Genomic DNA, 288,358 nt, shown 5'->3' on the forward strand with positions numbered 1-288,358 from the left:
GAGGGCCACATTATGAACATTCAGGTCTGCATTTAGATTCATGACCAATCAATTCAAACAGGACAGAACAATGGTTTTGTCTATTTTTGGAGTCATTTTGAACATTTTTATGTAATTTTGTGTGACTTGAAAAAAAATGGTATATATTTGTCATAATTTTATGTTTTTGGAGTCATTTTGTTTGTTATTGTCATTGTGTGTGTGTGTTTGTTGTTACTTAGTGTGTTTCAATAAATTCTGTGTATTTTTGTTGTCGTTTCATGTACTTTTGGAGTCTTTTGTTGTTGTTTTGTATTTTTTTCTGTCATTCTATATAATTTGGTTTGTTTTTTGGAATCAATGTGTGAACTTTTTCACCATCTGTGATTTTCTTCATGAAAAAAAACATTCTGATTTTTATCTTATCAAAAAGAACAACATTGCACATACATTTTATCAACTGGTGTTGTGATCTATAATACTACTGATGTAATATATTCTACAATAACATATTGTCTGAGTCTAGTTTTATACAGAAGAGGCATTTATTCAATACATTAAAAAAAAAAGGTAATGTTTAAGTATCTCAGACCAATACAAACATAAATGCAGATTTAAGAAATATCTGTTTTTAAGGAACTAGATTTATGGTGCAATTGAAAAGATGTTTATGTTGTTGGAATGGATTATCATTCATGGTTTCTTTTGCTGTGTGATACTATAATTATATATCTTTATACTCAATAAATCTATTCATCAGGTCAACTTGTTATTTTCAGAACAAAGACAAACATTTTCAGAACATCTGATTCAACTTAATCCTAATCTGACAACACCACAGCCATGTACGTAAGCAAAGAGACAAAACAGATAAAAATGTACAGATAAAATATCAGTTTGACCCAAAGTCTAAATCATTAACAAATAAAAATGATAATATTTTAAAAATGAAACTTAATACACGTTAAACAACTAATTTTCTACATATCTAAATAAATCAAATAAACAGACACCATAGAACCCTAAATGATAAATAATAATGAATAAATCAATAAATCTAAAACATAATTTGTATTGCTTTAAATCACCAGTAAATGTCATCTGAATAACTAATTGACTAACTGATTATTTGATTTTTAAATGTAAAACATCTTCTAATTAAAAGAATACTGTAAGATTTAAACTTTAAACTTAAACCACAGACCTGTCATTTTGGTTAATGTGTATGCCCCAAACTGGGACGATGAAGAAATTATTATTATTTTTTTTTTAAATGTTATTATTACCAAATTTGATCTCTCCATAATTAATCTGAACTGTGTCATTAATCCAGCACTGGACCTGTCTAACCATGAAGTTATGAACACGTCAAAAACGTCTAAGTTGCTTCCAACATTTATGGATCAAATTGGGAGTGTTGACCTTTAGTGCTTTTTGTTTCCACAAAATAAGTCCTTCTCTTTCTTCTCCCCTGTACATCATTCATATAGTAGAATAGATTATTTTTTTATTGATCCAACCCTTTTGCCCTATGTTAGGAAAGCTGAATATTCCACCATAATTGAATCAGATCACGTACCTGTGTTATTAGATCTTGAACTTCCTCTTCACAAACTGGAACGCCCTCCTTGGAAATTTGACAAACATTTACTGTCTGACAGTGGCTTCTGTGAACTTCCTGTATATACCAGAAAATTGATGACTTTATTGAATTAAACAAAAAGGATGATATTTTCCCTTCCCTTCTTTGGGAAACCCTGAAAGCCATAATCAGTGGTGAGATAATATCATATTCTTCTAAAATAACCAAATGAATAGAATTAAACAGGAAGAGCTTATTAAACTAATTAATGTGGTGGACGCCCAACACTCTATTTCACCCTCCCCTGGACTGTAAAAAAAAAAAAAGAGTGTCTATTTGTAGGGATGTAACGATTAATCGTAAGGCAGTTAAAAATCGATTCATAAATATCACGGTTGATATCGAATTTCTGAAAATTGAATCGCAGTACTTTTTTTTAACCAGCAGAGGGCGCTATCCACAAGTGTAGGCGGTGGGGGGAGTCTGCTAATACTTTCTTTCTGGCCGCCTTCTACTCTTAAATATGTTAATAAATGATTAATTGCCCCTTTAGCACCGAAAGAATATCTGTAATATTACTTGAATATCTGTAAAAGTCACGTTTTTCTATTAGCCCTGTCTGCTAGCATAGCTTCTCTTCTTCACTGCAAGAATTTCTGCATGCCAACCGACCACTGGGTTACCAGCGCCCTCTGCTGGTCCAAACAAATATGACGTAAATCAGTGTAATCACGTTTTTTTTTTTTAAAGTCCAATTGTTAAGGCACAAAATACATTTTCAGTTGCACTTTTAAAAAGAAAAAGAACTATTATGCAGTTTTGCATTGTTTATTATAGAACCAGAATTTAAATTAATAGGTTTCATTTTCATTTCTATTATTCCTTTATTTATTTCATTCAAGATTTATTTTTAGTTAAATTGCATTGTTTTGAATAGTTTATCAAGGGATTCTTTTGACAATTAAATATAAAAGGAAAATAATACAGTATTTTGTAGTTTTTTTTCCCCAAAAATTTTTTGTCTACAGTCCCATTTTGTAAAATAAATCGTGAGAGAATCGTATCGTGAACTCAGTATCGTGAACTCAGTATCGTGAATCGAATCGTATCGGGAGTTGAGTGAATCGTTACATCCCTAATTTGTACGGTTGCCGTACGGAGAACCCCCGGTGTTATTGGTACGGTTACCGAAGTACAAGTACGTAGAGTCTTAGGGTTAGGTTATTTCCCAATATCGCATAAATTTTTAGGATTAGGGTTAAGGTTAGGGTAAAGTTTAGTCTTAGTCACGTGACCTAACTGGCAAAATAGGGGCGCTGCATACGGATAGAATGTTGGTATTCTATTCGGCAACCGTACGGCTATAGCCACGCAATATAATTTGTTATCAACTGAAAAGAATGAAGGACATTCGTTAAAATCAAGGGGATACTGTATGTTTATGAATATAGTGACAAAGCTAGTCGTCTTCTAGCTCATCAACTTAAGAGCCGCTCAGCTGCTCAATAAATGGTGAATTAACAACTGACCCAAGAGAAATTAATGACACATTTACCATGTTTTACTCAAACCTGTATACATCACAAATGACTAATGACAGTAACGTAATGGAACATTTCTACAACAACCTCCAGGCCCCTTCCATAAACACAATGCATAGGACTGAGACTGAATTTCCACTAAAACTTACAGAAATCATTAAAGCGACAATGTCAACGCAAAATAGAGTTCTTTAAAAAAAATAATCCAACAAATGATCTAAAATCTTACCTGATATGTTTAATGACTCGCTATCCCATGGATCGCTGCCACAAACACTGACTGAAGCATTGATTACCCTCCTGCTTAAACCAGGCAAAGTTAACACTGATGTGGTTCAAATCGACCCATCTCTCTCCTAAACACTGATCTGAAGATTTTGGCCGAGGCTCTAGCCTTGGAAACCACAATGCATGATGTGATATCTGAGGATCAAATTGGTTTTATTTTAGGATGTCACTCATTTACAGATATACGTCAACTCTTAAATATTATTCACTCTCCTGGGTCCAGTGCAGTACCTGAGGTGGCTATGGCGCTGGATGCAGAGAAAGCTTTCGACAGGGTCGAGTGGGAATATTTATTTGCATGCTTAAAAAAATGTGGATATGGCCCTAATTTTATCTCGTTGATAAATCTCCTCTACTCCTCACCCAAAGCTTCTGTAATAACAAACGCTAAACAGTCACAATATTTCCATCTGTCAAGGGGGACACGTCAGGGTTGCCCCATCAGTCCACTACTGTTCGCTTTGGTCATAGAGTCCTTATCCATCGCACTTAAATCATTTCCATCAATAACTGGAATTCATAGAGGGGGAGAGGAACATAAATTATCTCTATTAATGACATGGCTCTCAAAATACAGGACGGAGTCTTGCCAACATTCAGAGCCTTTATCAGGAAAACTATAATCCTTTATTTGAGAAAGTTAAATTAGATCTGACAAAATGGAAAACACTCAATTTATCCTGAGCGGGAAAAGTGAACTGTAACAAAATGAATGTTCTTCCCAAATTCCAATCTCTGTTTCAATGTATTCCACTGTAAATTAACCTATGGTACGAATATTATACCTATGAGTGGATATACAGTAGAGACCGCTACTCCACAACTGGACCTCTGTTCTGTTAAATTTCACAGTCTGAAGAGGTTTTCTGAAAAAGTTGCTTAAAGATAACTTTTTAGCCCGTTAAGTCATTGTCCAACAGCTGTATCCAGCTGCTCCAGTAACACGCTTTCTGATCGCTGGTGAACTTAAGTTGTGTGCCAGACATCAGTCAATCACTTTAAAGACGAAGTTTGCTTTTGTTACAGATCCCAGGCGTGGCCACCACAATAACAGAAAGATTAGTTTCAGAGGAAAAAACACACGAGCGCTCATATCCTTCTCCATGTTGCGTCTCTTATTTCCTTTAAAACACATTTACAATTTACATTTTGTCTATAAATCCAGCCCAAATATATTCAAAACATGTATATACATACATTCATTAGCTTGGTTTACTCAGAAAAACAAAATGATTAAATAATAAATCAACACATTTTCTCATTATAGCTTTTAACATTATATTCTGTAAATTAAATGAATAAAAAGTGCTTATTGAGCTTTCAACTTTCTACTAAAGTCACATCAGGAAGTCTTAGGAATGAACTGGAACAATATACATAAAGTACAACCACTTAATATAGAGATTTTCTGTAAAGTAAACATTCAGCACAAGCTGACGAACTCTCGCGATAACTGCACGAAATCCCGCGCTATTATCAGCGCCGCTCTGTTTTACTGTTGCGGTTTATTAAACCTCTACAAAACGGTCCAAAAGCTACACAAATCATCACTACAGATATTTTTTATAAGTAACACAAAGCTTAAGGCTTTCATTTATGTTGACTTTAACCAAGTACTGACCTGTAAAGGCAGAATCTCAGAGGAAGAAACACAGCAGGAACCAGGAAGTGCATCTACTACGGGACTAAACCACTACAGTGCTAAAGGTTCCACTTACCATTCCACTCCTTTACTCTCCAGATTATACATAGAAATGTGTCTAATAAATCTAGAACAAAGCTCTTAATTCACAGAATATATGTTCACGAAATAGAATTATTATTTAATATTCTTTTATTAATCTGTCAATCTGGCTCCTCCCCTGATTGGCTCCATTCTCCTGATACAGACTGGTGCTGTTTTGAAGCCAATGTGAATTGTTGTTTCTGTGGAACCCACCCGGAATCAGTGCAACACCTCTTCTGGTCCTGCTCACACTCAAGGATTTTTTGGAAAGACTTCAGTCAGTTTATCATTGTCCATCTTTACAAAGACTTTTCATTGAAATGGGAGGATATTGTCTTGTGTTTTTTTAGAAACTACTCTAAAGAAAATGCTTTTGTTTTACAAACCTCATGATTATTTTGGCAAAATACTTCATCCATAAGTGTAAGTACACCAGTCAAAAACCAACATTTATTCATTTTCATTGTGACATAATAAATTACATAAATCTCATAAAGAAATCCAAAAATAAAAAGGCTCAGAAAACTATTTACATCTGTACAATTTTTAAAATATTTGATTGTATGTGAACCCCCTGGCACTTGTTTATTGTGTTTTGTATGTATGTCTATACTGTCTGTATACTTTTGTTTGCAAAATAAAAAAAATTAAAAAAAAAAAGCCGTTTTGAAGCCACATCCTGTATCTCAACATCCTGTATCTCAACATCCTTTAACGCCCTGGTTACGTCCAGTCTTCCCCTGTCTATTTGTAATTTTACTAACAACACAATTGTCATAAATACAATTAAATATGGGTCCAACTTAGACAGAGCTTCACATTCAATCATTTTCTCCACATCAGTCTTATAGTAATAATCATTCATTCCCACCAGCTAGATTAGACTCTGAATGTTCTTTTTGACAAAGACAGGCATTTTTAAATTTAAAGATATGTACATAAATGGTTGGTTTGCTAGTTTTGATGAATTATTACATAAATTTGACCTCCTACGATCCAGCTTATTTCGGTATTACCAAGTCCGCCACTTTTTCCGGCACAGTTACCTTAACTTTCCGGGATGACCTTTACTTTCAGTTTTAGATGATATATTAGATATTTTTTAACAAAAAAAGACTCATTTCCAGGATTACTGACTGTATTAATTCTCTTGTTAACAAAACCCTTGTAAAAATCAGAGGATTGGGTGAGAGAACTGGGGGAGGACATAGAGGAGGACATGTGGAATAGTGTCCTACAAAGAGTTAATGATAGCTTAGCATAATACAGTTCAAGGTTGTGCACCGTGCTCACTTCTCCAAGACAAGACTGTGTAAAATATATCCTAATGTCACTGTAAGTTGTGATGATGTAATAAAGCCCCAGTCGACTGAACCACATGTTTTAATCATGTTCTGTTTTAGCTCCATATTGGTCCTTTATCTTTGAAACGCTTTCAAAGGCATTTAATATTGATTTACAACCCATTGTAGCAGCAGCTTTATTTGGTGTTATAGACAGATGACATTATACAAAAGGACATGAAAATATAATCACTTTTACAACATTGTTTGTACTTCTACATTGGAAATACAATTTGAAAAAAAGCCTAAAGTATCTTTGTGGTTAAGTGACCTCATACAGTTCATACAGTTGGAAAAGATAAAATAGTCACTCAGAGGTTCTAGAGATAAATTCTTCTCCATCTGGGACCTGGTGTTGACATATTTGGATAGACTTAAAGTTCTGCTAAATACATCCTAGCAGAAACTCCTCTTTTCTTCTTCATGAAAGCCACAGTATGTTCACTCAATAACAACACTGGGTATGATATTATTTATTTTATTTTATCATTCTGTATTTATTTTCTCATCTCCGTGGATTTTATATTTGTTGGATATGCAAGTGTCAGATGTCGTATTCCCTATATGGTAAATGGTAAATGGACTTGATTTTATATAGCGCTTTATCACCACACTGAAGCAGTCTCAAAGCGCTTTACACATCAGCTCATTCACCCAATCACTCTCACATTCACACACCAGTGGGACAGGACTGCCATGCAAGGCGCTAGTCGACCACTGGGAGCAACTTAGGGTTCAGTGTCTTGCCCAAGGACACTTCGACACATAGTCAGGTACTGGGATCGAACCCCCAACCTCTCGATCAGAAGACGACCCTCTACCACCTGAGCCACGGTCGCCCTATGCTAGTCTAGGTGAATGTCCTCCAGGAGGGTGGGATGAGAAAACAAAAATGTAAATGTCAGAAACAGTACCTACTCAATACTCTCAACATTTCTGAATAAAAATGATATATATAAATATATAATAAAAATGATATATATATAATAAAAAATGACTGAACAATGGTTTTGTGTGTTGTTGGTGTTTTGTGTATCTTTGGAGTCATTTTGTACACTTTTATGTCATTTTGTGTGTATTGAAAAATTTGGTGTATTTTTGTCGCAATTTTATGTTTTTGGAGTCATTTTGTATGTTATTGTCATTGTGTATGTGTTTGTTGTTGCTTAGTGTGTTTCAAGTAATTCTGTGTATTTTTGTTGTCGTTTCATGTGCTTTTGGAGTCTTTTGTTGTTGTTTTGTATCTGTTTTTCAGTCATTCCATATATTTTTGTTGTTTTTTGGAATCAATGTGTGAACTTTTTCACCATCTGGGGTTTTTCTTCATGAAAAAATACATTCAGATTTTTATCTTATCAAAAAGAACAATATTGCACATACATTTTATCAACTGGTGTTGTGATCTATAATACTACTGATGTGATATAATTATTACTTCACTAATATTTATAATGAAAAAATAAATGCAGATTTAAGAAATATCCGTTTCATGGAACTAGATGAATTGTGCATAATTGAAAAGATTTGTATGTACAACATGTGTTTATATCCCTTAAATCTGATTTTTTTAATTATCAATTTTGTTGCAAAACTAAGCTAAAGTCTTTTAAATCAGATTTAAAATCACTTTTGTAGTAAAAATTGATTCAACCCCTTCAAATTATTTTTTCACCACTCTATTCTTCAACATAGGTTCAGACCATCACATCAGATGTTTCTGATTTTTTATTATATTTTTTTTTAAATAAACACAAATCAGATTTTTATTATCACTATATGTCACGGTCCGGTGTGGGTGTGGACCCAAATGCAAGGAGAGATGGAGGCAGGATAGAGGCATAACGTCCCTGGAACCAGTCCATGTTTTATTCTCAAACAAACTTAAATCCAAAACAGGGGAACAGGAACAAGGAACAAGACCAGACACAGCAGGACACGAGGATGAAGACAACGAACCTGAAAACATCAACGAACAAGCAACCACACTGTGACCAAGCACTCAGTTAAATAGTGGAGGAGGCCTGATTGGGAATGGGCCACACCTGGGTGAAAACACGAGGGAGCTAATCAATCGAAGAGTTACGAATGTAACTATGGTTCTATGAATCCCGAATGACCGCCAGAGGCGGTGCTTTAAGCACTGAATATTCCCCTTCGCGAATGCGCAGTGCGAGTATGTATACCAACAATGTCACCAGTGACCCCTGGATGACCCAGAGGAAGTTTATATCTTCCGGTGTCACTCCAGGGTACTTTCCTACAGAATCTTCTCGCGAGCACACGAGGATTCTGAGTGACAAAGAGCTCTGGCGGTCATTCGGGATTCATAGAACCATAGTTACATTCATAACTCTTCGTTCTATTTCATCCCTGCTGACCGCCAGAGGCGGTGCTTTAAGCACTGAATGACTTATACCAGAAAAGTCACAAAGAATCCTGTTTACCACCCTTGAGTGTGTAGGGTCAGAGGACTCTGGCCGAAGAACCACAGCCAATGGATGGGGTGTGGCTACATTCACCCTGTAGAATCTGGAGAAAGTGCCAGGCGACGCCCATGAGGCCGCAGCACAGATGTCCTCCAGGGGCACTCCCCTCAGGGCAGCCCATGACGTAGCAACACTCCTGGTAGAGTGGCACCGCACACCGGATGGGATGAGACGGTTACTTGCCCGATATGCATGGGCAATCACATCGACAATCCAGTTGGACAGGCGCTGCTTGGAGACAGCACCACCCCTGTTAGGGCCACCATAACAAAGAAAGAGCTGATCAGACCCCCGAAAACCTACAGTAGCTGCAATGTAGGCTTCCAGGGCGCGCACTGGGCACAACAGGTCAGACTGAACCTCTGGCTCCACGGAAGAAGGGTTGAACCGTGCCAGCCGAATGGGCTGGTTAAGGTGAGCGCGGGACAGCACTTTAGGGAGAAAAGCTGTGTTCGGCCACAGAGTGACTCCCGAGCCGTCCGAATTCCACCTCAGACATGTGTCGCTGATTGACAGGGCGTGCAGCTCACTGACACGCTTTGCGGAGGAAATGGCCAGAAGGAACGCAGTCTTAAGGGTAACCCACTTCAGCGCTGCTCGTGCCAAGGGCTCAAACGGTGGAAGTCGCAATGCCTCCAGCACCAGGGGAAGATCCCATGCTGGAGTCCTTGTGGCTCTCGGAGGTTGCAACCTCCAAGCTCCTCTCAAAAAAAGGGACACCAGCTTGTGGCTACCAATCGTGCCATTGTCGACCATTACATGTCTGCAAGATATTGCTGCGACATAGACTCTCAGCGTTGAATGAGAAAGCCCTTTGTCCAGAAGGGACTGGAGAAAGTCCAGAATAGCTGGCACAGGATGTGCACAGGGTCCACCTCCCGCCTTGTACACCAGTCGGAAAACAGTCTCCATCTGTTCTCATACTGGAGGCGAGTAGACGGCGCTCTTGCATTCATTATAGTATATCTAACTGGGTCGGCACAGACGCTCAGGAGCGTCTCGGGCCCCCCAGTGGCCAAACGCACAGTTGAAGGAGTTGCGGATTGGGGTGCCAAATCCGCCCGGCCAGTTGGGACAGGAGATCCCTCCTGTCGGGAAGGCGCCACGGTGCACCGCGACAAAGGCTGTGCAGCAGCAGGAACCAGCTCCTTCCTGGCCAGAAGGGAGCTACAAGCAGGATCCTGTGGCCCTCCTGAAGGACCCTGTGGAGTACCAGCTGAATCAGAGGAAACGGAGGGAAGGCATACAGGAGGCCATCCGGCCAAGGATGAGCCAATGCGTCCTGGCCAAGAGGACTGGTTGTCTCGGCTAAGGAGAACCACAGAGGGCAGTGGGTCGACTGCTCCGAAGCAAAGAGGTCCACCTCTGCCCTGCCGAATATGCTCCATATAATGTTCGTTACCTCCGGGTGGAGGTGCCACTCCCCTGACGGAGGTTTCCGACGGGAGAGGAAGTCCGCCAAGTGGTTCTGCTCTCCCGGTATATGCATTGCTCGTATACTGATCAAGCGGGGGGCTGCCCATGTGAGGAGCTCCCTTGCCACTTCCAGCAGCCGTGCAGACTTGGTACCGCCCTGATGGTTTATGTGATACACTGTAGACGTGTTGTCTGACCGCACAAGGACATGCTTGTCCCTCAGATGCGGCAAGAAGTGCTTGAGAGCTAGGTGAACTGCACGCAGCTCCAACACATTGATATGAGCAATTTGGTCTTCCACAGGCCAACGCCCCTGGGCCGTCCTGCTCTGCCACACCGCACCCCATCCTGAAGGGCATGCGTCTGTGGTAACGGCCTCCCTGCGAGATGGAACGGAGCCTATAGGAACGCCTCTGAGCAAGTAATCCCTGTCCCTCCACGGAGCCAGGGCGCAAAGACACTGTTGCGAGACCTTGAGCCTCCTGCTCCTGTGCCGCTTGGCATCCAAGTGAAAGCTGTTCAGCCACCTCTGCAGTGGGCGCAGCGACAGCAAGCCCAGAGGAACTACCCCCGAGACTGATGTTAGCTTGCCCAAAAGACGGAGGAAAGAAACATAGGTCAGCCAGCGGCCCTCCCTGAATAAGGCGAGCTGGCGAAAAATACCGTCCACACGGTGGGGGGAGGGTTTTGCCGTCATAGTTATACTGTTCATTAAAACCCCAATGAAAGTTGTGACCCGGGATGGCACCAGGCAACTTTTTTCCACATTCACCTTGAGTCCAAGTCGAGCCACATGGGACAGGAGACGCTCTGTGTCTTGTGACGCCTGGACCCGGGATGGAGCACAGATCAGCCAGTCGTCCAGGTATAGGAGAACCTTCAAGCCCCGAGACTGTAGAGGTGCTAGGCCTGCAGACACACACCTTGTGAAGACCCTTGGGGAGAGAGAGAGGCCGAAGGGCAGCACCCTGAACTGCCAGCGGCGGCCGCGGTATGCAAAGCGCAGAAACTGCCTGTGTTGCTGAGCAATTGGGACGTGAAAGTACGAGTCCTTGAGGTCTATTGATGTGAACCAGTCCCCATGAGCCACCGTTCTGAGGACATCTGCTGTGGTCAGCATGTGAAAAGGTATGACCTTCAGAAATTTGTTCAACCCTCTGAGGTCTAGGATTGGGCGGAATCCGCCTGTCTTTTTTTTCACTAAAAAGTACGTTGAGTAGAACCCCCGGTGATCTGACCCAGGGTCTACAGGCTCGATGGCGCCCTTGGCCAGGAGGGCAGACAGCTCCCGGTCTAATGCGAGAGCCTTTGCCGGGTCGCTGATGGATGTCATTCTGACCCGGCCGGATGTGGGGGGCCGACGGCGGAATTGAAGTTTGTACCCGTAGGTTAGGGTGGCGACCACCCACGGGTCTGAAGCATGAGTAGCCCACTGTTGGAGCTGCTGATGCGAAAAAAGTCCGACCGCCGGCCCCAAAGCCTCAATCTCTGCCCCCCCGGCCCCTCGGGGCCCTTGTGGGAGGGCGGAAGGGCTCTGGAGCTCGAAATTGTCTGGGGGGCAGGCGAGCAGAGCCCCGAAAATCCCGGACTGGTCTCCGTGCGGGAAGCTGGGCATCACGACGACCAGTGGAGTGAGTTGTCGACGGCATGTGGCTGCGAAAAAACCGCCGGGGGGCCCCTCAGCCTGCCGGCCGGGGGTCTATCAGGAGGAGGCATCCGGCTAAGCCCGGCAAGCTGCTGCCTGGTCTGCCCCGCCTGGATGGTCCGTTCCAGCGCTTCCTGGGCTGCTGGACCAAATATCTGCCCTGGTTCGACCGGGAGGCTGCGCAGCATTCTCCTGGCTGCCTCCGTTAAGTTTGACTGAGACAGCCAAACCTGACGACGAGCTTGGACTAAGATGGACATTATCCGCCCAAGCTCTCTGGACATGAGCCCAAAAGCCTCCAATGACGCATCACAGAAGGTGACCGCATCGACATGTACACCGCCCTCCGGCAGTGAGGCTGAGAGGGCCAACATGAGGTGTGATAGGGAGTTTCCCATGCAACCAGCACGTGCTCCAGCATCATAAGCCCTCGTGAGAAGGTCATCGGTTATTCGACACTGGGGTCGAGGACACCTGGCATCCCTTCGAAGTGCTTCATCTGGGGGCACAATAAGAGAAGCGATGGCAGGCTCAATGGGCGGAGTGCGATCCAGGCCGGCCCCCGCTGCATCATGCATGGCTGCCAGGGTCCGCCCATCAGCAGAGAGACGGGAGCAAGCCTTACTGTCCCTCCAACAGGACTGCAACTCTCTCAGATAATCCTCTGAATGAGGAATAGCGAAAGCTGTGGGGGCAGGCCTGCGCCTGAAGAAGGCGCTTGCAGATGCTGCCTCTGCCTGCTGTGGGACAACTGTGTGCAGCCACTGTAGAGCCAGGCGCATGACAGCGCGCATGGAGTTGTCTTCCACCTCGGCCCCCGAACTGTGATCCGAGGAGTGGGAGCCCTGCTCAGACACCTGGGATCCGACATCCAAATTCTCCCCATAATCACAGAAATGGCTAGCCGAAGCAGCCAAAGAGAGTGTATCCTCCTCGGGCAGCAGCGTTGGCATTGGGGGAGAGAGTGCCGCATCAGCCACCAGGGGAATAACCGGCTGGCTGTCGGCCAGCAGGGATCTCATCTGAGCCAATTCAGCAGACAGCTGCTCGACTTTAGATGACAACCCACTGTGGTCAGACTTCGTTCTCTTCCTGGAGGGGGCAGCTGCCGCAGCCACTGCCCACCTCTTGGAGCGTGTCTGACGGGTCTGAGGTGGCTGGCTTGGGGGGAGGTCGACTACAGCAACTGAGCCTTCCACCCCCGCCAACCTGGCAACCCTGGCCGCCCGAGGCAAGTAGCTGCAGTTCATGCAGGGATTGCCTGACAGCGCCTCACCCAGGTGCTCAGGGCCAAGGCATGTGGGGCATAGGTCGTGGCCATCCTCTGGCTGTAAAGAAACCCCACAAGATGTGCAGATATGTGAGCCATCCATCGTAGCTCGACTGAGAAGTCACTGATTTCAACACAGGTATTCAACAAAGGGAGGGGGCGCGCACGCCGCCTGTCTGGTATTACCCTGCACTCCTCGGCTTAGCCTGAGCGCGGACGCCGTAGGTTGGGCGAGTATAGGGACCGTATACTGGGGAAGGGAGCGCGCATGCTGCCTGCACAGTAGAGGCCCAATATAATAAATAAAAAACAACCACTGCACTGTGGTCCTCACCCAGACTGGGCTCTTTAACAGAAGATGACACTAGCTTAGCCGGTAATGCTAATGTAAACAAATCTACGCTGGGCTCCGGGCGTGCGCACACAACCCACCAGCAAACAAATAAAGTCGGCTAACTTAAATTTCGGGAGTAAGCTGCTCAAATGCAGCCGTCACCGACCATCTCTTTCATTTTTATAAAGACAACCGTTGATTCGCCGAATAAGCGGCTACTTACCTTGTCAGCGCGTGTCGTCGGGACCAAACACAAACCATATGCTGGGGGGAGGCGGCGCTAACGCGGCCTGTGCCAACAGAGGTTGCTAATGGGTGAAGCTACCGCTACCCAAACACTCACCGTCGCAGCTCCTGGAGGGCGAATGCACGCTGCTCCGACCTACCACGGTCACGGAGCTACTAGCGACGGCAGCTGTATGCACAGTATTCCAGTAACTGCGCGCGAGAAGAAAAAAAGGGAAGTACCCTGGAGTGACACCGGAAGATATAAACTTCCTCTGGGTCATCCAGGGGTCACTGGTGACATTGTTGGTATACATACTCGCACTGCGCATGCGCGAAGGGGAATATTCAGTGCTTAAAGCACCGCCTCTGGCGGTCAGCAGGGATGAAATAGAACACCAACCAAGCACACAGACATCACTGGGGGGTGGAGCCACAAGCAGGAACACCTGAAACATACACAAGAGTTAAACACATGACTAGACTCAAAATAAACAAAGACACAATAACTAAACTAACCAACAGAACATGACACTATAGAGTAAAAAAATTGTCCAAACGTTATTGATGTAAACAGGTTCACTTTTATAGTACACATTGTTTTGAATCCCTCAAATCTGACTTTTAACATTTATTTTGGTAACATAAGTAAAAAACACCGTAAAATCAAATTTGTATGATCACTTTTAATGTAAAGATGAATTTGAATCCCTTCATTCTACTGTTTCTACACATTTTGCAGTAAACATGGCTTCAAACCCCAAAGTTACATTTTTAAAATCATTTCTGTCATAAGCATGGGTTCATAAACACCTAAAATAACAGATGTATCACATTTTACTGATCTTTATGTGTTCTCTACTGTTTCCTATTCCTGCTGTTCTCTTGGATGTACATCTATATTACAATTATTTTCACTTTGTTGTAGAAGTGAAAATGAGCTGCTGTGATGTCATGAAACAATTAATATCAATTTATTACAACACCTTAAAATCCATCTGAGAAGCTTTCACATTCCACTAAACTCTGAACGACTGTTACATGTACATGTGTTTATCTGTTTATTCATGTTATTTTATTCTTTGTTATGTTTTATTGTTGTCTTTTATCAGTGGTGTTGGTAATAAAGGTGATGAGAAACTGTATTTTGGTCTTTTTGTGGGTTTTTGCTTCGTTCATGTAGATTTTCTGTGTCTTAAAACTGAGTCTCAGTCAAACCACTTCACTTCCTGGATCACACAGCAACATCCTCTCTCAGCTCTTGGCTCCTCCCCCTCAGATCTGCACTGTGTCCTTGGGTGTAGTCAGGAAGTGCTGACACAGGCTGTAAAGTAGCTTTGCACTCAGATGCTCGGACTGGTTTTCAGAGAGAAGCAGTTACTGGGACTTGTGAAATGGAGCAGGAAGGAGCTGATCTGTACGGAGAGACCTTCTCCTGTTCCATCTGTCTGAACCTCCTGAAGGAGCCAGTGACCATTCCCTGTGGACACAGCTACTGCAGGACGTGTATCAGCAGCTTCTGGGATGGAGAAGCTGTGAAGGACATCTACAGTTGCCCTCAGTGCAGAGAGGCATTTACACCGAGGCCTGTCCTGGTGAAAAACACCATGTTGGCAGAAGTAGTGGAGAAGCTAAATAAGAGCAGACGTCACGATGCTCCTGCTGTTGAAAGCTACGCTACAGCTGAAGACGTGGCCTGTGATGCCTGCACTGGAAGGAAACTGAAGGCCTTCAAGTCCTGTTTGGTGTGTCTGGCCTCTTTTTGTAAGAAACATCTTCAGCCTCATCACGAATCAACATTCAAGAGACACAAGCTGGTGGATCCATCCAAGAAGCTGCAGGAGAAGATCTGCTCTCGTCATGATGAGGTGATGAAGATCTTCTGCCGCACTGATCAGCAGTGTATCTGTTTTCTCTGCTCCATGGATGAACATAAAGGCCATGACACGGTTTCAGCTGCAGCAGAAAGAACTGAGAAGCAGAGAGAGCTGCAGGAGAGTCGAGCTGACGTCCAGAAGAACATCCAGGACAGAGAGAAAGATGTGGAGCTGCTTCAACAGCAGGTGGAGACCATCAACGTCTCTGCTGATCAAACAGTGGAGCACAGCGAGCAGATGTTCACTGAGCTGATCCATCTCCTCCAGAAAAGAAGGTCTGAGCTGAAGAAGGAGGTCCGATCCAAGCAGCAGACTGAAGTGAGTGCAGTCCGAGCGCTTCAGGAGAAGCTGGAGCAGGAGATCAGTGAGCTGAAGAAGAGAGACGCTGAGCTGCAGCAGCTCTCCCACACTGAGGATCACATCCAGTTTGTCCTCAGCTACAGCTCCCTGTCAGCGCTCAGTGTGTCCACACACTCCTCCATCATCCTCACAGCTCCTGAGAACTGCTTTGAGGAGGTGACAGCAGCTGTGTCAGAGCTCAGAGAACATCTCCAAAAAGTCCTGATGGAGGACTGGACCAAAGTCTGTCAGACTATGGAGAGAGTGGATGCTTTACAACCAGAGCCGACGAGCAGAGCTGGATTCTTAAAGTATTCACAGGAAATCACTCTGGATCCAAACACAGCTTTCATTAAGCTCAGTTTATCAGAAGGAAACAGAAAAGTAACAGGAATGAGAAGAAATCAGGATCATCCTCCTCATCCAGACAGATTCACTGGAGAGTCTCAGGTCCTGAGCAGAGAGTGTGTGACTGGACGTTGTTACTGGGAGGTGGAGTGGAGAGGGACAGGAGTTTATGTGGCTGTTGCATACAATAGTATCAGCAGAGCAGGGAGTGAATGTATATTTGGTTATAATAACAAATCATGGTTGTTAATCTATACTCCAGACATTTACACATTTATTCACAACAACATCATCACTACAGTCCCAGGTCCTCATTCCTCCAGGATAGGAGTGTACGTGGATCACACAGCAGGTATTCTGAGCTTCTACAGCGTCTGTGACACAATGACTCTCCTCCACAGAGTGAACACCACCTTCACTGAGCCGCTCCACCTCGGACTCAGGGTTTGGTGTGATGGTGATACTGCTGAACTCTGCACAATCTAACACACACACACACACACACACACACACACACACACACACACACACACACACACACACACACACACACACACACACACACACACACACACACACACACACACACACACACACACACACACACACACACACACACGTTTTGCAACATTCATGTCAAACCATAAATAACTGGTCAGGTGGGTTTGATGTGAACACTTCAAACTTTATTTAGAAATTAGATTTTTATTTTATGACAGCAGTATTTAAAGGGAATGTGTTAGTCTGGTTTGTGCTTTTATTCTGTAAATCTGTTCAATTGTCGATTGATTGTTCTTTTTCTTTAGATTTCACGCACGCACAAATCTGCAGGATGAAAATGAGTTTGTAAAATATATTTTCAGGTTTCACGTGTAAAAAAAAAAGTATTTTCTCTTTCTAAAAAATCTAATTGTAACAAATAAAGTGAGTGAAGTCACTTGTTGTTGTTATTGTTCTTTCACACCTTGAATGATAGGATTTTAAACTGTTTTATTATATACAGTATACATATATATAGTATGGGTAAATTCACACGTCTGAGCCTGTCGGGTGGGGGCCCGGCCCGTCCGTTGATGGCTGGGCTACCGTGTGGGGATCAGGGGGTGCGGTCGGGCATGGCGGGGCGGTGGGTCTCTGGGGGGTGTGGAGGGGTGTTGCTGGGGGCTCCCTTTGCGGGGTCTCTCCGGGCGGTGCCGGCCTGGTGGGGCTTGGGGGTGCCCCTTCCCTGCGGGTGGGGCTTGGCGCTTGTCTCGTTTCCTGGTTGCCTTGGGGGCGTGCCTCGCGGCGTGTGGGTCCGAGGCGGCTTGTCGCGCCGGTGTGGGGGATGGGCTCGCTGGGGGGTGCAGTCGTCTGCGCCGGGGTTGGGGCGGGGTTGCTTGGCGCTCCGGGGTGGTGCTCTTTGCTGGTAGGTCTGTCCTGCTATCTGCGGGCTGGCGGGTGGGTGGGTTCTGCGCCTTTGGCTGGGGGCTGCTGCTCCGGATCGGTTGTGTGCCATTGGGGTCCCTCTCTCCTGTGGTGGCGGCCGCCGGTCGCTCTTGCGCCGGGGGGGGCATTGCCCCGTGGCCTGCGCTGTCCGGTGGGGGGCGGGACCTGGGCAGCTGTCTTTGTGCCGTCTGGGGCTGCGCGGTCTTGCTGGGTTGTGGCCTGTTCCTGGGCTGGGGGGTGGGGGGGTGCTCCCCACGGAGGTCTGGCCCGGAGGCTCGCCCTTGGGGGTTCCCTGTCCCGCGGTGGTGCCCTTTGGGTCCGGCGGGTCTGGCCGGCTGGCTGGGCCGGTCCTGGCGGGGGTCTGCCGGGGCGGGTGTTACGGGCCGCGCCTTGCCATACCTGCGGGTGCGGCCCCGGGTGGCCCCGGCTTGGGCGGCGCCCTGTGAGCCGGGCTCTGCGGTGTGGCTGGGCCCTTGGGGGGGGCAAGGGGGGGCGCAAGGCAATCTGGTGCGCTCTGGGGTGCCTGGTCGGTGCGCCTGGGGGCCGGCGGGGCGGCTTGCAGCATCCCCTTGGTGCTCTCGGCACGGTTGTCGTCCCTGGGGGCGCTGCTCTCGGCACTGCTTCCGTTCCGGGTCCTTCTGGCCTGGGGTCCGAACCCTGCTGGCTCTGAGGCCCACCGCGCGCCCGCCGGCTGCCCGTTCCGCGCAGCTCTGGCCGTCTGCTGGGCGGGGGCCTTGGCTCCTCTGCTGGGGTCTCGGGCGGGGGGGCTCTCTGGGCCCTTCCCTCGGGGGGTTGGGTGATTGGGTGTGGGTGGGTGGGGGGGGCTGGATGCTGGCGGGGGGCCTTGGGGTTGGGGGTTGGGGTCGGTGGGGGGATGCACTGGGTGCTCGGCTGCTTGGGGCTTCCTTGGATGTGTGTATGGGGGGCGGTGGCTGCTTCTCGGCCTGGGATCTTGGGGGCATCTGGGGGGTTGCCTGGGGCTCCCTGGCCTCCGCTCTTTCTGCTGGCCTGGCTGCATCTGCAGGCCCAGGGCAGTTTCTGGGCTTGCAGTAGCGGTTTTTCTTTTTTTTTTTTTTGCACATACACTGGTCTACGATGCACTGGCACGCCTTGGGATGTGGGATAAAACTCATACTGGGCTTAACCTTAGACACGTTAATCCCAAATACCTGCTTTAGGTAGTACCATTCACTCATTCCCCCTGTTCACAGCCACCACCATTATAGCTAAGCTTCACACTTGTCACCATACTGGCTGGATTACTCAACATAATAAGCACAATATATTCTACAACCTCACATCTCACCCTCACTGCAAAACAGTCTATTCTTCCCCACCTTTTCTATTTCCTGCCTTGAGTCTCTTCTCCCTGCTCCCTTTCCCCTCCCCTTCCCCCTCCCCCTCCACTTAGGTGTAACACTGCTCTCCCTTTTTATATCCTCCGTATAATAAAAGATTTCTTACCCTTCCTTAGGGAGGGCTGGTGATGGTCACAATTCAGCAATAAAATAAATCAATGTATTTTATTGCAATAAAAAAATATGCATTGCTGTCTCATAATGATTGCACTTCCTGTGGTGTTGACCTTTGACAGCATGTGCAGACAAGTAAAAAAAAAAAAGAAATTATATACAGTATACATGTTATTATACACACACACTTATATAAATAAATAGAGAGTTAACAGTGCTGACATGAATATGTAAAACAGTAAAATCTCTGTTTATTTATTCATTTATTTTTCAGGGACAATTCAACATAGTTAAAAGTCAGTTATCAGCTGATGTGATGCACATAGAGTTTACAGCTAGTGCTAATTCACAACTCGTGTCCCTTACAGTGAAATACAGTCAAAACAATAAAACATTTGTATGTTTTTATTATTTAAGAGCTGTCTTTGTCAATTCATCCTCTTTTATTCTCCCTCACTCCTTCATGTGCCGACACCCACAAAAACTTCAGTCAAACTGTTAATAAAAATGTATGCATGGATTATTGATTACTATGTATGAATGAGGATGTATTGATTGATTCTCCCACTCCGACTGCATTCAGGGGTGGCTTTAGTGAGTTGGAGACCCCAGGAAAGACTAATGTGAGACCCTTCTCCATTTAGACTAAAGCAGTCATAGATAGTGAACAAAACCTATTTGGAGGCAAATCTTTTAAATGAGCAACGTCACAGAACTAAAGACAGACCCAAATGAGCATCGTTTATGTTTTAATACACGTGTCAAACTCAAGGCCTGGGGGCCAAATCCAGTCCTTTAGAACAGTGATTCTCTAACATTTTGACTCAAGAACCTGTTTTCTCTTATTTCTGAATCACTTTGTCCGACTTTAACATTTTCCTCACAATTCTATGAAAAAAACAACAACTAGAGCATAATGACGGAATGAATAAGTGATAAAACATAATTCAAATAATCTCATTGTAAAATAAGTAATGCATCCTAATTAATTACATTTCTATAGTTTTTATCATTTCTGATCATCTCCCACCTGGTGTGGGACCAAGACTGACCCTTGTATTTTCAGTTCATGTTCTCATCACCATCATTTTCATCTCATTTATAATGATTATCATTTTTAAATATAAATAAATCAATTAATGTAAATAAAATAAATTATTGTTTTCGTTTGTTGATTTTTCATTTTCTCTCTCTCAATGGCCCCTTTTGGTGCCGCGTACCCTCATTTGAGAACCTCTGCTTTAGAACATCCAGTTTGGCCCACAGTAGAAAGTAACAATGACAGGAAAACATGAATCATTGTGTAAATGATCAATAATTCAGTTGTAGAGAGAAACTAATGGTCTCTGATTTTAACCATTGTAATGGCAAAAACTAACCACTTGGTGGCAGTAGTAACACATACACAGAAATGTGATGATCTGATCCGAGGGCCACATTATGAACATTCAGGTCTGCATTTAGATTCATGACCAATCAATTCAAACAGGACAGAACAATGGTTTGTCTATTTTTGGAGTCATTTTTTACACTTTATGTAATTTTGTGTGTTTTGAAAAAATTTGGTGTATTTTTGTTGTAATTTTATGTTTTTGGAGTCTTTTTGTTTGTTATTGTTATTGTGTGTGTTTGTTGTTACTTAGTGTGTTTCAATAAATTCTGTGTATTGTTGTTGTCGTTTCATGTACTTTTGGAGTCTTTTGTTGTTGTTTCAGATTTTTTTCAGTCATTCTATATGATTTGGTTTGTTTTTTGGAATCAATGTGTGAACTTTTTCACCATCTGGGATTTTCTTCATGAAAAAAAAACATTCTGATTTTTATCTTATCAAAAAGAACAACATTGCACATACATTTTATCAACTGGTGTTGTGAGCTATAATACTACTGATGTAATATATTCTACAATAACATATTGTCTGAGTCTAGTTTTATACAGAAGAGACATTTATTCAATACATTAAAAAAAAAAAAAAAGGTAATGTTTAAGTATCTCAGACCAATACAAACATAAATGCAGATTTAAGAAATATCTGTTTTTAAGGAACTAGATTTATGGTGCAATTGAAAAGATGTTTATGTTGTTGGAATGGATTATCATTCATGGTTTCTTTTGCTGTGTGATACTATAATTATATATCTTTATACTCAATAAATCTCTTCATCAGGTCAACTTGTTATTTTCAGAACAAAGACAAACAGTTTCAGAACATCTGATTCAACTTAATCTTAATCTGACAACACCACAGCCATGTACGTAAGCAAAGAGACAAAACAGGTAAAAATGTACAGATAAAATATCAGTTTGACCCAAAGTCTAAATCATTAATAAATAAAAATGATAATATTATAAAAATTAAACTTAATACACGTTAAACAACTAATTTTCTATATATCTAAATAAATCAAATAAACAGACACCATAGAACCCTAAATGATAAATAATAATGAATAAATCAATAAATCTAAAACATAATTTGTATTTCTTTAAATCACCAGTAAATGTCATCTGATTAACAAACTGACTAACTGATTATTTGATTTTTAAATGTAAAACATCTTCTAATTAAAAGAATACTGTAAGATTTAAACTTTAAACTTAAACCACAGACTTGTCATTCTGGTTAATGTGTATGCCCCAAACTGGGACGATGAAGAAATTATTTTTTTTTTTTTTAAAAATTGTTATTATTACCAAATTTGACTTCTCAATAATTAATCTGAACTGTGTAATTAATCCAGCACTGGACCTGTCTAACCATGAAGTTATGAACACGTCAAAAACGTCTAAGTTGCTTCCAACATTTATGGATCAAATTGGGAGTGTTGACCTTTAGTGCTTTTTGTTTCCACAAAATAAGTCCTTCTCTTTCTTCTCCCCTGTACATCATTCATATAGTAGAATAGATTTTTTTTTTATTGATCCAACCCTTTTGCCCAATGTTAGGAAAGCTGAATATTCCACCATAATTGAATCAGATCATGTACCTGTGTTATTAGATCTTGAATTTCCTCTTTACAAACTGGAACGCCCTCCTTGGAAATTTGACAAACATTTTCTGTCTGACAGTGGCTTCTGTGAACTTTCTGTATATACCAGAAAATTGATGACTTTATGGAATTAAACAAAAAGGATGATATTTCCCCTTCCCTTCTTTGGGAAACCCTGAAAGCCATAATCAGAGGTGAGATAATATCATATTCTTCTAAAATAACCAAATGAATAGAATTAAACAGGAAGAGCTTATTAAACTAATTAATGTGGTGGACGCCCAACACGCTATTTCACCCTCCCCTGGACTGTAAAAAAAAAAGAAAGTGTCTATTTGTACGGTTGCCGTACGGAGAACCCCCGGTGTTATTGGTACAGTTACCGAAGTACAAGTACGTAGAGTCTTAGGGTTAGGTTATTTCCCAATATCGCATCAATTTTTAGGATTAGGGTTAAGGTTAGGGTAAAGTTTAGTCTTAGTCACGTGACCTAACTGGCAAAATAGGGGCGCTGCATACGGATAGAATGTTGGTATTCTATTCGCCAACCGTACGGCTAGCCACACAATATAATTTGTTATCAACTGAAAAGATTGAAGGACTTTCGTTAAAATCAAGGGGATACTGTATGTTTATGAATATAGTGACAAAGCTAGTCGTCTTCTAGCTCATCAACTTAAGAGCCGCTCAGCTGCTCAGCAAATGGTGAATTAACAATTGACCCAGGAGAAATGAATGACACATTTACCATGTTTTACTCAAACCTGTATACATCACAAATGACTAATGATGGTAACGTAATGGAACATTTCTTCAACAACCTCCAGGACCCTTCCATAAACACAATGCATAGGACTGAGACTGAATTTCCACTAAAACTTACAGAAATCATTAAAGCGATGATGTCAATGCAAAATAGAGTTCTTTAAAAAATAATCCAACAAATGATCTAAAATCTTACTTGATATGTTTAATGACTCGCTATCCCATGGATCGCTGCCACAAACACTGACTGAAGCATTGATTACCCTCCTGCTTAAACCAGGCAAAGTTAACACTGATGTGGTTCAAATCGACCCATCTCTCTCCTAAACACTGATCTGAAGATTTTGGCCGAGGCTCTAGCCTTGGAAACCACAATGCATGATGTGATATCTGAGGATCAAATTGGTTTTATTTTAGGATGTCACTCATTGACAGATATACGTCAACTCTTAAATATTATTCACTCTCCTGGGTCCAGTGCAGTACCTGAGGTGGTTATGACGCTGGATGCAGAGAAAGCTTTCGACAGGGTCGAGTGGGAATATTTATTTGCATGCTTAAAAAAATGTGGATATGGCCCTAATTTTATCTCGTTGATAAATCTCCTCTACTCCTCACCCAAAGCTTCTGTAATAACAAACGCTAAACAGTCACAATATTTCCATCTGTCAAGGGGGACACGTCAGGGTTGCCCCATCAGTCCACCACTGTTCGCTTTGGTCATAGAGTCCTTATCCATCGCACTTAAATCATTTCCATCAATAACTGGAATTCATAGAGGGGAAGAGGAACATAAATTATCTCTATAGGCGGATGATTTATTAATATATGCATCAGACCCTGTTTCAAGCATGCCTCATATTGTCCCTGTTTTAGTGGAATTTAGCACTTTTTCAAGATATAAACTGAACTTTAGTAAGAGTGAATGTTACCCTATTAATGACATGGCTCTCAAAATACAGGACGGAGTCTTGCCAACATTCAGAGCCTTGAATTAGATCTGACAAAATGGAAAACACTCAATTTATCCTGAGCGGGAAAAGTGAACTGTATCAAAATGAATGTTCTTCCCAAATTCCAATCTCTGTTTCAATGTATTCCACTGTAAATTAACCTATGGTACGAATATTATATCTATGAGTGGATATACAGTAGGGATGTAATGATTCACTCAACTCCCGATACGATTCGATTCACGATACTGGGTTCACGATACGACTCTCTCACGATTTTTTCATTTACAAAATGGGACTGTAGACAAATTTTTTTTTTGGGAAAAATTTAGAAAATACTGTATTATTTTCCTTTTATTTTTCATTGTCAAAAAAATTCCTTGATAAACTATTCAAAACAATGCAATTTAACAAAAAATAAATCTTGAATGAAATAAATAATGGAATAATACAAATGAAAATGAAGCCTATTAATTTAAATTCTGGTTCTATAATAAACAATGCAAAACTGCATAATAGTTTTTCTTTTAAAAGTACAACTTAAAATGTATTTTGTGCCCTAACAATTGGACTTTAAAAAAAAAAAAAAACGTGATTGCACTGATTTACGCCATATTTGTTTGGACCAGCAGAGGGCGCTGGTAACACAGTGGCCGGTTGGCATGCAGAAATTCTAGCAGTGAAGAAGAGAAGCTATGCTAGCAGACAGAGCTAATAGAAAAACGTGACTTTTGCAGATATTCAAGTAATATTACAGATATTCTTTCGGTGCTAAAGGGGTAATGAATCATTTATTAACATATTTAAGAGTAGAAGGCAGCCAGAAAGAAAGTATTAGCAGACTCCGCCCGCAGCCAACACTTCCGGATAGCGCCCTCTGCTGGTTAAAAAAGTACTGCGATTCAATTGTCAGAAAATCGATATCAACCGTGATACCTATGAATCGATTTTTAACTGCCTTACGATTAATCGTTACATCCCTAATATACAGTAGAGACCGCTACTCCACAACTGGACCTCTGTTCTGTTAAATTTCACAGTCTGAAGAGGTTTTCTGAAAAAGTTGCTCAAAGGTAACTTTTTAGCCCGTTAAGTCATTGTCCAACAGCTGTATCTAGCTGCTCCAGTAACACGCTTTCTGATCGCTGGTGAACTTAAGTTGTGTGCCAGACATCAGTCAATCACTTTAAAGACGAAGTTTGCTTTTGTTACAGATCCCAGGCGTGGCCACCACAATAATAGAAAGATTAGTTTCAGAGGAAAAAACACACGAGCGCTCATATCCTTCTCCATGTTGCGTCTCTTATTTCCTTTAAAACACATTTACAATTTACATTTTGTCTATAAATCCAGCCCAAATATATTCAAAACATGTATATACATACATTCATTAGCTTGGTTTACTCAGTAAAACAAAATGATTAAATAATAAATCAACACATTTTCTCATTATAGCTTTTAACATTATATTCTGTAGATTAAATGAATAAAAAGTGCTTATTAGGCTTTCAACTTTCTACTAAAGTCACATCAGGAAGTCTTAGGAATGAACTGGAACAATATGCATAAAGTACAACCACTTAATATAGAGATTTTCTGTAAAGTAAACATTCAGCACAAGCTGACGAACTCTCGCGATAACTGCACGAAATCCCGCGGTATTATCAGCGCCGCTCTGTTTTACTGTTGCGGTTTATTAAACCTCTACAAAACGGTCCAAAAGCTACACAAATCATCACTACAGATATTTTTATACAGTGGTATGAAAAAGTTTGGGCACCCTTGTAAATGTTCATGATATTCCTTAATAAATAATTGGTTGTTTGGATAACAAATTCCAGTTAAATTTATCATATAGGAGACAAACACAGTGATATTTGAGAAGTGAAATAAAGTTTATTCGATTTACAGAAAGTGTGCTAGAATTATTTAAACAGAATTAGGCATGTGCATAAGTTTAGGCACCCTTGCATCTTATTGATTTTAATACTCTTAGCACTAATTATTGGAACTCAAAATTGTTTTGGTAACCTCAGTGATCCTTGATCTCCATACACAGGTGAATCCAATCATGAGTCAGGGTATTTAAGTAGGAAAATTCTAGGTGTTTCCTCTTTGCATCTTCTCTGATTAGTGGCAACATGGGAGCCTCAAAACACCTCTCAAATGACCTGAAAACAAAGATTATTCAACATCATGGTTTAGGGGAGGGATACAAAAAGCTATCCCAGCGATTTAAGCTTTCAGTTTCAACTGTGAGGAACATTGTGAGGAATTGGAAGACCACAGGCACAGTTCTAGTTAAGGCCCGAAGTGGAAGACCAAGAAAGATCTCCGAAAGGCAGCGGCGCAGGATGGTGAGAACAGTCACAGTCAACCCGCAGACCAGCTCCAAAGACCTACAACATCAGCTTGCTGCAGATGGTGTCACTGTGCATCGTTCCACTATTCAGCGCACTTTACACAAGGAGATGCTGTATGGAAGAGTAATGCGGAAAAAGCCTTTTCTCTGCACACGCCACAAACGGGGTCGCTTGAGGTATGCTAAAGCACATTTGGACAAGCCAGCTTCATTTTGGAACAAGGTGCTGTGGACTGATGAAACTAAAATAGAGTTATTTGGGCATAACCAGGGGCGTTATGCATGGCGGAAAAAGAACACAGCATTCCAAGAAAAGCACTTGCTACCTACAGTAAAGTTTGGTGGTGGTTCCATCATGCTGTGGGGCTGTGTGTCCAGTGCAGGCACTGGGAATCTTGTTAAAGTTGAGGGGCGCATGGATTCCTCTCAATATCAGCAGATTCTGGAGAACAATGTCCAGGAATCAGTGACAAAGTTGAAGTTGCGCCGGGGCTGGATCTTTCAACAAGACAATGATCCTAAACACTGCTCAAAATCTACTAAGGCATTCATGCAGAGGAACAAGTACAACATCCTGGAATGGCCGTCTCAGTCCCCAGACCTGAATATTATTGAAAATGTATGATGTGCTTTAAAACGGGCGGTCCATGCTCGGAAACCATCAAACCTGACTGAACTAGAGATGATCTGCAGAGAAGAATGGTCCAAAATACCTCCCACCAGAATCCAGACCCTAATTGGAAGCTATAGGAAGCGTTTGGAGGCTGTTATTTCAGAAAAAGGAGGATCTACAAAATATTAAGTATTGTTTTTCTTTTGTGGTGCCTAAACTTATGCACATGCCTAATTCTGTTTAAATAATTCTAGCACACTTTCTGTAAATCGAATAAACTTTATTTCACTTCTCAAATATCACTGTGTTTGTCTCCTATATGATAAATTTAACTGGAATTTGTTATCCAAACAACCAATTATTTATTAAGGAATATCATGAACATTTACAAGGGTGCCCAAACTTTTTCATACCACTGTAAGTAACACAAAGCTTAAGGCTTTCATTTCTGTTGACTTTAACCAAGTACTGACCTGTAAAGGCAGAATCTCAGAGGAAGAAACACAGCAGGAACCAGGAAGTGCATCTACTACGGGACTAAACCACTACAGTGCTAAAGGTTCCACTTACCATTCCACTCCTTTACTCTCCACATTATACATAGAAATGTGTCTAATAAATCTAGAACAAAGCTCTTAATTCACAGAATATATGTTCACGAAATAGAATTATTATTTAATATTCTTTTATTAATCTGGCTCCTCCCCTGATTGGCTCCATTCTCCTGATACAGACTGGTGCCGTTTTGAAGCCACTTCCTGTATCTCAACATCCTTTAACGCCCTGGTTACGTCCAGTCTTCCTCTGTCTATTTGTAATTTTACTAACAACACAATTGTCATAAATACAATTAAATATGGGTCCAACTTAGACAGAGCTTCACATTCAATCATTTTCTCCACATCAGTCTTATAGTAATAATCATTCATTCCCACCAGCTAGATTAGACTCTGAATGTTCTTTTTGACAAAGACAGGCATTTTTAAATTTAAAGATATGTACATAAATGGTTGGTTTGCTAGTTTTGATGAATTATTACATAAATTTGACCTCCTACGATCCAGCTTATTTCGGTATTACCAAGTCCGCCACTTTTTCCCGCACAGTGACCTTAACATTCCGGGATGACCTTTACTTTCAGTTTTAGATGATATATTAGATATTTTTGAACAAAAAAAGACTCATTTCCAGGATTACTGACTGTATTACTTCTCTTGTTAACAAAACCCTTGTAAAAGTCAGAGAGGATTGGGTGAGAGAACTGGGGGAGGACATAGAGGAGGACATGTGGAATAGTGTCCTACAAAGAGTTAATGATAGCTCCTCATGAGCAAAGCTTAGCATAATACAGTTCAAGGTTGTGCATTGTGCTCACTTCTCCAAGACAAGACTGTCTAAAATATATCCTAATGTCACTGTAAGTTGTGATGATGTAATAAAGCCCCAGTCGACTGAACCACATGTTTTAATCATGTTCTGTTTTAGCTCCATATTGGTCCTTTATCTTTGAAACGCTTTCAAAGGCATTTAATATTGATTTACAACCCATTGTAGCAGCAGCTTTATTTGGTGTTATAGACAGATGACATTATACAAAAGGACATGAAAATATAATCACTTTTACAACATTGTTTGTACTTCTACATTGGAAATAAAATTTGAAAAAAAGCCTAAAGTATCTTTGTGGTTAAGTGACCTCATACAGTTCATACAGTTGGAAAAGATAAAATAGTCACTCAGAGGTTCTAGAGATAAATTCTTCTCCATCTGGGACCTGGTGTTGACATATTTGGATAGACTTAAAGTTCTGCTAAATACATCCTAGCAGAAACTCCTGTTTTCTTCTTCGTGAAAGCCACAGTATGTTCACTCAATAACAACACTGGGTATGATATTATTTATTTTATTTTATCATTCTGTATTTATTTTCTCATCTTCATGGATTTTATATTTGTTGGATATGCAAGTGTCAGATGTCGTATTCCCTATATGCTAGTCTAGGTGAATGTCCTCCAGGAGGGTGGGATGAGAAAACAAAAATGTAAATGTCAGAAACAGTACATACTCAATACTTTTAACATTTCTAAATAAAAATGATATATATAAATATATAATAAAAATGATATATAATAAAAAATGACTGAACAATGGTTTTGTGTGTCGTTGGTGTTTTGTGCATCTTTGGAGTCATTTTGTACACTTTTATGTCATTTTGTGTGTTTTTGTCATTGTGTATGTGTTTGTTGTTGCTTAGTGTGTTTCGAGTAATTGTGTGTATTTTTGTCTTCGTTTCATGTGCTTTTGGAGTCTTTTGTTGTTGTTTTGTATTTTTTTTTTTCTGTCATTCTGTCTATTTTTGTTGTTTTTTGGAATCAATGTATGAACTTTTCTTCATGAAAAAATACATTCAGATTTTTATCTTATCAAAAAGAACAATATTGTTCATACATTTTATCAACTGGTGTAGTGAGCTAAAATACTACTGATGTAATATCTTCTACAATAACATATTGTCTAGACAAGGAGAGTCTAGTTTTATACAGAAGAGGCATTTATTCAATATAATACAAATATAAGGTAATGTTTAATTATCTCAGACCACTCAGGCTGAGTTTTCTTGTTTGTTGTGAGGTTAGGATGCAAAATAATTAACTATTGATCCATCCAGGTTTAGAAAGTTCCTCATCCTTATAGTCCATCCTGTGTGATCCCACGGTGCTTCCTTATACACTTCTGCTGTTCAGCTGAACCTTAAATGCCACTGACGAGTGTGACTGCTCCTACTTCCTGGTTATTTGCTACTTGGATGTGTGTTGGTGTGAACAACATTCTTTTACAGAAGGTTTTTAAAGCTGTTGTCCTGCTGCTGAACTTCTTTTTCTGGTGCCAGGCTTTAGAAAGCTGGAGTGGGACTAATGTACCTGGAACCAGTCTGGACACACGCGTAGAACCACTGGACCCATGTGGAGTTTGCTAGCTGCTTTAAAATAGATCCCAAGATCTCTACTTGATAAGAATTACTTCACTAATATCTATAATGAAAAAATAAATGCAGATTTAAGAAATATCTGTTTTATGGAACTAGATGAATTGTGCATAATTGAAAAGATTGTAGGTACAACATGTGTTTATATCCCTTAAATCTGATTTTTTTTATTATCAATTTTGTTGCAATGCTAAGTTTAAATCTTTTAAATCAGATTTAAAATCACTGTTGTAGTAAAAATTGATTCAAACCTTTCAAATTATTTTTTTCACCACTTTTGTCTTCAACATAGGTTCAGACCATCACATCAGATGTTTCTGATTTTTTATTATATATATTTTTTTTTAAACAAACATGGGGTCAATTCCCACAAATCAGATTTGTATCATCACTATAGAGTAAAAAAAAAAATTGTACAAAATTTATTGATGTAAACAGGTTCACCTTTATAGTACACATTGGTTTGAATCCCTCAAATCTGATTTTTAACATTTTTTTGTTAACATGAGTAAAAACAAAAATCAAATCACAAAATCAAATTTTTATGATCACTTTTAATGTAAAAATGAATTTGAATCCCTTCATTCTAATGTTAATGATCACATTTTGCAGTAAACATGGCTTCAAACCCCATAGTTACATTTTTAAAATCATTTCTGTCATAAGCAGGGGTTCATAAACACCTAAAATAACAGATGTATCTGTCACGAGACGGAACTGAGGCTCAAGCGCAGACAACACAACAGCAGGCACAGATACAATTAAAAGATATATTCCACAAACAGAATACAACAGAAAACCTACCAGCGCCCTAAGTGGGGTGGTGGAGAAACTAAGGACGTGCTGAGCAAACTGAGGGAGACCTAATACTAAGATTAACTAAAAACGATCAGGAAACTGACGAAAAAACAAAACCCTAGGTCTAAAGGCATAAACTCAGAATGGGTTAACTAACAAAGAAAACCTCTGAACCCCAAATGGGCAGGAACACAGAGACGCTCGAGCTGCAGCCAACACGGACGAAACAAAGGAGCCTGGCACAGGAGTGGGGAAGAACCAGCTGAAGGGTGGAGTGAGCTGAGGGATTCCAGAGGTGATGGTGGTTGCAGGTGGAAAGGAGGCAGGAGAGATCCCAGCAGCAGAGAGAGTCAGAGTGAGCACTGTTTATGGTTTGGCGTCGGTTTGTGGTCTGCCGGTGTCTTATGTAGTGATGTGAATACTTGCAGGTGGGGAGACCACTCCCCGCCGCAGCTGGAAGCAATCCTGATGATTAGAGGTGAGTAGTCCGGACAATGAGGCATGGAGACCACCAGATGGTGCCAACGGACCAATTCAGGAGATGCCAGAGGTAGAGGGCATGACAGTATCACATTTTACTGATCTTTATGTGTTCTCTACTGTTTCCTAATCCTGCTGTTCTCTTGGATGTACATCTATAATACAATTATTTTCACTTTGTTGTAGAAGTGAAAATGAGCTGCTGTGATGTCATGAAACAATTAATATTAATTTATTACTACACCTTAAAATCCATCTGAGAAGCTTTCACATTCCACTAAACTCTGAATGACTGTTACATGTACATGTGTTTATCTGTTTATTCATGTTATTTTATTCTTTGTTATGTTTTATTGTTGTCTTTTATCAGTGGTGTTGGTAATAAAGGTGATGAGAAACTGTATTTTGGTCTTTTTGTGGGTTTTTGCTTCGTTCATGTACATTTTCTGTGTCTTTAAACTGAGTCTCAGTCAAACCACTTCACTTCCTGGATCACACAGCAACTTTCTCTCTCAGCTCTTGGCTCCTCCCCCTCAGATCTGCACTGTGTCCTTGGGTGTAGTCAGGAAGTGCTGACTCAGGCTGTAAAGTAGCTTTGCACTCAGATGCTCGGACTGGTTTTCAGAGAGAAGCAGTTACTGGGACTTGTGAAATGGAGCATGAAGGAGCTGATCTGTACGGAGAGACCTTCTCCTGTTCCATCTGTCTGAACCTCCTGAAGGAGCCGGTGACCATTCCCTGTGGACACAGCTACTGCAGGACGTGTATCAGCAGCTTCTGGGATGGAGAAGCTGTGAAGGACATCTACAGCTGCCCTCAGTGCAGAGAGGCGTTTACACCAAGGCCTGTCCTGGTGAAAAACACCATGATGGCAGAAGCAGTGGAGAAGCTAATTAAGAGCAGACGTCATGATGCTCCTGCTGTTGAAAGCTACGCTACAGCTGAAGACGTGGCCTGTGATGCCTGCACTGGAAGGAAACGGAAGGCCTTCAAGTCCTGTTTGGTGTGTCGGGCCTCTTTTTGTAAGAAACATCTTCAGCCTCATCATGAATCAACATTCAAGAGACACAAGCTGGTGGATCCATCCGAGAAGCTGCAGGAGAAGATCTGCTCTCGTCATGATGAGGTGATGAAGATCTTCTGCCGCACTGATCAGCAGTGTATCTGTTTTCTCTGCTCCATGGACGAACATAAAGGCCACGACACGGTTTCAGCTGCAGCAGAAAGAACTGAGAAGCAGAGAGAGCTGCAGGAGAGTCAAGCTGACGTCCAGAAGAACATCCAGGACAGAGAGAAAGATGTGGAGCTGCTTAAACAGCAGGTGGAGACCATCAACGTCTCTGCTGATCAGACAGTGGAGCACAGCGAGCAGATGTTCACTGAGCTGATCCATCTCCTCCAGAAAAGAAGGTCTGAGCTGAAGAAGGAGGTCCGATCCAAGCAGCAGACTGAAGTGAGTGCAGTCCGAGCGCTTCAGGAGAAGCTGGAGCAGGAGATCAGTGAGCTGAAGAAGAGAGACGCTGAGCTGCAGCAGCTCTCCCACACTGAGGATCACATCCAGTTTGTCCTCAGCTACAGCTCCCTGTCAGCGCTCAGTGTGTCCACACACTCCTCCATCATCCTCACAGCTCCTGAGAACTGCTTTGAGGAGGTGACAGCAGCTGTGTCAGAGCTCAGAGAACATCTCCACAAAGTCCTGATGGAGGACTGGACCAAAGTCTGTCAGACTGTGGAGAGAGAGGATGCGTTACAACCAGAGCCGACGAACAGAGCTGGATTCTTAAAGTATTCACAGGAAATCACTCTGGATCCAAACACAGCTTTTATTAAGCTCAGTTTATCAGAAGGAAACAGAAAAGTAACATTAATGAGAGAATATCAGGATCATCCTCCTCATCCAGACAGATTCACTGGAGAGTCTCAGGTCCTGAGCAGAGAGAGTGTGACTGGACGTTGTTACTGGGAGGTGGAGTGGAGAGGGACAGGAGTTTATGTAGCTGTTGCATACAATAGTATCAGCAGAGCAGGGAGTGAATGTAGATTTGGTAAAAATAACAAATCATGGTCGTTATTCTGTACTCCAGTCATTTACAAATTTAATCACAACAACATCATCACTACAGTCCCAGGTCCTCATTCCTCCAGAATAGGAGTGTATGTGGATCACACAGCAGGTATTCTGAGCTTTTACAGCATCTGTGACACAATGACTCTCCTCCACAGAGTGAACACCACCTTCACTGAGCCGCTCCACCTCGGATTCTGGGTTAGGTGTGGAGGAGGTACTGCTGAACTCTGCACAATCTAACACACACACACACACACACACACACACACACACACACACACACACACACACACACACACACACACACACACACACACACACACACACACACACACACACACACACACACACACACACACGCACACACGTTTTGCAACATTCATGTTAAACTGATAAATAACTGGTCAGGTGGGTTTGATGTGAACACTTCAAACTTTATTTAGAAATTAGATTTTTATTTTATGACAGCAGTATTTAAAGGGAATGTGTTAGTCTGGTTTGTGCTTTTATTCTGTAAATCTGTTCAATTGTTGAGTGATTGTTAGATTTTTTTTTTTAGGTTTCACACACACACACACACACGCACACACACACACACACACACACACACACACACACACACACACACACACACACACACACACACACACACACACACACACACACACACACACACACAATCTGCTGGATGAAAATGAGTTTGTAAAATATATTTTCAGGTTTCACATGTAAAAAAAAGTATTTTCTATTTCTATAAAATCTAATTGTAACAAATAAAGTGAGTGAAGTCACTTGTTGTTGTTATTGTTCTTTCACACCTTGAATGATAGGATTTTAAACTGTTTTATTATATACAGTATACAGGTTATTAGACACACACACACTTATATAAATAGAGAGAGAGTTAACAGTGCTGACATGAATATGTAAAACAGTAAAAGCTCTGTTTGTTTATTGATTTATTTTTCAGGAACAATTCAACATAGTTAAAAGTCAGTTATCAGCTGATGTGATGCACATAGAGTTTACAGCTAGTGCTAATTCACAACTCCCTAAAGATTGTCATTTTTTCCTCTTTTTCCGTTCTAAAAATCTCACAACTAAAACCCTTATGTGTATTTATACCCTGAGATAGATAAATAAAAATGTAGACATGGATAGAATTAGATAGAAATGATACCTTAATCCTAACCCTGAAACGTATGTGTAATATTAATGTTGTAGTTTTGTGTTCATAGAATACAGACATCACCAGCTGAGAACAGCAACCATCGAATATTTGATTTAGTCTAAGACGTATATGTTTAACTTTAATTATGACCTTCTATTTTTTTTATTTTTATAAGTATAAAAGTTACAAGAGAGGGCAATGATAAATTACTTTAAATATAAATTAAAATAATCTGAAACAAACCACCTGCTCAATTAGGAAATAGAACAGCCAATTAAATCTACATTTATTCCAAATTGGAAGCTGATCACCGATAGAATAACACTATTTAACTAATATGGATTAATATAATTGTAATTTAAGAGATATAACTGTGTTTTAATTGATTTTTTCTTCGACAAAAATGTATATATTCCATTGATAGATTATTTCAGCACAGTTTATATTAGATGATGATCACGTGTTTTTATTGTTTGTGCTTCAACAGCTTCTATATGAACTTGATAAAGATTCATAGTAATTTCCAAAAGTCATTTCCTGACTGGTCGCTGTGGGCAGACGGGATCGTGAATGCATTTTCCCACTAAGAAATAAATATGAATCAATCAATATATCAGTTAAAGTACCTGTCGTGAGTTTTCACATTCACACAAAAAGAGAACTAATATCTGGTTAAATTAAATACACACACTACATAAATATCATAGACTCACAACACTATATGTGTTTGTATGTGAGTAAAGAAATTGTAAAATCTGTATTGAATAACACATTTTGCAATGATGTGGTGTTTTCCATGTAACACTGAGTCTGATGAGCAGGTATTCCAGTTATTGTTTGTAATGATTAATATAAGTAGCTAATTTCATTTACTATGTATATTCAATTTAAACAAAAATCATGTTTGTCTTCTGTTCTGTTCATAACTTTTTCTTATAACAAAACATAGTCTAACAGTAAATTCAAATAAATGTAATAAAGTTAACAAATTAGGAATATAACTTGAAATAAAATTAAAGGATAGAATAAAGCTTATTTTAAGTAACCTGATATCATAATGTGCCGCAAGGGCAGAGCTCATGGACCCTAGCACATCTGCTGCAGTCCCAGACCACAGCTCTTGACGCCCCCCGGGCTCCTGCGCGCGTAGGTCAAGTGGCGATGGAAACCGAGGCTTCTCTCACCGAGGGGACGAGATGTACTACGGCTCGTTGTACAGCGTTTGATGCTGACGTCCCTTCTTCCTCCTCACCGCGCTTCTGCCGCAGCGAGCAAAGAGGACACGGCTCTTATGAACTTTGCTGCTGCCCATGGCCCCAGCTGAGGCTCCCAGCGGCATGCCTCCTTTGTTGCCTCTCCGGAGGAGGAGTAGGTTTTCACACCTTCCTCCTGTCTGCCAAGCTTGGACGCCGTGGAGCTGTGAAGCGCGGAGATGCGCCTCCCCATCCCGTGACGCACCGTCGTAATGGAGGCCACTAATATGAGTAAGCTTCCCACCTCCGAGGGCAAGCCGAGATATATCCTCCCCGTTTTCCCGGAGCTGTTGCTGGAAGATCCATGGAAGGACCTTTTAGTGAAAAGTCTCATGTGTTGGGCTCCTCCACCCTCAGATCACAGGTGTGTATCTCCGCACCCAGCGCCGCTCTATGCGGGCCTTGGGTCGTGTGATCAGGAACGAGCATGTTGGCTCGACTTCACTAGGCTTTCTGACATAGAAAAGAGCTACATCCTTGGTTTTTGTGCAGCGATGCTGCAGAGAAAAAAGAGGAATGGTGAAGCTCTCTGTCTGTGTTTTCCACGGAAGCCCCCAGTCCCATCTTCATCCTAATAGAAGAGACCAGCTCAAACTGACCCCCAGGGTCCACAGTTTAAATCACTTTATCCGGCCGCTCCGCGATCCGCTCTGCAATCCGCTCAGCCTAAGCAAGGCCGTGGCCAGCCCTGTGGCTGCTGCGCCGGCATGGCCCGCCCAACAATTGCAAATGAGGAGGAAGAAAAAGACGGTCTGTCCATTTTCTCCTCCCTCAGTGATGCAGCCGGATGTTTCTTGTACACCAGCTCCACCCGTTACGCTTTCACACGCCGCATCCATGGGCTCCTGACGGCCCATCCTCCCCACCACCAACGCACAGACCTCGGACGGTCGGGAGTGGACATGTTTCATGAGAAGTTCGGCTCATGCCCCCCTTTTCATGTCCATAAGCACACATCCACACACTTTCAAATAAAGATGATGTGTACATTGCTCAAGCACCCCGGCCAAAAGCCAGGAGCGCAGCATGTGAAAGCAAAATCCTCTACTATAAGCAGCGTGGTAAGGGTGCCTGCAGTCTCGACTTGGTGGGAGGCCTGGAACTTCTTCGGGTTGGAGACTGCAGAGCTCTCGTTACCATGCTGTCCCCGGAAATGAGCGGTTCCTGGTGGTATGGCTCTGCTCCACCGGCAGAGGGCTTCACTACTTCCGATTGGGCCTTCCAGCAGTATGCGATCCGTCTCCTCAAAAAGGCGCCATTACGCCACAAATGGTTTCTCCGGCCACCGGGAAAGGGCGCCACCGTACCACGGCCAGTGCCTCCTAGAGAAATTGGCAGCCATTGCAGCTCCACCATAGGTGCTGCGGACCATATCGAAGGGTTACAGGGTGCAGTTTGCGGCTGTCTCTTCCCGTATTGCCGATGTAATACAAACTCAGGCCCGGGGAGACCCGGCCCGTGTATTACAGGATGAGATCGGCTCTCTGCTAAGCATCCGCGCTGTCTCACAGGAATTTTTAAGCCTGGAGCGACAGGGGTGTGTGTTGCACCAAGTGAGTGAGCCTGACAAGCTGGGAGTGAAGTGAAGTGTTCATCTAGGAGGCCTTTCCGGTGTGAGGATAGATGACGCAGATGGGCACGCGGCACTACGGGCCCCAGGGATGTGCCGAGCAATACAGCCGGAGACCCGCACGGCACCACGATACAATGCTCTCCGCAGGGAGGCGGCCCCGGCCCCCCAACAAGAAAGGACGCCATCAGCCGCCCAAGCAGGGCCATCCACTGACCAATAAGCAGGCAAGCCCAATCACCCCCAGCCAGGCACCACCACCCCACACCAAGTGCAGCCAGCAAAGCCGCCACCCCCACACACGCAGGCCACCACCGATCAACCACGCGCAGACACGAGATACTCCCCCAACGCCAGACAGCCCGGAGGACGGCGGGCCCCAGGCCACCAGCTCCATCCCGCCAAAGGCAGCGCAGCGCCACACCAAACCGCAGCTAGTCCCCGGGCAGACGGCAGGCAAACACGTCCCGAGACGCCCCACCCAAAGGTCCACCCCCGGGACACCCTTGCCCTGGTACAGCGCCCACGGGGCCCTGCGCACCCAGCCAGCAGACCAACCACTCCCAACGTGGATTCGCCAGGCCAAGAACCACAGGCCGTGCCCCCACACACCCACCCAGCACGACTCCAGATGAGGCCCCAGCACGGGCGAGGCCCCATTGCGCACCCTCACCCACCTCCAAGCCAACCCACCCGGCGCGGCCCCGCCTGCCCTCAGGCAAAAGCCACAGCCCCCCCCCACTAGCAACCCGGGCCGACAAGAGCCCCCCAAAGCCCGACCCAACAGGAGAGCAGGCGCAAGATCAAAGGAGGAGGAGGGGAGGACGGGACAGGAGGACAGAGAGCAAGTGGAAAGAGAAATACGCAAGCCCCCACCACCCAGACATGTACAGAGAGGGCAGGAGAGCAAAATCAAACAGCCCAGGACCTACGAGAACATCTAGAAGGAACACACGATCGCTCAGACGCACCCAGCCAGCCTGGCAACCCATCCGAGCCACCCAGGCCACCCCACAAGCCTAGGGAGATCTAGGTCTAGAGTTGGATTAGTGTGTTAGTAAAGAGTGGTGCTGGCAGTTGCTTGCAGTAACATCAGGCTAAGAAATCGAGATTTAATGCAGTTCAACGCTCCTCAAAGCAGGTTATTTTATTTTCTATGAGGAGATTTTGCCATTGGTTTATTTTTAAGGACATTTATCTTACCAATTCACTAATATTGTTTTTTTTTTTTTTTTTGCTATGGTGAGTGTCGCAAGGATGGATTGCGATTGGTTTGCTTGAAGATCAAGCATCGTCAGGTCTCCTATCAGACATACATTTGGAGATAGAGGAATCCTGCAGTCCAAAATGGAGTACAGATTTTCAGTAATTAGAAACCAAAACTGTTGAACTGGGGAACAAAGCCATAAGGCATGTAAATAGGAATCAGTTGTTCCCTGGGTACACTGAGAGTAGATGTCTGTTGGGGAGAAGCCCATTTTATACATTTTCTGTTGAGTAATGTGGGAAGGACCTTGTATTGAATTAGCTGAATGTTTGTGTTTTTTGTCATCTTCAAAGTATTACAACAAATTTCTGTCCAGAAATCGGTGTTCGTGGGAATTGAAAGTTCAACCTTTGAGATTTGTTTCATATATATATAGCCAATTCTGAAGGTTCTAAGGTAATTAGATCTACTGGAGTATTTTTTCAGGATTGTCTCTGTTACTTGTAAGTACTATAAAAAATTACAGCAGTTACTGAGACTTGTGAAATGGAGCAGGAATGAGCTGATCTGTACGGAGAGACCTTCTCCTGTTCCATCTGTCTGAACTTCCTGAAGGAGCCAGTGACCATTCCCTGTGGACACAGCTACTGCAGGACGTGTATCAGCAGCTCCTGGGATGGAGAAGCTGTGAAGGACATCTACAGCTGCCCTCAGTGCAGAGAGGCGTTTACACCGAGGCCTGTCCTGGTGAAAAACACCATGATGGCAGAAGTAGTGGAGAAGCTAAATAAGAGCAGACGTCATGATGCTCCTGCTGTTGAAAGCTACGCTACAGCTGAAGACGTGGCCTGTGATGCCTGCACTGGAAGGAAACTGAAGGCCTTCAAGTCCTGTTTGGTGTGTCTGGCCTCTTTTTGTAAGAAACATCTTCAACTTCAGCATGAATCAACATTCAAGAGACACAAGCTGGTGGATCCATCCGAGAAGCTGCAGGAGAAGATCTGCTCTCGTCATGATGAGGTGATGAAGATCTTCTGCCGCACTGATCAGCAGTGTATCTGTTTTCTCTGCTCCATGGATGAACATAAAGGCCACGACACGGTTTCATCTGCAACAGAAAGAACTGAGAAGCAGAGAGAGCTGCAGGAGAGTCAAGCTGACGTCCAGAAGAACATCCAGGACAGAGAGAAAGATGTGGAGCTGCTTCAACAGCAGGTGGAGACCATCAACGTCTCTGCTGATCAGACAGTGGAGCACAGCGAGCAGATGTTCACTGAGCTGATTCGTCTCCTCCAGAAAAGAAGGTGTGAGCTGAAGAAGGAGGTCCGATCCAAGCAGCAGACTGAAGTGAGTGCAGTCCGAGCGCTTCAGGAGAAGCTGGAGCAGGAGATCAGTGAGCTGAAGAAGAGACGCTGAGCTGCAGCAGCTCTCCCACACTGAGGATCACATCCAGTTTGTCCTCAGCTACAGCTCCCTGTCAGCGCTCAGTGTGTCCACACACTCCTGCATCATCCTCACAACTCCTGAGAACTGCTTTGAGGAGGTGACAGCAGCTGTGTCAGAGCTCAGAGAACATCTCCACAAAGTCCTGATGGAGGACTGGACCAAAGTCTGTCAGACTGTGGAGAGAGTGGATGCTTTACAACCAGAGCCGACGAGCAGAGCTGGATTATTAAAGTATTCACAGGAAATCACTCTGGATCCAAACACAGCTTTCATTAAGCTCAGTTTATCAGAAGGAAACAGAAAAGTAACATTAATGTTAATAAATCAGGATCATCCTCCTCATCCAGACAGATTCACTGGTTATTATCAGGTCCTGAGCAGAGAGAGTGTGACTGGACGTTGTTACTGGGAGGTGGAGTGGAGAGGGACAGGAGTTGATGTAGCTGTTGCATACAATAGTATCAGCAGAGCAGGGTATGGGAATGAATGTAGATTTGGTAATAATAACAAATCATGGTCGTTAATCTGTGATCCAAACTATTACAAATTTAATCACAACAACATCATCACTACAGTCCCAGGTCCTCATTCCTCCAGGATAGGAGTGTACGTGGATCACACAGCAGGTATTCTGAGCTTCTACAGCGTCTGTGACACAATGACTCTCCTCCACAGAGTGAACACCACCTTCACTGAGCCGCTCCACCTCGGACTCTGGGTTTGGTGTGATGGTGATACTGCTGAACTCTGCACAATCTAACACACACAGACACAGTCTGGTTTGTCCTTTGATATTGTGAATGTATTTGTTTTTATTTGTCATAAAATTTGTTTTTTAGGTTTCACGTGTAAAAGAAGAGTCTTTTCTATTTTTGGTTTGTGCCTCCCCACCCAAGAATAAAATTTAATTGTAAATAATAAAGTGATTGAAGTCACTTGTTCTTTCACATCTTGAATGATAGGATTTTAAAATATTTTTTTACATACAGTATACAGGTTAGTATACGCACACACACATATAAATAGAGAGAGAGTTAACAGTGCTGACCTGAATATGTAAAACAGTAAAATCTCTGTTTATTTATTCATTTATGTTTTAGGGACAATTCAAAATAGTTAAAAAAATCAGTTATCAGCTGATGTGATGCACATAGAGTTTACAGCTGGTGCTAATTCACAACTCGTGTCCCTAACAGTGAAATACAGTCAAAACAATAAAAAATTTGTATGTTTTTATTTTTCAAGAGCTGTCTTTGCCAATTCATCCTCTCTTTTATTCTCCCTCACTCCTACATGTGCCGACACCCACAAAAACTGAGTACATTTTCACCATCTGGGCTTATTCTTCATTAAAAACGTCATTCAGATTTTTATGTTATCAAAAAAAAACAACATTGCACATACATTTTTATCAACTGGTGTTGTGGACTATAATGCTACTGATGTGATGTCTCCACCTCCAAGCTAACCCACCTGGCGCGGTCCCGCCTGCCCTCAGGCAAAAGCCACAGCCCCCCCACTAGCAACCCAGACCGACAGGAGCCCCCCAAAGCCCGACCCAACAGGAGAGCAGGCGCAAGAGCAAAGGAGGAGGAGGGGAGGACGGGGCAGGAGGACAGAGAGCAAGTGGAAAGAGAAATACGCAAGCCCCCAGCCCCAGGGACCACCCAGACGTGTACAGAGAGGGCAGGAGAGCAAAATCAAACAGCCCAGGACCTACGAGAACATCCAGAAGGAACACACGATCGTGCAGACGCACCCAGACAGCCTGGCAACCCATCCGAGCCACCCAGGCCACCCCACAAGCCCAGGGAGGTCCAGGTCTACAGTTGGATTAGTGTGTTAGTAAAGAGTGGTGCTGGCAGTTGCTTGCAGGTTAGATCATCAGGCTAAGAAATCAAGATTTAATGCAGTTCAACGCTCCTCAAAGCAGGTTATTTTATTTTTTTCTGAGAGCAGACATCTTTTCCATGGAAATAAATTCTATGAGGAGATTTTGCCATTGGTTTATTTTTAAGGACATTTATCTTACCAATTCACTAATATTGTTTTTTTTTTTTTTTGCTATGGTGAGTCTCGCAAGGATGGATTGCGATTGGTTTGCTTGAAGATCAAGCATCGTCAGGTCTCCTATCAGACATACATTTGGAGATAGAGGAATCCTGCAGTCCAAAGTGGAGTACAGTTTTTCAGTAATTAGAAACCAAAACTGTTGAACTGGGGAACAAAGCCATAAGGCATGTAAATAGGAATCAGTTGTTCCCTGGGTACACTGAGAGTAGATGTCTGTTGGGGAGAAGCCCATTTTATACATTTTCTGTTGAGTAATGTGGGATCTGTGAAGGACCTTGTATTGAATTAGCTGAAGGTTTGTATTTTTTGTCATCTTAAAGGTATTACAACAAAATTCTGTCCAGAAATCGGTGTTCGTGGGAATTGAAAGTTCAACCTCCCATTTACCAATTGGTAAGTGATTAGAGTTAGTGTTGAAAAGTGGTCTGTATATTTTTGAGAGTTTTTTGTTTTTTGAGATTTGTTTCATATATATATAGCCAATTCTGATGGTTGTAAGGTAATTAGAGCTACTGGAGTATTTTTTCTTGATTGTCTCTGTTACTTGTAAGTACTGTAAAAAAATTACTTTTATTTTTATTGAATGTTTGGGTTAGATTGTTTTATGTTCAGCTTATCATTTTCAAAGAGGTCTTGGAGATGAATTGTTCCGCTCTCTTCTTATGTCTTCAGATAATGTCTAGGGCTTTCCACCACGCAGTCAGGGTGGAGGCAATCAATGGGTTTTTAAAGCACTTGTGACATTTGAGGGTCGTAGTGATAAAAGGGAGATCAGAGAATTTAATATGTATGCAGTCTAACGGTTCTATTTCTAGCCATGTGTTGTAGTATTCTTTTGGTTTTAACCATTCTATTAATTAAAATATTCGGTTTGCTAAGTAATAATGCATGAATTTTGGAGGGTTGAAAGGCTTATTTTGGATTTTTTATTCCTTGCATAGAATTTTGTAATTGCAGTATCTACTGTAATCTTTGGAAGCATTGCGATGGTAGGTTCCATTAATTTTTTTGTTAAAGGGAGGATTGATGATTTTGACCAGTTAAAGTCTGATAATTTAGAAAAGATGTTTATTAGATTGAATACTTCTTCTCATGAGGATTGGGGTTCTTCCAAATAAAGTAAAATATAATCTGCATAAAAATGTAATTTGCGTTCTGAGATGGATGAGTGGATTCCCTTAATAACAGTATTTTGATGCCCAGCTGCTGCGAGCGTCTCAACGAATATTGCAAGAAGCAAAGGTGAGAATGGGCAACCTTGTCTGGTTCCCTTCTGCAGTGTGAAGCTTTGGGATGTTATTTTGTTTGTGGTTACTGAGGCCTTAGGTTTAGTGTACAGGGTGGAGATTCATTGTATGAATGATTCTCCAAAGCCAAATTTGCCAAGGACAGCAAGGAGGAATGACCAATTGACTCTATCAAATGTTTTGTCTGCAACGAGTGACAAGATTATAGTTTTCTTTTTAGAGTTTTGTGCCATGTTGATCAAATTAAAGTCTTTTCACATTGTATGTGGAGTGTCTATTTTTAATGAACCCTTTCTGGTCTTGGTGTATGATTGACTGTACTACTTCAAATCTGATGTTTCTGGTTACTTTTTTTTGGGGGGGGTCAATCCTTACAAATCCAATTTTTTATCATCACTTTACAGTAAAACATTTGTACCAAAATTATTGATGTAAACAAGTTCACATTTATTTTACACATTGGTTTGAATGCGTCAAATCTGATTTTTAACATCACTTTTAGATGTTCAAAACCTTTACATTTTCATTGTCACTTTTGTTGTAAAAATAAATTTGAATCCCTTGAATCTAATGTTATTGATCACATTGTGTGGTAAACATGGCTTCAAATACCATTGTTATGTTTTTATCATAAGAAGAGCCACTATTGTGAACATAAGTGCATCCCCAGACCAGCAAAACTGAATATCAGTCAAACCACTTCCACTTCCTGGATCACACAGCAACATCCTCTCTCAGCTCTTGGCTCCTCCCCCTCAGATCTGCACTGTGTCCTTGGGTGTAGTCAGTTACTGGGACTTGTGAAATGGAGCAGGAAGGAGCTGATCTGTACGGAGAGACCTTCTCCTGTTCCATCTGTCTGAACCTCCTGAAGGAGCCAGTGACCATTCCCTGTGGACACAGCTACTGCAGGACGTGTATCAGCAGCTTCTGGGATGGAGAAGCTGTGAAGGACATCTACAGCTGCCCTCAGTGCAGAGAGGCGTTTACACCGAGGCCTGTCCTGGTGAAAAACACCATGATGGCAGAAGTAGTGGAGAAGCTAAATAAGAGCAGACGTCACGATGCTCCTGCTGTTGAAAGCTACGCTACAGCTGAAGACGTGGCCTGTGATTTCTGCACTGGAAGGAAACTGAAGGCCTTCAAGTCCTGTTTGGTGTGTCTAGCCTCTTTTTGTAAGAAACATCTTCAGCCTCATCATGAATCAACATTCAAGAGACACAAGCTGGTGGATCCATCCGAGAAGCTGCAGGAGAAGATCTGCTCTCGTCATGATGAGGTGATGAAGATCTTCTGCCGCACTGATCAGCAGTGTATCTGTTTTCTCTGCTCCATGGACGAACATAAAGGCCACGACACGGTTTCAGCTGCAGCAGAAAGAACTGAGAAGCAGAGAGAGCTGCAGGAGAGTCGAGCTGACGTCCAGAAGAACATCCAGGACAGAGAGAAAGATGTGGAGCTGCTTCAACAGCGGGTGGAGACCATCAACGTCTCTGCTGATCAGACAGTGGAGCACAGCGAGCAGATGTTCACTGAGCTGATTCATCTCCTCCAGAAAAGAAGGTCTGAGCTGAAGAAGGAGGTCCGATCCAAGCAGCAGACTGAAGTGAGTGCAGTCCGAGCTCTTCAGGAGAAGCTGGAGCAGGAGATCAGTGAGCTGAAGAAGAGAGACGCTGAGCTGCAGCAGCTCTCCCACACTGAGGATCACATCCAGTTTGTCCTCAGCTACAGCTCCCTGTCAGCGCTCAGTGTGTCCACACACTCCTCCATCATCCTCACAGCTCCTGAGAACTGCTTTGAGGAGGTGACAGCAGCTGTGTCAGAGCTCAGAGAACATCTCCACAAAGTCCTGATGGAGGACTGGACCAAAGTCTGTCAGACTGTGGAGAGAGTGGATGCTTTACAACCAGAGCCGACGAGCAGAGCTGGATTTTTTTCATTAAGCTCAGTTTATCAGAAGGAAACAGAAAAGTAACAGGAATGTTAATAAATCAGGATCATCCTCCTCATCCAGACAGATTCACTGGAGAGTCTCAGGTCCTGAGCAGAGAGAGTGTGACTGGACGTTGTTACTGGGAGGTGGAGTGGAGAGGGACAGGAGTTTATGTAGCTGTTGCATACAATAGTATCAGCAGAGCAGGGTATGGGAATGAATGTAGATTTGGTAATAATAACAAATCATGGTCGTTAATCTGTGATCCAAACTATTACAAATTTAATCACAACAACATCATCACTAAAGTCCCAGGTCCTCATTCCTCCAGGATAGGAGTGTACGTGGATCACACAGCAGGTATTCTGAGCTTCTACAGCGTCTGTGACACAATGACTCTCCTCCACAGAGTGAACACCACCTTCACTGAGCCGCTCCACCTCGGGTTTGGTGTGATGGTGATACTGCTGAACTCTGCACAATCTAACACACACAGACACTGGTTTGTCCTTTGATATTGTGAATGTATTTGTTTTTATTTGTCATAAAATTTGTTTTTTAGGTTTCACGTGTAAAAGAAGAGTCTTTTCTACTTTTGGTTTGTGCCTCCCCACCCAAGAATAAAATTTAATTGTAACTAATAAAGTGATTGAAGTCACTTGTTCTTTCACATCTTGAATGATAGGATTTTAAAATATTTTTTTACATACAGTATACAGTAGTGATGGCAATATGAAGCATTGAGGGATCGCAGCCTATTACTCAGCACATGGTTCGAAGGGTCGCAGTGATACATGCTCCACTACGCCATCATGTGGACAAAAAAATGTAATACATGCCAAGGGCCTATAACAAATGGTGGGGTCTGAACTATGGTCTGAAAGAATACAGCCAATAATGTGGAGAAAGTTGTGATGTAAAATGAGCTTGTGACTTTGTTCATGTATGTGCTTATGCAACTATTGACAGAGTTTAATAAAAACAAAAATACATTTATTCATTTTTATTTAAAAATAATAATTTTTCGAGAGTATTTGGACTTAGGCGATTTCTTTTTTTGCACAGGATTTCACCCGCCTTTGAAAAAACCCGTTCACAGGGCACAGATGATGCAGGTGTACATAGATATGTAATGGCAGTTGTTTAGAGCACAACAGACACTTCACCTACAATTAAAAAAACAATTATTCAAACCTATTTAGAAAAGACAAATGTGAGCAAGAGAAATTATATGTTGTCATATTTGTGTAATCTATTATTACATAATTATTGCTATGCCTTACCTTATTAGGTGAGATCTGCTCAAAGTGCTCCCAAACTGGAGAAAATCTTCTCTTTCTTGCTGGTTCCATCGCAAAAGAAGAAGCTCGAATAGGATGCCAAAAGAAGCGCAATAACCCAAAAACACAAAAAGTGAGGGGGAATCCATTGCGTCGACTCATCTGTTTTATTTTGAATCGCGCTCCAAACCAGCGAATCATTTCCGGATTCCGTCACGTGGTACGGCCGCTTCGCAAGGCTTCGAACGTCACCACATACGTCACCAACACGCGCCTCGACCCACGCTTCAAAAAAAACTCCCTTAGATTACTCGGTACACGCTTTGAAGACTCGGCACGCTCAGCACATCACTAGTATACAGGTTAGTATACGCACACAACCATATAAATAGAGAGAGAGATAATAGTGCTGACCTGAATATGTAAAACAGTAAAATCTCTGTTTATTTATTTATTTATGTTTTAGGGACAATTCAACATAGTTAAAAAAATCAGTTATCAGCTGATGTGATGCACATAGAGTTTACAGCTAGTGCTAATTCACAACTTGTGTCCCTTACAGTGAAATACAGTCAAAACAATAAAATATTTGTATGTTTTTATTTTTTAAGAGCTGTCTTTGTCAATTCATCCTCTCTTTTATTCTCCCTCACTCCTACATGTGCCGACACCCACAAAAACTGAGTACATTTTCACCATCTGGGCTTATTCTTCATTAAAAACGTCATTCAGATTTTTATGTTATCAAAAAAAAAAACAACATTGCACATACATTTTAATCAACTGGTGTTGTGGACTATAATGCTACTGATGTGATATCTTCCACAATAACATATAGTCTAGTTTTATACAGAAGAGGTGTTTATTTAATATAATAATAAAATATAAGGTAATGTTTAATTATCTCAGGCCACGCAGGATGAGTTTTCTTGTTTGTTGTGAGGTTAGGATGCAAAATAAATAACTATTGATCCATCCAGGATTAGAAAGTTCCTGATCCTTATAGTCCATCCTGTGTGATCCCACGGTGTTTCCTTATACACTTCTGCTGTTCAGCTGAACCTTAAATGCCACTGAAGAGTGTGACTGCTCCTACTTCCTGGTTATTTGCTTCTTGGATGTGTGTTGGTGTGAACAACATTCTTTTACAGAGGGTTTTCAAAGCTGTTGTCCTGCTGCTGAATTTCTTTTTCTTGTGCCAGGCTTTAGAAAGCTGGAGTGGGACTAATGTACCTGGAACCAGTCTGGACACACGCGTAGAACCACTGGACCCATGTGGAGTTTGCTAGCTGCTTTAAAATAGATCCCAAGATCTCTACTTTTAGTTACTTAACTGTTTTTTATTATGAAAAATTATTGTCGTTGTCTAATTGGTGAAAAAATGAATAAACCGCAAAAGTGGAACTTATTTAATAAAGAGCAAACTTTTTTTTACTGTACCACAAATGAGGCTTTAATATTCAAAAGTTAAAACAATCAACACGAAAATATTAACAGTTATACTTATATTAAACAATTATACAAAATAAATCAACTGTAAATACAAACTGCCCAACTATAAAACTTACAAAACTCTGACTACACTTAAAACTTCAACTACCTAAATCTATGAAGCTAAAAAACGATGAACAACTATTTATAAAATATTTACTACACACATCACATTGAAAGTGTTTTCTTACTGTATGTGTGGACTTTCTTGTGGACCTTCAGTTCAGATCAGTGACGTGCCGTGACCACTAGGGTTGGGTAGGCACGTTGCAAATCGAGACCACCAATGACAATGTCATATGTTTCTGCTGTCAAGTGTTAATTCATTTCAAATCAACTTTATTTGTATAAAGCAATTTACAACAAAATCATCTCAATGCGCTTATCAAAATATAAAATTCATAATAAGAAAGAAAAAACCCAACAAGATCCACAAGAACAAGCATTTAGTCATCTAACAAAATCAACATCATAAACACCATTAAAGAAACAAACAATTATTGAATATAGCCTCCATACTCTCCCAACAAGATATATCTCATGACACGGCAGCACATCCGTTGTTTGTGTTGGAAACACAGAAACATGGAGAAAATGACAACAACAACAACAACTCAGAACAGCCTCAGTGAGGAGCATCCACAAAGACAATCCTTCCTTTTGTACCATTCACTGTGAAAAGTATGAAACATTTTCTGACCTTACCTTTGCTGAAGCTCTGGTAACTCAGGTGTTGGTCTCCCATCTTTTAAAAGCTGTCGTTTTTCCTCAAAAGAAAGTTTCTCTATCGTCCCTAGCGCTGTCATCCTGCCTGTAGTGTTATTCCGCCCACTAGCTAGAGCGAGAGAGAACGTAGCAGCAGCAGTCACATTGGATCAATTCACTAATGCACTGTGAACTTACGTATAGCATTTAGCATAGCGCGGTTGTCATCTTGGGGAACTGACTGTGAATGCGCAAACACGTAAAAACACACTATGGGAACAGAGGTAGAGCAGCAATGTGCTTTTGGGAGGGGGCGTGGCCTCCTCCTGCCTCACAGCGGAGTGAGACTGTGCAGCCGTACCAGGAAATCGCGCTGTTTAATAATTTGGGCTATGAAACGCACAAAATGCGGACACTTTCAAACTTATAGGTACTGTTGGCTATTGGAAATGGAAAAATAAATAATTTGTACTTATATTATGATTAAAACAAATAATCAAAATATCAATTCACCCAAGGGGAGGCACTGCCTACCCTGCCTACCCTGACGGCACGTCACTGGTTCAGATGTTTGTTTAAAACATTTTCTTCGTCAAACATCCCAATTGAATGGTTTCTCTTCTTTGTGCACTCTCACATGTGACTGCAGATTAGCCTTAGTGGTATAGAATTTACTACAAACATCACATTTACATGGTTTCTCTTCTGTGTGGATTGTCATGTGTGACTTTTATTATGTGAGTTGCTGTGTGATGTCTGGACTTCCCAACATGGCTGAGTACTATATTCTCCTCATGAACCCATCATACACAGTGCTAAAAAAAGACTAACTAAATACTGAGACAGAGCAAATGATACTTTCCATGATTCTAAGTGAGGGTCTAACCTGCCCTGACAACATAGAACCAGTGTTGTGCTAGTTACTGAAAAAAGTAACTCGTTACTGTTAGTTACTTCATCCACAAAGTAACTCATTTACTATTTTGATTACTTACATCAAAAAGTAATGCGTTACTGGAAATAGTAACTTTTGAGTTACTTAGAATTAAAGAATGTATTATTTATTTAAGGTCATTTGTGTCCATACAGCTTCATATTAGTGCTGTAATAATATAATAATCCAATGTTGATCAACTGCTATAAAACAACCATAAGTGATGTGCATATAAAGCACAAAACAGCTGCTCCAAAATTAAAACAGTAATTTTTCAGCCTTAGTGCAGTAATGTAAAGTAAGCTGTGTGTATTCCAGGTGCACATTCTGCTGTTGAAAATGCTTATAAAATAATTGTGGAAAAACTAATTCACAGCATTTTTCTCAGCTACTCAATGCTAAACATATCAGGCTAATGAGCTGCTGTTAGCAGTGACTCCGCAGTAGAGACATGCTTACAACAACATACCGTGCAATAGTTTGGCTGAACTGTTCCTGGATAACAGTCACAGTCCGTTAAAATCCAGCCACAGCGTTAGCTTAGCTTCACTGATGCATCTTTTGGAGACAAAAATAATACGTGTATTTCCACTCTGAGAAGCACGTCCTGCTCTCGCATTGACTCGCCATGATTGGCGCACATGATGTAAACAGAGACACGCTGGCAATGCTTCTTCTTCTACTGTTTTACCGTGGTTGGCACGGCATCCCGCAAAAATATGTAGCGCCACTGTAAACAGGAAATACACTGCAGCTAGCAAAGTAACAAACAAACGCACCATATTGGAACGGTAACGGCGTTATTTCTTTAGAAAAATATTGCGTTACAGTACTAGTTACTGTAAAAAGTAACATTGCCCAACACTGCATCTAACGTATATCATATATGTACTGAATAAAATTAGAGTTAATGAAGTGGTTAGCACGTCTGCTTCACAGCAATGTCATGGGTTCAAGCCCTGGACACACTTAGGAGTCTACATGTTCTTCCTATGCTTGTGTGGGTTTTCTTTGGGATTCTCTCAATAGTCGAAGATATTTATGTTAGGATAAGTATGGACACACTCTAAATTGAGAGGGCACGTCTCAACAAGTTGTCTTTTAAAGACAACATAATTTGTGTTTGCAGGACTTGCTACAACAGGGCAGAACTAAAAAAAAAAAAAAAAGTACTATGGGGTGGAAAAAGTAGACATGTACACGTACTCTATTTAATTAGAGTTAATGTAGTGGTCAGCACGTCTGCCTCTCAGTAAGAAGGTCCAGGGTTCAAGCACTGCTTGTTTGGGTGATAGAATGAAACATTTACTCAAGTCCCAGCACAATAAAAGCCAAGCAATAAAATAAAATAAAATCAGTGCAAGTTAATTGTCCACAAGATGGCAGCAGTGCAGCATAACTTAAAGTGAAATTCAGATCATGGCGTAAAAAAAAAAAAAATAAATTAAAAAAATCCAAAATCCTTTCTTTCCTGGGAAAGAACAGCAGATTATTTATCAGTGTTTACAGTTGAGATGTTGGCAATAGTAAGAGATTTACACTATACAGAACAAAACAAAATAAAACAAGTTGCAGTGTGTTCAGACTCTCTCCCTACAGTCCATGTTATGAAAACCACATATATTATATGAGATTTATGAAACACAAGATAGGTAGATATTAGGTTAATGTGGGTAATTGAGTGGCTGAGATCATCTAGCCCAGGGGTGTCAAGCTCATTTCAGTTTAAGGGCCAAACACGGAACAGTTTGATCACAAGTGGGCAGCAGGTTTTAGGCGGGAAAAGGAACAATTTCAACAATAATGTGCCCAAGTTTGCACTTCCACTTATAAAGTAGACATAGAGTATGGAAGGCATCAACAATATTTACACAATAAGTGACAGATACTTAAATGTCCTTTGATTTACTTTTTTTTTTAATTTTTTGACCAAATTGTATTTAATTTGGGGAAATTCAGTGCAATAATTTGACAAAAATTGCAGGATTTTTTAGGTCTTTCAACAATAATTTACAACTAAATTATTTGGTAATTCACACAAGGATTAATGTTTTCTCTGTCATTTTTACATTCTCCCCTGGGCCAAATCGGATGCTCTCAGAGGCTTGATTTGGCCCCTGGGCCTTGAGTTTGACACGTGATCTAGCCAAACCGGCCCGAAGGCAAGACAGAATTATTAATGTAGATTTAGGTAAATCAGAAGCAATTGCTCTGATTAAAAGCAGAATTATTAGCGAGTGGCAGATGCTATTGGATGCATTACAGAAAGGACGTCATTTGCAAAGTATTCAAGAGAAAATGGGAGATGTAAAATACAGGAGGAAACAGAACAGAGCAGATAGTAATAGGTAGACTAAGGATTAGACACGTAGGATTACAAAAAAAAACACAAACATTTTTTTTTGCATTTTATTGGGAAACAGTCAACAAGTATGTGTGAGTGATGGGTAGAAGAGGAGAGTGTTGAACGTGCAATCTGTAAATGTGAGAGGTACAAAACTAGCAGGGAAAAGCTAAGGACAGAACTTAGCAGATGTGGAGTACAGATGTTTACAATATTTTAAGTAATTAGAGAAATTATTACATAGATTTATTTGAGTTTTTAAGAGAAATTGGATTAGTCAAGAAAATTGTAGATCGGGACTCTGGTTCACACTAGGTGGCGGTAATCAGTGTTTGGAATAACGGCGTTTAAAATAACGGCGTTAAGTAACAGCGTTTTTTTTTTTTCAGTAACGGGGTAATCTAACTAATTACTTTTTAAGCCACTACAATGCCGTTAACGTTACTGAATAATACTAAATACGGTGCGTTACATGCATTGATTAAATAAACTGTTATCCGATAGCACCCCTGGCTTCATACGCAGCTGTAGTGAGGAGGTGTGTTAAAAACAAGGTGAGCGATTATGATTGGCTAAGGCAGCATCATGTTTCATGGTAGCCAATCAGAGCCAGTGTTTTTACACATGTGCCAGCACACACGCCACGCACACACACACACGCACACGCACACACTACAGATTTGATGAAAAGTCATTTTTAAAGTGGTGATACAAACACTACTTTAAATTAATTGTGGTCAAAGACAAGAACGTACATGTGAAGTGTTCATTATATCCAGGAGTGAAGACTTGGTCCACATCCGTTGTAAGCATCTCACAACGACACACGCATCTAAAAAATCTGAATTATTTGACATATAGCAACTTTTTTTTTTTTAACAGTAACGCGAAGTTACTTTCCTTTGTAATGAGTTACTTTTATTATAGAGTAATTCAGTTACTAACTCAGTTACTTTTTTGATCAATTAGTGAGTAACTATAACTAATTACTTTTTTAAAGTAACGTTCCCAACACTGGTTATAAGAAATGGGGTGGAGGTGGAAGCTGGGATGAGGTCCATACAGACCCAGTTGTGGTGAAGCCCAAACAGGCTCCCACTCCTGTTAGGATTAGGGTTAGTTAGTTAATAGCAAAAACTCATACAAGCAAGTAGCGTTTCATTGGCCAATGAGGGGCGCTGAGTACGGATGGAATGCCGGTATATTCATACGTTTGCCGTACAAATAGCCACGGCCAAAAAAAAAAAAACCAGGTCATAATTATGAACAGACTGGAGATGTTGTATGAAATCTGAGTTTTAGCAGACAATAACCCAGAGATGGGCAACATTTATGACAGCAGGGGCCACAAAAATGTGATAGTCTGATCTGAGGGCCACATTATATACAGTATTTGGGGTCGGTCCCTCCCAGCAGCAGCTCACCACCAGGCTCCGTGTCGGGGTTCCTGATCAGAGGTGACGCAGAAAGTCAAACAGAATCAAATATCTCTGGTCTTTGGAGAGAGCAGACGTGTTTTCATTCGCTCCGATAACACGACCTTGGCTACAGCTGGCTACAGCTGAACAGCCTGAAAAATTGGGCCCAAGACTGAAGGAAAATGGTGAAAAAACCACAGGGAGGCCCTTCAGAACCCAATTCGGGTTTGGAAGAGGTCAAGGAGATGATACGCGAGGGTCTACGAAACCTATCTGCCGAGATAAAGTCGTTGGAAAAGACACTGGAAAACTCACTGGAAAACCTACAAAGCGAAGCAAAGGTACTGAAAGAAAAGAATGAAAGAAATGCTGAAGAGATAAAATTGTTGAACGCCAGGGTTGAACAGCTGGAACAAAAGGAAAGAGAGAAAGATGTTATCATCACAGGCCTAAAGATAAAACCCAGGAGTTACGCGAGTAACGAAGAAACAAAATCGATTGAACAACAGGTCATTGACTACCTGGAGTCGAAGGACATTGTCCTGAACCCTGAAAACATCAACTCCTGCCATCTCCTGCCAAAGAAAAATGATAACAGAGCTGTAAAAATAACCTTCACGAATATGAAATTCAAAGGAGAACTACTGAAGCAAGGAAGAAAGCTGAAGGAAACGAAGGTTTTTATTAATGAAAGCCTGACAAAAAAAAATGCAAGCATCGCATGGAAGGCACGCCAAATAAAAAAGGAGGAAAGATTTTAAAGACGTGGACAAGGAAACTGCAGAATTACATCACACCCACTGGGAGAAGAGAACGGAAAACCAATCTCATCAAAACGATGGAAGACTTGGGAAAATACGAAGGATCCACCTAAACAACAACATTACTGATGGTAATCATGGATATGGACCCAGATCTATATAAACACTGGAAAACAAAACTCAGACTGTGATTATTTTACGAGACTGAATAAATGTGGAAACCAAGAGTAAAAAAGGTCTGTCATTTATTCATTTCAATTGCTAGGTGGTGGGGTGATTAAGGATTACATAAAATTTTAATTCAAAGTGTTTATTGTCATATGTGCAGTTAGAAACACGTTTTCCTGTACAATGAAATTACTACCTTGCTTATGAACTAGATATAATAATGTGTTTATACAAGTTAATCTTAACAGTGGAACATACAAACACTGCCAATAGAACTAACAACAGCTGGATTAACCTTGATGTAGAGACAAAACAAGCTGCAAACTTGTGTGTCCAAAAGAGACATTCCCGAGTGGTGACACTATGGATGAAAAGGGAAAAAAAACCTTCCAAACACCTTTGAAAGAGGAACTAATATAGAGAGGAGGAGGAAAAAAAAAAAAGACAACACTGACTACAGATGAGAATACACAAAAAAGGACTGTTCAGAACAACTCAAGAATGTTTGACCAGAGAGACATGTAAACCCATGTAAATTTGCGATGGTAAAACAGGGGACGGGACCCAGATAAGCAAACTGCTTCTCTCGTCTCCTTTTTTGGCATGTACAAAAAAAAAAAAAAATGTAAAAAAAAAAAAAAAAAGTGAACGTAACCATGTCGGAAATAAACTGAATAAATAAATAAATAAATAAATAAATAATTATCAACATTCATGTAAGTATGAATGTTTTTTTCCCATACTCAAGCACAATTTTTTTGTTAGCATTGATTGTACTAGCTTGTTACTGTTCAGTGGTAGACAGGAACTAAGTCAATTTACTCAAGTACTGGACTTAAGTAGTATTTTCAAGTTTTTGCACTTTTTTTGAGTATTATTTTGGGGGGATACTTCTTACTTTCACTCCACTACATTTGAAAGATAAATATTGTACTTTTTACTCCTCTACTTTTTCATGAATGCCTGCGTTACTCAGTAATTTTATTTGTGTAACGTTGAGCCTGTTGAACGGCACTTTTTTCATTTTGTGAATAATGGAGATTTGATGTAGTTTTATTAAATGTTATGGTAGTTCATCAAACATTGTACTACAGCACTATGGAACACCTTGTGCATCAGTGTTTGTCTATTTGCAATTATGATGAAAATTGTTTGACATTTATAATTAATATCAACACCTGAGTGCAAATATTTCAGTACGGAGACACTTTGACTTGTATTGGAGTAGTTTTTGACAAGGATTATCTGTAATCTGCAGTATCAAGTAATGAAGTTGAGTACTTTGTCAACCTCTGCTAATGATCTGAAACTGCTTCAAAGTATCAATCAATCAATCAATCTTTATTTGTATAGCGCCAAATCATAACCAATGGTATCTCAAGACACTTTACAGTAGAGCTGTCTTAAGGACGGACTCTTCATTTTATGGATACACACATATGCATATATACGTATATACACATACATATGTATCCCACACCCAACATGAATTCATCATGGCGGCAAGGAAAACCTCTGTTAAGCAGCAGGAACCTTGTTGTGGATCCCATTTCTATGATGAACAGCCATCACGTTATGCTGTGTTGGGTGTGTGCAGAGGAAAGGGTGGAGACAGAGCCGCTGAGACACTGTAACTCCACACTGAGGATCCCACGGACCTGCAAGACAAAAGCCAGAAGGAGTACAGGAGCAAACACACAAGGGAAGAAGCAGACATAGAGGGAGTGTTTGAGAGAGGAATGGGACCCTCTCCGGTCCCTCTCTAACCTAAATGACCTCTCTCTTAATGCCCTCTCCAACCTCTCTCCAACCGAGCATGCCAGACCCCCCCCCCCGGCAGTCTATGCCTATTGCATCACCTTAAAGGTAGAGAGGGTGTCTGCCCCCCGAACCGTGGTTGGTAGATGGTTCCAGAGAAGTGGGGCCTGATAACTAAAAGCTCTTCCTCCTATACTACTTTTAGAGACGAATGGAACAACGAGTAGTCCAGCATTTTGAGAGCGTAGTGTTCTGGGGGGATTGTATGGCACTACAAGCTCCTTGAGATAGACTGGTGCCTGTCCATTTAGGGCTTTATAAGTGAGAAGAAGAATCTTGAATTCTATTCTATATTTTATGGGAAGCCAATGCAGAGAGGCTAATACAGGAGTAATGTGATCTCTTCTCCTAGTTTTAGTCAGTACACGTGCTGCAGCATTTTGAACCAGCTGAAGTGTCTTAAGCGACTTGCTCGGGCAGCCTGCTAAAAGAGAATTACAATAATCCAGTCTAGAGGTAACAAAAGCATGGACTAGTTTTTCGGCGTCACCCTGAGACAGGATAGATCTGATTTTAGCAATGTTACGGAGATGAAAGAAGGCAGTTCTTGAAGTTTGTTTTATGTGAGAGTTGAAGGATAAATCCTGATCAAATAGAACCCCGAGGTTTCTAACAGTTGTGCTTTGTGCCAGAGTAATTCCATCTAGGGCAATTAGGCTAGCATAGGTTTCTCTAAGGTGTCGCGGGCCCAGTACAATGACCTCAGTCTTGTCTGAGTTGAGAAGAAGAACATTTTGGTCCATCCAGGCCCTAATGTCCTTTAGACAGGCCTCAAGTTTAGATAGCTGATTTGTCTCACCTGGCTTCATTGATACATACAGCTGGGTATCATCAGCATAGCAGTGAAAGTTAACAGAGTATTTTCTCATAACATTACCAAGGGGGATCATATAGATACAGAAGAGGATTGGACCTAGCACAGAGCCCTGAGGAACCCCGTAGCTTACTTTAGTGTACACAGAAGACCTATTATTCACGTGTACAAACTGGTACCTATCAGATAGGTAGGACTTAAACCAGTTTAGGGCAGTCCCTGTGATTCCAAGTAATTTCTCTAATCTCTCTCGTAGAATATAGTGATCTATAGTGTCAAAAGCTGCACTAAGATCTAATAAAACCAGCACTGAGAGTCGTCCTTCTTCTGAAGCCCAGAGTAGATCATTAGTTACTTTAACTAAAGCAGTCTCTGTGCTGTGTTGAGCTCTAAAACCTGACTGGAAGTCCTCGAACAGGCTGTTGTTTTGAAGAAATTCACAGAGCTGAGCCGCCACAACTTTCTCAAGAATCTTTGAAATAAAAGGAAGATTAGATATAGGCCTGTAGTTTGCTAAAGTGCTGGAATCAAGAGTAGGTTTTTTGAGAAGGGGTTTGATTACAGCTACTTTAAAGGACTGTGGCACGTAGCCTATTGATAGGGATATATTTATTGTCTCCAACAAAGATGGGCAGACTAGGGGAATAACTTCTTTAAACAGCTTAGTTGGGATCGGATCTGAAAGGCAGGTCGATGGTTTGGAGGATGAAATAATAGAGTTAAGTTCCTGAAGTCCTATATGTGTGAAACAGTTTAGGTTAGGCCTATTTACATTTAATGGTACAGCAGGCCCAGGTGAAGGCAGGGAGTGGCTAATTTTATCTCTAATCTTGTGAATTTTATCGTTCCTCACAGCTGAGGGCTAGAGGAATCATGAGCTCAATAGAGCTCTGACTTTGTGTTAGCCTGGCTACAGTGCTGAAAAGGTACCTCGGATTATTTTTATTTTCTTCAATTAGTGAGGAATAGTATGTAGATCGACTATGTCGTAAGGCTGTCATGTATTTACTATGGCTTTCTTGCCAGAGTATTCGTGACTCCTCTGTTTTATTGGAGCGCCACATTCTCTCTAATTTATGGGTTGTTTGTTTGTGTGTGTGAGTTTCAGAGCTAAACCACGGAGCTTTCCTCTGACGTTTAATAGTTTTTTCCCTCAATGGGGTAATTGAGTCCAAGGTGGATTTTAGTAGACTAGCAGAGCTATCGATAAGCAGATCCAGTTGAGAGGGGTTATAATTAATGTCATAGTTATTTATTGGATGGTGCACTGAGTTTAAGGCAGCAGGAATGGCCTCTTTAAATTTAGCCACAGCACTATTTCTACTCGTAACTATTTTATTGCACAGTGCGAGATCCTCTAGGATAATGTTAAAAGATATTAAAAAGTGATCTGATAGCAGAGGATTTTCAGGGTAGACTTTTAGTTCATTAATATCAAGGCCATATGTTAGAACAAGATCAAGAGTATGATTTAAACGATGAGTAGCTTCATTAATAGTTTGAAAAAAGCCAACTGAGTCTATTAGGGACATAAAGGCTGAGCTCAGGCTATCACTATCTTTGTCAACATGGATATTAAAATCTCTACTATCAGTATTTTATCAGAACTGAGGACTAAGTTGATATAAACTCAGAGAATTCTGATAGAAATTCAGAATAAGGGCCTGGAGGACGGTAATTATCGCAAATAAGACTGGCTGGCAGGTTTTTGATTCGGTATGAGATAAATTTAGAACCAGGCTTTCAAGGAAGTGTAATTGGCCTTTGGTTTAGGATAGATTAGGAGAGAGGAATGATAAATAGCTGCTACACCACCTCCACGGCCTATGTCTCGTGGCATATGAGTATTTAAATGACTGGAGGAGTGGCTTCATTTAAACTAACCATATTCATCTTGATACAGCCATGTTTCAGTTAAACAGAATAAATCAAAGTTATTTTCTGAGATAAGGTCATTTATTAGTAGAGATTTCGATCTCAGTGATCTAATATTTAATAGAGCAATCTATGGTTTAGTTTGGTTTTATAGATTGATATTTTAATTTTTTTCAGATTTTTATAATTGATAGCTCTTTTATTTGATTTTATGTTAAAATCATTGGTGAAATGGGTCGGGGGACAGGTACCGTCTCCAAAAAAATATTCATCACCATCACAACAGTTGTCATGGCGATGAACACAGCTATCATAATAGCAATGGGAGGGAAACTGTCCTAAGGCAAGCGCAGAGGGCGTGGAGGACTCCCCCTCTGTAACATGGTCTCATTCATGAGATGTCATAACAGTGACTGTGCCATGTTTTTCTGATAGTAGAGATGCTCCCTCCAAAGTAGGGTGGATTCCATCTCTTCCTATCAGGTTCGGTTTCCCCAGAAGGATCTCCATTATCAATGAAGCCCACCTCGTTTTCTGGACACCACCTCGATAGCCAGCGGTTAAATGATGACATGCGGCTATACATGTCATCACTGGTCAGATTTGGTAAGGGACCAGAGAAAATTACGGAGTCCGACATTGTTTTAGCATAAGCACAAACTGATTCAATGTTCACTTGGTTGCTTCGACTGACGACGTCGGGAGTTCTAGTGCCGACATGGAGGACTATCCTATCAAACTTACGATTACTCTTTGCCAGCCACTTTAGATTTGATTCTATGTCGCCCGCTCTGGCCCCTGAAATGCACCTCACGATGCCCGCTGACTTGCTAGCTTCACGTTTCTCACTGAGTCGCCAATTATCAGCGTTTGTTCCCCGGTGAGTGTGTTGTCCTCACGGAGGGGGGAGAACCTGTTGAGACGTGAACATGGTGGTGTCCCGAGCGGTTTTGACCTTCGACTATGCTTACCACGGACAGTAACCCACTCATGCTGGCGGGGGGGAGGCTAAGCTAGAGCTTAGCACGGTCGCTAACCCGGCTAGGTCCTTCTTGCTAGCTTCGGTTTTGGTATCGGGGTGCGGAACCGCTTCTCCAGATTGTTGATCTCGCCTATATCAACAGTACGCTACACTTTATGCAACTACCATTGTCCTAAAGGAGGACGAGGAGTAACTAAAAACATCTGACACACCTGGCAGGAGAGCGCGAGGGGAGGAGAGAGAGAAGCCATAGGTGCTAAATTTAAGCTAAGCTAAGCTAAGCTTAAGGACAAAAGGAAGTTTAAAGGAGATTACACTGCCTATAAAGCGTGCGAGATTGCTTTTTACTTAACCTTCGCTACGTTTAACTGTACGGTAAAAATTTAAAAACAAGTGTTTTCAAGGCTAAAAATTCAATGACAACAGTTTGATTAGAGTTAGCAGAACACAGTAGTAGAGCGTAAACAGGAAATGATCGATACGTCACCACGTCAGCACGTCACCACTTGAGGGAACATCTCTCATTTATTTTAAACAGAACATATATTTGTTTCCCAAGCCCGATTAACGTTCATGTTTGACCTGTGCTAACAGGTCTCAGAGTTCAGATTCTGTGTTCTTCTTAAAAAAAAAAAAAAAAACAGTTAATCATGTGTATCCGCAGTAATCTCTCATTAAACTCTAGATTTGACTCATGGCCTACTGGTTCTCCTATAGCACACAGCCTGGTGTGAGTGTGAATGCTTTGTGTGTTGGAGAATGTGGGACATCTGTGATGTCCATTTAAGGTCACTACCTAAACCTGAGGAGCAGCCTCTGAATATCTGGCATACCATGCAATATGATAAGCACAGGCTGAACACACACACACACGCACGCACGCACGCACGCACGCACGCACGCACACACACACACACACACACCACACACACACCACACACACACACACACACACACACACACACACACACACACACACACACACACACACACACACACACACACACACACACACACCACACACACACACACACACACACAGAGAGAGAGAGAGAGAGAGAGAGTGGGTCGTCTTCTGATCGAGAGGTTGGGGGTTCGATCCCAGTACCTGACTATGTGTCGAAGTGTCCTTGGGCAAGACACTGAACCCTAATTTGCTCCCAGTGGTCGACTAGCGCCTTGCATGGCAGTCCTGTCCCACTGGTGTGTGAATGTGAGAGTGATTGGGTGAATGAGCTGATATGTAAAGCGCTTTGAGACTGCTTCAGTGTAGTGATAAAGCGCTATATAAAATCAAGTCCATTTACCATTTACCATTTTAAAGGGTCATCATCTTGTTATTTGCACATTCTAGTCTAACTACTGTTTATATTTATACTTATGTTTATACTTATTATCATCTCTTCTAGTTGATTGTTTATTATTGAATGTTTTTCACTATTGGAGAGAGCACAGTTGACCGAGTCAAATTCCTCGTGTGTACAACATACACTTGGCGAATAAAGATGATTCTGATTCTGATTCTGATATCATGCTAAATCCACTTTTTTAGCCCTTAAATGCATTTTGTTGTATATTTAGAGTGCTTAGAAGTACAGAAAAAATCAAATTAGTCTCTTCAGGTGCTCCGTTGATATCTTTATATTCTGTTTTGCTCATATTTTTCAATCTGTTTCGATTTTTCTATTCTCTATTACGTTTTTTTGAACTATTACATCACAGTATTTGCAGCAGAACTGCCAAATTAGTACATCAACTCCAGGTCCAACACTTCGAGCAATCCGCCATTTTTATTTCTCGCTTTTATTTTGTAGTCCAAGCTCAAGGATGCCGAAGTTACGAGAGGATAAGTCAAAATGTTCGGTTGTTGGATGTAGTAACCCACACGCTTCATTACACCGTCTCCCAGCATCAGAACCTTTTCAAAGTGCCTGGTTGAGTTTTATTTTTCACGGAAATGTACCACATCTGTGGGTAAGGTCATTTTTGTGTGTGTGAAGCACTTCAAGGATGACTGCTTCATCAACCTCCACCAGTATAAAGAAGGATTTGCAGAAAGACTTTGTCTGATTGAGGGTTCAATTCCTTCTATCTTTGGAGACAACGAACAGAGCACTTCGGTAAGCTGTAAATAACGCTAAAAAGTGTGATGATAAGACGTCCCTGTCATTGTTTTGTTAGCATTAGCAGTTGCACCGTCTTCATATGTTAGAGCTGTGTGCTCGTTTTAGATCCTTGATGATATGGCCTACGTGATTTAATTTAAGTCTAAAGTTTTCATTAGTCATTTCAATTTGCCATTTTTGTCTTTGAAAAGACTGTATTAAAATGCATTTCGTGACGTTAGCTTGGCGCTAGCGTTAGCTCGGTGCTTGTGTTAGCTCACTTGTTAGGGTTCTGCAGGTTCATCATCTTCATTTTCATCTCGCTCCGCTGGGTCCGACTCTGGCTGGAACATGTAAAGCTGGATGGACAAGTCTTCTGTTGTTGACATTTTGTAAATAACCTCTGAATAAAAACTTTATGCGCCGCTCCATAGCCGTATCTCTTCTATCAAACTACAAAAATGGCCGAGCAGGGTGGAGTTGAACCGAGTGTCACCTGAAGAGGGGGCGGGGTATGGAGTGTCTCATTTGCATTTAAAGAGACAGCACCAAAACGAGTTGCTCTCAGAAGCACATCAGAAAAGGGGTAGAAAAGGGGCCTGTGGAGCTATAATAATGAGGAATTCAGACCCAAGCATTGCAGTTCCGCTTTATATAGACCACAACTGTATGATTTATATGTAAAAAGGAAGGATTTAAAACCATGATACAGTATGTCCCCTTTAAAGCAGCGCAGCTGATTGTCATTATGCCTCCATCTGTGTTTTTTCAGTAGCTGTCTGTTTTTTTCTTTAAGTGTAGGTGTCTGAGTGACAAGTGATCTGATGTGGATGCCTGATCACTGTGGTGTGTGTGTGTGTGTGTGTGTGTGTGTGTGTGTTTCTCCATCTGTCAACACCGCTGTCTGTGCGCGACTGACAGGCGAAGGTGCTGGTTCAAAGAAGGACACATCCAGGTAAAACAAACTGATCAGATGGGCAGGCTCTGTGGTTATAATGGAGCTGGACTCTCTAATGATGGTGGCAGAGAGGAGAACACTGAACAAAGTGTGGATTATTATTGACAATGCCAGGCAGTCACCTTCTGAACACCATCATCATCAACCAGAGGAGCCTGTTCAGCCAGAGAATGCTCCTTCCCAGGTACAGGACTAACAGACTGAAGCACCCCTTTGTCCCTCAACCTATCAAACTGTAAAACTCCTCACTCGGAGGGGGAGGGGTCACAGAAAGACAGAGGATTAGCATTAATTGTAGTCAGTGGCATCAACCTGGAATATATCATGCAGCTTGTTTACTCATTTCTGTATATTCCATATTCTATATATTTTGTATTTATATCTTATATATCTATCTATTCCACAAAATAACTCAAAAAACACACTAAAATATAGAAAAATATACAACAGACTCCAAAGACAGACAGAAGAAGAATGTTGTAAATGAAAGGAATAAAAATACAAAAAAACTAAAACAAAAACACACAAACCCCGAGTTATTTCCTCTATTATTGCTCAGTTTGGTCATTATTCTAAATGGTGACATTAATGTTGAAAATTGATAATTACATTAAAAGTAACATGTCTATAATTTCTTGCAGCCTATTAAAGTTGCAGCTTTTTTAATCATTAGTTGTAGACAATTTATTTATCAATGATAAATAATAATGTTAATAAATGTGCCTGTGTGGCATTTTGCATCAGCAAATATAACCCAGAATTGTATTTCTGGTCTGACTTTAACTTCAGCAAAGCTCCTCAGAGCCACAGCTGAAACCAACTGGTTGCACTTTGCAGCGTGAACTTGCAGAAACTCTGTGGCTCTCATCACTCGCTCCTCATTGTCCTCCTGTTCTCCTCTCCTCTTCCTATCCACTGTCCTGCAAATGTTCTCCACCTCTCGGTCTGCTCCTGCTGAAGCTTTCCTCTTGTTCAAAAGCACTTTTCCCTCTCCATTGTCACTGATGCTGCTCAGGTGGAACAGTTAGAATGCCATCACAAAACCACACAAAATAACAGAAAAATACACAAAACAGCAAAAATACACAAAGGGCCTGTACTACGAAGCTGGATTTCCTCTTATCGCGCTTACTTCCGGGATTTATGTTGTGTGGTGCACTACGACTCTGGCTAACTTCTTTACCAGGCTAAATCACCATGGTAACTTTGGCCTGAACAAGCAACTCTGTCAGGACCAGGTTATGAAGTGAATACAGGGTTCTCGCCAGCGCTGTTTAAGCGTAGGGGGCCCCCGACGTTCAGTTTTCAGCAACGAAGGGGGGATTTTCTGTTGTTTTTTTCCTTTTTTAATTTGTACCGTCATAATAATTGTTGCACACATGGACACAAAAGGGACGCACGCTTATAATCTCACGCTTTCGTGCAATAACAGTGTCAGCAGCTCCTTGCTTTTTCTGCAGCAACAGTGTTGCTTTTGGTATGAAATATGGATTTTTAATTCTTCATATTTTTAAAGAATTATTCCTCATTGTGACGTAAGTTGCTCTGCACAGTTTCTCTGTGATTGTAATTGGCCTGATGCTGTAATCTCCACTCCTGTCACAGTCATAGCCAGGCTGAAATCACCGGTCTTAAAGCTGCAATATGTAAAATCTCCTCTTCTCTCTCTCTCTCTCTCTGTGCTCCATTTCAAAACAGAAACAAAAACCTAACATTTCTTAATAGTATCTTTGTGTGAATGCTCTTAGTGACTTTTTTGTCAATACGAACTTTATCTTGCCTATTGGAGAGTTTTCTGGTGTTCTAGAGACTACAACATGAATGCACGTATCACTCTGTAGTTACTGCTCTGCGTAGCGGCTGCTGTCATCAGCTCCTCCCCGCCAGAGAGCACACAGAGGAGGCTTTGATCCCAGCTGCTGCTCAGGGCAGTGACAACCTTTTTTCTGCGTAATTGTTGTGCCTAATGGTGCGTTCACACAAAACACGTCAAAAGCGTCAGTTTACATAGACAATATATGTGGACATGCTTCTCGGAGCGTCGAGCATCACGTGGTGTCCGGCGCGGAGAGTTGGGATTGTTGAACTTTTGGAGCGTATCGCGGAGATGGAAGTAGCGCTGAAAGCGATTCTCGTCCGAGCGCAGCTCTTTTAAATCCAGAAACGGCACCGGCCGAGGCACAGATAAAGCCATGCCACTCTCTGGATAATGTAGAGCTGATGAACGGGGGTCGGAGGCGGCTTCCAACTAGGGGCGTGAGGCACAATTTTGACACCCAAACACATTTGGTGTGAAAGCAGCATAACGCTGCGATGGGAACTTGTGCTGGAACGTCCGTCGTCATTCTTTTACTATCAATGGTACGTGAACGCGGCTGACTTCAGTCGAGCAGCCAATAGTAACTCCCTAAACAGCCCATGGAGCACGTGTGTTTGTAGAAAGATCTCTGATTGGCTGAAGTCCAGCGACGCTGCTGGATTTATAAAATTAATTTACACGACCAAGAGAAGGAGAATATATATTGATTGTCCACTCAGAACACTTTGGATTACAATATGCTTAAAGATGATTATGGATTTTTGACCAAATTATGCCAAACAAAACTTACATGCTTTTAGTGAACGTGTTTGTATCCTGCTTCGTAGGACAGGGGCTCTCTGACAGAGAATGTTTGGTTTGGTGAAGCCCGCTAACAGAGAGACATCCAGGTTATACTCATCCAACTTTGTAGTACAGACACTAAATATATTTGTTATTTTGTTTCCTCTGATCCTAACTTGTGCAATTGCAGCCTAGTGAAATGTGACTCCTGAAGCAACCGTGCTTCCTTCTAACAATAGTTCCTCTGAGAGTGGAGCTCCTTAAAACCAATCCCTGCTCAGAGGGGAAAGGTTGTTCTCAGGGAAGCAGGTTGGCCACTCCTTTCATTATCCCTTTATTCTCTGTAGGCTTTCTGCTCCTTCCTCTTTGCTCTTCTCTTCTTCATCCCATGCACACTCATCCTCTCATCGCTCACATTGGTAATGCCTTTTCCATTTTTATTCTCACTGTATTTTTGACCTCTTATTATTCCAAATATTACTGTTAATCTTGACTTTTACACCTCTCTCTCTCTCTCTCTCTCTCTCTCGCTCTCTCTCTCTAACTTGCAGCATTCCCTCCCGCCTGGTGATGCAAGCACTGCAGCAGCAGCTGCTCTGACACATGAAGCAGCACCAAACCCCAACAGACGCAGGTGGACAGAAGAAAGGTGGAGAAGGAGGTGGAGGAGGGGGCAAGGAGGTGTGGAGGGAGGTGGAGGAGAAGAGGAGGAGGAGGAGACAACTGTCAAAAGGACACTAAAGGGCAGGAGTAAAAAAAAAAAAAAAAAAAAAAAAAAAAAAGGAGGGGGTGGATGTTGCAGCCATGTCCGACACACCTTTGCAGAGGAATGGAACAGCCACAGCTCCGTAAGTATCCGCTCTCCATCCTCCTCTCTCCCCTCACTGCCCTCCATCAGCCTTCACTGCTCACATCCTCTCCATCAGACACATCATGGGTCGCTATGGGAACGGAGCTCCGTCATGGTGCTGCTGCCGCTGCTCAGTCATGACTGGAGAAGTCGTGTTCACTCCTCCCTCCTCAGTCTTCCATGTCTGCTCTCTGAGCTCCTTATCTCTACCACCACCTTCTGCTGAGTCAGCTCTTTATTTTGAAGCAGGCGCTCCTTTTCTCTCTTTTTACGATCAGTGTGATGAATGATTATTGGTGGATTTGTTTGGGCCTTTGAATGCAGCTGGCTTGATGCATCTATTCCATTTTTTTTTAATCACAGCAGGGCCACAAACATGTGATCATGCAGAAGTGTGATTGTCTGATTCGAGCGTTTGTGTGTGTGTGTGTGTGTGTGTGTGTTCTGAGTCTTCTTCTACTACTTTGTGTGTTTTGAGACTTGGAGTCATTTTGTACAAGTATATCCTGGATATCTCTCCGTTAGCAGGCTACACCTAACCAAACATTCTCTGTTAGAGAGTAGCTGTACTACTAAGCGGGATATAAACACGTTTACTTAAGACATGTGATTTCAGCCTGGCTACATGCGCGTTCCAGTGACAGGGGTGGCGATTATAGCGTCAGACCAATTACAATCACGGAGAAACTGTGTAGAGCAATTCACGTCACGATTGAAGAATAATACTTTAAAAATATAAAATAATTAAAATCCATAATGCAGGCTAAAAACCACACTGTTGCTGCAGAAAAAGCAGGAAGGAAGGAACACAGGCAGGAAGCTGCTGACACTGTTAATGCGTAAAAGCGTGAGATTATACAATATTAATCCATGGGATGAGAAACGGACAGCTCTCTGATCAGTTTCACTTTAGTACAGCACATGTGTTTCTATTCAAGTAGTCCTCATTTTATCACACACATGGTTTCACTGTAGTATGTTTCTGCTGATGCTGTCAGCGTCACTATAGCAAATTTATGAATGAATGAAAGAATGAAATACTTGATCCGTTTGTGCATACGTTGAGTGTCCAACACAGGCTTCATCATCTGACTGTAGATCAGTCCATCAGATGTAAATCTATATCTTTCTTTTGTACTCGCTCAGATCGTATCTACTTCATAACCTGGTCCTGATCAGGTTGGGTGTTCAGCCTAAGTTACCATGGTGATTTAGCCCAGTAAAAAGTTAACCAGCGTCGTAGTACACCACACCGAATAAATCCCGGAAGTTAACGCGATAAGAGGAAATCCAGCTTCGTAGTACAGGCCCTTTGTGTATTTTTGCTGTTTTGTGTATTTGTCTGTTATTTTGTGTGGTTACTCTTGTTTCAGTATGTGGTTATACAATAATTACACATAAATCATGAAATCCTGTACAGTACAGGTTCTAATACTTTGGCCTCAAACAATACACATTTTCATTACAGCGTACAAAATTTCAATATTTGTTCGACTCAGTAAAATTGTGATCAAGCATGAATTAGCCCAGACTGTGCCACGAATGTAGATAACACAGAATAGATACATACGTTATAAGTGAAAAGACCAATAAGAACATTTTAATGCGCCACAATCCATGTAATTTAAATTTTCTGACACTGATACTTTCGTTAAAATAATTGTCTTGCTCTCTATCTACTTTAAAAAATGTTTAAAATTCATATTTCTTATTTTGTGATGAATACATGAAAACTAGGGTTATATAGTAAGCAGAAAAAGAAAATTGTGTATGAGCTGCACCCAACCGGGGTTAACCTTCACTGTGACCAATACCATACCAGGATAGGATACTATCATAACATGCATAAAGTGGGCGAAGATGATGAATAGATGATTTAATAATGAATGGATGGACAGCACATTTATTATTTATTCAGTAGTCTCCATGCTTCAAGCATAGTCATCATAGTATCTATGCTTCCTTTTACAATAATGCAGAACTCCAGCCTCTGCTACATCTGAACCTAAGCTAGCGTGTCTTTTCAAGTGCAGGACACATAGTCAATGTCCAAATGTCTATTTTAGCCTGAAAATGTAGACATTACAACATTACAATTTCATTTAGCGTACGCTTTTATCCAAAACGACACAATACGTGTAAGTAGGGTTCAGGGACTTGCGCATCATTCCACAGTGATGGACCAGGTAGGATTTGAACCGTTGACCATCCGATTACAAGCCAGCTTCCCTAACCGTTACGCCACCACATGCTAACATTATTGAAACAGAACATGTCCACATCTTAATTCTCGGCGATGTGGGCTGTTCGAGGTTGATTCTTTCATAAAAAAGCTTGTTCTGCACAGTTTATGCACAGAATGTCATGATGGTGACATGATCTAGCATTAATCGTCAGTCTGTTTTTGTGCATTTTTCCTATTTTAAGTCGGAAAAAAGTTCTCAATTAAGTTTATTTTATTTTTTCTATATTTCTATTGAGTTGAAAATGTCATCCCCAGAGCAAGTATGTAAGTACGTATGTCGAGTTACAGTCAGATAAAAGCATGGTTATTTTTCAAAATGTAATTATTTTTTCCTTTTTCCAAAATATCTTCTCATTATTGTGATCCAGTTATCATCTATCGTGTCCCACCCTGACTTACCACTGGTACAAACTACGATTGTTTTTGTTGATGAAGTTTGTAGTTTAAAGGGGACATATCATGCTAAATCCACTTTTTTAGCCCTTAAATGCATTTTGATGTATATTTAGATTGTTTAGAAGTACAGAAAAGTTCAAATTAATCTCTTCAGGTGCTCCGTTGATATCTTTATATTCTGTTTTGGTCATATTTTTCAATCTGTTTCGATTTTTCGATTCTCTATTACGTTTTTTGAACAATAACGTCAGCAGAACTGCCAAATTAGTACATCAACTCCAGGCCCAACACTTAGAACAATCCGCCATTTTTATTTCTCGCTTTTATTTTGTAGTCCAAGCTCCAGGATGCTGAAGTTACGAGAGGATAAGTCAAATTGTTCGGTTGTTGGATGTAGTAACCCAGACGCTTCATTACACCGTCTCCCAGCATCAGAACCTTTTCAAAGTGCCTGGTTGAGTTTTATTTTTTACAGAAATGTACCCACATCTGTGGGTAAGATCATTTTTGTGTGCGTGAAGCACTTCAAGGATGACTGCTTCTGCAACCTCCACCAGTATAAAGAAGGATTTGCCAAAAGACTTTGTCTGATTGAGGGTTCAATTCCTTCTATCTTTGGAGACGATGAACAGAGCACTTCGGTAAGCTGTAAATAACGCTAAAAAGTGTGATGTTAAGACGTCCCTGTCATTGTTTTGTTAGCATTAGTAGTTGCACCGTCTTCAGACTTCATATGTTAGCGCTGTGTGCTCGTTTTAGATCCTTGATGATATGGCCTACGTGGTTTAATTTAAGTCTAAAGTTTTCATTAGTCACTTCATTTTGCCGTTTTTGTCTTTGAAAAGACTGTATTAAAATGCATTTCGTGACGTTAGCTTGGCGCTAGCATTAGCTCGGTGCTTGTGTTAGCTCACTTGTTAGGGTTCTGCAGGTTCATCATCATTTTCATCTCGCTCCGCCGGGTCCGACTCTGGCTCGAACATGTAAGGCTGGATGAACAAGTATTCCGTTGTTGACATTGTGTAAATAACGTGTGAATAAACTTTTTCTGCGCCGCTACATAGCTATATCTCTTCTATCAAACTACAAAAATGGCCGAGCAGGGTGGAGTTGAACCTGGAGAGGGGGCGGGGTATGAAGTGTCTCATTTGCATTTAAAGAGACCGCACCAAAACGAGTTGCTCTCAGAAGCACATCAGAAAAGGGGTAGAAAAGGGGTCTGTGGAGCTATTATAATGAGGAATTCAGACCCAAGCATTGCAGTTCCACTTTATATAGACCACAACTGTATGATTTATATGTAAAAAGGAAGGATTTAAAACCATGATATGTCCCCTTTAAGAGGTCAGATATTTATTTGTTGGAAGTTGGTCATTGCTCTCACTTTACACAAGTAAACGTAGTGACTTTTCAAAATAAAATACCCAGAACACTCAAGAAAAAAAATACATGTAGATTTTTAAAACTTTACTCTGCTGTAGAAAGCAGTAGAAAACAAACTTGACTTGCTATTGGTGCAAAGGATAGTGTGTATAGATTTGGTGCATGCAATAAAAAGTGTCTGTTTGTATGATGTCAAGCTCTGTATACGGTGTCGTGTTGCATGCTGAGAATCTCAATCACTTATTCAAAGGCAGCCTGTCGGACACATCAATGATATCTTTAAGTCTCCTGTCAGAAACACACCCATGAGACGGTGGGGAAATGGACATGATGCAGAGGCTGCTGCTGCATCAATAGTTAATGTTACAGTTGGGAAAAATAGTATCGTTCTGACAGTCAATAACAGCTCATATCTACAGTATGTATCTGAACATGAAGCGCATGTGGAGGCCTTTGTATCATGTAGAGCAGCAACTGGCGGCCCGGGGGCCACAAGCGACTCTCAGTTTAATTTTGTGCAGCCCCCTTAAAGTTAACACATAAAATAACTCAAAATTACAACAGCAAAAAGCAAATTTAGTCAAAAATTACACAATGTAACCACACAAATACACAATAAGAACAGAAAAGTACAAAAAACAACAATAAATACACAAAATGACTTAAAATACAGACAATGCCCTTGTGATTGTGTGACCTGAGGGCCATTTTAGCAACATTCATGTTAACATTTAGAAAAATGAACAATCTAAGTGTTTTTACAGAGCAAAGGGTTTCATCTGTGTTCATGAAATTTTGTATATTTGTGTGTTTCTTGTCACTTTGTTTATTTTTCTATAATTTTGCTTGTTTTGCGGATTTTTTGTAGCCATTTTGAAGTTGGATTTTTCTTGTTTTCTGGAGTCATTTTGTGTATTTACTTTGAAGTAATTTTGTATTTTCTTAGAAAATTTGTTGTGTATTTCCATTATTATTTTGCATATTGTTCTTTGTGGTTTTTTTTTAAAGACATTTTAGGTATTTTGGTGTTGTTTTGTGTCATCTATGTTTGGAATCGCACAAAATTTGACCATGGGCCGTATGAGGGCCCCCCGGGACACCAGTTGCTTATGTCTGCTCTAAGGTGTCCCATTCGAGTAAATTAATTTTCAATGACAAATGTGAGTAATATAAGCTTTTTATTGAACCGTTGCTCAATAACCAATTGCAGTCACTTCATGGTCCACTAGGGGGGAATACCGGATACTGATATAAGTGGAAAAAGTCCAACCATTGCCATCTTACCACAGTAATATCTGAAAACCACAGCATTGTGGAATCAAAAAAAAACAAACAAGAACTACAAAGTCTGCATTCATTAAGTAACAAAGAACAGCTAAAAATGCAAAACATATGAAGGCCAAGTTATTCAATCACACACACAAACAAAGTCTGTGTGTCCCACCATTAGAGGTATGCCACACAAAGGCACCTAAAATACACACACACACACACACACACACACACACACAGGAGCGACGGCTAAACTAGCCTGATTTACTTTTGTCCATATTTTTCCTTTCCCTCTACTTCCTACCACTGCTTTGTAAGTAGTTAAGTACTAAAGCTGTGTGTGTGCATGTGCGTGTGTGTGTGTGTGCGCATGTGTGCTTCTCTGCCTATGCTTCCACATCTGGAGGCCATTAGCTCAAGGCTGGTTTTTTGGGGGTTGTTGTGTGGCGAAGCCTAGGCTGGCTGTACAGTGAGGTCATCATGTCGTGGCAATGTGGAGGAACAATGACGCTGTTGTATCCAACGACAACCAACCAGCGTGACTGAAGCTGGAGTCAAGGACGTAAAAGAGAGAGACAGAGGTAACAGTCCTTCAGGGGATGATGAAAGACTCAAAGGAGTCCAAGTAAAAAAAAAATAAATAGACTTCCATAAAGACTAAAAAAAAAATAATCCTTGGTTTATTCTGGGAATTGTTCTCACAGTGGCCTGCGTAGCCAACATAACAGTGCTTGTTATAACTCCAGCTCAGGCAGATGTCATGCCAGCATGAGGATATGACTGCCAAGTCATGAACTATATTTAACCAAAACTGCTCACTGTTCCTGGTTCAGAGGTTTTATGCTCCGTGTTGAATGTGTAATTCAATGTTTGGATGGAACCAGTTCTCCTGTCCACTGGGACATGGTCAGCTGTAAGCAGACTTCAGCTATAATTCTCCAACACTGCAGAACGCCTGTGCTGTACTTTGGGTTTCATTTAGAACAGACAAAAGATTTCTATTTCACAAAATACAAGAATTTCGCAATGATGTTAGAAATGGATCGTTTATTTTCTTCTTTGTCCAGTTAAGTTAACACTGTAGTGCAATATTTTTTGCAGCAGCTATGCATGTTTTATTGCTTAGTTGTGACCATCACCAACCCTCCCTAAGGAAGGGTAAGCAATAAAAGAGGAACATATAAAAAGAAAGGGCTGTGTTTCACCCTAGTGAGTGGGGGTAAAAGAAGGGAAAGGGAGTTAGAGTGGTGCAGTATTATATTGTTTTTCACCCATCTCCATTTGTTCTATGAAACACAACAACATAGTATTTGAGGTTTATTTTCCCAAACTCGCCGAGTTTTAGCCCTCTGAAAAGTCACTTTCTCCAAAAAACAGGTTGTTTTGGGGCCTTCATGCATATGCATGAGTAGGCGTGTCTGTAGACGCCGACTACATGCCTCGCTGTTGGAGAGAGTGATCACGATAGCAATTATATTTTGCTATCCACACACTCTTGTTATTGTTTTCAGCCAAAAAACTGCACATTACAGTAAAACACATGGCTTTTTTAAGTGGCTATTGTGATTGTGAGTACGGTGTGTGTTTATCACAGCAGCAGCGGAGTCAATCAGCTGTTTCAAACACTCAGCAGAGCTGCACTTTCTATTCATTATCACCACTATTGATTACAGCAATAGTCCATTCAAAACAATAGTCCACTGTTTTGTCCAACCGCTGAGTTGCTTTGGGTCACAAACACATCAGATCATGTCAAAGGAGATACGAGGCGGTATAACATTTACCAAAGATCGAACTGATTGAGCGCTCACACTGTGCTTCGAATTATTTATATACTGGGTTATCTATATACTGAACATAAATATATTATCTGTGGATAAAGGGACTAGTGGTTAAGGGAACAGGCTTGTAATTGTAGGCTCACTGGTTGTAATCTTAACTGCTCCATCTCTGTGGGATGTTGATCAGTCCCTTATATTAACCCTAACTGCTCTCTGGGCGCTACAATTAAATGCAGAGGACACATTTTGTGTATGTAGCTTTACATATATAACAATAATGTAAAACATATACAGTAGTCCCTCACTATAACGCGGTTCACCTTTCGCGGCTTCAGTGTTTCGCAGTTTTTTTTTAACAGTGCAATTTTGCATGCATTTTTTTGCAGCGTATGAACGCGCATTGTGTTCTGCGCCCTGATTGGCTAATGCTGCGTTCACCCACCAGCGACACATCCAACTCGGTGAGTTTCACTGCCTGCTGAAGCGAGGAGCTGCGCTCCTTTTTCTCCTCTCATAAACATAAACCACCAGTGAAAAGAACCGGTGTGATTAGCGGCTAATGCTATCTTAGCTCAGGGCTACAGAGAGAACTTTTACCTGCTACTACCACCTCCTCGCTGATTCTCCTCCACGCCAAATCCTTCCTAGTCCGGTCCCGGTTATAAAGGCTGTGTCATACAGCTCCAGGTGGTCACACACAGCTTCTACTCCATGGTTGAATGGGTGAACAGACCAGTGTCCGTGTTGACGGCCTGATGTTATCATCAACAAAGACTCTAAATGCGTTCGGCATCAATGTCTGATCACTAGCAGTGTGGCTCTGAAGTGCTGTATGTTTGAAAACAGGTTTATATTTTAATATCTATGAAGGTTTGAACTTTGAGAGAGTTTAAACAAGAGAGAAATGTGAGAAAATATTAATTCCTGTCTGAGAAAAGTGTATAAAGTGTGTGATGAGGGGTTAATAATTGTAAAAAATAAAGCTGACTACTTCACGGATTTCACCTATTGCTGGTTATTTTCAGAACGTAAACCCCGCGATAAACGAAGCACTACTGTATATCCCATGGGAGGAGCTTAAATTCTCATAAGGTAGGAGGAGCCAGGATTGTCAGGAGGAGGAGTTCCATACAAAATCCAAATCCAACTCACCCATTTGTAGCTGACTTTTCACAAAATGTGGAATAACAAGGAATGTATATCACTGTAGCAAAACCATGATGAAGTAAATTTTTCATAATACTGCCCCTTTAATGCAATTCAATTCCATTCAACTTTATTTGTATAGCGCAAATTAAAACAAAGTCATCTCAATGCGCTCATCAACAACATCCACATGAACAAGCACTTAGCGACAGTGGGAATGAGATGTTTAATCTTTGCTTTTTACTGATATCCAATATGGTGATATTGTCTAACACTAACGTTCCAATATTAACCAATACTGACATATACACAGACCCTGTGTATATGTCAGTATTGTTTCTGTATTACAGAAACTCTAACAATACAGAAAAACGTAACCCTTCAATATTGTACAGCAAATATTGCACATATGACATTTGTTATATAGTTTCTACATGTGGTGCAAGTCGAATAACATAGCTAGTGAGTTAAAGTTAGATTAGCGGTTAGTTGTGAGTCAGTTAAATGCTTAAGATCTATATTACTGTGTAAAATGAGTAAAGCTCATAAACACTGTCTACCAACTGAAAATATTTACAGACTTTGCTTTAGCAGAAAGAATATAGGTTAACAAAACATTTCTAGAAGGTATGACTGAATACGTTCGGATCTTCCAATTTTGACAGGAAATTAGTCGTATTGAAAGGTCAGGTAAGGAAATCCAAACAGTATTATATTTCACCACTAGTTAGCGCTGTAACGCCAAAACTGGGGCTGTGTTCGAAATGGCATATTCCATACTATACGATACAAACTCAACGAGTATATACTGTCTACGATATACTATAAGTATAATTAGGAGAATTAGGATGATGACCGTTCCCACTGAAGTATACTTCCAAGTTTTCCAAGATTTATTTCAAACCTACAACGACAAAAACCTGAAGCACACTGAGGCTAAATATCTCCAATGATTCGTCACCTTTGAAAGTTCTGAAAACATTTTAAGAGAGAAAATGACCAAGTAGAATATCAACATGTATGTGGTCATTTGATCCGTAAAACTTGCGGAAACACATCTCACGTCGACATTTCGATAACTTCTAGTTAACTTCAAAACAAGAACCCTATTTACAAAAGCGTTAAAAACTAATGGAAGACAGTAAGAGATGCTTTTGTTTTGAAAATGGGATGTTTCACTTTTAGCTTGAAGGCGGTCCCAGCACGATTTTACATTCCGCTTGCAATGCTTCATGGGGCGGTTGAGTATGACTAGTGTGTCCACCGTGCACACTTAAAAAATGTCCCGATATAGTATTACATCCAAATATTTTGTGCACACTCAATCTTTCCAAACTATCTAATGTATACTGTATACTCATTTTGAGGCAGCGTAGCACGAATTGGTTTTTCAATGTCAGTGGAAAAAAATCTGCCGATAATATCAACGGGACGATAATATTGCCCATCTCTATAATTACAAATGTTCCTTGGTAGAGTATATCACCCCCCACCCCCCCACACATCACCTTTACAGATTGAATGGGTAAACATGGCTGTGGTAGTGACCACTGAAGTGGAATGGTTTTTTTAAAAAACATTGTTTCTGTTAATTGTTGCTAATGAGCTTGTTTAGTCGTAAATAAAAAGTGGACACCTTTACTGATGTGATGAACAGGCCAGAAGCACAGCAGCTAAAAACGTCAACACAATTGAATATGTGCCGCAGAGTTATCTGTGTGTGGGCAGCGTGGTGTGAAAAGATTATTACAACACATTCCCCTGCTATGGTTGACTGTGAGCGTCTCTAACCGTTGTAGGTTACCCACTGAAACCCCAGAGAACAAACAGTGATTCACGGTGCATGCGTAAATATGAGAATTACAACTGAAGCCCAGTGAATACGACTCCTTTTGATTTACTCACTACTTGCAGACACTCACCAGCTGCACGCATTTATGATCACCGCCCCCCCCCCCCTTCCCCCCACAACCAGCATCACCACCTCTGAGTAACGCAGGGGTTGTTATGACTGTGTATGAGTGTGTGTTTGTGCATGAGCGTGTTACATGCCTGTGTATTCCCTAACGAGTCTGACGGGACTGCTGTGCCTAAGTTTCTCCTTATAAGGATATTGCCTGATAAAAGAGGATGCAGAGCCAATGGGGGGGGGGATAGAAAGGATAAAAGTTTATGAAGAGGAGAGAACGGAAGATGGGATAAGCTACAAAACAAATAAAAAAAGAGTATGTAGGACTACACAACTGATCAATAAACTGTTCAACTATTTGTATTACGCTCAAATTGTGCATTACTCCTAAACGTGAAAATAAAAGTTTTGAAATGTAATCACCAAAGAAGGAACAGTCAAAACGTATGTTTCCTCAAAAGAGAAGTCCACAGGAGCTCAAACCTTGTGAAAGAGCCTTAAAATATCTTCCCCTCTCTCACTGTCTGCTTGGCTGTGTGCGCGCAGCACCGATTGGCTAAGGTTGCACATGTGACTCGAGCTCGCTACTGTGATTGGCTCTGGCACGCATCGGCGCAGAGCTGTGCAGTGAAATAGATATAGATGGTGTGGTAGCGCCCCCTCACACTATGAGGTCAAAAGCTGAAGGGATTTCACTACTGGGCCGACTTGAATGTGCCGCCCGGGTGAAATAAAATTGAAATAAACATTTTGAAATTACAAAATTACTCCAAAATAACGGATGCACAAACTCGGGGTATTGCCGTTGACTAAGTTTGAGGTCAAACAGACACCGTGTCGGGGGAGATATTCGCTCCACAAACACGCACACCCACACGCGCGCACACGCTATGGGAGGTGGATCGCTTCTAAATTCATGCGCACCAGTCTAACGCACGTGTACCTGCCTGCGTAACTTTTACTAAACGTACCTAATTTAAGTAGTTAGGTGTAGTGGCAGGTGTGGCGTGAGTGAAGCTATAGCAATCAGGTGTGCTTCACTATGTAGCACCGTCTGCGTGACATGTAAACAAAAAATTGTTAGGCATGCAGGCATGTACATGTGTGTAAGTCAGGAAGTGTTGTATCCTGTCCAATCACAGCAATGACTCAGAGCGTAACACTACTGTCACGACCACTCTATGGAAGAGTGTCGTGACACAGACTGTAACCGGACTAAATGGTGGTTCATTATACACTCACACACACACTTGCATACCTGCGCGCGTGCACACGCCTGCACGCGTAAGCGCCCAATATTTTTTTCATAATTGTTTATATGTCACGTAGACGGTGATCGATAGTGAAGGTCACCTGATCGCTATACGCGTTAACACGTCTGCATGTGTGCTTGTGCATTGTACCCGTGTACCCATTCTAAGTCTATGGAAAATGTAGATCCGACATACAGACGTGCAGGCGCAGGGTACCCATTCATTTGTGCGTTTGTTGGACTGGTGCGGATGATTTTAGAAGCGATCCACCCCCCATACACACACACACAGACCGATGTAAAGCTATCTGATACAGAGAGGGCAACTTTTATGGGAAAAGGGGCACAAAAATGGGATTATATGATTCGAGGGTCACATTATGAGACTACACATCAGCATTTAGAATAATGACCATTATGAGCAATAATATTGTACTTTTTGTTGTTGTGTTTTGTGCTTTTCTCTCAATTTAAGGGTTTTTGGTGTCATGTTTTGGAATTCTTTAATTTTGTGTATATTTGTTTTCGTTTGTGTATTCTTTCGCTAATTTTGTGAACTTTTATCTCATTTTGTGTATTTCTTTGTCTTTTTGTCAGTTTCTGGTGTTATTTTGTATGTATTTCCTTAATTGTGTGTGTTTGTTCTTCCCACCTGACCCCCTCCCCCAGCCAACCTCCCACCCAACCCTTCCCACATGCCTTGTCTCGAGTTGTTTGACTGTGTCATGCTTACATTTATGTTTGCAGAGGCGTTTTTTTTCCCTGGTTTCACACTGTTTTCTCTGTTTAGGGAAATCAGTTTCAAACTGGCAGTTTTTTTTCCCCCTCACCCCTCCTCTCCTCCTGTTGTTGATCCCTTTTTCACCTAAATTTGTGGGCGCCGCAAATGGCTGCTCCGGTGTGTTGATGTGTCTTCTTTCACTGCAACTACCAAGTCAAATTCCTCGTATTGTTCTAAACTGTACCTGGTCAATAAAGCTGATCCTGATTCATGTTTGTTGTTGTTTTGTGTGTTTATATTGTTTTGTGTACTTTTCTCTTATTTTTGGTTTACATTTGGTGTATTTTTCTGTCATATTGTGTGTTTTTCTTGACAGGTTGTGTGTGATTTTGTGACATGTGGCAGCCCATGTCTGAGATTTTCCAAATAGCGTAATATTCATAAAACTTAAACGTAAACAAACTCTTCACCCTCAAACCTACGCTATAGCTGTGCTAATGTAGCTAAGGATGTGTAAGCTACTTCTGGCATAAAACAGGTGGGCTGTTAGATGGCAAAGGTCTTTTTGTAATTAAAGGTCTATGTAGATCCAGGCAGGTACTGTTGTGTACAATTATGTTCTTTTGTTCTAAGCCTTTGCTGAGATTAGCCAAAGCCAAAAGCATCTTTAGAAGGCCCTTTGATGCCTACAGCAAATGCTAAGCTAAATAAAGATGTTGATCAGTTAGCTATGGCGTCATTTTAAAGTTTGTGTGAGGGTTTTGTTGGATTCATTGTTTAACTTTAAGAAAAGTATTTACTGAAATTTTGTAAATTTTTCGAAAACTTAAGTCTTAATATTTTATGGGCAACTGGCAGCACGGGGGTAACATTTGTTGACCCGAAATTAAAAGGCAAGGATTGACTCAAAAAAAACACAAAATGGCAGAATATTAAAAAAATTTTTGCTTTCGAAAAACACAAAACGACAAAAAAAACATGCAAAAATATAGGACAACTAAAGCCCTATTCGCACGGGATTAGTTTTACAAAGGAACCACATGCGATTTGTAAAAATTGCGGCGAATGTCTGTGACGTTAATCCCGTGCGAATCGGCCTTGTCAGTCATTTGTAAAGTAAAAATTCCCCTGCAAATGACCTATTATATTTTGCTGAACTCCAAGGTCCTGTGATAATACTAATCCAATGCGAATAGATATCTCTATGATTTGGACAGAAATGGGCGCATATATGCTCATATTTGATCTCAGTTAAGAGGTAAACTCAGACCGTGACACCGGGATGCATGTTTGTTTACTTTTGGCGACGAATGGAAGGCTGCATTGGAGTGTTTAAAAAACCTTTTGGGTCCCGGGCCAGCAAAACCTTATCGGCCCCTAACGTACGGCAACAAAAAAAGAGAAGGCTGAGGAGAAGGAGCAATATCAGAAGCAAATGGTAGATCACGTCCTGCTTTGCACTGTGCAGTAAGAATCTTTTTCTTTTTCTGTTTGTAGCCTTCTATTTAATACAGCTGGCTAGCGCTAGCAGTAACACAGCACCGAGCTGTGGTCAAAAGCGTGCAAAGTTGTTTTAACATCAAATCACACACTGTTTCACGTTTTCAGATGTCCGTAAATTTCAGAAAAATCCCAGGCTTTGGTTATCCCGTGCAAATGCGCCGCATAAAAAGCAGACGTTGGAGGTTCATTTATTTATTTACTACATGCGGTCCCCAGGTAAAACTAATCCCATGCAAATAGGGCTTTAAGCAAACTGCAAAAACTCATACAGCGTACTTGAGAGTAATTATGCAAACACACACAAAACGACTACAAAAACACAAATATTACAACAATGAGAAACAAAATGACCACATAATGAGGTACAAATGTACAAAAAAGACAAATTAATTGTTCCCTGTGCTAATACTCAGATTGGTCATTATTCTAAATGCTGACATTAATGTTGATAACATGGCTCTCGGTTCAGACAATCACATTTTTGTGGCCCAGCTGTGATAGAAGTTGCCCAAGTCGGCCTTAGAGAGCTTTTGTAAAGGTTGTAGTGTAGCAACAGCTGTTAGCAGAAGCAGCTCTGTGAACACGGCAGAGGGAGGAGTTTGTTCTGCCATAATGCAGTAAAATGAACTGATTTGTTTCTTTTGTGTTTTCCAATCCACTCTTCTTTCTTCAGGATACTGAAATCATTGTTGTCTCATTTAGTTTTCATCTTGTCACAAAGAAACACAACTGTGACTTAAAATAGATGGAGATGTGAAGTTATTGGGCAAGTTTGGAAAGAAAGTAATGAGTTCATCAGTTGTGAGTATAATTAGCAGATAACAAATATGAATTGATTATTTAACCATGTAAATGGGCAGATAAACGTAAACATTTCTGCATTATATTTATGAGAGCACGATGAAGTTTGGATAATTTCATTTAATATAATCTTCAGAAAAGTTTCACGCATTGCATTATGGGATTTGGGGTCACACTGGCATCAGTAGATTACAACAACTTTTGGATTAAAAATAGATACAATTTAAAAGAATTTAGCTTTAAACTGAAACAGCATAATTAGGAATATTTCTAATGCAACTAAATGTACTAATATCTGCTTTTCCAACAGCAAAAAACAAATCAAATTAGAGCATAGAACTCACAACAGTTTCTATTTTAAAGCAGAAGACGACTTTCGTTGTTGCCTTCTAACCATCCTTATTTTGTGCACCCATGTACTGTATATACAGCGTGAGCCTGTGTTCGAAATCGCATACTAGCGTACTACTCATACTAAATCTGACGTTAAAATAAGTATGTAGTGCATTCAGATTAGATAGTATGGAAAAATTGACTAAGTGAGAAATACCTGGATGTATACTATATCAGAACATTTTTCAATTATGCACGGTGGGCATACCGCCCCATGATGCATTGCAAGCAGAACATAAAATCATCCTGGGACCTGCTTCAAGCTAAAAATCATAAGCATCTCTTCTTATCTTCGATTAGTTTTTTAGGTCGGGCTACCGGACTCAAAACGCCACTTACTTTGTTCTTCTTCTTCTTCTTGCAGTGTACACTAGTTAAAATCACGACTCCTCTGTTCTTAGTAAACGAATCGGACTGAAATTTGGTAGGTATAATCTATGGATGTGTATGCATAGACGCTCAGAGCCGGATTTTCGATTTGGGGCCCCAAAAGAAAAGAAAAAAGAAAGTCGATTTCTCATTTATTTGCAAGTAAAATATTACGACGGTTGGTGGTACCGAATCATTGTGGATGATGTCACCAAGAGCCGAGGCTGAGCCGAGTGCCGGTGTTGTGTCAAAACCTTTGACCCGAAAAAATCTGTTACCGCAGGTGGCGACAGTTCCAACCCCTGCGGTTCTTGGTGGACATTTACTCCTCCTTAAACATGTTTGTAATTCTTCTCCAGTCTGCATTTACTTCACCCACTGGAGCGTCATGTTTCAGGGGGAGTAAATCGCTCCTGAATAGCTACAAAGAGGTTTGCACTCTTCTTCTCTACCGCCGAGAAGCCCCAGCGGTCACAGATTTTTTCGGCAATTCAATAGATTACCATTTTACGTCGCACAATTTAATTTGTTTTACTCGGTGGAACCGAGTCATTTCACTAAATTCTCGGAAACGTGGTACGTGCTATTTGGCGCGGAGACGTTCTGCGGGCCCGGCCGTAGTTCATCTTGTTAGTTTAGTAGTTTTTTGTAACCAGAAGTTTTGTGAGTAACACAAAGGCAGGTGTCCGAAAATCTCAGAAATGTCAACTTGAAATGGTTTTCCGCATGTTTTATGGATCAAATGACCACATGTTGATATTCTATTTGGTCATTTTTTCGCTTAAAATGTTTTCAGAACTTTCAAAGATGGAGAATCAATAGAGATATTTAGCCTCAGTGTGCTTCAGGTTTTTGTCGTTGAAGGTTCGAAACACATCTTGGGAAACTTGGAAGTATACTTTAGTGGGAACGCTCATCATCCTAGTCATCCTAACATACTTATAGTAGATGGTAGACAGTAAATACTCAATGAGTTTGTGGTGCATAGTACAGAGTATGCCATTTCGAACACAGCCTATATGTTTCAGTTAGCCTGACTTTTTAATTTTCTTTGTTATTTTCCTCCCATGGAACAACTCTACTTTAGTAACAGTGCCTCAAATGAGCAGCTCATGAAATGGCATCAGATTTTCTGGCTACTTTGGAGCCCATTCAGACCGATTCCCAGAGTTTTTCTGGCCTTAAACTGGCCAAACTGTGCCATGAAACACCTCAGACTGTGTATTTGGACAGTAGGTTTGCTTATTAAGCCCTGATGCAGAAGCTGGGAACAAAGCGTACTGTGTTTATGTGTCTGCTGTGGTCAGCAAAGTTGTGTTACCGGCTGGGTCAGCGTAAACATACGTAAACACCAAGTAATTGAATTACCAATAGATTTGTTTGAATCCTAACTTCTTCACAAACCAAAATTTGACTCTACTGTAAAAAGTGATAAGTTACAGGACAAATGTGGGCCAAAGGAATGTTTATTCTCGCCCTGTCATATTTGACAAACGCCTGCCTCCCCCCTGCTTCTCTCTTCCTGACTTCTGCGATTCCGTTCTGCGTCTCCTCACTTCTGCCAGCTCACATATTTCTTTCTTGTCTTTGCATGGCCTTGCTCTACCATCACTGCATCAGTCGCCTCTACCTTCCCTCTCTCAGCTGCTGCTGCTCCTCCCAGCTGTTCAATCACACATGGCTCCTGCCGAAAGAAGAGATGGAGGGAGGGAAAGAGGGAGGAGGAAATGGGTGGAGAGACGGGGCAAAGAAAGAAAGAGTGGCTGACAGACAGAGCGTGAGGCACATGGCCAGAGAGTGAGATCTTCTCTCGCTGCAGGCTGGATTATTGCTGAGGAAGGGGAACCTGGTGCTCCTCTACCTCCTTCCCTCCCTCTCTTCCCTTCCCTCTGTGTGTGTGTGTGTGTTCTTCTCTACTTCTCTTCACTTGCTGAGGGACCCACAGCGCTCACGTCTTTCCGACATCTCACCTCTCGTGCTCCTCTCACCCCCCTCTTCCCTGCTTGCCTCCCTCAGGATGTCGTGTGAGGAGGCTCAGCTCCACAAGGAGAGGCTGCAGGCCCTCACGGTAAGTCGGCCCCTTTTGTTTTTACACCTCTTTCGTCCCCTCCTGACCTTTAGTCTGCGTTATCTTTCAGTGGCAGTAATGTCTGTTGCTGCTGCCGTTGGTGCCACCAACAATCCTACTCATCTTCACTGTTTCAGAACATTCATACTTTTCATTCAAACTCGTATAAAAGGCAGCCACTCATTTTGAAGCTGAATTACGTAAAACACCAGTGGAGTCACCTCTTAATATAATGTACATAATATAAAAATATTTTTTAAGTGCCATAAAACAGTATGTATTACTGTTAGTTTCATGTCACAGATGTTAGTTCTACCTCAGGTGCGTTTTTAGTGAAATGGTCCCAAACTTTTTGAGAATTTAGGTTGGTTCTTCTTCTTCTGTAATTCTTCTTCACACTATAAATGGTGAAGCGACACTGCGCCCAGCAGTTCATGTAAGGTACTGCAGCAAAAAAGAAGAATCTCAAACTCCACCAATGTCTCTGGCCTGAGATGCAAACATGTGTTTGCTTGTGTATTTTACTTTCAGGAAAAGGCTACAAAAAAAACTGCAGGTTTCTTTTATTTCATTCTTTTATGTGCATTTATAGCCGTCATGATGTTCAGAATGCCAGAGTTTGCCTAATGTTTTGGACGTCTTGCAGCCTGATGTCATTGCCTCCTCCTACACACATTTTCACCACATAAAACAATTTTTTGTTTGACAGTTACTAATGTATGCTTGATTCCATCACCAGCCTTATTGTCTTGCAGTGCTGCTGTTTTTTGAGTGTAAGGAGAGGAAAAGCAAATGAGTGGAAAATTATTTAAATAAGGTGATTTCATGGTTTTTTGTTTTTTTTTGTTTGTTTTTGTAATATATCTGATAATTCTGCAGTGAAGTGGTCTTTTTTTCTATATCCCACATTTCACAAATGGCTGTGTGATCAGCAGAAAAGTTTAGGTATTAGTGCTGATGGTTTTTTAGAGCAACTGTTACACCAGGGTTGGCTTCCCAGGACTAAATTTGGCGCCGGAATGGAACCACAGCATACCACACACACTTTAAGACACACAGAGGCACAAGGACACACGCACACACACACACGCACACACACACACACACACAGCAGGGGGAGGAACAGCAGCAGCAGCAGGAGAAACTATTTTGGCCACGTTGAAACATGGCAACATATAACTGGCTGTTTGTTCTGAGTTTACAGCTACTGAGAAAATAATTTATGATTGGATTTGTTTTTATCCATGTGACATAGGTTTCATTCACTGACACTATGGCTGTTTTTGAAATGGCATACTTCGTACTACGTATGGTACTAGGGCTGCTCGATTATGGCCAAAATGATAATCACGATTATTTTGATCAACAATGTAATCCCGTTTATAATCACATTCCTTTATCATGTTAGGAAAAAAATTCTGTGTTCTCATTATACGACTTTTATTTTTTCATTTTTTTTTAAACTACTTTTAAACAAATAATATGTGTCCTGTTTGCAGTCTAAAATTAAGCTATATATAACATTCAAAACATAAAAAACAAAAAAATAACGCCAGAATTTAAATCGTACCAAAGGCTAACTGAATAAATACAGTATTACAGAGTGCAGAACCCATATTCTAAATGTAAATATTGCAGACGATCAGGATAATTTAATCGTGGCAACAAAAATCATGATCACGATTAATATTTTGATTTATTGTGCAGCCCTACTATGCATTACAAACTCAATGAGAATGTACTGTCGACTATATACTAGTATAATTAGTAATTAGGAGGATTAGGATGATAACCGTTACCACTGAAGTATACTTCCAAGTTTCCCAAGATGCATTTCAAACCTACATCGACAAAAACTTGAAGCACACTGAGGCTAAATATCTCTGTTGATTCTCCTCCAGTTCTGAAATAGTTTTAAGCGAGAAAGTGAATATCAACATGTGGTCATTTGAGCCATAAAATGCATGAAAACACATTTCATTCATTCATTTCAAAGATTTTCAGAGACCCGCCATCGTGCTACTGACAAAACTTCCGGTTAACTTCAAAACAAGAGCCCGATATACAAAAGTGTTAAAAACTAATGGAAGACAAGAAGAGATGCTTTTGTTTTGAAAAGGGGATGTTTGACCTTTAGCTTGAAGCCGGTCCCAGGACAATTTTATGTTCCGCTCGCAATGCATCATGGGGACGTTGAGTATGACTAGTGTGCCCACTGTGCACTATTTAAAAAATGTCTTGATACATTGTAGTATACATCTGGGTATTTCTTGCATACTCAATCTTTGCAAACTATCTAATGTGAAACCACTACCTACTAATTTTGACGTCAGACTTAGTATGAGCAGTATGTTAATATGATTTTTCCAACACAGCCTATGTATTTGTTTTGATAACAAAAGTTTTCTGGACTTTAAATTTCATTTAGCAGAACTCTCATGTTCACATGGTGTCTGAGATCAAAGTTGAACTCCAGTTACCAAATGAAGACTGTGGTTTGATGTAGGCCTCGGTTGTGTTGGCTGCTGTGTTTGTTGATGATTTTAAATATTTTTACTGATGATTTTAAATGGTGGTTCTTATAGATTTTAAGCTACTGAATGTTTTCTGTTGCACTTTTTGATCATGTAAAGCACATTGAGTTGCTTTGTGTATGAAATGCACTATACAACTAAATTTGCCTTACTCTACCACTCCCATGAACAAATGTGTTTAAATCACCAAAGAATAGAATGTGTTTGCATTTGGTAGTTAAAAAAATGCAATCCTCCAAGCCTTGACGTGCCAGCACAGGACTTTAAAAAAGTTAAAGCTCTTTCATTTCAACAACTTTACAAGAGATCGTCCTGAAAAAGGCTAATTTTCCCAGCACACTTTGTAGTGTGATCGTGATTAGAGGCTTGTTCGCTGCCAGCAGTGTGGCTTCTCATGGTTACTAATTGGTCTGATTAGAAAATAGTTGTGATGTAATATGGAATGCCTCCATGCAGTTACTGTTTTTACCATGTAATTAGAACAGTGGAAGCACAGCACTGGTTTGGTTTTCCCAGAATACTGCTGGAAGGGCTTATATGTGGTTTATAGGATCACCCTATGAAAGCATTACTGCTCTAAATACCAGTTGGCCATATCTTCAGAGACAGCTCACAAGTTCTCAAGAACCAAAGTTTGAGAGAATTAAGACATTCATAGTGTTTAAGAATTAACATGTTGATTATACTGTGTCTAGTTTTGAGAAAAGAGGAAGAATGAGAAAGTGACTGGAGTAGAGCTTCAATTTTCTGTTTCAAAATGTCTCCATTTTCATTGAGTTTCTGTTTCATCATCTTTACTCAGATGTCATTGCAAGATAAAAAAAAAAAAAACAACAACCTGAAATTAGGTTAAACATGCTTAATATGGTATAAGAGTTCAATATTGTTATTTATGCACAGATGAAATGCGCTGAAGCAAGCATGCGCTGAGATCACGCCAGAGTTTTTGTTAGATGAGACGTTCAGTCATTTGCTACACTTACTAAAGCTAATAATTATCTACTGATACATATTATCGTATATAAATATTGAGTAGGGCCGAGTGTTGTCACAATTTTGCACAAAAACTGGATTAATTCCAGAAAGTTCTGACACCTTATAAGATCTAATGAAAATAAATAAATAAATAAACATAAAAAGAGAAAAAGAAGAAACAGGACTCTTAAATTGCTCAACATTATTGACAAAGTTGCTGTCGCCCAATGGCAAATGCAACAGTGAACACTAATAATACTAAGTAATTAACTATTTCCGTGCAGGATATGCATTCTCTGATAGGTTTGGAAATCACTAAAATCAGATATTCAAGTGTTATTTTTGCATAGTCCGATGCTATTTCTGCACCTTTTAATCAAATCTATAAAACTGACGCATAATTTTGAATGCATTTACTCGATATATTCAAGCACAAACAAACCTGTGTGACTCTGGCCTATTAAATGAACTTTGCAAGCTAGGATAGACAGAGTTCTGGTTCCACTTAGTGAAGAGAAAGGCAAAGGGTGAAGGTGAGGGAATGTGGCCTGCTGAGGATGCTTGAAGTTATGGGTCATGCTAAGAACGAGGCTGGGTTGCAGTTTACTTGTAGACCAATGTAGAACACACATTCTTCATTCAAATTGGGAACAAAATGACTGTTACTTTTGAAATGATTGAAGTGTCAGCGTGTTCTCCTTGGCAGCGTTTGACTTTAAATAAGTCAAATCAGTTCATGGAAGGAGAAGAGGTTGCTTCTCTTGTTTCTTGTACACAGCCTCAGAATTTACGTGATCGTCAAAAAGGGACTGAAAATACGGAATTCACTTCCTGCAACTGAAATTACAATATTATTAAAGTTTTTTTTTTTGTTTTTTTTTTCACAAAATAAAGCCTCACATACATGTTTTGCCCCATATCAGGAAGTTTAATAGCCTTTAATGATTCGAGAAAAGCAATAAAATGGAAACAAAATGGGAATGTGTAAACCGGCATGACTCTGAAACGGAATTTGGGAAATTTCAAAACGAAAAATCCTACGCTATGTTTGTGTAGAGCAGGGAACTTTTATTTAGTTCAGGGGCCAAATATGTACCAGTTAGATCTCAAGTGGGCCACAGATTATAGGATGGAAAAAAAAACAATTTTAACATCAATTGTGCCATAGTTTTTATTATCAGTCCCTGTCAGATGTTCACCTAAAAATTATTGATTTTGCAATTGCATGATTTGTGTAAAAATTGAAAGTTCTTTCCACAATTCGCAATTAAAAATGACTGCGTTCATGTGATATAAATAACAGAAAACTACAAGCTTCTAAAAATATTGTAGAGTTTCATCAAATTGGTGAATTTGAGGTATTTACAACTGGATTATTTGGTATATGACACAATAAATTACTCTGTCATTTTTTACTCTCTTATGTGGGGTGAGTTTGGTACATGTGGTGCCCAATTGAATTGCTCCTTTTTCTTTTTGGTCATTTGTAGCTTTTCTTTTTGGAAATTGTTGTTCAAGCAGATTAGATAAGAAGTCCCAACTAAGGACGGTGTAATTCTCTACTCTATGAGAACTACACGTTACTTGCATTGATCTGAACATGTTTGCCAGCCTTTACTCGTCCCATGAATCCATGACCCCACATATGACGTATTTTACACTAATCTGACCTTGGAACTCTTCAAACAGATAGTGACCACTGCAACTGGGAAAACCAAACAGAGAAGATTCACCATGTGGAAGAGGCTCTGTTCCATTATCTAGTCATCATAAATTGGTACTTTCTGAACTTTTGCATTTTGCATCTTTGATGCTTTAAACACTTTAAACTGAATGAACTTTAAAATATTCACTGGCTGCCAATGATCAAGACATTTCATTCAATTGTCAATGTTCATATTGTTATGGCTGAGCTGGGACCCCTGGGGCCTATACTACAAAGCTAGATGTCCTCTTATCTCGCTAATTTCCAGGATTTAATCTGTGTGCTAGACCACAAAGCTGGCTAACGTTTTACGGGGCTAAATCACCATGGTAACTTAGGCTGAACGACTAACTTGGTCGGGATCAGGTTTTGTTCTGGCTAGGATCTGAGCGAGTATGTAAGTCCCGCCTCCTGACCAATCAGTTCTCTTGGAAAATGACCTGTCCAATCAACGGTGGATCATTCTGTGAACACGTCTCTGTGTGGATCTGATGCAGACAGGAGCGAGAGAGAGAGAGAGAGAGAGAGAGAGAGAGAATATTTATCATTTCATTTACCCAATCACATCCTATAGGAAAGATATGGATTTTTATCTGATGGACTGGCCTGCATTAATCAGCTGATAAAACCTGTGTGCATCGGACGTTTTCAGACCAATACATTCATTCATGTATTATGTGGTGATGCAGAGAGCCTCAGTCCTATAAGATAATATAAAATACAGATATTTTCCACCTTATGGTGTGGGTTGAACTGCATGAACGCAGCATCAGAGCCACAGACAAGGTAAAAGTGAACGTGAAGCTGATCAGAATGTCTCTGTTTATAATCTCACTAATTTCATTATTAACACTTATCAATTCTGGCATACATCCCTTGCTGCTTTTACTGCAGCAACAGTGTTGTTTTTGGTCTGAATTATGGATTATAATCCTTCATATTTTCTCATATATTCATATTCCTCAATTGTGACTTAAGTTGCTCTACACAGTTTCTCTGTGATTGTGATTGGTCTGACGCTGTAATCTCCACCTCTGTCACAAGAGCGCGCACGTAGCCAGGCTGATATCAACTCCCTTAACTTAGAGAGTTGTAATCTAGATTTGTAGGACAGTTTATGTCTGACGAAGAATGTTTGGTTAGTTAAAGCCCGTTAACGGAGGCAAATCCAGGGTATAATGATCTAGCTTCGTAGTATAGGCCCTTGATTTTCAGTGATCACAGAAAACGGACGAGAAATACAGAATTGACTTCTTGAAACAAAAATGGCAATATTGTTATATTTACAATTTTTTTTTTTTTTATTTCAAACAAAAAACTTTTTTTCACACAATTTATCATTGTAAATAACAACAAAAACACAAAATACATACAAAACACACACACATACAAAAAACAAAATGGCCACAAAAACATAACATGAGAGAAAAATACACACAATGATGGTAAAAACACAAATAATAACAATGCTTAGATTGGTCATTATTCTACATACTGACATACATGTTGATAATGTGGCCCTCAGATCAGACAATCACAATTTTGGGGCCCTGTTGTGATAAAAGTTGCTCTTTTCTTTTCTAGGATGTAAAGATGTAAATTATTTAGATGCTTCCAGAACAATTGTTAATACTGTGATGTTTATTTATATTTGTTAGGGGGCGTCGCCTGCTACTCACTGTGCAGATTGGATCCAGGGAAGTTGATAGGCTGACACTGGGGGTCTCGTTTATGGACTTTCAACAATTTCTGGGGGAGGAGGCGAGTGCTGGGTGCAAAGTCATTTTCAGAAAGGAAGAGGGAGTGTGGCTTGTTGGTCAGTAGGGGGTCTTTGACATTGCAGACATTACAAGCGATCTAAAATTAGCAACAGCTTTCTTGAACCTGCTCTACATTTCTTGTGCTTGTTTAAGGGACGTCACCTAAACAACAAGATTGTGGTTACTAAGACTGCAACGCAACTCTAAATGTTAGTTTTTAAAGCATTTTTACAACATATGAGACATATTGCAAAGTTAAACAAATGGGTGATGAGATAAAGATCTATAAAACCATTTTACCACTCATGCATTGAAGCCGTTCTGGTGTTTTTGATAGAAGAAACTAGCTCAAACGCTACACTTGGATGGTGTTTATTTGTGCGAATTTTAAAAGTGTACGCACACAGATCCGTCCCCACACACAAGACTCACAAGATTAGTGTAATCACCACCTGCTGCCACTGCATGACAGCGGTATGCAAGACATTTGAAGGATGTGCTAAGTTTGAGTTTATAGATTGGATCCAGAGGTTGGAATTCTCTTTACTCTTGACTTAATGACCCAGCAATGTTTTAAAAAAGACTTGGCTCCTGATCAATTGGATGCTTCAGCACCACAGCCTTGAATGTGTGCCCTTGGACGATAATTATATGCTACCTTTTTTTTTTTTTGGCTGTGAACATTCAAACTTGTTTATTTGTTTAGAGACGGGTGACATGGGCCGATATTTGACATTGGTGTTGGTTTTCCCACAGATTATAATTGTTCCCTGTTTCTTATTTGATTAACTAGCTAGCGGGCTAATCGCTAAGCTAATGCTAGCTCACAAGCTATCTTAATTGATCTGCACATTGACAAGGCCACAAACTATATCACAAATGTTAAATGTGATATGTTTGCTGTACAATATTTGAGGGTTATTTTTAGGGCTGTCACTTTAATGCGCTAATTGCAGTTCTTTATTTACAGAAAAAAATTACGCAATAAAGATAAAATAACACCATTAATCAAGTTTTTCTTTTTTGCACTCCAAACAGCACAGAACCTTTCTCTTTTCAAGAGTTCCCGGTACACCCATAACACTGATGCACAGACTATGTTTCGTTTGCATTAATTCTGGCTTATAAAAACACCAGATGGAAAACAAAAGCCCAGTTGTACAACCTCAATGCTAAACATGTAACGGCTAGCAAGGACAGCTAGCACAGACACTCGCACAGTGCTAACTGCAACATGCTGTTTAACAAAGTCACTGGATAACTATTATTATCTTTATTATTATTATTATTATTATTATTATTATTATTATTATTATTATTATTATTATTATTATTATTATTTTGTTGTTGTTTTTTATGCGCTTATAGCACTTCATATGGACCTGATGTTTTATTTCATTTGTATTTTCCATTATTTGGAGATTGACAAAAGTACATTTCAATATTCCCTGTTCAAGTCTGTAAAAACAACAAACTAGCTACTTTATAAAACCACTTTGTTATATATCAATCTTTTGATCTGCTACAGTAATGTAATTTAAATGAAAATACCTCAAGTTGAGGGCGTTTCTCAGCAACTTTTAGGTGAGATTAATAAAGAGATTAATTAGATTGATGAATTAATTACAGAGCATAATTAATTAATCGCTCTATTTTTTTAATCTCCTGACAGCACTAGTTATTTTATTGTGTATTATTACAGTTTCACAGAGGCCGACACAGCTGTTGTTTGAGAAAACAGATCAAAAAACAATAATATGGCACTTTCTCCATAAATGAAGTTGAACAGGTACAAGCAGTTATGGTTTGCTCAACATCACATAGTGATGGCCCAGGTAGGATTCGAGCCGGTGACCCTGCAATTACAAGCCCGCTTCTTTAAAGTCATTCTACATTTAAGTAAGTAGAATTGTGAGACTGGAATGGAAACAACTACGTTCCTCCCTCCCCTCCCTTTTTCGAATCCACTGGCCTTCTAATGAAGGCGCACGACTGTGGAGCTGTTTGCAATGACTTTGTTGCTAAGTTTCTTTTCCTGCTGCGACGCCTGCCATTGCACCTTCAGGACATTCAGGACGTGAACGCGCATCGACTTTTGTCGAGCAGCCAATACTAACGCTCAAAAGAGTTCATGGAGCAATTGGTTTGTATAAAGATGTCTGATTGGCTGGAAAGGAGCGTCACACTCTTTGTTTTCTACGAGATGACTATCGTTGTAATTTGCGCTTTATAAATACAGTTGAATTGAATTGGATGCAGAGCCAAGACAAGGTGCAGAGGTCCAGTGTCTTCTCAGAACACTTTGTATTAAAATAAGCTCAAAGGTTAGTATGGATTTTTGACCAAGTTATGCCAAATAATTTACATACTGTAGCTTTAACCGCTACACCTCCACCGTCCGTTTAATATCGAAAATCAAAAAAATTTGCTGGACAACATCGGCATATTGGAAATCAACAAAAAGCTAATATTGTACATTTCTAATTGCATTGTGTATCTTTTTATCTTTGCAACACTTCCTGCATCTCATGCTGGGCTCAGCTCAGGTTTGTTTGTTTGTCCATTAAACTGAAAGAAATCTCAATTGTGAGATTACATGTGCAGAATGTGACCCATCCAATCTGCAGCCTACTGCTGTTTGTAAAGCCAACATCAGCAGAACCTTGATGCCTGACAAGTTACGTCACTGTTTGATTAGATCACGGTCCTCATAGCCTGAGGCTGGGGGGCTCCTCTCGTTTAGAAAGCAGTGACAGAAGCGTCACATGGTTTGCTTTGAAGCTCGCTCTAAACCTAGACAATATGGCTCAGACACTGGCATACAAAATTACAACAAATGTACATGAAATTGTTCTTGAAATACACAAAATGATAACAAAAACACACCAAATGAGAGAAAGATATACAAAACAACAAAAACACTTTATTTACTGCATTAATGCTCAGATTGGTCATTATTCTAAGAGTTGACATGAATGTTGATAATCTGGCCCTCACTGTCATAAATGTAGCCCATCTCTGACGTTGCTCTCAAACCCAAGTATGTAATGTTCAACCTAAATAATACATATATTGAATGGTTGATGTAAGTCTGATGTACAGTTAAAGTAATTTGGTTGTGTTTGTTTTTTATTCTGTGCATTGCTATAGTGACACTACTTACCGTGTAGTGTTCAATAGCAGAGTTTTCAAATATTTAAGTAACATTAAGCATCAAATCTAGCTGACAACATTGAGGATATTGTAAGTGTCGTAATAGAAAATGCTTAAATTAAGCTTTTGCTCTGGATTACAACATTTTTGTTTCATACTACTTTTCTTTTTTTTACATTGGTAAAAACCTTTAATCACCACCAACCGGCGAAACACGCTCACGTTTTGCACGAAATCCCACGCAATGTGGTTGGAGGCGAAACGCTTCTGCCTTGACGTGTCATCAGGTAAACTCACCACCAGTTCATTCGTGACACTTGCTAGACATTCAGTAACCCGTTTTCTGGTCACAAATAGCGTGTAAATGTGTGATACATTTTATCACAAAACATTCATGTGAGGCAATTCTGTGTCATGTTGGGGCTCGATTTTCAACATGTAATATACAGTATGAGATTCAGAATGTGAATTCCATTTTCTATGATCACGGAAGAATCAGAGGAATTTGTGTACCGTTCTGTCTTTGGTTATTCCAAATCAAAATAACAAATAATGTGTTTATTTCTGTTTTGGTTTCAAGTCAATTAAAAAAAAAAAAAACTAAAGAAAAATCAAAAAACCAGACAAGACGCGTTTTTCTGTTTTAAAATTAATTATTCTGTTTGTGTGATATTTGGATAATTACAGGAAAACTAGGATGAGAGCTTCATGTTTTAAGCTCACCACACAGAGGGACCCACAGACAGGGGTGGACGTTAACTCTGCTGCGTTTGATAAAATGATGCATGTTGTCCACCTCACATCGATGGGAAAGAGGCGTAATTTGTGTGTCAATGACGTTTCGTTAAAGAGTTATTGATGCAGGAAGTCTGAATCTGTGAATATCGTTCCAACTTTACTGAACAGTGTTACGGTCCAAATAGCATCCAAAGAAACTGGTGACTGACTATCGACTGTGAGGCTGGTGTGAGGAATAGACGCTAGAAATTCTACCATTTGGCACTTTTGCAAAAACAATTACACGGCTTTTTTGCGGGCAGTAAAACATATATTTTGTGCACGTTATGATACCTCTAGCCACTAACGACAGCCATCAGCACAGACGGAAGATGATCACAAGAAAGGAGGAGCACCAGTAGATTCATTACACCACTTTTGGTTCCTTTAATCACATATGTCAGGTAAAACATGCAAGTGTTGCTGCTTTTTTGTCTAGAAATAAAAGTTAAAACAAAATAACCACACTGTTTATTTGTTATTTTGATTTGGTTTTAAAACGGAATAACCAAAGAACGAAGGTCACGCAGATTCAGGGGCCCTAGACTTGTGCCTTTGTGTTGATCTTGGTGAAAGACCTTGGTTGCAGTGATAGCAGCTAGGGGTGGGGTTGTGGGGGAGGACAACAACAAACTCTGTGACTCATAGTGTGGGAAGTGATGTTTGTGCCACCAAGAATGTCAGCATATTTTACTGAGGAGGAGATGGTGCTCCTAGGGAGACGTACAGGGACTTCCTCCTATCATATCAAAAACACATTGGATTCATTCTATTTTTCTTCTCGCTTTTGTAGAGATGAATCTGCTTATGAATCTAATCCTTAGGGTTTAACGTTGCCTATCATTGTTAAAGACACATCACCCACTTTGTCCAGTACAGGAATTCTCAACTGATAGGTTTGGACCCATAAGTGTGTCTTGGACCTATTTTCAGTGAGCCATGGGCATTTCTTGGCCAAAAACACTAGAAATGGATTGTGCGCTTTTATTCTGAAAGGATTTGCACCACCTATTCTTACGTCAACAGTATGTGGCAGTAATATAATGCGAGCAAAATGGTCTTGTGTTTTTCTCTTTAAAATTAACTTTTTGATCATTTCGATTTCAGTTCCTGTATTTAGAAAACAGTTAAAATATATTATTTTTAAAGGTTTTATTCATTCCACTTTTTTTTGTTTTTGTATACATTATTTCCCTAGGGGTAGCAGTGGGCTGCCATTGCAGGCACTCCAGGGAGCAGTAGGGTTGGGTTTAAGGGACTTGCTCAGCATCCCTTAGTGATGGAGACATTTGAACCAGTCCGATTACAAGCCTGCTGTCCTTAAAGGGCCCATGTTACGCTAAATCAACTTTTCTGTGCTTTAAACATAATCTTAATGCAGGGTGAGCCCATGAGTTATTCTCCAATAAATTAAGCTTCATTACACTGAAGCTATCCAAAGAGAAATAAGAGAAATGTATCAAGCTAAGCTACAATAAAATTAGCTTCACTACATCAACGTCATCTCTATCTACTTATCAACAAAACTGTAAAACAAACAGGTCAGATTTGTTCAAATGGTTAATGAACTGTTCTCGTTCAACAAAACTAACAAAAAATGCACACAACCTGCGTTTAGTGGTGATTATGTGAGTGTGACTTATTTATAATGATTTCTGATAATTGAAGTATTAATGACCTTGTAATTCAGTCTTTCGTTGTAATTTTCTCTTTTATCGACCTCATTGTTTTGTGTTTTAATTAATGTTAAGTGGCTAAAGTAACCTTTTTATTTAGTTTTTGGTTAATAAAGTGGTAGAAAAAGAGAATAACATACAGTGATACTTTTCAGCTTCTCCTGTTTTCTCAGTTTTCCTTACACACACACACACACAGACACACAAAGTGTTATGATTATTGTGGTAACTTGAGGAAATACCTGAATATGTGTCTCTAAATTTATGTTAGACATCTTGGACGCTGATAGGAGCTTCCTTTTGGTGTTTCACAGTAAACATCAGAACGTGTAACTTTTTTATGAGATAAGCAACATGAACTTGAGGTATACATTATGTCCATGGAGCCTTTGCCATTATCTCCAGTAGTGCCCTTATATCCCGGCTGCAGTCTAAGGTGGACATCAGCAGGAGGATAGGCATGTGATTTTACAGAGAGATGCGTTTACGACCAAGAATGCCTTGGAAAATGTAGCTTCTGTGGACACTACTCCGCTATTTGGCCACGAAAGTAGCTTAAAGAGCCCATGTTAAGCTAAATTGACTTTTCTGTGCTTTAAACATCGTAAAAGTAAAAAAATTTGACGTGGCACTGAACTGGAGAAGCCAAGCCTCCAGGAAGCCCTCTGCCGTGATAGACATGTAAACAGACACGCCCAAGAAAGTGAGCATTTCAGCAACCTTTGCACAGTGCTATGTATGTATTTTCTACAGTCTATGTATGTACCTGCGAATGCCCCGCCCCCACGCACTGTCTCGTGTTTATAAAACAGCATGAGCTCGGTAACGGAGTGGGTGGGAGGAGGGTGGGCCTTCCTCTGGGCCTACGTCACCGTGCGGGGAGGAGGAAGTCAGTGTCCCGTCTATAGACACGCCCACGCATATATATGCATAAGTAGGACGTAAATCAGCCTATTTGTGTAAAGTTGTTCAGAAAGTGACTTTTCAGAGGCTACAACTCTGGAAAACAGGGGAGTTTGGGAAAATAAACCTCAAATACTATGTTTTTGGGGTTCTTAGACCAAATGGAGATGGGTGAAAAAAAGCATGATATGGGACCTTTAACGACTGAAAAGCTATTTGATGTAGAAAAAAAAAAAAAAAAACAGCAATGCTACGACAACACTTTTGAGGAATGTAGTTAAACTGATAATGCCGCTAATGCAACAGCAAGGTCCATTCCTTTGTTTTTGTTGTATACTGAAGACATTTGGGTTTCAGATCAAAACATGAATATGAGACAAAAGTTGAGAATTCCAGCTTTTATTTTACAGTATTTACATCTAGATGTGTTAAACAACTCAGGACAGAGCACCTTTTGTTTGAACCCACCCACTTTTCAAGTGAGCAAAAGTATTGGAACATGTGACTGATGGGTGTTTCTAGTTGCTAAGGTGTTGCCTTTTAGATTGATTGCTTAAACATTAAATAGTTCTTGTTTTTGGATTTGGGTTTACCTGTGAAAACTGCATTTACTGTGAAGCAAACATGAAGACCAGAGAGCTGTCTATGGGAGAAAAGCAAAGCATTTTGAAGCTGAGAGAAGAGGGAAAATCGATTAGAGAAAAGTGCACCAACAATGGCCATAGCCAATACAACAATTTGGAATGTCCTGAAAAAGAAAGAAACTACTGACGTACTGAGCAACTGACGTCAAAAAGGTCGGCCAAGAGTATCAACAGCAGTTGAAAACAGAAACATTGTGAGAGCTGGGAAGAAACACCCAAAGACAACAGTCAGTGACATCACTGCCAACCTCCACAGCACAGGAGTGAAGGTATCACAATCCGGAAGATCAAGCATCGTCATGTCTCCTTTCATTTTTTTTTCTTTCTTTTTTGATAATCTTTTGAGGGAAAAAACCAGATCGCGCGGAGTAAACCCTTATGCTGACAACATGCCCTGATAGGTCGGTGACGGAATGGGTGAGTGTAGGGGCAGAGCCAGGAATGTTTCATTGGGATGGCCTGGGTTCTCACATACTCACATGTGGTGGTATTAAGTAGAACACTGAAATGTTTGATGTTCCATCCATCCTTCCATTTTCCAACCCACATCATTTCAACATGGAGACACACAGGTTCTTAAATGGTAAAGTCCCATTTTTAAAAGTTAATAAAATGAATATGGTGCAAAATAATGCATTTTGTTAGGTATAGATCCTCTAATATTGACATTTCAAAGGTTTTAGGCCACATTTGTAAAAACCAGTGGAGAATCCCTTTATGTAGTGCTGTTGACTGATCCTAAGTATTTCAATTTTGTGTATTTAGTTGTAAAATGTCAGAGTTACTGGCCTCTAAGGGTTGAACGTCGGCTATTACAATAGATTTTTGCTATTGGCTGAGATGGATTAATTGGATTATCGTGCATCACCAACTGTCACTGTTGGCCCCTCCCCTCCTATAAAGCCTGAGAGGAGGGAGGAGGGTTTCCTCCAATCACAGCCCTGAGTGAGGAACTCCATTCTCCGTGCATTCCAGCAGTGATGTTTTTGACTGTGTGCTTCTATAAAGAGCAGATTCTGCTCTAATCTAAAGGTTCATCAAGCTATGTGTTTACGTACAGACACATAAGCCCTTATTTATTAACTGTTTGTATTTTCAGATCTGAGCGTACGACGTGCGTTCGACCAAATTCACGCAAGCTCCGGCATTAATCAATCCTGATGTGTTTGTACGGTACAATCAGATCTCACGTCTGATCTGACGTTGTGTACGCAAACCCGAGCGTGCGGACGGTGCTGTAGCACAGCCTAATGTGACTGAGTCTGAAAATAAAGTATTAAACAAGCCTCAACTATTATTTCAGAATAAGCAGACACACTTTCAGAACAGATCAAAACAGATTATTTCAACAAAATAAAACGTTATAACTGATACCTGCACTTTTTTGCTTTCCTGCAATAGAATACTGATAAACCCAACTGCTACTGGGCTGGAGCGCATAGGTTCACCCAGCACGAACACGGATTAGGGGAGCGGTGTTTCCACTGGGATCAGCGTTGGAACGCTGTTTCATATGAATTAAACAGAGGAAGTGTGTGACGTTATTTTAACCTGTTTGGCACAACATTGCATTGATGAATGGAGCGATGTCTCATTACCACTGCTGTGTGAGGATTCAAAGCCAAACCATACGGTGGCTGGGAAGTGTCAGGTGAATGCATTTACAGAAATGAACACAAATGCAAAAAGGTCACAACACGAATGCAAAATGGCCACAACGGAAGTGTTTCCGACGGACCGGTATTACAGACGGACGGGTATTATGATATGATAGCCTGATATGAAAAATATAAGAGTATCCTAATCAACTTTCACTTACTTTCATACGCGTTTCGATGTCTTCTTCTTGTTCTTAACTGTTCTGGTGAGTTAAAAACATCTGCCAGAAACGTGTCCGTCTGTAATACCGGTCCGTCGGAAACACTTCCGTTGCAGAAACCCGGTGGCCGGGAAGTGTCAGGTGAATGCATTTAAAGAAATGAACACAAATGCAAAAAGGTCACAACACGAATGCAAAATGGCCACAACGGAAGTGTTTCCGACGGAAGCGAGATAGAAGCTCCAATAGAAAGTAAAGTAAAAAAAAAAAAAAGAAGAATGTTCTGCTCCTCAGAGCTCTCCTCTTACAGGTGTGTCTGTGTGGAATAGACGTTTCAGCACATCTAATGCTCTATACCCCGTTTGGTCAAATTATCCTGCTTCCGTTGGGTGGCCAGTGGGCTGGTTGGACAGCGAACACGTAGCTCCGCCCATGGATGGGTGTGTAAAAGATGTCAGTCATCTACACTTGGTGATTGACGGTAGGGTAGGCGATTTTCAAAAGCTAGCATGATTTTGAATGTAGCTTCCCCGACGGCTCCGCCTTTACCCCCCTCCCCCCTCCCCCCTGTGCTCCATCGCACTAAAATGCACGCGCACATCTGCTGCAGAAGCGGACCTAAGCTCATCGCTTGTATTGTGTAGAAACTTTGTTGTGTCATTCAGCGGAAAGTAAACAATAAACTTTACCATTATATATATGTTAAAAAAACGTGACCAAAAACTTTGTTTTAACGGTCAGCGGTGACACGCTTTCAGTGTGAGCTCGTGCATGCGAGGGATCGAGAACGAGCAGGGAGACGTGATTGGTTAAAAAAAAAAACGGTTAGTTTTTTTCCATTGGTCGAAGTTATAACAGATTTACAGCTGCTACAGTTGACAGATTTTCTTCATTCCTTTTTCAGAGCACTTAAGATCTTAATTTCTGTCAGGACATAAAGAAAATTTCAACCAAAAACTTAAAAAGTGTATCTGGAGAAAATCGCCTAACCTAGCTTTAAACTGGTTTGGGTGTTTTCATATTATTATTTTTTACTTTTAGCCAATAACGTTTATGCAAATCACGATCTGCTTTTGGTTCGCGTTGGCTGAAAGTCGCCTTTAACTGTAACTGTTAACAATAAAGGGTCAGGACCCCACTCTGGGGTAAGGCATGTGGTAGCTGGTCGCCAATGGTTTAAGATGAACTGGCTGCTCCTTTGCTGTGGAAAGCCCTTCCACCCTGTTTTTTGCACAGCCTCTTTACCTTACAGTGGAGTTTTTTTCTGCTTTTGCTGGGCGTGGAAGGAAGGGACACGGCGCGCAGAGGGACACATCAAATCATCCAATGTCTTTTTGTAAACCTTCCGTTCCTTTATCTTTTGTAGGTTAGCAAGTACTAGCCTCTTATCTGCCCAATAATGTTTTATTAAATTGTCCCTGATTTCCTGTTCTCGTGCAATTGGAGGGTTTTGTTTGATAGTCTGAAGCCAAGCTTTGTTTGATTTACGATCGGCTTCTAAAAACTCTTGATCAAAGGTTTTTTTAGCCCTGATCTGCTTTTTATTTCTCATTTTCTGTGCTTCGCTGGACTGATTCAGGGCTTTCTGTTTTTTCTGTTCCATTTGACCTGATTTAAACTGACAGAATTCAGAATTTGCTCTGTCTCCTGAAGATCAAGGTCAACAATGTTTCACAAGGCGGCTCTTTACTGCCTCTTATAAGTTCTAAAGTTTAAGAGGCAGTGGCTATGATGTCACAGCTTAGATCCTCTTCTGATTGGCCGCTGGGTTCTTGTTTCGGCTCAGTTAATTCTGTGTATTTTTGCTGTTTTGTGTGTTTTTGTAGATGTACTCCATTCCTCTGCCCAAAAATATCCTTAAGCATCAACCAGTGGCTGAATCTCCTAATAGATTTCATCACCAAGGAGAAGATGTCTGCTCTCTGAAATTGATTCCTTTAGTAAAATGCATTACATCTTGAATTATATCCTGCCAACATCACTTTTCTTCATATATAGGACATCTTAACACCTGCTGTGGGCCAGGCCCCGTCTAGGGCTCATGGGGGGATTTGGGCTGAGTGGTGTTGGGGGGGTGTCTGGGTGCCTCTGCCACCCTTTCCTCCTTTTCTCTGTCCCTCTTCCTTGTCCTCTTTAGCGGCTGCTCTCTGGACAGGTAGGAGTGGGGGAGGGGGGCTCGTGGCCTCACCTGGTGGGCTGGTGGTGCTGTGCCAGTTAGGTTAGGTCCGTTGTGGTGGGTATGGGGCTGGGAGATTCAGCTAGACTTCCTTGTCGGCTCGTTGGGGTGCTCCGGCTGGGTTCTGTGGGCAGGGGGTTGGCCTTCACTGTGTGTATCGTGGTGGGCTGGGTCAGGCTTCCTCCGGGGCCTGCCTGAGATGATCTGGGTCCTATGGTGGGCCAATGTGTGGAGTGCGTGGCATTGGAGGCAGGGGCTTCATTAGCAGTCTCACTGGGTTAGTCTGTGCTTTCTGGTTTGGCTGGGCCCACTGGCCACTGTGGCAAAAGTGTTTCAGGGGTGGGTTTTTGGGCCAGCCCATTTGGGTTCTGCATGGGGGCTGGTCGCTGCTTGATATGGTGCCGTACTGCATCTGGGGGGTGGGGTTGGCAGCTTGGGGCTGGTCGTCCTCCGAGGGTTTATTGGTTCTTGGGGGACGTTTTGAGTCGGGGATTGGGTGATCGAAAACTGTGGAAACTTCACAATGTAGATTCTGTGCCTCTCCACTCTTCCTCCAGACTCTGGGACTTTAATTCCACAGTCAGTGATTATTTGGGCTTCTATGATCTGCTGCTGTTGGTCCACTGTGTTTTCTGAAGTCCACAGTCAATACAGCATCTACCAGAACATTTTAGAATACTTCATGTTTCCTCTTACTGACAAGCTTTGTGGAGATGCTGATTTCATTTTCCAGCAGGACCCACACTGCCAAAGATACCAAAAGCTGCATCAATGACCGCGGTGTTACTGAGCTGGATTGGCCTTAACCCCATAGAGAATCTATGGGGCATTGTCAAGAGGAAGATGAGAGACACCAGACCCAACAATGCAGATGACCTGAAGGCGGCTATCAAAGCAACCTGGGCTTCCATTACACCTGAGCAGTGCCACAGGTTGATAGCCTCCATGCCACGCCACACTGATGCAGTAATTCATGCAAAGGAAGATACATAGTACCTAGATATGAACATACTTTTCAGACGACTGATACTTCTTTAAAAATATTGTTTTTTAATTGTGTCAAACTCAAATTTTCTGAGAGACTTAATTTTGAGTTTTCATTATCTATAAGCCATAATCATCAAAATTTCGAGAAATTGAGGCTTGAATATATTATATATGAGTTTCACTTTCTGAAATAAGTGACAAAAAATTTTGAACTTTTTAATGATTTGTGGGATGTACCTGTACACCCATATTCACAGCTGGGTGGGTTTGGCTCACCGCTCCCACTCCCTCCCACCCACAACCTCTTTCTTTTAATTGCACTAAATACATTAACTGACCACACACATACACACAGGGGTTACCCATAACAGGGTGGTGAGTGGTTACTCACAACCATTGTGATTGGCTTGACGCCATTTTTGTTCGTGTTTGTTCTCGCCAGTATTCCCTGTGAGATTGTTTTGCCATGACATCACCACAAATGTTTTGGGAAGTGACTTTGGCAGAGTTTTTGGGGCAAACACAAGAAATCACATTAAGAATGAAGTAAAAACACTGGGATGCGCATTCGTCTACAGCAGTGGTTCTCCAAATTTTCTAGACTACGTACCCACTTTGTCTTATTTCTGATTCGAAGTACCCCCTTTGTCCGACTACAACACTTTGCTCAGAATACCATGAATAACAACTGTAGAGTGTAATGATGGAATGAATGAGTGATAACACGCTTTTTAAAGATTCTCATTTATATTTAAGTGAATTGAAAGAATATTTAGTGCCTCCTGAATTGATTTATTTCTGTAGTTTTCATTATTTCCAGTCATCTCCCGCCTGGTGTGGGACCAACACTGATCTTTGTATTTTCAGTTCATGTTCTAATCAAGATCATTTCCATCATTATCATGATTACCATTTTTAACCAAAATTAACATTATAAAACCCCATATTTTTTATACTTTCATGTGTTAATTTTCCACTGTCTCTCGTACACGTACCCACATTTGAGAAATACTGGTCTACAGGACTCCACATCCCACAATGCAATGCAGGAAATTTTTCCACCAGTGTCAATAAACGAGGGTTTACAATGGAGATCGAAACACATTTTGGAGCAACGATTTCAACCTTTAAACATTTTTTTTTTAGAGCAAATGATCTACAATTTATTGACGTCTTTATCTGAAAAAACAAGTTTGGATGTACTACGGCCGGGCCCGTGGAACATCTCCGCACCGAATAGCACGTACCACGTTCCAGAGAATTCAGTCAAATGACTCGATTCCACCGTGTAAAAAAAGGTCTTCGAGAGGCTCTAGACATCCGCTCATAGAATATCCATGTCAAATTACAGCCCGATTCAACGGGCATTAACGGAGGAGTAGTCATTTGAAAAATGGGGGGCCCCCTGGAGCCTCCATGGTACATACGGATTAATGAGCCCCATTCATATATTGGTATGTGTTAATGATTTGGTACCACCAACTGTTGCAATATTTAACTCATAAATAAAACAACTTTAAAATTGCTGAAAAAAGGGGGGTCGGCCCCCGGGACCCCAATCGACTTGTGAGAGGCATAATCATAATCTACGTTGAATTACCTTTGAAACGATATATCACACGACGATGTACCCATAAATGTGGAAGTTACCGGAAATGGGGCATCTCATCATATTCATAGAGTATTCATACCAAACTGCATTCCTATCTAATGAGAACTAACGGAGTATAGTCATTTGAAAAATGGGGCCCATGGGGGCCCCATTTTTCCCCCTGCCCCCATGACACGTACGTATACTGTATATTGGTATGTGCCAATGATTCGATACCACCAACCATCGTAATATTTGACTAGCAAATGAATGAGGAATCGACTTTGGTTTTTTTTTTCTTTTACTGCCCAAATCAAAAATCGGGCTCTGAGCGTTGATGCGTACACACATCCATAGATTATACCTAGCAAATTTCAGCCCGATCCGTTCACGAATAACAGAGGAGTAGCAATTTTAATTTGTGTACACAACAAGAAGAAAAATAAGAACAAAATGAGTGGCATTTTGAGTCCAGTAGCCCGGCCTAAAAAATCTCCTGCGAGGAATAGAAAAACAGAGGGATGTGAAACCCACATCTACAGTTCTATCTATGCACTTCTTCCCTGAACTGGATTCTTATAGGATATTCTTTGTTTCCATTTTACATTTTTCCGTGAATGAGATTATAGTTCCTTCCAGTCTTATTCCTTTATACATAAAATAAAGCATTGTTTTTCCTGCCTCAAACTTAATCTATATGTAATAATGTGCCTTAAAGGCCAAATTGTCTTTTGTCTTTCAGAATACCCGATAATAGTTACAGTGTGTACTACTGCTACTGGACTGAGTGTGCATCAACCCTGAAAACAAGCTGCTTTTCTGCTTTCATTTTGGTTATTTCTCATCAAAATGTTGTCTTTGTAGGAGAAAAGGAAACGGCAAACGGAGATTGAAGACAAACGAAGCCAGCTGGATGACCTGGTGCTACAGCTACAACATTTCAAGGTCAGTTTCATTCCATGCCAGACTTTAGAGAAGATACAGAGACGCTGAAGATACAGTGTGTGAAAACATAGGTTGCTAATTTGGGCAGCTCAGCGCAGCACGCACGCCACACCTTTGAGGGCGATTTTTTTTAAATGTTCAATCCCGTCAAAACCATATAACTTTTTTTGTGTCACTTTAATTTTACAACAAACTGTTGTTTTTCAGTAGGAATTAAAAAAAGAAAGAAGAAGATGCAAGTGTTGTGAAAATCATTACAAACTTGAAGAAGTTATTGCAAATTGATTCCAGTGTCAATGTTTTTTTACAAGTAAGAAGTCATCAAAAATAAGGGAGCAGTTTTTTTTTCACTATAGTATCCAGAGGGTCTGTGTAATGAAGACTTTGTGGTTTCAGGGTCCAAGAGTGGTTTTGGAAGAAGTTCTTGTTTATGAATTACAGTATTGATGATTAATTACAAATGAATATTCATCATGATTTCCCAAAAGCATTTATTCCTAGAATAGCTGTTGTGGAATGATCTGCAACAATTATTTCCAGAGCAACAGCCTTCTTACATGGATCAAATCATTGTTAAGCTCTACTCAAATTTGGAGTGCATGTGCTCAAGCCTTACTAGTATTACTAGTGCTTCACTAGTAAAGTAAACCCGCGCATTAGCAAACCAAAATTAAGTACATGTAAATGGGGCACCGATTGTAAAGTTGCACATAGTTTAGCAACAAACCACGTTCAAAATTTGTATGTGAATTTTTAAGTTACTTTTGACCAAATTTACACCAACATTTGTGAAATTTTTGATTTAAAAAAGAAAAATCAATTTTTAATCTAAATGTATTATTATTACTTCTAAATCGAAATGTTAAATCGAAATTTTTCATATAAAGAGTAACTAAACCCCAAACCCCTTTTTTTCTGCTGAATACATATGTATTTGGGTACTAAGTGGTGCTGTTGGTTGATCCTAGTCTAACTTTTAACATTTTAGTAAAAGTATTTTTAATTTAGTGTTGTAACATCTCAGAGTGACTGCCCTCTAAGGGTCGAAACCCGGATATTACAATTTTTGCTATTGGCTGAGAACAAGGTCATGTGACATTTTGGGACCATCTTGCGTCACAAACAAGCACTAGTAGCCCCGCCCTTTTATAAAAACTAGCACCTGTGGACTCTACAATCTGTGGTGAATAGGTTGGATTGAGAGAAGAGTGAATAGAGAGGTATATTTAGTAGCTAGCTAACATAGCATAGATTGTCCATTGGACATTTTATAGTATAGACTGGGCATTTCTTAATTGCTCCAGGAACCCCGCCCATAACAAAAGCCTTATTTTATTTCTCTTCTAGTGGCAGGTCAGGAGAAAGAAGGGGTTTGGTTAATCTATAAATATAAATGTTACATTTAAATCTAAATCTTAAATCTAAATATAAATCTTAAATATAAATTAAAATTAAAAACCAAATATTCAGCTAATATGCAAATTCACCATTTAAATGTAACATTTAGATTTACATTTAAATGTAACATTTAGATTTACATTTAAATGTAACATTTAGATTTACATTTAAATGTAACATTTAGATTTACATTTAAATGTAACATTTAGATTTACATTTAAATGTAACATTTAGATTTACATTTAAATGTAACATTTAGATTTACATTTAAATGTAACATTTAGATTTACATTTAAATGTAACATTTAGATTTATACTTAGATTAACATTGACATTATGTTTCCATGTGAAAAAAAAATGACAAAAATTTCACAAATATTGCTGTAAATCTGGTCAAAAGTAACATTTTTAAAAAATTACATACAATTTACAAACGGGGTTCATTGCTAAATGTTGCAAAAAGTAGTTGTTTTTTTGGCATGCACAATCAGCGCCTCATATGTGTACGCTTTATTTTTATAAAGCGCTTTTTGCAGATAAAATCACAAAGTGCTGTACAGAGCTGTGGAGAAATGATTATAACAAGTGCAACATCATGATAGAATAATAAAACATGGGTGCATATACATCATAGGAGCAACATCATAAAAGCATAATAAAAATTTAAAATCCAGTTAACTAAAAGCTTTTCTGAAAAGCCAAGTCTTCAACACTTCCTTAAAAGTGTTAGATGTGTGAGTACTAGTGGGGCTAGACTATGGTTGATATATCACTAATATTCCAGTTATACTTTAATGGTTTTCCATTGGTCCATAGATGAGATTACTGATAGATATGACCGACATAGTCACAGTTCAGCACTTGGTGATGGTTCTATTCTAAGCATGTCTTCATCCAGTGCATTTCCAACCTGCTCAGTGCATGTAGTAGCTGACGCATTCCTTCTATTTCTGCACTGCTTCTCATTCCTCTGCATTCTGAGCCTATAAATACTTGGCATGTTTCACTAAAGCATGCAAGACTTCAGATTACATTTGGCCTATTTGTAGTTTTGACTTTGATGCAAGACATGATCTAAATATCAAAGGAGACAACTGAAGAGCAAAGCAATTGTGGACGATCATTTTTTTTTTAATCAGACAAAGACGTCAGACCTCATAAATCAATAAATCCAAGATCATTTGCTTGGAAAACAGATGTAAAAGGTTGAAATTACTGTTCAAAGGGAGTGACGTGGGATTTTGTGACATCCATCCATCCATCTTCATACCCGCTTATTCCCGTTTAACAGGGTCGCGGGGGTCTGCCGGTGCCAATCTCCGGCTCTCATAGGGCGCTGGGCGGGGGTACACCCTGGACAGGGCGCCAGTCCATCACAGGGCAACACAGACACAGACAACCATTCACTCTCTCATTCACTCCAATGGGCAATTTAGAGACTCCAATCAACCTTACAGTCATGTTTTTGGATTGTGGGAGGAAGCCGGAGTACCCGGAGGAAACCCACGCAGCATGGGGAGAACATGCAAACTCCACACGGAAAGGACCCAAGTCCACCCCAGGGCTTGAACCCAGGACCTTCTTGCTATGAGGCAGACGTGCTAACCACTAAGCCACCGTGCTCCCAGGATTTTGTGACAACCATACATTATTATTTAGGTCTCTATATAATCCACATTAATGGAGTCGCGGACGAAATCGACCAATGAAAACGGAATCCACTGTTGAACACGGAAAACGACACAATCGGCATAAAACGCCGTCACCGTGAGGCAAATAACGTTTCCGGGGACTACTCATTAGATGCACCGCCTGCACCCTGCCCATCCTGGCTGGATTAAACACCGCATAAATCACACAAAACACTGTCTAAATTACCAAAAAACTACACAAATCATCAGTGACTCCTAAGATCAGAGCCGACCAGTGCCCGCTTAACTTTACTGTGTCTGTGAAGCTCCGTCCTTTTCTCGTCAAGCGCTGCATTGCTCCATGAAAACATGATCTGCATTAATCAGCTTCACCTGCTGAGGGCATTTGAACAATATCTCATCAGTGCAACTCAAGATCCGTGGAAAAAGTTGTTCTGTTGTTGTGGACGAGACAATTGATGCCAGAGATTGTAGAGTCTTAAACATCGTAGTTTAATGATAACTTAAATATTCTGGCTCCTAGTGGTGAAATAACTGCTGTATCCTAGCGTCCATTTATTTTTGTGTAATCATTTTGGTCTGGAATGATGTCATCAGGATCATTTAAATTAGGTCCATTTAAATTAAATTGATCAAAACTCAATCAATAAACCTGATCAGATTCCCCTGAGGGGAATTTACAATTGGGTGACATTAATGATGTTCTCATACATCTTTATATGACGTATACATAATTAAAAAGGAGCAGTCAGAATAATCCATGTCATTATAACTTATTTTTACCTTTTACTTGTATGTTACTTTATTTTTGACATACATTTTTGTTTAATTATGGTTTTTTTTATTTATTATTGTTTATTTTGTTTCCTCACAGAAGTTAAAAACGAATATTTTATGAAAAAATTATTAATATTTCTAAAAAAAAAACGGAATTTCAAAAAATTAATGTGGAAGACATGAAATTTGGGAAAAAATAAAAAAGAATTTAAAAAAAATAAAATGGATTTTATAGGGCCCTAATTATTGCACCATACAACTACACAAACTACTTTGTATGCACTCATTTCATAATACAGAGGCAAACTCTATAACTAAATTATTTTTGAATTATTTTGTTAATAAATATTTCATGAGTAATATAGTCTGTCACATTTTATTTGGCATAAGTTATTATTATGCACATTTACAGATATTGTACATGATATGCGTGATAATATGTGTTATAAAAGCTATTTTGCACAATAGGTGTGCCTTCAGATTTTTACTTGTCCTTTGGTGTGCCTTGTGCACAAAACATTTGGGAACCACTGCTCTACGGGACTCCACATCCCTCAGTGCAATGCACCAAAGGTTTCCGACAAGGTCAACAAGGTCAACGAGAGCACTCAGAGCACAAAACCCCACCAAACACCAAATTATGGAATCAGAACAGTATCATAATGAATGTACTCTTGCAGGGTTTTTCACAAATGCACATGCTTTGTTTCACAGTTGTATTTCAGATTCACAAATGCACACGATCTGTTTCACAAATATTATTTTGAGGCACACTTAATATAAATATAATATAATATAAATCCACAGATAATGCAAATTGCTGAATGTGCATTTGGCTTCTTACATTTTCTCCACACTTTTAAACCAATTGTAGAGCTACTGATATGTGAAAAGTGTGGACAAAATGTAATAAGCCATATGATTGGCTGAAAGCAAACACATCTGATTGGCTGATGAATCTGTCAATCACTTTTATCAGCCAATGGTGACGTTTGTTGACCCGCGACGTCAGGGCAGTCTCAAAGTTCACCGCAGAGATTTCTCTCACAAATACACAGAAGTGGTTTGTAAATGCACATTCAGCAATTTGCATCATCTGTGAATTTAAATTACATGTGTGCCTCAAAATAATATTTGTGAAACAAAGCATGTGCATTAGTGAAAAACCCTGCAAGAGTTCATTCATTATTATACTGTTCTCATTCCATACCAAATCTCCTCTTTGCCAGATATTGGCAGTTATCTGATAATGCTATCATGATCATTCAAACAATATTAACTATAGAGTAGGTCCAAATGTATGGACACCCACAGTTTTTGGAAAATTGCAATTTCTGTTTACTCTCTCCCTTGCTATTCCACATTTTGTAAAAAGTCCGCTCCAATCGGGCAAGTTGGATTTTTCTCACGTTATGACATAACGTGGAGACTCCTTCTCCTGACAATCCTGGCTCCTCCTACCCTATGTAAGAATGTGAGCTCCTCCCTCTCAAACTACCTCACAGGTAAAACAAACATAGGGACGGCAGGTTGATATTACAGTTATGATCACAGTTAATATCTTTACGTTCAAGTGTATAGATAATCAAGTATATACTGTAGATAAACCGAAGAGCGCTGACAATCAGTTTCACTTTTAGTAGCTGTTATACCATCTTGTATCGCCTTTATAGGACGATCACACGTGTTTGTGACCCAATGCGATGCAGCGGTAGGACAAAACAGTGGACTTAAATGGACTAGTGCTGTAGTCAGAAGAGGTGAGGAGGAGAAGAAAGACTGTTAATGATTTACTGCTGCTGCTGATGAGATAAACACGCTGAAGCAGCATGTGTTTACGCCTACTCATGCATATGCATGAAGGCCCAAAAAATGGCCTGTTTTAGGAACGCTCTGAAAGTGACTTTTCAGAGGGTTCAAACTTCATAAAACAGGCGAGTTTGGGAAAATAAAGACTATGTTTTTTGGGTTCTTTGAACAAATAGAGATGGGTGAAAAATAGCATAATACTGTACCTTTAAGTATTTTTAACGTAATTACAGACAAACAGATAAATAAATGCCAGTAAAAAAGTACTTCTTTTCGTAGTTACATTTTGTTTTTGATCTATGAGGCCTACGGTGTGTCTTTGTATCTTTTTGTGGTTGTCTAAGAAGCAGTCATTTTGCCATTAGCCACACAATTCAAACTGCTAAACAATAAGGTTTTTAGTGAACATTTTCCTTCCTTCAACCATGATACTCAATTCTGTTCTCGTCAGGTTTCTGTTTTGTACATTTAATTAAAATGTATTTATTTGGAAACTCCTGGACAATCCTGCACTCTTAATAAGATGGAAACGCAATATTCTGTAATAGCACAACACATTCCTTTTACTCATTTGAGCCGTTAAACCCACTTGGCTTTGAATGATTCTAATTCATTTATTACATTTGATCCTTCTGTCCTGCTGTACTTTCTCATGTTAAACTCTTACTAAGACTGCCTTCTATGGGTTGAAACCAGACTATTACAATAGATTTTTTGCTATTGACGAGATTTTGCGACGTCACTGGATCATCGTGCGTCGCAAACAAGCACTGTTAGCCCCGCCCCCTCTTGGTTAGGATAGCATAGATCAGGGGTATTCAACTCCTGTCCTCAAGGGCCAGATTCCTGAGACTTTTAGATATGTCCCTGCTCCAACACACCTGAATCAAATGAATGGCTCATTATCAAGCTTCTGCAGAGCTTGATGACAACACATTGGTTACAACCAGGTGTTCCAGGGAAACGTCTAAAAGTCGCAGGAATCTGGCCTTCGAGGACTGGAGTTGAATACCCCTGACACAGACTGTTCTTTGGAGATTTGATATTATAGACCAGGGGTCTGCAACCTGCGGCTCTGGAGCCTCATGTGGCTCTTTAACTCTTTTGCAATGGCTCCCTATAGCTTTAAAAAAAAAAAAAAATTTAAATAATGAATTGGTATTTCTTACAGAGGGTATTGATGATTAATGCCATTAACTTAAAATAAAAATCTGATAAAACAGTTGTTTAACCTCAAAATAAATCACATCCACTACAGACCATCAACTTTCATTGCCCCTGTGGCTAACCTAGGTTTTAAATTCCTTTTAAGATAACTAAACTAACAAAAAGACTATTCTGAAAGAAAATAGAGATTGTATTTGTGTGGGGAAAGATTTATTTCATTGCCAACATGCCAGCTTATTATGTATGCTTGATATGCTACAAGAAATAAGCAATTAGCATGTGTTGACCGACATGATCAAGTTATTTTTTGTAGCTCTTCAAATCCATTAACTTTAAAAATTATTCGATATTATTTTAACTGCATAGCATTTTATACACTGTATTGTTTTCCTTGAGAAGGTATTTTTTACGGCTCCGGAAGGACTTCAATCCTGGCGAGATTAGGCAAAATGGCTCCTTTGAGGGTAAAGGTTGCTGACCCCTGTTATAGACTGAGCATCCTTTAACTGTTCCAGGAGCCCCGCCAACAAGCAAGGCATTTTTTGAGTTTCCTTGTGGTGGTAGTGACATAAAAATAAACACGTTATACAGCCCAACTTAAATTATGACTTATTTTGAGATTATTTTAACCATTGATCTCTTTTTGATTTGTATTTTTTTTTTTTTTTTAAATCTCAGGGTTCAACACTTTTTTTGTTTCCGTCCTCATGTCGAACTGCTTTCTTTTCATCTGTAACTATGCGTCACTGCGCTGACATAACATTTTCAGCATTGCAATTCTGAAATATGACATTTTTTCCAGTGTTTAATTTGATTCCAAAATATTTTGATTTCACTGCCTAAAGTTATTTTTTTCCTCACTGCAATTTATTTTCTCTACTGTTGTCGGCTGTTTGCACGCGGCACATCACCTGCCTTTAGGTAGTGATTAGTGGGTATCACGTATGCTAATCAGCGGTTTATACAATCAAGTGGGATTCAACACTAGCGTATGATGCATCCGGATTTTTCTTATTTTTTCTCTTTAAAAAAAAAAAAAAAAAAAAGATAAAATGTAAGAGAATATTGTTCCCAATATCACACACATACACACTATTTGTCCTGGAAGATAAGTGACTGTATGTCTATCAGGAAGTGTACCAAACAGATTAATGTGTCAAATTTTGCTCATAATCTCATTCAAAATCTTGCACTAAAAACATGCCTGGAGTCTTGCCTTGGCTCATTCATGTATGTTTGAGTAATCTTTAAAAACTCTGACGGCATCCATTTTAGGTGTAAATACACCTGAGTCCTCCGAGGAACGCCCTCACCTCCTAGGAACGCCCTCACCTCCTAGGAACGCCCTCACCTCCGAGGAACCCTCACCTCCTAGGAACGCCCTCATCTCCTTGAGACACCTCGGACCTTTTGTTACCAGCCAAGTTACCACAGCAGAGCCCCTCCCCCTCCTATGTTCTCTTCCTTAGTTCAGCCCACAGCACCCACCTCCGCAGATTTAGCTTTTCATTGACTTATTTTAAATACTTTTGTAAGAAACCATGGTTTATGTCATCTGTGTGTGTGTGTGTGTGTGTGTGTGTGTGTGTGTGTGTGTGTGTGTGTGTGTGTGTGTGTGTGTGTGTGTGTGTGTGTGTGTGTGTGTGTGTTCATGGGTGCGTTAGACAAGCTTTGAGTTTCTTAAAGAGACGGAGTCAAAATCGAGGCCTCATGAACCGTGTGCTACAGAGGGAAATTTTCTTTTAAGTTTTTTTTAATATTTGCTGCAGTTTCCAAAAAAAATTGGGTAGCATAGTTATTTGAGTATGCTATAGAATGGTACTATGTGCCTGAAAAAAAATCCCTTTAATGGATTTTGACTAAATGTACAGTATTATTACATTTTTGATCCAGACCAATATACTGATTCAGGAACAGTTTGAAAAATACAAAAAAAATGGTTAGAAAAGGGAAGTGAAATTTATTCCAAGCTTTTAAAGTGTGAATGATCATGGTACCACCTTTGACTAATTTTGTCCGGCCCTCAAAGTTAATCAAATTACTCAAAAAAACATACAGCAGAATACACATACAAAGGACAACAATAATTATACAAAAGAACAACAAAAAGTGTGAAAAGAGAAACCACAAATACAGAACATAAAAAATACAGTGATTCATAACGCACAAAGCAACAGCAAAAAAAAATGCAGAATTACTCCAAAAACACCAGAAAAACATACGGAATGACAACAAAAAGAAACAAAACTATTTTAACACACAAGATGACTACAAAAACCACAACAAAACACAGAAATTGACAATAAAAATACATAAAATTAATAAGTTTTAACACAGAAAAACACTAAACACGGCAACAAATGTACTAAGGATGTTGGTGTGTACACGTCAACAGCATTCTAGTCGACTGCACTTTTTATGAAGGTCATAAGTTTAATTTAGTTTTGGAATTATTATGAAATATGATGTTACTTCTTCCCTGTTAGTTCAATAAATTTGAAAATGTGTTATTTGTCAGGATTATTTGGGGGGGCAATGTGCGCAGGTGGGGCTTTTAAGTTCACCTTAGGTCAGGTGTTTATTGAAGTAATGCCCATTTAAAAGGTACTTATGATATGAAAAAGGGGTACAAGGGATAAAACAGATTGGGAACCACTGAACTAGTCGAAAAGGAAACATCAGTAGTTGGCCAGGAAAATAGTCGGTTAACAACATCCCTAAAAAATACACAAGATAAATCCCCAAAAAACAAACACAAAACTACAAAAACCCTTTGTTGTTTCCTGTGTTTGTTAATGCTCAGATTGGTCATTATTCTAAATGCTGACATTAATGTTAATAATTTGGCCCTCGGTTTAGACCATGTGTCAAACTCATGGCTGGGAGGCCAAATCAGGCCCTTTGGGGCATCCAATTTGGCCCACAGGAGAAAGTACATGAATCATTATGTAAATAAAACTCAACAATATTTGCTGTGCCTCAGTTTTTCCGGTGTTTATAATGCATTATAGCGGTTATTTTATTGTTAAACAGTTGGAAAAAAAACCCTCAAAATTCTTACAAAATCCTTCAATTTTCCTCAAATAACAAAATAATATTTCCTTTAATTAAATAGAAATTGGTCACAAAACCAAGGAAATTTAAAGTGAAGATCCTGTTGGAACTGATATGGCTTGGATATGGTCAGTTTCTTACATATTTTGTATTTTATGTATTTTAAGTGCGAACTAGGGCACAATAATGTTGAAATCACTCGTTTTCCTGCATAAAATCTGTGGCCCACTTGAGATCAAACTGCTCCTTATTTGGCCCCTGAACTAAAATGAGTTTGACACCCCTGGTTTAGACATTACACATTGTTGTGGCCCTTACTGTGATAAAAGTTGCCCATCTCTGAAAGTACCCCTGCCTGCAGTCCGCAGTTCAGGGCGGAGCTCCATGCGTCATGCTATTGTGCTATGTGATTCTTATACATTTAAAAATAATCAACCTCAAAATAAATAAATCGTGCCATGTAAATAATTTGATATGTTACATAATTATATAGGCATACAAAACAGATATGGGTTAAGGTTAGGGTTAGAGTAAGTCTGAACGCGATTGGTTTATTGAACGTTGAGCGCCGCCGCGAACTGCAGGCTGCAGTCAGGGGTTTCTCCATCTCTGGGCAAATCTCTCTCCAAATGACTCTTCTGCGTCTCCACAAACAACCAGTAAACGGCGTCATGTCACACAGTCCCATTTAACGGCCATTACCTCTGAGAGCCGTGCAGCATGAAGCAGCCTTTGTGGTCAGCTCTCCAGGGACACACAGCAGCCTGGGAGAGGAAATGGATTCTGGAGCCCAGAGCTTTGATAAGGACCTCTGGGGCCACGGGATTCAAGCCTTCTAAGAATGGGAGCGTTGATTTAAATCTAAGTTCATGTAAACATCATGGGGATTTCTGAGCCAAGCTAAAGCCCTAAAACTTTACTCTGTTTTTAAACTCCTAAACGGACTGAGGCTGTTCTATGTTTTTCCTATTTGGTTGTTTTTATTTTAAGAATTGTTTGAAATCTAATTTTCGGGCATAAAAACAAATTAACATCATATTCCTATCTCGTGAAGAAGCCCAAACTTCTGTGTTGTCAGTGCTCCACAGGAAATGGAAAGTCTGTTAAACAGCATGTGAGCGAGCAGCAGTTCTCAGAGGAAACGAGGAGAGAATTACCCCGTGCGAGGGAATTTATCCCTGCTTTGTTTACAGCACTGCATCTGTACATGATATAGTTCACATTTGAAGACACAGTTCCCTGATAAAACCTCAGCAGTCTTGGTCACAGGATGTGATTCATACACGCTTCCATGACGGCTGTCGTTGCATGGCTTACAATGCAAGGCAACAATGTCAACGTCCGTTCACTAGACACACACAGGAAACTGCGTGGCCCCCAAAAGTAAACACCAAAAAAACCGACATCGAAATGACAGACAAGTAGGCAAAACAACAGCAAAATATACAAACCAACAACAAAAACACACAAAGGGAACAATGAATATATGGTGCAAAATGATGCCAAAAACACACAAACAACAAATTATGCAAAATGACAACACAAACACACACAATCAATAATCAACTCTGAACGATAACCATATCATAGAAGCTGTAGGGAGAAAACAAAGCTTATGTGACAGGTTTACGTTCTGAACTGGATGTGTTTCAGAAACACTTAGAACCTGTACTACGAAGCAGGATTTCCTCTTATCGCACCAACTTCCCTGGATTTACTGGGTGTGTCCTCTACTACGACGCTGGCTAACTTCTTACCGAGCTAAATCACTATGGAAACTTAGACTGAACACCTAACCTGGTCGGTAGTAGGTTATGACGTGGAAAAGATCGGAGCGAGTGCAAAGGTCCCGCCTCCTGACCAATCAGTGGAAAGTTACCTGCCCATTGTTAGAAAAAAATAATTGATAAATGCAATCTTTTAATTTACCAATGACATCCTTTAGGAAAAATATAGATTTACATTTGATGGACTGATCTACTGTCAGCTGATGAAGCCTGTGTCGGACACTCTCTGTATCACGGACGGATCAACTCACTGGCCACGGTTACATGATGTTTTTTGATTCAGAATTAGTTATTCCGAATTAAATCATTCGGAATTAAAGTGTTCTGCTTCATGTTTACATGGAAAAAGTCATTCCCGAATTAAGGTTTACATGGAAAACAGGTTTATTCGGTTTTATTCAATTCCGCTTTAGGTCTGGGAGTTGGAAAGGCTCTGATTGTATCGCGTCTATTGGGAAAAACACACAAAAAACCTTTTATTGTCGGCTGTAACACAGAAGACCACACATGAGAATAGTTTTGACCTTTATTTTGGTTGTAGCTTTGAAGCAGGAGCTAATCACCGCTAAATAAAGTCCAGTAAAACTCCGGAAAACAATCACCAGGAATTAATAGTTGCTCCCTGGTAAAGATGGTGTATTCTAACAAACTTTACAATGATAAACCTGATATTACAGCCTGTGTAGCAGTACGGGGATGCAATTATTCCGTCTCCGGGTCTTAGTATCACCCATGCGATGAAGCCGTTCCGTTTGCTGATCTCCGTGTATGTAAGTCCATGTATACGTGTGAATGTCCGCATGTTTTATGCGTCCGTCCATCTACTCTTTTCATTATATCCATGTCTTTAAAGGCTCTTATTAAATAGTGTTGGCTCGAGTCTGGGCCGCCGCCATCTTGGATTGTGTCGTTACCAGCGCGTCATTGCCGCAAGTCGCACAAGCGCAGAGCAATCAGAATTAATTTAAAGCGGAATTAAGCAAGTTAAGTGTTCACAAGCAAGAGGAATTATTTCATTCGGAATTAAAATCGGAAGAAACCAGCCACCTAATTCGGATTTAAGTTTAAATCGGAATTAAATTAAGTGTTTACAAGGTAAGGTTAAAGAGGGATTAACTTTTATTCAGCTTTAAAGAGGAATTAACGCTCACATGTACATGTGGCCATTCATTCTTTCATTCATACATTCACTTTAGTGACACTGACAGCACCAGCAGAAACATATTACAGTGAAACAATGTGTTCTCATCCAGGTGTGTGTGTAATTTACTGAGAAGGACTACCTGAATAGAAAGATCTGTGCTGTACTACAGTAGAACTGATCAGAGCACTTTCCATTTATCATCCCATGGATAAACATTGTATAATCTCACGCTTTTACGCATTAACAGTGTCAGCAGCTCCCTGTTGTTTTTGGTCTGAATTATGGATTTCAATTCTTCATATTTTTGAAGAATTATTCCTTAATTGTGACGCAAGTTGCTCTGCACAGTTTCTCTGTGATTGCGATTGGTCCGACGTTGGCTGGAATCACCTGGGTTAAATGAACATGTTGATAACCTGTTTCTTAGTACAGGGGCTTTGTGCAGAGAATGTTTGGTTAGATGAAGCACGCTAACGGGGAGATATTCCGGATATAATTGTCCAGCTTTGTAGTACAGGCCCAGAGTGGTTCATCACAGAGACTGTTTAACATTGAAAATTAAGACGTGGAAGAGGTTTTAGCAGAGCCTGGTGTGCGTGTGGAGCATCCTTGAGGTTTCATAGATCAGTGAGTGTTTCAGCGTTTTACAGGAAACCAAACGCAAACCTCCACCCTCTGATTGTGCTGTTAGAACTCCTCAGCACATGTCACGATAAATATAATCATTTGAAAGAAACTGTGATTTTGTGTGCTGGATAAATAAACCAGGCCCAAACTGGTATTTTATCATTGGTTTGGTGGTTGAAGCCAAAACACACACAGCTGCACTGGGTTCACCTCCTTTTCCATGTTTAATCCTGTTTTCTTCTCCTCCTTCCCTTATACTGGTTTTTACAAGTTCCCTTTTTATTACAGAACAGGTGCATCCCCCTTTTTTTGTTCCTTATGGAAAAGTGTTGGTTTTAAATGCAGTCATCTTCGAATGAGTTATAGAAAAGAAGAGTTAACTCAAATTAAAAAGTGATTTATTGATCAGCTTTTGTAGTTTTGGGTTCTTATGTTGCTCTGTTCAAACCCGAGCTGTCTCTGTGTCATCTGCAGTCCAAAAACAAACGCGAGCGATGGCTGCTTCAGGGGATGGGAGCCGAGGAAGAGGATACACGACGAAAACAGCTGGAACGGGATGAAGAGCAAGGGAAGCGACTGGAGGACATGATACACAGGTATGACAAAAAGTCACTTTTCTAAGAATTGCAAACTGCACCTTTAAACAAGCACGGACAATAGACCGTTACGGAGCCCATCCGTCTCTCACTCTGAGTGACAGCTGTCAAAATCTGCCATGTTTCAGCAACAAGAAAAGTGCATGATCAGCACTAATTTAGCCACAAAGGGACACTAAACTTTCAGAACACAAAAACCTACAAATACTAAATATTTACAAACTTTTAGAGCCATGGAGCCCTTTATATCCTCGCAACTAGTCTTTCATAAGCCATGAGTAGCAGCTCATTGAACTTCCCTGGTCTCAATGTCCATAGCAGAACTTCTCTCTGTCCCTGAGTGTCCTGTCTGTTAGAGGCAGGTTCTCCTGCATTAGCATCTTTGCTACAGGTGCTGCTAGCCGTTACGCTAACTGCTGCTAATCGCTACGCTAACTGCTGCTGTGCTGATGCTCTTTTTCTGTGATTTCCACAGAAACAACCTTTACCTCAGGCTTTGCTTCACTTATTGGCTTCAAAAAGCTCTTTAAACCAACTGCCTTCTTTAGTCATTTTCTACCGTCTTCCAAGTTGACAGAGAAACTGTTTTTGCGCAAAATCACACTTTAGACGTAGTGTGGGGGCGTGGCCTGACTTTGCCCTCTCTTCCTCACTCACGCTCAGTTTTTACATGAACTTTTGTGTGTACGATGATATTTCCAGTGATTTCAAGTCACAGCTGTCCAAATGTAATACTTTTAATGAAACATTTAATCAAAACACTTAGAAGAAAATGAGGTGCTGGAAAAAAAATAGTTTAAAAAACAAGGTGCTGGATCCAACCAAAATCTGGGAGGTGGGATCCGGCCCGAATTAGGCTCTGGAGAACAATATACAAATGAGAAATAGAATACACTACACAACAACAGAAACATACAATACGACACAAAAAATTCCATAAATTCCAAAAAAAAAAAAATGCACAAAAAGACGAAAAATACAATAAACAAAAAAGAAAATCATGACACACAAAACAACCTCAAAAATAGACAGAATGACATGAAAAAAATACACAAAACAACCACGAAAATATACAAAGATGACAATAGGATGCGTTAATGCTCACGATGACTTGAATGTCGCTGATAACGTGGCTCTGCTGTGATAAAAACTGCCCATCTCTACTGTAGATGCTACGAGGAAAAGAAAATAAGGGACACCCACGGGACCGTGAACACAATCCTCAAAACTAGAAACATTTTGACATAGAACAGTGTTTACCAAATGTTAATCCCCCATGTACCTCTGAGCATGTCATACATTATTTATTTGTGTCTGCAGGCTCGTCTAAACTCTTTCCTGTGTCTCGTCCAACATGAACCTTGAATTTAGGCCTTTTTTCTTCATTTACTTCTGATCATATTTTTGTTCATTTTGGAGAGTTGTGCAACAAAATATCATTGATGGATGAAAAAAAAAAGTCTGTGCATGTAAAAAAAAAATGTATAATGTTGAAAAATAAACTGAAATGTTTGTGTACCTCCTGATAGGTGTTCATGTACCCCTAGGGCAGCGGTATGCAAACATATTTATCAAAGGAGCCATTTTTCCTCCTCTCACCTGGATTAAAATCCTCCCGGACCTGAAAAAGACATTATCGTGTAAGAAATTTTAGTTAAAATTACATCAAATAATATTATTAATGATAAATTTTTTTTAATGTGTTGATGTATTTGTAGTGCTACAAAAAAAAACTTGAATTTGATAACACATGATCATGTCGGTCAACACATACTAATTGCTCATTTCTTGCAACATATCAAGCATGCATGTCAACTCGGCATGTTGGCAATTAATTAAATATTTCCCCACACAAATAAAATCTATTTTCTTCCAGAATAGTCTTTTTGTAGGTTTAGTTTTCTTACCAGGGATTCAAAACGTAAGGTTAACCACAGGTGTAAGCAAAGTTTATGGTTGATGATAGTTACTATTTTTTTAAGGTTGACATATTGTTTTATCATGATTTTATTTAGTGTCAATGTCATTTATCATTAATACCCTCTGTGAGAAAAAACAATTCATTATTTTAACATGTTCTTATAGCTATAGGGAGCCATTGCAAAAGAGTTCAAAGAGCCACATGTTGCAGACCCCTGTCCTAGGGGTACACGTACCCCAGTTTGGGAACCACTAGAATATACAGAAATCTCTACAAATATTTTTAACCCGGGGAATGTATATAATATAAAATAAATTATTAATGTATTTATTTATTTAATGTCAACCTCATTTTTGTTAAAAGGCCATACATAATATGCCTATTTATATTGACTAATACTACTGTAATAATAAATAAATGATCTTTCATTCAACTCTAAAACCTCCACATCATAAACATGAAATCAAATCACAGTAGTCTTTCAAATTAATCAATTTTACAAGCGTACAGTCCAATCATGATGCGTCTACTGTATCAGCCTCAGGAGATGATGGGTGCATGAATAACTTCTCAGATTGCTCATATCTACAGTGTAGTTCTCCTGAGAACACTGAAAACTCTCTAAAGTTGGACGTGTTTAAGGTCTGAGCAGCGCAGGTGTGTGTGTGTGTCGTCTCTCTTTCACTCTGTCCAACAGTCCGTGAAAGCACCACACACAGCCAGGTACACAGGACACCCCACAGACAGCGGGGGTCCTACGATCTGACGGACATGTCTAGTGTTCTGGTCGTTTATGCAAATACGGAACAAACAGCATTCCGCTTTGGCTCAGTACAGGACGAACCATTTAATGGACAAATAAGGAACGATTCCGTATTTTAAGTGACGGGCGGCAACCCTAGTAGCTACCATCATCAACAATAGATAACAACTTTGATTAACCACATTTAGGGCGTCAATCCAATTCTTCTTAAATCTGATTTAATGCTGCTTTCACCACTAACACACCCACTGGAACCAGCATGAGATCACAATATGTAGAAAAATATTCCCTCTCCTGCCAAGCCTAAGTGGAAGTTTGTCCAAATCCAGATGTTGCCATTTGGCCAGAAAGAGAAAGAAACCCAAAGTGAGATGAAATTAAGGGGAATTAAAGGAGTTTAAGAGTTTATGGCATGAGGATAAAAATGCCAAAGCTGGAATTTGCAGCTCGTATAACAAGCGGAGCAAGTGAAAGCTGGTGTGAGTGCCAGAGGAAAAGTGTGAGATAGGGAGAGAGTGATGCTGCATATCCTGTCTTTGTGTCTCTGGGAGGAGCTTCCTGATTCCCATCGATCATTGCTGCGCTGTCGTCACTTATTCCTTCATCAAGCACAGACATGATATCATGCTTTGATTATAGTGCGAGGATGTGATGGTTGAATTCCTTCTGCAGGAGCCACTATTACACCTACGAGCAGCATTTCAGCTACCAAATGATCTTTTATCACTGTAGGGCCACAAAAATGTCTATGGTTCTCAACCTTTTCAGGCCACGACCCCCAAAATAAAGGTGCCAGAGACCAGGGACCCCCATTGTATGGTGGGTTGAACACAGACATGAACATTGAATAACAGTCATGTGGAGAAAGGGTCATTTATAAGGAGGAATAAAGGGGAGATATTTTTGGGGTCCATCCATAAAGTCAGCAAAATATTGGTCTATTGTTTTATGAATCTGTGATAACCACATTTATTTATTTATCTGAATAATATCCACTGTTATCCAGGAAGTTTATTATTATTTGCGCCACAGTATATAGTCATCTTAAAGATGTAAATCCTTGTTTTAATCAGAAATAAAATGGGTTAAATGTGACCAAAAATGGTGGAAAAGGTGGTGAAATGGGATTTAAAAAAAGTTGCAAATTAGAGTGGTCAAAAGGTTTCAAAGTGTCAACATTGTAAAAATTTGTAGGAACAATTAGTTTAAACTGGCAAATAAAGGGCATGACATCGTGAATGTGGTTAAATTGGCAAAAAATAAGCATGAAATATGGTGAAAAGAGATTAAAAGTGACAATAAGGGGCCAAAATACGTGACATTAGGTGGAAAGGGTTTATTAGTGGTGAAAATGTCTTGAAAGTGGATAAAATGTGAAGAAAAGGCTTTGACATTTGTTGGAAAAGTGACAGAAATGGGAGTCATGAAGCAAAAATACATTAAAAGGAACAAAATATGGTAAGAAAAAGTGATGAAAATAGGTTAAAATATGGTAAGTTTGGTATAATGGTAAAAATAAGCAAAAATGGGCTCAAATTGTTAACAAAAATATATTGTTAGTTTGTTAGAGGGCGACCCCCTCCCAGTGTCTCACGACCGCAAATAGGGATCTGACCCCAAGGTTGAGAAACCCCTGGCCTATCTGACGTTCATGTTTGCATTCAGAATAATGACCAATTGAAACAACAAAGAGTTTGTGTCCTTTGTGTACCTTTGGAGTCATCATGTTTTGTATATTATTTCTCATTTTGTGTGCGTTTGTTGTTGCTTTTTTTTTTTTTTAAATCAACATGGCTACTCCTCTTCTGTGGCTGTTTTGTACGATGAAAAATAAACTTTGGTAAAAGCCGGTTTTTTATATTTTCGAATGTGTTTCTTGTAATAATGCAATACGTACTTTTTTCATTTAAAGATGGTTTTGTCATTTTTACTGGGTTAATTCTATCATATACAGTATATTGTACAAGATTACTTTATGATTTTGGTTGTCCACTATTGCTTTTTTCATTTTCTCTGCCTTTTCTCCCACCGAAATTGGAGAAAATTTGAACTTGGAAAATCAGAAGCTCCACACAAGCAGACATGGTTAAAAAAAAATAACATTTTTAAAAGTAAATAAAATCAACATTACTAAAAAAAAACAATAATAATTGAAAAACAAATGTTTTGCTAGAATAATGTAATTTGCCTCATAGAAATGAAATATAGTCAGACAGTTTTAGATGCCTACAGCACAAGCATTATTTCCAAAAAGGTTTTTCGTATGAACAAATACTGGTGGGTGCATGTTTTCAGTCTGAAAAAGAGAAACACAATGTACTTATTCATCTCTTTCCCCTATTCATCGTGTTTTGTTTAGTTTTTTTTTTTATTATTATTATTATTAAGTGCATTTTGAGAACATAAGGCTGTGAAAAAGCTCCTGCTGGTGTTGGCATTAGTGTCAAACTCATTCTGCACCTCCTCATCTATCGCTGCCATGAAAGAGACTTTGTTGGCTGCTGCAGATCACGCACACGCACACACACACACGCACAGTCAAATAACAACATCAAATACTGACGCCAACACTAAGACAACATTCACTGTGGTAGAAAACACAACAGCAGTGAATAGTCAAAGAAAGCTTAATATGAGCTAAAGTACAGTTATGCTGAGTGTGAATCAGACCTATTGAAGTGCTGCTGAAAAGAGTTGTTGTCTAATAGCCTTTTTTTCTCCAATAGAAGTTATGGCTCTGGTCTTAATTAGCAACAAAAGCACAGTTAGAGTAAAAATAACTGTTAAAAGCAGCGAGCTCTCATGGGCCTCTGGTCTGCTTTCACTTAGTTTTTACAGTCGAACCCTTTGAATCAGGCGCAAACCAGTTTCATTTCACCCCCAAAGCATGCTAACAAAGCTACAAGCCTAAACAGTCCAAATGAGACACAATCTGCTTCAGTTTAATAAGATTTGTGACCAAACCCCAGATGCAAGTTATGAAATAAAAGAAATGTTATTGGCTTTCAAATAAAAACAGGTTTTAACCTAAATGATAAGGTTGTATTTGTATATGTAGTAGAGATGGGCAACATTTACCAAGGGGCACGTTATCAACATTCAGCTCAGCATGCACAATAATGGCCAACCTGAGCATTATTAACATCATTTCTGTATATTTTTGTTGTTGTTTTGTGTGTTTTTTTGTGTCTTTTAGCATATTTTTCTCTCATTTTGTGAGTTTTTGTTGTCATTAAAGTTATTTATTTGTCACTTTGTAGGTCTTTCTGTTACTTTTGTGCATTTTCTTTGTCCCTTTGTGTGTTTTTCTGTCCTTTTCTGAATTTTGTTGTCATTAGTTTTATTTAATTGTCACTTTGTATGTTTTTCTGTTACTTTTGTGCATTTTTGTTGTGCTTTTGTGTGTTTTTCTGTTATTTGGTGAGTTTTTTGATGCCATTAGTGTTATTTAATTCAATTCAACTTTATTTATATTGCACAACTTACAACAAAGTCGTCTCAATGCGCTTAACAAAATATAAAGTTCATAGTAAGAAAGAAAGTAAGAACCCAACACTTGTCACTTTGTATGTTTTGTTGTTGCTTTTTTGCATTTGTGTTGTGATTTTGTATATTTTTCTGCCATTTTGTGAGTTTTTGTTGTCATTAGTGTTATTTAATTGTCATTTTGTATATTTTTCTCTTACTTTTGTGCATTTGTGTTGTCCTTTTGTGTGGGTTTACTCCTGGGGCCGCACAAAATTAGATTAAGAACAGTTGCCTGTGTCTGATACATGGTATATAAATATAAAGTAAACACATTAAATGACATCTAAAACCGCATTGTGTGCATGGTTTATAATACATGTTGGATAAAGAATAGCCTATTGTTTGCATGTGTGTTTAATCCAAACACTTCTTAGCTTCTCTGCTTGGCAGAGCTCAGGGTTTACAGTTATCCACCTCAGGGTGTCTGCGTTTCATCTGCAGAAAATAACATAAAGTTAGGAGCTGCAGCTAAAATGCTAACTAAGTCATTCCATCTCATTTCAACAAATTTCTACATAATATCTACAGTATTCTACAATTGCATAAAATAAATTTGAAAAAATAAATTTAAAAAAAAAATAAATAAAAAATAAAAAAAATTGGAAAATCCGGAAATTTGAGTCCGATATTCATTTTCATAAGGACGCACAAAAATCGACACACAACCCCATCACGAAATTGTTCATATCTCAAAAAGTATTAATCCGATTAAAATAAAAATGTACAGTGTGCCTATTTAATAATCACAGAACAATTGTGAAAAAAAAAAAAAAGTGCTTAGGCCATTTGTGAAATGATAACTTGTGTTGAAGTGGTTTTTACCAGCTCAGCTACTTTTTACAGTTGTGTGTTAAGGATGTTGTTCTTTATCATTGCCGCCATCATTTTCATACAAAGGTATGCACTGATTAAAGTAGAACTACTTTAAATCGCAAAGATTGTGGAATAAAACCTTATTTTAAAGTAGATATGATGAAGTACTGTAGCTTCAGTCTAATCTAAAATCCCCAAAATTCTGATTAAAATATTTTCCCATCAAAGAAGAAGAAAAAAAAAAAAGTGAAAGCACTGATGGACAGCGTGTGAGCGTGTGCTACAGAGGCGCGGGTGTGGCATCTATATTTACACTGTGTGGGACACTGTCCCAGAATATCCCACAGCATGGGAAACTTGAGTCCCTCCACTGCAGATAGTCACATTAGCACGAGTCAAAGTGAACATGTGCTTTTTGTTCAGTGCTCGTGTTCTTATAAAGTTATGTCTGTGTAAACTCGCGACAATCAGCCCATAAAAGCTCCCTCACAAATGTCTCGTCTGTCCCACTTTTACAGTGCTTCCAATAAAAACCTCTGCACTCTTCAAACACTTTAATGACAGAAAGTGACGAAAAAAATAAGCAAAGGGATTTTTTGGAAGCTTGAGCTGTTTCATCGAACCCCGTTAAAGAGAAAGCTTCCTATTTGTCTATTTATAGCAAGAATACAAAAGACTCATCATTAACAGAGAACAACTAGGTGACGGTAAAACTTGTGACGCTGCGTTGGAGATCACAGTCAAAATATAGAGACAAAACACAAAACAACAACAAAAATACACAAAATGCCAAAAAAAAAAATACAACAACAACAAGAGCACTAAGGGTGCATTCACACCAGTTTAGTCCCGGACTCGGTCCGAATGGGCGGAGCACAGACCTGTGATCATTTCATCACCTTGGTTTGGCTCGGTTTGCATTCAGAGCGCAACTTCTGATCTGCTCCAAACAGCCTCTGGTGCAGTTGCGTAAGCTAACCGACTGAGGGGGTCATTACTGAAGTAGAGGCTTCTCTAGGCAGAAAAACAGAAACCTGAAGAAGAGGCTCTCAACTATGGGTTAAAAGCGACTGCTTAAAAGTGCACAGAAACTACTGCCTTCTTCGTTTGTTCTTTCACAACATTCAACAATAGAGCAGCGAGAAGTTGCTGTGCTTTTGGTGGTTTTAAAACACTGTTTTGCGCCGTTGCCGGCACTATTGATCACCCACAACGCCATGCACTCTACGTCACCACCAATACTTGCTTGTCTTCACAACAAACCTAATCGCTCTAGAATTCCATTGGAAATGCTCAGAAACCAACAAAAACAATTGCTCTAGAATTCACCTGTTTGATCCGATCTAGACTTCATTTGCGGGTTCACACGGTCTATCAAAGCAAACTGATACTGGATCATTTTAACCGCTCTAGGATCTGTCAGTGTGAATGCACTCTGAGAGCGCAAACCTCCACCAGGTTTACAGGTACTGTATCCATGTATTCCTTCCGGATCATCTCCAAAACCGTTCTTCCTTCTGACATTGTCTACCAGCTTAAATCCATTCAGAACTTTTTGAGATATCCTGCTAACAAACATCCACATTAACAGACAGACGGACAGACAAAATACGGTAAAAACATTGCTTTGGTGGCCGAGTTAAAAATACACAAAATGGCTGAGTAATATACAAAATGAAAACCAAAACACAAACTTTTTGTTGTTTCCTGTGTCAATGCTTTGATTGGTCATTTTTCTAATGCTGACATGAATGTTGATAATGTGACCCTCAGATCAGATACAATCACACGTTTGTGGCATCTCTGTGATAGAAGTTGCCCACCTCTAGTTGTGTTTCCATTACCCTTGGAAATGCGCAAAATAGAAATAGAGCATTAAAAACTGGAAATGGAAACACCTGTATTTCGAAAAAACACTGAAATATCGCAAAAATGTTTCTATGCTTTCATGAGGAGGTTTTTCACACATTTTGATTTTGAAATATATCGCAAAAGCGCAATGGAAACACTTTTTCTGCAATTACACGTCCAGGACGTGACGCACCTGGTCACATGACCACTTCTCTTTGAGAACACATAGCGTGGTACGATAGAACAACAAAGGAATACAAAGTGTTATAAGGAGGTTTGGAGCATCCGTCATCCTGCAGCGAAGTCTCAAAACAACCTTCGATGAGAACATGTTCAAAGCGCAATTATACTTTGTCGACGTTTAGAAATAATGTTTTTATTTTGCGAAAAACTGTAATGAAACACAGCTTCTGCTCTACATGCTTAATTTGTTCTGGGTTGTAGTTCACTGGTGCCTCTGGTACACCCTGATGAGGATAGTTTCTTTAACCAGAAGAAACTGTTCTCATAGTTTAAAGGGGCAAAGCTCACAGCAGCATGTGATAGTTTAAAGCAAACACAGCAGCTCGAGTTTTTTTCACTACACCGGGGTTATTTTCATAACCTTTGCATAACTTCAGACATTCCTCCATCAAGTACTACAGTCAGACGTCATTACCGATGTAATTGATCCAGGTTTGAACAAAAAAAATGTTTTTTTTTTTGTTGCACCTGCTGTGTGTGTGTGTGTGTGTTCCGTGTTTCTCGAGGTCCGTTCAGGACACAGCGCTGATATCTGATACCAGGAGTGCTTATGTGGTCAATATGTGGCTGTTTGTGTTCCTAATGAATTCGGAGGTTGTAATGGAGAACCAGCCATTGATCAGAAAAGTGAGGAGAGCAAAGAATCCTCAAGTTGAAGGTTTTGCTTGACTTTTGTGCCCGAGGCAAGACTTCATCAGGTGCCTCTTATATTGCAGCCAATCCCGCCACAGCTTAAAGAAAACTGAAATACAACTTTATGTTTACAACAGAATTTCTTTAATTTCAAAATTGAAAAATGCCTGTGAACAACATTACCACTTATATTTATCATAGAATAAATTAGTATTCAAATAAATACAAAACAAACGTCACATAATATACTTTATCAACCAAACTAGAACGGAAATAGAATGATCTGTAATTACAATAAAAAAATATACAGTATATTACGGGAACTTGTGTGTAATTTATGAATTACAAAACACAATAATTAGGAAATCTAGTTATTTTCTAAAAATATTACAAAAACCTACATAGACATAACATGTGCAGAAATAAAGATAAATATTGCACACAAAAAAAAAAATTGACAAGCACCTGTAACACCCCACACAAAAATATGCGGGTTATTGCACACAAAACCTAGAGTGTAATATGAACCTACATAACTAATGCAACAATGTCATACAGCCTTACACTATAAGGCTTCCCTTTCTAAAATATTACTCTTCTTGCAGCAAAGTCATCTATAATATCATCATAAGTCAGCTGTTGTGAGACAATAATAACGTTCTTGTGCCATAGTTGATCTCTGGTAGGTTTTTAGGAGTTTTAGTTTGGAGAAACACCTTTCAGCATCAGCCACTGTCACAGGAAGTGTGGCAGAGATTCTCAGAGACACCCACACATTTGGGTAGATTTCAGTCAGCTGCTTCATTCTCTCCATTGACTAAGACCAGAGTGTTGCCCATGTGCAGAGGGAGTTTCTTTTCTAAACTTCGTGGAAATCAGTCTCTATACCTTTAATAAATGATTCATGAAAATTATATTTGATAAAAAATACTAACATAAAGTAATTTCACCCATTGATCTTAATTACTCATAGGGGGCGCCACTGAGCCCCTAGCATTTGCCTATACTGCCTATGCCAGGGGCCGGCCCTTCTGATAATATTCCACTTCGTAGCCTGATTAGACTGATCAAATCAACGTTTAACTTGATCAAGAAGTAAGCATGACTTGGTCAAGCTTTAAAAAAAATGCATAAAATCGGAATGTAATTTAGTTAAAAAGTGGGCTAAATAGTCCTGATGAATACATTTTGACTAAAACTAAGTTGCATTTTAGTCTAATTAAATCAAAATTTGCTGTTCAGTTTCAGTTTACTCGTTTCAGTCTAAGAAATTCTTCAAACATAAATCACAATTTTAAAAATATATAACAAGACTGCAACAGGTAGAAGCAAAGTGCTAACACATGCAATGTAAATCATTACATTCAAGTTATCTTTCTCAGATAATACAAAACAAATGACAAACATTTACCAAAGTACGGTACACTTTATACCCTTACAAACATACTGTATGTTTACTACTTTACATAATGACATTTTCTATTTGAAAATAGTGTCACTCAATTTATTCCTTTATCAACATTATTCTATAATTTAACATCTTCGTTTTACTTCTAATCTTGCTTTTGCTACAATAATTATACATTGATCCCTGAGGCTATATTTTCTCATCTGTAGAGAGTATTTATAAGTATTTTTGAACATTATTGGTGTTATTTCATAATTAACAATATCTTTAAATTTCATACATTTTTATTTAACAAATAATGGATGTGTATGGTCATAATACTCTACTTTTTCATATTTTTTTATTTATTTTACAATAAAACTTATATTAATGGTCTTAAAAGTGGTGCCCCAGAGTTCTACACAGTACGTCAAAATGAACAGATTTACACAACGATTTATGTTTCCTCTGTTATTTTTACTTTCTCCTGCGGACCTAATTCGATGTTCTAAAGGGCTGGATTTTGCCCCCGGGCCTTATGTTTGACACGTGTTTGCAGTTCATCCAAAAATGAGGTTTCACTGATTCCCAGCAGACAGAAGCAATTGTGACATCATAAAGTAGTTAGACCATCAGCTTCAAATTGCTTTACTGAATGTGATGCTTAGTGTGCACATGCATATACACACACACACACACACACACACACACAGAGACACACAGAGACAGCACTAAACCAGATGTCTGTTGTGATGTGGAAAGAAGTGGCTGCCCACCCAGGAGTATCCATAGCTCGTGGTTAGTTGTGAAGGCGGGAGCAGTGACATCAGCGGCTCCTTTTAGGATTAAAGATAGGGACTCTACCTACAGCAGAATGTGAACAAATGTGTATTTCAAATAAATACCCAAAATAGCAAAAAAAAAAATACACAAAAAACATACATTTTGCACAGAAATTCTGAAAAAGACAGAAAATACACAAAACGACAAACATTATACATAAAAAATAACTGACAAACGTACACAATATCATAACAAATATATACACAAAATAACTAAATAATTTAAATAGCATCAAGAAAAACAACACAAAAATGTCACCAGAAACAAAACAAAAAAGATAATATTAATGGCATGGATTTATGCACCACTTTTCAGGACACTCAAAGCAGTTTACAGACATTCATTCACACAAGTGGTGGTAAGCTACATTGTAGCCACAGCTGCCCTGGGACATACTGACAGAAGCGTGGTTGCCATTTGACGCCGACGGCTCCTCGGACCACTACCAACATTTCATATCCAAAAATACAGAACAACAACGACTGGGATAGTGAGATTCGAACCACCAACCCTTGGGTTATTGAATGTCTTACTACCACTGAGCCACAGTCGCCCTAAATACACCAACTGACTCTGAAAACAAACAAATTGAGCTAAAAAAAAACAGCAAAAATTAAAACAACAAAAGCACGCAAACCATTTTTCTAATTGCTCATATTAATCTTGATAATGTGGCCCTCAGATCAGATACAATCACATGTTTGTGTGATAAAAAGTTGCCCATCTCTGCACTAGAGAAAAAGTGATTCCACCATCTAGTGGTATGAATTGGTATTACAGTTAAAAAGTCATTTTTTTTTTTTTTTTCTTGTATTTTATATTTTTCATGGTGTGATCCTGTGATTTGTTGGTCTTTGTTAAGCATTCCAGGAATTATCTGCACACAATCATTTCAACGCAAAAAAAATGCTTCAATTGTGAGGAAATGCTTTAAGGGTGAGAGTAAGATAAGAAAAGTAAAGTGGTTGTAATCATTTACCCACATCTTCTATTGGAGGAGAAGGCCGTCGGGGTTGTATTTCAACTTAAGGTCAGGTGTGTTGTAAAGCAGGAGACAATGTACATTGATAAGACACGGATGTGCTTCAGAATGGACGAGAATCATCTAACGACTCGGTGACAAGGACAAGCCTTGTTTCTTTGTGTCAGACTGATAAAGAATCTCATTCCATATTACAATGGCTGACCATGACTTCACAGACAAACAATTGCATTACATAACAGGGACTTTGTCTCAGAAACTTGCTTTGTTGACTTTTCTTTATAAATGCAAGACGAGGAAAGTAGGGGGGAGAAGTCGACAGAAGCCGTTGTTCGTATGGAAGACGTTTGCTATATCACTGATATCACATTTATACTCAACCATGGTTAGTAAACCTAAATTGACTGAGTACAAGTACACCACATGTGAGTACTCGTAGAGTTTAATTATGGTTGATGTCACCGATATCTCATTTATACTCAATTTCTATGTTTGCATTTTTTCCAATTCCAATTAAATTACAATTATTTTTATCCTCAGAAAGTCAATTTCAATTATGTTCTCAATTACAAATAATCAATTACCGAGCCTGAAATAACCTAATAAAAGTTAACCTTGCTCTTGTGTTAGCTTTCTGTTAGCATCTGTTATGATAACAGGTCCAAATTACACACTAAAAACAAATATCTAACGTCTAATTTCTTTCCTATCTGTTGGTTACCTTGTTAGGCTTCCTAATCAATTAAAATATAGGTTTTTAATATTGTTGTTGTAAGGTTCTGAGCCTTTTTTATGGGGTGTCAGTAAACCCCTCGATTTCAATTGTTTTTTTAAATGGTAAAATGTTGGAAAGCTGGATATGAAACATATTTAAATTGTTAACTACAATGTAACACGGTTCCCCAGTTTTGCATTAAATTATGATAGACAAAGATTGCACTTCTTGTAGTGTTGAAGGGAACAGGGAGGAGAGACTCAAGGTAGGAAATGGAAAGTGTGAGGAAGAGTTCATTATTTTTAAGTGAGAGTGAGATGTGAAGTTGTGCATATTGTGCCTATTGTGTTGTGTCATGAAGTCAGTCTGGTGACAGGTGTGAAGCTTAGGTAATAGTGGTGGATGTGGACAGAGGGAAGGAGTGAGTGGTAATACCCAGTGACGTGCCGTCAGGGTAGGCAAGGTAGGCAGTGCCTACCCAAGGGTGAATTGATATTTTGATTATTTGTTTTAACTGTAATATAATTAAAAATTATTTATTTTTTCATTTCCAATAGCCTACATTACCTATAAGTTTGAAAGTGTCCGCATTTTGTGCGTTTCATAGCCCAAATTACTAAACAGCTGCACAATCTTTCTTTTTTTTCACTCCTCTGTAAGGCAGAAGGAGGCCACGCCCCCTCCCAAAGGCACGTTGCTCTTCTGCCTCCGTTCCCATTGCGTGTTTTCACGTGTTTGCGCATGCGCAGTCAGTTCCCCAAGATGACAATCATTTACGTGCAAAGGCAGCGTAGAGAGCTGCCTTTGCACGTAACCGCGCTATGCTAAATGCTATACCTAAGTTCACAGTACATTAGTTAATAGATGCCACGTGACCGCTGCTGCTACGTCCTCTAGCTAGTGGGCGGGATAACACTACAGTTAGGATGACAGCGCCAAAGATGATAGAGAAACTTTTTTTGAGGACAAAAACGACAACTTTTAAAAGATGGGAGACCAACACCTGAGCTACCAGAGCTTCAGCAAAGGTAAGGTTAGAACATTGTTCGTATTTTCTCCAGTGAATGGTACAAAAGGAAGGATTGACTTTGTGGATGCTCCTCACTGAGGCTGTTCCGAGTTGTTGTTGTTGTCATTTTCTCCATGTTTCTGTTTTTCCAACACAAACAATGGATGTGCTGCCGTGTCATGAGATATATCTTGTTGGGAGAGTATGGAGGCTATATTCAATAATTGTTTATGTTTCATTAATGGTGTTTTACGATGTTGATTTTGTTAGATGGCTAAATGCTTGTTCATGTGGATCTTGTTGGGTTTTTTCTTTCTTATTACGAATTTTATATTTTGATAAGCGCATTGAGATGACTTTGTTGGAAATTGCTTTATACAAATAAGATTGAACTGAATTAACACTTGCCAGCAGAAACACATGAAATTGTCATTGGTGGTCTCGATTTGCAACTTCCCTACCCAACCCTAGTGGTCACGGCACGTCACTGGTAATACCTAAAACAGGTATTTAGGATCAATGTGTCTAAAGTTAGAGTTTTATCCCACAGCCCAAGGCATGTCGGTGCATCGTAAACCAATGTATGTGCAAGAAAATTACAATTTAAAAATCTGTTGTTGTCGTCATCAAAATTAAACACACACACACACACACACACACACACACACACACAGCGTCCCTCAGTCCCAGAGGTGTGTAAACTGTGTAAGGAAACAAGCCTGTTCCTCCTCCCTGACTGCTTCCTAGTATTGTTATTGCATCCATTTCGTAAATGTCCACGTGAACGCCATCCGTGTGTGTGTCTGAAGGAAGCTGTATCTGTGATGGGAATGCAGGGTGGCTCCTTCTGATTCAAATGTCAAGTTGTGAATACAAATACCAAAATCAAAAAATGCTTTTACTGTATTCCTGTAATCTGCGAAGCTTTCATTTAATGCAGATGCTCTTCTTTTTCTTGCTTTCTTTTTATTCTGAAACTCCTGCTTTGATCTTTGTAAGTAAATGATATAAATAATTGAACTGGAGTACGTAAGAGCGAGCACATAATAACCTCCATCCTGGCTTCCCTCCACTGGCTGCCTGTGCATTTTAGAGTCCATTTTTAAATTATTTTATTTGTTTTTAAGTCTTTAAATGGTCTTGCTCCACTTTACCTCTCTGAGTTCCTCCACCCCTACGTTCCTGCTCGGTCCCTCAGGTCAGCTGATCGGCTTCTCCTGGAGGTACCGAGGTCCAAACGGAAGCTTTTTCTGTTGCAGCTCCTAAGCTGTGGAATGAGCTGCCATTACATGTGAGAAATGCCCCATCACTGTCCAGTTTTAAAACTGCTCTTGAAACCCATTTTATTCCTTGGCTTTTAACCCAGTATGAAACTCTGCTCCTGTTTTAGTGTCCTTTTCTAACTTTTTAAACTAATTAACTTTTAAACTTTTCCTTTTTCATCCATACTGTAGAATGCAACTTTCAACTTCAATAGATTCTACGTGACTACACGTTACCATGACTACCTGTCAAACATTGAGCTGTTCTGCAAAGCTCCAGGTGGACAATTTTATTAAATAATTTATGAACGGTGTCATTGAAGTCCAAACAAATCTGACGTTGCCAAGGCTAATGCTAATGTTAGGTTAATGCTAAGCTAATGCTAACAGTAGGTTTATGCTAACGCTAGGCTAATGTTAATGCTAGACTAATGCTAACACTAGGTTAATGTTAACGCTAGGCTAATGCTAACGCTAGGTTAATGTAATGTTAAGCTAATGTATGTGATGCGAGCCAGCACCTGCATCCTCACTTGCATTTTCTTCAGGAAATGCAAATTTGTCTAGTTACATCAGTTTTTATTCTTGTTTTACTAAGTTTATTTTACTGTTTTGCTGTTTGCATTTATTGTGTACAGCACTTTGTGCCAGCTGTGGTTGCCTTAAAGGGCTCTATACATAAAGCTGAGTTGAATTATGGCACACTATGATTATCAAAGGTGATCAAAAAAAGTACGTGATGGCACTACAGGGCGTACTTGAGAGTGTGTGTGTAAAATTAAATAAAACATTAGAAATATATTGTTTATAAAAATAGTAATAATCATAATAATGATGATGGAAATGATCTTTTTTAGAACATGAACTGAAAATACAACGTCAGTTTTGGTCCCACACCAGGCGTAAACGATAAAAACTATAGAAATAAATCTATTCAGGAGGCACTAAATCAGAGGTCACCAACACGATGCCCGTGGGGACCAGGTTTACTTGCCAGGATTCAAACTCTAAAAGATAAATTCCGATCACACAAATACTTCTGCACTTCATATACCGGTAGTTTTTGTGTTAAATGAACCTCTTTAAATGCTTATTTCTACTGAAACATTGTTACAAATGTGTTCAAGTCTCAAAGATAGGATTTTGTTTAAGAATGCTGCAGATTTGATGTTTAAATTGTAATGTTAAAAAAAAAAAAAAAAAAAAACGAAAGGAAAGTTTCATTAAAAAAAAAAAAAAAAAATTGTTAAATTGTAAACACATGTTTCTATTTGTTAAACGTAGTTTGCTGCTAGTAAAATAAGAACATTACAATTTCCTATGAAATGTTTCAGAAGTTGTCATTTAGAAAATGAAACGATTGCATAAATTAGGAAAAATAAAGTATTGAAATTTAAGACATTTCTGACCTTTTTTAGTTAATGTTCGTCATCCTTCATTAGCTTTCCCTCTAATTAAAGTGAAACCATGACATTTTAGTATTTCAGTGTGTATTAAACTGGTAGCCCTTCACATTATTATTATGGCGCGTTTCCGTTGGCGGTATCGGCTCTACACGTCTCTGCACTCCTCGCTTTCGGGACCCGATACTGTTTTTTGGGAGCGTTTCCATTGAGCACCAACCTGACACACAAAACTGCCAGACTCCATGGATTGCAGTTTATAGCTGCCATCCTCACAAGATCACTAACAAACATCAATGGTGGCCGAATGCTTCCTCTCTGTGTGTGAGTTGGTGACTCTACACTGTGATGATTCTCAGACCCAATCAGTGTCTGCTTTGTGCCTGCGTCACATTTCCAGACCTGGGGCCTCATTTATAAATGCTGCATTTGTACAAAAGAAAGCGTAAGCCACATATAAGCAAAATTTGGGATTTATAAAAAAAAAAAAACGGGCGAGATAATGTGCGCACGTCCATGGCAGCTCTGACCCTGCCGTACGCACAAAATCATGAGAAACGGGAAACTCTGACGCCAACAGGAGGAGGATGAAATTAAAGACAGCTTTGTGAAATAAATAGAATGTGTGTGAAATAATCAAACACATTGAACATTTCACAACACATATTATTTGAAGGATGCATTTGCAAAAACGGAGGAGGAAAAAATTATAGTGACGCCCCAGGGAGTGTACAAATACAGTTTTGTGTTAATAATAATAATTGTAATAAAAATCACATGATCAATGCGCAAAACTGACGATCACTTGGCTGCAACACCTGTAGCTGTTATAAAAAGGAACACACTCTAATGTGTAAAGACGCACAGTGGCTTATCTGGCACTGCTGGAGGACGAGGTGCACGGGATACACCAGAGGGAGAGGGTCTTCAAAAAAAATTATCATTATTATTATTATAAATGCTTAAAAAATATTTGAAAATATCAATTTAGCAGTGGCATTCCAACAATGCACAATATAAAACAAAATCAATTTAAAAAAAAATGTTTAACTTGACCCCGCTCATACATTAAATAATATTGTGCAGGGTGATAAATAACTGGGCTGCTGAAAAAGAGTCAAATTAAATCTGTTCTGTTCTGTTCAGACTGCATTGAAGTTGTTGTTGAAGAGCCGCATCTTTGCTTTAACACAGTGAAGTCTGTTCCTCTTCTCATTGAGCGCATGAGCTTCAGCACTGAACAGTAGTGCTCTGCTCTTTGTCTATTAGCAGGTTCTCCACATCCAGAGCGACATGGATCATTTATTTCCACATTAAAGTAATGATCTTTGACATGTAACACAAGTACAGTCGCAATGAAGTTCAGAGGTTCTGAATAGATATCGGTGAAACGTGCTGACAGACTAAAAGCCGAGTTAATGCTTCTGACCCATAGTTTGGATTTTTTGGGGGTGCACGAACTGTAGCTACGGCGTCGACTTGAAACTAAAACATAAATAGCACTTGAGTGAACTTTTCATTGTTTTCACTCCATGCTCCATCTCAACCTCTGCTTAGAAGAAGCTTTAGTTCTCAGGTATAGTGAAATACGTTCACATCACAAACACACTGCCAGTGGTGTTTGTTTGTATCATCACAACATCCTGTTTCGGCCGGGTTGTTTCGGTAATTAAAGTATTTTGACCAAAAACCGAATATCCACTTATGACTTATGAGCCATTTTTGGCTGAAGAATTTCCGTCCACAACTATTATCTCACTTTCTTTTCCTGTTTGACAAATATGCCTTGTGTGTGTGTGTGTGTGTGTGTGTGTGTGTGTGTGTGTGTGTGTGTGTGTGTGTGTGTGTGTGTGTGTGTGTGTGTGTGTGTGTGTGTGTGTGTGTGTTCACAGGCTGGAGTCTGAAATCGGTGCACTGGAGAGTGAAGAGTCTCAGATCTCTGCTAAAGAGCAAGTTCTTCGACAGCGTCTGAAAGAAACCGAGCGCTCAATAGAAGACTTGCAGAAGGTACAAAGTCAAAATCAACTTCATTGTTGATTCCACTCTATGTACAAGACATGTAGAGAATCAAAATTACTGTTCTCTCTGCCCGAAACATTTACAAAAACAGGACAACGTAGAATATATAAATTATAAAGACGGAACAACAACAACAACACAAGTATTTACTATATTTACAGTGAGAGTACAGATATGAATTGAAATATTCATGGTATATTACAGTAGTGCAGAAGTATGAAATTACAAATTACAAAGTGGCAGGTGCAGAGCAGTCTTTTTTTACATCATAATTAAGCAATAATATCACACAAGAGGTAGTGCTGTTGTGGTGAATTATTCTTGTGCGCTTTTGGAGTAATTTTATGTATTTTTGTTGTCCTTTTGTGTATTTTCCGGTTTTATGTGTTTTTATGGCCTTTTATGATCTTTTGTATTCATTTTGTGCATTTACTTTGGGGAAAGCACAAAATTGAGTCGAGGGCATCATGTTGTCTAAATTAACAGTTTCCTAAATCTGAAAATACACTCATCACAATTTCCACTAACATCATAACATTCATATGCTTTTCTAAGAGATCCAATGCACCTGCTGAGCTCTTATCTAAAACTAAAGCTTTCCGTATTTGCAGTATCTTCCACAAACATTTTTACTCTCATTTTAAACTTCTTCCCTTCGTTAGTTGGTGTGTGTACAGTAGTTTTCTTCTGAAGTGTCTCCTGCTGCTCCGGAAAAAGCTGCCAATGGCAAGTTTTCACTTTGTTTCGTGCCTGTGATTGACTTTAATTCTCTCTCTTCCAGAGTCTGATGAGCCAGGATGAAGGTACGAGCAGCCGTGTGTGTGTGCGCGTAAATAATATTCGTGCTGAGGCAGGAGAGATGCAGGCCAACACTGAGCGGAGACGTAGCCATACACGAGCATGAACACGTACACACACAAGGCCATGACTTTGCAGCCTGCAGTCGCTGGCTTTATTCCTCCCTATTCATGGCCAAGCCCTGTAAGCTCCCAACGCTTTGTTAGTGCCATCACACACACACACACACACACACACAGACAGACTCACAAAGGCTGGACAATACAAAAACACACACTAACACTTCTGCTGCATAAGCACTCAGTGTGTGTGTGTGTGTATCTCCCTGTTGATAGGGTCACTGTATGTGTGTATGTTTGTGTAAGGGCTTGTACACATCACTGAAGCGTGTGTGTGTCCGCTTCATCCCACTGTGTCATTTCCCCTCCTGTGCTCCTGTTGGCTAGATGCCCCCGGCCGCAGGTCCCGCACCCCACCCTCAGACCGAATGGACCCTGATCCCAACCACATCATAGCGGCCTCTTCAGCCCCGACAGACCCACCTGCCTCTGGAGGGCACGCAGCACCAAGACCTGGTAAGACACAGAGGACAGATGGGAGGGGACGGGAGGGGAGACAAGAAGGGTTTGGAGCTTGGCCAAAAGGCGGACGCTGCACAGAGGCACGTGTGCATGTGTGTCCATGAAATAGTACAGTTTCTTCAATATGACCACCTACAAAACCATGGACTTGACAGTCACACACACACACAGACAGACACACAAACATACAGCGGGTCACATCAGTATTTTGTAAATATGAAGAGATGTTTTATATGTTACAGACACACACGTACACACGCGCGCACACACACACACACACACGTACACACCCCATTCTGTTCCACCAACAATCTTCTTCTAATGCAGAAATCAAAATCTAACAATGTGATCTAATGCTGCGTTTCACACTACTCTGGAGTTACCAACCTCATACTTCAAAAAGTTACTTGGAATGCCCCCTGAAGTCAGAACACCCAGGGAAAAAATTTAATATTGTAGCAGTCAGCCATGTTTGAGAGTTCTGAGTTGCCTCAAACGCAGCTTTTCGTGTTCCTCAGTCAGCTCGATTCTAGATTGGTTCCTTTCAGTTCCACATCACAAATCACGTGGTCATGAGTTGGGAGTCGTCGCCTTTCCTCACAAACACATGAAGAGTTTAAGTCGTAAATATTGATCAAGTTTATTATCTACGATTGTTGGCCTGACCCGTTTCAGAGCAGATTAAAATCTTGTAATAGAAGAGACCATCGCTTAAGCCACTGGTTCGCATTCCTCATCCGTGAGAGAAAAACTAGGGGGTTATGATGGATGAAAACTTATATGGGCTGGGAACTCATTCCTAGATAAACCTTCAAGTTCTACAGAGTGAACAACAAGGCTAGTGCCTCCTTCTCTATAGTGCTGTAGTACACCTTGTATTTCTTAAACTTTTTTGAGAAGTAGCAAATCGGATGGTTGACTTCGTGGCTGTCTTTCTGCAAAAGAACAGCACCAGCACCCCACACAATGGCATCAACTTCTAATTTAAAAGGACGCGCAAAGTCAGGCAGGCTCAAAAGCATCCTGAAGGTGCATTCACACCGATCGCAACATCAGTGACTATAGTTGCTTAAATCGCCCGTGATGAGTCGTTTGAACATAGTTGCACTTTCTTCTCGCTTCGTCGCTTCAACGCTCCAGTTACGTGATGACTTACGGTTTATATGCTCAGTTACTAAAGGATTAGTTCACTCAAAATATACTTATAATTTAAAAGGCTGCAAACGTGCGGCTGTACAACAAGTGTAAAGCCTTCTCAGTGCAGCCTGTGGCTCTGCAGACATAACCATCTCCAAACGGGGGAGTGACATGGGGAGAAACTCATTGATGATAGGATGTTGCCACACAGCATCACTCATAGTTGCTTGAAAAGTTCAAAATGTTCAACTTTGAGTGACTTGTCACGCAATCTAGTTGCTGGAATCACGCAAGTTGCGTGAGGCCCTGTCATTTACATTGATTTTAAATGTAATCTAGTCGTCAGAGTCGCTGATGTCGCATTAGGTGTGAAGGCACCAGACACATTTTTTCAAGGGACTAACTACAACTTCAAAAGAATTCCTACAAAACCCTCTGTAGTACCCACACATCCTAAGAAACCGGCGTAAAGGAAACACCCTTATGTGTTAAAATAAAATCATAGGTCAAAATGGCAGCTTTCATGACAGAGGACACGCTGCTCATTTAAATAAACAATGCGCTCGGCTACACACTTTTTAATTCCTCGAGCACAATCAACTCACGCATTTCCTCCAAACACTTAACATTGCTTGACACCACTTGTCAAACAACACGCTTTTATCACACCCAATGTTGTAAAGAGCATTGCAGAGTAATGTGATTCCTCTGAGCAGTAGGTGGCAGTAGGGAGCACAACATGATCTGCTGTGATGTGAAGCTGTGTGTGCTGATTGACGCCTAAAAACACTTTAAAAAACTGTGTCCCTGTGCTCACACTTCACTTGTCCCTCCCACCCCCACCCCCCCCCACCCACCTCCCCACCCATCACTTCAAACCCCAATCCCTTCTGTTTCCACCTTCCTCCTCCTATTCCTCCTCACTCTTTATCCTAACAGCAATGTTTGCCATGGAGATCAACGTGCAGCATGACCCACAGACTGGCGAGCAGCGCATCCTGTCAGCTAACCGTGTAAGCCCGTCAGATGCAGCATCGAGGGGCGTTAAAGTCTACGATGATGGCAGGAAGGTGGTGTACGAGGTCACGTCCTCAGGGGGGGTGTCTACTACTCTGGAGAACGGCTGGAGCTCAGCACAGGTGGACCAGCTGATCCACAGAGCTGCCCAACCTACTGTGCAGGGAGCAGGTGGTTGCAGGGGGCAGGTGAAGGTGACCCCGGCTGCTCCATACGCAGATTTCCACGATTTGTCTCCGCCATCGTGCGCTCCACCATCTATCCCCTCCAGCCCACCAGCTCAGGTGAGCCTCCAAAGAGAAACCCGGCTGGGAATGAGCCCCCCTGTCCAAACACAGCCAGGCTCCTCAGTCCACGCAGACACCGAGCTGCTACCCCCGCCCCAGGCCAGTGCAGAGCACCCTGTCACCATGGTGTTCCTCGGCTACCAGGATGTTGAAGACACGAGCGAGAGCAGGCGGCTGCTGGGCTTTGACGGTGCGGTGAAAGCTGAGGTGGTGCTCATTGATGAAGACGATGAGAAGTCATTGCGAGAGAAAACGGTCACCGACATCTCAGTCATCGACGGCACGGCGGCTGACCTCGTGTCGGGCCGACCGACCACATCCGACGCCGCCAGCACGGAACTGTCATCTGAAGGCCGTGAGCCTGACAGCGCCTCCTCACCCCCGGCTATTCCAGACACCAACACGGCGCCCCCACCTGGCCTCACGCCTGCCACAGGTACAGACAAGAGGAAACGCTGCGAGTGCTGCATCCTCATGTGACTGAATCTTGTCTTTCAATCTTCTCCTTTGCTCCTCTGTCTGTGGATGAATACTAACAGAAGCCCCGCCCCCCTCCTCTTCCTCCTCCTCCTTCTCTGGATTCTGACCGGATGCCTCACACACTCACGCTCACATACGTGCAACTTTTCTGCCCGCTCACTCAGCAAGGACACCTGGCCAGACCAAATGCATTTCATTAACCAGCTCAGCTGCTGCCACGCTGCTAGAAGCAGTTCAATCACACACGCAGATGGTAGCTTAAAGTGCGTCACATCAAACTCCTGTCAGCCGTCACTAAGACTCTCACTATCACTGCAGTCAAGCTGGTTCTAAGGACAATCAGCCTTTAATACGCCAGCTCAGAAACACTAACTTGGCCTTGTTGGTTTTTCCCTGCTTGGGTCAACTCCTTTTCCTTTCACACACAAACAACCACAGTCACATTACGGACAGCCCACCTCCTTCCTCTTGCAGATTTCCTCTAAAGAGGCTGGTGAGGTGGTGGGGACTTGTCGCCTTGTTTCTTTACATGCCTTTTCATTCTAACACACAAATCCTGACGTGAAAAGGATGACTAGACATTTCTGTTAGACTTTTATTTCAGTTTGCTGTTATCACAACATTTGATTGAGTTGTAATCTCACTTAATTCCACAGAGAATCTCTCTTTCGCTCTCTGTCTCTTATCCTTTCCGTCTCCTCAGTTTCCCTCTGTTAGCTGCAGAGCTGTTTCACTGCTGAGGTAATTTCCTCTTCTCTGGTTCTTCCAAAGTCAGCTTCTAATAAGAAGCCTTGGAGCAACTTCTGGCAACTAATAGCATCTAAACCAGTACACTTGTACCAACTTTGCAGAGCACAGGAAGCAAAGGGCAGCTTAACCCATACATGAGCAGCAAATATAAGAGTAGACTTAGTATCATGGGAACAAATATAAATATCAGCAAACACTCCTAAACATGATTAATGAAGATCAACGCCTTTTTGACCTCATTAAATCAGTCAGCCATTAAATCAGAGCCCGTAAACACTGCCAGCTGCCAAAGGTGCCATGGTTCACAATCCTGTTCAGAAACACTCTTTGTTATTCTGGGGGAAATGCTCCTCCCATCCTAAGATTTATTCAGAAAAAAGAGTCAGCTGCCACCCTGTAAAAACTCTGACCAATCCCAGCCATTCGGACCGAATGGACAGAACCAATAAGATGCCTCGTCCTGCTCCCGCCCCCCTCTGTCTCTCCCCCTTCCTGTGTGCTGAAATAGCTGAGTCGGCTCTCGTCTCCCCTGCAGAGTTCTATGTATGTCTTAGCTTGTGGGGGCGTGGCTTTTGTGGGAGGAGGGGTGAAGCTTAGAGGAGGTCTTGTTTTGCTCGCTTTCCAACATTGCGGGCAGTATTTTTAAACTCTGCTGTTTGTCAAAATCTCTCAAACTTACCATTTGTTGTTTTGACTTGATATCAAATTATGGCCAAAACTGATCTAAAATTAATAGATACAATTATTTATGAGCATTTTAAGTTTTCACCTAATTTTGTCAATTGTTCTCAAATTCAGAATTAAAACTGCTGGGGACGTTAAATCACATACCGTATCTGTATTTCATCCAAAATGTGTTCCTATCCACTAATGATGTCAGTGTGACCCCAAAAACTTGGACGAAGTGACATTTTTGGAAATTTCACTGATTGAAAGTTGTGCAAAAACAATGGACGTTGATTTTGTTGCTTTCTATGAGTGACAACATATTACGGGGAAGACCATAAACAAACTACAACAAAACAAATGAGTCACTGTCTTCATTCTTTGGTGAAGAAACTCAAAAACTCACGGTTAGAATTAAGTATAAAACTTTTTCTACGGGACTCCCAATTAAGGCTGAACGATTAATTGCATTTGCCAAATTATTGCGGTATCATAACAGGATTTTCTAATCGCAAAGAATGCAATTTTGATTTTGTCCTGTCTTGTACTGTCCTGTTAAGTTCAGAGAGTGTTCAAGAAGTGCAGTCCACATGTTTCATGAAACGGGAAGTTAGTTAAATATGTTGAAGAGGTAAAGCCACAGATTTGTTTGCTTTATCGTTGTAATCTGTGCTTTAATAAATATAAAATATACATTTTGAAGTTTAAATCTGAAATTGTTCATTATGAAACAGACTGATTGATTGCTTGTGTTCATTGAAAAATACATGACAAGAGGCCCTTGAAAAAATAATCACATATTAAATGGCAATATTGAGGAAAAAAAATCGCAATTAGAATATTTTCCAAAATCGTTCAGCCCTACTCCCAATCCCACAATGCAATGCAACCCAAAGTTCAAGACGCATGAACATTTGTTCACAAACCCGTTTATGGTGGAATAGTTAAAAAACTTTCAAGTGGCAATTCCTACCTTTGTGAGAAAAGTCTCCCATTTTTTACCCAAAGAAACACCTCTGATTTATTGATTTAAGTGCCCTACACAATGTGCTTATTTGTCTTGTTAAAAAGAATAGTTATTGTCCCCAACAGCTTTAAATTCATATTTTTAAAAAAGCAAATGACTAATCAAATATGTAAATACAGATACAAGTGAAGCTCTTTGGGTTTAATATAATGCACTTTTCTTTCTGGAGCTCTACTGTGATAGATTGATTCATTTCAACTCTGATTAAAATGGTTCTATAGAAGCCTAATGCTGTGAAATAAAACCCAACGCACCAGTAGTGGAAGTGGAGAACCTTCTTTTTGTTCTCTGTGAACACAGTGAGCAACAAAAGCATTAATCTCAGTCACACTGCTCTCTTTGTACATCACTTATCTTCTTACAAAGCTCTGTGCACAAATATACTGTAGCAGACACGGGCAAGTAGCGGTACGGGGGCCACATGCGGGTCGGTCCTGGGTCTGATTTGGCACGACCCTCAAAATAAAAAACATAAAATGGTGGAAAATTACACAAAACCACAGCAAAAGTACAAAGAATTCACTCGAGAAAATAGACAAATTATAGTTGCTGTGTAGTAATTGTTGAGGACGGGCAATTTCAGGCAATTCTGAGCAACAAGCAGAATGTAGGAAAATGAAAAAATGTGGAATTCGAAGGTGGATTCTACATCAGTTGAGGCTTGAACTTGAGACGATGCACTATGACACTGAGTCTGCACTGTGTGCAAGACAGCAGGTGTTAGCGTTTAAAGACAGATTTTTAACAGCTGTTTAAAATTCAGTCAATAATCTGAAAACATACATATTGCATCTAGACAGCATGGAGATGTTGGTACTTGGTTTTAAACAATGGCTTCATAAGAAAAAACCCAAAGGGTTTGTTTTGAGGAAATTCTGATTTTTTTTTTTTTTTTGAACAATGAAAATGAATTTAGCAAGAATTTGCAATACCATTTACAGTCAAATTTTTGATTTTTTTTTTTTTTGATCAATCAAAAATCAGTGTGGATAGTTTGTGTTGGACAGTCTGAAGATGAGCTGTAGCAAGTTTGGTGGCAATTGAGCAAAAATTGTGGGAGGAGATGGGTTTAATACGTGTGACAGTTTTTGATAAAATCAGTAACAGACCTTCGTTTCTTTAGCATTGGGGCATTGATTTTTTTGTTTCAAAATTCTGAAGTTTAGAGGCTTGCTGTATGACAACAGAAATGCACAAAACTACACCAAAAAAATACAAAATGACTCCAGAATCACACTACAATGGCAAAAAAAAACTATAATTGCAGAAAAAAATGCACAAAAACACAACAGGGATACAAAAATACACATAATGACTCCAAAAAACATAAATTACAGAAAAATACACCAAACGGAAAAAATATAAAAATGAGTAAAATAAAACACAACACATTTATCATGTGCATGTCCCATAGAATAAACCAGGTAAATTGCACACACTATTTTACTTTGCACCCGCAAATAAACCCCTTTAACACTACAGAGTGTTGAGTATGTACACCTCTTTGTACATACAACCTTCAAACACATACTTTTTTGGCCATAATTGACAACTCTACTTAAGCTCCTCCCACTATATGAATAGATACTTCTGACGGGCACTGTTCTAGTACCTCATAATGACACAAAAACCTTTTGATCATCTGTATTAATGCTCAGATTGGTCGTTATTCTGAATGCTGACATTAATTCTGATATTTGACTAACCTGATCAGACAAACACATCCTGTGGCCTCTGCTGAGATTAAAGTTGCCTACGACACTTCTTCTCCCAACATGTTTATACCAGTCTACATACACGCTCCAGTATCATTGGCCAGTGCTGCTGTCAGGCATTCCTATTGGTTGTGTGATCGTCCACTTCCAGGACTCGCTTCACTCTGTAGATAAACAAATGTAAATACATTCTATTTATTTTCCACATCTATAGAGAAATGGTACTTCTCCTACGAGGCCATAACGTGATTGCACAAGTGCATAACCATTTTATTTTCTCACTCCACTGCTTTGCTGTGTGTAATCTCAACTATGAGCCCAGCGTATGCCATCAGCACCATTTGTAAGGAGAACTGCAATAGCCTAAAGAAACAGTGGTTCTCAACCTTTTCAGCCTGCGACCCCCAAAATAAAGGTGCCAGAGACCGGGGACCCCCACTGAACCTGAAGGTGGTTTAACATAGAAGAACAGTCGGGGGAATAAAGGGGAGAGCTTTTTAGGGCCCATCCACAAAGTCAGAAAAATGATGGTCCATGTATTTATTTATCTGAATAATATCCACTGTTATCCAGGGAGTTTAGTATTATTTGCACCATAGTATATAGTCATCTTAAAGATGTAAATCCTTGTTTTAATCATAAAGAAAATGTGCTAAAAGTGACAAAGAAATAAAATTTAAAAAAAATCATGGAAAAGGTTGTAAAATAGGATTTTCAAAAACCATAGAAATTGGTTGAAAGTTGCAAATTAAAGTGGCCAAAAACAGACAGAAAAAGTTGTAAAAAGAGTTCACAGTGTCAAAAAGTAGGAACAATTAGTTTAAACTGGCAAATAATGGGCATGAGAAATCGTGAATGAGGTTAAATTGGCAAAAATAAGCATGAAATATAAAATATGGTGAAGAGGTTAAAAGCAATATTAATGGGTCAACGTATGCTATATTCGGTGGAAAACGTGCTTTATAAGTGTTGAAAAAGTCTTAAAAGTTGAGAAAATGTTCAGAAAAGGCATTGAAATTTGATGTTACAGAATGGGAGTAATTTAGCAAAAATGCAATAAAAGGAGCAAAAATATGGCAAGTTTGGCTTAGCGGCAGAAAAAAAGGTAAACAAAAAACAAAAAAAGAAGAAGCAAAAAAAGGCTTAAATTGTTCAAATATATATATATATATATATTCTTAGTTTCTTCTGGCGACCCCTTCCCAGTGTCTCGCAACTCCAAATGGGGTCCTGGCCCTAAGGTTGAGAACCCCTGACCTAAAACACTGAAAATAATGTGCTATAGTCAAAGAGCCATGGTCTAAACAAAGGAGCGACGAGTTGTTTTTCTCCTTCGTCTACACACACAACACAGTAAACCACAGATGTTATAGACACTGGGAAATGGAAAACATGATCAGTCCCAAGAATGTATCTGAGGACACTTTGAGAACGCACTCGGTGTGTGTGCGTGTGTGTGTGTGTGTGTGTATTAATGTGGCAGAGAGTTGATAGTGTGCAGTTTTACTAGCGTCACTGCCACACCTGCACTACTCCTCTGGCCCTGTAGGGGGCTCTGGTTTTCCTGTCCGCCTGCCCCTTCCTGGTTGTTTGGAATGTAAGTGCAAAAAAGGAGCCATTTTCTCTTGTTTACTCCTCTCTCTCTCTCTCTCTCTCTCTTTGGTCAATAAAGCTGAGTTTCTCCAGTACCCCCTCGCTGTCTCCTGCTTGTTGTTCTTTCCATCTGTCTCTAACCTGCACTCCTTTATTTGGCTGCTCACTAGGACATCACCAGCTTCTCCTAATGCACACAGCTCCTCCACTAACAAGCACGCACCATGGATGTGATGCAGTCAAAGACACCAAGTGGTTTTCATTCATCTCCATGCACACAAACATTTATTTTACATGGATGTTATTCTGTCACAGGCTTAAAAAAAGAAGAAGAAGTAAACTCTGAATTTCTTTCTTTAATGATATTAGCTAAACAATGCTGGACTTTTTTTTATTTTTATTTTTTTTATTTAGCACTGAATTAGCAAAAAGATCCAGAATGCTTTGTGTTCCCATGTAAGTCGTGTTTCCGTAATAGATTCAAGGGGCCAAATACGGAGCAGCTTGGTCTCTGAAGGGCCGCAGATTTTAGGTGGGAAAACAAGAAATTTGATAATAATGTGCCCAAGTTTGCACTTCTATAAGTGACTGATATCAGTCACTGCAGGATCCTGACTTTAAATTTAATTGCTTTTGTGACCGATTTTCATTCAATTTGGGGAAATGTGTGAAGTAATTCAAGGAAAATTGCAGGATTTTGGAAAAAATTAGTTCTTTTAACAATTTGCGCCTAAAATTGACTACCGTCATGTGATATAAGCATGGGTAAACTGTGAGCACTGCAAATATTGTGTGTTTCATTGAATGTGTTTATTTGGAGTTCAACGGTGAACTTTGCCAACAAAAAGACTCAAGTATATGAGGCCAGGCTACACAGACTTAATTTTAATAATATTGTATTTTATAAAATAGCCCAATTTTCTCACATGAAGTAGTTTGAAGAAAGAAAGATTAAAAAAAAAAAAAAAAAAAAAAAAAGCTTTTTATAGGTTTGCTGTTGCTCCCCAAAACTCTAAGAGTTAAATAAAAATTGGTCACAAAATCCATAAAAAATGAGTAAATGTAAGTTTAAGGTCACTTAATGCTTTAACATTTTGGGTGCCTTACATATTTATATGTAATTTGTATGTCGAAGTGCAAACTAAGGCACATTAAAGTTAGAACGACTCATTCTCTGACCTAAAATCTGCAGTCGCATTGAGATCAAATGCTCCATATTTGGCCCCTGAACTAAAATTAACTTCTGATTCAAGCTTCAACATAGGCATGACACACACACACACACACACACACACACACACACACACACACACACACACACACACACACACACACACACACACACACACACACACACACACACACACACACACACACACACACACACACACACACACACACACACACACACACACACACACACACACAGTCTGCTGGGTGTTATATTCATGACTAATAAACAATAAATTAGCTTCTCTATTGTAAAGAGCCTCATGAACATGTTATCATAAATAGTGGCATATACAATATCAGAACATTTAATTCAGTACTTCATGTTTCTTTAAATAAATCCTTGATCTTTACTTATAAAAGAGAGAAACAAAGGAGAGTCGACTTCAATCACAATAAAGAAAAAAATCAATCATTTAGAGAAAGAGCAAGAAAAACACTTAATACAGACATGTGACTATTGGTTTACATTTGTGCGGCCCGCAAAGTAAATTTTATGAAAAATACACTATAAAAAAAACACAAACTGACTCCAAAAAAACACACAAAAATAACCAAAAAACAAATTGAGGGACAAATACATCAAATGATGCCAAGAATACAAAAAAAAACTAAATTACAAAAAATTAAAACAAAATCAGAGAAAAATATAACACTAGAAACACAAAAAAAAAAACTGCAATAATACAAAGAATTACAAAATAATATATAAATAGACCACAAAATACACAGTGACTCAAAAAATGTAGATGTATATGCTGCATGATGAGAAAGAATTGGTAGCAATGTTGTTTTAGGTCTCGATAAATTATACAAGGAAAAGACTGGTGAGAGTATGACTGTAGTAGTCCTTCAAAATAAAAGTAGGACTGTGATTCACAATAACGTAGTTGGAAAACACACACTTTAAAAAGTGTAGTGTTTAATGTCCAAAAAAAAAAAAAAAGCAGAGGAGAATCTACTCTGAAGATGGAAATCTACTTACACTTTTTAGTAATTTATAACAATAAAGGTTATATTTAATTACTTGCACACGATTTAGACATGGATCTGTCAAACTTAGTCAAAATTAATCACACAAGATGACCAGTTTTATAAAATAATATTCATATTGCTTTATTAACATGTTTGTTACCCTTCAGAGGATTTGTCATCATTATTATTCATTAATGAGCTATGGTAGACATGGGTAACAGCTGGGCTGGGGGCCACATGTGGCCCTTGCTTGAAGTTTGTGCAGCCCCCTAAGTTAAAGCATAAAATGATTAAAATAAAAGAATAAAAGAAAAATACACAAAACAACCACAAAAATATACAAAATCAACTAAACTACACAAAACACCAAACACAGACAAAACAACGACAATAAACAATAAAACAAAAATAAGCATTACAACAAAAAAGTTGCAGAATAATATAAAATAAATATACAAAACAGCAAAAATACAGAAAACAACAGCTCAGATTGGTCACTTTTTTAAATGCTGACATAAATATTGATCATGTGACCCTCAAATCAGATACAATCACATTTTTGTGGCCCTACTGTGATAAAAGTTGCCTCTGAGCTTCTTCTTGGGAAGTTGATTCAAACACACACACATATATATGGATGTTTCATCCTTCTCACACACACACACACACACACACACACACATATATATATATAAATAAACAAAATCAATTTTCTTAATCCTTTATTTCCTTCAACATTTTGTATATTCTGTGCATCATCAATGCTAACACCGATCTATACACAAATGTACGAGATGTGAAGGATATGACACTAACAACGTGATCTAACTAATATTTCTCCTTTGTTGCAGACTGCTTTGACACAGCACAGGTTACCGTGACAACTAACAGATATCAAGCACCCATTTGCAGCAGCCATCCGCACACTGCCATGGTGAGTAATGTGTTTCGAGGCCACATGTCCTTAAATCCAAACTACGGGGAAAGTCTGCCAGCTAGATGTCTTCTAGGGTTGATTGAAATGACAATGAATGGAGATAATCTGACAGGGTTGATAGCTAATGATGATACAGTAGTTTGTTTTGCTGCAAACTCCTTTAAGTGGATTTAACTCTCTTTAATCTTTGTGAGAGCCATCTTTCCCATTGTGTTGCTCAGTCATCTGCTATTTTTTTTAATACAGATAAGTGTTGTCTCAATCTATTTCATGGATTTGTTGCCTTTTAGGAAACTATTTTAATGATTTATGGGTTTTATTATGAAAAAATGGGTCATTGTAGAAGCACATTATACACATTTATATGAGCAGTAATAATGTAAAATGCTTGGTTTCTGATCTTAATCCTATTAAAACTGTTTCCTCATCTTAAAACCAGTAAAAGCAGGGCCTCCAATTTTCCGTGATCACAAAAAAAAGACTGAAAATGTGAAATTTTAGTCCTGAAACAAAAGCAATCCGTAGCGTTTTTGGTTTTTTTTAAATCAAGGCCCAATATGACACACATACAGTACATGTTTTGAGACAATTTGCATTTACTGTACGTGCTATTTCCCCCAGGAAACCGGTGACAGAATGTCTAGCAACTTTCTCAATAGAATATTGAGTGACATGAGAAAGTCACAGGAGAACAAGACTGTCACTGTGATGGGAGAGCATTTTTTTATTCATGTGTTTGCTGCACTACAGCAAGGAAACTACGACTTAGCCGCAATATCAGGGCTGGCCCGTGGCAAATGCAGTGTTGGCAAATCCATGGAGGAAGAAAAAAAGTTACAGTATTCTCACACTAAGCAGTTGGTACTATTTGTTAATATAAAAAACTAGCAACATTAGTTTATCTACACTACATTGTAAAGCCTTTGAAAAATTATAACCCGTACCTGTTTTTTGGGCGGCCATTTTGCTTTTTTGCCATGACCCCAACCAAAATACACCACGAGAGGTCTCTGTTTGAAAAAATGGAAATGACTGTTTGAAATGGCACACCCCATACTATGTACTACAAACTCAATGAGCATATACTGTCCACTATATACTATGGTATAGGTATGGTTAGGATGATGAGCGTTCCCACTGAAGTATACCTCGAAGTTTCCCAAGATGCATTTCAAACCTACATCATTAAAAACCTGAAGAACACTGAGGCTAAATATCTCCGTTGATTCGCCACCTTTGAAAGTTCTGAAAACATTTTAAGTGAGAAAATGACCAAGTAAGATATCAACATGTGCTCATTTGACCCATGAAACTCACGTATACACATTTAATTCCAACATTTCGGAAAGTTTCGCAGACCCTCCATTGTGCTACTGACAAACTTCCAGTTAACTTCACAACAAGAGCTCTATTTACAAAAGCGTTAAAAACTAATGGTGGAAGACAGGAAGAGATGTTTTCGTTTTGAAAAGAGGATGTTTGACTTTTAGCTTGAAATAGGTCCCAGGAAAATTTTACGTTCCGCTCGCAACGCATCATGGGGCAGTTGAGTATGACTAGTGTGCCCACCATGCATACTTGGGAAATGTCCCGATATATATACATCCAGCTATTTCTCGGGGACTCAACCTTTTCATACTATCTAATGTGAACACACGACCTACTCATTTTGACGTCAGTATGAGGAGTACGTTAGTATGACATTTCTAACACAGTCATTGTGTTAGCTATTTCCTGCAAAAATACTTTTTTTTTGTCATAACTGGTTTCTATAATATCTCATTTCATGTCGTGACTTATTCATTTTGTATACATCATTAATTTTCTGTCACTTTTTAATGTTTTATTATTTAGGTAATTGTTTTGATTGAGTCCTTGTTCTTTGCAGAATAATAGCAAAGGTAAAACACAGATATTCAGGTTCTCGTGTGAGGATAACTAAATATAGCGGTGGAATTTACTCTGATGCACATGGGCACCACCTGAATTCTTGCCTAGGGTTCTAAATTGCTTAGGGCTGGCATTGAACAATATAAAGTGCATTTAAGTATGGACCCATCCATTAAAAACCCCTGGTCTGCACTTGAGAGCTAAGCAAATTATTTGGCTAAAGTTCAAGGTTTTAATTTAACTTTGACTGAAATTAAACAAGATTAAGATCATCTTTTATCATTTCTCACTTTTTAGACAGAATCAACTTTGTAATATTTGAGGTTAACAAGTGTGTACAACACCTGTAATAATGCATCACCCGCCTCAGCTTGGTTTTTCTAGCACAGACACATAAAGTCGATGTTGTTGGCAAGGGTTATTGCAAAAATAATAGAACAGATTGGTTTGTGCTATTATGGGATATGAGCTTAATGGTCTGGGCTTGAAGTGAACACAATGTGATGTAGAGAGTCACTTACTTTCTGGAATTGGGAGCCTTAGAAGCAGAGACTCTTTGGTAATTATGACCTTTAGTTCAGAGACGTCACAGGAACCTTTTATCACTGCGGGGCCACAAATATACGGTGATGGTCTGATCTGAGCCACATTATTTACAATCATGTCAGCATTTAGAATAATGACCAAACTAAGCATTGACACAGGAAACAACAAAGGATTCCTGTGTTTTTGGAGTCATTGTTTGTTTTTTTCTATCATACTGTGTTGTCCTTTTGTCACTGTGTATTTTTGTTTCATTTTTCTGTAATTTTTTGCATTTACTTTGAAGGCTGCTAAAAATTAGTTGATGGGATGGATGTGGCTCATATATAACAGCTACTGGATGGATGAACAGGTTGATAAATGGATGGATGGATGGGTGGGTGGAGAGATGAGTTGATGAATGGAAGAATGGGCATGTGGATGGATGAACTGAACTGCTGTATGAATGGATAAACAGGTGGATAGATGGATGGATGGATGGATGGATGGATGGATGGATGAACAGGTGTATGAATAGATGGGTCAGAAGACAGGTGGGTGAAAGGGATGGATGAACAGTTTGATGAATAGATGGATGGATGGACAGGTGGATGGATGGATGGTATATTACCGTCCCTGGCTCCACCTGTAATATTAAAGTAGTGCTTGGTGTTGTTATACTTGCTGTGATGCTTTATATACAGCATCTATTCTTTTCTGTCTGTCTGGTGACTTCTACTCTTTGTTCTGGTGAAAACGCCATCTGAGCACATTTGGACTCAGATTGTTTCAATGAATGAATGAATGAATGAATGAATGAAAAGCAGCACTGCGGTAACCCGATCTGCGCTCGCTCTCTTTGTGCTCGCGACCTCGCGCGCTTTGCATTATTCAGAGCGCGTGCCACTGTGGGGAGCGCGCGGGAGGCGGAGAGAAAGAGAGAAAGAGAGAGAGTTGGTTAGAAAAGCTGGCGGTAAAAAAAAAAAAAAAAAAAAAAAAACCCAAAAGAGAAACCCCGGAGCTCCTCAGTGTGTTTTCACTGCTGCAGCAAATCATCACATGAAGAGCTGCTGCTTCTTCTTCTTCTTCTACGCTCAGACACAGCAACGGAAAGTAGGACCGAGAAGAAGAAGAATCAGCGCACTGCAGGTCGGTCACGCTAAAAACTAACCCCTTGTTATCCGTTAATTAGCTTGTCTCAATCAGCTTTAGCACACACTCCACATGTTAGCTGACTAATACAAACTTAATGAGTCATCCCAGTAAGACATGACTGTGTTTAAACTGGAGTGTTTGTGTTAGAGTGAGCTTAGAACAGGGAAAGTGTAACCTTAGCTTTGGTAAACGTGTGTGTGTGTGTGTGTGTGTGTGTGTGTGTGTGTGTGTGTGTGTGTGTGTGTGTGTGTGTGTGTGTGTCATCACTTCATGGTTAACATTAACACACTGAGCAATCATTCTAATTAGCCTTTACACATAGAACACAGGATACAGCACCCAAAGGAGGTCAGTAGACCAGCCATGGTCTGTGTGTGTGTGTGTGTGTGTGTTTCCTTTGGCCCCTCCCCCTCCCCTGCATCACTATAACCTACACAGGAATGACCTTAACCTGCTTTCCATCATCCATAGCTGAATGTCATGGCACACATAAAGAGAGAGAAAGAGTGAGTTATGTTGGTTTTACTTCCTCCATTTAAAGTGTTGTCATGTTGTTTTTTAAAACGATTAATAATCATGAATATTTTGGTGTAAGTTTTAATTCCCAGCATAGACAATCCAGGGCTGGGAAAAAGAATGAAAGCATTGATGCTTTGTCATTCTGACATAATTATAATCCATGCATAACCTATATTATTACATTTCCAGTTAATTATTTAAATGGTAAATCGCATTAACAACTGTATAACAGACATGGGCAACTGGCGGCCCGGGTGCCACATGCGGCCCTTGGTGTTGTACGTTACATGTGCTTTTGTTGTTTTTTTTGTATATTTTTCTGTCATTCTATATATCTTTGTTTTTTTTTTTTTTAAACTTACTGAAAGAACAAACGCAGAGAACTCTAACTTCAACTACCTAAACCTATGTAGCTAAAAAAAACTGAATAAGAACCTTTACTACACACATCACATTTGAAAGTATTTTCAAATAAGCCCAGAACCAGTGTTAGTTTTGTTGACTAAAGTTTTACGTCATAGTTTTCGTCGACAGCATATATTTTAAGGTGAAAATAATTAAAATATGACTAATTTCATGTGGTCTTACGCATTGATCACATCCAATCTCTCTGTGTTTACAAACATTAATACGTCCCAAATCAGGGCGATAAACGCTAATAGAATCTTTAAAAATGCACACGCTCTTATGCTTTATATTTAGTTGATTCAAACTGGACTATAACTGAAATAGTCCTAATGACTAAACTTTGACTAAAACTAAGTTGTAAAATCTAAAATTCAATCAAAATTTGCTGTCAAAATAACACTGCACAGAAGTACAAAATACACCAAATGCAACAAAAACACATAAAATGACAGAGGCCTGATTTTCAATAAAGGATTTTTTTTTCTTTAAATAACATGAATTCCACATTTTCCATGATCACAGAAAATCTGAGTCCCTACAAACACTGTCTTTATTTTCCTCAAAGTGTCAAATAGACTTTGCATAAATATTCAGCAGAACAAGTTTTCTTGCTGTTTCTTATGGAACTTTTTATCTTGCTGTTGTTTCATTTTCCTAAAATTGAGGCCAAAAGAAAAAGCACCCATGATTAGTTTCAATTGTCATGGTCAGACTAGTTGTAACCAAAGTTTTAGAACATTTCTGAGTAAAACCAAACCAGTGACCAAAGAAACAATGGCGACTTCACGTGGAGTTACTGAACTTGGGAGTTTTTCTCCCAGCTGAGCTTTTATTTGTTTACTGTTCAGTTTGCACAGCAGTGCTTCTAAGACAAGCAAACACAGCCGTCTGACTGAGCCAAGGATGTACAAGTGCTCACTTTGATTTCATGTCATTTTAGAAAGACGTCGTGACACAGAGTAGCAATGGAGCCCCTCAGATAGAATATTGTGGACATGCATCCATCCACCCAGGCCCTGCTTCTTCTTCATCTGGCTTCCTCACAATGATGAACCATTAGTAGAGTAGGTGTTTTACCAGTGTATTGAAAGATCTTTGGGTTCCTGTTAGGATATGTGCTGACAATTGACTTGGTAATGATCCCTCCTCTTCATATTACTGTTATACTGTGAGAATAATGAGATTACACAGTAAAAGTGCCAGTCAAGAACTTTCCAAAGAGCTTATTAATACCATCATGCTCATTTTAATTTAGGTCCTTTTGTTGACCCATTTAGCAAAGCCCTGGGATAGGTTGGCAAACTGTCTTTGGTTCACACTATTTGACAGTTATGTTACTAACAAGGCAACACATACAGTATTACCTTCTTACAATTGAGAAGAATCACTAATAACTATAGTGACTCAGATTTGCCAAGATTACAGAAAATGGACAAAAATGATGGAATTTACTCCTGGAAATGGAAATATTTTCTAAAATAATTTTTCATTATAATTTTTTAAAGCAGAAATTACAAGATGTCACTGAATATAGCCTCACATGCATGTTTAGGGCAAATATCACCCATTTACCAGTAATTTGTCTTCTCTAACAGGTGGTCAGAGAAACAGAAGAAATTAGAATTAGGCCAAAACGCGAAAGTGGCGTGTTGTTTCCACTTTTAATTCCATGTTTACACGAGCGTGTTGGGGTGGAATTCCATGTGCACGACAACGCTAAAGTGTGTGAAACTCCATTATTTATCCATGTAATGTGCACGCCGGGTGGCTGGGTGGCAACTAGGAATGTGTGATATTTTATCGTTTATGATTTATCGTCAAAAATATTCTCACCGTTAAGAATTTGTCATCCCAAGATATAAACCATAAATTCCCATGTCGGAAATTAGCGAGGGCCACGGGCCGTTTGTCCCACAGTTTAGCCAAGAATGTCCCTAAAAACCTTGTTCCACAGACCAAAACTACCCCTGTTTGTTGTGAACTTATTATTCTCTGGAGTGGCGCGCTGTTCACAGCAGCGAAGCCACCGCGGCCGCCCGCAGGGCCTGGGGACCGCGTATGTAAGGTGTGCACCACCACTGCTCTCACACACACAGACGGCGGTGCTCGTCAGGCCACCTGAAGCTGCCATGCTGCGATACATCATGGACCGCTACTTGGTTAGACCAGATAACCATCCAACAAAGTGAACCAGTCCAAGTTCCTCCGTCAGATCTACCCAAAGTTCCACAAACAAGGGGACAGATATGAACCCGCAGCAATGATGAACTGGAAACTCAAATAAAGCTAACTATGCTAAGCTAACACACAGACTGGGCTAAAAGCTAATGCTAACCACTCCATATATGGAATAGACAGAGAGCCACCGATTTGTTTATAGTAAGATTTAACATTTGTATGGAAGGATAAAAACTAACATGTCACACATTGTGTGAAATAAATGTTAGCATAAATATTAATGTCACTATTCATTCGTCCCAACTTGTGAAACGTAATATCTTTTAATTATATTTCATGCGTTCACAGGACAAAGCTGGTCCCATTAGACTAATGTAACAGATTATTACACTAAAATATACTGAATGATTAAATCATCAGCTTGATCTGGTTTAATTATAGGAAATTTATCAACCATAACTTTATGTAACTCATAACATAAACATAAATGAAACAAGATTCATCAGCAGTAAAAACACTGGAGATATTTTTGCTTTTCATGTGCTTTTTTTTATAAAATAATTTCATTTTAAGTGAGGAAATAAATGAATAACATACAATAACACTAATAGAGTGATCCACATGCACTGATATATTCCATAAAATATGAGCTCATGAACTATTTGAGTCAGCAGTTATTGTAGCCTTTTTTAATGTGTCTATTGTTGATGTATTCAGATGTATTTGTGTTTGTAATGAACCTTTTTACACTTTAAGTTGGGAATTGTTTTATTTATTTATAGTTTTTTATTTATCGTGATAAATACCAGAAATTATCGGGATAATTGTTTGAGTCCATATCGCCCATCCCTAGTGGCAACGTAGAACCTTTCTTCTTCTCCCTGCGCTGCTTCTCCGGTCCATCAAAAATGTTGTGGATGTGAAGGAGTGTTTTCCTCTGTTCTTCTCCCCCCTCTAATAGGAGTCGTGACACTTGCTGACACGACTCTTGTACAGCATTTACTGCAGCTAAGGCTAGTTGGAGCTTGGTAGTCATTTTGGCATTTTGTTAACCTCCACTGGCGCGTGCTTGTGATGTCATCTGTTTGCGACGAGAACCGCAGTTTGCCATTTAAACTGTTTACACGGTGATGAGACAGTGGAGCGTCACCAGGTTTCCTACTTTGGAAGGTGGTCTGGGATTCTTGCGTTTTTACCTCATGAAAACCCCGGCACCATCGAAACGATACGGAAATCTGGGAAAATATTTTGTTGTTTTCACCCGTGAGCATTCTCGTATAAACAGGGCTTTAGACGCAATATGATAAAATTCACCTTTTGAAAGGGAAATATCAATAACATGGACTAAACCCTCACCAACATGTTTTGGGACAATATCACACATTTATACCATATATTTCACTGTAAAACTGTTGGTGTAATCAATGTTAGCTTTAGCAAGTGTAGCAAACGTCTGGATGTCAAATCTTGCATGGTTTCAGCTCGTGATTTTTTTGGGTTGCATTTACGCTGTGTATAAATTAGAGGTATTGATTAATAGCGATTTTATTATTACTGACGATGATGACTCGATTCTCAAATTTCCAAAGATACATTTTTTACATTTTTCAAATTGTATTACAAACCAGATGAGTTTGTGAGGTATGACTCAAAAGAGAAGTCAAATACTTCAGCAGTCGACTGATGTTGACTAGAAGACAGTTGTTTTTAGGTTTTTTTCTATCATATAACCTATAGCGCCCAAAGAAAGCTGGAGAAAGAAAGCTTGCCCCAGCAGAGCAAGTGGGTCAGGAAATGGATGGAATGGATGGATTTTTTTGTGACATTAAAAACTAAACTGTAAACACATGCTGTGCTCAAGGTAAAACAATTACAGCCACCACTCAATGACAGTCGGGACGTGCCACGTAATAACGTCAGCACCTGGCAGTGTTGGTGAAATAGGGCCCTATAATTTCCACGTTAACAGAATCACACGGATTATAGAGTCTTAAACATTGTAGGTTAATGATAACTTGATAACTTCTAACATTGTCAAATATTCTGGCCCCTAGTGGTGAAATAACTGATGCATCCTTGTGTCTATTTATTTTTGTCTAATTATTTAAATGAGGTTAATTTAAATGAAGTTGATCAAAACTTAATCAATAAACCTGCTCAGATTCAGTAAACCATTGATCCCTAAGGGGAAATTGGGTGAAATTGATGCTGCCCTTATTCAACTTTGTATAACTTAAGTAAAAAAAAAGTGCAGACAGAATAATCCATGTCAGTACAACTTATATCTACCTTTAAATTGTAGCTTACACAGAGTTTTAAACTACATTTTTATTTTGGCATACATTTTTGTTTAATTATGGTTTTTCAATATTTTTTATTTTTTATTTTGTTTCCTCACAGGAGTTGAAAACTAATATTTTTTTTTTTTTTTTTAAATGTGGAAAACAGAAATTGGGAACGGAATTTGAAAAAAAAGAAAAAAAAGATTTTATAAGGCCATTTATCTAAGTTTTAATTGTAGCTTATACAGTTTTTTTTTAATTCAATTTTTATTTTTGATTTGTTTATTTAATTGTGGTTTTCTTTTTTAATGACTGGTTTGTTTCCTCACAGGAGTTGAAAATCAGAATTTTCAGAAAAAAATGATAAAACATTTCTTAAAAAAAAAAAAAATTACGTGGAAAACAGAATTTTGGAAGAAAAAAAAAAAAATTTAAAGGGCCCTAGTGAAGTCTTTATTCATTTGTGAGTGTGTGCTCGTATTTATCTGTAGAAAGGACATTTTCCATCCCCACCCCCTTCTGCCCTCTGCAATTGTGAGCGACAGGAACAATGAAGTCATCAACGATGTCGTCCTTCTCAAAACCTCTCCCACTTCCAGGAACCACGCACACGTACACACGCACACACAGACAGAATGAGGTGGTCCAGGTTTGATGATAAAGGGTACCGCTATTTGGAGCTGTGAATATAAGGGGGGGGGGGGGGGGGGGGGGGGGGGGGGGGACTGGAGAGGAAGTCTGTTTTCAGTGTTATTGACATTAACTGGCTGATGGCCTCTCACTGGCATCAGGAGATGAGTCTCCTCTGGCTGCCTTCCAGGAAACAGAGCAATACCTCTTCTCTGAATCTCAAACATTACAGTGAAATGAAAGTGTTTCTGTTGCTAATTTTGCCACAAAAAACGGGACAATATAATCTCTTTGTTTGTGCATTTATTGGAACAATATTAGCTAACAGTATGAAAAAGGAAAGGCTCTTTTATGGTTTCTCATGGAAAATGTTGTCATGTGAACGCCTGTTGGGCCAGACGTTAGATCAAGCATGAACAATATTTCCCCTGTATTTGACATGCATTGTGTTGGCTTGAGTAAAAGTAGAAGGGTTTAGTGTTAATGTGTGTAACTCTTTGAAGCTATTTCTAAATGGCTCATGATGATGATGATGGAAACCACATGGCATTTGTTTGTGAAACCAGTGGCTGAATGTCAGGCGTATATAGCAAACAAACACCCCACTAAATCTCATGCTATGTAATCTCACGTGATTTCAGAGTGACGTTCCCTTTGAACATCAGAATCATATAACTATTAAATTGTTTATGATTTTTTGGAATTCATGATGACATTTTTGCCCTTGCTACAGAAGGTAATGGGCTCTATTTAAGGTCAACAGTAATATTTGTTATAGCCCCATCCAGGGTTGGAGTCAATTACAATTTCTAATTACAATTACATCTTCAATTATATCCCTATTGAATTACAACTTAATTACGATTACGTTGACCAGCATTTTTTCCAATTACAATTAAAATCATTGTTTTTCCCCTGAAAGTCAATTAAAATTACTTCATCAGTTATTAAAGTTCAATTATTACAATGATTGAGTCTGAAATAAATAACCTCATAAAACGTAACCTTCCTCTTGTGTTAGCTTTCTGTTAGCATCTCTTATGATAACGGGTCAGTTTTGAACCATGTCTTAAATCAGCTGTAAAATACACTAAAAAATATTATCTATCATCTCTTGGTTACCTTGTTAGGCTTCCTAATCCATGAAAATATTGGTATTAATAATTTTGGTGTGGGCGTCTGAGCCTATTTTGTGTCTGGTAAAATGATTCTCAAAAAACTAACAGGTAAACTTGATATGAAACATATTTTAATAATGTTAACTAGGGGTGGGAACCTCTGGGTACCTCATGATATGCGATGCAAAGCTGTAGCCTTGGCTTTTTGAAAATAATAAATATAAATAAATCTTCAATCTAAAAAAAAAAAAATATTACTCTTATTTTTAAAATCGATACTTAGCATGAGCATATTGATAATCACTCATGCAAAAAAATATTGTGATATATATATATCGCCGTATCGAGATATTGTCACACTCCTAATGTTAACTACGTATGTGTAAGCCATAGAACTGTAACATGGTTCCCCAGATTTTTGTTTGATTAAATTGTAATTCACAGTTTTTTATAGAATTTCCATACCAATTACAATTACAAAATCAATTACCTGAACTCAACCTCAATTCAGTTATGATTAAAACATCAAAAACCTTTTTCAATTACAATTACATCTCAATTGTAATTATTAATTGTTATCAATTAACACTGGCCCCATCATTGCAAACAAATTATTTCATCTTCGTTAAAACGAATAAATAAATATATGGGATAAAAAAACATCAATATCAATCAGCCATCAAGGTTACAGTAATACATTTTCCCTCCACATTCCTGCTAAGAAAAAGCATTGTGCCTGCCCTGTTGGTATTTGAGTTCCAGGGAGGAAGAGAACAGAAGGGATGCAGGAAATGTGAGCACACAATGCGACTCAGCCGTGTGATGGCCACCATTACACTACCTCCGCACCACCTCATTGTCCACAGCATCCAACAGCTATTGTGCTTTGCAACAGGAGCCACACAAAGCACTGTACAAAGTAGCCACCTGCCTGCACAACAAACATGTACACAATGAACACAGAAGGGGAAATACTTCAACAAAATACATGAAATACACAGTGAGATGACACGTGGGTTAACAACAGTTTTCTGAATAGCTGAAAGTACAGTCCATTTTGTTTCTATTTCATCGTCCTTCCCCAATCAAATATCATTACACACTCTAAAACATCACCAAATGGTGCCAGACATACTTAACATTAGGGATTGACCGATAGGGATTTTTTAGGGCAGATGCCGATACTGTTTTTTTTTTTTCCCATCAGCCGTAGCCAATGACCGATACGGACTGCCGATTTTCTCTAGCCGATATTTGGAGCCGATTCTACTTTTGCACCCTTACACAATGATGATAACAAATGGTACAAATCTCAATTTTTTTTTTAAAAAAAGGAAAATTTTTTGAAATGAACAAAGGTGAGGTAGAACAAGAACAAGTAAAAAAATATTCTGCTCTCTGTAAATAATGCGGATCGGCAAACGCAGCAGCCCAGATTGGCCGATGCACGTAAAAAATGCAAAAATCATCCGATAATAATGATGTATCAGTCTATTACTACTTAATATAGTTAATTGAGTTAACTATTGTCATTAATGTTGTATTTATTAGGGCTGTCAATCAATTCAAAAAATGTATGGCACAATCTCCCGTGGTAGAACGATTGAAATTAAGCCCGAACTGGACCCGATTTCAAGCTCTAGGCTGTGTTCGAAATGTCATACTAACGTACTACTCATACTAAGTCTGACGTCAAAAAGAGTATGTAGTGTTTTCACATAGATGATATGAAAAGGGTGACTATACGAGAAACACCCAGATGTATACCATATAAGTATGCACTGTGGGCACACTAGTCATACTCAACCAGAAGCAGAATCGTCCTGGGACCGGCTTCAAGCTAAAAAATCAAACATCCCCTTTTCAAAACAAAAGCATCTCTTTGAAAATGTTGGCATGAAATGCGTTTCTGCAAGTTTTATGGGTCTGACCACATATTGATATTCTACTTGCTCACTTTCTAGCATCAAATGTTTTCAGAACTTTCAAAGGTGGAGAATGAACAGAGATATTTAGCCTCAGTGTACGTCAGGTTTTTGTTGTTGTAGGTTCGAAATGCATCTTGGGAAACTTGGAAGTATTCTTCAGTGGGAACGCTCATCATCCTAACCATACTTATAGTACATACTCATTGAGTTTGTAGTGCATAGTATGCAGTGACGTGCCGTGACCACTAGGGTTGGGTAGGCGCAAATCGAGAACACCAATGACAATTTCATATGTTTCTGCTGTCAAGTGTTAATTCAATTCCAATCAACTTTATTTGTATAAAGCAATTTACAACAAAGTCATCTCAATGCGCTTATCAAAATATAAAATTCATAATAAGAAAGAAAAAACCCAACAATATCCACATGAACAAGCATTTAGCGATCTAACAAAATCAACATCGTAAAACACCATTAAAGTAACAAACAATTATTGAATATAGCCTCCATACTCTCCCAACAAGATATATCTCATGACACGGCAGCGCATCCATTGTTTGTGTTGGAAACACAGAAACACGGAGAAAATGACAACAACAACAACTCGGAACAGCCTCAGTGAGGAGCATCCACAAAGTCAATCCTTCCTTTTGTTCCATTCACTGTGAAAAGTATGAAACATTTTCTGACCTTACCTTTGCATCTTTTAAAAGCTGTTTTTCCCCAAAAAAAAGTTTCTCTATCGTCTCTAGCGTATAGCATTTAGCATAGCGCGGTTACGTCCAAAGGCAGCGTAGAGAGCTGCCTGAGGACGTAAATGGTTGTCATCTTGGGGAACTGACTGCGCATGCTCAAACACGTAAAAACGCGCTATGAGAACAGAGGTAGAGCAGCCGTGCTTTTGGGAGTGGGCGTGGCCTCCTCCTGTCTTACAGCGTAAGTGAGATGGCAGCCGTTCCAGGAAATAGCGCTGTTTAGTAATTTGGGCTATGAAACGCACAAAATGCGGACACTTTCAAACTTATAGGTACTGTAGGCTATCAGAAATGGAAAAATAAATAATTTATAATTATATTATAATTAAAACAAATAATCTGCTTACCTGCTTACCTTACCTACCCTGATGGCACGTCACTGATAGTATGGAGTGTTAATATTATTTTTATATTAATTTATACAATTGCAATGCCGTAGTTTTAGTGAGGTTAGTATACAGTCATAGCCATAAATGCAATGGCATTATTAATGGTCTTGTTTTTTGGCCTTGGTTTCTTTTTTTTGGTTTTCGTCCAAGAATTTAAATTTTTGTGCATCTCTACATTCAACCACCTGTTTAGAGGTGCATGTTTATTAAGATATAATCCATGTAGTATGGTTACTTATGTTTCAGGAAATGAATTATGTATTTTCCATTTGTTTAATGTAAACATGGAAAATCAGAGGCACAACTAAAGCCTTTTTTGTGCTGAAAGTGAGGAGTTAGTTTGAGTGCAAATGTCAGGGCTATGTTTCATTCCGCTGTGCTCTGTTGATGGTGAAAGGCTGCATGAGTCTTGTTATCAAATTCCAGCCTCAGAGTGGAATGTCTGAATACCTTTTGGGCTCGGGGTGTTTCAAACGGGGAGGGAGGTCCAGGGCACCTCAGGGGCCTTTTTAAGAAATGTAAGATCCATTACTCGTATGCCTTTTATAACCCTCTCTAAGCATTTGGAACAGAACATTCAAAGTTAATTTTTCACAGATATACAAGAATGTACGAGGAGTAAACCTGATAAAATATTAATAATAACAAGAAAAAATGCGATACCAGAGAAAATGCAACTGAGAATGTTGTATGCTGAAATTGTCAAGCAATTCGGAGGGTTATACTGACTCTGAGGGGTTGTCTATCTAGAGTCAGTTTACCCCTCAGAGTCAGTACAACACCTCGGTATAAGGCTTTGTAGAATTTTCAAAAATAATAGCAAAACATTTTATTATTATTGTGTAGGGATGTAACGATTCACTCAACACCCGATACGATTCGATTCACGATACTGGGTTCACGATACGATTCTCTCACAATTTTTTTCATTTACAAAATGGGACTGTAGACAAATTTTTTTTTTTGGGGAAAAAAACAAGAAAATACTGTATTATTTTCCTTTTATTTTTCATTGTCAAAAGAATTCCTTGATAAACTATTCAAAACAATGCAATTTAACTAAAAATAAATCTTGAATTAAATAAATAAATGAATAATACAAATGAAAATGAAGCCTATTAATTTAAATTCTGGTTCTATAATAAACAATTCAAAACTGCATAATAGTTCTTTTTCTTTTAAAAGTGCAACTGAAAATGTATTTTGTGCCTTAACAATTGGACTTTAAAAAAAAAAAAACCGTCATTGCACTGATTTACGTCATATTTGTTTGGACCAGCAGAGGACGCTGGTAACACAGTGGTCGGTTGGCATGCAGATATCTTGCAGTGAAGAAGAGAAGCTATGCTAGCAGACAGAGCTAATAGAAAAACGTGACTTTTACAGATATTCAAGTAATATTACAGATATTCTTTCGGTGCTAAAGGGGTAATGAATCATTTATTAACATATTTAAGAGTAGAAGGCGGCCAGAAAGAAAGTATTAGCAGACTCTGCCCGCCGCCAACATTTCTGGATAGCGCCCTCTGCTGGTTAAAAAAGTACTGCGATTCAATTGTCAGAAAATCGATATCAACCGTGATACCTATGAATCGATTTTTAACTGCTTTACGATTAATCGTTACATCGCTATTATTGTGCCTTTCAAAGCACTAAAGGTCACAGTACAATGATAAATAAATCATTAAAATAATACAAATACTCACATAATCAAGAATTAGGATTACGTTCAAATCAACATTTCTTAAATTAAAGAAATGTTTGAAGACTAAATAATCAGACAGTTGGCTTGGATGGTCTGGTATTACATTTATTTAACAAGATAACTAGGCTTATGTGATGTTTTCTCAAACTAGATTAATTTGATTAGAAAACCAAAATGTTTCTTTGAAGAGTTCACAATGGTTTTATTAATAAGTTAAATACTAGCCTGTGTGTGTGTGTGTATGTGTTTAGAGTTGGTCAATGCTTCAATTTCCACTAAAGCATAAATGCTGTGTTTAGGAACACTTCATCTCTCCTCAGCCCCATAATTGATACAGTTTGGCACATTTACCTTTTCATAGAGTTTGACCAACATCCACTCGACTTTTCTATGGAAAATATATGAAAAAAATACTCATTCCAATCCAAAAACTATTTTCAAAATAAAAGTTTGACTTAATTAGCTTTTAGCAACACATGTCAGTCAAAATAATAATAATCAAAAAATAATGACAAATCTTTTGATAATTGATGCACAAAAAGGGCCTCGTCCCACCATCTCTTCAGTTAGCTCAGTTATAGCTCCTCTGCCCTGAGATCATACATTGTTCCCACATAACATGCAAACGCTAGCCTGCCGAACTTTGCCGCTTTCGGTAATGTCAGACACTGATGTCCAAGTGCTGTTTATTTAATTAGGTTATGGCACTTGTTTTCATTCTAGCTGTCATCATCTCATGAAATTACTTTGCTCAACAACAAGAAGAATTGACATGTTCCTGTTAAAATGTAATTACTAAACTTAAAAACCAAATAATTGATTAAGGCGTATTTGACATGCAGCAGTTGAACTGAAAAGAGTAGAAAGTACTATTTGGGCTTTGTGTTTTCGGGTGTAAATACGTGACTACAATGCTTGGCTTGCCGAAAGAAGAAGCACTACGGAGAACGTGGCTGGACTTTTTGCATGGTGACTTGCCTCAGAAACCTGCAGTCCTCTGGCCCTACGTCACCGTGCGGAGAGGGGAGATCAATAACAGCTTAAATAGCCATACGTTTTACTGTAATGTACAGTTTTTTGGCAAAAAATCACAACTGTGTGTGGATAGCAAAAAATAAATTTGCTTTGGTGATTACTGATCCCCCTCGTAACAGAGTGAGACATGCAGGCAAGTAAGTGTCCGGTCTATGGACACGCCCACTCATGAATATGCATAAGTAGGCTACAAATCAGCCTGTTTGTAGAGTTGCTCAGAAAGTGACTTTTCAGAGGCTAAAACTCTGGAAAACAGGCGAATTTGGGAAAATAAACCTCAAATACTATGTTTTTGGGGTTCTTAGAACAAACGGAGATGGGTGAAAAATAGCATGATATCGGACCTTTAATATGGGCTTTGTAAGATAATTAAATAAAAGGCAATTTTTTGAGAGATTTTCCCTCCTCCAGGCATCTTTGTATTGCATGTATTGCAGGTGGTTTAATGTGGTATCTTCCTTGAAGCTACAACTGTGATCATTTCAACATTTCTTTGATTAGCTTAGCACATAGCTGTGCTGAATGAGGAATATTAAAGGGTAAAGGTGAAAGTTTAAATGATCAAATCTGACTAATTGGTTAAAATTTTTATATCAGGCCAATGAATACAAAGAAATTTTATATATTTGGTCAAGGGTCCAATAATTGCTGTGCTTCCATACTTTTAAGAAGTTTTCTTCAACCTACAGACAATAGATTCATTAAGCGAACATTTGTTAAGAAAATGACCAAATAACGAGAAGAATAGTCTTGTTGTGCCTCTACTTTAGTAGCAAATATAAATGTATTTTCCGAGGCTGTTTTTTCCTAGTCCAAATACTGCAGCAGGCTAATGAGCTAGTTTCTGTAAATAGACTGGTGATTAGCCAACTGAGGTACTTAATGCTATAAGAGATCAGTAGGAAGTGGGAACAGGGACAGCCATGGCAGCGTAAAAACACAGAAGGATGGAGGTGATAGAGTAATAATAATCAACCAGAGGAGGAGAACACTGTGCATGGACTAAAAGGTCAGCTTTGAATCTTAATAGTTTAGGTAATCTTAGTGTTGTCACATGCTGCTTTAGGATTATTCCACTGATAGCTGAAGTGTTTGTTCTAGTTTTACCTTGTATAGTTTAGCCTTAACCCTAGAACACTATCGTTAAAATTAGTAACACCATCGCTAGCGCCGGGTGATTTTTAACCCGATATATTATACCCAATAAAAAGTAATTATCATCAAAATGTATCAAAATATTAATATAATATAATGCCTAACAAAATTAAAAAAAAAACAAACTAGCATGGGTGGACCAAAGTTACTGAAAATTTAGGAATTTAAGAACCCTTGGTCCACACATTTCTGGGGTATTTGAAGTTTCCCTGCTGAAGGTATAGTCACCTAAACACACAAACAAACAAAAAAAATGCCATTTTTCAACTGGGTAAAAATGATCACTTGACTAAAATATTATCATCATTTGAATTTCCTTGGAAACCACCACTTTGTGGCCCACTTTCACTTACTTTATCCCTTAGATGCAGTCTGTACATACAGTGTAGTAATAATGGGACACTAACATTATTATGTTTTACATGTGCCTGTAGGAAAAAGTGGGCTTTAGAGTAGGAGAACATCCACATCTTCTAAAACATCAGAGAAGATGATAAAGTTTCCCTGGAACCCAAGACACTCTGACAAACTCGCCTTCATGAAAATAATGTAAAAACATTTGCCCGGTTGAAAATCCCCACCGATAGTGTTCTAGGGTTAATATAAACACATGTTCACCAGAATAGTCTGTATATTTACTGGGGCTGGAATGATATTCTTTTCTCTCATTTAGATTTGATCACAATACTTAGGTGCCAATTCAATATATAGTATGTTGTGATTCTCATTTCTTTAAATTCCATTGTAACGATTATTGCAATATTTCCTTTTTTTCTTTCTCCAAAAACAAAAGTAGAATCCTACACTTCTAGACACATTATATGAATCATAGTCCAAAAAAACAATGCACATCACAAGTCAGTCGCTCTGACATTTATTTACACTAGACATGAACGTGCACTACACTACATGTAGTGTTAACCTATGACCACATATGCAGACATCATTATTTAGCTGTCACTGCATGGAGTTTCTCTGTTCCTTTTGCTGGCTCCACCATGATATAAGTTTGAGAAAAGTGAATTTGTTGACAACCTTGTGCAGCCATGAGGCTGGTCATAATCTATAGCATTAGTTTGTATTGGGCTGACGTAAAGCAGTACGTCTTGCCACAGGGTCGGAGGCAGGAAAAGTTCCAAGTTCAGTTTTCTGGCCAGAGACAGAAGGGAGAGATGAAAACCCTTAGTTCTGCTTTAATACAATTTGAAAATGAGTAAAAATCACACCACTTAGTGCACACATTTTTAAAATGAGTGTGTGTCCCTTTGTGACATAAGGATGGACAAGCCAACACAGACTGAAAGCCATTATTTTATTATTCTCAGTAAAAATATCTAGCTGGACATTCTTAATGTATAAAATTATTTTGTTTCTGCAGAGATGTGTTAGCAATTTAGAGATGCTGTTCATCTTTAAATTTAAAGAAGTCTTTCACTGTTTAGCTTCTCTGTTTTTCTCCAGTTTCATTTTGCACCTTTCTGTCATCACCAACTTTAACTATAGTAATTGAGGGTGTAAGAAAAAAATGATTTGCCGATACACTGCGATATTTCACACTGTGATTATTGTATTGATCCAAAATATGTCAAAATCGTTTTTTTAAAATCATGTTTTTTAACGAAAATATTAATTTGATTGCGCAAACATATGCATAGCACGTAAACACCCGGTCACTATGTGTCAATGAACCACATCAGACCTTGTTAAACTACCTACTCCTCAATGCATTTTAGCTTGGAAAATTATTGCAGTTTATTTTTCATCAACAGAACCAGAATCTGTTGTTGAAGCTAAATTCGACAGTTTGATAAACATACCACTTGATATTGGTATTTGAGTTACAGTTAGTTACTATTTACTAGTTCTCGCAAGTTTTTAAAAAAATAAAATCATTTGGATTTGTGAAATTTGTAATTATTGATATTGCGATGTTTATCATATTGTATCAGGATATATCGTATTGTCACATGAAAATTGTATCATATTGTCAGATTCATGGCAAAGCACACCTCATGTTGTATCATTTTCCTAACCTTTTTAGTTGGTTTAACTATTACCTGCTACACATTAAACCACCCGGTTTAAGGCGATAAAAAATGTGACAAAAATATGTAATATTCTCCCAAATTTAGTTTATTCCATTATTACTGAAAATTGGAGGCCGCAGTATTGGTTAAGAATATGCCCTACGAAAACATCCTGCCCAGCTTAAGTTATTTATTCTAAAGACACTATGATTTTTGATTGAATAGTTTCTGCCATTTGGTGTGATAATGGTGGCTCTGGGTGGCTCAGTTATGTAAAGTGTAATATACGTATTTTACGTCTTAGCAAAAACATGTGGCTGTATCCTCAGTGAGCTTCATCTGAACTCGACCTCAATTCTGTTCAATTTATTTTCATTTAGCAGAATCTGCTTTCACCTTCCTAATGGTTCTAACGCGGTGCACTCAAACCTTTCAGAGATGTTCTGCTCTGTGTTACTGCAGCACTCTCGTTGTGTATTTGTGCCTGTGTGTGAGACTCTTTCTGTCCTGACGAAGAGCTTGTGTATAGAAGCGGTCACACACGCTCACTGCGGACTTCTCATGTGTGCGCACGTAGGCCATGAGTGTGTGTGCATTAGTATTCACCCTGCAGATTCATGCTCAAGCTGCTTTTCTTTTGGGGTTCACTGTTGTTCTTTTGTTGTGAGTGTGTCTTCTCTGGGTCTGGCCTGTGTGTGTTAGTGGTGTCACGAGAGGTTTTGAAAACGGACACAAATAATTGTCATGAGTCCAGACATGCAGCACATTCCTGGTAAACCATCACAGCCTAAAGACGACCTTAACATGGTTCCACTTTGGTTGCTGGTTTGAGCTTTCTGGCAGTGGGAAGGTGAGATCCTGCCTGATTATTTTTCTTTTAGAATGTTATAGCTGTGCTTGGTCAGTCTGATCCTGTTAGTCAAAATCCAACTGAGTAGATAGTTTTTTTGCTTAATTCTCACAAGTTTGCTCTCTGGTAGACGTGCACTTGTTTTAAAACTAGTAACTTAATGTAAACTAATTGATTCTGCTCACATGATTTAATGTTGGGTTAAAAGGCAACAACCTGGATTTCTCAAGATTTCCGTTAGCGCTGGGTATCGCCAGCTACCTCGCGATACAATGTATTGCGATATTTTCCCCACGCTAACGATATTATCGCAATACGGCGATAATATATCGCAGGAACTTTCATCCACGATACATCACGATATCTGTGTCACTGAAGAAATGCAGAATTTCCCTACTGCACTGAATCCATTTCACAGGAATTACAAAACAGTCATCAATTTCACATGAATGACAGCCAAGTAAAACACAGTGTATACTGCTCAGTGGCTCTTAACACACACACAGACTCCTCACTCCTCACCTATTGTCTCATTGTACTGTGTATGTACTGCAATATCTGTGCATCATGTATACATATATATATATTATTTTTGATAACGTATCGTGAGACAAACCTTGCAATATATTGTATCGATATTTTGGCATACCCCTAATTTCCGTCAATATATTGAGTTCCTCCTGCATGAGCGTGGGTTGTTTTGCAGGTAATCATAAGGCAGGCATACACTGTGCGATTTTTGGCCCATTTTCGGCCAATGTTTCACTCGTGTATTTTTGGGATCGAGCCGAGTCTCGGCTAAATTGTATCATGCATCGTGTAGTATACATGGGGTCACAAGAAGCGATGAGCACCTCACGACCAGCTCCTGATCAACAATCGTACGGAAGAAAATCCAACATGTTAGAAATCCCGGTCACTCCTCGTGAGGTTATCGGACTGTTGAAGCATTGCTACGGACCTGCTTACCTCAAACTCTCACACTGCGCATGTGCGAACATCGTAGGACCGCTGTAAAATTGACGGACCATATTGTCCACGTCTGTCCATGTAATTTTCTCCTTTATATGCAAACATTAAGAAACACTTTGACCATTCCAATAATAATAAGTGTATCATAATGTATTTTCCTTACATCCCACTGTCATTAACAGTGAAACAGCTCAACTTTAACCAAATGACATGACAGCCTAGAGCATTGTCTGTATTGATTTGATCTTGTTTGTCAAGATAAATCAGTTCAAATACTGACATACATGTGAATGACACAAAAAGCATTTTTGTCCATTAAATTCTCCTCAGTTTGTCCAATAGTAAACTAATCAGACTCACTTTATTAACATGTATTCCTCTGTCATTTTGTGTATTTTTGTTGTCATTTTGTGTTTTTGGAGACTGTATTTTTTGTCTCATTTGGTTTATATTTTCTGTCGTTGTGTTTATATTTTCTGTCGTTTTGTATGCTTTTCAGTTATTGTGTATATTTGGAATTGTCTGTGTTTTTGATTAAATTTAATCTTTTTGTGCATTTTTCTGTGAATTTATGTAGTAATGGAGTAATTTGGTGTATTGTTGCTGTTGTTTTGAGTATTTTTTTTGCTGTTTTGTCCATTTTCTTGTCAGTTGTTTTGTGCGTTTCGGGGGCCTCACAATACTAGATGTCGGGACTACTTGCTTATTTGATGTCTTAATGTAATTGTAAATACAATTGGTTACACGTGGGTATCTTACTAATGGCACCCTCTGTCATTTTTTAGCCTCTGACTTTTAATTATTATTTTACATTTAGAAGAAAGTGTTTCCAGTTCCAATGTTGGGAAGAGAGAAAGTGAACCGTGGTTGAGGTCAGCTCCAGTTTCCAGTGGCCTGATCCTCAGCCCAGTAACACACACATCCACTAACACTGTGACACACACGCATACGTTTAGCGCAGTGTCACAGCCAGCAGCTTTCATCTCGACAGTTTATTATTAGTTACTCAAAGGCTTTGTTATCACATTGTGTTCCAAACTGAAACAAATGCTCCTTTCAGAAGAAAAGCACAAAATGCTCTGTCTTGTTTTTAATTATTAATGTTGCTTTCTAGAAATATTTCATTACAATGTTGCATAAGTCTGTAAATAATTCCTCAATCGTCCTGGCATATTATTTACTGCAAACCTTTTTGCCTGATGTGTGCAGACAGAGACCGAGTTTGTTCGAACTGAACGCCATTTAGCTACTGTTTAGCACTAAAGGCTACTTTAGCACATTATCCTCACTGGGTGATAATATGAGAATGTAGTGAATAGCACCCCAGTGTCATTCTTAGTACTGAGTGTTGATGCATTAGACACCTTTGCTTACAAACTTGGTTTCACAGGAACAATAGTTTAACAGCAATGAAAGGGACAGCTTGTGTGTAAGCTTGACATCAAATCCATCATGGTGTTCCATTTCGTTTCCATTTCAAGGTCATTCCAACAAACAGCCCTCACGCTTCGGTTTCAGAAAATTTTGAATTTTATTTACCAATTGTTCTGAGATTATTCATTAGGCACACTGTAAATGTTTTGTTTGATCAAATGAATACTTTTTGAGATATGGCCAATTAGTGAGGGGGGTATATGTTGATTTTGAACTACATCACATTAACGTCACGGGCGACCGTGGCTCAGGTGGTAGTGGGTCGTCTTCTGATTGAGAGGTTGGGGGTTCGATCCCAGTACCTGACTATGTGTCGAAGTGTCCTTAGGCAAGACACTGAACCCTAAGTTGCTCCCAGTGGTGTGTGAATGTGAGAGTGATTGTGTGAATGAGCTGATATGTAAAGTGCTTTGAGACTGCTTCAGTGTGGTGATAAAGTGCTATATAAAATCAAGTCCATTTACGATTTACCATTAGAAACTGAAATTTGGTATAGTAATACAGCTCCAACTACTTTCTCAGAATATACAAATATCAAATATCAAATATCTGCTATACATCCTATAAGGTGGACATGCCTCAAAATTAGAAAAAAAAATGTCAGGGTTTGATTAGTCACATATACTGTATGCATTGGTTCTTGGGTGACAGTGTCTAAAAAAATTTACTATTTTCATTGGCCTATGACTGCATGTGGCAATGTAAGAAAACATTTGATCTCTGTTTTAATTCAGCAATCTAGTAGCTATAAATTAAAAATATATTGATACCAGTACCAAACCATGTGAGGGTTTAGTCCATGTCATAGAGATATATACATTTCATTTTCAGCAAACTACTGAAAACCATCAAATCACCCTCAAGTTTTTCACAAAATCCCTTAGCCGTGGGATTACGGAGCATGAGATTTTAAGAAAATTATGAGCAAAAGTTGACATATTCGAAATATTCACTTGCTAGGAAAAACATTGTGTAAATGTAAGATATTGTTCCGAAACATACATGTGTGGTATTTCAGTGTCACATTGGGGCCTGATATTAAATAAAGTAAAAAGGTGGTACAGAAAGCTTTTTCTGTTTCAGAATGTGAATTCCGCATTTTCCGTCCATTTTCTGCGATCGAGGAAAATTGGAATCATGTCAGTAGCAAATAGATACACATCTGAGGAGAAACAGACGGGCCTGACGAGCTGACGTACTTTATGTTCACATTCCTGCTCAGCTGATAAGGCTGCAGTGTGAGGCCGGCTAATTATTCTCAATGTTTTTAATAAAGCAGTTATTACACAGGTGGACTAAAACCACTAACGCTCAAGTGTTGTCACCTGTTTCTTCGGTATTAACCATCTATTAAAAGTTACATTTTTTCCAATCTGATGCTGTTTATTCAATTAGGGATTCCCCTTCACATTTATGAGGATACTCAGGATATACAGTACAAAGTATTTTTTTCTTGCTTTTTGTGCAAAATTTAGAGAAACAGAAGCCAAAATACTCAACATGATTCCCTCAAAAGTGCCTTTAAGGTTCAGAGGCTTTTTCACGCAATGAGGCTGTAGGCGTTGTCATTGTTTTTAATATGAAAGCTGTATTTAGCCTGCTTATAATAGTCATACTGCCTGAATAGTCAATCATCAATGATGACAGGTGATAATAACTATCCTTCATATCACCACCTTGTGCTTATCTGTCATCAGAACGTAATTATTCCCTTGTGTTCTGTGACTGAAGTGGGAGGTTAAAGGGAAAGCAGGCATGTGAATGAGAACTCAGACCTACTCAGGAAGGGAGGAGGTACAGGGTGGATGTTTTTAGGCCTGTGTGTGTGTGTGTGTGTGCGTGCGTGCCAAAAAAAGAGATCTCACACAGAAGGAGTCATTGTGCACGAGGGCCACATACACACATGCATGATAGATATTAACGCACACACTCGGGCCATGACATCACAGCTCACCGTGCAGCCAGTAAGAATGTAGTGAGAGAGGAGAGGCTTTGTGGAGGAGAGGAAAGAGACAGGAGGGGAGGAAAAGGCTTGGCCAGGGAAAAGTCCACCACTCCTCAGTGGAACGGGACGCAGACGAGAGCACTGAGCTCTGCTGGAAAGATTTGTTTTGTGTCATGGAGCTACAGATTCTACTTAAATAGATCCATCAACTCTAACTTTTGAGATTGTTTGAGCAACAGGTGAGTTCTGCTTTCAGGTGTGTGTTTACTGTGACAAATTTGTAAAATGCTTTGGATTGTTATTAATAGATATTGAAAACGTGACTTTAAAAGAAAAAAGTAAATATTGCTGATTATGTTGCTGTAATCTCTGCTGATTGGCTGTGAGAAATCACACATAACATAGATGTAAAACACCTAACGCTTTTTAATGTTTGAGCTAACAGTTTAGGAATTTTGAGAGGGAAAATATTCCAGCTGTGTTTGTCCAGATGCTCCATCCTAAAATCAGATCAGCACATTCCTCTGCTGCAGCCTGATGTTGCTTCCAGTGGTTTCCCCCATTCCTGCAGTGGCTTCAATAACTGAGTGTGAATAAAACCATGATTTCTGACCGTCGATGATGCATCATCAGTATTACTAATCAGGGTTAACAATTCGGGCTAGCTGGACATTAGGACAGCCAGCTAAAGCAATAGAAAGCTCTAGTTACTATCCAGTGTCATGTTTAACCAGGAAATAGAGCCGAGACTGCTCAGGCGTGTGTGAGAGGGAGGAGGGGGGCGGCGACCACATTCTCGTGACTTTCCTTGAGCTGTGACTGAAGTGTGCAACAAACCAGGTCTGTTAACAGAACCTAAAAAAACCATTATATCCTGTTAGACACAAGGAGTGAGCTTTGATTTCCTGTCAGGAAGCCATGCAGTGTATTCTTCTCACGTCTCTGTCAGCGTTTTCAGGAATTCTGCTCTAAGTTTCCATATGTTGTCATTGACTGTGCACTATTTTTGGTGACCCATTCAGAGTGTAAGCAGTTTGAGATGTGATTATCAGAGAGAGTTGGAGGATGAGACGGCATTAGAAATGCCTCTCTTCATTAAGAAATACAGAACTAAGGCTGCAATGATTAATAATGTAACATTTATTAATCGATAGATTAGTCGACTACAAAAATAATCGCGAGTTGCAGCTCAATACAGAACCACTGATTATTGTTCTCGTAAAGACAACAAAATAAAAACTCTGACACAGAAACCAGGGATCTGCTTAACTTTTAAAGTCTAAGGTATGTAAGGCCTCGGATTTTCCCAATTTTCTCAAAGTTTTAGGGTTTAACAATTACCGCATCACGTTTGCGTCACTTGGGTCCATGTCGACGCAGAGGGCTACACGTAGCTTTGGCATCGATGTGACGCAGAAACATAAATCCTATCTGAGAATGAACTTTTCTTTGTTTTCAATCCATGCTCCGTCTCAATCTCTGCTTAGAAGAAGCTTTAATGCTCAGATATATTTAAATATTCTCACACATACTGCATTACAGCCTGGGGCCAGGCTGCTCCCTCGGCCACAAAGGGCATTGACTCACTAGAATCAAGCAATACAAATTATGGCCAAAAAAACAATCCGCTACCATCTTTGCATTATTCATTGCTAACCTATGAAATCTTTAGCAACTTGTGCTTTCTCAAACTAACATTCAAATGCATCAATAACCTAGAACTTGAACCACTTCAGTAATTTTATCCAGAGACAAAACAGCAATACCATAATCACCAGAGAGAGGTTCCATCAACTGTCAGATCACACACTGCAGGACTTTCATTTGGACAGTCTGCTTTCATTTACAAATGTGCTAAGCTGTGGAATCACAGTCACTATCAACTCAAGATCATATCGGATATTAAAACATTCACCTTCAGGCTTAAGTCTTGGCTGGGAGAAAACCAAAATCGTACCCATTTGTAAATAGCTGTGTGTATGTGCATGTGCGTGACCATGTTTTATAATCTTTGAATTGTGGGTGGGTACGTTTTATTGTTTTGACTATATTTTACTGTAGTGTAGAAAGACCCAAACAGGGACAGGAGTTGTAAACTAGCACTAGCTATAAACTCTATGTGCATCACATCAGCTGCAAACTTATTTAGCATCCATGGTAAACTGATTTGTCCCTGTCAAATAAATGAATAAATATGGCCGCTCTGTGGACACTTTGGTCCGTACCCAGACAAGCACGCACTGGTCGCAGTGTTTGCTTATGTCATCACAACATCCTGTTTCGGCTGGGTTGTTTCAGTCAGAAAGTTAAGGGCTGAAAAAGGCACAAAAGTACATCACTATCTGCATTCATTTTCAGTCACAGGATAAAATGTTTACCAGTCGACACGGAACACGTAGTGCAAGATTTTGAATTGTGTTATGGGCCAAATTGGATATATTTATCTTTTTGTATAGACATTCAGTCACCCGTTTTCAAATGCCAAATAGTGTGTAAGCTCACGTTTGTGCCCCAACATATGCATGCGAAGCATATGCATGTCATGTTAGGGCCTGATTATAAATAAAGAGAAAGCAGTTTTTTCCTTCCGTCTGTTTTCTCCGATCGTGGATAATCGGAGGCCCGAGGTATGAAAGCAAGCTTCACTCCAGCACTTGAATCAACTGTAGGTGCATTATGGGAGTGAGCTCTCCGTCTATCAAACAGAAATATCCAACATGAAAGAGAAAGTGTAGGAAAGCACACCTCGCTCTGCTCTTGACTCAGGACGCTCAGGCATCAACACACTTATCCAAAAATGCACCTCTGCACAATGACAGCCACGTTCTCTCTCTAGTCTGTGTCTCTCGTAGTGTAGAGTTGCACATGAGATTTTCCAAGTCTGTTGTGTTGTTTTCCTGAGGCAGTAACAGGACATCCGATCCCTTCAGTAGCCTCCCACACACATTCCTGCACGTGCACACACACACACACTCACATATCACACTGTTTATGAGTGGAATTGGCATCCGATCGTGACATGGTCGATATAATTGTAAACAAGGTTATGGAAAAGTGAGAAGAGTGATTTAACTCCTCATTCTGCTGGCTCAGACCATTACACCTGTAGTGGATTGAGAGTGAAAACACAGAGCAGAACTGCCACAAAAAGCTAACATGGTCCCACTGTATACGATAAGCTTGCACCTTGGCTGAAAGTTTTCAGCTGAAAATTTTTGGTGCATCACGAGCCTGGACCTTTGTGCAAAAAAATATGTTGATTGTTCGCAAATAGGAAGTAGGATTTCCTCGGAAAAAGAAGAACATGCAGGATAACAATAGATTCCCAGCAGCTTTGACCGCCTGGCCTCTAATAATTAAAGCTGCAGTATGTAATTTTTTTTTGGCATCATTTGGTCAAAAATCCATACTTACCTTTGAGCATATTGTAATCCAAAGTGTTCTGAGAGGACACTGGACCTCTGCTCCTTCTGTTGGCTCTGTATATGAGCTTTAGAAAACAAGGAGCGTGATGCTGATATATTAACAGATGGTCCATGAGCTGTTTTAGGGCTTTATTATTGGCTACTCGACTAAGGTCAATGCTCTTATCTGTCGTAAAAGTGCAATGGCGGACGTTCCAGTAGGAGAGGTTTCCATTGTGGCATTAGACTCAACGGTGACACAGCAAAGCAAGCGTAAAAAGCAAGATCAACGTGGTGAAGCCACATTCTAAAGTCCCAAACATACTTGGGCGGAACAGACTTCACAGAGGTCCACCTTAGACAAGCATATCCAAGGTGAAGAGAACATGAGCAATTCATTTGCAGTTTGGACATGGAGTGGTGTGGGCCTGCTCTGATCTGCAGCTAGAATCACTGCGGCCGCCTGTGAGCTTTGTGGTGGGGGAGGGGCTTGTCAGTGTGTGTCCTTTTTCTCTTTTTTTTTTTCTTCACAAAAACAGTTGTGTACTAAAATATTTAACAAACTTCGTATCGTTGGTTTACATTCAAATATCATGTCCCATGAACTCAAAGATTGCGAGTGAGAGGAGTGACGTAGTCTACGCGCATGCGTTGAAAGATCAGGCCTGCGAAAGGATCGGGCACTGACAGAGCTCACAGCAGCGCCCGCTCCTCATTGAAGACAGTAATTACTGAGTGATACGAGCTTTCATGTCAGAGTCTCTAAAACATCATAAAACTACACTCTCAAGTAACACAAGACAAAGTCTCTCCATTTGTCACTCGTCTCTATTCAGAAAAAAGTCGCTAAGAGCTCCACAGTTGTGCGCGTTCATGAGGATACCGGTAAATTTGAACCAGGAAGGGGAGGGGGAAAGGGATCGATTCCATCCAAGTCTCACAATTCTACATACTGCAGCTTTAATACATTTTTAAATTTGGAGTTTCCTTTTCAGGAAGTGAATTCTGTGAGTTTGGTCCATTTTCCGTGAACATGGACAATCCGAGGCTCTACTTATCTTACAGTAACATGTACTCTGTTAAATTTTAAAGACACAGCTTGTTAAAATCATAGCACACTTTAAAGCAGCAACATTCCTGCAACCAACATTGAAAAAATAAATAAATAAAAGACTGATATGCAAAGACCTATTCATTATTGTTCTGGTTTGATTTTTGTCTTAGATTAAGAGACTAAGAGAATTACATTATACCATTGGAAATAAAAAAAATTTATGAGTGGAAATGAGATGTTTATCACATAATATACATCTGAGTTTTTAAATATATTCTATAATATTGCAGCAAGTTTGTACTTGTATACATAGTGTTTGTTTTTACACAATATAAGCTGTTAAAAACACATGAGATGTCCATAAGTTTGCACTGCTAGCTATCTGTATGTCTTTAGGAATTTGCATGAGACTGAGCTTCAAGTCACCAGATCACCCTGTAAGGCTTTCTTTGATTCTGGGGAGGAGGTCATACTAATAAAGACACAAATGAGGCAGAGAGGGGAATGTGGAGGACAAGGTTACTTTATTGTGTGATAGAGGAAACTAGTTTTAATCCTTCATGTGACTTCACAGACCAGTTCAGAAAGAGAGAGATCAACAAACCATACTGTAGGAGGGGAGCTGGTATAGGACGTATAAGGATAACAAATTAATGGTAAAGGTTTAACAGCTTTTATTTAAAATAAACTGTAAACACACACTTAAGTTTGGGGACAGTAAAAAACTAAAACTGTAAGTAGTTACTTTACCTTTACTTTAACCTGCTATGTTCTAACCCAGAGATGGGCAGATCATTTTTTGTGGTTTATGTTGTTTTGTATGTCTTAATGTCTTTATTTTGTTTTTGTGCACTTTATTTTTGTTTTGGAAATTTCTGTAATTTTCTGTGATTTTGTAGTTTTGTGTGTTTTTTGAGTCATTGCTGACTTTTGTAGTAATTTTGTTCATTTTTGGTTTCATTTTATTCTATTTGGTTGTTGTATATATTCTTTGGTTTTTTATGTGTAGTTATAGTTAATTCATTGCTGTATCTGATGCAGTGGATGGCTTGTACCATTCACGTGGTATGTCTGACCATTTGGAAACAGTGATACTGAGTGATAGTGTTTTACTTTTCTTTATATATAATGCAAATAAAATAAAATCAATAAATAATGTACTGTTTGTCTGTTGATACAGAAATCATTGTGGGCAGCTCAAGATGTCAGTGAGCACACGCTGAAAGAGCGATCCGTGAAGAGCGTCACATTTCAGGAATCGGTCAGTGTTATCACCGACAGACCCCCCACCATGGAGCTGGAACACCAACAGATACAACATGGCTGTCTGAGCAGTCCCAACATTCCAACCCAGCACGTAGTCGGCCTCAGAGAACAAACTCCTGACAGCGATGTGGTGCAGGTATGCAGCTTTTTTACGTAAGATGATATAACATTCGTGCTCCCAAACTGTGATCAGTGCAAAACTGCCAGTGACACAAAGAAATATAATAAAATATCGTGTTTATATTTTATATCACGATAGAGATTAGAGGTCGACCGATATGGGATTTTCAAAGGCCGATGCAGATACCGATTTTAAAAAAAAATTATTCCAGCCGATATTTGAGGCGGATATACTTTTTTTAAAGCACATTGATTATGAAAGACAACTGAAACACTCATGATATAAATGTATATATTAGAAATTAGAACATTTATTGAACTTTAAATATACCTGTACACAACCAAGTAAAACAAAAATCCTCATCCTATTAAAGATATAATAGGATAAGGATATTTGATCAGACACTATTATATTATATCTTTATCCTATTATATTGACTTTTTATTTGTAAGCCTATTGGCTTCTACCTCTCCCATGCACATGCTATTGCTTTTTTTTGTTGTATATTCACACATCCGAATGGATGTTTTTTAGGTTCTTTTTTTCGTTTAATGGCTACTCTAAAGTGCTAAAAAAATATATGTATATATATATATATATACATATATTGAAAAGAGTCTATATATCGACCCCTATTCATCGTCGATCTCTAATAGAGATCTAATCAATATCAATAAAAAATATGTACGATAGACAACCCCTGACCGAGAACCACAAGGCATTCTGGGGGATGTAGGCAGAGGAACGGCTTGAGCCGCTCCAAAGTAGCGGTTTACATTAGTAGTTTTCACGTTTTACCACCTGAAAAGATGAGCCGAGCAAACGCCGTGGTCAGTGCACCGCCGGCGTAAGATTTAACACTAACGCCACTATTCATCCGTCCCAACATGAGAAACGCAAAATTTATAAATGTTCACAGAAAAAGCTGGTACCATTAGACAGTAATGTAACTATTGTGTTTATTACGCCTAAATATCCTGTTAGTACTGCTCTCAGTAATTAATTATTAAATCATCAAACTTGATCTGGTTTAATTATATGAAATCAGAGTGATATTTATCAACCATAACTTTATGTCATGTATTATCATGATAAACAAGATTCAGCAGCGGTTTATATTATGTGCTTTATAATTTTTTAAGAAAACTATTTCATTTTAAATGAGGAAATAAATGCCAAAATTGCCCCAATAATATTTTCTTAATACATACCCTGCTGTTTGTTTCATGTCAGACATTAGTTCTACCTCAGGTGTGCACTGATTTATTATTTACAAAATGCGTTGGACATTTTCTTTGATTAAGCATTTACTTAAAGTCTATATTTGTACATTTAACAGTTTGTTTTTTTAATTGAGGTTTTTTTTCACTTTTTTTCCAGAGTTTTGTTAACCTTTTTTAAATGTTGAAAATTATGTTTAAAATAAAAATATTTAAATTTGGCCTTTTTTTTTCTTCTGGTCCTTATTTTGAATAGGTAAAAAGGCACATCACCCAGCCCTATTTATATCGCAATTATATTGTAGAAAAAAATTCCTTTTACATTATTTTTTTAAATTCTAAAGCACTCAAGGTTTCAAGGTTAGGATCTTTAAGACAAATGGAGGTAATATTTTGTTAAAATATTAACAGTTTTATTTCCAAAGCAAATTTGATTGCTAATACTGTTCTCTGCTTATAGTCCTTCAGTTTAAAAAAAAAAAAAAGATAGATAGATAGATGGGATTTATGTAAGCTATTAGTTTAAGCATTTCCCCCACACTGTTTACACTATATGACAGATCAACCAGACAATTAGGGAACTTGGGATTTGTAAAGTATTTCTAATGCTGATTATATTTATTACTCACATTTAGAGTGTTCTGAAAAACGCAGTAATGATTTTGAAAAAATTGGGAAGAATTTCATAAATGGAAGGGACAAATTTGGTAAAAGTCAGAAAGACTATTGTTCACAGATTGGCTCACCACCACTCACAACTCCAATTTTATATATTTAGTTTTGATGGGTTACGCTAAAATCACGCGGATGTTTTAACATTTCCATTTGCCACATTACAGGACAAATACCGTAGAAATGTGTGACATGGTCCCAAAACATGAGGCTTTAGTCCCTCTCAGAGATATTACATTTTGGTGGGATTACACAGGACGAGATTTAGAATGTGATTATAAATTAAAATTTACACATTTGTCTGTTTGCTACACTAGACATTCAGTCACACATTTTTCAGGCAAAATAACAAGTAAATGCGTGAAATTGTCATGTATTTACATGTCATATTGGGGCTTGATTTTAAATATTTTTTTTTAAAACAATGAGATTACTTTTACCGTTTTAGAATATGAACAGTTTGACTGTTTAAATGCTGTAATGCTGTTTGAGTATCTAGGAAGGTGCTACAAATATCACATCATTACTATTACCAATTTTCTCAAAATGTTTCCCGTACTATGAATGTCATATTCAAAGTAATTAAATTAAATTTAATTAATTAAATTCAATCGAAAGGCTCTTTCTAAATAACTCTAAAGCTTTGTTGTTGTTTGTTTAGCATTGTTAGCATTCAAAGTGGTTTGGCTTTTTATCTCAATGTTTCTACACATGTGCTCCATCTGCAGGAGATCTGTTACTTGGACCAGGTGTTGGACGCAGCCTCTGAAGCTCCCAGTAATGGAAACTCGTCTCCATCAGAAAACATAAAAACGTTCAATGTAGAGGAAGGCTCTCCATCAATCTGTGTGTCCTCGGTCCATCATGGACAAACTGTAACTCTGTTCCCTAATGAAGAGGAGTGCGTCATGAAGACAAATGGACACATGCAGAAGGATGAGTCGGGCCACAACTCGGCAAGGTTTGAGCTTCGAGCTTTCCACGAAGAGAAACGCCCAGCAAAGCTGTTCACTCCTGGAGAGGATCAGCCGGTCCGGGTCACAAGGAGACGCCCCTCAGAGGAGGTAACGTGCAACTGATGAGATGACAGGCGGTTTTTTTCACTTTTCAAACTGATTACTGATAAAATGAAAACCTTGTATTTTCAACCAAATTTTAAAGTTACAAGCAAATGTATTCTAAAATCCTGCAAATGTAGGGCCTCCGATTTTCAGTTTAAAAATATCAAATTCCAGTCATTTAAATGTGGGATACTGTTCCAAAACATTAATATGAGGTATTCCTGTGTCATGTTGGGCCTGATTTTAAATAAAAAGAAATAAACAGCGTTACCCCTAGCTTTGTTGCACTGGAAGAGGAGGTTGGGGGGGGAGTTTCAATACCATCATTAAAAAAAAAAATGCACTTCCCCGTGACTGGACAGGTTCCGCACACGCACGCGCACACACACAGGTGTCAGAGAAAGAGTGAGAACAGATGCGTGTAAACCAAGAGAAGCTTATTCAAGGTGAATTAATTGTTTAGTCTGGAAGCGGAGTGATGGTTCGCTGAGAGCGGCAGTCAGCAGGGATCACAGCCGGCTCTGTGTGTGCTTATGGCGGAGAGGAGCTGACGGTAGCAGCAGCTGTTCGGGACAGTAAAACTACAGTGATGCATACATTCATGAATCTCTAAAACACCAGAAATAATCTCCAATAACACGATAAAGTCCATACATTTGTCACTAGTCTATATTGAGAAAAAAGTTGCGAAGAATGTTCAGAAAATATACCGGTAAGGGAGGTTCAGTTTCGGTTTGGTTTAAAATTGGAGCGCAGAGAGGATTCTACGAATTGCAGCTTTAACTCCTTGAACAAGCCTACATTCTGAGTGGACTCATCCTTTAGTAACTGTGTAAGTTGATCATTTAAAACCATAAAATGATGTTAATAAGTGCTGTAAACATACGGCCGGAGTGAGAAGGAAAAGAAGTGATCAGTTCTCTCCGCTGTCACTCAGCTCCGTAGACAAACACACACACACTCTCTGAGCCTTACGTCATATTTACACCATATACCAAGGTAATTTAGGGAGGCGGGATAACGGTATCAAAATTTGGATACCGCCCATGCCTATCCCCAAGCATTAAAAATTTTGATTTTAAGAGTTAAAATACAAACAAACTTAAACTGCAACATTTTTGCTTGAGGGGCGAACCCTTCTTTAACCTCCGGTCGTCCATTAATATTGTCTGTTCATGTTTTTTTTAATTGTTATTATCGTAAAGCAGGCAACGCGCTCTCTTCGAGTGCTAGTGTTGGTAGCAGTGATGTGAGTGGTGCAAGCAGGGAGCCCAGTCCACACAGAGGAGAGGAGACATTTATTTTAATAGATGTAATAAAACAATAGCGACGCATTACACTCTGAAATAGTGCTATACAAATTTGATGTATTATTATTAAATCAGAGTTAACTTTTTTATTTGATAAAACGACTCATAGGCCCTTTTAAATAAAATTAAAATTCAATTTCTGGTTGTGATCCTGTTGGCAGGGCGGGGGTGTCTATGGGGGGGGGGGGGGGGGGGGGGGGGAGCGCCCTGTCAAATACACTATAGGTAAAACAATAAATACATTTCTTAAAAAGTAAGCTTCGACTCGTTTTTTCTGTCCATTTTCCGCGATCACGGAAAATCTGAGGCTCTACAAATGTGGCTTTAGAACAAATTAGAAAGTAAAGACATCAGTCTGAAAAAAATGCTGGACGTACTTTTTTTTGTGTCTTGTTTTTGTGTGGTCTTTTTTTATGAGAACAAAGCTTTATCACAGTGCTCCCCAATCACTGGGCCGCAGACCGCTACTGTTCCATGGACCATTTGGTTACTAGAAATTATGTATTAAAATACATATAATTAGAAATGTGTATTTTATTTAATGATTTTATTTTGAAAAATTTGGACCTGGTATCAAAAGATCCACAGACCAATACTGGTCTGCAGCCCACTGGTTGGGGACCCCTGATTTAGACCACCTTAGGTTTAGGTTGTTCTCATCAGTTGATCGGAGTTCTCTACACCGCATGGTGAGACCAGTGTGCGATTGTTCATCCTTTTCTGAGCCTGAATAATTTGTCTTTTAAGGTTCAGGAGCTGGAGCGTGAGCGTCAGGAGCTGATCAAGGACCAGGCAGTGAAGAAAAACCCTGGGATCGCTCAGCGCTGGTGGAATCCACCTCAGGAGGTAGACTCCCCAATTTGGTTTGATTAGCATTAGCAATGTTTGCATGCATCACATATTTTTGTTATAAATGTTTATAAACCATACATTCATCTAAAGAATGACCAACAGTTTGTTTGTGTCTGTTGAAGTTCAGTCCTTTGTATGTGTTTTGTTGTGTCCTATCTCAAGGTGACTTTGGAGGAACAGCTCGATGCAGAACAGCTGGAGTCTCTCCGAAAATATCAGGAAAGGAAACAGAACAAACCAAATTACACGTACACACAGGTAACACACAGCCAGCTATACATTATGTTCGCTCGCCCTCTTCTTCTTCTTTACTCTTCATTGTTTCTTCTGTATTTGCAGCCACAGGTAACAGGTCCTCCCACAGTGGTGACCTTTGACCCTGAGCTGACCAGGAAAGAGGATATTGTTGAAGATCAGATCAACTTCCTGTCTGCCAGGAAGCAGTTTCTTCAAGGGGAGTCCACCAAGAAGGACGTGGCTCCCCACTTATACTCTGCTAAACCCTTCTCAAAGTCCACCAGCGGGGGCAGCGTAGGGAGCAGTGACATTGTAGCAGATGGTGGAGAAACTCACGTCACCTGGTCAGATGAAGGAATCATTGGAGAGTTTACCTGTGCTCGAGCAGTGATGACGATGCTGCAAGAAGACGAAGATGCAAAGGGTGACTTCCACCCCGAGGAGTCGGACTCAGGGCTGGACGAGCTGTCGCTGCGCTCACAGGACACCACCGTCTTCAGTCTGGATAACGTCTCCGACAGCGGGGCTTCATTGCCCCCCACACCACTGCCTCTCACCCCCGTGTCCCCGCCTACTCCTCAGCCTACCACTCCAGTTAATGGGCAGACCAGCAGTAGCCCCGCTGACAATGAACTGGAGTACCGAGCAGGAGTTCTGGTGCAGAACGCCATCCAGAACGCCCTGGCAGCTCAGAACGGGCGAGACTGGGAGGGGCCAGACTTTAGCTCTGCTCAGCATAGTGAACCAGTGTCTCCATCCTCCGTCTCCACCAGCAGCCCAGTGCCAGCTTCTTCCTCGCCCGCCTCATCTGGTGGAGCATCCACTTTGCAGTTGCCTCAGTCCTGCAGCCCATCCAACCTGTCTCCGCAGCCTGAGGGGAGGGTCCTTTACCAACAGGAGACGTTAGGACACATTCATCCTCAGATGGAGCAACATCAGCTCAAAACGCCATCTCCTCCACCTTCCCAGTCCATCTCCCCACCCCCCAGACCTCGTGACGGAGGTCCCAGGATCAAGATCCAGTCCTCCTACAGTAGAGCGCTGGCCTCCTCCGCTCCAGCCCCTCCTCCTGTCTCAGTAGCTCCTGTATCCAGACCAACTCCAGTGTACCGGCCTCCCTCCCCTCCCAGTCCAGAGAAACCAGAGTTTAGTTACTTCACCAAATACTCGGAGGCAGCAGAGCTGCGCAGCACAGCTGTGGTGACACGAGGTCCAGAGGTGGAGGCGAGCAGTGGCCCATTCCGTCTGCGGTCCAAGAAGCAGAGAACCCTCTCCATGATTGAGGAGGAGATCCGAGCGGCTCAGCAGAGAGAGGAGGAGCTTAAGAAGCAGAGGGAGGAGCAGCCCATTGTCCGGGCTCCCAGTACGACCAGTAACAGCCATGGTCCAGCGAGGACGGCCATGAAGAAAAATACGATTTCCTCCGCAGATAAGATGAAGAGCAACAGTCTGCCGACCAAACTCACTCTGACAGCCCGGACTGCTCCAGGTTAGCAACAATTCACAAAGCTGACTCAGCATTTTATTATTATTTTCTGTGATCACGCAAAATGGAATTTATGTTCTGAAATGAAAATAATCAATCTGACAGGTTTCTTTTTTCTCTCGTTATTTAAACTCCAGCCCCAACATGGCATGGAAATGCCTCACATGTAGGTTTTGGAACATTACGCATTATGCTATTTTTCACTGGAAAAAAAACGGGTAAATTAACGTCTAGAAAGTGTGACAAAGAGCAAAATAATCCAATTCCAACCATAATCCCGTTTAAAATCTCTCACTATACAATACAGTTCATCTAGTGATCATGTTATCCTGTGATTGAAAATTAATGCAGAGCTTCATTTGTAATGCGTTTTTAATGTGGTTCAGATAATTAGGACTGCATTTGTGACTTAATCTTGAAGGACTTCAGCGTAACCAGTACGTTTTTATAAAGCAAATAAAATGTAAACTTGATAACAGTAGATGACTATTAACCGTATTTACCGGGAAGTTCTATAACCAGTAAAGTCATCCAAACAGGAAGATACCCTGAATTGGAATTTGGTTAGTTTTGAAATGGAAGATTGAAAGCCTTCTTAGAGGCTCAGGTTATAAAGTAAGATCTTTATTTCTTTCTTTATTTCTTGTAGGCAAAATTGAGAAAGTTCGACCAGGGCCGCCCATCTCCCCATCGCCCTCTGAGGGAGCTCTGTCTGACGCTGGCAGTGAGGACTCTGGAGGATCACGGCACAAGAACTTCATGGAAACACTTATGGAAGACTATGAGACGCACAAAGTGAAGAGGAGGGAGAAAGTGGAAGACAACAGCGTGAGTATTTAAAACTACACACCAGTGTGTAATCAAGATGGTTCTTCTAGTAGCGGATGGTAAAATGTGGCTCACAGGAGAGCCCGTTTGGAAAACCTGGATTGGATTAAGTGTCTTCTTAAAGGGATCCACCACTGTTTTTACAAATGTGGTCTAAAACCTTTGAAATGTACTTTTTAGAAGATTCATGCCTAATAAAATGCATTATTATGCACCATATTCATTTTATGAAAAATGGGACTACTTAACCTACTTTACTACTTTCTGCCATCTTGAAATCACATGATTGATGACATCACAGCCCATTTGCCTGTACACATCCCATTGTTTCTTATTAAAGAGAAGCATTCAGCCTGCTTTTTAGGTCATTTAGCAGCTTTTGCAGTCAAAATGCTTATTTGTGCTGCTTTTGGTTGCTCTAAATAATCAGGAAAAGTTAAAGATGTCGATGTAACCCTCTTTTGTTTACTGAAAGAGGATAAAAGCACTTGTGATCCGAAAAATAATCTATGACCACAGGGGGCGACAGTTCCAACTCAGACAATGAAGCAGAGAAGAAGAGACGCACACTGTTTAAGGGAGAGTAAAGGTCCATTAGGAGAGCCCATCTTCTTTGCTTCATTGTCTACTACGAAACAGAGTTGGAACTGACCACCTATTAGTTGTGGGAACCTCCGGGTACCTCACGATACGATATGCGATACAGAGCTTACGATAACGATTATCTCACGATATGACAATACTGCAATTATTGATATATTGGTCAGAAATCAATCTACAATAATCTATGACATAAAAAAAAAGATTAAGTGAAAAAACTATTTTTATTTTATATCTCTGGAAGACAATAAATTGAAAAGTGTCCTATGAACAGTGTTTGGAATAACGGCATTTAAAATAACGGCGTTAGGTAACAGCGTTTTTTTTCAGTAATGGGGTAATCTAACTAATTACTTTTTACGCCGTTACAATGCCGTTATCGTATCTGAACGTTAAATGCAGTGCGTTAGATGCATTGATTGAATAAACTGTTATCAGAAAGCATCCCCAGCTTCTTACTCAGCTGTAGTGAGGAGGCGGGTTAAAACCAAGGTGAGCGATTATGATTGGCTAAGGCGACGTGCCAGCACACGCGACACACAAACACAGCAGATTTGATGAAGCAGCAGAGATGGTGAACGTTGAGCAGTCCGATGAAAAGTTGACATTTTTAAAGTGGTGATACAAACACTACTTTAAATTAATTGTGGTCAAAGACAAGAACGTACATGTGAAGTGTTCATTATATCCAGGAGTGAAGACTTTGTCCACATCCGTTGTAAGCAACTCAAATTTAATGAAGCACCTCACGACACACACACATCTAAAAAATCTGAATTATTAGACATATAGCAGCTTTTTTTTTCTTTTTTTTTACAGTAACGCAAATAGTTACTTTCCTTGGTAATGAGTTACTTTTACTATAGAGTAATTCAGTTACTAACTCAGTTACTTTTTGGAACAAGTAGTGAGTAACTATAACTAATTACTTTTTTAAAGTGACGTTCCCAACACTGCCTATGAACAATGACACTATTTTAGTGCAACATTTCTGTAAGTAAGTGTCAATATACCAATGTAAAATAGGGTCTTTCTTACCAGTGACACCATTATAGTGCAATATTGCAGTAAACAATATATTGGGCCCTTCAACAAACAGTGACAACCTTCCTGCACATTTTCGTGAAAAAGCAGAAAAGGTTTTGTAAATAATAGAATAAATCTTCAATCCCAAAAAAAAAATTCTTAGCGCGAGCATATTGATTGTGCGAAAAAATATTGCGATATATCGCTGTATAGAGATGATGTCACACTCCTACCACCTATAGTCACAGATTTGTTTTTGAGTTATCACTACAACACAGTTGGTCAAACATGTCGACCTCCGAAAGTGTGCGTTTAAAGTGTTTTTTTTATTTTATCTGCAGCTTCTAAATCACCTCTCATTCCTAGTCGTTCAGCTGAGCTGTTTTTGTAGTTTAACTTGATTTTCCCTTCAAGTCTTTCAGTCATTTTAACTTTGTTTTTTTAGTTATATTTGTTGCTTTATTCAGAAGCTCTATTTGAAATGAGTTTTGCTGACTGTGCATTTATCTGTGATATCTGATCTCTTGTGTTGATGTCTCTACTGTTGCTTTCCTCCTGCCTGTTGGTCAGTATGCCCATTTGCTGCTGGCCAGTGAGGTAACCACAGAGGTATCTGCTGCACCATGAACTCTGACCCCTCATACACAGACCTGGGGCCTAGTGTAAACAACACTTTTTAGACTAAATATACTACAACACTTTAAATATATTACATCAGTGTTACCACACTGCAGTGATTCTCTGAGCCTGTGAGCCAAAGGGACCAGAGCGGTAGAAGCTAAAATAAGATCACAGCAGCGCCACAAAAATGTGATTGTCTGATTCGAGGGTCACATGATCAATATTCATGCATTCAAGCATTTAGAATAATGACCATTCAGGGCATTAACACAAGAAGGAACAAAGGGTTTGTGTAAGCATTTTGTTTTTATATTTTTCTTTCATTTTTGAATATTCTTGTTCTTTTGTGTGTGTTTTTTGAGTGAGTCATTGTGCATTTCATATATTTGTATTGTGTGTTCTTTGGAGTCATTTTGTATATTTTTTATTGTATGGTAGTTTTGTGTATAATTTTGTATGAAGTCAATTTATGTGTTTTTTTTGCCCGGGTTAGGGTTAGCCCGGGCCAGCCCGGGCCACCAGTTGCCCATGTGTGAACTACAATTAAGTTGCTGATGGACCCTTTACGCGGTTTTGATAGGCTTCGGATATTTGACTAATCATAGGATGTGAGAATGCTGATGTATGCAAACGTGCACAAAGGCCCAACTTTAGAAAACTCCCAATCTAAATGTTTACAGCAACAGACTCTCTGCTGTTTATTTGAACTTACAGCTGATTTCTAAAGCCCGAGGCAGAGCTTAAAAAGGACTATGTAAGCTTTGTTTAAAATAAAGTTAAAAAAAAAAAACTCAAGGAGCTGAAATAAAACATTTTTGGTCCCAGGTCTGCTACTTGCATCCTCTGTGCTCGGTGTTCTGTGGTGTGTTGGTGATGCATGTTGATTGAACCTGTTTGCAGTGCCTGATTTTGGTCATGAATCCCTTTTGTCCCGAAGGCAGGCGGTAACTCATACCTTCACGCACAGAGATGAAGGCAGCAAATATTCCCAGAAGACCCAACGGAAATGAAAAGAACAGAATTTTAATGCTCCAGTTAACATTTCTGGTACCAAAAATAGATTAAAAATTAATTTGAAATCAAACTATAGTTTACTTTTTAACAGGGGTTGGGAACCTGTGGCACGCAATGCCATAAACATTGGCACTCTGGCATCGCTCAGTGTTATAATGATCCCAGCTTTTCCATTCTTCTGTGGTTTGATTTCTTGAGTTTTGAGTGACAGATCGTGCCCATAATACTGCAAACGCAGGATCTGCTCATATCTGATTGATTGGTCAACATGGCAGTCATGCCATGCTGACCAATCAATCAGATATGAGCAGATCCTGCGTTGCCATGCTGACCAATCAATCATACCAGTATGTGAAAACAAAGAGGGGGCCAGAAGCGAGTGAATTAGCGGTTAGGAGAGTGTGTTGCGTAGTACAATTACAAATAACACCTGAAAGCAACACAGCACTTTAAAGATCTTTGAACAAACAGAGCAGTGTCTTCACTTCAACATAAAAATAATTTTCAGAGCTGGTTTTACCACAAACCTGCATAGACACATGAGAACTGTCCATCTTATAGTGCAGTGAGAGAAGCTCACCATCTACTGCTCCTGGTGTCGAAACAACACCAACTGCAATATCTGCTGCCATCCCTACACACACAAGTAAAATCCCTCCTGCAACTAAAGCACAATAATTCAATTAATAACAAAACACACGACCCCTGCCAAACAGTTAAGACCATGAGTTTTGTGAAATGATCGTGATTACAAATCCTTTTCCCTTGAGGAGGCCAAAGGTTTACTAAATTAGGCAATTATACGGCTTCTCCTAAAAACTCAATGCAAAACCTTTTATTTTTGCAAAGTTAATGTAAAATATTAGGCTACAAAAGTTCCTACAATAAGAATGTTTCGGAGAAGATTGGAAAGAGTCTGGTACTCATCTGTTAACGTGATGTTCCCTCAGCGACACGTGGTTTTAGTTTGATTGCTTGAAGTGTTTATTTTAAATTTGAAAACAAGTTTCCACAAGAAGTTTAAATATGTAGTAGTCCGTCTACATCTTTGAAATGTTGTGGCAGCTCTTGTGATACAATTACAAATGTAGTCTCAGTTCTTTGTTTTTGCAGTAACTCAAGATCAATGTTATCAATAGATCAATGGGACAGTTTCTGGCCTGTTTTCCATGGGGAGATACTGGACGAGGACTGACAAGTAGAACAAATCTAAATCAGGAACAAATCTATACCATTAGGTTTTAAAGTCCATTCAAGTAACAGCACTTTAATTTACATTTGTTTTGTTTGCTTCATACTTTTACGTTATTTACGTAACCCGTATTCGCTGAGTAATATGGGTAAGATGTCTCACTATGGGATGTGTACTCCTGCTGCAGTCCTCAGAAGCAATTATCTCATTACGCCAATCCTAATAGGCTGGTGAAACGTATCCATCCGCCACAGGTAGTCCCACCTACCATAAGTAGCATAAGCGTCCGATATATCATTCAAAATAAGCACCTTCTCACTTGCCCAAGCAAGAAGGATTGTCTGGTGTGACATCTCACTCATTAATCAGAGAACCGGGATTATATAAATAACCTACAGTTCTCTTTCATAATCTTTGTTCGATTTCACTATGGGATGTGGTAGCTCGTGAATTGCAGACAAGCTTATCAAGCGTACACCAGCTTGTAGGGAAAAAGCTCTACACCCAGTGGGACAGGCGCTGCTTCGTGACAAGTTTCCCCTTATGGGGATTAGTCCAGGAGAGAGAGACAGCCAATCGCTCCTCGTGAAGCCCCATCATGTCCATGTAAGTGCGCACCGCACGGACAGGATACAACATAGGAGGCCGCTGCTCATGTGAGGCAGAAAAGGCCATAAGGTCAATAGGAGAACATGAGCCCACCACCTTCGGCACAAAAGCATCCTTATATTGCATGGGAAGAGCTCAGCGCATGACCGATGCATCGAAAGTGCATGGATATCACTAACCAGCTTAGCTGACGCCAGAGCCAGTAACACTGTTTTCAGAGAGACAAACTCAAAGTCTACCTCCCCCAGCAGTTCAAAGGAGGACATTTAAAGGAGACATATCATGCCTTTAAATCCTTCCTTTTTACATATAAATCATACAGTTGTGGTCTATATAAAGCGGAACTCCAATGCTTGGGTCTGAATTCCTCATTATTATAGCTCCACAGGCCCCTTTTCTACACCTTTTCTGATGTGCTTCTGAGAGCAACTCATTTTGGTGCGGTCTCTTTAAATGCAAATGAGACACTTCATACCCCGCCCCCTCTCCAGGTTGCAGAGGTGACACTCGGTTCAACTCCACCCTGTTCGGCCATTTTTGTAGTTTGATAGAAGAGATACGATTATCTAGCGGCGCAGAAACTTTTTATTCACGTTATTTACAAAATGTCAACAATGGAAGACTTGTCCATCCAGCCTTACATGTTCGAGCCAGAGTGGGACCCGGCGGAGCGAGATGAAAATGAAGATGAACCTAAAACGAGCACACAACGCTAACATATGAAGACTTGCAGTTTTCTTCCCAAATCCCACGAGACAGTCAACGATCGCTGCCAAATACACTAACTCTGGAGAAGGCTTTTCGTTTGTCAATCAGGTCCTACAAAAATGACAAAATCACCCCACCGGGCACTCAAAGAGGGTGTGTCCCATCTGGTGACACCGTCCCTCAAATACTCTCCACTTACAGTCATAAAGAGACCTCGTGGAGGAGGCTTGAGCACTCTGTATAGTGCTAATCACACTGTGAGAGTTCGAAAGATTGTGCCACTCAGGGGCCAAACCCACAGCACCAAGCGCTCCGGGTGCAGGTGTAAAACCGCGCCCCTCTGTGGCAGCAGGTCCCTGCACAGCGGGAGCTGCCAGAGGCCATTGCGCATTAACTGGTATATCTCCCCCAGCCAGGGAGCCGCCAAGATCACTGTGTGGCCATGCCCCTACACCCTGGACAGAGTAGGGGTAACAGAGCCAATGGGGAGAAAGCGTAAAGAAGCACGGGCGGCCAGTCATGCACTAGTGCGTCTATGCCGAGGAGAACACCCGTACTGTGCCTTCCCTCTTAAGGCAAACAGATCCACTGTGGCTCGTCTGTACCAGGCCCCTGATTGTTTTACAACCTCCGAGTATAGTGTCCACTCACCTTGTACCAGCACGCTCCTGAACAACAGGTCCACACCCACGTTCAGGACTCCAGGGGTGTGCGTTGCTCTTAGTGAGAGGAGACAGACATAGCTCCACAGGATCAGTCTGCATGCCAGCAAAGCTCCAATTAATTCATGTGAGAGGGCTAGAGGTCCACATTCCAATGGCTCCTCACGGACCGGCCCTCCTGAAGACATAATCTGAATTGAACGGATATGTTTAGAACACGAAGATCCAGGATAGAGCGAACACCGCTCCCCCCCCGTTTGGGGACCAGAGAACACCTGGAGTAAAACCCGCTCTGACAGTGTTCAGGAGAGACCACAGAAATTGCTCATTGTTCAACAGTGAGAGGATTTCCTCTTGTAAAACATGAGTTAACTCTTCTTGAGCCCAGAAGCGTAATGCACCAGTGAAACGAGGAGGAACAGTGGCAAACTGCAGCCTGTGTCCTCTCGAGATTGTCCGTAACACCGAGGGCGGGGCTGCGAGTGCGACCCACTTCTCAGGGCTGACTGGAGACGGCTAGATTTGGATGGCAGACTTGGCCTCCGGGGGGACACTGCTGACAGCCGTGGAAGCAAGAGCACTGCAATGAGTGGATCCACCGGAGGCATGCAGAGCAGACCCAGGCTCTCCATTGCTTCACAGTCGAGGGACGAGGCACTGGGCACTGAAGAGGCGGTCCTTCCACAAACACGCGACCTCTTTGAGCAGCTCTGGGAAGACGGGGAGAAGTAGCCTCGTTGCACCCCTGGCCATGGGAAATATCTTCCCCTTGTAGCGGGACCTGGTGGTTTCAGCTATGACAGCAGGCCAGGAGATAGGCAGCCGGACAGCAGCGCGTTTGCACACGTCAAACATGTCCGAGCTGGGCAGAGATGCTGGTGTGCTCCGCCCATCCCCATCCTGAGAGGCAAAAGGCATCCAAAGATAGTAGCTCCCTGCGACATAAGCAATTTAAGATCCACCTGTGGACAGTTAAGCTAACTAGCCCAGGACACAAGATATGCTACCAGTGAGAACAGGTGTTTGAATGACGTAGTATTGTCCGCATTCCCTACGTATAGTAGGTGGGACTACCTGTGGCGGACGGATACGTTTTACCAGCCAATCGGTTTTGGCGTAATGAGATAATTGCTTCTGAGGGCTGCAGCAGGGGCGTGCATCCCATAGTGAGACATCCAGCTAAATATTATGAAAGAGAACTGAATGGTTTGTGCAGCAGATAGGGAAGTCCACCTGCTGCTCTATTGCACAATCACCTCAAAGTCAACTTCATATGTAAGTGCTTTTGTGCACTCAGCTCTTCTCTATGTTGATCATGACGAGCATTGGCCTAAATCAATGCTCATTAAAATAGGGCAGCCATAGACCATTTCTGCATGTGCACCGATTGTGCTTTAATTTTAGTAAATCCCCCACAGCAGGTAAGGAAAGAGTGCTACAAAAGTTTTTACACTTTATTTGTGATCTTAGTCTGCAACGCTGAGTTCAATGACTCATCACGTGTTTTAAGCAGTCCAGGTGAGCGCTTTCTCTTTAGCTGCTGTATTCATTCACGTGTGATGTGAGGTGGTGTGTACTGTCGGACAATCCTCAGCACTTCCTGTGTTTGATCTTCACTGCATGAAACATGTTGAAGTCACTACTGTTCTTTTTTAATCAGCAGTAATTTGCATGGACTTTGAGAAAAAAAACATTTGTCTGATTGAGAATTGAACACATGATAATGTCTTCTTCAGGTTCTCGAGGCCACGCGCGTCACCAGGAGGAAAAGCGACATGGCGCTGAAGTGGGAAGCTGGTATCTATGCAAACGAAGATGGAGAGGAGGAGGAGGAGGAAGAAGAAGAGGAATAAAGTTGTCCACTTTACTGACAATTAGGAGAAAAAAGAAGATATTTCCAAATATTAGAAAGAGTGAAACTAGGAGAAAAGGGTGAACAGGTGTTATTTATTATGGTGAGCATTGGCCTTGTTGGTTGGATTGAACTGGGCTTACTGGTGTATGGATATGGACCTGAACGTTTATGGACTGATGTGTTTATTTTGAAAGGGTTTTAAATGGCATGAGAGGAATGTTGAGACGATGATTTTTAGACGCTGAATGACAATTATTCATAGGAGTTTTAGTATTTACTCGTCTGCAGTTATTGAAAGGTGTGACATGGAGGTGTTTGGACTGTTTTTTCTGCTGGGTTGATGATGGTTTTAGCTGCAAGAGTTTGAAATGTAGGATTTTTAGCTACAACAAGCAGAAAAGACAAAAACGATTGTACTTTAATACTGAATTTGTGTGAGTGCAGAACAGACCTTAAAGTCATCTACAATCACTTTTGTATGAAGCAAAAATAAGTTTTTTGAGAAAAGAATTTGCAGTATTTCACTAAAAAGGGCTCTGATGGCGTTTTATAATTGAACGATGACATTTCTTGTTTGTTGGCTTTTCAATCTGATGTAAGCAGTCATTTCATGTATTTTACTGAAGTAGGACGATTGTATTTGATGTAAGATATTCTGCCATTTATCGACTATTATACCTTACTAGCTGAGGATACACTTTGATGATAGTGAATATTTAAAGATTATTCTACAAAACTTTTTGCTCAACCAAAATTTTGTTTCTCCATGAGTTTGTTTTGAAAGTTTGTGTTTGACTATCAGCACTAGTTTCTATCTACTCGTCGTTCACTTAGCATGACGAATATATATTGACCTTTTTACCTTGCTTTATCAGCACTTGTAATTCTGCAATGAGCCACCAGGGGGAGACGACGTATTTATCTGATCAGTGAGTTAAAAAAAAAAAAATACAAAGAAAAATCACAACTTAACTTCCTGTAAAAATGATCAATTGCTTTCATATCCAAACCTTTGAAACACTGAGCTTTAATTTAATATCAGTGACATCAATCATAGTTTAGCTTTACTAGTAGTACTCACATGTGGAGTATGTGTACTCAAGTATGCAGAAGTGGATTAGGGCCAATTTTAATGAAAATAATTTTGGGCAGATCCAAAAATAAAGTCAAAATGTCGAGATTAAAGTTGAAATTTGGAAAATAAACTATAAACTACAATATTGTAAAAAAGTCAAAGGTTTGCTAATAAAGTCAAATCTACAGAAGCAGACGAGTCATTAAGGAGATTACAACGTATTGTTTGGGCTAAAAAAGAAAAAAGTCTGTTATTAAACCCAACTTTGAAGTATACATTAACACATTCATCAATACACTGCATTTACCTCCTACTTCAATTACAATAGGTCTACCACTACTATTAATGAATCTATTGGCTTTACTATTAGTACTAGTAGAGTTAAAACAATCTACTAGTAATACTTTTTTTATTTACTTGTACGATTAATAGAGTGCGTTTTGTCTAATAATAACCAGTCTAACTAGTAAAGTTTAGCATTTTTACGCATAACATTTTAAGTCTACTAGCTAGTAACACTGAATTGTCTCCCAGTAGATGATTTTGCTTTACTAGTAAAATTCTACTCGCGCACTAGTGCACCAGTTACTAGTACACTCAAAATCTCACTAGTAGTACTAATCGACTGTTTAGTCTGCTCGTAGTACTAGTAAAGCCAAAAGATTCACTAGCAGTACTAGTAAAACCTAATACAGAGATTTCTTCAGTATTTTTTGTTCCAAACTTATTAGCTCATCTATGTAAACTTAAAAAGAGTATCAAAGTATTTAAATGCCAAGTTGTTTCTACAGACACTAAAAGGAGAACGTGTGCAGTGGTGTGTAGTAGTAGTAGTAGTAGTAGTGCTGACCAACATGTGTGTGGCCTTACCACGTTAGAGCATGACAACGTTAATATTAAAAGCACTTTCCTACTTGAGTGTATTGAACATTAGACGAGCCGTTTCCCGTGGCCTATCATCAATGCCTGTGTTCAAGCTTTATTTCATCACATGTGGGTTCATCAGTGACTCCACCCCACCCCCCCAATCCTCACAAAACACATTGGACACGTAGAGGATTGGTAGTGTTCATATGATGTTTAAATTTGTGATGAAGAAAGAAAGGATTTTTATTTATCATTTAAATGCTGGTAGCTTGTTTTTATGGCTCAGCTTTATCTCTGGACTCAAAGTGTCTGTGTGTGGCTCAGCATCTGATCTATAACCTCTGTCTATGTTAACCACTTGTACGCTTATACCTTGTTTTTTTAGCACATGTACGGCTGACAGTTACACACCTATTAAACATATTCTGAATATTTTCTCATTAAAAACAAAAACTACATCCCAGCTGTCTGAATCCTTCATTTTATTAAGCGTCATGTTTAGTGTGTCTCTGAATCAATTGATTTGTTACTTGGAATGTGTTTAGAGACAAACTTAGACAACTATAGACACATGGCCTTTGCTTTAGGACTGGCCATCAAAGGTGAACCTTTTTTTAAAGGAGGAAAACAGTGATTAGCTCTGAATCAGATAGAATAATGACCAATTCGAACAATTAATACAGGAAAGAACACAAGGTTTGTGTCATTTTATGTGTCTTTTGAGTGATTTTATTTATTCTTGTTGCCCTTTTGTGTATTTTTTAGCAATTTTGTGTGTTTTTGGAGTGATTATTGTGGAGTTTTGTTGAGTTTGATATTTTTCAATCATTTCATGTGTTTTTGTTGTCATTTTGTGCAGTTCTGTGGTGGTTTTGTGTATTTTAGTCGTCCTTGTGTTTTTCTGCCATTTTGTATGTTTTTGGTGTCATTTTTTGGTATTTCTGATGTTCTTTTGGGTATTTTTCAGTCACTTTATGTTTTTTTGTGTCATTTTGTGCATTTATGTTGTCGTTTTGGGTTTTGTGGTCATTTTGTGTATTTTAGTCATCCTGTGTGGAGTGAAATAATAATCCCTTAACTTTGTGAAGCGACTTTGAGTGTCCAAAAAAAGCACTATATAAAATGTATGTATTTATTATTATCCTTGTGGGTTTTTCCTGCCATTTTCTATGTTTTTGGTGTCATTTTCAAGAGATTTTTCTCATTTATGTTGTCATTTTGGAGTCATTTGTATTTTTGATGCTCCTTTGTCTATTTTTTGGTCAGCTTTTGTTGTTCTCTCATTATTTTGCATATTTTTCTGTCATAAACACAGTTCGCTTGTTATGATGAATACATTTAAAGTTGAGGAGACACCTGTAGGTAAAAGCTCTGACAAAGTTTCAGTTTGTTTCTTTTGTCCACTTTATTAATAGGTTAACTTTTTTTTAATCAGCACCTTCTCTGCGATCAGCCAACAAGGGGAGACAACGTGTTTACCCGGTCAGTGAGTTCAGAAACAACTGTGCTAGCCGCCACGTGGTAGCACAAGCTAATCCACCTGCTCTCCCGCCTGCGTCAAGCAGCCATGGAAGACGATGCCCCTCCAACCGAGGGAACGGGATGCGTAATGGCTCGCCTTTGTCCATGTGGTGGAAAAATATCCAACAAGGACAGACACGAGGCCTGCTCCGGATGCCTGGGCGTCAAGCACGCCCGAACAGCGATCAAATCCCTGGCCTCCTGTCAGCACTGTGCCGCGTTCAGCGCCTCCACAGGAGACTTGTGCGACTTCTGAGGCCCGAGCAAGGCCCCTTTTCCTCCACATATGGCACAGCCACGGTGGATGCAGTGAAGACGGTTCCCACGGAAACGGCTGATGCTCACGGCTCCAGCTGGCGCTCTCAGCTGAACCTAGCAGATATCTAGGTGGCTGTTGCTCCCTCGTGCATGTCCACAAGCACACACCCACACACTTAAACAGCCAGAGGCAACCCAATATGTGAATGCGTTGTCTGCCACAATAAACAGGGTGATAGCAGCACCCGTTATCTCCACTCAAAGGGAGGCTTTGGCCCCCTTCCGGTCGGAGACGGCGCTCCTCCCGTGGTCGCTCTGTCCTCCAGAACAAGCAGTGCATGCTTGCTTGGGGGGGTATGGGGCTGTCCCGTAGACAGGGGGCTCATCCACTGTGGGAGCAATCCCTCTGGGGTTGGACAGCGTGCGATGTTTTTCTCCCTGTGCAGCACGGTTGCTCCCCTCGGCGTAGATGCACTAGCTCACGCTTAGCCGTGCGTGCTTCTCTATGCGTTCTTCGCGTTAGCTCTGATCCAGGTGGCTCCCCACTGGCCGGCTATGCACTGGTTGTTGGAGAATTACCAGCTGCTCTGTGCTCCCGCTGCGCAGCGATCTTCTGTCGCAGGCAGGAGGCACGGTTTTCCATCCACACCCAGAGTCTGGTGCTGTCTGCCTGGCCCCTGAGTGGTGCAATCTGTCGGCCATAGGGTTATCACAGGACGTGATCTCTATAATACAGAGTGCTCTGGCCCCCTCCACTAGATCTCTTTATGACTGTAAGTGGAAGGTGTTTGAGGACTGGTGTCTCCAGGGAGGCCACATTTCTTTTCAGTGCCCAGTGGTTGTGATTCTGTCATTCCTGCAGGGTCAAATTGACAGGCACAAGGCCTTAACCACTGTGAAAGTGTATGCGGCGACAGCCGCCTGTCACGTGAGCTTTGCAGACAAACCAGCAAGTCAGCATCCACTGATATGCAGGTTTATGAAGGGTGCGCGCAAGCTCCTCCCCGTGTCCAGATCAGTGGTTCCACCGTGGGATCTGGCGGTGGTTCTTGAGGGTCTTAAGGGACCTCGGATTGAATCAATGGGTGAGACAGACCTGATGTTCGCCTCCCTTAAAGCTGTTTTTTTTGTCCTGTTCGTGTGATCCGCACATACATGGACAGGACAAGGGGCCTCAGGAGGAGCGATCAGCTGTTCGTCTCCTGGGCCAACCCCCGTAAGGGAAAGCCTGTCTCTAAGCAACGCCTGTCACACTGGGTGGTGGAGGCTATTGCTTTGACTTACTCGTGTCAGGGCTGTGCAGCCGCCTACGGGTGTGCGTGCACTCGGGGACTTGCCACATCCTGGGCCTTGTTCAGGGGAGTGTCTGTCCAGGAATCTGTGCGGCAGCGAGCTGGGCCTTGCCCCTCACGTTTGTCCGCTTTTACATGCTGAACGTATCCGCTCCTTGAGTGGCACGGGAGGTCTTACTGTCCTGATGTAAGCAAATTCCTGCCCCCTGGGCTGGTGACGCTCGGTAAGCATGTCTGCACTACGAGAGTTCCCATCAGTGCTCCAATCGAACTGATGCGCTTTACCGGCCAATCAGGTTTGATTGGCCGGTGAAGAAAATTCTTTCATTTTTGTATTTTGTTGTCCTTTAGTGTATTTATTTGTGATTTTGTGTGTTTTGAAGCCATTTTTTATGTTTTTGGAGTCACTTTGTGCATTTACCTTAAGAGCAGCACAAAAAAACCCCCTAAAACCACATGTTGGGCCAGTTACACCAGTCTGGTTTGGAGCTAGTTGGAGAAAGCCAACAGTGATGAACAGTCTTCCAATATTTATAATCTCAACAAAGCAATGCACAGTTCAAAAGGGAAGTGTGTGGTTTCACATTTGCTGTTTGATTGAACTTTAGACAAACTTCTTTATCCTGTTCCATCAAACAAGTGCAACATTCTGCTTCTTTGTGACTTAAAGTAAAATAAATACATGAACAATAAAATAAACAAAAGTAAAAATAAAAACAACTAAATGAAATACAAATAAATATTAGTGAAAATAAATAAAAAAAAAAAAAAATTAATACATAAATAAATGTAAAAAAAACATATTCAATAAAATAAAAAGTAGAACTAAATACAGAAAATTAATTAAATATCAATACATAAATTTTATCCACATTAGTGTTAATTTCTTTTACAAATAAGTTTTTGTAGAAGACGTTTTTCACATGACAAAAACGAGACAAAGACTTAGAAATGTTTTTTTTAAACAACGTGAACACTACTGTATATAAAAATGCATTCATATTTCAGTAAACAAATACAAACAAAATTAATGTTCACATGGGACGAAATACAGTCAAGTTTGTTTTTGGAAACTACAGACTAGTTGGAAAGGTAAAATATGTGAAACCTCAGACAAGTAGATGTGTGGACAAACTTTACATTTGATATAAAGGAAGGACAGACAATATGAAGCTGTGTAGAATGACGATCATTACGGCAACATCAAAGTATTGCACTTAATGCCGCTGACAACCTTTATTAAAACTTTTTAACATCTGAAGTTATTTCTTTTCTTATACTTAATGAAAATCCTTAATGGTCTAATCAGTATTTTTCTTTGACCGTAATTTGGATTTTTTGTTGGAATGCATAACAGTTACATTTCCCAAATACAATATTTTATTACATCTAAATATTCTAGAGTTGCTCGTGCTCTGACATTTGCAACTTGCGGCGACATAATTAGACTTTATTGTTATTATGCACATGCAATCCTTGTACAATTGTGTGCAGCAAAACAGGAAACAACCAAAATTCTGTAGGGTATTTCTGTTGCCAGTCAGTCTATTTTTATCTCAATTTTTTCATTTTTTGCTTTTTGCACTTTTGCCAAAACCACAATACAAAGACAATGAGCAAATCCCCTGTTGGTGTATCAACTCAACGAGTGATCATTATAACTGGTGATGTTGTAGCTGTGGGGCTGCGTTCCATTAAACTCGGAACTCGGAATTTCTGACCTACTACTTGAAAAAGTGACTTGAAGGCCACACAAAACCAAAAAAACACTACTTTTAACTCCGAATTAACAAATCTTGACATTACACACGCAATAAAAATTGGTGAAGTTATGGTGGTTAAATTCATCAACATATGGTACTCTAAGACTGCCAAAACTTATTGTAGTTTATAGGCAACTATGACAATCTGGGGGTTTGATTTGCTGCTCAAACCATGACTCAGCAACAACACAAGCATTAAATCCACTACAGCAACACAGTGAAATAAAGATGCTCAAACAATGGCACAGGAGAAAATGCGGAAGCAAAAACCATGTCACAGTGAATACACAGCAGAAACACTTGGGTGGACTGTGGTGTGCGAACCACAACTCAGCAATTGTAGTTGAGCAATGTTGCCAAGTCATTGTTTAAACAAAGCATGACTCTGCAACTATTCTGTGTTAGTGAAACCATATGGCTGTGTTGAAATCTTGACTCATGGTTACTGTTTGGCAAAGCTGTGATAGTCAAACAGCAACACTATGGTAGACTGTGGTCATTATATCACGACTCAACATAACCTAAACATGAATCAGCAACAATTCTCAGAGGGGTATTCCATAAAGGAGAGTTAACAAACTGAGTCTATCCATAAACTTTGGGTCAACATACCCCACCATGGGAAACTTTGGGTATCTGAATTCATTACAGCTGGTATGAAGTGGGTCAACCAACCCTGAGAATGTAAACCTTGGGTTACTTATGTGCACGCGCACGATAAAAAGCCATCATCAATGGATCAGAGAATACTCAAACTGCCATGACAACCAAATGGAAGAGATTGATTTATTCACCGTAATGGGTGAAATAAGTCGGTGTTTGAGGAATATGAGCCTGTTCCAAAGGTGCGTTCAGTCTTCAGTGACAATAATGGCTTAAATCACCCATAATTAGTCACTTTTTGGTCTCTTCATCACTTTATCTCTTCAGTGATGTGACGAGCAGTGAATAATATGAATAAAATGTGTTTGAGGAGACGTGGCAGCAGCATAGAATAGCCGCATAGAGAGCCCTCCATTACACTGGCTATAAAGACAGTAACTGCCGCTTGATATCGTATCAATTATATTGATTTTGAATGTAATATTGTTGCCAGAGTCATCTCAACGTCCTAAAAAATGTCACAAAAAAAAGCGGGACGCGAACCCGCGACCCATCGCTTCCAAGAGCAGCATCACAATTCACTGCACCATCATAACTTCAAAGATGCATGATCTACAGATTTAACTGTATAACAATATAAAACAACAATCGAGCCTTAAAAGTGGATTCATTTATATCATCATCTCCTTTATATTATCCACAGGTTTGTATTCAGAGAATTTTACTAGTAGATGTTTTACTGCAGATCAACCTCTCAGTGACTTTCACTTAATGATCTGTATCCACAATGTTAGAAAGAAAACTACCGTTATCAAAAAAAAAAAAAAAAAAAAAAAAATGTAAAGCAACACAATATTAGTAATGACGTGAACACGTCTGTGGTGTGTGATGTGACTGTGTTTCAGAGAAGAATTTTAAGGTTTATTAAAGTCTTCAGAGACGGTGTTCAGGTGGGCGGAGCCAGGTAGAAACCCAGGGTTTCTTTGATAAAACCTGCCAGCGACCAGGTTTAGTTCACGGACAATGTTGCCATGGTAACATACTCAGAGAAGAACATACCTCGCGTTTAGGAATGGGATTCTCAGAGTTTCCCTCATTTGAGCCTGAACATACGCAGAGTTTGAACATAACCCACTTTATGAAATAAACCTCAGGTCAGCTGTAGTGTTTAGGCCATGACTTAACAGTGTGTGGCTAAACTGAGGTGTATCAACTAAGCCAGGCCGTGGGCACCAGGTAGCAACGCATGGACCATGTGAGGGGCCCTCAGGAGCTCTAGTCACCAATGAGCTCCACCTAAAATCTGATTTATTTTCCAGGAATCAAACTCGCAACAACAAATACATATGAGAGATTTAGTTAGTACCTAGTAGAGTTAAACACTGCTGCACGTGATAAAGTTTTAGTATTAAATTAACCATCTTTAAATGTTTACTTTCACTGAAACATTGCGACAAATGTAGATTTGGTGTATGGTCAGTGGTATGTAATATAATATATGATATATAAGATTTATTTTTTAAAAAGCAAGTTGGATTTTCATCAAATATGACAAAATTGTTACATTTTACAAGTGTTACACATTTTGTTAAATGTTGTTTGTTAGTTGCTAGTGAAATAGGAAGGAAATTTTCTATGACATGTAATTAAAATGAAACAATTGCATAAATTAGGAAAAATCATGTTGCTTGTTGAAACAAACATTTTCTACGTGTTTTAATTTACTACTAGCATTCTTATCGTATACAAGGAACATTTGGTATTTCAGGTCTTTTCAAACTAGTAGCCCTTTGGAACTATACACAGTATCCATATATAAAGTAGCTCTCACAGTTTCAGAGAGGTTGGTGACCCTTGAACTACACGCTAACATGTGCTAATCGGGTCGTGGGCTGTAGCTTCTAACAAGCTAAACCAAGAGCGTCAAACGTTAAGCAGAAAACATAAATATGAATTTAGGTTTTCTAAATGTATGTCTAATGTATGTTAAAAACACAATGTGTTAGTAGTGAGCACTAAAAAAAGACAAACGTTTATTTACAGATAACCGAAATGAGTCTGGCCCCTGATGTGAACTCAGTTTGACACCATTGATTTAATATTAATAATTAAAAAATAATAATAATAAAAAATAAATATATATAAAATCATACTGTGAGACGCCTTGAGTTGACCGACGTGTAGATTTCACCGACGTTCAGCCACCGTTGAGCTCAGTTTGACCAATCAAGGGAATGAGTTAACTTTCACCTGACAGTCGACTCACTGTCATGCTGCGTTCCAGGAGCCTCGGAACTTTGCCTCTCAGGTTCGAAACTCCGACTAAAAGCGTTGCATACGCAGCACGTCAAAAATATCTCACAAGCATGGCTGACAGGGATAATATTTAAAATAAAAGCAATACTGTTTGTGTGTTTGAAACTGTTATTATACAGAATAGTCTTCTTTAAGTTTTTTTTAACCATGTCTAGGGCTCCGTAAGGTAGCACATTTACTAGTGTTTCAGAGGTGTAAAGAGTACTGATATATCCTACTCAAGTAGAAGTATGGTTACTTTAGTCAAATTGTACTCAAGTAGAAGTAAAAAGTAGCTCAATTAAATAGGAAGCATGGAAGCACAAAAGAGTCATAATTAAATAAATAAAAACAACATTTTGAAATAAATACCATTTTGATAAATAACAGACAAATATATAATATGGCCATTAAATTGTTAAATAAAATAATTATTATCTAATCATTATTATTTTATCATAATTAAAAATTTCATAATGATTTTTAACAATGTCATACTTCTTAAAATAATGACTTTTTATTTATTTTCCAAGGTTTTCTAAAATTAAAAAAAAAAAAAAAAAAAACTTTTTGTTACAAAGTCATTTTTAATTTCATAATGTCCTTTTCCACAACGGCCTTTGTATTTCATCATGTTGTCTTTCAGCAGAATAAATATCATTTTAATAAAATAATAATAAGACAAGACATTTCATCAACTTAGAGCTGTAAACTTTGTAGTTTGATTTTGACAGTGAAAGTATTTGCACAACAACCTAAATAAATTCTGCCTAACACATATGAAATCAATCAATCAATCAATCAATCTTTATTTGTATAGCGCCAAATCATAACCAATGGTATCTCAAGACACTTTACAGTAGAGCAGTCTTAAGGACCGACTCTTCATTTTATGGATACACACATATGAAATGAACACAAGTTTATACATTTTTAACCACACACGCGTGTACAACAATCCAAACCAATCTGTGGCTTACTTTAACATGTCCAACTTTTCATGTTTGAAAAAAATTGATATCCAAACCTGTCAACTACACTTAAACACAGAAATATAGAAATGATGTAAAATAAAAGGCCTACAATACATAAATTCTTTGATTAACTGGAAAAAAAAAAAAAAAAAAAACAGCCAGGTAAACCATGAAGGACGAAGACCCTTAAATGTAGACAGTGGAGAAAGTTGAGCCACCCCTTGTTGCTCAAAAACAGTAAAACATATTGATCATCTGACCACAAATTTGGGAGGAAAGCATTATTTCATGGAGTCTGTGAAGGTAAGAACCACATGGGTAAAGTGGTTAGACATTTATTTCCAAAAAAGAATTTTTCATTCTTGAAAATGAATTCTGTCAATCATAACTTTCGTTAAAATTGTTTTAGGATTAAAATAGATTATTTTAAATTAAAAACATTTTTTACCAGAAAACCAATTCTGGGTTAAATTTGCTGATGTAAAATGCCACACAAGCACATTTATTAACAAACAGCAGCACAAAATGTGCCACTTTTGGCTTTTACTCCTAAATGGGGACAGCACGTGTGAGTGAGTTCTGTAGTGTGGCTTGTTTCGGGGAAGGTCTGTGTTATTACGCACTCAGAAATAACTGTGCTTTTATTGCTGTTCTGGGAAGTAGAGAAAGCTGTGACTCCTAAAAGGAGCATTTTTATTACAAAATAAGCTATAAAATAAAAAAATATATCATCACAGACGATATATGAATTTTTTTATATCGCCAAAACAGAAATCACAATATACCTTGACTCTTGATATATTGCCCAGGCCTATTGGTAGAACTGAGTTACAGGTGAGCAGGGGTGGACTATCCATCTGACATCGTCCAGGTGGGCCATCAACCTGAAGTGGTGCTGGTCCGGTCCACTACGTGACTTTTTTTTTTTTTGATGAACGAGTGGAGGCAGACATGTTAACAGGTGGCCAACAATTAATTGTCCAAAACTGGCAAAAAAAAAAAATACGGCAAGAAAAGAGAGAAAAAGTGACTGAAATAGGCCAAAAGCAGTCAAGAGTGGCAAAATGTGGCAAACAATAGTGAAAAAGGGCAAAAATGTGGGAAAAAAGAGGCCAAATGTAGGGAAAAAAGAAAACAAGAGGTCATTACTGGTTAAACGGTAGCTTATTTGAACGAAAAGTAGCTAAAAAAAATTAAAGAAAGGACAAAATTGGATAAAAGTGTCAATAAGAAGTTGCAAAAATGGACAAATAATAGAAAAAAAAAAGGATATTTATTGGCAAAAGGAGCAAAAATCTGAAAAAAGTGTCAGAACTTTTTAAAAAGCGACAAAAATGGGACAAATGAAATTGCAAAAGGAAAAGGTGAAAACTATTGCAAGGGGTCAAAATTTCCCCTTGTAATGTTTTCTGGGGGAATAATATACAATGAAGACATAAAGAACCACATGTTGAGAATCACTGACTTAAAGGTATTGTGAACGATGTTTAAAAAAGAAAGGCCCGCTCCACATTTTGAAAAAAAACGCGCATGCGCAACACGCCTACGTGTGCGGGAGAGCGTGCACGAGCCCCGTTTTCCTCGTGCACAGCTCTGTTTACAAGTTGGTGTGGACATCAGTCATACAAGCTTACCTTACAAAAGAACATTTGCACTTTTCCCACTATGTCATACTCGCCACCGGTAAGTGAAAATCCATTTTCAAAGGACCGGGTGCGCACCGGGCACGAGCACGAGCACGTAAGACTGCCTTTCGTAAACATGATTGACAATTAGGAGGACCAATAGTCTTGATGATCCACCCGGAAGCTAAACATCGTCTACAATACCTTTAATAACAGCTTCTACATGGTGTCGCTGATAATGTAGTGGGCTGGTCTGGACAGAAAATGCCAGGGCGGAATTTTCCAAGTACCAATCGCTGCAGCCGCGGAACAGCTGTCGCCGCCCCTCAGAAGTCCGATGGGCGGCGACAGCTATGTCTGTCTTTAACGAAGCCTGTGTGGCTCATTAGTTTGTGCTGCTTCTTTATCCAATGCGCTGAGTCGTTAAAATACGCACACGTGTGATGGTGGGGGTGAAGCAATTTTTTAATGTAACCTCGACTTTAGCCAGGAAGTGGAGGCAGTAGCAGTTAGGGTTAGTAAACAAGTTCGGATGAACTACGGCCGGGCCCGCGGAACGTCTCCGCGCCAAATAGCACATACCACGTTCCCGAGAATTCAGTCAAATGACTCGGTTCCACTGAGTAAAACAAATCAAATTGTGCCACGTAAAATCGTAATCTTCGTTGAATGGCCTTTGCAACGATATATCGCACAACTTTGTTTCGATAAATTTAGATATTACCAGAAAAGGGGGTGGGCCCCCTCTCAAAAAAAGTTCCAGAGGGGCTCTTGACATCTGCTCATAGAATCTCCACGTCAAATTACAGCCTAATTCAACGAGCATTAACGGAGGAGTAGTCATTTGAAAAATTGGGCCCCCGGGGGGGGCCGTGCCACAAACGGGGTAATGGGCACCATTTATATATTGGTATGTGCCAATGACTGGGTACCACCAACCGTTGTAATAATTGACTCGCAAATAAATGAGGAATGGACTTTGGTTTTCTTTTTTCTTTAAATTATAGTTAGGGTTAGGACCCCGCCCCATTCCGCGGTCCGCAGCGAGGGTCCCTCTCGAATTTTGGTCCCAGTGCGCCCTTGCAGGTGAGACTGGTTTTGTCTTTGAATAGTAGCTTTAGGACATGGGGACTTCTGAAAGAAAGCATGAGCTGCTTCCTGAAATCACAGGAGGAAGTGAACAGCGGGTGTTTCCCATAATCACACATGAATGTATACTATAAATACACACACACACACACACAGCGTGTAAAAGGTGAAGGAGTCCCTGAGAAGCTCCAGGGATGGCGAACCTGGCGGTGCTGCGGCAGGTCGAGCCCGCGGTGATGCTCCAGCAGCTCAGCAGCACCATGTATGACACCGCGCTGCAGCTGGTGGTCCGCGACTGGACCGCGAACACGTCCTACGCCGGTCTGTCCCCGGAGGACAGCCATCAGAAGGCCATGACGGACTTCTTCATGACCTACAACCTGATCATCAAACTGGGCCCCGTGCTGCCCGCTCTGCTGCTGGCCAGGCTGGGTGACCGTGGCTGGAGGAAGGTCCCCATCGTGGTGCCTCTGTGCGGGTACCTGCTGCTCAGGCTCAGCCTGCTGCTGGTGCTGTTCTGCGGGCTTCCTCTGCCCGTCATGTTCGGAGCTGCTGCTGTGTTCGGACTCTCAGGCGGGTTCTGCTCCTACTGGGCCGGTGTGATGACCGCGACGTCGCTCAGATCCACGGCGGAAGAACGCTCCAAGGTCGGTGTATTACGGACTTTACGGTAATTTCCAAAGTCGTAAAGAAGTACTGATAATATCTATTCAAATAAAAGTACTGTTAATGTACACTAGTACAAGTAAGTCATACTTAAAATACTCACATACAAGTAGCTGAATTAAATAGTACTCAAAGTAAAAGTTAATAATTACTTTCACCCCCCGCGTTTATTTTTGGTAATAAATCTTGTCCCATACATACGGTAAACATCTGATGTATGAACTTAAAAAGGAATAAACTAAATGTTGCACAATTGAAACTTAATTAATTTTCCACAAAGGCATCTGTATAAAATAAAAGCTTTTTCAAAATGTTCATTTAAAAAAAAAAAAATAATAATAATAATAATAGCAATGAAATTAATTAGAATTAATAATAAATGAACAGACTTAAAGTATAACTACATTTATAAACTCTAAAACTGAGAAAAATAACCAGCATTCAATGCTGTTTGGCGCCGTACAATACTTTTAATCTGATTTGTCGGCTATGATGTGATTGTTGTCAACTCATTTCATTTATTTGTAGTTTCACGATGTCCGTTGATCATTTAAATCTAAAAGTAATTATTTACTCAGTAACAGTTGGGTGTATAAATGTAATTAATTACTTTATTTCTTTTAAAGCATACTTAAGTACAAGTAAAATTAATTAATAATTTACTCAAAAAAAAAAACAAAAAAAAAAAAGTACAAGTACCCATAAAATCAACTCATTCCAGTAATATGAATACTTGTAATCCATTACTTTCACCTCTGGACTTTCAAACTAACACCTGTATTCCGTTTCACAGCATTCATGTTCATTAATAACTGTAACATTAAAAATGAACAAACAATAACAAAAATTAAACACAAAATATTACAACTGGGTGTGGTTGACTGCAGCAGTGGGCGTGTGTTTAGCAAACTAGTCATAGTCATAGTTAGTCATAACTAAAGCACGAATGAAATGATCACTGAACACTTCATCACTACACAGAGAGCTTTAGATACATTTACAGTAAATCTAAGGAATGTATATTTATTCATACGGAAGCTCATTCCTGGCAGTGAAAAAACAAACAAAACTAGGGAAAGTAAAATAATAATAATAATAATAATAAAACAATTCTTCAGTCATAATTATGAGATACTAGGGCTGAGCGATATATCAAGATTTAGGATATATCAACTTTTCTATTTTGGCAATACAGAAAATTACAATATCATATATATATATATATATATATATATATATATATATATAGGTAAGGGTTAGAGCTTATTTTGTTTTAAAACACTTGTTTTAGAACTTGTTTCGCTATTTCTCAGAACAGCATGAAAAGCACAGTTAAATAGATCACTGAGTGCCCCCCAACCCAGACCTTCCCCAAAACAAGCCACACTGCAGAACTCACTCACACATGCTGTCCCTTTTATAGGACAAAAAGCCCAAAGTGGCACATATTTGTTCATTAATGTGCTTGTGTGGCATTTTGCATCAACAAATTTAACCCAGAAAGTCAAAACTTTATTTGAATTAAAATGATTGAGATTTATATCGTATCTCGCCATTTTGAGAACAAATATCGAGATTTGAGTTTGGATGCACCAAAGATGTTGGATGGCCGGGATTGCTACTGAAGGACATTGTGATATTGTCATGCACAAGTACACATTACCTGCATAAAGCTCACTTTTATATTCCCATGGGCTGCCAAAACATCTGCAAACTTCCATTGAGAGGCAGTATTTCAAAAGTGAGCGTGCACATGCTTTGTTTTTGGTGTTTGACCTAAGTCATAATTATGAGACAGTATCACATGTTTTTGTTATTATTGTTTAACTTTTCATATTATTCTTCTTACTGCTGGAAATGGCCTTCTATATATAAGATGTATGTCTTGTCCAAAAAAAAAAAAAAAATCACATTTCTAGAGATGACCCCTCCCCAAACAGTATTTTAGCTCATATTATTCATCTCTCCATGGAATTAACAGTTTAATTCTACTTTTAATGGGATGCCTACTGGATGTATTACACAAATAAAAATCATCTGTGCAAATTATGAAAATGTGGCAAATATCGGACGATAATATCACCCATCATTAATATACATAAGTATATTTTTAAATGTAACTTTTTCTCTGACATATATATATATATTTTTAATAACTGTTAAACCGTTATTATAAATCATTCTTTAAAGGCAGTGACTATCCGTATGGTTGCTGTATCAATATACCGACATTCTATCCATACGCACTGCCCCTATTTGGCTAGTTTAGGTCACGTGATAGGTCAGTCGTTGGCCACTTTAGGTTGCGTGACTAAGACTAAACCTTACCGTAAGCCTAACCCTAACTCTAACCCTAACCCTAAAAATTGTTGCGATATAGGGTTATAACCTAACCCCAACCCTAAGACGCTACGTACGTGTATTTCGGTAACCGTACAAATAGACACTTTCTTCTTTAAGGAAAAGGTTGTGAGTTATAATGACAACCAATCTGTCGGGGGATGTTGATGACTATGTCTTCTTGTTTGTGTTTATTGTTACGTTGGTCCTGAATTTCATTTTGAGTGGGATAAAAAAGGTAAAAAAATTCTTCAGCTGTAGGAAAGCCAGTAAAAGAAGTGACTCCTGCGTGCTTTGTACAGACGATGATGATTGTGGAGCTGCTGTATGGGATGATGGGTCTGTTGGGTAGTTTGGCATCGGGTCATCTGTTCCTTCTGAGCACGCCCAGTCTGACACATGGGACCATCCTGCTCATTTCCAGCGTGCTGTCACACCTTCTTTGCCTGCTCCACTCCATATTTCTGCTGCAGGTGAGTGTCGATCACAGCCTCCGTTCAGTGTTGCGCTAAATCTCAGTAGAATCTGTCACCCAAATATATTTATTTTCTGCTAACAAATGACAGAAAAATCATCAAAATTATAACATAAGCACAAAAAATCGCAACAAAAATACACTTAAATAACACAAAAATATACAAAACAAACACAAAAATGACTAATAACACACGAAACACCAACAGAAACACAGATAATTCCAGCAAGTTCTCTTTGTCTTCTTTTTGAATAATATGTTGAGATTTCATTTATTTAGACAACTGTTTTTCAGGAAATTTACTTTGATCTTTTGTGATGGACTGGCGCCCTGTCCAGGTTACCCCCGCCCAGCACCCTATGAGAGCCGGATATTGGCACCAGCAGACCCCCGCGACCCTGTTAAACGGGAATAAGCGGGTATGAAAATGGATGGATGGATGGATACTTTGATCTTCCATCTGTCAACTACCAAGACTGGCAGTTGACAGTCCAAATATGTCAGGAGATCAAAGTCAATTTCCTGAGCAACAGGAGGGTATTTCATCAAAGTGTTCTCAGTCGAACCAGGCTTATGGTTTAAACCTGGCTCAGCTCAGCGGTCCGTGACCATGTTGGCTTTCACCATTTCATCAAACTCTTCTCAGCTTCTCGGCAGTAGCTCAGTCCGTAGAGACATGGGTTGGAAACCGGAGGGTGGCCGGTTCAAGTCCCAATGCGGACCAAAATACAGAAGTTGCTCTGGTAGCTGGAGAGGTGCCGGGGCACTTCTCGAGCACTGTCGAGGTGCCCTTGAGCAAGGCATCAAACCCCAACACTGCTCTGGTGCGCTCCCTTCATTGTGGAAGCAGCCCCACTCTGACATCTCTCCATTGATGCATGTTCACAGGTCCTGTTTGTGCATGTGTGTGTGAGAAGCATGTCCCTAAAAATAACAGAGTGTAACATAATTTCCCTTCAGGGATTAATAAAGTAATTAAATAAATAAATAAATAAAATCTCCCCGGCTGAGCCGAGCCAGCTGACTGTGTTTAGCTTAAGTGAACGTCGTCACAAGGCCCACGAGATCGATCGCAGATTTAATGATGAGAGAGTGACGGCGCATGCGCTGCAGCTTTTATAATGAATGAGAAGCCAATAGGAACCAATGCTGAGACCGAGAACGGGACGTGACGTCATCTGTTACTGAGCAGTGAAAAAAAATGACGGACACGTTAGTTAAAGAAAAAAAAAAAAGACAGACTGGTTTGAGCATTTTAAAAGTAGTAAAGGGTTAAAGAAGGTGTTATTTAGTCAATTTATCATAGCAAACAACTCAAGCGTGTTGTGATCACTCACTAATCTTGTGCATTTGATACGTTTTTTAACACCTGTAAGCGATAGTGTATCTTTGTCATTGGGAGCCTTAGTGCTCTGCCCTGTGACTGTCCCTGAGGCCCCTCCCTCTCTGTATATTCACATTATTAATCTCTGATCAATGAATGGACACATTTATACCGTGCGGTAAAAGGAGGCGATGGATACGCACGTATCCTTATATATTATTACTGACGGTTTAAACACATGGAGACTGTGATATCTCACTAAAAATACAGTACACATTAAACATGTAGACAATGATTCTATCGTCATTTGTATGGATTTAAAATCATATTAAAACATTTACTATGATATTCTGTTTAATTTCCCTTTAAAATACTGTATTAAAGCGGTATTTTAAGTGTTTTAAAGCATCACTAAATGACTTATGAAACCGTTATTATCTTTAAATGAGAGTGCATCTACAGATTAAGCCAAGCCTGCTGCCTAACCCTGGTCGGGAGCAGGGTTGACCCACAGACTGTTACTATGGTAACCAAGGTGTTTTCTCGTTGATGAAACCACTGTTTCAGTTAGAACCCGGCTTAGCAGAGCCGGACTCTCACGTTAAACCTGGACTTAACCCTGAGCTGGGTTTGATGAAATACCCCCCAGTTGTCTGAATAAACGAAGCAAAAATACACAGAAATCATTCATAGAATACACAACAACAAAAATGATACAGTATGTACTATATAGCATACACAACAAAAAACACACAAAATTACCCTTAAAAATACACAGACTGACCCTAAAAACACACAATACGACAGCAAAAATAACTGAATAACATACAAAACAAAAACAATCAGAAATCCTTCATAGAACGCACAACAACACAAATACACAAAATGATTTATAACATACACAACAACTAAACACAAAAATAACAGAAAAACACACAAAACAAGAACAACCTTTGTTCTTTCCTGTGTTAATCGTCCGATTGCTGATTATTCTAATGCTGACATTATTGTTGATAATGTGGCCCGGATCAGACGGTCTTTATTTGTGCCCTTGCGATGATAAAAGTCGTCCGTCTCTGCTGTGGAGTGTTTAACATTACTATCGTGGCTTCATGTCAACAATATATTTGTTATATTATATCCTCGCATTCATTGTAATTGAGTAACTGAGTAAAGTTTAACCTGCTGATGTGTTGCTCCTGTTGGTTTGTGCGTTAAGGTGAAAGAAGTGAGCGTCAGTGAGGAAAACAGGCCCCTCCTCTCACCGCCCTCCAGTCACACTACAGACGCCGCGGCTGAAGCTCCAGTGAAGGTGGTGAACGTGCTCCTTCTCTTCACAGCAGCCTTCCTGTATGACTTTGCAGTGGGCGGGGCTGTGGAAGTCCTTGGCTCCTTTGTGCTGAAGGAGCCCCTCAGCTGGAGTGCCACACAGGTGATCTGTTACTCTATCACTGCCCGCGGTTCTCACCAGAAATTTTTCACAGCGTAGAGGGATCGCGAGCGCCATTGGTGCGGAAAATTTTGAAATTTATAGTTCTCTGAGGACCAAATTTTGTGAAGTAAGTAAAGCTAAAGTAGGGTTGTTGGTTGTTTTTTTAATCTTTGTTACTGCCGATGTCTCTTTAAGCCTGAACACAGTATTCAAATTCGTGCGCTCGCATGTAGAATGATCCGTTGTGACTGAGAAACATGACGAGCAGCTTCATGTGTCGCTACGCGCCACACATGGTTGAAGCACTGTTTCTATTGGACGGTGCATACAGGCAGTATCGTGAGCAGGTAAATATAGGCATCAGAGCAGATTGCCTGTATGTGTTTCTCGGTTATTCAGATTAAAAAGAGGGATAGAACAACCCGTGCACACCTGGAAGTCCCTTTTGTGTCCAAGTGTGCAACAATTATTACGACGGTACCGATTAAATAAAGAAAAAATAACAGAAAATCCCCCCTACGTTGCTGAAAACTGAGTGTAGTGGGCACCATCGCTCCGTAGGGGAGCAAAATTACAGCGTCGGGACCCCCTATGCTCAATAGTGCTGGCAAGAACCCTGCTACCTCTGATTGGTGCTACCTGTAATTTAAATCTGAACTCTATTTCAGGTTGGTTATGGAAATGCTGCTGGCTTCACAATTTACATCACCAGTTTTCTGGGCGTCATCGTGTTCCGTCGTTACATTAGCGACATCTCGATCGTCCTGATTGGCATGTTGTCCTTTGCTTTTGGGATCTACTTCACGACCTTCGTCACAAGAACCTGGATGTTCTACCTTGGTAAGACCCTCTGGCTGTGTTTGACATGTCATACTAACGTATACTACTCACACTAAGTCAAAATGTATATGAAGTACGTTCCAATTAGATGGTATAGAAAGATTCAGTACGCAAGAAGTACTTGGATGTATACAATTTCAGAAGTATGTACGGTGGACACACTAGTCATACTCAACCTCCCCATGATTTATTGCGAGCGGAATATAAAATTGTCCTGGGACCGACTTCAAGCTATAAATCAAACATCCCCATTTCAAAACACAAGCACATCATCTGGTCTTACATGACTTTTTAATAGGGATGTAACGATTAATCGTAAGGCAGTTAAAAATCGATTCATAGGTATCACGGTTAATATCGATTTTTTTGAAAATTGAATCGCAGTATTTTTTTTAACCAGCAGAGGGCGATATCCACAAGTGTAGGCGGCGGGCGGAGTCTTCTAATACTTTCTTTCTGGCCGCCTTCTACTCTTAAATATGTTAATAAATGATTCCTTACCCCTTAAGCACCGAAAGAATATCTGTAATATTACTTGAATATCTGTAAAAGTCACGTTTTTCTCTGTCTGTTAGCTCTGTCTGCTAGCATAGCTTCTCTTCTTCACTGCAAGATATCTGCATGCCAACCGACCACTGGGTTACCAGCGACCTCTGCTGGTCCAAACAAATATGACGTAAATCAGTGTAATCACGGTTTTTTTTTTTTTAAAGTCCAATTGTTAAGGCACAAAATACATTTTCAGTTGCACTTTTAAAAAGAAAAAGAACTATTATGCAGTTTTGCATTGTTTATTATAGAACCAGTATTTAAATTAATAGGCTTCATTTTCATTTGTATTATAACTTTATTTATTTCATTCAAGATTTATTTTTAGTTAAATTGCATTGTTTTGAATTGTTTATCAAGGAATTCTTTTGACAATGAAAAATAAAAGGAAAATAGTACAGTATTTTCTAGTTTTTTTCCCAAAAAAAAATTTGTCTACAGTCCCATTTTGTAAAATAAATCGTGAGAGAATCGTATCGTGAATCGAATCGTATCGGGAGTTGAGTGAATCGTTACATCCCTACTTTTTAACGCTGTAAATAGGACTCTTGTTTTGAAGTTAACAGGAAGTCCATCCTAATCACACTAATAGTACATAGTAAACGGTAGGTACCCATTGAGTGTGTAGTGTGTTGATGATTGTGCTCTTGTATTTATTGGATCATTTAGCAGCTTTTTTTAGTCAAAATGACAACTTTCGGTTGCTCTAAAAATCAGTAAAAGTTAAAAAGTTTGATGTAAACCTCTTTTGTTTACCGATAAATTAAAACCGTGACCCGGCGACAGTTCCCACTCTGCTGTTTCGTAGATGCCATTAATAAGAGAAGGCGAGCTCCGTGTGCATTAAATAATAACTGCCTTTATTTCCATGCACACATTTACTGATTTTTAGATCAACCTATGGCAGCACAAGTTGTCATTTTGACTGAAACAGCTGCTAAATGATGCCGAATGCTTCAACTCCCATAGAACTCAATGGACTAAAAGGGGCCAATCACATCACGAATGACTTCATTTCAACATGCCATACCTGTCAAGTATCCCGTTTTAGCTGGGAAACTCCCGTATTTTACCCCTCTTTCCCGCCATCTTCCCGTAAATATCCCGTATTTTAATGTAATAATAATTAAAAGATGCCTAAAACTAAACTGAACGCCGTCACTAGCGTCACGACAACTGCCACCTGACACGTTCTGTTAGATTAATAACTGAGATTTTAACGTCTACCACAGCGGAAGGAACCATGAAAAATCAGCCAATCACAAGCGCCACAAATATACACTGCTTTAAAAAAGTGTTAAAGGATGTAAAGTCTGTAATAAATGTGTCTAATAAGTCATTAGTGAATACCAGAGAACCACATGAGAAATGATAAGAAAATATGTAATAAAATATTAATATCTAACTTAAAGACAAACAATGTGAAATTAACAGTAAATGTGCAACGTGTTGACATGTATATAAACTGTACATACAGTATATTAAATAAACATTTTATAATGTGATATATCGAGATTCAAGATGTATCGCGTTTTCTATTTTGGCGATATAGAAAACTATAATATTTCATATATATAACAGCTTGTTATGTATCAAAATACTAGTTTTAGGAGTCGCTGCTTTTACTTCACAGAACAACATGTAAAGCTCAGATGATTAATGAGTGTCACATATTGATCAGCTGTTTGTTAATAAATGTCCCTGTGTGACATTTTACATCAGCAAATTTAACCCAGAATTGTCTTTCTGGTCAGACTTTATTTGATAAAATTATCTAGATTTATATCATACGTTACCATTTTGATAAAATATATTGAGATATGAGTTTTGGTCCATATTGTCCAGCCCCAGTAGGAATATTCACAGCATTTCAGTGTTAATAAAGGTCAGTCTATCAGATTATAATAGATAGATAATTGTATTTAGTAAGTGTTTGACAAGTGGCTGTTTTAGATTTCCTGTATTAAAATATAAGTGATACTGGAGCTTGGTTGGTCAGGTGGGACGGCTGGTAGTGGGCGCCAGAAAATTTCCCTTATTTTCAAATTTAAAACTTGACAGATATGACATGGCGGTGCACAGGGTAAAGTGGTCCCAGTCTTAAAAGTTAATAAAACAAATATGGTGCCAAATAATGCGTTTTGTTAGGCGTAGATCTTCTAATAAGAACATTTCAAAGGGTTTTTTTGGCCACATTTGTAAAAAAGGATCACTTTTAAAAAGAGGTTGCCAACTAATTTGGTTGTCTAGCATAACGCCGAGAAATTTAGCTTGAGTTACTTGTTTGATGTGCCTGCCATCAAGAGAAACACTCATTTCAACATTATTTGACCTGTTTACATTATTATTTAGTCCATATTAAAGGATAGTTTGTTGATAGCAAACCTGGTTCTTTTTTTTAATGAATTAATTTGTAACGTCACTTACTACATTTGCTCAAAAGAAGATGTAAAAGGTTGAAATTGCAGTTTGACAGTTTGTATAGATCTCCACTGTAAACACTCTCTTATTTCACCGGTTCTCATTGAACCAGAAAGTTATGCGGAGATTCTCACCGGAGGAGCAGCAGCTCTCTATGGAATTTGCAGGAGACGCCGCAGACGCAGACGGGGTAAACGAGCAGGCGCGCTCGTCAAACTGAGGCAGCGGGGATTACGCACTGCGCTCCCATCCATTCACCTGGCAAATGTCCGCTCTCTGGCAAATAAAATGGATGAACTGCTGCTCCTAAACACTAGAAACTCGGACTTTTGCAGATCCGCCGCCCTGTGTTTTACTGAAACCTGGCTCAGTGAACTCATCACGGACAGCTCTCTACATCTACCGGACTTTCAGCACCTCAGAGCAGACCGCGTAAAAGAGCTCTGTGGGAAGACGAGGGGCGGCGGAATATGCTTTTACATTAACCAAGGTTGGTGTACAGATGTCACAGTGTTGAAGCAGACGTGTAGCCCTAATCTGGAGAGTTTTTTTATAAACTGTAAACCGTTTTATTCTCCGCGGGAGTTCTCCTCGTTTGTTATGGTCGGTGTTTACATCCCACCTCAGGCTTGTGTAACAGAGGCGTTACAGCACCTGGCCGACTAGATAGCAGACGTGGAGAAACAACATCCAGACTCTTTGCTAATCATTCTCGGGGATTTTAACAGAGCAAATCTAACCCACGAACTCCCTAAATACAGACAGCATATAAAGTGCCCCACCAGGGGTGCTAACACACTGGACCACTGCTACACTGTAATAAAGGATTCATATCACTCTGTTCCCGGTGCAGCTTTGGGGCTCTCTGATCACTGTCTGATTCATCTCATCCCGACCTACAGGCATAGGTTTAAATCTGCTAAACCTGTAGTAAGGACTGTAAAGAGGTGGACAGAGGAGTCAAAGCAGGAGTTACAGGACTGCTTTGACTGCACTGATTGGAGTGTTTTTGAAGCTGCATCAGACAACCTAGATGAACTGACTGACACTGTGACATCTTACATCAGCTTCTGTGAGGACATGTGTGTGCAGACCAAGACTTTCTGCACATACAACAACAACAAACCCTGGTTCACACCTCAACTCAGGATGCTACGTCAGGCTAAGGAGGAAGCCTTCAGGAGTGGGGACTGGGTCCTGTTTAAGCAGGCCAAGTACACTCTATCCAGGGAGATCAAAGTAGCCAAGAGGTGCTACACTGAGAAGCTAAAACAAAGCTTCTCAAACAAAGTCCCTTCTGAAGTGTGGAAAGGCCTGCGTGAAGTCACCAACTACAGAAAACCCTCCCCCCACCCTACTGGTAAAAAAAGACTGGCTGAAGACCTGAATAGCTTTTACTGCAGGTTTTCTCACCCACCCCCCAGCTCATTAGCATCAGCCCATCACCTGGACTCTGCCCTTCCTGCTCCCCCCACTTCCCCCCCCTACCTCACCCTCTGACCCCCCACCTACCCTGAAGATCAATGAAAGAGATGTGTGCCAGCTATTCAAGAGACAAAAGATCAAAAAGGCTCCAGGACCAGACGGAGTATCTCCCTCCTGCCTGAAAGCCTGTGCTGAGCAGCTGGCCCCCATCTTCACACGGATCTTCAACACATCACTGGAGCTGTGTGAAGTACCATCCTGCTTCAAAAGCTCCAGCATCATCCCAGTCCCAAAGAAACCTGCCATCACAGGACTTAATGACTATCGACCCATTGCCCTGACGTCCGTAGTCATGAAGTCCTTTGAGAGGCTGGTACTGAGCCACCTGAAGTACATCACAAGACCCCTGCTGGACCCCCTGCAGTTTGCCTATCGGGCAAACAGGTCTGTCGAGGATGCAGTCAACATGGGACTGAACTACATCCTGCATCACCTCGACTCCCCAGGGACCTACGCTAGGATCCTGTTTGTGGATTTCAGCTCTGCGTTCAACGCCATCATCCCGGACATCCTTCACCAGAAACTCACCCAGCTCACAGTGCCGGCCTCCACCTGTCAGTGGATCACCAACTTCCTGTCTGACAGGAAGCAGCAAGTAAGGCTGGGAGGCATCACATCTAGCACCCGGTCACTCAGCACTGGCGCCCCTCAGGGGTGTGTTCTCTCCCCACTTCTATTCTCCCTCTACACCAATGACTGCACCTCAGGGGACCCCTCTGTGAAACTCCTGAAGTTTGCAGACGACACCACCGTCATCGGTCTCATCAGGGATGGGGACGAGTCTGCCTTCAGACGGGAGGTGAAACAGCTGGCTCTCTGGTGCAGTCAGAACCATCTGGAACTGAACCCGCTCAAGACTGTGGAGATGACAGTGGACTTCAGGAGAAATCCCCCCCCCACTCACCCCCCTTACCATTCTGAATAGCAAAGTGGCTACTGTAGACTCCTTCAGATTCCTAAGATCCACAATCTCACAGGACCTGAAGTGGACCTCCCACATAGACACAACCAGGAAAAAGGCACAGCAGAGGATGTACTTCCTGCGTCAGCTGAGGAAGTTCAATCTGCCCCAGGAGCTGCTGATCATGTTCTACACCTCCATCATTCAGTCTGTTCTGTGCACCTCCATCACTGTCTGGTTTGGATCTACAACCAAACTAGACAGACACAGACTACAAAGGATAGTCAGGACTGCAGAAAAGATCATTGGTGTTGATCTGCCCTCCATCCAAGACTTATACCTGTCCAGGGTCAGGAAACGGGCAGGTAACATCACTGCAGACCCCTCACACCCTGCACACAATCTGTTCAAACTCCTCCCCTCAAGCAGACGCTACAGATCACTGTACGCCAAAACTTCCCGCCATAAAAACAGTTTCTTCCCCCAGGCTGTCACTCTGATCAACACTAAACAGTCAAAGAGTGTCAGACCTGTTTCTGTTACTGTGAAATAACCATGGAACTAAACATAACAACCCTGGAACAACCTGTCACTGTGAATGTTCATGGACATAATTTTTTCATTTAAATGTTCACCTATTTGCACTACTCATCAATGCACTACTGCACTATTATCTTATTATTATTATTATTGTATTCTTATTTTATTTTATTATTATTATTATTACTATTATTATTATCTTGTTATTTTTTATTTAGTTTGCACATATTAGTCTAACTACTCTTATATTTATGTTTATACTTCTTTTTTCTTTTTATTTTTCTCTATTTTATTTATTTTTCTTTATTCTAGTTGATTGTTATTATTTAATGTTATACTACCTGAGAGAGCACAGGTCACCAAAAGAAATTCCTCGTGTGTATTCATTCACCCCTGGCCAATAAAGTTGATTCTGATTCTGATTCTGATTATTGACATTGTTGGATTTGAAGTCCTATAAACAGAGGCATGAAGGAGTTTTTACTTCATTGTTACTGTGATGTCTTGTTTTGTTCTAAAGTGACTTCCCAACACATTTCTGGTGTTTTCACGGATTGAAAGTTGTGGCAAAACAATGATTTTGGGGCTCACACAAATCTTATTTTGTTGAATTTGAAGGTGTGGTGGCGTGAAGTGATATTATGGAGGAGCACAGGGAACACACTAGAACAAAAAAACGGAAGTCAAGCCAATCACTGTCCTCCTTGTTTGGAGAAGAAACACAAGAAATCACTGCAAGAATGAAGGAAAAACACTTCTATGCAGTTGTCTGTGGGACTCCACATCCCACAATGCAATGCACCAAAGTCCCCCGACAATGTCAATACGTCAGTAGTGTTTACAGTGGAGATCAAAACACTCTTTCGTGTTTCTTTTCATTCATTTGTTTAAAGAAATGACGTGAGATGACGCAGTAGCCACTTGTTGGCGTTCTAAACATTTCTCTGACTGAGTGAGAACAGAAACACTTTGATGAGACTGGAACACATTCCACACAATCCGGTTCCAAAAAGCCTCAGTGGCTCAACTGGTTGTTCTGAAAGGAAACGCTCGAGATTCACGGAGTTTCATACCGTCACTGACTTCAGAATAACTCCGAAAACACACAAGACAACAAACATATACAGAGTGACTCCAAAAGCAACAAAAATACACAAAATTAGTCGTAACACACAAAAAATTACGAATAAACAACAGAAGAAATGATTAATAATGCACCGATCAACAGCAAAAACCCCACAAAATGGCTCCAAAAACCAACAAAATGACAACAAAATATGCAAAACCGATCGCAGCCTTTGTCGTTTCCTGTATTAATACTCGTCATTTTAAATGCTGACATGAATGTTGATCATGTGACCATCAGATCAGATACAATCACATTTTTTGTGGCCCTGCTGTGGTAATAGTTGCCTATCATCTGATTTTCTGAAACCGTTAAGCTCAGCAGACATTTCTAGTTTATTTTTGATAAATTAGGTACTTTTGTTTTGTTCTTACAGCGACTGTCAATCATTTTGCATTCCTCAACAGCTCGTTCACTCACCCTGTTTGCTCTCATTCCGGTACCGACCATCAGGTCGCTGCTGTCACAGCAGGTTCCTTCCTCTCTGTACAGTAAGAAACACACACACACACACACACACACACACACACACACACACTAAGGGCCACCCCAAGGAATTCGCCCAAAGCTGGGGGTTTGAAATTGTCCAAAATATATCCAAAATAAACCCCTCCCTCTTTTATTAGAAACAATAACCATGGCTCAGTGCAGGCATGTATTGGACTGATCCTTTTTGACCGTAGCACAATCAAAAAAACACACACATCCCTTTGAAAGCAATGTGCTGGATCAAAAAAGCCAACAGATGCAATGACAAAAAGTCTGCACAGCTGCGTAGTTAGATCCCAATTTTAATTTCACAAAAAATGTGAAGTTTCAGGCTGGACGCCCTTCATCAGACATGGAGAACGAGACGTCTACGCCATTTCTATGGCCTGATTATCCTCCCTCCTCTCAGCTTTTATAGGAGGGGCGGGGCCAACAGTGAAAGTTGGTGACACACGATAATCCAAATAATCTGTTTCAACCAGTAGCAAAAATCTATTGTAATAGCCGTCGTTGAACCCTTAAAGGGCAGAAACTCTGACATTTTACAACTAAATATGCAAAATGAAAATGCTTTCACTGAAATGTTAGAAGTTGGACTAGGATCAATCAACAGCACTACTTAATACCCACATATATTGCAGAAAAAAGTGGGTTTTGGGTTTAGTTACTCTTTAAGTTAAGTATATATAATGTAGGAGTAGAACTAAATGTATTAACACTGCATGTCTATCTTGTGTTTTGTGGTCAGGCATGACTCTGACCATCCTACAGATCACTTTTATCATCGCCGCTCTGATCTACATCCCCGTTTTCACAAAGATTTATCAGAGTGTCCTGGACTGGTGCCCAGGCTTCGTTTTCACACTCTCCAGTGTGGTCACAGTACTGGGAACGGTCCCAGTCAGGTAAGCGCAGGAGAGCGTCGACACTGTACAGCAGTGTTTAGCTCAAGTACCCCCTTTGTCCGACTCACACATTCTGCTCAGAATAGTAAAAACGACTATAGAGCGAAACACATTTACGCACATTTTAAAGAATCTATGGAATGAAACAGCATTTAGTGTCTCCTGAATAGAATTATTTCTATAGTTATTATTATTTCTGGTCATCTCCCTCCTGGTGTGGAACCAAGACTGACTCTTGTCTTTTCAGTTCTTGTTCTAATCATCATCATTTTGTGTATTTTCTCATTGAGTATACAGTATTTTTCTTGTTTTTCTTGTTTTTGTTGTTATTTTTGTGTGTTGTTGGTATTATTTTAATTATTCTATCTCAGTGTGTGTGTTTTTGTGGATGTTTCTCTGTTAATTTTGTGTATTTTGTAGTGATCTTGTGTATTTTTCTCTCCTTTAGTGTGTCTTTGTTGTCGTTTTTATGAGTTGCTGGTAAAAGTCTGTTTCTTTCTCAGCGTGTGTGTCATTTTCTTTTTTTTGTATGTTGTCGTTGTTCCTCTGTTCTGTTTATTATTCAGTATATTTTTCTCTCATTGTTGTTGTCATTTTGAGTTGCTGGTAAAATTTTGCGCGATTATCATTTTTAACTCAAATAAACATTATAAAACCCCATATTTTGAATGCCTACGCTCTCTCTCAAGTACCCCCTGTAGGGCTGTTGTGTGCCCCTAGGAGTACACGTACCCCCATTTGAGAAACACTGCTGTACAGCAGCATGTCGAAATGATGCCAGTGCCATTGCTAATGCTAAGGTGAAACGTGTTAACAGTGATCACTCCCTCTTGTTGCCCCTACAGTATCCTCAGCAACAGATTACCTGCAAGACAACGCAACCAGAGGCTCACAGGAACCTGAGGCAGCTGTGTGTGTGTGCGTGCGTGCGCGTGAGTGTGCGCGTGTGTGTCTGTGTGTACAGAAAAAGTGAAGTGCTCTTACTGTCACATCCTGTTAGAAGATAGTTTTGGGATCTAAAACAATGTTTGTTAACTGGATTATAAATGTTAGTGTGTGTGTGTGTGTGTGTGTGTGTGTGTGTGTGTGTGTGTGTGTGGGGTGGGGTGAGGGTGTGTGAAACTGATGACAGAAAAGGGGAAGTGCTCTCAATGTCACATCCCGTTAGAGGAAGGTTCTGGGATCTAAATGATCAACACCATTACGTTATATAGCACTTTATTAGCACCAAGGTCCCTTTACAGTTCACCCTGTGCACAACTCCACTTCTGCTTTCTTCAGTGTGCGGTTGCTAACTTCCTAGCAGGCGAGATGCCAACGTCGTTAGGCCTACAGCACGTCGTGTTAATAGTAATAATTAACTGCTATATTGTTCTTCATTATTCTCTAAAAATTGTCAATTATAATAACGCAAAACTGGGGAACAATGTTACAGTTCTATGTACAGTTATAAACATATGTAGTTAACAATTATTAAAATATCAGTGTTTATAATGCCGTGTTCACGGAGAAATGTGCATGTTTCGCTGCCATTGCCCAGCAATAGCTTTTGCGAACTATTTGAGTCTATTTCAAACTTACGTTGTCACAACTCTCTCTCTCTCTCTAAACGACTTTGTGTGTGTGCGGCATGTGCATCCAAGGTGTGCATTAGGTTATAAACACGTGGTGAAAATATCAGCATTTATAATGCTGTGTTTGCGGAGAAATGTGCGTTTACACGGATTTGGCGGACATTCATCAGAGCCTGAGAATATCCGGACCCCTCTCATGTCCGTCTAACCCGCGTTCAAAATAAAATTAAATTAAAGTTTTGCAACCCAGTAAAAATAAAACTGGCCGTGTCGTAGAAGCTCCAGGTGGTCACACGATCATTTTCTTTTACTTTTCATCCTAATAAGCTACTTTTTGCACAATAAAGAACACATTTGACCTTATTTCCCTACATTTTTGCCCTTTTTCACTATTGTTTGTCACATTTTGCTAATGTAAGCTACCTTTTTTCATTACATACCATCCGTTTCCTCTTTTTGTCAATTTTTTTTTTGCCACTCTTGATGGTTTTTGGCCCATTTTAGTCACTTCTCACTCTTTTTGCCAGTTTTGGACCATTTATTGCCACCTGTTACTCATATTTTTGTCACTTTACTCATCATTGTTACCTCTTTGTTTACCTTCTGGGAACAGCAGCTTCGTCAAATGGCTGTTATTGGTTTGATCACCATTCAGTCAATCTAACTGGACCAATACATTTTCAACAATGAATCCCTCTGTAAAAAAGTGAGGGGGATGAATTTTAGTCACCTACCTATTACATTCCAATTATGAGGAATTCAGTTTTTATTGGAAGGATCCTGGATGGAATAAAATGACTTGACACTTAAGGATATTGATCTATTTGTACATTTTTACTGTTAGAGAAAAAGGGGATCAAAGTGGATGACACGTGAACAGGAATCAGGTCTAACACATTACGGAAGTGTTCACGTACTGTCATGTTACATAATGTACAGTCATTGTAAAACCAGTTTGAAATGAAGTCTTCAGCAGACGGAAGTGGTTTTATTATGACTTGCTTTGATCGTTGTTGGTTTAATGGGATTTAAAGCTGCTGGAGATAATCCTGAACATTTTTCTAACTATTTCATTTCATTACTCGTGCATGAGTATACTTTACGAGTGAAGCAAAAAGTACCACTAGTAATACTAGTAAGCCTTGTATGTTATATAGGGAGGTGGGGGAAAGCAAATAAGGCTTGCCATTGGCTTTTGAAAACCAATCAGAGAGTTGGATTTGGTTATAATCCCTCCCCCTAATTTGTATGACGTCTACCAGTGCTAGCACTGGTGAGATTTATAAATACTTGTAAGGCTTTTGGATTTTAGTATTACATGTAACACAAAATTGTCTACTAGTAAGTGCACAAGTAGACTAGAAAGGTCTACTCACACACCTAAAACCTTAACTAGTAAAACAACATTATGTTTGCTAGTACTAGTAGTACACTGAAAATCTCACTAGTACTACTAGTAGACTGTTAGTCTACTCGTACTGCTAGTAGACTATTAGTACTACTAGTAGACTGTTAGTCTGTTCGTACTACTAGTAGACTGTTAGTCTGTTCGTACTACTAGTAGACTGTTAGTCTACTCGTACTGCTAGTAGACTGTTAGTACTACTAGTAGACTGTTAGTCTGTTAGTACTACTAGTAGACTGTTAGTCTGTTAGTACTACTAGTAGACTGTTAGTCTGTTCGTACTACTAGTAGACTGTTAGTCTGTTCGTACTGCTAGTAGACTGTTAGTCTATTCGTACTGCTAGTAGACTGTTAGTCTGTTCGTACTGCTAGTAGACTGTTAGTCTATTCGTACTGCTAGTAGACTGTTAGTCTACTCGTACTACTAGTAGACTGTTAGTCTATTCGTACTACTAGTAGACTGTTAGTCTGTTCGTACTACTAGTAGACTGTTAGTCTGTTTGTACTACTAGTAGACTGTTAGTCTGTTTGTACTGCTAGTAGACTGTTAGTCTGTTAGTACTGCTAGTAGACTGTTAGTCTGTTAGTACTGCTAGTAGACTGTTAGTCTGTTAGTACTACTAGTAAAACCCAAAGATTCACCAGTAGTAGTTGACCTAATGCAAATCATAAACCAAATCCAGCTCCCTGATTGGTTGGAATACATTTAAAAGCCAATGACAAGCAAAAATGTCCTTCGCTCCTTATAGACTTACTTTTAGTAACAGTGACAGTTGTTGATTCGCTCGTAAACCAGAATTGAGTTCATGTACTACTAATCTGAGTACTAGTAGAGATTAACTGTTTAATGTAGCTGATATTAAGTTTATTCAAAAACTGTTTTCCGCACAAAACAATGGCGGAAGTTGATCATTTTTGTTTCCATGGAAACATCCAAAATTGGAGTGATTTCATATTGCGAAAACAGCTTAAAAGAAAGCAGGGAAAAAATGGTGTCAAGCGAATGACTTCACTGCCCGCTTTGCTTTCTTCTACCAGACTCCAAATCCCACAATGCAATGCAAAGTTTTCCAAAAGTTCAAGTCACATGACCGTTTGTCAACAAACCCTGAGTTCATAATGGAGACGACAAACCTTTCAGCAACAATTTCTACCTCTGACATTTGTTTGTGAGTAAATTCTCCAGTTTTTTTCCAAAGAAATACCTTTAATTTAATGATCTATGAGGCCTGTGTTGGAAATCACATACTAACCAACTAAACACTACACACTCAATGAGTATTTACTGTAAGTATGGTTAGGATGATTAGAGTGATGAGCGTTCCCACTAGGGGTGGGAACCTCTGGGTACCTCACGATACGATACGCGATACAAAGCTCACTATAACGACTATCTCACGATATGACGATACTGTGATTGTCGATATATTGGTCAGAAATCAATCTACGATAATCGATGACATAAGAAAAAAAAAGATTAAATGAAAAAATACAATTTTTATTTCATATCTCTGAAAGACAATAAATTGAAAAAGTGTCTTATGAACAGTGACACTATTTTAGTGCAACATTTCTGTAAATAAGTGTCAACATACCAATGTAAACACATAAGTATCTCCAATAGTGCTTTCTGTAAACAAAAAATAGGGTCTTTCTTACCAGTGACACCATTATAGTGCAATATTCCAGTAAATAAAATATTGGTTCCTTCAACAAACAGTGACAACATTTCTGTGAAGACGTACCTGCACATTTTAGCGAAAAAGCAGAAAAGGAAAAAGAATAAATCAAATTAAAAAAAAATCGATACTTAGCGGGAGCATATCGATAATCAATCATTCGGAAAAATATTGTGATATATCGCCGTATCGAGATATCGTCACACTCCTAGTTCCCACTGAAGAATACTTCTAAGTTTCCCAAGATGCATTTTGAACCTACAACGACAAAAAGCAGAAGTACACTAAGGCTAAATAACTCCGTTGATTCTCCACCTTTGAAAGCTCTGAAATCATTTGAATTGAGAAAGTGACCAAGTACAATATCGACATGTGGTCATTTGATTTATAAAACTCGCGCAAACGCATTTCATGCCGAGATTTTGGAGATTTTCGACGACCCACCATTGTGCTACTGACTAAAACGCCGGTTAACTTCAAAACAAGAGCCCTATTTACAAAAGCGTTAAAATCTAATGGAAGAAGAGATGCTTTTGTTTTGAAAAGGGGATTTGCCTTTTAGTTTGAAGCCGGTCCCAGGACGACTTTACATTCTGCCAACAATGCATCATGAGGTGGTTGAGTATGACGAGTGTGCCCACCGTCTCAGCAGCTTCAATATGTGATTGTTTGAAACAGGAAGTGAAGCAGGAAACCATGAAATGCTAATAAAGATCCTTTATTGTATTGGTCTGATATACTGTATCTGAAAAAGAAAAGCATCTGTTGAAAAGGTGAATCTCAACAAAGCAACATTAATTAATATACACAAGCTTATTCAGATTTACAACAAATGTTAATTTCTACCAAATGTACAGCAAATGATTCTCAACGTAAACAATGCACACCCGTGCCAGATTTACCCGTTTACATAAACGTCTAAACTGATACAGGCGGATCAAGTCGGCTTCATCCTGAGCAGAAAAAGGAGATTATTCTTCATATATGTGAGTCTATACAAGGAAGACAAAGGCAAACGAGGGAGGTTTGGCTTTAAAACACTTCATTCTTTGACGACTTCTGACTGAAAACATAAAAACCTGTTTCAGCTGAACTTTTTTGGCAGGAAAAAAAGCCTTTCTGGACTTTTTGAATGTGTCGCTGTGGCTGGAGCTACATAGTGCAAAAATACATCTGCAGGAAAGCAGGAGGCGGGGGCGTTTACAGTGGCAAGAGAACAAATGTTAAGGTGCTCATGTTGGTCAGAAGTAGATCATTTCTAAGTCATTAACCACATTCTCCGACGTCCCTCAGCAGATGTTTGATGGGTGGAATAGAAAAATAGATTCAAAAGTCACTGTTTATACAGTTCAACTCTTACAGATGCACCAACGCTAATAATGAGCTAACATCATCAAGTGTTACTTTTACTTCATTCACACAAAGGCCTGTAAAATTCTGGAAATTATTAACGGTGAAAAGCTTCCAAACTTTCGAAATTGAAATTGGTTAGCCCTAAACGGGGATGTTAAATGTAGTTGGGAAAATGTATTTTAGCCTCATCATCACATAAACAACCAGATTTAATCCAAGTACACGTACGAATAAGAAGAGGTCATGGTCTGAAAGGGCTCTGAACAGAAATGTTGCTTTTAGACAAGGAAGGTTGTGTCATTTTAGTTCAATTTTAAACAAGGGATCAGGGTCAGACAGATTAGTAATATTTTATAGGGGTGTCCCGATCCGATATCGGTCCGATATTAGCCTGAAAACAAACATCGGATTCAAATTTCCAGATTCTCTGATTTCTTTTTTTTTTAAATTCATTTTTTTTAATTTACTGTATTCAATTGTAGAATACTGTAGATATTATGTTGAAGGTTAAAATGTATGTAACCAATTGGTTAATAATTAATAGGTCAGTTTTTCTCATACCTATTGTTGTTGACTATTGTTCTCTGTTTGAGTGACATCACTTGATCAAGCCTTTTCTAACATTACACACTACAAAATAAGTAATTCTAATTTTTTTTTTGAAAAAAGAAAGAAAAAAAAAGTTAAAAGTATGTATGATTCATGCTGATATCGGATCGATATCGGTATCGGCCGATACGAAAGGCTGCAATATCGGTATCATATCGGAAATGAAAAAGTTGTATCGGAACATCCCTAATATTTTACTCAACGCTGATGTTTTTGTTGTGAAAGAATAGATTCAAATAATTAAAGGATGATTGCATTTAATAATTAAACAATGCACCGTTAGTGCTTGAAGAGTAGTGACTATCAGTGTTTAAGTTCATATTACTTTCTGCAAGTCCTAAAAAAAAAACAAGATGTTTACAAAACTTTCGATTATTGTAAAATGTTGCAAACAAATCTGTTGAATATTGTGTTTTTATTGTAATATTCTGCATGGATGCTAATATTGTGTTTGGTTATGATAACTGATTTAAAATGACTCCCAATTTGCAGTTAATAATTTACATTAAAAGTTTGTATTTTTTTTAATTTTCCCAATATTCCTGAGATTAAGTTCCCTTGGAAATTTACCAGATATTTTCCATCCATTTGCAACCCTGTTCACACAAATTCTGTCTGATATTTTCAATTAAATCCTATAGCAGAGCGGTAGTCCTACACAAACACACACGAAAATACACAATAATGACCAGGAAATTATACAAAGTGACAGAAAATTCACAAAATGACAAAACGACAACAAAAATGACCGAAATCTACAAAACGACAACATGAGAACTTAAAATTAGGACAAACAGCAACAAAAACACACAATATGACAACGCGCTGACGTTACATGACTCCAAAAACCAACAAAATTTCACAAAACAGCAACAACAACAAAAAGCATCCAAAAACACACAAAATTGACAGAGAAATATCCAAAACAATAAAAACAAACAAACCCTTTGTTGTTTCCTGTGTTGATATTCTATGGCTGACATGAAGATTGATCATGTGACCCTCAGATCAGATACAGCCACAGTTGTGTGGCCCCGCCCCCTCTGTGACAACAGTTATCTCAGTTAACATGCTTTAGTGTAAAATAGCCTGTGGCCATGAGCGCCACCTGGTGGTTGCTAGGTGACGGTGCCTGTTCAGTTTGTTGTTTGGCCTGAAATCAGCCAGGATGAAACAAATCTACACCTTTAGCACATTGGGCAACTGGCGGTCTGGGGGCCACATGCGGCCCTTGGTTTAATGTTGTGCGGCCCCCAAATCAAAATTTGAATTCATGAGTTTGGAAGTTACATGAAGCCCAACGTAACACACAGAACGACAGCAAAATGCACGAAATGTCAACAAAATGAAGACACATTAAACAAACACAAAATGACTACAAAAACAACAACATATACAAAAGGACTTCAAAGATACACAAAATGCCAACGAAATTACCCAAAATGACGGAAAAATACAAAAAAACAACAATAGCACAAGAACTGTAACAAAAACACACATAATGACACAAAAAGTCAACACAAATGTGCCATATTGACAAGAAAATAGACACACAAAATGTCTGAAAACAACAGCAAAAAAAAAACAACAAGAAAACTCTTTGTTCTTTCCTGTATTAATGCTAAGATTGGTCTTTATTCTAAATGCTAATATGAATGTTGATAATGTGGCCCTCAGGTCACATTTTTGTGGCCCCTGCTCTGGTAGAAGTTGCCCATCTCTGTTTTAGAGGATATTTAGCATTAGTTGGTAACTGAAGTGAAACTTGGTTAATAGTAGAGCCACAAGCTAAAGGTGCTAAGGTGGTTTGTTTTGTAGCCTCTAATGCTACAGTGAGGATATAGCTTTACAACATTGTAAAGCTATATCACTATACGCTATAACTATACGCTTTTCCACCTTCAGACTGAGTTCTATTCAATAATACTTATCCAAAGCACCACTGGTAAATAGAATATTTACTTTTATTTTATAGCTTTAAACAAGTCTATACCTCTAACTTTTAGTGATTTTTTAAAAAAAAATGTGGACAATGATTTTGGACCAACTTAGATGTTTTTTTTTCTCCCCTTTGGGTTTAGTTCCTGTGTGTTTTAAAGTCTTATTATTAAGCATTAGTGCATCCGTAGAGCAGATTGAGCACAGTAGCTGCCTTAAACCACTATCACACCCACATTAAGCGTTTTCCTTCATGCAACGTCCAAAGCTGCTGCTTCATGCGTTACCTTTTTTTTCCTTAACCCAACATTATAAAAATAAAAATTTAAAAACAAAAACAAAAAAACTAGCTGTGTCACACTTTTAAAGCTCAAAGACAGACATGAAGAAACAAATCAAATAATCCTGAAAGTTTAGGGAAAAAAAGTTGTATCGGAATAAAAATATATTTAAAATAATAATATAAAGGTTTGATAGGACAGAATAACCATATGTTCTGCTGTGTGTGTGGTTGATATGAACAAAAGACTGGTTACTCATGTAATACCACCATGTACCACAAGATGGGGCTGGAACAACAACAACAACAAAAGACATTTAAAAAGCTGCTGGAGATGATGATTTTTATCAAATGAAGACAAAGTGTAGGCTTCATAGATCAATAAATCAAAGATAATTACTCCACTGTAAACACTTGGTTTGTTAACATTGTCGGAAAAGTTTGGTGCATTGCATTGTGGGATGTGAAGTCCCATGGACGGATGCATAGAAGTGTTTTTTCTTCATTTTTACTGTGATTTCTTGTGTTTCTTCACCAGACAGTGAGGACAGTGATTTGTTATTGTTGTTTGTTCCTGGTATTTACATATTGACATCACTTCACTCTGAGAAACAATCAATTTCTTCCAAAAATATACATTCACCATTGTTATGCTGCAACTTTCAATGAAAACACCAGAAATGTGTTAAGAAGTCTTTGACGTAAATTAAAAAAAATCACAGTCAGAATGAAGGAAAAACACATCTATGCATCCATCTACAGGACTCCACATCCCACAATGCAATGTGCTACACTTTTCAGAAATGTCAATAAAACAGTGTTTTTACGGTGGAGATTTAAAACAATTTAAAATGTTCTTTAAGTTATTAATCTATGAGGCCTACACTTTGTCTTTATCTAATTAAAAAAATGATGGTCTTTAATGCAGAGTCTGTAACCTTTATGATTGAGTTTTGGGTGGGAATGACACCAAAGATTATGCTACACACACGACATGCTAACACAGCTGTTTGTCAGTAGTTTGAAGAACTACTGGAATCATCCTGACACTTCAGCCGTGGGAGGAAAAAAGAGACAATCCTGATCCACTGATGCAAACAAATGCAATAAGTTTAGAAGAGAAACGACGGAGCTCGTCTGTTATTATTGGCTTGACATTTTGGGTCTGTACGAGGAAGCTGGATAAGTACAGCCTGGTTATCTCTCTGTTAGCGGGCTTCACCTAACCAAACATTCTCTGTCAGACAGCAGCTGTACTATGAAGCCGGATATGAATACGTTCACTTAAAGGAGACATATCATGGTTTTAAATCCTTCCTTTTTAGATATAAATCATACAGTTGTGGTCTATATAAAGCGGAACTGCAATGCTTGGGTCTGAATTCCTCATTATTATAGCTCCACAGGCCCCTTTTCTACCCCTTTTCTGATGTGCTTCTAAGAGCAACTCGTTTTGGTGCGGTCTCTTTAAATGCAAATGAGACACTTCATACCCCGCCCCCTCTCGGTTCAACTCTACCCTGCTCGGCCATTTTTGTAGTTTGATAGAAGAGATACGGCTATGTAGCGGTGCATAAACTTTTTATTCAGAGGTTATTTACAAAATGTCAACAACAGAAGACTTGTTCATCCAGCCTTACATGTTTGAGCCAGAGTTGGACCCAGTGGAGCGAGATGAAAATGAAGATGATGAACCTGCAGAACCCTAACAAGTGAGCTAACACAAGCACCGAGCTAACGCTAGCGCCAAGCTAACGTCACGAAAGGCATTTTAATACAGTCTTTTCGGAGACAAAAACGGCAAAATGAAATGACTAATGAAAACTTTAGACTTAAATTAAATCACGTAGGCCATATCATCAAGGATCTAAAACGAGCACACAGCGCTAACATATGAAGACGGTGCAACTGCTAATGCTAACAAAACAACAGGGACGTCTTATCATCACACTTTTTAGCGTTATTTACAGCTTACCGAAGTGCTCTGTTCGTCGTCTCCAAAGATAGAAGGAATTGAACCCTCAATCAGAAAAAGTCTTTAAGCAAATCCTTCTTTATACTGGCGGAGGTTGCTGAAGCAGTCATCCTTGAAGTGCTTCACACACACAAAAATGATCTTACCCACAGATGTGGGTACATTTCCATAAAAAATAAAACTCAACCAGGCACTTTGAAAAGGTTCTGATGCTGGGAGACGTTGTAATGAAGCGTGTGGGTTACTACATCCAACAACCAAACATTTTGACTTATCCTCTCGTAACTTCGGCATCCTTGAGCTTGGACTACAAAATAAAAGCGAGAAATAAAAATGGCGGATTGCTCAAAGTGTTGGGCCTGGAGTTGATGTACTAATGTGGCAGTTCTGCTGAAAATACTGTGACGTCATTGTTCAAAAAACGTAATAGAGAATCGAAAAATCAAAACAGATTGAAAAATATGACCAAAACAGAATATAAAGATATCTACGGAGCACCTGAAGAGATTAGTTTGAACTTTTCTGTACTTCTAAACAATCTAAATATACAACAAAATGTATTTAAGGGCTAAAAAAGTGGATTTAGCATGATATGTCCCCTTTAAGCGAGGCGATTTCAGCCTGGATACGTGCGCGTTGCTGCGTCACGGGTGGAGCTTTATCAGTTGACTACAGATCAGTCCATCAGATGTAAATCTATGTCTTTCCTAAAGGATGTCATTGGTAAATGAAAGGATTGCATTTATCCATTAAAGGTGCAGTAGGTAACTCTTATAAAAGTGACTTTTTGTCATATTTGCTAAAACTGTCACTATGTAAAGACAGCATTACTTGAAACTAGTAATAAAAAAAAAAAAACAGGGTCATTAAGTCACACCTACTGCTCCTACTGCAAATTGCCAGAATCCACCGCGACCGAGCAAAAACAACCAATCAGAGTCAGGATTGTGTTTGATGGACTGTCTGACAGCTGCCGATCACAGCTCCTGCCCCCTTCCTCCTCAGCTAGCTCATGCTCGCGCTCGGTCAGTCTCCGAGAGCAGCTTCAGGAGCGTTCACACGAAACGCGTCGAAAGCATCAGGTTTACATAGACAATATATTGTTGACGCGCTTCTAGGGAGTGTCAGAGGTCCCGCTGCGTGTCTCACGGTTCCTGTGCTGCGCGTTTTGAAGCTTTATGCGCGGCGGATGCTGCACGTTTTGAGATTTCAAGCTTTTGACGTGTGTCCACGCCTCCGACGCGGCCAACGCTGGAGTTGGGATTGTTGAACTTTTGGAGCGTATCGCGGCGCGTCGACCAATAAGGAGCTTTCCCCAACCATGACGTATTCAGAATAATGAAAAAAAAAAAACCACTAACCGTAGACAGATAGACAGACTCTTCTGCTGAAATAAAGCGCCTGTAGTTGATGTCCTGGTAGGAGATGCGAGCGCCGATGCTGGTCAGCAGGTCATCAAACTGGGCACGGGAGCGCAGCGCTGGTGAATCCAGAAATGGCGCCGGGGTGCAAATAAAGCCAAGCCATTCTCTGGATATTGTAGAGCTGATGAACGGGAGTCAGAGGCGGCCTGTTCATCATGGAACTCCAAACTTTATTCAACTACAACTACAAGCGTCCAACTACAAACGTGAGGCACGATATTGACCGCCGAAACGGAATACATATTGCTGTAGATTACATTTCATGTCGACATGATTTAATTTTGCACATTTGTTGGCCAGCCTCCTCTGGGGGAGGGACTTTGGAGGCAGGGTAGGAAAGCAGCTGAGAGGGAGGGGGAGGGATCTGAAAGTCGTACTTGTTCAAATTTAATGCCAAGTGCTGTCTCTCCTCCAAATTACCTACTGCACCTTTAATAATCTTTCTTTCCTAAACGCAGCTGTCAGATCTGCACCAACCAGGATCATCTAACAATGGGCAGTCATTTTCCAAGAGAACTGATTGGTCGGGAGGCGGGACTTTCGTACTCTTTCAGATCTCAACCACTTCATAACCCTAACTCGACCAGGTTAGGTGTTCAGCCTAAGTTACCATGATGATTTAGCCCAGTAAGAAGTTAGCCAGTGTCATAGTACAGCACACACCGAATAATTATATATAATAAGTTAACGCAATAAGAGGAAATCCAGCTTCTTTGTACAGGCCCTTTAAAGACAGAAATGTATCAGCACCTTTATGTAAGAATCAGAATTTTAACTCAGTTGTTTTAGTTAATACATTTCTATTGAGATGTTGGCATTAAAGTGGTTTCCTCTCAGTAAACTAATGAATGGCCACTGTTTAATATTGTGTAGGCATCCTTCATACAGACCTGCTTTAACTTTGATAAATTAATGATGTAACAATGCTTCAGTGAATGTTTTAATGCGTGTGCAGCTCTCTGTTGTTGTTGCTGAGGTCTTAATGGATCCGACTTGTCCAGAACATCCCATAATAACTACTGGATTGGGATGTGGAAAGGTGAGGATTAATGGAAACACCGTTTGGATCAGAGGTTGAATATAAGTGGCTCTGCAACACTGCAGCGTCTATGATCTGTGTACTGTAGGGCTTCCCATTTTCTGTTTCAAAATACACAAAATTCCATCCAAGAGTTCATCCATTTCCATGTCACTTTACGCCAATGTTTTTCAACTGTTGGGTCATGACCCCATGTGGGGTGGCCATGAATTAAAACAGGGGTCGCCTGATATGTCTAGTAATTGGTAAATAATTACTGATAAAAATTATGTTTTTTCTTTATTATTATTGTTCATTATTATTATTTATTTATTTATTCTCTACCACATGCATTCTCAAACAAAAATATTCTAAACTTTCACTTTCTGAAAGATAAATCTAGTTAAAATCAAACCCAGTATAGAAATATTGAGAATAAATGTGTGATACAAAAATGGGGTCAAGACCCAAAAAAGGTTGAGAACCACTGCTTTACACTTTTCTGTTTAGTTTCGGTTTCATCGTCTTTCCCCGTTTAGACGACTTTACTGGTTATTAACTCATTCACTGCCAGCCATTTTCAGAAAAGCTACCCCCCATACCGCCAGCCATTTTAGAGCGTTTTGACTGATTTTTAAAGACCCACAGAAAATTTTGTACTATGACGGTCTAAAATCTGAAAACAGATTCTGAAAGAATAGACTCTATACTTTCATTAGAATTTATTTTGTTCGTCTCTAGCTTGTTTCGTTCTTGCGTAATCAGCAGCTGAATAGAGGTCGTTTCACACAAAACGATGGTTTCTGAGCAAATAGTTGAGAAAACAGCCTTTTTCTGAAAAATCCTGTCAGTGACTTTGAAACAATTTTTTTTTTTTGCTTTAGGGACACCTTAACATTGGTTTCCTTCTATAAAACTACCAAAACAACACTTAGACCGGGCATTTGATGGCAAAATTATTATTATTTTGCTATCTGGGTCAGAGTTGTATGGTTTTGTTACTTTATTTTGGCATTCCTCCAAGTCTCTCCCCCCCTCATTCTCCACACACACAACTTCCTCCTCCCGGACATGCTGAGTCTCACCGCTTGCCCCGGTTTGTTGAACGTTTTGTCTCACAATCGCGACACTCTCAAAAGTCCACTTAGGTCCACACATGCTCTGCTCGAGTATGAGCTGCTGTGAGCTTCACAATCTTCCCTCGTAGTGCCATTTTCTGCCTCGTCCCTGGGTTCGCCCTCCCCAGTGATAGTGATAATCATGACTAATCTCTCGTCCAAAGGTGCGCTGCTGCTGCCACCTACATGTCACCAGTTGGTCACTACATCATAGTACAAGGCTGATATTCATGGTAGAGCTCCGTCACACCGTCTCCTAGCAACCCCCGTTGAAAAACACAATTGACGTACATATACGGCATTGGCAGCGAGCATTTGGATTTGAAATGTTAATGGCAGTGAATGAGTTAAACTACCTTAAATCGTAGCAAACATGCTAAATAGGGTTAATATAGTGTTATTCATTTTACATTTGATCAGATGATTAACAAAAGCAAGATGGTTACGCTGAAATGACGTGAGGGTTACATTGCAAGAGCAACGTTAGAAACACTGCTAATCCTGAGCCACCCATTTAAACGGAAAACTCCCATTGAAATGTGTGATATCTGATGAGGTCCCAAAACATCATTTGTTAAAACTTCTTCTGCCTTGACAAGTCACCAGGTAAACTCATCACCAGTTCAGCTAATACACCCTCAGCTAAACCTGTCTTTGTACCAGTACCCTTTCAGAGTCATCAGTCACCTGTTTTCCTGTGAAAAATAGCGTTTAAATACGTGTTATTCTCCCAAAACAATCACGTGAAGCATTTCTGTGTCATGTTGGTGGCTGATTTTAAATAACGAGCGAAAAATATAATAATTCAGTTTTTTACCATCTGTTTTCCACGATCACGGAAAATCGGAAGCCCTACAAATAGTGAAAAATGCAGAGTAAAATACTTTTACTCATTCAGCCACAAGGGGGAGCCAATGCTTCCAACTCAATGTAACCTAAGTTAAATAAATTACATGTCTTTTTGCTTTTTGTGGGAAAACCAAAAGCATTTTGATGCCGAACTAAAGAAAAACAGTTCAAGGAGAAAATAAATCTCACATATTATCGTCCTTTAAATAAAAGCCTTCTCATCAAAACACAAACTGATGCTTTTTTCTTCTTCTTGAGCAAAAAAAAACAAACTTTACCTTCAAAAGCAACATTTATTCTGCAACGGTGAACCTTTGTATTTGGCGGAACAAACAGAAAACGAGCCTCTCCCAGCCTTGGGTGAACACAAGCAGCATTGGCAACTCACAATCCATTAGAAATCGGAAGTAGAAAAAGTTATTAAGAACGAGAATGAAACAAAGTTCTGTACACAGAAGGGTTCTCCTTTTCCCCCAGTAGTCCTCGAATGCACCATTTGTTACCTCTGAGTGGACTCCATGTTTGTGCGATCGTCTGATGAGAGAACAAACAAAGTGCGGTGGTCCCGATCCAATGAATGGTTGCTCCTTCTTTTCCTTGGCATGAGACAGAAGACGGAGACGGAGAGCGAGCAGCGGGACACGGGGACATCAGTTCGTCTCAATGCCTTTGTCCTCACTCTGTTTTTCCTGGAGGAGAGTTACGAGGGACTCCCACGCTGCCTGGCACTGCCAAAGGTAAGAGAAGCAATCAGGTGAAAGGAAGACGAGAGAAAGCGTTTCATGTCAGATTCTATGAACCAGACATGGGCCACATGTGGATGCTGCCCCCCCCCCCCCCCCCCCTGTCTACCAACTAAACTATAAAATATACAAAACAATAGTGGAAATACACAAAATGCCTAGAAAATTACATTAAAAAAAACACAAAATGTCAGAGGTGAAACTAACACATTACAAGTACTCATGTTACTGTAATTGAGTTACTTTTATGGGTACATGTACTTTTTTGAGTATATTTCTAAATCAGTAATTTTACTTGTACTTAAGTACATTTTAAAAGAAGTAAAGTAATTTATTACACCCAACCGTTACTGCGTAAATTATTATTTTGATGATCAACGGACTTTGTTAAACTACAAATAAATGAAATAACCAGACAACAATCAAATGCATCACATCATAGCCGACCAATCACATTAACACTAGAAGTCCCAGGGATTTCTATATCCCCCCAGAAGTCCCAGAGCAGGGTCAAATGAACTCTAGGACCAAACTGACGACTCTGATGGCTACAATTTGCATCTATTCATTTGTAAATGAATCACCTGAGAAATCAGCAGGGGGGAGAGCCTGACTCTAACAATGGAAGTCTGGAATGTTAGGGGGAAGTGCCCTGGAAGCTAAAGTCACAATGCCCCGTTTATTAACTCGTTCTGCTTGATGCTGGGGGAGAACAAACACAGACTACAAACATTGAAAGAAACAGAGTCACCTCTTCCAACACACCTGATTCAAATGATTATCAGGCTTCTGCAGAGCTGGATGATCATTTGAATAAGGTGTGCTGATTAGTGGCCCTCGAGGACCGGAATTGGACACCACTGGAATACCATGTTGTCATGCAGCCTTTTGTGCTGTGGGGAATAAATAGCTGGCTGCTTCCACCTGCTGACACTCCACACTTATTCTACTCAAAATGCAGAGAAGGTTTACCACTCAAGAAGCGTTGGAATTGATCCTGAACAATGCAAACCCTTGTGACTCAGATGGGGAGGACATCAACCTTCAGCCAAATTCGGATTCGGACTCTGAGCTGTCTTCAGGTTAGATTTCCCAAACATCCTATTTTCATTTCCTGACTTTATTTTTATTTAAAACCGAAGAAAAGAATAATTTGAATTTGTTCACATTGCAGATGACGCGACTGCTCCTCATCTGGAAAAGAGAGCTCGGTTGGAGAGTGAGCCCACAGAGACGGCGAAAGAGGGCACAGTGTGGCATGAAGAACATGTGGGTACAATTCTCCGTTTCACTCCAATGGAACCGTACGCTGCAGATGGAGAGCCAACAGCAAAGGCCAGAAGAAGAATCAGGAGTCGCCAGAAGAAGAATCAGGAGTCGCCTTCAGAGCTTCCTCTGTTTCATTACTGTTGGCATGCTCCGTCCCATTCAAGAATGGACTATTCAGCATGCACGGCAAACGGAGCAGACGGACTGGTTCATGATCCTCCATGAACTAATGGCATTTATTTCTGTTATTATTTTGAGGGGGGTGACCAAGGTTCCATCTCTGCGTGACAGCTGGTCAGCATGCCTGGGAAACCCACTTATCACTGGAATTATGTCACGAAACCGTTTCCAAGACATCATGCGTCACCTACGATTTGATGACATGTTTACGCGCAGTGAGCGAGTGCAGACAGATAAGTTTGCTGCAATTTCGGATGTGTGGGGATCGTTTGTTACCAACTGCATCACATGCTACAACCCTGGTCGACACATCACAATTGATGAACAGCTTTTCCCATCGAAGACTCGCTGCTGTTTCCTGCAGTACATTGCAACAAAACCCGACAAATTTGGCATAAAGTTTTGGGTGGCTTGTGATTTGAAAACAAAGTACATCTGCAATGTCCTCCCATATCTTGGAAAGGACCCCAGTCGTCCCAGTGAGGAGAGACTTTCTGAGAGTGTGGTGATGAAGCTGATGGAACCATTTATGGACAAAGGCAGGACGGTCACCACGGACAATTTCTTTACATCACTGACACTTGCACGACGACTGCTCAGCCGGAAAACCACCATCCTCGGGACAGTCAACAAGATTCGCCGGGAAATTCCTCAGTCAACTAGAAAGATGGACCGCAAGGAATTCACCACTCAGGTATGTTGTTGGTCTTTTTTATTCCATCAACACCTCTGAGTGTGTCATTGTGTTTAAAACCGCTATAATAACAACAATTTCTTCTTTTTTAGGTGTTTTCCACCACTGGTGCCACGCTGACGGTGTATGCGCCCAAACGAAAAAAGACCGTCTACATTCTCAGCAGCATGCACAGCGTGGTTGAGACTGAGGAAACCATCAAAAGGAAGCCAAACACCATCACCCAATACAACACCACAAAGTGCGGAGTGGATGTGATGGACCAGATGGTGCGGGAGTACAGTGTGCGCACAGGAACACGGCGATGGCCAGTCGCCGTGTTCTACAACATGATCGACATGGCGGCACTCAATGCACATCTGCTTTATCAAGCATGCACCGGGGTGCAGGAGAGACGGGTGGACTTCCTGGTTCAGCTAGCAAGAGAGTTGGCTAACTCTCATGTGAGTGAAAAGAAGGCACTCAAAGAGCAACTGCGCCAACAACAACCGCCTACACCTGGCCCTGGGAAAAGGGCTAAGTGTCAGATCAACCATTGCTGCAAGAGCAATCGCGCAACTGTGCGATGTGTTCATTGCCACAAATACACATGTGGCAAATGTAGGAGAGAGATACCGTGGCAGTGCCAAGTATGTCACGAGTCTCAATAAGAGGATGAAGGAGATTCTTCTAAATAAAAACCATTGAAAACAAATCACAGTTGTTCTTTTGCACATTTCTCACACCACACTGTCATTAAAAATAAATAATTTTTGTGTTCTCTTTGGGTCAAATGACACCTCTCTGGGTTTTATAGGTAAAAAGTTCATTTGACACCTCTGTGGGACTTCTAGTGTTAAATGTAACGTACGGCACCAAAACAGCATTGAATGGAGGTTTTTTTTCTCAGTTTAAGAGTTAATGAATGTAGCTATACTTAGAGCCTGAGAATTCTAAACATTTTGAATTGAATTAATTGGTGTTATTTTATTTGATAAAATGCAATGAAAATACACAAGGACAAGAAAAACTCCCAAATAATACAATATGTAGAAAAATACACAAAAAGGACACAGAAATGCACAAAACAACAACAAAAATGAACTCTAAAAACACAAAACATATTGTTTCCTGTGGTAACGATGTTGATAAAAGTAAGTGAGATGGTAAAGGTAAGTCTCCCTAACATTCTGTCGTGACAATAAATTAGAGTATTTTTTTTATAGATTGTAATGTGCTGTAATCAACTTTTTAATTTCTTAAAAAGAACATGTTTTTAACTTTGAAATTGGGGGAAAAAAATAAAAAAATACATTTTTAAAAGATTTTTAGGTGACAATATCTAGACTATGACTAATTTTAAATAACATCATGTTAACAAAAACTACATTGAACAACATTGACATTTTCGTCGACTTCAACTATAATTTTGTCACATGGGGAGAAATCAAATCAGAATTTGGCCATCTGCATTGATCACATCAAATCTGTCTGAATGTATTTATATTAATACCATCCCATATCAGGTTGATCATTGTAAAAATGTATTAACTCTGATGTAGCTGGTTGTAATTTACAGTCCGCATAAACAGGACTGAATAATATCATAACCACTAGAGCGGACATGGGCTCGTCTGTAAATAGTCACATTTACAGACCTTGGAGTTGCTGTTAGCTTACCAATAAACAGGAAGAGATTTGTCACCTTTGTAATAAATATTGACTAGGCCACTGGGAGTCAGGCCCAAGACAGGCTGACTTGATAATACTGTATCATGTTTTTCTGCAGTCAGTGCCTTCTCCTCGTCCTTCTCTCTCTTCTCTGTTTCAGGTGTCGCGAAGCTGATGATGGCAGTTCCTGATCTGTGGTTCACGGCTCAACTAGTCTGGAACACTCTGATGTTCTATCTCTCTATCCTGTTCTGTTGGTCCTTCTGTCTACTAACCCCAACCAGTCGACGCAGATGGCTGCCACCTCTGAACCTGGTTCTGCTGGAGATTTCTTCCTGTTAAAAGGGAGTTGTTTCTTCCCACTGTCGCTAAATGCTTGTTCATGTGGATCCTGTTGGGTTTTTTTTCTTTCTCATTATTATTTTTTTATTTTGATAGCGCTTTCAGATGACTCTGTTCTAAGAACTGAATAATCCAGACTATCTCTGCAACAGATTTAGTAGAATAAAATCTTAAAGTCATTTAGTTTACTCAAACTAGACTATAACTGAAATAGTCCTGAGGACTAAAACTACAATGTATTTTAATCAAAAGACTACAACTAAAATTAATGTAAATGTTTCGTCAAAATGAAAATAAATATATATTTTGTATGAAGTAGTTTGTTGATTGATTTTAGTCCAACTCTTGACATTTTAGTCAAAGTATTTTAAATTGTCGTATTTTGTTGAGTGACTGCTCTCTATGAATTGAAACACGGCTTTGACAACTGATTTTTGCTATTGGCTAAGAAGGGTGGATTATGACGTTTTGGTGGCTTCTGATGTCATCAACCAGCACTGTTAGCTCCGCCCCTTCTATAAAAACTAGCACCTGTGGACTCTGCAATCTGTGGAAAGTAGGTTGGATTGAGAGAATTGTGAATAGAGCGGTATAGTGAGTTTTGAGAAGCTAGTTAGCATAGCATAGCTTGTTCATTGGAGATTGTATAGTATAAACTGGGTGTGTCTTAACTGCTCCAGGAGCCCCGTCCATAATGAAGGCATCTTTTAAATTTCAAGCACAAACCTCAGGGTTTAGTTACCTTTTATGGTTATAGAAATTAGTTGAATATATGTAATTGGAAAAAATCCTCGTCCGCTCTAGGTTTCTCTCTGTCACCAGCCTATGATACATTTTCTTCACACCAGAAGCCAAAATGTAAGGAAAACATTGACAGATTATAGTAGCCGATTTGATTTCTAAAGCTGAATATATCTTTCCTCGTCATTTCATAGTTCTTTTCCACACCAGAATATTTGATTAAAGCCGTTTTTTTCATATTTAAAGTAAGATTGTGAGGAAAAAACTAATAAATAAATGAAATTGTGTGTACCTTTTCATAATAGTGGATGTTTTTGTCGGCCATGCCGGTCAGAAGCTGTCTGAAATCCTGCCTCTTGTTGCTCTGCCATCGTTCCCAGTCGGCCTTTAGGTCAGCATTAAAACACTCCACCTTGTCCTGGCATTTCTCCACCTCCACAGGCATCTGAGCCAAAAACACAGAAAACTACAACTACAGGGCCCTGCAGGGGACACAATTGCACAACTACATTTTACACACCTAGAATTCACAAGGATCGCAGCACTTCACGATACCAATTGGATTTGTGAAAAGTGAAAAAAGTTTCTTTGAAATGTTTGCACATAAATTTTAAACACTTATTGTTAACTCTGGGATGTAGGCAGGTGAAAGCCTTTCTAAGTCACATCTAATCAACACAATTACTATAGAAAGCCTAATTCCAGCAAGATTATTTTGGTCTTTTTTTTATTGTTGTTTTTATTTATTCAGACAACTGTTCTTTAGCAAATCCACTTTGATCTCCTGACATGTTCGACTGACAACTCCCAGTCTTCGTCAGAGGCGTCTGCTGATCGCTTTGATGTTTTCTTTGAAGTTAAATTGACTTCCGCGTAGTAATTCGCGCAAGTCACGTTTTCCTGTTTTCTAAGGAACAGTTGTTTGAATAAATAAAACATTAACATACTATTAAAAAAGAAGACAAAAATAATCTTCATTTTCTCATTCAGTGGCTGTTAATATTGACTATTGTTTCATTTGAATTATTTTCTTGTACTAGAAAGGTTAACTGGAGTCTATTTTCCATCTCCACTGTATTTTGTGTAAACATTTACTGTAGTGGATCTCTGCGTGTGTGTCGTACTTTTTTCCTGTGCTTAAACAATCACCGCAAACAGTTACAGATTTGATTAATTGCATTGTGCCCACTGCATTCATTTATTAGCATATCCTCCTCCCATTTTTTGGCTCCCCTTGTGAGCTCCGCCTACTATACATATTAATTAGAGGGAAACACGCTAAATGGATTAAGGGCGCATTGCGATGTGCAGCAGTCGCGCACTCCTAATTCCCTGGGGTTTGTACGGTTTATTAGCGCGTGGAGTGACGTTTACACACGTTTTCATACCCTTAAAGCTTGAGTGAATCCGCCCCTGGGTGGTTTGCTATGTGGCTGCATTGCACGTACAGACTTTCACGTACATCTTCAGCACAAATAAAAGAGGAAGATGCTTACAGGGGTTTTGTCCTCTTGTCTCCGCAGCACTGCTGCTTCTAGGCGGCCCTCGTACTCAGCTTGGCTCTGGTCTCGCTTCCTCAAAACGTTCTGGAATCACAAACAGACAAAAGCAACACGTTCCTTTGTGCTATCAGGAAGAATTAGTATAATACTGACGACTCAGCAAACCTGTGTCAAAGGTCACACAGACGATAGATGTTTGTACATTTATATTTTATAGTTCAATTGTTTCCTTATGAAGTTTTAATGATAATTAACATTGTGGTATCATGATTAAGGGAATAATCTACATTTTGTAATAAATTTTACCATCTTTCATTGAGTTTGTTTTTCCTTTGTCTAATTTCTTTTGTTTGAATTGTTAAGAACATGATGACATAGCCCGAACAGTTACTGACATTGAAAATTCCATAATGTAAAATAATTCTATAATCAACAGCTATTAAATTGACACTCATAAGTGGACAATGAAATATATTTCCGGGTTTGCAAAGCTCTACATCAGGTGGGAAAAAACCCCCCCAAAAAACTACACTACTTAATTACTTCAGCTGCTTTTGTTTTGACAAATTACTCTCAAAATTGCCTTAACTCTCAAATTCAAACAATAGGAAATAGCTGATATTAGGGCTGGGTGATATGGACCAAATATATCTAAATGTCTTTTTTCTCAAAAAGGCAAAATTTCCTCTACAATAATATAATTTTTTCCTTTCAAAGTCATTTTTATTTATAGCCTGCTTCGCAATATCAACATGCAAGAGTGTTGATCCAATACTTATATTGGTCCGATATCAGCAACAACAAAAACGTATCAAATTATATTAAGCTGCATCTATAATCTCTGGTATGATATCAGTTGTTTTTATTAGATTTATTCAGGTTATTTTTCAAGGTAGTAATAATTCAGTTTTTGATTTATTTTATTCAACTGGAGAATATTCTTATGTTTGAGGTTAAAATGTATGTAACCAACTGTATAATAACACCTACAAAGTATTAATGCTTGATCAAGCTTTTTTTTGAACATTCCACACTTCAAATTAAGTAATAAAAGCTTTGTGCCGCGATATCGTATCTGAACAATATCGGTATCGGCCAATAACCAAGGATGCAGTCTGGATATCGTATTGAAAGTGAAAAAGTTGCATCGGGACACTTCTGTCAACTAGGGCTGGGTTATTTGTAGATAAAAACTATCTTTATTTTGCAAATTCGAGTTAAAAAATATATATATATATATTATTTATTTCAGACTTTTTTGAGTTCCGTCCTTGTGGGTTACCATAGCACGATGTGAGCCATCCCCCTCTTTGTTCACATGTGTTTACCCTTTGAGTAGCTGTGTGTGTGTTACAGGCATGTTTAATTTTTTATTCGCACTATGCTGAGAAGCTATGGGAAGCGTTTATTATTTTTTAATTGTAATGTTATATGTTATAAAATATGTAGTTATTTGATTTTTTAATCAGAAAATTTAAGCTACTGTGAAGTTGTTGTCGCACTTTTGCTTAAACCTGGATCTGTTCTATGTATTTTAACTCTCGAGGACAATCACAGCAATCATTAGTGAGGATGCCAATGCATCCTCACTAATGATTTATGTTGGCACGTGCTTCACATGGAGCAGAATATTATCCTTTCTTGTTTTCTGAAACTTTGTGTCACGTTTGGTTATTTCCTGTATTTTTTTAACTGATAGAGTTTTTCATTTGTTTTTTCATGCAGGTGATTAGTTTAACCTAGTTTTTGATGTATTATGAAATATCATGTTACTTGTACCCTGTTTGGTCAATAAATGTGGAAATGTGTTATTTTTCAGAATTATATGGGAGGCAATTCGGGGCTTGAAAGCTCACCCTCGTTCAAGATCCCAAAATGTTTGCTCAGAATCACAATACAAAAGAAATGAAGAAACGTGCATCTGTGTTCTCACCTTCATGGACTCGATGTAGAGAACATATTCTCTGAGCACAGGAAGAAAGTCCTGGCTCATGTTCTCGCTCAGATCGTCGCCCGCTCCGCAACACGTGCTCACAGAACCAGCCACGGCCTCCAGAGGACGCCGCAGCTCGTCCTCTGACCCCGCCCAGCTGGTGTAGACGCTGCCGTAGTCACGGAGCTCAGTCAGGTATTCTAGTGGAATGAAGAGGAGAAACAGGAGGAATGAAGCTATATTTATATTAATCTGCAGCTTAAATCTATATTTGTTCTACACGCTTTCTCACAGCGTCTGTGTCAGCTTATGAACCTTCATCATCTCCTCATCTGATCTCCTCTAACATGGAAACCTTGATGTAACTACAGCACGTCAACAAACAAAGGATGGTGATAAGGACGTTTCACCCAGACAACTATTATTTACTGAATGGCCTGTTCTGCCTGAGCAAAGCTCGTCTTTGTCAACCTGCCTCCAGTCTCATCGCCTCAAGAGCTGAAGCTTCTGTCTGTAAACACACACACACACACACACACACACACAACCTCTGCTGGAAGGAGCGCTGATAAACGCGCACACGCACACGCACAGGCACAGGCACACGCACACGCACAGACACACTTATTAAAGTACTCCAGACATGACTGAGGACTAATCCACGACACGCGACGAGGGTCTTGTAAGCGCCGAATTTGTAACAAGTTATTTAAAGTAATAAAACCCAAAATGTAACAACTGGTCAATAATGTAACAAAAGTACTGAGGCCTAAATATCATTTAAAAAATGTAATAAAACCAAAAATATTACGACTGGTCAATAATGAAACGTGTGTGTATGTATATATATATATATATATATATATATATATATATATATATATCAAAATAAAAGCATTTTGGAAAACCTTGACATTTTTGGTAATTTTTCTTTACAGTACATATATAGACATTTACCAGTTATTACATTCTGGGTTTTATTAAATCTTCTTTTAATAACAGTTTGGGTCTTGCTACATTTCGAGTCGTTGTTACATTTCGAGCTCTAACAGACCTCCCATTGTCTGTGATCAAGAAAAACAGATGGAATTCACATTCTGGAACAAAAAAGAGCAATGTGAACCTTTATGTTTTTACATTTTTACATTAAAATCGGGCCACACTCACATGGAAATGTTCTTCACTTAAAGGTGTGCTAAATAAATAAATGAAATGTTTTGGGGCAATATTACACATTTACACAGTACTTTTCCCACAGAAACGGGTGACTGAATGTTTCGTAAGTGTAGCATTTCATCTATTTAACATGTTTGGTACATTTTCAGGAAGTTTAACAGCCACAGTAAAGTCATCTAAACAGGAAAAGATGACGAAACGGAAACTGACAAATAAACTGATGTAGAAATGACAGAAAAATGTGTAAACTCTGAAACGGAATTCAGTAAATGTTAAAACAGAAAACAGGAGGGTCTAAACCAGGGGTCACGAACCTCACAGACACTGTGAGCTACTTCAACGTTACTGGATAATCTGAAAAACTCCCAGCTTGATATAAACTTGTGAAAGACTTTGGTTTCACTGTTTCACTTTAATTAGAGGGAAAAGGATGACTGGCAGTAACTTAAAAAAATACAGAAATACTTCAGCTTTGTGGTGGCAAAATTGATTAATTATGTATACTCATATATTTGCTTTTTGATCTCAATCAACTTAATACCCCAATTTGTAACTTTCCACTCCTGTCTGATGTCTTTTCCTCTTCCTGCAAAGTCAGTGGACCCATACTCCCATGATACAGCTTCCAGCCTCAGTTTAATCTCCAAGGCCAGAGCACGTCCAAACCCACCCCGACATCGGAGGTGTCACCTCTGGCAGACTGACCTTCCCCCCCTGGTCTCTTCTTTGCTGTCTGTGGAAGGGGGGAGGTGGGACAGTGGGGTATAAATGTGTGTGAAAGGAACTTTTGGTCCCTTCTTCGCGTCTCTCCTCTGGCCAGAGGAGACCACTTCTTTGTCTGTCCCGCTTTGTACCTTTTTATTTAGTTTAGATTAAATAATTTTTTATTACTTCATCATCTCTCCTGTCTGGTCTTCATCATTTATCACCACAGAGTGTGTTTTCAAGTCAAAGACGAGGTAACCGTAAATTTCATAGTAACAGCTTCAACACTATTTCTCTTAATATACGCAACTGTTTCACATAGAAAATCATCACATTTCTATTTTACCACTTTTACCTTATTGTAAAGTACATATCATGTTTTCACAATTGACCAATTTTATTTATTCACAAACCAAACAACAAACTGCATCATCTTTAACAAAATCTTATCTGTGATACTTCAACACATTTGTTACAATGTTTCAGTGAAAATAAATACAAATAAATGCTTAATCTTGGGTGACCATATTTTGATTTCCAAAAAAAGACGACACTTGTGCCGACCTCGGCGTACTGAAATTACTCAACGTTTTCTTGAATCTACCTTGTAACGGCAAAATAGAAGATACATTCGGTAAGTTGTTATTGTCAATAAGGTTTAAAAATTAAAAATTCTCTCTTTATAACAAAGATATTAAAATGACTGAAGTCAATCACCTTTTTTATGCATTATAACAACCAGTCCTTGGAAAACGCTCATTCGTACAATCTCTCCATCATTGAAACAATGAGAAACATCTCCTCCTAGAAATTAAAATAAATTTTAATTTCTGAAGGTTTGCATCACAGGGAGGTGATAAGGTGATGAGGTCTAGACCTGGGGCCGGATTTATAAACGCTGCGTATGTACAAAAGAAAGCTTAAGCCACATATGAGCAAAGATTAAAATTTATTAAAAAAAAAGATAATGTGCGCACCTCCACAACAGCTCTGACCCTGCCGTACGCACAAAATCATGAGAAACGGGAAACTCTGACGCCAACAGGAGAAAGATGAAATTAAAGACAGCTTTGTGAAATTAATAGAATGTGTGTGAAATAATCGAACACATTGAACATTTCACAACACACATTATTTGTAGTATTTGCAAAAACGGAGAAGGAAAAAAATTATACTGATGCCCGCAGGGAGTGAGTGACACGTGCGTCCCTACAAATACAGTTTTATATTATTAATAATAATAATAATAATCAAAATCACATGATCATTGCGCAAAACTGCCGATCAGTTGGCTGCAACACCTGTAGCTGTTATACAAAGGAACACACTCAGAGTGATCCACATTTTCTCCTCCGCTTTTATATGTGATCGTTTATTTTTCACCTGTCAACAGTCTGATGAGGCAACGCAACGTGATCTATCATTCATAATGTTCACTGTGTCACTACATTACGCTCTCCTGCGTGTGACCACCTCAACAATTAATAACTCCACCTCACATTGAGTGAAATTTGTTTAATTTGCTCATTTTCCCCTTCGGTCCACAAGTGTTTTTGTCATTGAAAATAAATTGTGTTTTTATGACAAAAAGGGCATAAAACATTTTTAAAAAACACAGGAATATCATAAAAAAAACTTTATATCTATGGTTAGGTCTGGAGTTGAAGTTGGAAAAGATATTCATAAATGGCCCCTGGTGCCCCCGTGGCACTTACAGAGTAACGGGCACCATTCATACATTGGTATGTGTCAATGATTCGGGACCACCAACTGTCGCAATATTTGACTCACAAATAAATGAGAAAATGACTTGAATGGAAATTACCAAAAAAAAAGGAGGGGGGTGTCCCCATGCTCTTAATTGAATTGTGCGAGACATTATCGTAATCTACGGTGAATTACCTTTAAAACGATATATCACTATGTTCCCATAAATTTGGAAATGACCGGAAATGGGGGGTGGGCCCACGGGCCCCATTTAAAAAAAATGGGTTCAGAGCGTCTCATCATATTCATTCATAGAGTATTCATACCAAACTGCATTCCGATCTAGGAAAAACCAACAGAGGAGAAGTTATTTGAAAAATGGGGCACCCGGGGTAATGGCCCCCAAATATATATAGGTACGTGTCAATGATTCGATACCACCAATCGTCGTAATATTTGACTCGTAAATAAATGAGAAATCAACTTTTCTTTTCTTTTTTTTTAGGGCCCCTTAGGGGGAATAAAATAACTGTGTGTTTCTCATTTTCAAACTCCATCTAGGTATTGATACCCTGTAGTCATACACTAAATTTGGTTATCCTATGTTAAACAGTTTCTGAGAAAAGCGGTCCCCTTTAACTCGGACGTACAGATGGAGGGAGCTCAAACCTATATCCCTCTTCCTCTCTGTGGCGGCGGATAATAATGCCTCAAAATCAATGTTCCAATCAATTATTGACCTAGTCAAGGCTGTAATAACTTCAAATCAAATGTTCCACTTTGTATCCTATTTTTGAAAAAAAAAATATGCATATTTTATGTTTTTGTCATTGTTTTCATAACAAAAAGGGCATCAAAATATTAAAAAAATACAGACATAATGAAAAACTTTACACCTATGGTTAGGTCTGGAGTTGTTGAAAAGATCTGAGGTGAAAAAATTTGGGGGGGAGGCTAAATATATAATAATGCATCAATTTTATATAGAGCTTTTTTTGAACACTCAAAGTCGCTTTACAGAATGAAGGCCTTATTCTTTCACTCCACACTTAGTGGTGGTAAGCTACTATTGTAGCCACAGCTGCCCTTGGGCAGAATGACGGAAGTGAGGCTGCCATAGAGCGCATTCGGCCCCTCCGACCACCACCAACACTCACTCACACACTACATTCATACTAGGCAATGTGGGTGAAGTGCCTTGCCCAAGGACACAATGACAAATACCACAGAGGTCTCCCATCCAACAACTAACCAGGCCCAGAGCTGCTTAGTTTCTGAGATCTAACAGGATCGTACAATGACAGGCTGGTATGACCACGTACAACAGTTTTATGACAGTTTTATGAAGGGAACCGTTTTGGTACCTAAGCTCAAAGTGTAACTTTTTTCAAAGTTGCCCCGAAGGTTAAAACAAAACTTGTTAAGTTCAGCAGTATTTACTGTACGTCTGCTAAGGCTCTGACTACACCTGTCATCTGGGTTTGTTAGTTTGAACCCTGGAGCGTGAGTCAGCAGTAGTAGTACATAATAAAGACATAGTTTGATACCTGACTGCTCTTTAAGGATCCGTTGTGCTATCCGGTCAATGGTTCCCAGTTTCTGGCTGAAGGTGTCTAAGTATTCTCCCATTGCGCAGAACTCAGGCGGCCGTGCCCGGAGCTTGTAGCCCCCGGCCACCTGCTTCACCGACTCCCCCACTTTGGTCAGCAGAGCCAGACCCTGACGTTTGTTCAGGTCCTGCAGATAAACACGACAAACCTTCAGTTCTCAGTTCTGAATTAACTAATCATTTTTGCAAATTAAACTCCATGTACAATAAGTCACGTACTAGTGCAAAAATAGGTAACTTATCAAAGCGGTGCCTAATAAGTCAGATTGTCTGATCCAAGGGCCACATTATCATCATGTCAGCATTTAGAATAATGAGCAGTTAAAACAAAAGAACACAAGGTTTGATCAGTTTTTATGTTGTTTTGTGTGTTGGTGAAGTCACCAAGTGTATTTTTCTATTTTTATTTTGTGTGTATTGTTTTGTGGGTTTTCTGGAATTGTTTTGTCTATTTTTGTCATTTTGTGTATTGTTTGCGTATTGTGTTATTTTACATAATTTTTGGAGTATATTTAAGGTAAGATTGTGATTTTTGGAGATATTTTTGCTGTCATTTTGTGCATTTTTGCTGGCGTATTGTGTTATTGTATGTCATTTTATTGAGTCATTTCTGAGGTATATTTGAAGTAAGATTGTGTTTTTTGATGTAGTCATTTTGTGTATTTTTGTGTGTTTCTTAGATTGTGATTTTTATTGTCATTTTGTGTATTTTTGTGTGTTTCTTAGATTGTGAATTTTGTCATTTTGTGTATTTTTGTGTGTTTCTTAGATTGTGAATTTTATTGTCACTTTGTGTATTTTTGTGGTCAGATAGTTCATCTTTGTTGTCATTATGTTTCCTTTTTCTGGCGTATTGTGTTATTTCACATCATTTTATGAAGTCATTCTTGGTGTACAGTATATTTGAGGTAAGATGGTGTTTTTGGAGTAATTTTTGTCATCATTGTGTGTATTTTTGATGTGAAATTTTCTCAAATTTTTTGGAGTTGTTTTTGTTGTCATTTTGTGTCTTTCTCTTGTTGTTTAAATTTCTGAAATTTTCTCATTTTTTTGTGTTTACACAAAACTAAAAACAATGCACTTGCCAATGTCTGTTCTCGTGTTTCGGCTCCTGATGTGGATAAATGTATTAACCATTTATTAATTAACAAAAAATGAATAAATACATTTAAAAAACACTGAGCACTGACAAACATTTGTTTGTGAAATGTAAAATGAGTGCAGCACAATTAGCAGAAAGCTCTTTTCCATCTCTATACCTTTAGCATTCAGACAGACAGGAGACCCAAAGGAACATAAAATACAATCAGCATTTCCAATTGATCACCTGAGAAGAAAGAGCTCAGACCAACAAGCTGTGGAAAAGGTTTGCAATCTAATTAAAGAGCTGAGGAGTTGGAAAAATACGATTCAAGGGCCACAGAAAAAAAAAAAACTATTGACCAACTGGAACATTAATACAAAGACGACCTGGCACAGGAAAAAGGTTGTTTCTTTTTCTCATTTTGTTGTATTTTTGTTTTTATTGAGTACTTTTCTTTCATTTTGTGCCTTTCTGTTACTTTTTTTTTTTTTACTTTTCTGCCTTTTAGTGTATTTTCGTTTTCATTTGGTGTACTTGGAGTCTTTTTATGAATCTGTTGTTATTTTTCTGTCATTTTGTGTGTTTTTGTTTTAATTCTGTTTACCTTTCTGTCATTTTGTTTATTTTTAGAGGCTTTTTATACATTTGTTGTTATTGTTCTCTCATTTTGTGTGTTTTTGTTGTCATTTTGTCTGTGTGTGTTTTAATTCTGTTTACCTTTCTGTCATTTTGTTCATTTTTAGAGGCTTTTTATACATTTGTTGTTATTTCTTTTTTCATTCTGTGTGTTTTTAATGTCATTTTGTGTGTTTTGGTTTCAATTCTGTTTACTTTTGTCATTTTGTGTATTTTCGTTTTCATTTTGTGTACTTTTCTGTAATTTTGGAGTCTTTTAATGCATATGTTGTTATTTTTCTCTCATTTTGTGTGTTTTTGTTTTAATTCTGTTTACCTTTCTGTCATTTTGTTTATTTTTAGAAGCTTTTTATACATTTGTTGTTATTTTTATTTTGAGTTTTTTTTGTTGTCATTTTATATGTTTTTGTTTTAATTCTGTTTACTCCCCCGTGTATTTTTGTTGTCACTGTGTGTGGAGTCCATTTGTGTATTTTGCTGCACAAAATGAGACCGAGGACCACCTCCAATTGCCCGTGTATATGCAAGTATGTGAGTACCACAGCTAGTAATTCGTGAGAGACGTCAATATTCAGATAAATCAAATGAAGCACAGCTTGCTAATATTATTTAGCCTAATGTTTAGTTTCACTGTAATCGGGCCCTTAGTGGAGCGCCTACCTTGACAGATAGAAAAGAATTTAAATGTGGGTTGAAGGACAAAACAGGATGATCTGCGACGCGTTTGAGGAACTTATCCAAAGCCTTCATCCTCGTCTCCACAAACTCCTCAGAGAATCGATCGACCACGCCCTTCATCACAAACTTTTCAGGAAGTGGCTGGAGAGAACGATGAGGAGGAAGGGGGAGGAAATTGTGAGCTTTCCTGGTGGAGAGTGGTTCAAACGAGGAGCAGAATGTGAGGACCTACTGGGATGAGGTGGGTGGGCTGGCTGTCCTCCAGTTTGATCCGTAGCCAGTCAAAGTCCTGATATCGTCTTCGCACGCAGTACTCTGGCAGATCGAACTCTACTCGCGTCGTCTGGGGAGAAAAGTTGCTGTTTCAGGTGAGAACGCCAGCTTAAGTTTAAACTTCAAAGCATAAAGTATTCATTTAAAAAACTATTTCTACTGCACATCATAACATTTTCACTTCACAACTTTCTAGTGTGAAATATATGAGATAACCCTGATCTCCTCTCTTGTTTACATGTTTACAAGTTTTTGCTTGGTTTAATATTTGCTCATTGGCCCTTGGGCAGCGAAGCAATCTCACGTCAGAATTCCTTCTGATGTTCTCAGGTTAGGCTGCTAGGCCTGTTTGCATATGAAATGTCATGTTCCAATCATTCCGTAAAGCCTGCCATTAACTCACTCGGTGCCATTGACGAGGTACAAAATACCCCCAGCCTGTGAGCCAAATAGCAAAACAATAGGTGACATGTAGGAGGTAGCAGCACACCTTTGGATGAGAGATCATCCATGCTCCGCAGAGCTCAGAGGAAGAGGAGCAAAGGCGTTTACGAGACAGAAAATGGCGCTGCGTACAGAGTTGACGTTCCCGGCAGCGGATACTCGACCAGAGCATGTGTGGAACTCATTGGATAATGTGGCGATTGTGTGAGATAAAACCATAAAAAAACAGGGGCAAGCAGTGACACACTGTATGTCGGGGAGGAGGAGGAAGTTGCGTGTGAACAGACTGACAGGAGAAAAAGTTGGAGGAACGCCAAAATATAGTAAGAAACTCTGACCCAGATAGCAAAATAATAATAGTTTTGTCATCAAAAGCCCTGTCTCAGTGTTTTTTTTTTTAATGTTTTATATAAGGAAACAATGTTCAGATGCTAGAGTTGTCACTAAAGAAAAAAAATAGCTTTAAAGTCACTGACAGGGTTTTTTTTTACAAAAAGGCTGTTTTCTCCGCTTTTTGCTCTGAAACTGAAGATTTGTGTAAAACTTGCTCTATTCGATGGCTGATTACAAAAGAATGAAGCCAGAAACAAATTTTTTTGAAAGTAGAGGCTTCAATCTTTCAGAATCTGGTGTCAGATTTCAGATAGTCAGTAGAAATAATTCTGTGGGTCTTTAAATTGAGTCAAAATGCTCAAAAACAACTGGCACTGAGGGGGTAGAAAATCTGAAAATGGCTGGCACTGTTTGTGCCTGTACAAAAACTGAACATTTACGTAAAAGCATTTATTACGACTAACATTATGGGGAATTGCGTCTCATCTTTTGAACCATCGGTGTGAATGTGGCTCATAATAAAAAGCACTTTGGGAATACTTCAGGAATAAATGAAAGCACTAAGGGAGGGAAAAAATATCCCTTCACGATATATATCACAATTCTTTTTCTGACAATAATAAAAATCAATATTTGTCTCGAAAAGTGTTTTTTTCTATTTATTTATTTTTAATATTTTTTTGAACCATGTCTGCATATGTGGTCGCAGTTCATGTGCAGTGTAAATAAATGTCAGAGCGACTTTGTTTGAAAACATGATTAAAAGAAATGATTTAGAATTTTTTTTGGATAATATATATATATATTTAAATAGCACGGTGAAATATCGCAATATATTGCCAAGAAATTTTTACTTACACCCTTTTTAGAATCACGATAAATCAACCAAGTATTGAGCTAAGATTGAATGAGGACAAAAGCATATCGTCCTATTACGTCAAATGAAACCTGGCATTTGTGGGCGGAGACAGGCTACACATTACTTTAAAGTCCCTTCTATTCCATTGTCAATTCTTGATCAAAGGTGTATGGAGAAGATTGTAGGTGGAATTAAACCGGAAAAAATGGATTGCGTCAATTGATTACCTTTGACATTGTTCCATTAATCAAACCTTCAAACTTCAAATCAATCAAAAAGTAACTACTTTTCACTTTTCTGGAATTATTTGACCAATGTTTTTATTTTCTTTAATTAAATTGTGTGAACTATTTTGACTTCTGTTTTGAATTTTTCTGTAAGTGGATTTCCTAAATGTGACAGTGGTCACGTTTACATATTTTGAAATTCGGAATTAATTATTCCAAATTAAAAGTGTTCTGCTTTGTGTTTAAATGGAAATACTAATTCTGAATACTAATAATATGACTGCATGTCTGCATGATTATGCTTCCATCCACTCTTTTCATTATATTCATATCTTCCCAAGGCTCTTAGTAAATAAATAATCGGGCGGCCATCTTGGATGCACAGAACGAGAGGAATTAAGTTAAAGAGGAATTAACGCTCACAAGATCGAGGATTTATTCCATTCGGAATTAAAATCAGAATAAACCAGCCAATTAATTTGGATTTAAGTTTAGTTAGGAATGGCCATTTTCTTTTGGAATTAGGTGTTTACAAGGTCATTTTTAATCTTTTTAAAGATGATTTAACTTTTATTCTGAATGAAAGGGGAACTAAAGCGTAACCAATGGGTGCTTATTGCCATCGAGCATTAGGTTAGAATTTAAATAAGAAGTACTGCAGGCCATGCAAACACACACACGCTCTGACAAAGGTGTGTGAAAATAGCCTCAGGACTACATGTGCTCCATTACCACCTGATGTTTGTAGAGGGCTGTGGTATTTGTCTGCAGCCTCTGAGCTAAAGTGCACATTTTGACAGCTAGCATTACACTAATGATTCTCTGTGGCTAACCTTCAATAACCATTAGCCTCCTGTTATCCACAAATACCACAAATATTAATAACACATTTTACCCTTAGGGTCAAGATGACCCCAGGGATATTTGCCTCCAGAAAACAATTTTCAGAAAATTGTTGGCCAAGTTTGTGTGACAGGCACTTTATTTGTTGAATACATAAACAACCCCTTGAATTTTAGAGTTAGTGTATCTTGGAAATGTTTTATTTAAATCTTTTTCTAATTTGGGGTGCACATTCATGACTCTCCCAGAATTGATTGATGTTGGTGAACCCCCCTATCCTCTCATAAACATATTTATTTGCTTAATTTTATCTCCTTATTGTAACATATTTGGGGTTATTCACTATAAAGTCCTCTGTCTCAGACACATTCTCCTCTACTACGTCACTTTCACTGTGAAAGAGCTGTTCAAAAACCTAATTGACAGTAAACCTTTTCCTAGAGGACATTTTCTAGAGAGAGAGAGTGAGTGTGTGCAGATCGCAATAGACAGAGGGCACAACAGACAAGTTTCACACAGCTAAAACAGCTTGGGGTCAAATGGGCTCTATGCACGCAGGAACGTGACGTAATTTCCGCTGAAATGTCAGGAAGACTGTTTACTTCCGGCAATCACTGAATGCTACAACTGTGCTATGCTAGCAACTAGGGATGTAACGATTAATCGTAAGGCAGTTAAAAATCGATTCATAGGTATCACGGTTGATATCGATTTTCTGAAAATTGAATCGCAGTACTTTTTTTAAAGCGCTATCCACAAGTGTAGGCGGCGGGCGGAGTCTAATACTTTCTTTCTGGCCGCTTTCTACTCTTAAAAATGTTAATAAATGATTCCTTACCCCTTTAGCACTGAAAGAATATCTGTAATATCACTTGAATATCTGTAAAAGTCACGTTTTTCTATTAGCTCTGTCTGCTAGCATAGCTTCTCTTCTTCACTGCAAGATATCTGCATGCCAACCGACCACTGGGTTACCAGCGCCCTCTGCTGGTCCAAACAAATATGACGTATATCAGTTCAATGACGGGTTTTTTTTTAAAGTCCAATTGTTAAGGCACAAAATACATTTTCAGTTGCACTTATAAAAAGAAAAAGAACTATTATGCAGTTTTGCATTGTTTATTATAGAACCATAATTTAAATTAATAGGCTTCTTCATTTGTATTATTCCTATATTTATTTCATTCAAGATTTATTTTTGGTGAAATTGCATTGTTTTGAATAGTTTATCAAGGAATTCTTTAGACAATGAAAAATAAAATGAAAATAGTTTTTTTCCCAAAAAAAATAAAGGAATATTTCATCATTTGTCTACAGTCCCATTTTGTAAAATAAATCGTGAGAGAATCGTATCGTGAACCCAGTATCGTGAATCGAATCGTATCGGGAGTTGAGTGAATCGTTACATCCCTACTAGCAACCTCACCGCTCGGTTTAGTCAGTATTTTCCTTTTATCGTCACATCTTTTAGTTGTTGTTGTTGTTGTATTGTTTTACTATTTGTGTCTCCCCTTTCGTGTAAGCGAACAAAGCTTTGTCTTCAAAAACGCGAGGACAGCAGTACAAGCCACAACAGCTGTGTGCCGCTTTGCACCTCCTACTGTGTCCCACGTAACTTTACATTCAAGTTGAAAATAATATATGATACGGAAGTGTATAATGCACCCCATAATCATGTTTAGCCAGCTGTTTAATCTATCGTTTCGTGTCTTTAAATAGGTTTATATTTTTTTATTTTCCAGCGGACGTATGGATTTATTTCATCTCATTGACGCAAGATCGATTCCCAGTGGAAGCGACACAAGTGTTTTATTTATTTTTATAAGATAGATCATATACGTGCTCATTGTTTTGTTGTTTCATCACTTTATACAGACTGCAGATTTTATAAAAAATCTACACATAGGGTTGAAGAAGTGCGAGACGCGTAACTTCCTGTTTACAACAGTCGTGGTGAGTCCACTTTGCATCAAGAAGTCCGGTGTTACACATGTGACACATCCGCACACAGAGCTGCCAACACAATGACATATTAACACTTTAAACAGTTGTACAACGTAAATAATAGCTACCTGGTGTCGACGAGGGCAGCTTAGCACCCTGGTCCTCTTTGACCACATCTGCTGTCGCTGCAGCAGCAACTTAAACTATAACACCGGTACTTCCACATTCAGAACGCCGCAAAATAATCATTGCATCCTTACGCCAAACGTGGAAAGGTCCTCTGCATATTGACCCCAGAGGGCCGTCAATGTGTGCAATATGCACATTGAAAAAATATCGTCATGATAATTTTATGCTTAATCAGTTGTACCCATCAATTATTATTTTTTGAATGATGAACATTGAATGGGGTCAACTTGACCTCAAGGATAATAGGAGGGTTAAAGACCAACAGAAAATCCTTAAAGGGAACATATCATGCTAAATCTACTTTTTTAGCCCTTAAATGCATTTTGTTGTTTATTTAGAGTGTTTAGAAGTACAGAAAAATTCAAATAAGTCTGTTCAGGTGCTCCGTTGATATCTTTATATTATGTTTTGGTCATATTTTTCAATCCGTTTCGATTTTTCTATTCTCTATTACGTTTTTTGAACAATGACGTCACAGCATTTGCAGCGGAACTGCCAAACTATTACATCGACTCCAGGCCCAACACTTCGAGCAATCCGCCATTTTTATTTCTCGCTTTTATTTTGTAGTCCAAGCTCCAGGATGCCGAAGTTACGAGAGGATAAGTCAAAATGTTGGGTTGTTGGATGTAGTAACCCACACGCTTCATTACACCGTCTCCCAGCATCAGAACCTTTTTCAAAGTGCCTGGTTGAGTTTTATTTTTCAAGGAAATGTACCCACATCTGTGGGTAAGGTCATTTTTGTGTGTGTGAAGCACTTCAAGGATGACTGCTTCTGCAACCTCCGCCAGTATAAAGAAGGATTTGCCAAAAGACTTTGTCTGATTGAGGGTTCAATTCCTTCTATCTTTGGAGACGACGAACAGAGCACTTCGGTAAGCTGTAAATAACGCTAAAAAGTGTGATGATAAGACGTCCCTGTCATTGTTTTGTTAGCATTAGCAGTTGCTTAGCAGTTGCACCATCTTCATATGTTAGCGCTGTGTGCTCGTTTTAGATCCTTGATGATATGGCCTACGTGATTTAATTTAAGTCTAAAGTTTTCATTAGTCATTTCATTTTGCCGTTTTTGTCTCCGAAAAGCTCGGCGCTAGCGTTAGCTCACTTGTTAGGGTTCTGCTCCGCCGGGTCCGACTCTGGCTCGAACATGTAAGGTTGAATGGACAAGTCTTCCGTTGTTGACATTTCGCAAATAACGTGTGAATAAACATTTTCTGCACCGCTAGATAATCGTATCTCTTCTATCAAACTACAAAAATGGCTGAACAGGGTGGAGTTGAACCAAGTATCACCTCTGCAACCTGGAGAGGGGGCGGGGTATGAAGTGTCTCATTCGCATTTAAAGAGGCCGCACCAAAACGAGTTGCTCTCAGAAGCACATCAGAAAAGGGGGAGAAAAGGGGCCTGTGGAGCTATAATAATGAGGAATTCAGACCCAAGCATTGCAGTTCCGCTTTATATAGACCACAACTGTATGATTTATATGTAAAAAGGAAGGATTTAAGACCATGATTTGTCTCCTTTAAGGCAGGCATACACTGTGGAAATTTTGGTCCATTTTGAGCCGATTTTTGACTCATGCGAATCTCTACTAGAGCTTATGTTGTGCATTGTTTTCTTTTTTAAAGCTCTTTTTGCTAAAATTTACGAGTGACTCTCCACTTCCGGGTTTTTCTTCTTCGTCTGTTTTAATGGCGACGCTTCAGAGTTCTTCTTCTTCTTCTAATTTGTACGTTGCATTTCTGGAAACAAGACCCCGACGTGTCGTGTATGGATGTACAGTGTGAGCAGTCAGGTCGTGTCAGAGTGTCGGTCCGTATAGTGTGAGAACATGCATCGAGGGCTGCGCACATTCGGACTCTGCACGAGTCGCACAGTTTGAGCTGGTGCAGAGTACAACGATTCAAAAAAGGCATCCCCGCCTTAAGGAACCTAAATGCATGTTGACACACATCAACCCAGTGAAACACTCCCTCTTATACGAGACAAAGGTTTAATTTGGCTCCAACTGTCGATTGACACCGTTACCATGACAACAGCCAATAGCAGACCTTGGTGGAGACTCTGTAGGTGATATACGTCTCCATGGTGGAGACATGCTTCTTTGGGTCGTCCACTGTGACGAACAGGTCCTTGGTTTCAGTGGAGATGTAAAGGTCTCGAGCGTCGGCCTCAAGGTTCTCCTCCAGCTGTAGTCTGTTGATTAGCAGCGACGTGCAGGCGGGACTGGACGCCTCTACTGGTGGTGTACCATTGGTTAGGCCTGACTCCTGCATGTGATGATGTAAACACACATGTTTAGATGCTTTGAAGTGCAAACAGAGAGTTAGATAAACACAGTGAATGCTAATGCAGTTTCTTTTCTCTGGAAATGAGCTTCTTGTTCTCTCAATGACAGAAATGAGCAACAAAAATGTGATTTTCACATTATTCAAGATTCAAAGATTTAAGAATCAACATTAATGTCATCGTTAAGAATAATGACCAATCTGAGCATTAACAAAGGGAAGATGTGTTTTTGTTGTTGTTTTGAGTGTTATTGGAGACATTGTGTAACTTCTCCCATTTTATGTGTTTTAGTTCTTGTTTCAAGTCATTTTGTGCTTTTCGTTGCTTTAAGTCATTTTGTGGGTTTTTGTGCTTGTGTTAAGTGATTTGGGGTTTTTTTGTGCTTATTTTAATTCATTTTGTGGTTTTTATTGTTGTTTTGTGTGCTTTATAAAGCCATTTTGTGCTGTTTTGTGTGGTTGTTTTAAATCATTCTGTATTTTCTATGTTGTTTTGGAATCATTTTTGTGTATTTTTGTCGTCGTTTTGTATCCCTTTCAATTCATTTGGTGCACGTTTGTTGTGACTTGTACTGTATTTTTGTGAGTTCCCCATATATGGTCATTGCATTTTGTATTCTGAATGTATTACATTGTCTTTTATTCAGATGCAGAGATAAAATTTTTATAGTAAATTTTCAAATTCAAAACAAATACTGTCATGCTTTCTCTTTTTTATTCTAAAAACTAAAAATAAAATACTACCTATAATAAAACTACCGGAAGAATTTCTTTCAGAATATCATCTCTCAAACTTAAAATAAACCTTTCTTCACCATTTTATTTTGTAGTTTGTTTGTAGTTTCTTACTTTTGTCTTGTTGAATTAAACAGCTAATAGTTTTTTAATAATAGTGATCCCATGTTTTCTTTGTATTATCTTATTTATAAGCCATGTTTAAAGGTCATTTTCTGTTTCTTTCATTGACGGTTCCCTAATTTCTCCCTCTACCCTCTCACTCAGCGTGTTTTCTCACGTACACTACAGTATTTTACACAAAGGTGCTGCTAACCTACTCTGGTTATCACAATCCAACTAATTGTGTTATATTGCTGTTCATAAATATCCGAACAAAGAAATAAAACAAAGTAAGATCAATTCTTTCAAAGCCACACTGATAATAAGAAACACATTGTGTCAGACTATAATAGCTTCCACTTTTCTGCACATTGTTTCCACTTTAAAGACATTTTCAGCACTTATAAACCATTTCCACCACTTTTTTCACCTAATGTTGCATATGTTGACCCATTATTGTCACTTAACCTCTTTTCACCATATTTCATGCTTATTTTTGCCAATTTAACCACATTCACCATTTGTCATGCCCATTATTTGTCAGTTTAAACTAAGTGCTCCTACTTTTTAAATTACATTACCCCAAACCCCCATCCTCCCATTTCTGCCAATTTAACACTTTGAACCCTTTATACCACTTTTTCTGTCCATTCTAATTTGCAACTTTTAACCAATTCCTGTTTTGTTTTTTTGTTTTTTTAATTCCATTTCACCACCTTTTCCAACATTTTTGGTCACTATTAATCCATTTGATTTCTGATTAAAACAAGGATTTACAGTACATCTTTAAGATGACTATGGGCTCTATTCTCCGATGTGCGTAAATGCAAAAAGCCGTGCAGCGGCCCTGTTTTAGGCTATGTGCTATTTTCTCCCTGTACTGAAGCCAGTCACTACGCGCCTCCATCCCAGTTACGCACTGTGGGTGGAGCAGCCCTGAAATGTGGGTGTTCCCATTCAAATCTGCCCTTGCGCACATTCTCCAGTGTGCGTAAGCCCTTTTCCTCCTACGCGCTACTAACCCTGGAATAAGTGCAGCGCCCCAATAAGGTGAAACATTATATTGCACTAGAAATATGGACTTAGTTACATTTGAAGCCACACGGACTCGTGCGTCACGCAGCCGCAGCTGTGATCACTCAGCTGCTGCTGTGTGAATAATTAAAACTCTGACAGACGCAGACTTCTGTCCACGTTGGTCACAGTGATTCAACTATTTTCATACTATGTCCAATGTAAAGTCAGTTTGATCCACTACAGAGTGAAACAAGCTGTCATATGAGGATGAGGATGGAACACAAACTGTTCCCACACATAGCAGCAGCAGCATACGTGCTTTTGGTCTACCTTACGTGCGGTGGGCGTGTCAGGAACCTGGACCGGAAATCACGCGTAGAAGAGAAGCGCGTAACTGCAGGGGCGCAAAAAAGCGCTGAAGTCCAGATGGGAGAATAGACCCCTATATACTATGGTCCAAATAATAATAAACTTCCTGTTTAACAGTGGATATTATTCAGATAAATAAATAAATGTGGTTATCACAGAGTCATAGAACCATAGACCATCATTTTGCTGACTTTATGAATGGCCCCAAAAAGCTCTCCTTTATCCCCCTTATAGATGGCCCTGTCTCCACATGACTGTTCTTCAATGTTCATGTCTGTGTTCAACCACCTTCAGGTACAGTGGGGGTTCCTGGTTTCTGGAACCTTTATTTTTTAAGGTTGTGAGCCGAAAAGGTTGAGTACCACTGATCTAAAAAACTAGGATGCTGAAACTAAAGCAGCAGAAAATCACTCATTTAAACACATGCTTTTACCTCAGTCACATGTTTAACACAATCACACGCACCCTTTTATAACTGTAGTGAATGAAAGCAGATACTCAATCATTACAACACACTTTGTGCAGCCCCACGAAGTAAACAGAATCACAGAAAAATACAAAAACCACCACAAAATGACTGCAAAAAAACCCCCAAAATGACACAAAAATATGCAGGTAAAAACGATCACAAATGGACACGGCTGAATTTATCTTTGTGCTTAATGTGGCAAGGAGTTTATTGAGTTTTTATGTGAAGCAGTGCCCTGTCATATGTTAGTGTTAAAGGTTTTATGTTTCAACATCTAAAGATTATGTTGTGCTTGAAGATATAGCAAACTTTATGAACATGGTGGTAGGCTTTGCTTCCTACAGAAATACACAAAAATAACAACAAAAGTAGACAAAATTACTCCAAAAATTATAAAATGTACAAAATGACAACAAAAAACACAAAAGAATGACCAAAAATACACAAAAACAACAACAAAAATACATTAAAAAAAAACAAAATTTCTACAAAAATCTTAAACCACAACTATAAAAATAATAAATGATACAAAATGACAACAGAACACATCAAAGGACAACCGAAATTACACAAAAAGAATTAAGATATACAAAAAACAACAAAAAAATTCACAAAAAGAACAACAAAAATACACAAAATTACTCCAAAACACGACTAAAAAAGCAACAAAATATACAAAATGACAACAAAAAACACAAACAAAAGAAGTACCAAAAGTGCTAATCCTGTTGTCCTGCTTATTGACTAGTTTTAGGATCGTGGAATGACAAGCAGCAAATCAGAATCAACAGACAGTTTGTGAGAGTGTGTGTACTAATGAGGATGAATGCCATGGTTCATAAACACGCAGAGTTTCCAGAAAAGTTATTTTATTTTGAAATGAAACAGAACCCACAGCTCTGGCTCCAATGGTTCGTCTTCTAATCATGTGATGGGACAACAGGGTGAGTTGTCAATAATTAACCAAAGCATCACAGGGTTAGAGTGGAGATAGTGCAGACTGTTTGTATCCCAGGTTAACAAACAGTCACAAGTGCTTTGTTTACAGGGTTAGGGCTGCAAAAGGGCCGGAAAATGGGCTGCACAATTCATCGAATTTTAATCGTCATCACGATATTGGTTGCCACGATAAAATTAACCTGATCATCCACCTTATTTACATTTAAAATACTGGCTCTGCTCTGTAATAGTGTATTCATTTAGTTAGCCTTTGGTACATTTTCAATTTCAGGGTAAATTTTTTATTTATTGTATTTTTATTATAATTCCATTTTAAAGCTTAATATTGCACTGTAAACTCTACACATATTGTTTTGTTTAAAAGTAGTGCAATAAAAACAAAGATTTTTCCCTAATATGATATTAATTGTGATCATAATCGTGATTACAATATTGATCAAAATAATCGTGAATATCATTTTGGCCATAATCGTGCAAACCTAGGTGGAAAATCAGTGGTTTTAAATAACTAATGCTGATATTTTAGATAACGCTAAAGCATCATTAACATCCCTGTGAAAGGCCAACCTTTTATTTTGTAAATGGCCCATTTTTCCCATTAATTCCTGGAATTTTGCAAGCCTAGTTTAAATGTTTCATTTCTTTATTTGATTTATTGGATTTTGTTTGGATAATGGCTATGATACAGTTGTCTAAAATTAATCAGTTTCTGGTTAATTCTAACACATTATTCCTCTGAGAAGAATTTTTTAAATATATATATATATTCTCTAGCTTAAGTTACCAAGGAAATTTAAAGGAATTTTTTCGCACCTTTGCAACCCTACGCATGATATGATGTCATTGTCATGACTCATGATTAAAATACATGACTCCGCTGTGAAAATAGGACAGGTCATAAACTCCTCTGCAAGATTTAATGTGTGAATTTTTAAAATTTGGTCAGCAATTTACACTTTAAGAGCCTCATACGTGTAGTATGCAGACGGATCATTTGTGTGCATCGTGCATGGTTAAACAATTTTTTTTATTATACATTTTTAGGTGGTTGGGTGATATTATCAACCAATATTTGCCATAAAATGTGTTATCGTTGACATCAGTATTGAATTTTACATCATTATATTGAAACAAGACAACGTTTTAAAAATAAATATGGTAATTTTTCTATTCCTGAAGTTAAATTAGATTTGTTTAGGTGGAACATATCAGTAAAACTGGATTATTGTGTTAATTAAATGGAGATATATAGGCTATATAATTAAGTTGTGAGGTAGAGAGTGGGTCTGTATATATATATATATATATATATATATATATATATATATATATATATATATATATCGGTATCGGTTAAAATCGGAAACAAAGTGTTGGAAATTTTCGATATATCGCATATTTGTAAAAACCTAATAGCGAACATCTTTAGTAAAAGTATATACTTTGACCGCCATATGTCAATCAAAGCTCGCTAATATGAAAGTTATATCTTTAAAGTATAATTAAAAAACAATTTAAACATCCTTAAATAAGTAAATTAAACATGTAATTGGTGTGTTATCGCTGTTTGATCAATATAATCGTTAGTAACTCATACCAGTGGCTGTGTTTTCTTTAATGAGCCTCTTTCATGACATAAACACAGTAATGAACAGAATGGACTAAACTCACTGTGGCTGTATTTAGTAAAGGGTCATTTTTTGGTGACTAAAAAACTCTGTAAAACAGTTCTGAAGCCGTTAAAGGGCTCTGGCCTCGGGCGGCTCCTACCTTGTCCCCTCTGTCGCTGACATCTGGCACCGGAGGAAGCGGCTCCTCGGCGGCGGACAGCGGGTGGAGCATCTCCGTGATGGGCTTCTGCCCCGAGCTGGCCAGGCCTCTCGGAGCGCCAACACTCATCCCTGCAGAGTACCGGGGGATGTTTCCGGGTGTCGGGCAGTGAGCTGACAGCGGTCCGGGAGTGTGTGCAGCCCGTTTGGACGCTTCTCTCGGGCTGAGACGGTCCGCTGTCAGCTGACCTGCACTGCGCAGCTGCGGAAGTAAATGTACGAGACCCGGGATGTAAACACTGGAGCCACGTGACACGTCCCGACTGGAGGAGGCGCAGAGATCGTTTGTCCTCAGTCTAATCTAAAGTCCTCAAAAGTATTCCAGATAAATAAATAAATGAATGAAAATAATAATAATAATAATAATAATAATAATAATAAATTACAAATGAATTAAAAAAACGAATATTACATAATTATAATCATAATGTATTATTATTATTATTATTATTATTATTATTATTATTATTATTTTCATCAAGAACAAGCAATTTGGGTATTTCAGAAAACTAGATAATATAACTAACAAAATCCTGGTTTTCACCCAAACACCTCAGAATCTTGAGGGGGTTTTAAGCGAATCGCGATCGAATTCAATCAGTGACAACGTCGACATTATTACAACAACATTAGCAAAAACAATTAATCTGAGTAATGGAAGGAGTAAGTTACACATGAATAAAATATCTAAGATTAGAAAGAGGATTAATTTTTTTTTTTTTTTTTTTTTTTTAAAGAAACAAGTAAAAGAAGACTAATTCACAAAGAATAAAATCTTAAAACAATTCAACATAAAACAATTAAGTGGTGAGAGTAGAACATATAATTGTAGTTTCTAAATCAAAAACGTATTGTGCTGTGGTTGGTTGGATAGTTTTCAAGGACTGTAATTACAGTTTAAACATATTCATATAAGTGGAATAAATTAGTTATAAAGCCAGAGACAAATATATTACATATTGGAGTCAGAGGTTACAATTAATGAAACACTGACCTCTAGCGACCAGAACATTCCACACAGTCCTAATCGTTAATGTTGTTCTACTTCTAGCTCGAAGGCAACTTTTAACACAGTGGGACCCTAAAAAATGTGATTATCTGATCAGAGGGCTACATTATCAACACTTAATCTTATCTGAGAATGAATAATACAGCAAAGAGCATATGGTAATATATATCTTTGTTGGTTTTTTCTGTTTTTGCAGTCATTTTGATGTCATTTTGTCAGATTTTGTCAAATTTGCATATTTTTTGTCTTATTTTTGCATGTTTTTCGAGTACTTTTGTGTTTGTTGTATATTTATACGTTTTTTGTCATTTAGTGTGTGCTTTTTCATTTTATATATTTTAATTGTTGTCAATTTGTGTAACTTTGTTGTCCTTCTGGGTATTTTTGTTGTTGTTTTGTGCATTTTTGTAGTGTTTTTGGAGTAATTTCCTGTATTTATGTAAACCCAGAGAGAACATGCAAACTTGGCATACAGCTGTAAAGCATCACTTATCACAGTGGCTTTTTATTACTGTACTATATTATTACTGCTACTACTGGGGTGAATCTGATGATACGATACAATTCACGATTTGCATGTCGCGATACAATATATCCCGATAAATCCCTATACTAAACAATACGATATACATTGCGATATATCGTAACATCAATAATTACAAACTTCACCTTTACACGTACAAAATGGCATGAAATACTTTTTTTTTTTTTTTTACTTTTTAACTTTCTTGGTAACTAACTGTAATTCAACTATACCAATACCAAAAACAAGTGCTATGTTTATGAAACATGTTAAACTTTTGCCTCTACAACAAATTCTGATTTTGTTAAGTTTTTAAATTCTTTTTTTTTTTTTTAAAGTAACCACATACATCTAGAAAAGTGCCCAGTATGTTTCATGAAAAAAAAGTGCAATCAACATCCAAACTAAAATGTATTGAGGAGTGAGGTAGTTTAACAAGGTCTGATGTGGTTCACTGACACATAGTGACAGGGCGTTTACATGCTATGCATATGTTAACAAAATTGGAGAAAATAAATCATTAAAAAACATGATTTAAAAAATTGATTTGGACTTTTTTGGATTGATGCGATAAGCGTGCGGTGATATATCGCAATATATCACAGAATCATTTTTTTCTTACACCCTTAACTACCACTACTGTTACTATATTATTAATATTATTATTTTTATTGTTATTATTGTTGTTACATTTTCCAAATTGCTTGCTCCTTTTCAGATTGTTATTATAATTGTTACTATCAACATTATTATTATGACTATTATAATTATTGTAGTTATTATTAGTAGTAGTAGTAGTATTGTTTTTTTTTTTAATTTTCCAACTCGCTTGCTACTTTTCAGATTATTATTATTATTATTATTATTATTATTATTATTATTATTATTATTATTATTATTATTTTATTTTTTTCAATTTTCCAAATTGCTTGCTCCTTTTCAGATTGTTATTGTAATTGTTACTATCAACATTATTATTATGACTATTATAATTATTGTAGTTATTATTTTTATTAGTAGTAGTAGTATTGTTTTTTTTTTTAATTTTCCAACTCGCTTGCTACTTTTCAGATTATTATTATTATTATTATTATTATTATTATTATTATTATTATCATTATTTTATTTTTTTCAATTTTCCAAATTGCTTGCTCCTTTTCAGATTGTTATTGTAATTGTTACTATCAACATTATTATTATGACTATTATAATTATTGTAGTTATTATTAGTAGTAGTAGTAGTATTGTTTTTTTTTTAATTTTCCAACTCGCTTGCTACTTTTCAGATTATTATTATTATTATTATTATTATTATTATTATTATTATTATTATTATTATTATTATTTTTTTTTTTTTTTTTTTTCAATTTTCCAAATTGCTTGCTCCTTTTCAGATTGTTATTGTAATTGCTACTATCAACATTATTATTATGACTATTATAATTATTGTAGTTATTATTTTTATTAGTAGTAGTAGTATTGTTTTTTTTTTTTTTTAATTTTCCAACTCGCTTGCTCCTTTTCAGATTATTATTATTATTATTATTATTATTATTATTATTATTATACAAAAAAAGAAAAGTAACAATTTATCACCATCGATTGTTCAAGGTATGACATGCCTTTCAGAATAAAAGCACAGGATCCTTTTCTCCTTTCTTCTAAAATGACTCGCTGAAGATGCATGAGTCGAGTGAGTCAGTGTGTGTGTGTGTGTGTGTGTGTGTGTGTGTGTGTGTGTGTGTGTGTGTGTGTGTGTGTGTGTGTGTGTGTGTGTGTGTGTGTGTCCTTAGATCTGGATCCCTGGGGCTTTCCGTGACTCGAGTGGACTTGCCCGTTGCTCCGCCCCCCGTTAGTCGTAGCGGTACGTGTACAGACTGGTGCTTTGGAGCATCTCCAACAGAGGAAAACAGCAGCTCATAGCGGGAGAAACTACAGCTGGGCGGACATTCCGGAGTTTTGTCGGCTTTTTGTGCGACTCTGGAGGAAAACTCGGCCTTTTGTTGGCTTTTTTTCCCACTTGGATTCCGCCCTGCATGAAGACAAATGATATGTGAACGCACGAAGAGAGGGGGACGGTGTCGGGTACAAGGCTGTAGGGTGTAATAGTCTACTCAACTTATTTCTCATTGTGTCCTAGTTCTAAGTCGCATGTAAGTTTTTAAAATAAACTATAGGGTTAATCTGGGACTAAAGACGAACTGCAGTTAAAGAAACAACTAAGAAGACTTCAAGTAGTGTTGAGAGTGTTGTGAGGATGGCTTTAAAAGCCAGGGTGTTGTATGACTTCCACTCTGAGAACCCAGGGGAGATCTCCATAAGTGAGAATGAGCTGGTGACTCTGTTCAGCGAGGAGGAACTGGAGGGTTGGCTGGAGGGAGAGAACAGCCGGGGGGAGGCTGGACTCTTCCCAGCCTCCTATGTGGAGATCATCACCTCCACCGTCAACAACAACAATGGCTTTACCTCAGCCAAAGCCCAGACTCCCACCCACACCTCCTCCGACTCCCAGTCCCACAGAGGCTTTGGTGCTGGGAGCAGTGGTGGAGGCAGCTTCCACACCAGTCAGGGGAGTGACGACGACTGGGACGATGACTGGGATGAAGGCAGTTCCAGTGCAACCAATGCCCCTCAGGTTCTGGGCAGCAGTCCCCCCATGTACCCCGTCACTACCTCGCTACCAGGACGAGGGAGCACCCAGCACCAGCAGAACCAGCAGCAGCATGCCAAGAGTTCAGCCACGGTGGGAAGGAACCTCAACAGGTTCTCCACCTTCGTCAAATCTGGAGGCGAGGCGTTCCTCCTGGGGGAAGCTTCTGCCTTCGTGAAGGATGGAGACAAAATCTTTGTGGTGATGGGAAAGCATGGCCCCGAGTGGCAGGAGGACCCCTACCCATTCACGTGCACCATCGACGATCCAACCAAGCAGACCAAGTTCAAAGGCATGAAGAGTTACATGTCCTATGGGCTCACACCAACACACACCAATGTTCAAGTCAACCGCAGGTAAAGCTGAACCCACATCCTTCCTTTGTTGTCTTTCTCTTCTTCAGTTTTTCCTCTCCTTTGTTTTTGTAGCTTTTCCGCTCAACGCTATTGTTCCAAAATAATGAATAAAAAGTTTCTTTCCTACGGCAACTCTACATTGTATACTTATGTGTCATTTTAAACCCAATGTATCTGTTAGTACAGAAGCAGATTAGGGCCAATTTTGATGGTGAAAATAGTTTTGTGCAAATCAAGAAAAAAATCAAAATGTCAAGATTAAAGTAAAAAAGACAAAATTAAAGTCGAAATTTCGAAAATTAACTCAATACACAATATCGTGATAAAAGTCGAAGGTTTGTTAATAAAGTCAAATCTACGGAAGTCGACGAGGGCCAATTCATCATTTGACGACAAACAGCAGATCGTGACCATGTACAAAATGCTATGTATCGATAAAATTCGTTAAATTATACTTCAAAGTTGGGTTTTATAACAAGGAGATTCTTTCTCTTTTAACTCATAAATGTGGCGTCGTAATCTCTTTAAAGACTTTGAAGAGATATTGCCAAAAACTTCATCGGTTCAGAAGGATTAACCAGCCACATTTGGAAGAGGTGGAGCATTCAGTCCATCTGTAGCTATTGAGGAGCTACGGAAACAGATTAGGGACCAGTTTTGATGGAGATTGTTGTTTTATATGGTGAATTGGCCCTTGCCAGCTTCTGTAGATTTGAGTTCATTATCAAACCTTCGACTTTATTACAATATTGTATTTTGAGTTTATTTTCAAAATTTCAACTTTAATCTCACCTTTTCGACTTCAATCTCGTCTTTTCACTTTAAACCTCGACATTTCGACTTTATTCTTGATTTGCCCAAAATTGTTTTCTCCATCGAAATTGGCCCTAATCTGCTTCCGTACTGTTAGTAATAAGTGACTGAAAGTGTTCTCTTACCTATTTCCTACTTTCTGCTCACCCATTGGCCTTCTGCTCTTCAGGTACAAACATTTCGACTGGCTCTACGCGCGGCTAGTGGAACGTTTCCCTGTCATTTCCGTGCCACACCTGCCAGAGAAGCAGGCCACTGGCCGCTTCGAAGAGGACTTCATCTCCAAGAGAAGGAAAGGTCTGATTTGGTGGATGAACCACATGACCAGCCACCCAGTGCTGGCACAATGTGATGTTTTCCAGCATTTTCTAACCTGTGGGGCAGATGAGAAGGCCTGGAAACAAGGCAAGAGGAAGGCGGAGAAGGATGAGCTGGTCGGGTCCAATTTCTTTCTTACAATCAGGTATGTATGGTAAGACAATTCCTGTACACATTAAGGTTTGATCCTCCAAGCTCTTTAAAAACTTTAGTACATCAAAGCCTTTTCGTCTTTTACTTTTTGTTGTTTTTTGGTGGGTCGCACAAAATTGGACTAAGGGCAACAGGTGGCCCCTGGGTCACCAGTTGTCCATGCATGGACAACATAACATCACATAAATGTAACGCTGTGCTACATTTTAAAACCGGCTATTTTAGCTCCAGATTATTTGAGCAACAATATGAAATCCAAGTGTTGAACTTGGTTAAAAAAAAAAAGAAAGCAAATGACTATATGTATTTTGTTCCAACCAATTCATTGATTGATAATGTTGAATTTAAATGGCTGATGACCAAACCAACCAACCAAAAAGAACCATGTTCATAATAAATAATGAATTGAATAATAATAAGATATTAAAACTATATCATCTTTGTATATTTTTTGGGAAATCTTAGAAATCATTTCTAATAAAGCTTTATCACTAGGGATGTAACGATTCACTCAACTCCCGATACGATTCGATTCACGATACTGGGTTCACGATACGATTCTTTCACGATTTATTTTACAAAATGGGACTGTTGACAAATTATGGTTGAAAAATATTCCTTTAGAAAATACTGTACTATTTTCCTTTCCATGTTTAGCTTAGTTTAGCTTAGCTCACAGAATTGCTGGCTAAATGGGGTCAAAGGGTAAAGAGCCGTGGCTATGTTATCAGATCAGATCTTTATTACGTTGATAAAAAGAAATCATCCTGTTATTGGTAGGGCCAAAGATTTTCCTTGATCCAAATTTCCCATTCTGAAATGGAAAAAGCAAGTTTTTTAAATGTATTTATAACCACAAACTACATATTTACCAAAAATGCTAATAAATGTAATAAATAAATGGGTTTATGAAAACAGTCATCCTTCCTTCCTGTGTCCATCTATCTATGCATGAAAACCATGTGTTTTCATGGGATCAAATTAAAACTGAATCTTTTCTTTTTCTTGGCTGATCTTTCTTTTTATTTCCCTGTCAGCACTCCTGATGTGCCCCTGGATCTCCAGGAAGTGGAAAGCAAGATCGAAGGGTTCAAAACGTTCACCAAGCGGATGGACGAGAACATCGTGGTCGTCAACACGACCATTAACGAGTTTGCCCGTAAACAGATGACGGGCTTCAAGAAGGAGTACCAGAAGGTTGGACAATCCTTTCAACTCCTCTCGCAGGCCTTTGAGATGGACCAACAAGCGTACTCAGCTGGCCTGAACAAGGCCATCGCTTACACTGGGGAGGCTTACGAGACCATAGGGGAATATTTTGCTGAGCAACCACGCCAGGACCTGGATCCCATCTCAGACCTGCTGGACCTGTACAGGGGACATCTGGCTAACTTTCCTGACATCATTCATGTGCAAAAAGGTAAGGGAAGTGTGTGAGCCTGCATTCATTAAAGGATGACACCAGTATGGGGAGAGGAGCTATTCAGGGGTGCATTATTTTCTAATTTATAACTTTCTAAGGGCCAATTTCTATGAAGTCAAGCTTTTTTTTTCTTCTTTTAATCTTTGCTACTGTCTTTCTTTAAAGTTATTTGTCGTATTGGTGAAGGGTCATGATGAATGGAGATAGAGAGTTACTTATGCTTGGTATAGATCGTTCACTAATCAATACTCAGACACTGTATAGACATGAAATAACGTTTTATACAAAAGACTGATTCAAAGATGCACATTTCAAATTGGTATTATGTGGGACCTGCAGTAATATCGGGACTATTACTATTACTACCACGCCAAATCATTCATTTTTTATTTTTCTATTGTTTTATTTAGTTGATTGTTTTTGTTTAGATTATGAAGCGTATTGTTTATATTTTGAACGGTGATTATGGGTTACAAAGCGGAGGATGCACACAGTAGGTGCTTTAATCGGGCCGAAAAAAGAAGACCCAATCCCGACAGAACACGGCCCCAACCTGTCCAACCCGAACGAAGCCGTTTTAACCTGACAGTATTCACATCCAGGAGAACGAGCCATTGTGAGTTCTAAACATGACGAGCAGCTTCATGTGCCACTATGCGCTCGCGGTTCAAGCAGTGTTTACATTGGACGTTGATTATGGTTACAGAGAGGAGGATGTACACAGGCAACATCGGGGGCACCTTAGTAGCTGCAGGGGTCCTCAGGGTCTTAAGGTGAAGACGGGAGCATCCAAGCAAATTGCCTGTATTAAATAGAAGGTGCGGCTGATGCAATGTATGTGTTTATGAACAAACTCACAATATTATTGTCTGAAAGAGAGAAAAAGTTCGTGGACCATTGTTAACACTTTAGCTATGGTGGAAGCTTGTGCTTACTTCTTCTACAAAGGATTTGCAGAGTTGCTTATTTGTTCTCCACAGGTTGGGAGGAGGGAGTTTCTGTTGGCATGCAAACTATCTATGTTTGCCAACTCACAGAAAGCTGTTTCTATAGTCCTTTGACTAGTTCACAATGGCATAGGCCTGCTTGATTATAGAAAAAATAATTATCAACATTACTTTAGTCATAATTGAAATCACGATCACTCAAACAATTATTTGTCGACCAAAAAGTTATTTATTTTTTGTACAAAAAAAACACAAAATATACTCTTTAAACTTATATAAAAATAAAACACTAAAATCAAGTATGTTCACGTTCGCACAAAACAAAACACTTCTTGCATGTGATGTGTCTTTGCTCTCGGTCTTCATCATCAAACCATCATCAAAGTGTTCCCATAGAAGAGAATTTAACTTGTTTACCAAGTGTTTCTCCTGCCATGTTTCAAGACCACTAGCAACAACTTTCCTCGTGTTGGCCTGCAGGCTAGCTTTGGCTTTGAGAGGGGCGGGGCGGAGGGGTGGAGCTTGCATGTGCGTGGATTAAACAACTCAAAGTTAGTATTAATAACGTGTGTGCCAATCTTTATTTGTGGATGTCTGAAATTGTGGGTTTTGTTTTATTTAGCGAATAAAACATATTTTTTTTATCGTTTTTTCTCGATTATGTTATATTTGTAATCGTTGCGTGTAATACTCAAAATTGCAATCAAATTTTGATTAATTGAGCAGCCCTACATTGGGTGCAAGGCGCAGCCGTGCAGGGTTACCAGTACAGACTTCTTTACAATGTAAAAAACATTTAAATTATGTGGTTTTCTTTCAATTTGCCAGCAGTTATTTGACTGGTAGATGAAAGAAAACACTAATAATCACGAAAGTTACAATAAGATAAATGAGACTCAAATATACAACATGTGAGCCCACTGGGAACAGCTGAACAGCTGTCGTATTTACTCAGTCAGTGTTATTATAGCTGAACTGATCCTTATCTAGGGTCATTTAAAGCTATTCGTTGGACTTGCATGACTTGAACTGCAATAAATAACTGGAAAAATTAGGGTGTTCCAAAACGTTTGACCGGTAGTGTATGCGTATATATATATATTTTTTATTTTTAAACAAATTCAAGTGGAAATTGCACTATGAATATGACACCGTTACACTCAATTTCTCTTCTTAAACGGGTAATCGGAGAGATGAAAAATCTGACGTGGGCAATACAACAAACTTCACCTCCTGAAATGGAAATATGTTTTATACCGATACTAAACAATACGATATACATTGTGATATATTGCAATATCAGTAATTACAAATTACACCTTTACAAGTACAAAATGCAATGAAATACAATTTATTTCATTTTTTTCAAACTTGCGAGAACAAGCAAATATAACTAACTGTAATTCAAGTACGAATCTAAAAAATAAGTGCTATGTTTATCAAACTGTCAAATTACATTTTTTTAAAAGTTTTTCTACTCCCACAGATTCTGATTCTAAGTTTTTTTTATTTTTTTATTTTTATTTTAAGTAACCACATACATCTATAAAAGTGCCCAGTATATTTTATGAAAATAAAGTGCAATCAACCTCCAAACTAAAATGCATTGAGGAGTAATTTAGTAGTTTAACAAGGTCTTATGTGGTTCGCTGACACATATTGACCGGGCGTTAACGTGCTACATATATGTTAACGCAATTACATTTTTTTTTTTTCAAACATGAAAAAAACGATTTGGACACTTTTGGGATCAATACGATAATCGCTCTGTGAAATTTCACAATGCATCGCCAAATCGATTTTTTTCTTACACCGTCGGTTTGAACCATATATTTCACTATAAGGGGTGGTCTAAAGTTAGCTTTAGCACGTGTAGCAAACGGCTGGACGTCAAATCTCACACAAATTCTCATGTGATCTCTGCGCGTACTTGTTTAGGAGCATTTTTGCTGTGTATAAATATAAAATGAATGACACTGGTTCGCTACATTAATTATATTAAGCATCAGGCACGATTTCCAGGAAATGTGTAAACGGGGTAAACTTAAAGGGAATTGGGGAAAATTTGAAAAGAGAATCAGAGGCTCTACCTACACAATCTGTGATGTTTCACTTGTTGATCTTGATACCTTGGTAACAAAAAAAAAAATGTTTATTTCCTTTGTACAAAAATACTGGTACTGATAGCAATTTAAATTCTATTCTTCTGATTTATTCATTTATCTTTTCTGTGGAAAAAGTCCAGATCATCACTCCCTTGACTCTTCATAGCTGGATATTGTGTGTATATTGTGTGTTCTTTTGTGTATTTTGTCACGTTTTTCTATCATTTTGTGTATTTTTGTTGTCATATTGCATTTTTGGAGTAATTATGTGTAATTCTGTTGTCATTTAGCATTTTTATCATAATTTTTTTGCATTCTTTTAGTTGTCTGTCGGAGTTATTATGTGTGTTTACTTTGGGGGCTGCAGAAATTTAGGCCGAGGGCCGCACGTGGCCCCCAGGCAAAATAGTTGCTGATGTCTGTCCTAGATTTCAAACTAATTGATGCAATGCAAAGTCTGCACAGCTCTTCGGAGGTTTTTCCTTTCAGTGTGTTCCCTCTTGAGTGAATTTATTGATGCAGGAAGTCGAAGGAAAGCAAAGCACTGTTGATCAAAAACACAAAAAACACGTCGACATCAGTATTTGATGTGTGTTGGGAAGTCATTAGCCTTCAGTTTGCTCTCTGCGGCTCCGCATTCCAAACATATTGTGTCATGTCAAACCCTGCAGGAGAGTTTCTTCCCAATTCAAATGAGACAAAATGGTAGCCTTCAGCCAGGGAAAGTGAACAGGTCCACGAGGTGGGCCACGGACTGTGAGCCTGTAGATTTCTGTGCACGATCAGACATTTTTGTTCACTCCAAAACAAAGATACATCTGACATGAATGAGCAGAGATTCCGGGGGCCTCTTGTGCTATGTTTCCCTGGGACTGTAGGAATGCAAAATGGAGCAGTCTCGGGATTAGATTCCCCCCCTCCCCTTTTTTTCAACCTCTTTTCCTTCTTCCTACTTTTGGTTGAAAAAAAAAAAAAAGGGAGAGAATTAGAAGTGGGTGTGAGCGAGAACTGGAAGAACAGAACAAGAGTTCAGATTACAAATCTATATTAGCCAACGGGGATCCAAGTACATTTCCTCTCACTTTTCAGGGATTTTTGTGTAGTATAGTGTGTTTTTAATTATATTTTGTAATGGAAACTGGTAACGCTCCATGTCATGTCAGCAAGGTTTTGAGCCAACTTTGTAATTCCCTTCAAATTCATCTGTGTTGTTAGTCTCGTCTAATCCATACAGTCTCACTTCCTTCCCAAAATCTGAGTCACTCTGAATGATTCATGACTTTGTGTTCGTCAAAAGAAAACATGGAAAAAGGCTGTAACCACCAGATAGTTTTTGCTGTTAAAGAGTGTTTCTTCTTTAGAGTTTTATTGCCTGTAAACTGTTCAAGCGTTGTTAGTTGTAATAAAGATGAAAGTCTTCTGTGCTAGTTTAGCAGCAGACGGCGTTTATTATTAACCCTTTACTGCTAGTCTAAAAAAAAACACATTGTATCGACTTTTAAACATTCTAAAATTGAAATGTTTTATTATTCATTGCTCACCAGGATTTAAAAAAGAACTGATAAGAACATTTTTTTTTACATATCTTCTCAAAATTTCAGGCATTTGCTAAAGGGTATGTGTGATTGTCGGCTTGCGGTTAGTTAGCATGCTGTTGTTAGCGTGCTACTTGAATTAAATTGAATTAAATTGAAACATTTCTCTGTTGCTGTGTGAGCTTGGAAGAGATATAATGTGCTATGCCTAAACATACCATTTCATTTATTTACTTTTTGACTCCTTTTTGAGAATTACAAAGCAGTTTTTCACAGCATAAATAGATATTATAAGGCTAGCTCTCCCGACAAGTTAATAGTAGCACGAAAACCAATATTAAAAAATAGATAAAGAATCTTTTACTTTTTCAAAATGTTTAATGTTACAATGTTTTGCAGAATGTTTGGTAGATTTGTGATTAGCGAAGCTAACACTTTGTTAGTTCTTGTTTAAAGCTAGCTCTTTGCTAGCTTTGCTAACTGTCATCTCCATCACATTAAAAAAAAAAACAGTTTGTGATGCTTAACAATAGTTAAATACGATGCATAGTTAATAAAAATACATGTAGTAGTTTTATTTACATTATTATAATGTAATGTTTATTTTAAATAGCAAATAATGGCATCAAAAGCAGTAGTGATTACCTACGTATATCAGATATTACCATATTTCTATATATAAATAATGAAAATGCAATATATCATGGTAATAGTGTTATATTTTTGTTTTAAATTACAGTATATTTATCTATTATGTAGTATGTACTGTATAGTATGTATACATATCGCATTGCACATTTTTATACTTAAATACATCACAGTTCGATGTCATTAACGCATTTATCGACGCCTCTTTTTAAAAATATGTTTTTATCTATTACAGTTACATTGACCATCACTGTTTTTAATGCAGTTTTTCCTCTAATCATTTCAGTAAAACGTTGTCTTTTATTTTACTGCCATGCTGTTGTCCCAGGCCAGATGGAGTTCATTTTTAAATTAAATCCTGAACATTAAAATTTTGTACGGCACAGGTTGTTTTTTTTTTTTTTTTTTTTTTTTTAATCAAATTAGCTATATATAAATTTGCCAGTAGTATTGAGAGTTAAAACAGAAAAGTTGACCAAACTGCGAGTCATCTTTTGAATGAATTCTATTAAGCATGATCACCACATCAGACCTATCCTAGTGACTAAATAGTGATTCTCCCATAAGCCAGTTGTTTTTTTCTTTGTCATTTATTGCTTGTAGGGATGTAACGATTCACTCAACTTCCGATACGATTCGATTCACGATACTGGGTTCAAGATACGATTCTCTCATGATTTATTTTACAAAATGGGACCGTAGACAAATGATGGCTGAAAAATATTCCTTTATTTTTTTGGGGGAAAAAACTAGAAAATACTGTACTATTGTCCTTTTATTTTTAATTGTCAAAAGAATCCATTGATAAACTATTCAAAACAATGCAATTTAACTAAAAATAAATCTTGAATGAAATAAATAAAGGAATAATACAAATGATGAAGCCTATTAATTTAAATTCTTGTTCTATAGTAAACAACGCAAAACTGCATAATAGTTTTTTTTCTTCTTTTTTTTGGATTTTGTGCCTTAACAATTGGACTTAAAAAAAAAAAAAAATGGTCATTGCACTGTATTTACGTCAGAAATTTGTTTGGACCAGCAGAGGGCACTGGTAACCCAGTGGTCGGTTGGCATGCAGATATTCATGCAGTGAAGAAGAGATGCTATGCTAGCAGAGCTGATAGAAAAAAGTGACTTTTACTGATATTCACGTAATATTACAGATATTCTTTCAGTGCTAAAGGGGTAATGAATCATTTATGAACATGTTTAAGAGTAGAAGGGGACCAGAAAGAAAGTAGTAGCAGATTCCGCCTGCTGGACAAGAGAAGGGATAAATAAATAGCGCCCTCTGCTGTTTAAAAAAAAGTACTGCGATTCAATTTTCAGAGCATCGATGTGAACCGTGATACCTATGAATCGATTTTTAACTGCCTTACGATTAATCGTTTCATCTCTAATTGCTTACAAATGTGAATACTGAATATACTGCATTAGTGTCATTTCTAAGCATTCTTCCCTCCTGCTTCATCTTCCCCAGGTGCTCTGACCAAGGTGAGAGACTGTCCGAAGCAGGAGGGCGACCTGCACAACCGCTGCAACATCATTTCTTGCGCCACGCTGGCAGAAATCCAACACTTCCATCGCACACGAGTACGGGACTTTCGCTCGCAGATGCAGCACCACCTCCGACAGCAGATAAACTTCTTTCAGAAGATCACCGCCAAGCTAGAGGATGCATTTCAGAGATATAACGATGACCAGCAGGACTGAGGAGAGATAAGGAAGAGGAAGGACTACAGGAGCTTTGAGGTCAAAGGAGAATTAACGGACAAAGGTGTAGTTCTCTGGTCAAGGAGCGGAATGTCTTTCAGAACATTTTTAGGATTTTTGCTTTAAAGCTGCTGGAGACGATCATTTTCTTTATCCGATAAAGACATTAGCACGGCAGATATGTCAAAAAAAATGCATACAAATTTGTACATGGGGTTTTTTTTGAGTATGCTGAATCCATTTTTAATGAGATCCATGCTGGCAAGCTAACGGTTCCCACTCAAAATCAAGAAATCCAAGATGGCCACCATCTGTATTTGCCAATTTGGATATTTTGTCATAACTTTGGTTCTATTTGACATTGAAGCATGATCTCAGAGGCTAATTATAGATTTTCAGGGTCAAGGAATTCAATTATATATCTTAAAATACCGTAAATTGTGCTCAGAGCAAGATCCAAGATGGCTGCCATCCATATTTCAAATTTCAATCTTACCATAACTTTGGTTTTGTTTGACATAGAGAAATGGTCTTTGTAGAAAAATGTAGGTTTTTGGGGACAAGGTATGTGATGAAATGGCCTAAAATACTACATTTTGCATATAGAGCAAGATCCAATATAATGAAATTCAGCAACCCTCTATAACTCTTGGATCTTCCTCTGAGCACAATTTTTGGTATTTTAAGATATATTACTGAATTCCTTGACCGTGAAAACCTACAATTTGCTATTGAGATCATGCTTCCGTGTACCCCATGTACAAATGTTCATGCGTTCTTCCAGAAGTGGACATCTTCACTTAATATTGCCACATATCAGTTGGGCTACATAGTGTAGGCCTCATAGTTCTGGAGAAGGTTAAAATTGCATCTCGAACGTTTGTTTTCATCTCCACTTTAAACACTGTTTTTTGACATTTTTGGAAAGGTTTTGTGCATTGCATTATGGGATGTGGAGTCCCGTAGATCAGAGTTCCCCAACCTTTTTGTCATATGGCGAGAATTGTTATGTATTGTTTGTTTGTGTCACCAGGCTCATCTAAACCGTTTACCTGTGTCTGGTCCATCATTAACGCTAATTTAAGACTTTTTATTCATCCATTTCTGATGGTTTGGCCATTTAAAATTTTGAACTTCACGTTTTGATGTTTTTTAAAGAGTTTTATTAAAGATGGATACATATGTATAAAAATGTGTCCTATAATGTTAGAAATTGAATTGACAAATGTTTCCATGTAACCTCTGAGATGTGTTCAAGTACCCCAAAGGGTACACGTACCCCTGGCTGGAAACCACTAGAAACCATAGAAGGATGCACAGAAGTATTTTCACTTCATTCTTACTGTGATTTCTTGAGTTTTCCCTCAAAAACTCAACCCGAGTGACTTCCCAACACATTCATGCTGTTTTCACTGAAAGTTGTGGCAAAACAATGGCGGATGTTTATTCTGGAGTTTACACAGAAAGATCTGAAATGTTTAGTGGAGTGAGGTGATCTCACAGGAAATGCAGGGAACAAACTAGAACAAAAATGGAGTCCAGTCAGTCACTGTTCTCCTTGTCTGGTGAAGAAATCACAGTAAGAATGAAGTAGTAACACTTCTATGCATCCGTTGACGGAACTCTACATCCCACAATGCAATGTGTCAAACTTTTACAGCAATGACGATAAGCAAGTGTTTACGGTGAAGATCAAAACAAACTTTCAAATGCAGTTTTAACCTTTTACGTATTTTCATTTGGTTTATTGATCTATGAAGCCAACACTCTGGCTGTGTTCGAAATGTCACACAACGTACTACTCATACGCAATACATATTAATTTTGATGTCAATCTTAGTATGAGTCTCAAATGTATTGCGTTCACATTAGATAGTATGAAAAGATTGAGTATGCAAGAAATACCCGGATGTATACTATATGGGGATAAGTATGCACGATGGCCACACTAGTCATACTCAATCGCCCCATGATGCATTGCGAGCGGAATGTAAAATCTTCCCTTGACCGGCTTCAAGCTAAGAATCAAACATCCCCTTTTCAAAACAAAAGCATCTCTCCTTGTCTTTCATTAGTTTTTG

The 288,358-nt window shown here is 39.3% G+C and overlaps 7 protein-coding genes and 1 pseudogene across 12 annotated transcripts; 7 read left to right on the top strand and 1 right to left on the bottom strand.

Moving 5' to 3' along the window:
• The first annotated feature begins 15,133 nt into the window (after positions 1-15,133).
• On the top strand, positions 15,134-17,200 carry LOC114473001 (tripartite motif-containing protein 16-like). The gene has a single exon (XM_028462351.1). The coding sequence runs from the start codon at positions 15,230-15,232 to the stop codon at positions 16,883-16,885; it is 1,656 nt and encodes a 551-aa protein (XP_028318152.1). The 5' UTR covers positions 15,134-15,229; the 3' UTR covers positions 16,886-17,200.
• A 14,599-nt stretch (positions 17,201-31,799) lies between these two features.
• LOC114473021 (E3 ubiquitin/ISG15 ligase TRIM25-like) lies at positions 31,800-33,642 on the top strand. Its single transcript, XM_028462384.1, has one exon. The coding sequence runs from the start codon at positions 31,896-31,898 to the stop codon at positions 33,549-33,551; it is 1,656 nt and encodes a 551-aa protein (XP_028318185.1). The 5' UTR covers positions 31,800-31,895; the 3' UTR covers positions 33,552-33,642.
• A 5,416-nt stretch (positions 33,643-39,058) lies between these two features.
• LOC114473175 (E3 ubiquitin/ISG15 ligase TRIM25-like) lies at positions 39,059-40,612 on the top strand (annotated as a pseudogene).
• A 3,457-nt stretch (positions 40,613-44,069) lies between these two features.
• Positions 44,070-45,392, top strand: LOC114473076 (E3 ubiquitin/ISG15 ligase TRIM25-like). Its single transcript, XM_028462471.1, has one exon. It carries the CDS (start codon positions 44,084-44,086, stop codon positions 45,251-45,253), a length of 1,170 nt encoding a protein of 389 aa, XP_028318272.1. The 5' UTR covers positions 44,070-44,083; the 3' UTR covers positions 45,254-45,392.
• A 20,833-nt stretch (positions 45,393-66,225) lies between these two features.
• On the top strand, positions 66,226-200,871 carry palm2akap2 (PALM2 and AKAP2 fusion). Of its 3 annotated transcripts, XM_028462366.1 has the most exons (17): positions 66,226-66,314; positions 83,504-83,555; positions 105,120-105,200; positions 119,090-119,211; positions 138,457-138,571; positions 139,365-139,386; positions 139,828-139,956; positions 142,039-142,839; positions 151,691-151,773; positions 182,312-182,533; positions 185,139-185,474; positions 187,529-187,627; positions 187,796-187,891; positions 187,973-189,359; positions 190,006-190,184; positions 192,381-192,419; positions 198,353-200,871. In XM_028462366.1, exons 1-17 carry the CDS (start codon positions 66,271-66,273, stop codon positions 198,467-198,469), a joined length of 3,924 nt encoding a protein of 1,307 aa, XP_028318167.1. In that variant the 5' UTR covers positions 66,226-66,270; the 3' UTR covers positions 198,470-200,871. The 3 variants fall into 3 exon arrangements, with proteins under 3 accessions (XP_028318167.1, XP_028318168.1, XP_028318169.1); XM_028462367.1 differs by lacking the exon at positions 192,381-192,419; XM_028462368.1 differs by lacking the exon at positions 142,039-142,839.
• An 11,096-nt stretch (positions 200,872-211,967) lies between these two features.
• Positions 211,968-229,035, top strand: slc46a2 (solute carrier family 46 member 2). 3 transcript variants are annotated; one of them, XM_028462025.1, is made up of 7 exons: positions 211,968-212,480; positions 215,142-215,312; positions 217,858-218,070; positions 218,739-218,910; positions 226,340-226,423; positions 227,170-227,326; positions 228,172-229,035. In XM_028462025.1, the coding sequence occupies exons 1-7, from the start codon at positions 212,028-212,030 to the stop codon at positions 228,227-228,229; spliced, it is 1,308 nt and encodes a 435-aa protein (XP_028317826.1). In that variant the 5' UTR covers positions 211,968-212,027; the 3' UTR covers positions 228,230-229,035. The 3 variants fall into 3 exon arrangements, with proteins under 3 accessions (XP_028317826.1, XP_028317827.1, XP_028317828.1); XM_028462026.1 differs by lacking the exon at positions 226,340-226,423; XM_028462027.1 differs by lacking the exon at positions 215,142-215,312.
• A 13,786-nt stretch (positions 229,036-242,821) lies between these two features.
• snx30 (sorting nexin family member 30) lies at positions 242,822-272,271 on the bottom strand. 2 transcript variants are annotated; one of them, XR_003675259.1, is made up of 9 exons: positions 272,023-272,271; positions 266,364-266,582; positions 259,430-259,540; positions 259,180-259,338; positions 256,738-256,927; positions 251,603-251,802; positions 249,664-249,753; positions 248,460-248,649; positions 242,822-243,276 (listed from the first exon to the last, which is right to left on the bottom strand). XR_003675259.1 is itself a non-coding variant. In XM_028463211.1 (9 exons), the coding sequence occupies exons 1-9, from the start codon at positions 272,149-272,151 to the stop codon at positions 243,199-243,201; spliced, it is 1,329 nt and encodes a 442-aa protein (XP_028319012.1). In that variant the 5' UTR covers positions 272,152-272,271; the 3' UTR covers positions 242,822-243,198. The 2 variants fall into 2 exon arrangements, 1 of the variants encoding a protein (XP_028319012.1); XM_028463211.1 differs by having other exon boundaries at positions 248,460-248,612.
• A 3,199-nt stretch (positions 272,272-275,470) lies between these two features.
• LOC114473213 (sorting nexin-18-like) lies at positions 275,471-288,116 on the top strand. The gene is made up of 4 exons (XM_028462667.1): positions 275,471-276,619; positions 277,602-277,895; positions 278,941-279,323; positions 286,045-288,116. The coding sequence occupies exons 1-4, from the start codon at positions 275,871-275,873 to the stop codon at positions 286,275-286,277; spliced, it is 1,659 nt and encodes a 552-aa protein (XP_028318468.1). The 5' UTR covers positions 275,471-275,870; the 3' UTR covers positions 286,278-288,116.
• The last annotated feature ends 242 nt before the right edge of the window (positions 288,117-288,358 follow it).

This window comes from Gouania willdenowi, chromosome 12 (assembly GCF_900634775.1).
Source record: "Gouania willdenowi chromosome 12, fGouWil2.1, whole genome shotgun sequence".
Lineage (NCBI taxonomy): Eukaryota > Metazoa > Chordata > Actinopteri > Blenniiformes > Gobiesocidae > Gouania > Gouania willdenowi.

What these genes read in the sequence shown, in the direction of transcription:
- LOC114473001 (XM_028462351.1), top strand. Translation starts at nt 15,230, where the DNA reads ATGGAGCAGGAAGGAGCTGATCTGTACGGAGAGACCTTCTCCTGTTCC.
- LOC114473021 (XM_028462384.1), top strand. Translation starts at nt 31,896, where the DNA reads ATGGAGCATGAAGGAGCTGATCTGTACGGAGAGACCTTCTCCTGTTCC.
- LOC114473076 (XM_028462471.1), top strand. Translation starts at nt 44,084, where the DNA reads ATGGAGCAGGAAGGAGCTGATCTGTACGGAGAGACCTTCTCCTGTTCC.
- palm2akap2 (XM_028462366.1), top strand. Translation starts at nt 66,271, where the DNA reads ATGTCCGACACACCTTTGCAGAGGAATGGAACAGCCACAGCTCC. An exon ending in TACAGCTACAACATTTCAAG is followed by an intron (nt 105,201 to 119,089) that starts GTCAGTTTCATT and finishes TGTCATCTGCAG; the next exon opens with TCCAAAAACAAACGCGAGCG. An exon ending in CCAGTGAGGTAACCACAGAG is followed by an intron (nt 192,420 to 198,352) that starts GTATCTGCTGCA and finishes TGTCTTCTTCAG; the next exon opens with GTTCTCGAGGCCACGCGCGT.
- slc46a2 (XM_028462025.1), top strand. Translation starts at nt 212,028, where the DNA reads ATGGCGAACCTGGCGGTGCTGCGGCAGGTCGAGCCCGCGGTGATGCTC. An exon ending in ACTCCATATTTCTGCTGCAG is followed by an intron (nt 215,313 to 217,857) that starts GTGAGTGTCGAT and finishes TTGTGCGTTAAG; the next exon opens with GTGAAAGAAGTGAGCGTCAG. An exon ending in GGTTCCTTCCTCTCTGTACA is followed by an intron (nt 226,424 to 227,169) that starts GTAAGAAACACA and finishes TTTTGTGGTCAG; the next exon opens with GCATGACTCTGACCATCCTA.
- snx30 (XM_028463211.1), bottom strand. Translation starts at nt 272,151, where the DNA reads ATGAGTGTTGGCGCTCCGAGAGGCCTGGCCAGCTCGGGGCAGAAGCCC. An exon ending in TCAGCGACAGAGGGGACAAG is followed by an intron (nt 266,583 to 272,022) that starts GTAGGAGCCGCC and finishes CATCACATGCAG; the next exon opens with GAGTCAGGCCTAACCAATGG. An exon ending in ATTCTTTTCTATCTGTCAAG is followed by an intron (nt 256,928 to 259,179) that starts GTAGGCGCTCCA and finishes GTTTATCTGCAG; the next exon opens with GACCTGAACAAACGTCAGGG.
- LOC114473213 (XM_028462667.1), top strand. Translation starts at nt 275,871, where the DNA reads ATGGCTTTAAAAGCCAGGGTGTTGTATGACTTCCACTCTGAGAACCCA. An exon ending in AATGTTCAAGTCAACCGCAG is followed by an intron (nt 276,620 to 277,601) that starts GTAAAGCTGAAC and finishes TCTGCTCTTCAG; the next exon opens with GTACAAACATTTCGACTGGC. An exon ending in CATCATTCATGTGCAAAAAG is followed by an intron (nt 279,324 to 286,044) that starts GTAAGGGAAGTG and finishes CATCTTCCCCAG; the next exon opens with GTGCTCTGACCAAGGTGAGA.